General features: G+C 44.3%; 4 protein-coding genes across 8 annotated transcripts; 2 read left to right on the top strand and 2 right to left on the bottom strand.

Annotated features, from left to right (window-relative positions):
- Nucleotides 1-1,460: 1,460 nt before the first annotated feature.
- Nucleotides 1,461-85,041, bottom strand: gabpa (GA binding protein transcription factor subunit alpha). Of its 4 annotated transcripts, XM_073044845.1 has the most exons (12): nt 84,932-85,041; nt 74,867-74,933; nt 69,424-69,585; nt 55,570-55,665; nt 49,253-49,400; nt 44,393-44,477; nt 43,028-43,276; nt 39,312-39,506; nt 33,356-33,412; nt 23,123-23,263; nt 18,285-18,477; nt 1,461-2,089 (listed from the first exon to the last, which is right to left on the bottom strand). In XM_073044845.1, exons 4-12 carry the CDS (start codon nt 55,638-55,640, stop codon nt 1,858-1,860), a joined length of 1,371 nt encoding a protein of 456 aa, XP_072900946.1. In that variant the 5' UTR covers nt 55,641-55,665; nt 69,424-69,585; nt 74,867-74,933; nt 84,932-85,041; the 3' UTR covers nt 1,461-1,857. The 4 variants fall into 4 exon arrangements, with proteins under 4 accessions (XP_072900946.1, XP_072900947.1, XP_072900943.1 ...); XM_073044846.1 differs by lacking the exon at nt 69,424-69,585 and having other exon boundaries at nt 43,028-43,273; XM_073044842.1 differs by lacking the exon at nt 69,424-69,585.
- A 227-nt stretch (nt 85,042-85,268) lies between these two features.
- atp5pf (ATP synthase peripheral stalk subunit F6) lies at nt 85,269-93,298 on the top strand. 2 transcript variants are annotated; one of them, XM_073044847.1, is made up of 4 exons: nt 85,269-85,385; nt 91,408-91,608; nt 92,800-92,924; nt 93,179-93,298. In XM_073044847.1, exons 2-4 carry the CDS (start codon nt 91,439-91,441, stop codon nt 93,205-93,207), a joined length of 324 nt encoding a protein of 107 aa, XP_072900948.1. In that variant the 5' UTR covers nt 85,269-85,385; nt 91,408-91,438; the 3' UTR covers nt 93,208-93,298. The 2 variants fall into 2 exon arrangements, with proteins under 2 accessions (XP_072900948.1, XP_072900949.1); XM_073044848.1 differs by lacking the exon at nt 85,269-85,385 and adding an exon at nt 86,642-86,666.
- A 4,596-nt stretch (nt 93,299-97,894) lies between these two features.
- Nucleotides 97,895-180,288, bottom strand: LOC140727493 (junctional adhesion molecule B-like). Its single transcript, XM_073044849.1, has 10 exons — nt 180,094-180,288; nt 142,232-142,297; nt 130,183-130,296; nt 126,356-126,505; nt 122,088-122,290; nt 118,673-118,775; nt 111,628-111,735; nt 107,112-107,127; nt 105,709-105,751; nt 97,895-102,425 (listed from the first exon to the last, which is right to left on the bottom strand). The coding sequence occupies exons 1-10, from the start codon at nt 180,140-180,142 to the stop codon at nt 102,393-102,395; spliced, it is 885 nt and encodes a 294-aa protein (XP_072900950.1). The 5' UTR covers nt 180,143-180,288; the 3' UTR covers nt 97,895-102,392.
- A 5,205-nt stretch (nt 180,289-185,493) lies between these two features.
- On the top strand, nt 185,494-211,112 carry mrpl39 (mitochondrial ribosomal protein L39). The gene is made up of 10 exons (XM_073044850.1): nt 185,494-185,767; nt 187,437-187,643; nt 188,861-189,000; nt 192,328-192,427; nt 195,136-195,203; nt 199,803-199,915; nt 202,471-202,536; nt 204,368-204,521; nt 210,522-210,569; nt 210,683-211,112. Exons 1-10 carry the CDS (start codon nt 185,725-185,727, stop codon nt 210,785-210,787), a joined length of 1,044 nt encoding a protein of 347 aa, XP_072900951.1. The 5' UTR covers nt 185,494-185,724; the 3' UTR covers nt 210,788-211,112.
- Nucleotides 211,113-225,997: the final 14,885 nt, after the last annotated feature.

The raw sequence follows: 225,997 nt of genomic DNA on the forward strand, positions 1-225,997 counted from the left end.
TCCCCTTCTGACATTGAGTTCCTGGAAACAAACACAGGATATTTTTCCTCCACTCCAACAAAGGATCAAACTGTCAGGCACTCAGGTCCCGGAGAGGGTCTCCTGCTCTCTGAGAATGTCAGTGCAAGCCTTTAGTGGTTGGGGTGGGGGTAGGAGATGGTGTCAAAGGGTCTAAGCCCCATGAAAACAAAACCAATCTTCAGAAAAATGATCTGAGAAGGGATTGTGTAGGATTGTTTGGGGGTGGGGGAAATCTTATTGAAATCTATCAAATATTGAAAGGCCTAGACACAGTGGATGTGGAGTGGTTGGCTCCTATTGTGGGAATCTAGGACCGGAGGTCACATTCCGTTAGAACAGAAATGAAGAGAAATTTCTTTAGCCAGAGGGTGGTGGATCTGTGGAATTCATTCCCACAGAAGGCTGTGGAGGCCAAGTCATTGAATTGAATTGACTTTATTACTTATATCCTTCATATTTATGAGGACTAAAAATCTTTGTTACGTCTCCGTCTAAATGTGCAATTTATAGTAACTTATAATAAACAGCATGCACAACAGGACAGTCAATATAACATAGAACCACAATTGGATCAGCATGAATTAGTCAGTCTGATAGCCTGGTGAAAGGAGCTATCCTGGAGCCTGTCGGTCCTGGCTTTTATGCTGCAGTACAGCTTCCCATATGGTAGCAGCTGGAAGAGTTTGTGGTTGGGTTGACTCAGGTCTCCAGTGATCCTTTGGGCCCTTTTTACACACCTGTCACTGTAGTTGTCCTGAATAGTGGGAAGTTCACATCCACAAATGCACTGGGCTGTCCACACCACTCTCTGCAGAGTCCTGCAACTGTGTATATTTAAAGTGGGGGTTGATAGGTTCTTGATTAGAAAAGGTGTAAAAGGTTATGGGGAGAATGCAGGTGAATGGGGTTGAGAGGAATATGCAAATTCAAACTAAATTCATGCAAACCAATTTTATGTCAGTGTTACAAATTCATTGGTATCCAAAATAGGCATATTTCACATGGAGGTTGAGAGGGATAATATATCAGCCATGATGGAATGGCAAAAGCTGAGACAGTCATTGAGCTAGTCGCTGATTGCCCACAAAATAGCAAGCTCTTTCTGTAGCTACCTTTCATTAACACACCATTGTCATCTTACATGCATAGCAAATAGCAAACTCAGAACTGAGCAATGTTCTAATCTACATTTCTTTAGCTCTTTAGCTACCTCTCATTAACACACCATTGTCTTCTACATTCCTAAGATTTCATTCTACTAAATTGAGTACATGCATAGCAAATAACTGACTTCATAGTTAAAATTTATACTTTTATACTCCAATAATGGCAGAGAGAATTTGATGGGGCGCAATAACCTTATTTCCCACCTATGTATTATGGTCTCGGATTATCAACAACATTTATGACAGTATGGAAAATGAATCACACGAGGAGAATGGAGTACACTTTTTTATTCAAAATTCACATAAGGGTAAAAATATCTGCAAAAATAACTCAAAAAATTTGATAGAATAAGGTGAAGCCAGTACACATTTTTTTAAACATACCATGAAGTCTGCTGCTGAAGCCTGTCCCATTTCACACTACTGACGCAGTGTACAACCAGACAGTGGGACACAGATCCCCGCCTCAAGCCTCACCTTGAGGCCACGCGAACACTGTACAGTCCCAGAAGCAGGGAGGAAGAAGCCAGCTGCTCGACCTGATCGGGACACTGGAGGACAGGTGCCGCTCAAGAGAAGCGAAAGAAGGGCGCGCACCCCGACCCCCTCCTCCCACACCTACCCCCCCAACTCCCCCAAAACCAAGCTACAGGCCTTGGGGCGAGATCCTTCAACTGTCCTTGTCAGGCTGCAGTGAGGCCGCAGCCAGCGTTACCGTGGTGACTGGCTGTCCAGCCATGCTGTGGATTTGCATCTTGGCCAGTTTCTTCTGTTCACATTCTGTGACCAAACGGTTCAGCTCCGCTGCGCTGTAGCCGATGAGCGTCTTCAAGTCGCACACAAACTTATAGACGAACCGCTTCCCCTGGACCTTGCAGATCATGTCCCCGTCGTAATAATATCTGGGCGTGAGAGAAGATATTAGGGTGTTAGGGATTATTCTGGAGTTATGAAATTATGTGACTACAGCATATATTAATTCAAGTGAGTCTTATGTTCTTATTGTAAACTGAAAGCAATCAACAGCCTGAAGTTAAAGGTACAGCTTTACAAACAGCATTGTCTACAGGCTGGCAGCCCTTAGCACAAGACTGGCTGCTCAAGAGATACAGCTTGCAGAGTAAAGTGACCATGAAACGTTCTTGCCTGCATCAGCCAAACGCAAGACAGACGTTAATTGGCCTGCATCAAACATCAAACAAGGCAACACTGGCTATGTATTTGTACCATTGTGACTGAGTTCAAGGAAGCTTGCCGATCAGACCGATTTTGTCAAACATGGTTACATGCATAGTTGATCAGTCAATACTTGGGATGGTTATGTACTCAGAGAGTCAACCATGACAGCTTTAATTTTGTGTCTGGGGTCTCTGACCCCAGAAGCTGTTTGACTATCTGAATCAGAATCAGAATTAATATATCACCAGCATAGGTTATGAAATTTATTAACTTTACGGCATCAGTACGATGAAATACATGATCAGCAAATATAGAGGGAAAAAACTGAGTTGCATTATGTACGTGTATGTGTGTTTTTATTTGTATATGTGTGTGTATATTATATATGTCTATTAAATAGTTAAGTTAAATAAGTAGTGGAAAAAACTAATTTGGAAAAAAAGCAGTGAGGTAGTGTTCATGGGTTCCAAGTCCATTCAGAAATCGGATGGCAGAGGGAAAAAAATTGTTCTTGAATTGCTGAGTGTGCGCCTTCAGGCTGCTGTACCTCCTTCCTGAGAAGAGGGCACATCCTGGGTGGTTGGGATCCTTACCTTGTCCCAGAGAAGGTATTTGATCATTCAGAGGGGTTTGCTACTGCAGATATGCAATTCAAAAGAAGCACTGTCAACCCAAAGTATTGAAGTAAATGATGTGATTGTAACTATCGATTCAGCTACTGCTACCATTGATCTTAAGCCCATAAAAATGTGATGTACTTTGAGTTGTGGGACTCTATGGAGAGGGTTTCCAGGAGAATGTCAGCTTGTCATGATGAATAAAGACCGTTATATCACCAGCTTCAGTGTCTCTCCAGTGACTTGTCACAACAGCCAGAAATCTTGTTTAAAAATGACACCACTTCACTTTGACTTCCTTTCACCATTTACAATCTTTCCCATGGTCCTGCCCAGAAAACACTTCTTTCTTTAACCTTCACTTGGTGATAGAGATATATGGCAAATAAACAGGTCCTTTGGCCCATCAAGTTTGCACTATACATTTATTCTCTTCACATACCCACCCCCCACTTCATAGTTTCTACCACGTGCTTATATACTAAACACACTTGAGTGGCTAATCTAGTGGGCGGCATGGTAGTGTAGTGGTTAGCATAACACTTTACAGCCCAAGCGATTAAACAGAAGACTGGGGTTTAATTCCCACCACTGTCTGTAAGGAGCTTGTACGTTCTCCCCGTGACCACGTGGGTTTTCTCTGGGTGCCCTGGTTTCCTCCCACATTCCAAAGACATACAGGTTAGGGTTAGCAAGTTGTGGGCATGCCATGTTGCAGCTGGAAGCACTCGAGCTACCTCCAGTACATCCCTAGACTGTGTTGGCCGATAACACAAACAATGCATTTCATTGTTATGTTTCAATGTTTCAGTACTATGTGACAAATAATCTTCACACCCTATACCTCCCAAACAGGCACTAGCTAATATGAGACGGCATAATTTTAAGGTGATTGGAGCAAAGTATATTGCGGGGATGTCAGAGAAAGCTTTTCTCCCTCCCCACACACAGAGTGATGGGTGTGTGGAATGCCCTGCCGGGGTGTTCGTAGAGGCAGATATGTTAAGGACATTTATGAGACTCTTAGGTAGGCATATGAATGAAAAGAAAAATTGAAGGGAAATGTTGGAGTGAAGGGTTAAATTGTGTGTACTGTGCTGTTCTATGTTCTATTAGAAACGTATAAAACCTACAGCACAATACAGGCCCTTCAGCCCACATGTGCCAAACATGTACTTACTTTAGAAATTACCTAGAGTTATCCATAGCCCTCTATCTTTCTAAGCTCCATGTACATGTCATGAGTCTCTTAAAAGATTCCATCGTATCCGCCTCCACCACTGTCGCTGGCAGCCCATTCCATGCACTCACCACTCTCTGCGTAAAAAACTTATCTGACATCTCCTCTGTACCTACTTCCAAACACCTTAAATCTGTGCCCTTTTGTGATAGCCATTTCAGCCCTGGGAAAAAAAGCTTTGGCTATCCACACGATCCATGCCTCTTATCATCTTACACACCTCTATCAGGTCACCACTCACCTCTGCTGGTCCAAGGAGAAAAGGACGAGTTCACTCAACCTATTCTCATATGGTATGCTTCCATATCCAGGCCACATCCTATTAAATCTCCTCTGCACCTTTTCTAAAGCTTCCAGATCCTTCCTGTAGTGAGGTGACCAGAACTGAGCACAGTACTCCAAGTGGGGTCTGACCAGGGTTCTATATAGCTGTAACATTACCTCTTGGCTCTTGAACTCAATCCCATGGTTGATGAAGTCAATGCACCAAATGCCTTCTTAACCACAGAGTCAACCTGTGCAGCAGCTTTGAGTGTCCTATGGACTCAAACCCCAAGATCCCTCTGATCCTCCACACTGCCAAGAGTCTTACCATTAATACTATATTCTGCCATCAAATTTGACCTACCAAAATGAACCACCACACACTTATCTGGGTTGAACTCCATCTGCCACTTCTCAGCCCAGTTTTGCATCCTATCAATGTCCTGCTGTAACCTCTGACAGCCCTCCACATTATCCACAACACTCCCAACCTTTGTATCATCAGCAAATTGACTAACCCACCCTTCCACTTTCTCATCCAGGTCATTTATAAAAATCACAAAGAGAAGGGATCCCAGAACAGATCCTTGAGGCACACTACTGATCACCGACCTCCATGCAGAATAGAACCCTGTGGGCGAGCCAATTCTGGATCCACAAAGCAAGATCCTCTTGGATCCCATGCCTCCCTACTTTCTCAATAAGCCTTGTATGGGATACCGTATCAAATGCCGTGCTGAAATCCATATGCACTACATCTATTGCTCTACCATCACCAACGTGTTTATAAGGCTCATAAGGCACAACCTGCCTTTGACAAAGCCATGCTGACTATTCCTAGTCATATTATGCCTCTCAGGACCTTTCCCATCAACTTACCAACCACTGAAGTAAGACTCACTGGTCTATAATTTTCCGGGCTATCTCTACTCCCTTTCTTGAATAAACGAACAACATCTGCAACCCTCCAATCCTCCGGAACCTCTCCCATCCCCATTGATGATACAAAGATCATTGCCAGAGGCTCAGCAATCTCCTCCCTCACCTCCCACAGTAGCCTGGTGTACATCGCATCCGGTCCTGGCGACTTATCCAACTTGAAGCATTCCAAAGCTCCAGCACATCCTCTTTCTTAATGTTTATATGCTCAAGCTTTTCAATCTGCTGTAAATCATCCCCACAATCGCCAAAATCCTTTTGCGTAATGAATACTGAAGCAATGTATTCATTAAGTATTGTTGCTATCTCCTCCAGTTTCATACACCCCTTTCCACTGTCACACTTGATTGGTCCTATCTCTTACGTCTTATCCTACTGCTCTTCACATACTTGCAGAATTCCTTGGGGTTTTCTTTAATCCTGCTCTCCAATGTCTTCTCATGGCTCCATCTGGCTCTCCTAATTTCATTCTTAAACTCCTTTCTGCTTGCCTTATAATCTCCTAGATCTCTATCATTACCTGGTTTTTTGAACCTTTTCTTTTCTTCTTGACTAGATTTTCAACAGCCTTTGTACACCACGGTTCCTGTACCCTATCATCCTTTCCCTGTCTCATTGGAATGTACCTAGGCAGAATGCCACGCAAATATTCCCTGAACATTTGCCACATTTCTGCTATACATTTCCCTGAGAACACCTGTTCCCAATTTATGCTCCCAACTCCTGCCTGATAGCTTCATATTTCCCCTTACTCCAATTAAACACCTTCCTAATTTGTCTGTTCCTATCCCACTCCAATGCTATGGTAAAGGAGATAGAATTGTGATCACTATCTCCAAAATGCGCTCTCACTGAGAGGCCTGACACCTGACCAGGTTCATTTCCCAATACCAGATCAAGTACAGCCTCTCCTCTTGTAGGTTTATCAACATACTGTGTCAGGAAACCTTCCTGAACACACCTATCAAACTCCACCCCATCTAAACCCCTCACTCTAGGGAGATGCCAATCGATATTTGGGAAATTAAAATCTCCCACCACGACTACCCTGCTATTATTACACCGTTCCAGAATCTGTCTCCCTTTCTGCTTGTCGATGTCCCTGTTACTATTGGGTGGTCTATAAAAAACACCCAGCAGAGTTATTGACCGTTTCCTGTTTCTAACTTCCACTCACAAGAGACTCTACATGTAGACAATCCTTCCATGATTTCCTCCTTTCCTGCAGCCGTGACACTATCTCTGATCAGCAGTGCTACACCCCCACCTCTTTTGCCTCCCTCCCTGTCCTTTCTGAAATATCTGAAGTCTGGCACTCTAAATAACCATTCCTGCCCCTGAGCCTTCCAAGTCTCCGTAACGGCTACAACATCATAGCTCCAAATACTGATCCATGCTCTAAGCTCATCCGGTTTGTTCACGATCCTCCTTACGTTAAAATAGACACATCTCAAACCATCGGTCTGACTGTATCCCTTCTCTATCACCTGCCTATCTTCCCTCTTGCATTGTCTCCAAGCTTTCTCTATTTGTGAGCCAACCGCCCCTTCTTCCGTCTCTTCAGTTCGGTTCCCACCCTCTAGCAATTCTAGTGTAAACTCTCCCCAATACCCTTAGCAAACCTCCCTGCCAAGATATTGGTTCCCCTCGGATTCAAGTGCAACCCATCCTTTTTGTACAGGTCACGCCTGTCCCAAAAGAGGTCCCAATGATCCAGAAATCCGAATCCCTGCCCCCTGCTCCAATCTCTCAGCCACACATTTATCCTCCACCTCATCCTATTCCTACACTCACTGTCGCATGGCACAGACAGTAATCCCTAGATTACTACCTTTGAGGTCCTACTTCTCAACTTCCTTCCTAACTCCCTGTAGTCTTTATAACCATATAACCATATAACAATCACAGCACGGAAACAGGCCATTCCGGCCCTCCTAGTCCGTGCCGAACTCTTAATCTCACCTAGTCCCACCTACCCGCACTCAGCCCATAACCCTCCACTCCTTTCCTATCCATATACCTATCCAATTTTACCTTAAATGACACAACTGAACTGGCCTCTACTACTTCTACAGGAAGCTCATTCCACACAGCTATCACTCTCTGAGTAAAGAAATACCCCCTCGTGTTTCCCTTAAACTTTTGCCCCCTAACTCTCAAATCATGTCCTCTCGTTTGAATCTCCCCTACTCTCAATGGAAACAGCCTATTCACGTCAACTCTATCTATCCCTCTCAACATTTTAAATACCTCGATCAAATCCCCCCTCAACCTTCTACGCTCCAATGAATAGAGACCTAACTTGTTCAACCTTTCTCTGTAACTTAAGTGCTGAAACCCAGGTAACATCCTAGTAAATCGTCTCTGCACTCTCTCTAATTTATTGATATCTTTCCTATAATTCGGTGACCAGAACTGTACACAATATTCCAAATTTGGCCTTACCAATGCCTTGTACAATTTTAACATTACATCCCAACTTCTGTACTCAATGCTCTGATTTATAAAGGCCAGCGTTCCAAAAGCCTTCTTCACCACCCTATCTACATGAGACTCCACCTTCAGGGAACTATGCACTGTTATTCCTAGATCTCTCTGTTCCACTGCATTCCTCAATGCCCTACCATTTACCCTGTATGTTCTATTTGGATTATTCCTGCCAAAATGTAGAACCTCACACTTCTCAGCATTAAACTCCATCTGCCAACATTCAGCCCATTCTTCTAACCGGCATAAATCTCCCTGCAAGCTTTGAAAACCCACCTCATTATCCACAACACCTCCTACCTTAGTATCATCAGCATACTTACTAATCCAATTTACCACCCCATCATCCAGATCATTTATGACTCAGAGTGGGGCAGGAGCATTCAGGATGGAATTGAGAACATTAAGGCCATGCACTGCGACCAAGCAGAAGCCTTGGGGAAATGGCAGAAGGAACAAACTGCCTCAAACCATCTACTTGGAAGCATGGCGACACTTGCAGTCTGCCCCAGCACATGGTGTTGGTTGTTGACACAGAACAATGTATTTCACTTTTAAGTTTTGATGTACATGTTACAAACATAATTAATCTTTAGTCTTTACCTTTAATTAACTTTTTGGGATTGGGGACATAGTCACAGAGAGTGGACAAACTCCACAAAGACAGCAATGGTCAGGATGGTACCCATGAGGCAACAGCACAACTACCTGAACCATTTGTTTCTCCCTTACAGACTAATGGCCCAGAAAGAGCTTGTGCAGAAGCATTTGAAAAGCATTAAGTTAGATAAGTCACCGGGACTGGATGAGATATATCCCAGGCTACTGTGGGAAGTGAGGGAGGAGATTGCCGAGTTTCTTGCAATGATCTTTGCATCATCAATAGGGACAGGAGAAGTACTGGAGGACTGGAGGGCTGCAAATGTTCCCTTGTTCAAGAAAGCAAGTAGAGATAACTCAGGAAATTATAGACCAGTGAGTCTCACTTCAGTGGTGGGCAAGTTGTTGGAGAAGTTCCTGAGAGGCAGGATTTATGAGCATCTGGAGAGACATAATCTGATTAGGGATAGTCAGCATTGCTTTCTGAAGGGCAGGTCGTGCTTTACAAGCCTGACCTAATTCTTTGAGGAAGTAACAAAACAATTGAGGAAGGTAGAGCAGTGGATGTAGTGTATATGGATTACAGTAAGGCTTTTGATAAGGTTCCCCATACAAGACTCCTTCAGAAAGTAAAGAGGCATGGGATCCAAGGAGACTTTGCTTTGTGGATCCAGAATTGGCTTGCCCACAGAAGGCAAAGGGTGTTTGTAGATGGTTCATATTCTGCATGGAGATCAGTGACCAGTGGAATGCCTCAGGGATCTGTTCTGGGTGGGTTAGTAAGTTTGCTGATGACACAAAGGTTGGGGATGTTATGGATAGTCTGGAGGGTTGTCAAGAGGTTACAGCGGGACATCATTAGGTTGCAGAACTGGGCTGAGAAGTGGCAGATGGAGTTCAACCCAGATAAGTATGAAGTGGTTCATTTTGGTAGGTCAAATTTGAAGACAGAATATAATATTAATGATAAGACTTGGCAGTGTGGAGGATCTGAGAGGTGTTGGAGTCTGAGCTCAAAGCTGTTGCGCTGGTTGACAGCGTTGTTAAGAAGGCGTGTGGTGTGTTGGCATTCATCAACCATGGGATTGAGTTCAAGAGCCATGAGATAATGTTACAGCTATATATGATGTTGGTCAGAACACACTTGGAGTACTGTGCTCAGTTGTGGTCACCTCACTACAGAAAGGATGTGGATACTATAGAAAGAGTACAAAGGAGATTTACAAGGATGTTGCCTGGATTGGGGTGCACACCTTATGAGAATAGATTGAGTGAACTTGCCTTTTCTCCTTGGAGCGAAGGAGGATGAGAGGTGACCTGATGGAGGTGTACAAGATGATGAGGGGTATTGATCGTGTGGATAGCCAAAGGCTTTTCCCCAAGGTTGAAATGGCTATCACGTGAGGGCATAGTTTTAAGGTGCATGGAAATAGGTACTGAGGGGATGGCAGGGGTAAGTTTTTCCACACAGAGAGCGGCGGGTGCATGGAATACACTGCCAACGGCAGTGGTGGAAGTGGATACAATAGGGTCTTTTAAGAGCCTCTTGGATAGGTACATGGAGCTTAGAAAAATAGAAAGTTTCTCGAGTAGGTTACATGGTCGGCACAACATTGTGGGCAGGAGAGCCTGTAAGTGCTATAGATTTCTATGTTTTAAATAGGACCATTTGGCAGGCTGTTGCGAGGATCAGTATTTGTAATCTATATTAATGACTTGGATGAAGCCAAAGTGTAAGGTATCCTCTTACCAACGCCACAGAACTGGGTGAGAAAATGCGTGTGAGGAAGATGTAATGAGATGTACAAAGAAGGTGAGTGGGCATGAAGATGGCAGATGGAGTGTGATGTGGATAAATGAGGTCATTTGCTTGAAAGAGTAGAAAACATTTTTAAGTGGTATGAAAACTAATAAATGCGAGTGCACAGTGCGATCTTGGTTCAAAGAAAAATCAACAAGAAATTAGTAAACTGAACAATGACCTTTTCTACAATCAATCTGCCTCACCATCGACGACATTTTCAAGAACCAGTGCCTCAAGAAGGTAGCATCCATCATGAAGGTCGTTCACCATTCTGGCCATGCCCTCCAGTCGTTACTACCATCAAGGTGGCAGTACAGGACCCTGAAGGCACAAACTCAACGATTCAGGAACAGCCTCTTCCCGTCTGCAACCAGTTTTCTGAATAGTCCATAAACATTAGCTAATTATAAATTCCTTGCACTATCTATTTCTGTCATTTGTAGGAATTTTACGTCTTTGCAGTGTACTGCTGCTATAAAGCAACAATTTTACCTCACACAACTCAGTGAAATAAGCCTGAATTGTTCAGGAGATTGGGCGAGATTAGACCTACATCTTCCAAGAGGCAATGCAGGCAGTGCGGTCCACGGCCCTCTCTTTTGCCACGAGGAGGCCATCCTCAGAGTGAAGGAGCAACAACTCATACTCCATATCTCAGTAGCGTCCAACCTGATGGCATGAACATCAAATTCTCCTTATGGTAATTTTTTCCCCTCTGCTTTCCCTTTTTTATTTCTCAATCTGTCCTCTTACCTTTTCTCCTCACTTGCCTATCACCTCCCTCAGGTGCCCCTCACCTTTCCCTTTTTCCCATGGTCTATATTCCTATCCTATCAGATTCCTTCTTCTCCAGCCCTTTACTTTTCCCAGACACCTGGCTTCATCTATCACCCTTTAGCTAGCCGCTATTCCCACCCCCACTTTTTTATTCCAGTGATTTCCCTCTTCCTTTCCAGTTCTGAACAAGTGCCACAGCCTGAAATGTTGAGAGTTTATTCATTTCTATAGATGCTGCCTGACCTGATGACTTTCCCCAACATTTTGTGGATTTACTCAGTCCAGATTGATCTAATGTAAATGAAAGAGAGAAAATCCCACTGTGACAATCGCACTTCCCAGAAACACTGACAGGCCATTTCCTCATTCTGGAAAGTTTGGAACAAGGGGCTGGATCCCAGGTAAGACTGAGATAAGCAACACACAGAAAGTGTAGAGGGAACTCAGCCAGTTAGCCAAGGTCTATAATAAATAACTGAAGTTTCGGGCCAAGACCATTCATTAGGACTGGAAAAGAAGGAGGGGGGGGGGGGTTTGGAAGAAGCCAAAATAAGATTGGGGAGGAGAAGGAGTATAAGCTGATAGATAATGAGCGCGAAGGAATCACTTGTGTTGATGTTAATGAGATGAAAGTGTTTTCTGCTTGAACTGTGGAATTTCTAACACAAGGAAGGGTTCAGTCATTGTACTCATTAAAGATGGGCACAAGGAAATAAAGCAACAGTTTAAGCAACAGAAATAAATCAAGCAAAAGGTGGGACTGAGGTCAGTGCTCTCATTGAATGAACAGACTCAATGGGCCACGTGACCAAATCTTACATGTCTTACACTCCTTTCCTTTAAGACAACCAATATTCTACTTCCACTGCAATGAACTGATTGTTCACACATTTTGAAGCTGATGGAACTCTCAATTCCCTCCGCTTCAAGCAAAGTCCAATCCTTTATCACTTCTCCCTCTCTCCTCTGCATGAGATGCATACCATAGCAGGTGGGCAGTAAATGTTAAATGTTCGCGATCTCACAGAAATATCACAGACTTCAGTTAAACACAAGTCTGAGCACTGACTGAGTCACGCTAAGTGTTAGTGGACGGTGTGGTGACTGGGATTTTATGGGATGAATTGAAAGAGAGAATTTCACAGGAACAGGTGGCATTTGATAACTGAATCAGCCAAGAAGTGCACTTCTTCTTCCTGAAAATGTAAACTCCAGATACATGTACCAAATACTGGCTTGTATTTTTCTTTCAAGATCATCACTGAAATATGATTCTAATAATAAGACAGTAAGACATATGAACAAAATTAGGCCATTCGGCTCAAATGAATCTGCTGTGCCATTCCATCATGGCTGATTTATTTTCCTTCTCAACCCAATTCTCCTGCCTTCTCCCCACAACCTTAGATGCTCTGACTAATCATGAACCTATCAACCTCCGCTTTAAGTATACCCAACGTCTTGGCCACCACAGCTGTCCAGGGCAATGAATTCCACAGATTCACCACCCTCTGGCTAAAGAAATTCCTTCTCATCTCTGTTCTTTCAAGAGGAACATCCTCTTGAACCCACACTATGTAGACCTTTCAATATTCCATAGGTTTCAATGAGATTCCCACTCATCTCCTAAACCCCACAGAATAAAGGCACAAGGCCATCAAACACTCCTTATACGTTCTCAGGATCATTCTCATAAATCTCCTCTGGATCCTCTCCAATGCCAACACATCTTTTCTCAGAAAAGGGCCCCAAAATTGCTCACAATATCCAAGTATGGTCTGACAAATGCCTTAGAAAGCCTTAGCATCATATTCTTGCTTTAATTGTTCACATTAAATAGAAATATATCCAGAAAACAGACTTTATTAAAAAAATGGTTTTTGCTTCTCACCTCACAAAAACTTGAAAAAACTTTTAAATAAACGTTTTTGAGAGGATACAATCTAAAACTAAAGACAACAAAAACTTCCGTAATCTGTAAGAATTACACTATTGAAAACTCCCAGGCATCTGACAGATTTGAACTGCCAGACATCACTACAGGAACCAATTGTGATCCGAACGAAAAGGACCTTTTGAAATCATACACCCAGTGACTGTAAGACATAGGAGTGTCTTCTGAATTCCAGTGAGTATGGGCCCAATACTGCCAAATGCTCCTCACATATTAATCCCTTCATTCCCAAAATCATCCCTGTGAATCTCCTCTGGACTCACTCCAATGACAATACACCCTTTCTAAGATAAGGGGCCCTCACTTTTAAAAAAATATACAGGTAGTCCCCGAGTTACAAACGTCCGACTTATGGACAACTTGTGCTTACGAACCGAGGAAGGAGAACGCCGTCCACCATTTTAAGTCGTTGCCGTTGACACTGTGTTGAGTGTGTAACCTTGTATTTTGCTTAAATTTTTCTTAGCAAGATTCATCCTGACCACCCCCCCCCCCCCCCCCCCCCCCCCGTTCCAGTCGGCTGGTGGCACAGTGAGATTAGTGTTGGGCTCGAGAATGGAGTTTCCCGAGTTCAATCCAGTGACAGACCACTCCCGTGCTGGGTTGATGTTGATCCAGTGACTCCCGTATCATCCGTGCCAGGTGAATGTTGAGCTTGCAACTCAACCTCGTAAAAAAACAATGCCACCTCCAGTTTAAATTCCCACGTGGAATATCGTGGAGGATCAAATACCCAAACCCAGCACAGCCCCCACTTGTCCCATTTAACCTGGCTCAGTGTGGTGGACTTTAGGATCTGGGGAATTCAGTGTGGTGGTCCTCAGGACCCAGCGGACCTCGGGAGCCGGCGGAGATCGGGACCCGCTGCCCACAGTGTTTCTGTTCTGTTGATGGGAAGTGATCACGATTGAAAATAAAGTGGAAATAATAAAATGTTTGGAAAGAGGTGAAACGCCATCGATCATTGAAAAAGTGTTAGGCTACAATTGGTCAACGATCGGAACAATTTTAAAGGATAAAGTGAGAATAATGGAGCATGTGAAAGGCTACAATGAAAGCTACAATTATTACTAAGCAATACAGTGGTTTAATTATTGGAATACATACGTTTCTTAAGTGCTTTATATGCATAGAAAGGTAAAATGTATACTAAGACAAACATTTGACTGACGCTAAATAATACCGGATGTACTTGTTCCGACTTAAAGACGGACTCAGGAACGGAACTCGTTCGTAACCCGGGAACTGCCTGTACAGTATTTCTGTATTTTGCACGTTTTTTAATCTATTCAATATACGTATACTGTAATTGATTTATTTATTATTATTATTTCTCTTCAATATTATGTACTGCATTGAACTGCTGCTGCTAAGTTAACAAATTTCACATCACATGCCGGTCATAATAAACCTGATTCTGATTCAAAACTGTTGACAATACTCTAAGTGTGGCCTGACTAACATCTTAAAAAGCTTCATCTTTATCTTTTTTGAATATTCTCTTCCTCCTGAAATAAATGTCAACATTGCATTTGCCATCTTTACCACAGACTCAACCTGTATATTAACCTTCTGGGAATCTTGCATGAGGATTCCCAAGTCCCTCTGTTCCCTTGACGTTTGAACCTACTCCGCATTTAAATAAAAGTCCACATTATTGTTCCTTTTGCAAAAATGCATTATCATATATTTCTCAAATCTGTATTCCATCTGTCATTATTTGCTCATTCTTCCAATTTGTCTAAGTCCTGCTGCAATCGCATTGCTTCCTCAGCACCACCTACTCCTCCACCCATCTTCATATCATCTGCAAACTTTACCACAAAGCCATCAATTACACAATCTAAATCAATGACAAACAACGTGAAAAATAGTGGTCCCAATAATGACCCTTGAGGAACACCACTACTCATTGGCAGCCAACCAGAAAGGGCCCCATTCCCATTCACTGCCTCCTGCCTATCAGCCATTCCTCTATCCATGCCAGAACCCTGTAACGCCATACGCACCTTATCAAATGCCTTCTGAAAATCTAAGTAAATGACATCTACTGCCTCTCCTTTGTCCAGACAGCTTGTTACTTCTTCGAAGAATCCCAACAGATTTGTCAGGCAAGATTTTCCTTAACAGAAACATGCTGACTTTGACTTCTTTTAATCACTTATTTTTTCAATTTTAAGGTGCTTGGAAGATGTAGAAAAGATGTTAGGGGTAGGTTTTTTGATGTAGAGAGTGCTAAGTACATGGAATGGGCTGCCGGCAACAGTGGTGGAGGCAGATACGATACGGTCTTTTAAGAGGCTCCTGGATAGGTACATGGAGTTTAGAAAAATAGAGGGCTATGGGTAATCCTAGGTAATTTCTAAAGTAAGTACATGTTCGGCACAGCATTGGGGGCCAAAGGACCTGTATCGTGCTGTAGGTTTTCTATGTTTCTACTGGTGTCCAAGTGTTCTGAAATCTTGTCCTTAATAATGGACTCAAACACTTTCGCAACCATTGAGGTTAGGCTAACTGGTCTATAATTTCCTCTCTCTTGTCTTCCGCCCTTCTTAAAAAGTGAAGTAATTTTCACTTTTAATTGTAATTTTCATTTTAATTGTAATTTTCACTTTTAATTGTAATTGTAATTTTCCAGTTGTCTGGGACCATACCAGAATCAAGTGATTCTTGAAAGATCATGACTAATGCATCCATTATCTCTTCAGCAACTGCTTTCAGGACCCTGGGATGTAGTCCATCTGGTCCCGGTGACTTATCCACCTTAAGACTTCCGGTTTCCCTAGCACTTTTTCCTTTGTAATAGCAATGGCACTCACTCCTGCACCCTGACACCTCTGGCATAGAGCTAGTGTCTTCCACAGTAAAGACTGAAGTGAAGTACTTATTAAGTTCATCTGCCATTTCTTTGTTCCCCATTACTACCTCACCAGCATAATTTTCCATTGGTCCAGTATTGACTCTCACTTCCCTTTTATTCTTTATATAACTGAAAGAACTTCTAGTATCCTGTATTATATTACAGCTAGCTTGCCCTCATTTAATCTTTTCCCTTCTTACAGCTTTTTTAGTTGCTTTTCATTGGATTTTGAAAGCTTCCCAATCATCCAACTTTCCACTCACTTTTGCTACCTTATACGCCCTTTCCTTGGCTTTTATGCAGTCCCCTTGTCAGCCCCATTTGCCTACCCCTGCCATTTGAGAACAACAACTTGTGTGGGACATATCTATCCTGTGCCTTATGAACTATTCCCAGAAACTTTCAGCCATCTCTGTTCTGCCGTCATCCCTGCCAGTATCCTCCTCCAATCCACCTGGGCAAGCTCCTCTCTCATGCCTCTGTAATCCTGTTTATTCCATTGCAATACAGATACATGCGACTTATGCTTCTCCCTCTCAAACTGCAGTACGAATTCAGTCATATTATGATCACTGCCTCCTAAGGGTTTCTTTACATTAACCTGACTAATTAAGATCTGGATTATTACACAACACCCGATCTAAGATAGCCTTTCCCTGAGTAGGCTCAAGCACAAGCTGCTCTAAAAAGCCATCTGGTAGGCATTCAACACATTCCCTTTCTTGCGATCTCACACCAACCTGATTTTCCCAATCCCTTTGCATAATGAAGCCCCCCATTACAATTGTGACATTACCCTTATTACATGCCCCTTTCAGCTCCCCTTGCAATGTCAACCGCACATCTTGGCTATTATTTGGAGGCCTGTATATGATCTCCATAATGTTTTTCTTTTACCCTTGCAGCTTCTTAACTCCAACCACAAAGAATCGACATTCTCTGATCCTATGTCACCTCTTTCTGAAGATATAATTTCATCTCTTACCAATACACACCACCACCTATTCCTTCCTGCTTGTTCTTTCCATACAAAGTATATCCTTTGATGTTAAACTCCCAACTATGACATTCTTTCAGTCACAACCACTTTATTAGACACACTTGTACACCTGCCTGTTAAAGCAAATATCTAATCAGGTATCTAATCTAAACTGAATACATAAAAGCACGGTCAAGAGGTTCAGTTGTTGTTCAGACCAAACATCAGAATGGGAAAGAAATGTGATCTAAGTGACTTTGACCGTGGAATGATCGGTGCCAGATGGAATGGCTTGAGTATCTCAGAAACTGCTGATCTCCTGGGGTTCATGTACCCTTCAGTCAGTGGTAGGGTCCATGGTATAAAAAGGTAGGGAAAGAATGATGCAAAAAACAGAAATTATCCAGTGAGCTGCATTCTGGGGGTGAAAATGCCTCGTTAATGAAAGGGTCAAAGAAGAATGGCCAGACTTGTTCAAGCTGTCAGGAAGGCAACACTGACTCAAATAACCATGTGTTATAACAGTGGTGTGCTGAAGAGCCCCTGTGAACACACATGTTGAACATTGAAGTGGATGGGTTACAGCAGCAGAAGATCACTAACATACACTCTGCGGAAATTTCAATTAGGTACATGTGGTACCTAGTAGTTGCCACTGAGTCTACATAATGAAGGTCATTTTATCTGTTTGAAAGTAGAACAGAAGCTACTTTCCACTGGTGGTAAGTGTCTCTGCCCAGAATGATGCTTCCTGTGTCTAGCTGACTCAGTAATCAGCATACCGCAAGCGAGAATCAACTCAACCCATCTTAAAACATGGGTAGCCATAAACTCATGCTGCAAATCACAGCCTGGATCTCAGTGGATGCGTGAATGGGTTATTCAAAAGGAGGGTGTGAAATTACTTTTATACCAATGCGGATTGCAGCAAAGTGCAGAGAAACAGTAAGCCTACAGGCAGCACCAAAGACCCGTGAGCAAAGTCGAAAACTCGGTTCAAGGTCAGAAAGCTCTTCACCAAAGGAGGCTGCCAAATGAATCAGACAGTTTATGCAGACGGAGACTCTGAGATCAATCAATATTTCATTCATTACCGAAGTATGTATACCATTTACAACCTTGAGATCATCTTCTTGCAGGCAGCTATAATTTGAATTTATATGATTTATATTTGAACGCTATAATTATAATCAGCAGATTACACTGACTCAATTTCCTTGGCCAATCATAATGTACCTTAAAAGGTAGGAATAAAATTTAAGCAACACACATAAAATACTTGAAGAATTGAGCGGATCAGGCAGCATCGATGGAATAAAAAGCTGACATTATGGGCTGAAACTCTTCATCAGTCTTGAGTTGCAACAGTATAACCGTTGGAATGTCAGGTGACTTACCTGAGAGCTCGACTTAATTTCTCATAGTTCATGGTGGGCTTGTTCTTTCGCTGACCCCACTTTTGAGCCACTAACTCCGGTTGGTTCAGCTTGAACTCGCCTTCATCACCAACCCATGAAATGCAGTCACGTGCATCCTTGTCTGTGAGAAGCTCCAGGAGGAATTGCCAGAGTTGGATCTGCCCATTGTTGCCTGGAGAGCAAACAACTCTGCTTGTCAGTTTCTGCTTCAATACTGTATAAACAGTGCAAATTAACTTCGCATTTTGTGATAGATTACAGCTTTGAATGTGGATAATTAAAACACTGAGTGTCAGGAACCAACTAGGTAACGGTCTGAAGTTACATAGACTTGAGTCATAGAGTCACAGGAAAATACAGCACAAAAACAGGCCCATTGGCCCATTTAGTCTGTACTAAACAATTTAAACTGCCCAGTCCCATTAACCTGCATAGTCCTCCATATCCTTCCCATCCAGGTGTCTAACTTACCAAAGTACACGACTTGTCAGGGTTAAATTCTATCTGCCATTCTCTTTTTCACTTTCCCTGTGGATCTAAATCGCATTGTAAGCTTCTCCACTATCCACTACACCCACAATTTTGGCATCATATGCTAATTTACTAAACATGCCACCTACACTCTCAACCAAATCATTAGTAAAAATGACAAAATACTGATAAAACAGCACTTAATCTGACAGCACACCAATGATCATGGCCCTTCAAACCTGAAAACATGTTAAGTAAGCACATGAACCTCAGGACTTGCACCACCAGGACCAGGAACAGTTACCATCCCTCAACCATCAGGCTCTTGAACCAAAGGTTCACTCAACATCATTTGCCCCAACACTGAAATACTCATATTAACTCACTTTCAAGGAATCTTCATCTCATGTACTTGATATTTATTGCTTATTTATCTATATTATTGTTATATTATATATTGTTTCTTTTTGCATTTACAGCGTTTGTTGTCTTCTGCACAAGTTGGGCGGTTATTCATTGAATCCATTATAGCAATTATTCTGTAGATTTGTTGAGTATGCTCATAAGAAAATGAATCTCAGGGTTGTATATGGTGACATATTCAGTGCCTATAAAATGTATTCACCCTCCTTGGAAGTTTTTATGTTTTATTGTTTTTCAACATTGAATCACAGTCCATTTAATTCAGCTCTCCTGACACTGATCAATAAAGAAAAGACTATTTTGTGTCAAAGTGACAAGAGATCTCTGCAGGGTGACCTAAATTAATTACAAACACAAAACACAAAATAATTGATTGCATAAGTATTCACCCTCTTTAATATGACACACCAAACCATCACTGGTGCACCCAATTGGTTTTAGAAGTCACATAATTAGTTAAATTATGCACATCTGTGCAGTCATGGTGTTTCAATTGATTGTAGTAAAAATACACCTGCATCTGAAAGATTCAACTATTAGTGAGTCAGTATCCTGACAAAAACTTCACCATGAAGACAGAAGAACACTCCAAGTAACCTTGCAAAAAGGTATTGAAAAGCACAACTCAGGAGATGGATACAAGAAAATTTCCAAGTCACTGAATATCCCTTGGAGTACAGTTAAGTCAATCATCAAGAAATGGAAAGAATATGGCACAGCTGTAAATATACCTGAGCAGGCCGCCCTCAAAAACTGAGTGACCGTGCAAGAATGGGACTAGTGAGGGAGGCCACCAAGAGACCTGTGACAACTCTGGAGGAGTTACAAGCTTCAGTGGCTGAGATGGGAGAGACTGTGCATTCAACAACTGTTGCCCAGGTGTTTCACCTGTTGCAGTTTTATGGGAGAGTAGCAAAGAGAAAGCCATTGTTGAAAAAACTCACATGAAATCTCAGCTAGAGTTTGCCAGAAGGCCTGTGGGAGACTCTGAAGTCAGCTTGAACCAAAATTGAGCTTTTTTGGCTATCAGACTAAATGCTATGTTTGGTGTAAGCCAAACACCGTCCATCATCAAAAACACACCATCCCTACCGTGAAGCATGGTGTGGCTGTATCACTGAAGCAGGCCCTGGAAGGCTTGTTAAGGTAGAGGGTAAAATGAAAACAGTAAAATACAGGGAAATCCTGGAGGAAAACATGATGCAGTCTGCAGGAGAACTGTGACCTGGGAAAAGTCTTGTTTTCCAGCAAGACAATGACCCCATGCATAAAGCCAAAGCTACAGAGGAATGGCTTAAAAACAACAAAATTGATGTCCTGAAGTGGCCAGATCAGAGTCCAAAACTCAATCCAATTGAAAATCTGTGGCTGTAATTGCTGCCAAAGGTGCATTTACTAAATACTTACTTGAAGGGGATGAGTAATCATGCATTGAATTATTTTGTTTTATATTTGTAATTAATTTAGATCACTTTGTAGTGATCTGTTTTCACATTGACATGTTAATTGGTGTCAAAAAAGCCAAATAAAATCCACTGTGATTCAATGTTGTAAAACAATAAAACATGAAAACTTCCAAGAGGGGGGAAATACTTTTTATAGGCACTGTATGTACTTTGATAATAAATTTGCTTTGAACTTTGAATGTGAGGGAAGTGGAAAGACATTGTGTAGGCAGAAGGGATAGTTTAGTCGGTCATTTGATTATTTATTCAATTAGTTCAGCTCAACACTGTGGGCTGAAGGGCCTGATCTATGCTGTACTGTTTTATGTTCTATATCCCTCCGTTACCATGCTCTGCTTCCAATCACCAAGCCCATTTTTATCCAATTTCTTTATCTTCAAGTTCCCTTCCTCATAGGACATGACAAGTTCATAGTTGCAAAGTGCATGAATTTCACCAATGTCACAGTTTGATTTGAACCCACAACTATCAAGCTGCTCATCAAATCCTATCAACACCAATGAAGTGATGGATGATCTTTGAAAATACTGGGTAAAAAAGAATATCAGGTATGAGGTGGTCACGGATAAAGATAAGACCTAGCCTCAGAACATTCCAAAGTGTGCTAAAGCCAACGAAGATTTTAATTTAATTGTATTGTAAGGAACAGTTTCTCTGCAGATAAAAGTGAGATAATTATTAGATAGATTGGATGTCAAATACTATTATAGCTCTGGAGTTCAATTCTGACATAATCTGTAACGAGTTTGTACGCTTCTCCCCGTGATCGTGTCGGATTCCTCCAGGTGCTCTAGTTTACTCACATATTGCAAAGATGTACTGATTAGTAGGATAACTAACATTGTGCATTATCCTGTGATTAGCCTAGGGTTAAATAGTTGGGTCGCTGGTCGGTGTACTTTGCTGGGCCAGAAAGATAAGTAATCAATGCATTGTGGCGATGATGGAATGTTGGCACAACATCTCGGAGGTACATACTGTTTCTGGCACAGTGCTGACTCCTCTCAGCTCCAGCACCCTTGGGTTCAAACTGAACCTCCAGCACTGCTTTTGCCAAGTCCTCCCTCAGATCTCAGGGGTTTCCCTTTCCTCTCACTTTTCTACATGGCAGATTGTTAGGCCACCGTAATTAAACCTGGCAAAAATGGTTGAGTTGATGGGACTACAAGGTTGAAAAGGTTACAGGGAATAAAACTAACAGGACAAGCACTACATCTCCCTCACCACCATACAGGGCCTCAAAAAGAACTTCCAGGTGGTGCAACACTTCACCTGCAAGTCTGTTGGGTTTGGCTCCTGTATATGGTGTGGCCTCCTCTACATCGGTGAGACCTGATGCAATTTGGGCAGGGGGAGTTTGTTGTGCACCTTTGCTCTGTCCACCGCTAAAACCACGATCTCTTGGTGGTCACCTATTTTAATCTGACTTCTCTTTCCCATTCTGACATGTTGGTCCATGGCTTCCTCTACTGCCACAATAAAGCCACGCTCAGATTGCAGGAGTAACACATTGTCTTTTGTCCTGGTAGCCTCCAATCTGATGTCATGAACATCAATTTCTCCCCCTTCCCTCTTCTCTTCTTCCATTCCTCATTCTGATTACCCTCTCACCTCTTCTTTTCCCTTCTCCTCACCTGGACATCACCTACCTCTGGTGCCCCTCCTCCACCTCCTTCTCCATGGTTCACTGCTCTATCCGATCAGATTCCTCCTCCTTCTGACTTTCCTTGCTTCCCCCACCACCTCACTTCATCCCTGCTCCCCAACTCACCCTCGCACCTGATTTTACCTGTCAATTGTGCTGCTTCCCATTTGTCACTCTCTTATTTCTGCTCTCATCCTTCCGTCCTGATGAAGGGCCTCAGCCTGAAACATTGACTGCTTATTCCCTTCCATAAATGTTGCTTGATTTGCCAAGTTCCTCTAGGTCAGGGGTTCCCAAGCTGAAGTCCACAGATCCCATGCTTAATATTATTGATCCATGGCATATCAAAGGTTTGAACACCTCTCCAGTACTTTGTGTAATTGATGGAATTCCCTTGCGAGATGATGCGAACTCAAGGACTGAATTCACTACTTGTGAGGCAGAATGAGTAGACGCTTTTTAATTGCTTTCTTTATATTTGTAAAGCAGTTTAAAAATTTGAAATAATTTTAGTAGCATGTTTAATTAGATTTTGGCTGTGTCTGAATAGACTTGTGATTAAAACGGCTTGGCTATAATGACTGTCAAAACAAATCGTGTGTGGGACTAGCCATTTACGCTGGGATAAACCCTGTACTATGCTGACCCACACTGATTAGCTGGGAGCCAGCTCCCTTGCAGAGGTTCATGCCTGGAGATGATGCAAATTAAAAGAGGATTCGGGCAACAGACAGCTGGCAAGCATTAGCAGCTCAGGCAGATGAAGGAAGGTCCAACCCATTAAAACCCACGCCATCCTCATTTCCTCGTACCTGTCCTGTTCCCTGGAGAACTTCTGTCTTCACCAGAGATCCGTGGAGTACGTGGGACTTTGGCAGGCTTCGGCGTTCCAGTGAAGACCTTAATTGTGGTGGGAGTTGCCGGCTGCACTGTGGCAGGAATTATTTGGACAGCTGAAAATTAAAATGAAGACTGCAATGATCAGAGAGCTCAGTTAAGCAATTGGTGTACAAAACTATACTCATACCAATGTTTGGTTCAGAAAATGATCAGACTTTATTCCTATAAGGACACCAGTCAATGCATGAAGTGTAAAATTTCACTTCATCCCATCAGCAGCACAGTCCTGATTAAACAAAATGATTAAATAATTTTGGTCAAATGATTAAAGAAAATGTTCCAATCCCAAAGACAAGATTTACATACAATTTTGAATCTTGAAAACAATGATCCAAATCAGATCTCTTTTAGGCAGTATTTATAGAATGTACTAAAAGCACAATTTTAGGCAGTTCCAAGAAAATATTTGTCACCAGCAATGGCATAGCCCAGCACAACAGCAGGGTGCCACAGTAATAGGGCACAGGGCAATACTATTAAAGCGAGGAGTGGTTAGGAGTTAAATTCCGTTGTCTTCTGTAAAATGTTTGTACGTCCTTCCTGCGTGTGCATGGGTTTCCTCTGGGTGCTCTGGTTTCCTTGCACAGTCCAAAGGTGTACCGGTAGTAGGTTAACAGGTCATGGTAAATTGTCCCATGATTAGGCTAGGGTTAAACAGGTGAGTTGCTAGGAACCCATTCCCCGCTGTATCACTAAATAAAAATAAATAAATAAATAAAGTGAAGTATTTAAGCCAAGTTAAGCAGATGTGGACAATTTTGGGTTTCTTTGATTCCCCGTCATCACAGAAGCAGCTTGTCCAGCCAATCTGAGTCACTCCACATGATATCAAGATGCAGATGAGACCAATGGATACAAAGGAACAGATAAAACCTCAGCTGTATATCGAAGACATGTACTCTAGAACCAGTCACACCTCCAGCCAAGTTGCTTAACACTAGGACCGGTCCAACAATAAGGGAAGTTGCTTGCAAGTCTCCTCTTCAGCTAGACAAATCTAACCTGGGTAATTGTTGCCCAGCAGTCTTCAACAATGAGATGGACCATGTTACTGTTTGTGTTGTTCAGCAGCATCACAAATAACCTGCTTTCTGATGCTCTGTCAGGCTTTGCCATACTGTGCTCTGCAGTGGCAAGGTAGCTCGTGTTTAGCACAATGCTTTACAGTACAGGCTACCCGGGTTCAATTCCTGCTGCGGCCTAGCAGGAGCATGTACATTCTCCCCATGACCATGTTGGTTTCCTCTCACAGACCAAACGTTGGTAGGTTAAATGGTCATTGTAAATTAGTCTAGGGCAGGAGTTCCCAACCTGGGGTTCATGGACCCCCCGGTTAATGGTAGGGGTCCATGGCATAAAAAAAAGTTGGGAACCCCTGAGCTAGGGGTTATGTAGGTGGGTTGCTGAGCTGGGCAGCTTGTTGGGCTGGAAAGGCCTGTTCAGCACTGTATTTCTAAATAAATAAATCAATTTATTATCAAAGTACATGTATGTCACCATACACTACCCTGAGATTCATTTTCTTGTGGGCATTCACAGTAGATACAATGAAATACAATAGAACTAATAAAAAGCTACAAAGCCAGACAACCTACATTCCTAAGGCATACAGGTGATTAGGGTAATCAGTTACATGGGTATAATTGGGTGGTGTGGGCTAGGGACCTGGAAGGACCTATCATCATGCTGTGTCGCTAAATAAAAATACAGAAACACACAAGTCCCTCAGGACAGTGTGTAAGGCCCGAACATTTTCAGCTGCTTTCCATCACAAAGCCAGAGGTGGGGATAGTTGCTGATGGCCAAACAACAATTCCATTCAAAGTTCCTCAGAAAATTCAAGCTGTTTAACCTGCATGCAACAAGACTGAGATAACAGTCAAGCATCAGTCAATAAGTAGCAAGTAATTTTCAAGCCACAAAACTAAAACCTCAACTGGGCCTGTCACATAATACTGTACAAAGGTCTTTGGCGCGCGCGCGTGTGTGTGTGTGTGTATATATATATATATATATATATATATATATATATATATATATATATAAATAAATATATAGAGATAGGATGCCTAACACTTTTGTAAAGTACTGTACTTGTCAATGTGGAGCAGAAAGCAAGTTTGCAAATCTGGCAGGAGCGAAGGATGTTGGGAATGGCGAGGGTGGTGCGCCATGGGAGGAGTGCGGGACAGGTTGCAGAGAAGGAGTGCCAAGGGCTGAGGGTGGCATGGGTGTAGATACACCCAGCCCTGAGATACCAGGTAATGTCATCTGAATCCAAACAATTGGTTTATTGATCATTGAAGAATGTCTCTGTGGTACTTCCCGCTCCACCCACCCTTCCCCCTTTCCCAACTATGATTCCCCTTTGCCAGCTCTTTTCCCACAATGGAGACCTGTATCAGAATCATGTTCATCAATAAAATATGTCATAAAATATTTTTTTGTGACAGTACAGTGCAATACGTAAAATTACTACAGTACTGTGCAAAAGCCTAGTTTCATATATGGGTGCAAGACTATTGCACAGTATTGTATATAGACTATATGACCACAAGAAAAGGTCACAAACTGGGTATCCTGCAGCAGATGAATCATTTCCTGACTTCCCAAATCTGTTTTCCCAATACAGCACAAGTCAAAAGCTCTACATGCCTAGTTGAAGGTACAACTAGCAACACACAAGAAACTAAATACCACCAAGGACAAAGAGGCCCTTTGGTTGACAACCCATTGACTACCCAAAGCCTTCAATGCATCAGTAAGCATCAGTTACAAAATGCGCTGGTTACCTGCCTTGTATATTGTGACAGCATCTGATAAACCTGTGATCTCTATCATCAATGACAATGGGAGTAGCAAGTCATGGAAACATCACCATTTAAACATCCTGACACAGAAGTTATATATCATCCTGACATGAAATTACACAGCTGGTTCTTCTTTGTTCCTGGATCTCTACCCCCATAAACACTGTGGGGCATGAGCAAGAGGACTGCATCTGTTCTACACATTAATTGGAGGAAAGTATAAGGGAATGTCAGAGCAAGACTTTAAAAAAAACCAGAGTGGAACACACAGCCAGGATGGTGGTAAATGCAGACAGATTAGGGGCATTAAGGGCACACGGATGAAAGAAAAATGGAGAGCAATGTAAGAGGCAAGGGTTAGATTGATTTTATAGTAGGCTTGAAGGTCTGTACAACATCATGGGCCAAAGAGCCTATACTGCGCTGTAAAGTTCTATGTTCTTAAGACCAGTTAAGATGGGTTAAAAATGCAGGTCTTGTCAGTAAAACGCATGTTCCATACATGAATATATAATAAACAAGATCATTAGATGGTTTAGACAAAGCCTCTCTCTGAACTTTTCACAGTAAAGCACTCTGATCAGTAGATATGAGCAACACTCTTGGACAGGGTTTCCCAACCCTTTTATATGCCATGGACCCCTACCATTAACTGACAGGTCTGTGGACCCGGGCTGGGAACCTCTGCTCTAGGATGTGCTGTGTATAGACTTTACAGAGCATTCAATAGTCAATAGTTTTCATAGTTCAATCGCATTCTTTACTCAAGCTTGCATGTACCCTATGTCACCTCAGTTTGCAGTACATTCCTCTACTTCTTTTTCTTTCAGCACACTTAACTTTCTCTTAAAATGCATCCATGTATTTCAACTACATTTCAAAGAAATGGTCCATCTATGCCAAGAACATATTAGGGATTTTGGTTCAATCAAACCTGCACCAATCAACTGAATCTGTCAGCAAGATCCTTAATATACCTGCTTAGATTTCAGATTCAGATTTATCAATCCTGTGTCATCATCACTGTCTGATATGGGTGGTGGGAAGGTAACTGCATAGGATCTAAGTAAGCTGCAGAGAACTGTAAACTTAGTCACATCCATCATAGACACTAGCCTCCGAAGAATCCAGGACATCTTCAAGGATCGATGCCTCAAAAAGGTGGCGTCCATCATTAAGGATCCCTGTCACCCAGGTAAAGCCTTGATCTCATTGCTACCACCCAGGAGGAGGTATAGAAGCCCGAAGGCACACACTCAATGATTCAGTAACACCTTCTTCCCCTTTGCCATTTGATTTCTGAATGGACAATGAACCCATGAATGCTACCTCACTACTTTTTCATTGCTATTTTTGCACTACTTATTTAACTATTTTATATATATATATATATAGACACACACACACACACATATACACTTACTGCAATTCATTTTTTCCTCTCTTATCATGTATTGCATTGTACTGCTGCCACAAAGTCAACAAATTTCCCAACCTATGCCAGTGATATTAAACCTGATTCTCATTCTGTATAGAGAGTGAAGCATATAGTGAAATGTGTTGTTTGTGTTAACAATCAACACAACCTAGGGATGGGCTGGGGGTGTCGTGGTTTCTCGTGCCCCACAAATGACCAAGAGACGCAGAAGATTCTTCACCACCACCTCATCAGTACGGTCCAGACGTGTTACATGCAACTGCTTATTTCCTTAATAAGGAAAGAATTAAGCAAAGTCTGGACCGTACTGATGAGGTGGCGGCTCTTATTGCAGCCATTATCCACAATGTTGATCATCCTGGCAGGACAAACTCATTCTTATGCAACGCAGGCAGTGAGCTGGCTCTTCTTTATAACGACACAACTGTGCTGGAGAGTCACCATGCAGCACTGGCATTTCAGCTGACTACACACAATGACAAGTGCAACATCTTCAAGAACATGGAGAGCCTCACTTGAACAGCGGAACAGCATTGGCTATCCTCCAAACCTCTGGTACCTCACCTGTCACTAAGGATGACTTAAGTGTCTCTGCTGGGGCCTGGCAACTTCTACACTTGACTCCGCAGGATCCGAGGGAACTCCTGGTCAGGCCATCGGGATTTACCTACTGTAATTTGCCTCAACAGAAACACCTCCTCCCCTGTAATCTGTGAAGTTGATGCTGTTTTCTCTTACTTATATGGACTCTGTGTCCATCTCCTGAGTAAATACAGAAAGAAAAAAATTCATTTAAGATCTCCCCTTCTGTTTTGGATGGATAACCATTCTGATCTTCCAGAGGACCAATTTTGTCCCTTGCAATCATTTTGTTCTTAACATGTGTAGTATCCCTTAGGATTCTTCTTCATTTTATCTGCTATGGCATCCTCTTGCCTTCTTTTAACTGTCCTGATTTCTGAAGTGCTCTCTTGCATTTCATATACTCTATAAGCACCTCATTTGTTCCTATCTGCCTATATCTGCCATACACCTTTTTCTTAATCACTGCCTCAATATCTCTTGAAAACCAAGATTCCTTACACCTGTTACCATGACCGTTTATTCTGACAGGCACATACGAGCTTTGTATTCTCAAAATTTCATTTTTGAAGACCTCTCACTTACTAAATACATCTTTGCCAGAAAACAGCCTGTCCCAAACCACACTTGCCAGATCATTTTACCATCAAAATTGGCCTTGCTCCAATTTAGAATCTCAACCCGCAAGCCAGACCAATCTTTTTGCATATTTACTTTGAAACTAATGGCATTGTGGTCACTAGAATCAGTGTTCCCCTACATTAACGTCTGTCATCTCCCCTATCTGATTCTTAATGGTGGATTGCACAGTCTCTGATTGGGACTTCCAGGTACTAATTAAGAAAATTTCCCTAAACACATTTGACAAACTCTATGCCATCTAGCCCTTTTACAGGAATCCCAGAAAATATGTGGAAAGTCAAAATCACCTACTATAACAACCTTGTGTTTCTTGCAAAAGTCTGTGATTATTGGAGTATAAAAGTATAAATTTACCAAAACTATGAAGTCAGTTTTGAAACTTGCTATTTGCTATGCATGTATCCTAAAAATGTAGAAGACAATGGTATGTTAATGAGAGGCAGCTAAAGAGATGTAGATTAGAACATGATTAAGTCAATGGGTAGAAACAATAGGGACATGATGTACGTGTGGTACGTGTAATATGCAACTATAGATCGATTACATATACTAATGCAACTGGACCAGGAGATTGCTATAAAAATTGCTGGGTCCAAGGATCAAGGGGCAATCAGCGACTAGCTCAATGACTGTCTCAGCTTTGATTTGCAAATTAAAGTTTAACCCTTCTTGAAGAATCTTCTGCGTCTCTTGGTCATTTGTGGGGCACGAGAAACCACGACAGGGGGCACATTCTGGTACCAACCCAGCATGCCCACAATGCTTGGCAGAAACCACAATACAAGCAACAAAACAACATCAGATAAACAAGCCCTGTTCCTCCCTCTCACACACACACACACTAATTTCCTGGCCTTTGGACACTGGGCATCGACTTCAATGCTTGTTGTTCCTGTACCTGCCCAATAATCCTTTAAAGGCATTTACACAATTCCCTCAACAACTCTGTGGAAGTTCCACAAACTCTGCACTGTCTTGGAGTGAAGTGTCTTTTCCTAAATTTGCTTTCCAATTTCTTTCATCAATTTTTTCTAGTTTTGCTCTTTTTCCCCAAGTGAAAGCATTTGCTCTGTATCAGCACTGTCAGATGCCTGCTTAACATCAAAGGTCCCTCTCTATCAGATTATCTTTCAGCTTCCTCATTTCAAAAGGCACTCAGTGTTCAGCTCCATGATCGATAACCGCACAAGTATCAATTACCCACACCAGTGTCTGCACAACATGAACAGGCCTGCTTGCAGTAATCCAAGTGCAGTGTGGACAAGGTTCAATGTTTGGCAAGGTTTCTCAACTCTTCAATCCCAGTTTTGCACAGATAGCTGTTTGTTCTGAAGCACAGAAGCTGAGCAGACACCTGCTGTAAGTTTATAAAATTATGAGGCTTAGGTCATACAGACAATCAGTATTTTCTTCCCCACCCAAAACCTCCAGAGTAGAAATGGCAAGAAATGTCAGATATTAGAGGGCTTGCATTTAAAGTGAGAGGTGAAAAGTTTAAAGATGTATGGGCAAGTGTCCACTCTGTCTAGGCTTTACAATATTCTATTAGTTTCAATGAGTTTCCACCCCTGCCATTTCTTCTAAACTACAGAGCCATCAAATGCTCCTCATACAATAACCGTATGCACAAGACATTATCAATACTCTTTCAGAAACAGAATTTTCACATGAAGCAATGGATCTTTATACTATGGCACTCTATCCACTATTTCACAATTGTTTGTGTTTGTCCATTAAATCATACGTCTTTCTAGTTACAAGCTTCTGAGTTGCTGTCAGTGAGCTTCTGACTACCAATGAAAGACCAACAAATATCTCACACCATCAACTTCTGTCTTGCGGTCTGGTAGAGTACCTCCACATTACCACAATGGCTCTTAGCATGCTAGTCTGCAGATTCTGACAAATGGCTCTCCACTGTGACGCTTGCATTGATCTCTGGCACAGCAGTTAACGTAACGCTTTACAGCGGCAGCAGGGTTCAATTCCTGCTGCTGTTAGGAATCTGTACATTTTCCCTGTGACCATGTGGACTTCCTTCTACATTCCAAAGAAGTACAGGTTAGAGAGTTGTAGGCATGGCGACACACGTGGTTGCCCCCAGCAAATCCTTGGACTGAACTGCTCATTGACACAAACCATACGTTTCACTGCAGGTTTCAGTATCAGAATCAGGTTTAATATCACCAGCATGGTAGGCTTATTCAGAAAGTCAGAAGGCATGGTATCCAGGGAAGTTTGGCCAGGTGAATTCAGAATTGGCTTGCCTGCGAAAAGCAGAGGGTTGTGGTGGAGGGAGTACATTCGGATTGGAGGGTTGTGATTAGTGGTGTCCCACAAGGATCGGTTCTGGGACCTCTACTTTTCGGACCTGGATGCAGGGGTAGAAGGGTGGGTTGGCAAGTTTGCAGCTGACACAAAGGTTGGTGGTGTTGTAGATAGTGTGGAGGATTGTCAAAGATTGCAGAGAGACATTGATAGGATGCAGCAGTGGACTGAGAAGTGGCAGATGGAGTTCAACCAGGAGAAGTGGGAGGTGGTACACTTTGAAAGGACAAACTCTACAAGGCAGAGTACAAAGTAAATGGCAGTATACTTGGTAGTGTGGAGGAGCAGAGGGATCTGGGGGTACATGTCCACAGATCCCTGAAAGTTGCCTCACAGGTAGATAGGGTAGTTAAGAAAGCTTATGGGGTGTTAGCTTTCATAAGTCGAGGGATAGAGTTTAAGAGTCGCGAGGTAACGATGCACCTCTATAAAACTCTGGTTAGGTCACATTAGGAGTACTGCGTCCAGTTCTGGTCGCCTCACCATAGGAACAATGTGGAAGCACTGGAAATGGTACAGAGGAGATGTACCAGGATGCTGCCTGGTTTAGAGAGTATGCATTATGATCAGAGATTAAGGGAGCTAGGGCTTTACTCTTTGGAGAGGAGGACGATGAGAGGAGACATGATAGAGGTATATAAGATATTAAGAGGAATAGAGTGGACAGCCAGCACCTCTTCCCCAGGGCACCACTGCTCAATACAAGAGGACATGGCTTTAATGTAAGGGGTGGGAAGTTCAAGTGGGATATTAGAGGAAGGTTTTTTTACTCAGAGAGTGGTTGGTGCGTGGAATGCACTGCCTGAGTCAGTAGTGGAGGCAGATACACTAGTGAAATTTAAGAGACTACTAGACAGGTATATGGAGAAATTTAAGTTGGGGGGGGGGGTATATGGGAAACAGGGTTAAGGGTCGGCACAAAATTGTGGGCCGAAGAGCCTGTACTGTACTGTACTATTCTATGTTCTATAGCATATGTTGTGAAGTTTGTTGTTTTTGCAGCATAAATAAAAATAAAAGTAGTGAGGTAGCGTTCATGGGTTCAGCGTCCATTCAGAAATCTGATGGTAGAGGGGAAGATGCTGTTCCTGAATCGTTGAGTGTGTGCCTTCAGGCTTCTGTACCTTCTTCCTGATGGTAACAATGAGAACAGGGCATTATCTGGGTGATGGGGGTACTTAATGATGGATGCTGCTTTTTTTGAGGTATTGCTCCTTTTGATGTACATGACAAATAAAGCTAATCTTTACTTTTTATCTTTATGCTCACCTCATTTCATCACGGGCTGTCGCTTGGGTGTCCTTGGAAGGAAGTTACTGGACACCTTTAGGTATTCAGCTGCTGTAGCGTGACTATGTCTGGTGCCCTCAGCCTGTTGCTTTGTCTCTGTCTGACAGACAAAAGCTCTGTGGCACTCTACAACCAAGGAAATGCAATCTGATGCTGCTGTTTGATGTGATGATTTAACAGCTGCTCTTCAACATGGAATTGACCCGTGAGGAGCATTCCCATACCACACAAGAGTAGCTTAGGGAGGCCTTGGAGGTCCTGCTCACAGCTGTACATTCTCAGTGTCAAGTTACAAGCTTGCAAATGCTGTCTCTGAAGCTGACCCTCCTCACACTACAGTCATTGTAACTGGTGTTCAGACACACGGCTGATGGATAATCTAAGTCTAGGCTTCTATTAACATTAAAGACATTTAAAGAGATCTCCACAATCACACACAACTTAAAACTACTCACTCTTGGCCAGCGTTCTCAGTGGGCTCAACTCTGAAAAGTGTAGAAATGCAAAAGGTAGGTCCCGCCCCCAAAAAATCTTGTCATTAAAAAACACAATGCAATTAAAATGGTGATCTAAAAAAGTAACTGTTTCATTGCAAAATTCACAGAGAGCATGTGTATAAGGTGAGAGAGCTTAATTTAAAAGGAAATATGAGGGGCAAGATTTTTTTTTTAAAAACACAAGAGTGTTGCGTGCATGGAATGTTCTGCCAGGGGTGGTGATACATTAGGGACATTTAAGATAATTTAGATAAGCACATAAATGTGAGGAAAATAGAATATGGAGATTGTGTAGGCAGAATAGATTAACTTAGTTGGCCTATTGACTATTAATTTTTGGTTCAGTACAACATTGTGGGCTGAAGGGCCTGTTCCTGTGCTGTACTGTTCGATGTTATAAAACTGAAGGTCTCATTCAACACAGTTAACTGAAGTTGAATGTCAATACAAAATCAATGTAAAACATGACCATTTGTTGGTGGAATGACAGGAAGAAATATCAGCTAAGAATCACAACAAACAGGTACACAGAAAGATGACCCTGTCACAAGTACTCACGTTGATCAATGGTAACAGTTGTTATTTCGCCTGTGTGCTCTTGGCTTGCCAATACGTCTGTAAGGCAAAAATAAGCTCAATTAACTAAATTACCAAAACATTTACCCCATGTATGTAATGAAAATTTGTGACAAGTATCATATTTATTTCATTCGACCATTACATACTAGTGAATAAGGCCTCTGTCGGTCAGGGTCGACTATGATTGTTACATCCTAGCTGTCTAGTTACACAAGCCAGGGCAGTACGACGTGGAGAGCAAGCTGTTGCCTATGCAGCAGGCTCTCCCTCTTCATGCATCTGATGAACCCAAAGGAACGGCAGAGACAATACAGTTTGCCATCAGTGGCATCACAGGAGTTGCCTGTGAGCAGTAAACTCAATGCAGTACTACCTTCAGGACTCCAGCTCCAGATTTTTCCCCTCAGGTTTTACTCTTGAAGTCTTCCTCATGAGAGGGTATAAGGGCAAGGCAGCTGAGGTTTGAGATCAGTTTTCCTTCTCCTAGATAAGCTGCCAACCACAGTGGACAAGCCACATCTGCCTGGTGAATGGTTTTAAGTAGCCAGCAGCCTGCCTTTGTCTCTTCTCCTGTCAGCAGAAACTGTTCCGCCAGGCTTAGTAACTAACTACATAGTGTATGTTAATTTAAATTATGGCTCAACGCTGAAACAGATGTCTCACAAGTTTAACTGTGGAATGAGGACTGGGTGCAGGAGGTGATATTCCATGCACAGTTGTATTCTTCAATTATTCCATTCAAACATGTGACAGTAACGCAGGAGCATAAAAACACCACCTCCAAGTTCCTTTAAGTCGCAGTAACTTGAATTGTAACTAGGTCACTGTAACTTAACTCAAAGTTCAAAGTAAATTTATTATCAAAGTATATTTATGTCACTGTATACAACCCTGATATTCATTCTCATGTGTGCATACTCAGTAAATCCAACAACCATAATAGAATCAATGCAAGACTGCACCCAACAGGGTGGACAAACAATGAGCAAAAGGCAACAAACTTTGGAAATGCCGAAAGAAAGTAAGAAAGAAAACAAAGAGAAATAACAATAATACATATATAAACAATAAATATTGAGAACATGACATGAAGAGTCCTCGAAAGTGAGTCCATAGGCTGTGGGAACAGTTCAGTGATGGGGCAAGTGAAGTTATCCCCAATGGTTCAATTCAAGAGCCTGATGGTTGAGGGATAATGATTGTTCCTGAACCTGATGGTGAACCCTGAGGCTCTTGTGGCTTCTTCCTGATGGCAGCAGTGAGAAGAGAACATGTCAATAAGGCTGGAAGAGTACAGAGAAAATTTACAAGGATATTGCCAGGACCAGAGTTATAGTGATAGGTGAAATAGGTTAGGACTTTATTCCCAGGAGCGTAGGAGAATGAGGGAAGATTTGATAGAGGTACACAAAATTTTGAGGAGTATTGATAAGGTAAATGCAAGCAGGTGTTTTCCACTGAGGTTGGGTGAGACTAAGACTGGGAGTCATAAGTTACAAATGATAAATCAAATATTTAAGGAGGAACTTCGCACAGGGGATGGCGTGAGTATGGAATGAGCTGTCAGCAGAAGTGGATTCAATGCAAGATTTAAGAGACGTTTGGGTAAGTACATGGATGGAAGGGGTATTGTCAATGGGACTAGACAGAATTAACATTTCTGAAAGACCATAAGATTATAGGAGTCAAATTAGGGCATTTGATCTATTGAGTCTGCTTCACCATTTCATCATGGCTGATCCATATTCCCTCTCAGCCCCAATCTTCTGCTTTCCCCCCGTAACCCTTCAAGCTGTGACTAACCTTTGCCTTAAATATACCCAATTACTTGGCCTCTTCAGCTGCCTGTGGCAATGAATTTCACAGATTCGCCATTCTCAAGCTAAAGAAATGCCCCATCTCTTTTCTAAATGGACATCTCTCTATTCTAAGGCTGTGCCCTCTGGTCTTAGACTCCATAGGAAACATCAAGTTTATATCTAATCTAATTAGGCCTTTCAACATTCAATAATATTCTGAGAATGCCAACTGTACTCATGGTAATGCAAGATAAACCCACCACCAACTTATGATTTCAAAAGCAAAGGCAATTAGAGAGAACTTGTAAAGCAGGGCAATGCCTACAATGCCCATTTCCAAAAATAAATTAAAAATTGATTTGACTGATTAGCTATCCATTTAGGAGCTTCAGCACCAATCAAACCCAAGTGTACGAAGGCACTGGACAAGATTAGGGATAAGACTCTGCTAACAATAAAAGAGGTATCAGTCCATTATAAGTAAAATCTTTCCCACCACTGAGAACATTTACAAGGAGCACTGTCACTGGAAAGCAGACTACGCTCACTTCTCATTGTTGCCACAGGGAGGTGGTACAGGAACCTTAGGTGCCACAGCACCAGGTTCTGGAAATAATTACACTTTAACCATCAGAGAAGGTTATTGGGGTCTCCCTACCTTCTGTCCAAGAACTCTTTCTGAGTCGATGTCTCCAGAAGACACGGTACATCATTAAAGACCCCTCACACCCTCTCCATAAACTGTTTCTTCTTCTGCCATCAGGCAAACGTTACAGGAGCATCAGAACAAAAACCACAAGGCTACTAAACAGCTTCCTCCCACAGGCAGTCAGACTGCTAAATAGCTGCTCTACCTGACTGCTTTGGACACTCTTAACTTGCACTGGACACTTATAACTCGATTTTAACCGACACGTGGCTGTTGTGTTTTACTACGGTATTTATTGTTGTGTTTACTATTTATTGTTGCGTTTGTTATGTTATGATTGCACTTGCCCCTGGGAAACTCTGTCTCATTCTGCCCTGCAGAGCTGATGTACGGTTAGAATGACAATAAAGTTTTTGAATCTTGAATCAGGCTCCCAAACCAGAGAGGGTAACTTCACTCACCATGAACTGATTCCACAATCTAAGGACCCACTTTCAAGGACTCTACAACTCATGTTTTCAATATTATTTATTTATTATTAATTGTCTTTCTTTTAGTATTTGCACAATTTGTCATCTTTTGCATATTGGTCGTTTGTCTTTGTATTATGTTGCTTTGCATTTACTGTGAATGCCTGCAAGAAAATGAATCTCTTGGTGACGTGCTGTACTTTGATTATAAATCTGCTTTGAATTTTGAAGGTATGTTCTGAGGAGCGCTTGAGAGGGAAGTGTGGTAAGGTGTACGGAGGCTGAAGATCAGGGGCCTTAGTCATCGATGCTTTGATCTGCTGGAATTAAAACCTGGAAGATACAATTTGCTTGACGAGCTATAGAAGATTAAAAAGGCAGGAAGGGGTGAAGCCATAGGGAACATTAAAACAAGAATGAGAAATCTGTAACTGAGATGGTGCCAAGATGAGTGCTAATATAGGTCAGTTGATGGATGAACAGTGCTCAAAATCAGATACAGGAAGGCAGCAGAGTTGAAAGAAAAGTTCCATAAATAACATTTCAGTCAGCAATATAATATGTTGAACATAAAGAACAGTAGTTGCTGGAACTCAAGACAAAAACAGGAAGTACTAGAAGTACTCAGCCAGTCAAGTAGCATCTGGAAATTGAAACCAGTCAGCGTTTTTGGTCAGTGTCCCTTCCTCAGAACGGCTGGAATAGTGGAAGGTTTACAGTTTTCAAAGCACAGCTGAGAAGGGAAAGATGCAAGACAAAAGCCTATTTGGAGAGAGTTTAAGACAGCAGATAAGGGGCACCAATAATGACTATTAGTCAGGCATTTTGAAGAAATGGGATGGAGCTTAGGATGATGCACCTAACTGTGACTCCTTCGCTTGCATCTTTGGAAACAACTCTGTTTCTATCTTTAATATCTCTATTTTTCCCTTTCAGGGTTCTTTTGAAGACCTTGGTCTGGAGTTACATGCTGACTTTGGTTCTTTGCAGGAATAGGACCCACTCTCGGGGTCTCACGACTGGCCGTTATTCGTTATACCGAGGACGATGCTAGAAGATTAGCTCACCTTCGGAGGCCTGGGATTTTGTGGCTCTGGAGGTCGGTGCCTCTGCAGGAAATTGGTGTGTTGTGGGAGATGGAAGATCTCCGGCTGTGTGCCCAGAGACCCGAGTTCTTTGGGCACAGAGCTCGGAAAAAGCAACACAATGGGGACTTTTAACATCGTAAATCAGCGAGTTGTCTGGTATGTCTCCCCTCTCGTTGTGAAACGGAGACACCTTTTTTCCCCTTATTAGGGAGAGAGAGAGCCTGTGGTATATCGATCAACTGGGTGAACCAGCAGTCTTTGGGGTACTGCAAGTCTGTGTCTTTATTGATGCTTTGCTGCTTGTTTGAGTGCTGGGTGGAGGGAGCCGATGCTTTTTTTGCTGGTGGGGGGGGGGGGAGGGGGATTGGTGCTTTGCTGCTGCTTACTCGTGGGAGGGGGAAGCTGGGGGGGCTTTGGGGTTCTAACATTTAACTGTCATTCATTCTTTGGGGCACTCCTCTGATTTTGTGGATGGTTGCGAAGAAAAAGAATTTCAGGATGTACATTTCTCTGACAAAAAATGTACCTTTGATAAAGGGACATAAACATGCCACGTCCAGGTGTCGTCGATTAATCACCAACATACCCAAGGACCCCATCCACATTGAACATTCTTTCTCTTTCCTTTTGGACAGTAGATACAAGAGCCTGGAAGTTCAAGAACGACTTCTATTCTGCTGTTACAAGAGTATTGAATGGTTCCATAGTGTAAAGTGGACTACTGACCTCACAATCTAACTCATTATGACCTTCCACCTTATCTTCCCAAATGGCACTTTACTGTAACTGTGACACTTTATTCTGCACTTGTTATCATTTGACCTTGTACTACCTCAATGTGTTGTTGAAATGAATTGATCTGTAAGTTTTTTCCACTGTGCTTGGGTACATATGACATTAATAAACCAATTTAGAGAAAATGATGAGAGAGCAGTTAATCTGAAGTTGGAGAATTCAATATTTATTCCATTTATTCAGGAGCAGTATAGCTGTTAGCATAACACTATTACAGCGCCAGTGACGCAGGTTCAATTCTTCTGCTGCCTGCAAAGAGTTTGTATGCTCCTCTTGTGACTGTGAATTTCCTAATGGGTGCTCTGGTTTTCTCCCATATTCCAAATGATGTACCGGTTAATAGGTCACATGGGTGTAACTGCGTGGTGCAGGATCACTGGGCCAGAACTGAACTGAAATATGCCTTTTGTGTTTACATTCTATGTTTTCAATCTTTTTTTATGTTGCCATTTGCGCACTGGGGGAGGGGGAAGGGGTGTTTGATGTTTTTCTGTGGGCGGGTTGGTTCCATGGTTCTTGCTTTGTGACTGTCTGTGGAGAAGACGTATTTCAGGGTTGTATACTGCATACATAATAAATATTCTTTGAACCCTGAGAAGAGCCTGTTACCGTGCAGTATCTCTAAATAATAAATAAATAAATTCAAGGGGTGTATTCCAGAGAGATTTTCCAACCTCTTGGAATGACAACTTAATTTTCCAACCTCAAGATTTAAGACAGTTTACTGTCATTCTTCAGTATATGAGTGTAAAGGAGAACAGAACGATTGTTACTCCGGATCCAATGCAGCGTAAAAAAACACAATAAACATAAAGAACACAGTAAGTATAAAAATATTAAAAACAATCCTATAAAACACAATGTACAAAAAGCTGTTAGATACATAGACTGATTATATGCATGCCAGGTGATGTGTATGTAGTGCTGCGTGGGTGGGTGGGGAAGGGCAGTTGCTGGGGTAGGTTATTGGGTACCACAGGTAAACCACCTCTCATTGTTTCCCATTAGCATGCTTTAGTACCCTTCTCACTCCAGCTCATTAGTTTTTCTTGCCACAGACTCTGCTTTAACGACTGAGTTTTTCCAGTAGTTTGGTTTTTGATAAGAGTACATTTTGCACTGGGGTTTACTCACACTTCCTCAGCAACTCCAAGTGGCTCCACAGAATCTCTCCTTTTGGTACTCGCTGCAGGAACTCTTCCTGGCTGAGGGAACACAGGTCTTTCCCCAACATGGTCAGTTCCTTCACATCCACGTCCATCATGGCAAACTCCTTCATCACCCACACAGCCCAGTGCAACACTTGGTCGACTGACCACTGAATAGGATCTAGAGTAGGAAAATAAGACACCTGGGTGAAATACAAAAGCACAAACCATTACAGCACAGTGCAGGCCCTTCAGCTCATGATGTGCCAATCTTTTAACTAAGACCAATATAATGGCTGATTTATATTTGTGCTCCACTGTAACCCTGATTTTCACTTCTGTGTCGCTCTACGCCGTTAGCGAGCATGCGCTGGTGTGCGCCAAAACGCTAGTTGGCGGTGGCGTTTCTATGCCACTGTGTTGAGTTTCTTTGTGAGAGACATGGATGAGGAAATGCATTTCAAACATTTTCGCATGTCGGCAGGTAGATTTGACAGTCTGGTTCATGTATTTCATATCGGTGTACGCACAGCCTACAGACAATGGCAGAGAAGAAGCAACCGGAAATGCGACGTTACCAGGCAGATCAATCAGTTATTGTGGTCTGCGTCGCCACAACGTGTCAGTAACTTTTCTGGAGAGCAGCATGTCACCCTACAGCGTAGGCACGATGTAGGGTACACAATACCTAAGGCGCTGATGCGACGCACCAAGTATAAATCAGCCTTAATTCTGCCCTCCTACATAACCCTCCAGTTTTCTAACATTTATGTGAATATCTAAGAGTTTCTTAAGTGCCCCTAATGTATCTGCCTTGACCATTACCCCTAGCAGGTGGTTCCACGCACCCACCATTCTGTAATAAACTGTTGATCAACTGCAAAATTTAAGAGAAGTTTGGATAAGTACATGGATGAGAGGAGTATGGAGGACTATGGTTCAGATGTGAGTTGATGGGACCAGGCAGAATAACAGCTTGGCACAGACTAGAGGGGCTGAGGGGCCTGTTTCTGTACTGTAGTATGCTACAAGCCATTTCTGCAATGGAAAAAAGTCTCTGGCTATCTAGTCGACCTATGCCTCTTACCTTGTATTCCTCTATCAAGTTGCCTCACACCCTCCTTTGCCCAAGAGCCTTTTCCCAATCTTTTTTTTAACGCCATGGACCCCCATCATTAACCGAGGGGTCTGTTGCCCCCAGGTCGGGAACCCCTGCTCCCTAGAGAACTAGCTTGCTCAACTTACATAGCCCTTCATTTTTCTATCATCGATGTGCCGAAGACTTTAAATTAGTAGGTGCTACTGTAGTGTAGCAGTTAGCACAATGCTATTACAGCTCATGTGTTCTGGAGCTTGGAGTTCAATTCTGACACTGTTCTGTAGGGAGTCTCCTGATGTCCTCTCCAGCGGAAAGCGCCGGTTTTCCATGGGTGCTCTGGTTTCCGCCCACAGTCCAAAGTGCACAGGTAGGTTAATTGGTCATTATAAATTGACCTGTGATTGGGTTCAGATTAATCAGGTTTGTCGTGGGTGGCTCAAAGAGCTGAAAGGGCCTGGTCTACGCTGTATTGCTAATTAAATGAATAGGTTCTCGACGGTCGGCATGGACTGGACAGGGTGAAAGGCCCCATTTCCATGTTGGATTATTAGTTCTTTGAGGACCAAGAACCTGAAAAAAAAAGGTTGCAAGCTAGCTAAATAAAATTTGGTGTTCAAATAAGAAGGTACTCTGCATCCTATCTCATTGTTTTCAGTTAAAACATCGAATTTGTCTGTTCTGTCACTTAACACATAAAAGATTCATGGCAGGCAATAGGTAATTACAATACCCCTTGATAAAGGTATACAAAATTGTGAGAGGTATAGATAGGATAAATGTAAGCAGGCTTTTTCCACTGAGGTTGTAAGGTCATAGGTTAAGGGTGAAAGGTGAAATATTTAAGGAGAACCTGAGGGGGAACCTCTTCATTCAGAGGGTGATGCAAGTGTGGAATGAGCTGCCAGCACCAGTGCAAGTAGTGGATGCATGTTCAACTGCAACATTTAAGAGATGTTTGGATAAGTATATAGATGGGAAGGGGTTCAGGTTAATGGGACTAGGCAGAATAATGGGATGGCATGGACCAGATGGGCTGAACGCAGGGATGTCAAACTCATTTTAGGTCACGGGCCGAATTGAGCAAAATGCAGCTTCATGCGGGCCGGATCAGTCGGACGCGTGCAAACGCAGCTTTCGTTGCCTCCGTTTTTTCAGCCTGCTCTCATGTGTCTCAGTCTCTGATATAACTACAAAGTGTTTCACTTTACAAATTCTGTTTCTTATGAAGAAGACTGCCGAGCAAGACTGCCGAATAAACACTAAAAACCCTGAAAACCTGGTACCTGAATAAACTCAGCATAAGCCATATCATACGCCATAGGCGTTTCAATTACTGGGGCCAGCTTTAATAGTAATTAGATATTATCTCGCGGGCCAAAGATAATTTCACCGCGAGCCGGATTTGGCCCGCGGGCCTTGAGTTTGACATATATGGGCTGAAGGGTCTGTTTCTGTGCTTTAGTGCTCTATGACTCTGTGGCCCTATAGCCCTCAACATGAATTCTTAAAATGACAAGGCATCTATAGATGAGAAATAGAACTAAGTTAGCATTTTTCACTTATTTCTTCTCGCCTGCCAATGGATGACTCATTGCTGGCATATGACTCCCTGATGCAATTCATTTTGTGTTGTACATAGCTGCTCATTATTTCTGCCTCAGCAGTGACTGCTAACAGCCCATTCAATTAAATCTGTAAGGTCTCGTGTGGACCACAATTTGATACTACTTTCAAGTTTCTACTCTCATTTAGAAAAGGCAATGTGTTACTAGTATCAGAATGGAAAACAGGTACATTATTAATAGAGGCTTGCATTTGGAATGGTGCAAGGTAAGTTTTTGAGATGCAGCAAGGGACCTCATCAGTCATCCTAGGAGTGCTCAAATTGATATGGGAGACATTAACATTTACATTCAGAGTCTCTCACTGTGATCAACTGTGGAAGCTGTGGCTGGTAAGGGTTAACAATGTCCCTGCATCAATAGATTGCAGAAAGGGCAGAGAGTCCAGGCAAAAAAAAATCTTTGAAGAAAATAGCTTCTCTTTGCATGGCAGATTCCCAGAGCATTTTGGCTTCATGAAGAAGAGATAAGTATGTAACAGAAGGACGCGAAACACACACACCTACTTCAGTCAATTGCTTTACTAACTTCAAAGTATCATCAGTTGTTACTTGCAGATTCACGTGAATTGTGAATGGGGACTGATCTTGCAGGGAATTTGAACATAGTTTACCAAATGGTCAATATCGTAATTGCTAGTCAATTCTGTATAAAAATGGCATTTCTCTGTTCAGAATTCAGAATAGTGTGGTGACAGGAGCTATGCATGAGGAAAATAAGATGTGGTCAAGGAACAAGTGTGAGTTTTCAAAGCCCAATTAATCAGCAGTGACACAGTTTTAAAGAAGTGAAATAAACAATCAACAAGAATTTTGCTCCTGTATAGGAAAGCTGAGGGGAAACAACTGGAACATATTGGAAAATACAGAAACTTATGAGACAAAAGAACATAAAGACAGGCAAAATGAAGGGGGAGTGGGTTACTGTAAGCATAATTGCTGGCACACAAATGGGCTGAGCAGCCTCTCCACCAAACTGTACCATATGGAATTCCGAGATGTTCCTGTTCTTTCCGATAACCCTCAAGGGCAGCGGCCCACCGTGTTACTTGTTCTGAAGTCTCATCCGGGATTGCCGTCAGCTGCTTTGAGCCATCCAGCGTTATGACTTGTGCTTCCTCCACAAGGGTCTCAGTGCCTGCATGATGTGTTGCATCTGGGTCAATTACCACCTCGACTGTTTCAACCGGCTTAACAATCTCCAGGATGTTAAGCTTCGGCTCCACTCCTGCTAAAAGTAACAATACTTAAAAAATACAAGATGCACTTCCTCACCAACAAATTAACAATTGCCAAACAACAGAAAAGCTTTTAAACACAATAAAGCAGGCAAGTAATTAGCAAGGGAAACTGAAGATAGATGGTCCATATTGGGAAGGAATAATAAAGCTACGTAATCTTTGTTAAAATATGGACTAATTTTTTAAACCTGATTCTAATATGGGTCTCTATTGTGGACTGAGAGTGGGAAGGGTCAGGGAGAGGGAAATCATGGTTTGGAAACGAGGACGGAGAGGGGAGGGAGCAGGAAGCACCAGAGAGGCATTCTGTAATGATCAATAAACCAATTGTTTGATCGAATGATCTTGCCTGGTGTCTGAGGGCTGGGTGTGCCTGTACTCACGCCACCCCTCACCCTTGGCAGTCTTTCTCTGTCTCCTACACCCTTCCTGCAGCACTTCACCCTCGTCATTCCCAAAAACCTTTGCTCTCACCAGATTTAAAGACTCACTCTCCACTCCACGGACAAATACAGTACTGTGCAAGTCTGAGGCACCCTAGCTATATAGATGTGCAGTATTGCATAGTACTGTACATAAATCCTTGTGTGTGTGTTGTATGTTACTTGCATTTCTACGCAAGTGAAAAGTAATTAAAATAAGCAAAGCTCAAAACAGAGTTTGAGATTAAGTCAAAGAAGCTAACTGCTACTGGACATAGCACATGAAAATAAAGATGGTGATCAAAAATACTCATGGTCTGCAGGGAAGTATGGGGAATGCTGGAAAACTGAATTTTGAGCTCCCTCTGTGTTTCGGCAGCTGTTTCCTATTCAATCCCACCCCCATCTCCGGCATTCACTGCAGTCATCTGCAGCCAGACTGGTTTGTATAAATATCTGTTCAGTACTCTATTCATATGGGGTAAAGGCAGGCAGAGACACGATCTCAATAATACTCTTCACTGCATCACATTCCTGAAAATGGGGTCATGAGACAGACAGAAAACAAAATGAATACTCAATCTGTGAACATGCCAGTAAATTTTTGATTAGGCTTCTATCAGCCCTGCTAGAAGTGTGCCTGCTTGAGCCTGGAGCATAGCATGTGATGTAGAACAAGCTTACCTTGTCTGGAAACTACTTCCACACTGAGCTGAACAGTACCATCGGTTTTCACTCCCTGATCGTATAAACTGCGATTTGGATCCAGCTATCGGACAAACAAAAGAAGAAAAGTCGTCAGATGCAAAAATCATCCACAAGTCAAATTCACGAACCACGGTGCTGCTTCAACAGTGAAAACTGAAGAGTGATAAACAAAATGGGGGTAAATCCCACGCTCTCTACACTACCTCTAGAGTCCCTTCTGCTGGAAAGGGATCTAACTTCTGTAATTTGTTATCCTGACATAAAGTAAGCCACTGTTACCTTTGCTACAAAGTCAATAGACAGTAGGAGCAGGAGTAGGCCATTCGGTCCTTCTAGCCAGCATCGCCATTCACTGTGATCATGGCTGATCATACACAATCAATACCCCGTTCCTGCCCTCTCCCCATATCCCTTGACCCCGCTATCTATAAGAGCTCTATCTAACTCTCTATTGAATGCGTCCAGAGACTTAGCCTCCACTGCCTTCTGGGGCAGAGCGTTCCACATATCCAACACTCTCTGGGTGAAGAAGTTTTTCCACATCTCTGTTCTAAATGGCCTACCCCTTATTCTTAAACTGTGGCCTCTAGTTCTGGACTCACCCATCAGCGGGAACATGCTCCCTGCCTCCAGCGTGTCCAATCCCTTAATAATCTTATATGTTTCAATCAGATCCCCTCTCATCCTTCTAAATTCCAGTGTATACAAGCCCAGTCGCTCCAATCTTTCAACATATGACAGTCCCGCCATTCCGGGAATTAACCTTGTGAACCTACGCTGCACTCCCTCAATAGCAAGAACGTCCTTCCTCAAATTTGGAGACCAAAGCTGCACACAATACTCCAGGTGGGGTCTCACCAGGGCCCTGTACAGCTGCAGAAGGACCTCTTTACTCCTATACTCAATTCCTCTTGTTATAAAGGCCAGCATGCCATTAGCTTTCTTCACTGCCTGCTGTACCTGTATGCTTGCTTTCATTGACTGATGTACAAGAACACCTAGATCTCGTTGTACTTCCCCTTTTCCTAACTTGACTCCATTTAGATAGTAATCTGCCTTCCTGTTCTTGCCACCAAAGTGGATAACCTCACATTTATCCACATTAAACTGCATCTGCCATACATTTGCCCACTCACCCAATCTGTCCAAGTCACCCTGCGTTCTCATAACATCCTCCTGACATTTCATACTGCTACTCAGCTTTGTATCATCAGCAAATTTGCTAATGTTACTTTTAATCCCTTCATCTAAATCATTAATGTATATTGTAAACAGCTGCGGTCCCAGCATCGAACCTTGCGGTACCCCACTGGTCACAGCCTGCCATTCCGAAAGGGACCCGTTAATTGCTACTCTTTGTTTCCTGTCAGCCAGCCAATTTTCAATCCATGTCAGTACTCTGCCCCCAATACCATGTGCCCTAATTTTGCCCACTAATCTCCTATGTGGGACTTTATCAATAGCTTTCTGGAAGTCCAGGTACACTACATCCACTGGCTCTCCCTTGTCCATTTTCATAGTTACATCCTCACAAAACTCCAGAAGATTAGTCAAGCATGATTTTCCCTTCATAAATCCATGCTGACTCGGACTGATCCTTTTATTGCTATCCAAATGTGTCGTAATTTCCTCTTTTATAATTGACTCTAGCATCTTTCCCACCACTGACGTCAGGCTAACTGGTCTATAATTCCCTGTTTTCTCTCTCCCTTTTTTGAAAAGTGGGACAACATTAGCTACCCTCCAATCAGCAGGAACTGTTCCTGAATCTATAGAACATTGGAAAATGATTACCAATGCGTCCACGATTTCTAGAGCCACCTCTTTAAGTACCCTGGGATGCAGACCATCAGGTCCCGGGGACTTATCGGCCTTCAGACTGAACAGTCTATCCAACACCGTTTCTTGCCTAATATAAATTTCCTTCAGTTCATCCTTTACCCTAGTTCCTTTGGCCACTATTACATCTGGGAGATTGTTTGTGTCTTCCCTAGTGAAGACAGATCCAAAGTACCTGTTCAACTCATCTGCCATTTCCTTGTTCCCCATAATAAATTCACCCGTTTCTGTCTTCAATGGCCCAATTTTGGTCTTAACTATTTTTTTGCTATTCACATACCTAAAGAAGCTTTTACTATCCTCCTTTATATTCTTGGCTAGTTTATTTTCGTACCTCATTTTTTCTTGGCATATTGCCTTTTTTGTTATCTTCCCAATAATCAGTCATTCCCCCCGCAATAATCAGATAAGCTTGAAGAAAGTGCATCTTCAGGTTTTAGTAGAGTGCAAGTTTACAGTGTTGAAGGAGGCCACCTGGTCTGTCCATCGTGCTGGTTCATGGGTTCACCAAAGTTACACCAATCAGTCTGGCATGCTCTCCCAATTACTTATCTTTTTATGCCTGTCACTTGGTATTGTTAAGTGCACCAAGATAAAGTGAAAAGCTAGTCTTTCATACTGTATATACAGATCAAATCATTACACAATGCATTGAGAACAGGATAAAACAATAACAATGCAGAATGAAGTGTAAAAGCTACCAAGAAAATGCAGTGCAGTTAGACGGTAAGTGCAAGATTGTAATGATGCAGATTGTGAGGCTTTTGAATCTTTTACATGATGGGAAAGGGCAGAAAAGAGAAAATACAGGATAAGTGGGTTCTTTGATTATTCTTGCTTCTTTACTGAGGCAGTGAGAAGTATAGAGAGAGACCACATAGGGGAGGCTGGTTCTGTGAGGTGCTGAGCTGCGTCCACAACTCTGCAGTTTCCAGTAGTCATGGGCAAAGCAGTTGCTATACAAAGCTATAATGCATCGAGACTGAATGCTTTCAATGGCACATCATTAAACATTGTTAGAGATCTGACAGACATGCAGAATTTCTTTAGCCTCCTGAGAAACTAACAGCATTTGTAAATTTTCTTGACTGTGACCCCAACCAGGACAGGATATTCACACCCAGGAAGTTGGAGCTCCCAACCCTCTCACCCTCAACACCATTGATGTAGACAGGAGCATGTGCATCGCTCCTTTCTGAAAGGAAGTCAATGACTCTTTCATTTTGCTGACACTGAGGGAAAGATTGTTGTAATGACATCACATCACTACGCTCGCCATCTCCTTCCTATACTCCAACTTATTGCTATTTGAGATGCAGAACCACTACAGATGTGCCATCTGCAAACTTGTAGATGGAGATAAAGAAGAACTTAGCCATATATTTATCAATGTACTGGGAAAAGGGTGGGGGGTGGGCTGAAGATGCAACCTTGTGGAGCAGCAGTGTTTAGAAAAATCATGGTGGTGGTGCTGCTGCTGATCTTTACTGATTGCGGTCTGTTCCTTGAAGAAAACAAGAAATTCTGCAGATGCTGGAAATCCAGAATAACACACTAACTGCAGAAGGAACTCAGCAGGTCAGTCAATCTACAGAAAGGAATAAGAGTTGACTTTTCGAACTGAGACCCTTTAAAAACCCAGCTTTTGCCTCTCCCAAACCAGTGGAAAAGCATTCAGCTCCAGTAACCCACTAAGATTTCTTTTGAAGTCTCCCCTCACTGTAACAAGTTTAATGAGGATAAATGCAGACAATCAAACACAAAATGGTCTTTAGCTATTCACATTACAAAGGCTCTTGGAAAAACTCAATTACTGCATCTTTGACTTTTCTGTAACAACAAAGAGAATGCCATTTCTAATCACTACCCAATCGTAAAAGCATCGATTAACCTTAATCTTCTGCTTTACCCAATGCTAGGAAACAATACTGGAGATAGATGAGTTTCAACTGGACGATAATTAAAAGGAAAACTTCAAAGATGGAACTCTATTAAATCAGATTGTGTTTGCTTTTAAGTAAATGGTGACTTTATAAAAAAATAGATTAAGGAAATCCATAGGCACCTGCCTGATGTTCATATTAGATTCAAATGAATGAATACATTCAGTGATCAAAAACAACACACTTTCAGGTTCATTCAAGCAAAGGCGCTAAGATGGAGATTAAGAGGAGCCCTGCATGAAAGGAGAGAGAAATTCAGGGAGGTGATATAACGGCTTCAAGGAAGCTGCTGGTATGAGATAAGGTGGAGGGATGATGACAGAAAATAGCAGTACAGACAATATAGAGCTGGGGTCCACAAACTCTTTGCTCCACAGTATAGGTCCATGGGATAAAAATGGTTGGGAACCCCTGGTATACAGGGCAAACACTCAGTCTCTGGTAATGGAGCAGTATGAGGTGCAATTTTAACTAGAGTATAAGCTTGCAACCACTGCTCCCTCTAAGCTATGCTTGTGTGTGGCCACGTAGTAATTTAAATGTTCCCGCACGTTGCTTCTGTTGCAGCGCAGCTGGAATTTTCTTTTGTATGATATTTTATTGAAGTGCCGCACAGTTTTCAAGTCCTATAAAAATTTCCCACTCAGAGCAATGATCGGTCTGTGCATCTATAAAATAAGAGGGAATGTTGCTTGCCACAGAGGGTTAGTAGTAGTATGGAAATATCAATTGTTTATTTCTCTCCAATGATGCAGCCTGACCTGCTGAGTTCTTCCAGCTTTTCCTGTGTTAGTGCCATATGCTTGTTCTGGACTCGTATCACTCTCAACCACTTCTATTCATGTAACTGTATAATGGTATCGGCCTCTGCCATTCTCTCAAGCAGCTCATTACATAAATGATAGTAATCATATGATGATGGGTCAAAGAACGTGCACTGCATTGTAAACACACATCATACTTTAACTACGAGCTCAGTAGCCAAGGACTCAGTATACATAGTCCAAATTCTGTCAATTCTCCAAACAACCTCACATCAGATTTAATTCCTTACCAGGATATCTTGAAGACAAATTTCATGTGCTTCCAAGGAACACTGAAGGCGTGGTTCTAACATTTTCTTCAGGTTACCGACAGGTTCATTGATGTCAATGGCTTGGCTGACGAACTCCGCAGTTGTGATAGTTGTCTGCTCTGCAATGCTGGAAAAGGAGTGAAATGGAAGAAATGAAATTCGTCAAACATCAACCATCAAGTCACTGGTATCTGCATCAGCAACATCAGGAAGAGGGAAACGAGTAATGAGAAACTCCATTATAGAGAACATCCTCACATCAGCCATTATTGTCTAGTTTTTCTCATAATATACAAAAACTACAGTGAGCTATCAGGACAGCAGAAAATTTGACTGGCTGCATTAAGGAGAAGTTTGCGTATAAGGAGAAGGTGGGAGTGGAGGATGCTATCACGTATTTGCTGCACAAATCACTCTCTCACCTAGATGGGGTCAGTTGTGCTGTGAGGATTACATTCCTTGACTTCTCTAGTGCCTTTAACACCATCCAGCCCAAGATCTTAAGGCACAAACTAACGGAGATGGGAGTAGACTCTCACATGGTGGATTGGATAGTGGACTACTTGACAGATAGACCTCAGTATGTGCGGTTGGGAGACTGTAGGTCTGACACGGTGGTCAGCAGCACAGGAGCGCCGCAGGGAACTGTACTCTCTCCGGTCCTGTTCACCCTGTACACATCAGACTTCCAATATAACTCGGAGTCCTGCCATGTGCAGAAGTTCGCTGATGACACGGCCATAGTGGGGTGTGTCAGGAATGGACAGGAGGAGGAGTATAGGAAACTGATACAGGACTTTGTGATATGGTGCAACTCAAACTACCTGCGTCTCAATATCACCAAGACCAAGGAGATGGTGGTGGACTTTAGGAGATCTAGGCCTCATATGGAGCCAGTGATCATTAATGGAGAATGTGTGGAGCAGGTTAAGACCTACAAGTATCTGGGAGTACAGTTAGACGAGAAGCTAGACTGGACTGCCAACACAGATGCCTTGTGCAGGAAGGCACAGAGTCGACTGTACTTCCTTAGAAGGTTGGCGTCATTCAATGTCTGTAGTGAGATGCTGAAGACGTTCTATAGGTCAGTTGTGGAGAGCGCCCTCTTCTTTGTGGTGGCGTGTTGGGGAGGAAGCATTAAGAAGAGGGACGCCTCACGTCTTAATAAGCTGGTAAGGAAGGCGGGCTCTGTCGTGGGCAAAGTACTGGAGAGTTTAACATTGGTAGCTGAGCGAAGGGCGCTGAGTAGGCTACGGTCAATTATGGATAATTCTGAACATCCTCTACATAGCACCATCCAGAGACAGAGAAGCAGTTTCAGCGACAGGTTACTATCGATGCAATGCTCCTCAGACAGGATGAAGAGGTCAATACTCCCCAATGCCATTAGGCTTTACAATTCAACCGCCAGGACTTAAGAACTTTTAAAAAGCTATTATTAATGCTTTTTGAGATAGTGATTTAGATGCATATCATATTTTTTACTGAGTTAAGTATTGTATGTAATTAGTTTTGCTACAACAAGTGTATGGGACATTGGAAAAAAAGTTGAATTTCCCCATGGGGATGAATAAAGTATCTATCTATCTATCTAAATCACTGAATGGCTTGTATGTGTCAAGTATAAAGAAGCTGGCCGGCACAAAGTCATTGCAGGCATCACCCATTACTGTAAACTGCCTTTTCCAAAAGCTCCCATCTAGAAAATACTATAGGGCTATGAAAACAAACAACATCACACCATCTTAAAAGTTTCTTCTCCCAGATAGTTAATCTGATTAACCACTCTACCTATTACATCAGTGACTGCACTGTAAACCACTGTTTATAATGTTACTTACATTGTCAATACATGCCGGTATTTATGCATATTTTAACCTCTAACTTATTTTTGTATTTTTTTAATAATTGTGAACATTGTTTTCTGTTACATGTCATGCAATGTACCATGGCAAATCCCTAATACATGTAAATGTATATAGAGAATAAAGCTGATCTTTGATTCTTGAGAAATTCAGATAGACCAGTCATACAGTCTGAAAATCCTGCCTGACAAATCTGTTGATGTTGTGTATTTAGATTTTCATAAGGCCTTTGACAAGTACCACATAAGAGGCTGCTTTACAAACTATGAGCCCACATTACAGGGAAGATTCTAGTATGGATAAAGCAGTGGCTGCCTGCCAGGAGGCAAAGAGTGAGAATAAGGAAGCATTGTCTGGTTGGCTGCCTGTGACCAGTAATGTTCCACAGGGGTTGTGCTGGGACTGATTCTTTTTACGTTATATGTTAATGATTCAGGTGATGGAACTAATGGGTTGCTGCAAAGTTTGCAAACATTACGAATATAGTCAGAGGAAGCAGAGAGGCTACATACAGAAGGATCTAGACAGATTAGGAGAATGGGCAAAGAAGTGGCAGATGGAGTAAGTGTTGGGAAGTGTATGGTCATGCACTTCGGGAGAAGAAATGAAAGGGTTGACTGCTTTCTAAATGGAGAGAAAATACAAAAAACTGAGGTGAAAAGGGACTTGGGAGTCCTTGTGCAGGATTCCGTAAAGGTCAATTTGCGGGTTGAGTCAGTGGAAGGCAAATGCAATGTTAGGACTAGAATATAAAAGCAAGGATATAATGTTGCGACTTTATAAAGCACTGGTGAGGCCTCACTTGGAGTAATGCGAGCAGTTTTGGGTCCCTTATCTTAGAAAGGATGTGCTGAAACTGCAGAGGGTTCAAAGGACGTTCACGGAAATGATTCCAGGATTAAACTGCTTGTCATGAGTGTTTGATGGCTCTGGGCCTGTATTTAATGGAATTCAGAAGAATGAGGGGTGATCTCATTGAAACCTATTGAAGGTGAAAGGCCTTGATAGAGTGGATGTAGAGAGGATATTTCCTATGGTGGGAGAGTCTAAGACCAGAGGACACAGCCTCAGAATAGAGGGACGTCCTTTTAGAACGCAGATGAGGAGGAATTTCGTTAACTAGAGAGTGGTGAATCTATGGAATTTGTTGCCACAAGCAACTGTGGAAGCCAAGTCTGTATGTATGTTTAGATAAATACTTCATTCATTCCAAAGGAAATTACAGTGTCACAGTAGCATTACAAGTGCACAGCTATACAAATACTAGAAGATAAATAAGAATAAAAACTAAGTTACCTCAAACAGTTTAAATGGAGGGGGTCATCACTTCCCTAGCTATAGGTTAACTCATTATAGAGCCTAATGGCCAATGATAAGAATGACCTCATATAACTTTCTTTGGGGCATCACAAAGAAAGTCTATTACTTAGTCTATTACTAAAAGTGCTCCTCTGTTCAGCCAAGGTGGCATGCAGAGGACAAGAAATATTGCCCAGAATTTCCAGGATTTTCCATAGAGTCCTTTGATCTACCAGTCTCCAGTGTGTCCAGTTTGACTCCTATAACAGAGCCAGCCTTTATCATCAGTTTATTGAGCCTGTTGACATCATCCATGTTGAAGCTATTGCCTCAGCACACTACCATACAGAAGATTGTACTGGCGACAACAGACTGGTAGAACATGTGAAGAAGAGGCCTGCATACTCCAAAGGACCTCAGTCTCCTCAGAAAGTAGTCCTCTACTAGGGCCCTGTATTCATCCTCCTATCCTCCCTTTATGCACCCAGCTATTGTGGAGTCATCAGAGAATTTCTGCAGATGACATGATTCAGTGTTGTATCTATAGTCCCAGGTATACAGGGTAAACAGGAAGAGAGCCAATACAGTCCCCTATGGGGCCTCAGTGCTGCTTATAGCCATGTCTGACATACAGCTCTGAAGCTGCACATACTGTGGTCTGCCAGTCAGGTAGTCCATTGTCCAGGATGCAATGGAAGTGCCAACCTGCATTAAACAAAGCTTTTCCCCAGCAATGAGGACTGAATGGTATTGAAGGCACTTGAGAAATCAAAAAACATGACCCTCACAGCGCTGCCCTGTTCAGCAGGTAGATGACAGTCAATCTGGGCAAAATGTAGGGGATCAACGGCTGATCTGACCAGAGGTCGGAGATGAGCCAGCACCGGCATCTGTAGGGCCTTCATGATGTGTGAAGTCAAGGTCACTGGGCGGTAGTCATTCAAGACTTTTGGTTGACCCTTTTTGGGGACTGGAACCACACATGATGTTTTCCACACAGTCAGAACCTTTTCTAAGAGGAGACTCAAATTGAAAATACACTGGCGAACTCCACACAGCTGTTCAGCACATTCCTTCAGGATTCTGGGGGTTCATACTGTCCGGTTCCAATGCTTTGCCATGTCTGAGTTTCTCCAGAGCCCTTCTCACCTGCTCAGTAGTGAAGGTGAGTCCATGATGACTGGGCAGTTGCTGGAAGGTGGGGGCCGGGGAGGTGAAGATTGGGACGATAGCAGTTGGTACGTGGAGGTATGGATAGTAGGTGCAGGGCAAGGAGGAGACGTTAACAGTGGTAGCCTGTGTTGTTCATCCATAAGTTGAACTGGAAAGGGAAGGAGGAAGGAGGGGCGGAGTTGGTGCTGAGGGAGCAATAGGTGCTGAGGCTGATGTGCTGAGGGGGGTGTGAACAGGAGGGTAATGGTCAAATCTATTGAAGAATTGGTTAATTCATTAGCCTGTTTTCTTTTTTTTTTACACATATATATCTCAAAGGAGCGTCACATTAAACCACATGGTTCGCATCGAGAAGTCACTGGTGTGCTCATTAAATCACAGCAAAGTAAAAGAGCATTTGGCCCTTTGCCCTTTACCAGTTCTTGGAAAAAACTACTCAATTGACATCCATATCCTGGATTTGTTCCCAAAACTTGAGTATTGATCCTATATCTACTATAATTCTCAACTGGTTTCAACTCATCATCTTCAAGTCTCTGTGTAGATCCATCTCTCTCACTTACTTATAACAGCTCTCAGTGTTGTGGCAACCTTACTATAAGATCAATCTAACCCTTCTTTCTCACATAGCCCTCCACTCTCCTATCATCCATGTGCCTATCTTGAGTTTCTTAAATGCCCCCCTGATGTATCTGCCTCTAGCATCCCCTGGCAGGGCATTCCATGCACCCACTATTCTGTGTGTAAAAAAAACTTACCTCTGACACCCACCCCCTCCCTGATTTCCCTCCAATCAACTTAAAATTACGCCATCTAATAGTAGCCATTTCCGCCCTGGGAAAAAGTTTCCAGCAATGTACTATGCCTCTTATCAGCTTGCACACCTCTAAAAAGTCACTTCTAAGCTTTCTTCACTTCAAAATGACAATCTGCTTGATTGTTATTTCATTATAAACTTCAGAATTCACTCTCTCCACTATTAGTGCATAGACATGCTCGACTGTCATTTCATTATAAACTTAAGCATTCATGCTTTCCATCACTGGTGCACGGTTCTGCAGGCTACCCTGGCTACAAAATGCAATGGAGCAATTCGCCAAAGCTTCTACTACAACACCCCCTAAACTGGTGATCTCTCCAAGCCAAGAGGTACAGGCACATAGCAAAAAAACACTACGTGTAAGCTATCCTTCAAGTTTTGAAGCAGACACTCAATTTAGGGTGAAGCATTCAGTGCTCATGATTTGTTTCCCATCAAGATATGCTCAGCGGGCTATTTATTAGGTATAGGAGGTACCTAATAAAGTGGCCACTGAGTGCATATCTGTATGTTCTGGTCTTCTGCTGCTGTAGCCCATCCACTTCAAGTTTCGAGATGTTGTAGAGCAAGATGCTCTTCTGCACACCAATGTTCTAATGCGTGGTTATCTCAGTTACTGTTGCCTTTCTGTCAGATTGACCCATTCTGGCCATTCTCCTCTGGCCTGTCTCATGAACATGGAGTTTTCACTCACGGACTGCTGCTCACTAGATTTTTTTTTGTTATTTTCACTACTCTTTGAAAACTCTAGATACTGTGCTTTGTTTTGAAATTTATTAAGCAGATGAAATCAGAGCACAATCCTGAAATTATGGAAGAGGTTCATAAAGTGGTCAGAACAAGGGAAGTAAAAAAAACAAAACTTGTGGAGGAGCTCACTGGACCAGGGAGCATCTATGGAGAAGGGGGACGGCTAACATTTCAAGACCCTACATAGAACAGGAAAAGCCTTTCTTTCTATTTGTACTTACTCTGCTATTGACTGATACCCGTCATAAAATTCCCCATTTACCAATAGTAAACATCCCACTTTCTTGAGGGATTAAAGGGGAAAAAATTTCTAAGTAAGGTTAAAGAAAAATCTCAATGTACTGTAGTTGATTAAAGACACGTTGTTGGACGCAAGGGATGTAACCAACCTTTCCTCTGTGCAATGCCGTTTCTCCTCCTCATCTATTTCTATTTCTATTTCTGCCGATCTCTTCGTCATGGTTGTGGGGTTTGGGATTCACAACCTGCATGGAAAATGAAAAGACAAATAGTATTAATTAGAAAAATAAAAACATGCGCAGTAGAGGCACCATAGATAAATATGGCACTTGTCATAGCAGCCTACTTCACGACTCCTCCATTACTCAGTGTCTCAATCTATTTTCTTGTAACCCACACAATGAGGATGTGCAGTTTTTAAGATGTAATCTACAATAATACAATAATAAAATGCATTACTTATTTGCATGGTCTTTATTCCAAAAATAAACCTTATTTCAGCATTTCCTGTTGTCTGTCTCTACGTGTATCCCTGAGAAGGAGCCCTAAGTCAGACAGTACTGTATTACACAGCTGTTCAGGGTGATCCACGACAAAGGCCCTTGGTCCTTTCCTATATCACCTTAGCAGATTCACAGTACAGAGCCGAGTGATGATCTCCCTGGTGGGGAAATACCAGCAGAAGATTCAACCACTAGCAGGGGCAGAAAGAAAACAAAGCACAATTGATTCTGATTGGATCCTGATCCTTTTGTGATCGAAAAGTTCTTTGGAAATCAAGAATGAGGCATACAACTTACTGAAAAAGGATCTAGTGGTTTCCTAGTGTATATGACGAATAAACCCCACTCGGGTTTCCAGCTGGGTGCAGGTATCAATTTTAGCCTGTTTCGATGACAAACTTTGCCATCTTCATCAGGTATAATGCCTAGGCACATCCAGTCTAGTATATATACCACCAGACTAGACACACACAGGCATTAACCCTGATGAAGATGGCAGAGAATGTCATCGAAATGTCAGTTCAAATCGATACTGGTACACAGCTGGAAGCCTGAGGGGATTTTATTCATAAAACTTAATGCTTACGATCATCTATTAATTATTACAAGAGCAAAGAAGAAGCAGCAGCATTGAAGGAACAAAGAAAAGACCAGACTGAAAAGAAACATACTCAGACTAGAGATGGAAAAATTTCAATTGATAATAATTAACCTATAAAATAGCTAGATTTATGTGGTGTAACACATGCTACTGAACACTAAAAAATTTCTAGAAAATTACCACAGCAACTGTACTGTAATTATTGGAAAATTCACTGAACATGTATATAGGTGATTATATAAAACTACGACCAAATATACAAAAGCTAAATTACAAGAACAATAACAATTCTACACCCAAATCCAACATTCAGTTCTATCGTTACCAAAGTCCACGAGCGCTCTCCACCACAACTTGTGTTTTTTGTTCTCCTTCCTTTACAGTGAGAGACACAGAGGTTCGTGTTCACTTTAACTGCTCCACTGCAAAGATTGACAAACTCTAGAGTGACTGGGATGTTTTTTCCCCCCAGCTCATTCAAGGCAATGCATTGTGGAGGCGAGAGATTAAAAACGGGACAAGCTCAAAACCACTTTCATACCTAGGAACTACTTACATTACTTACATGTCTGTAAACTTCAACCAAGTGCTGCTATTAACAGTGCCCTGGATTAAGGAACTTGAAGTCCTTTCCAAAAAGGGTCACATGATTTGTAGCTGAACATTATTTCCTGATCTATCCTAAAGAAAATAACAGCAACAGCCTCGCCTTTGAGTACCAGAGTCACATTTTAAAACTCTGAAATCTTAAAAATTATTAGCAACCGATTTGTCACATGGGATTTAAATAAAATTACTTCTGAATCTATGAGCACTTCACTGAGGGTACTAATTAGAATAATAAAGCACAGTACAGAAGCAGGCCCTTTGGCCTAACTAGTCCATGCTGAACCATTTAAACTGCTTAGTCCCAATAAGCTGCATCAGGACTGTAGACCTCCATACCTATCCAAACTTCTCTTAAACATTGAAATTGAGCTTGTATCCACCATTTGTACTGGCATCTCATTCCACACTCTCACCATCCTCTGAGTAAGAAGTTTCCCATCATGTTTCCCTTAAACTTCTCACTCTTAACCCATGACCTCCAGTTGTAGTCCCACCCAACCTCAGTGGAATAAGCCTGCTTGCATTTACCCTACCTATACACCTCATCATTTTGTATATCTCTATCAAATCTTCCCTCAATCTTCTATGTTCTACGGAATAAAGTCCTAACCTATTCAATCTTTCCTTATAATTCAGGTCCTCCAGACCTGGCAACATCCTTGTACATTTTTCAGCACTCTTTCAACCTTGCTTACATCTTTCCTTTAGGTAGATGACCAAAACTGCACATAATGCTCCAAATTAGGCCTCACCAATGTCTTATACAATTTCAACATGACATCCCATCTCCTATACTCAATATTTTAATTTATGAAGGCCAACGTGCCGAGAGCTTTCCTTATGACCCTATCTATCTGGAACGCCATTTTCAATTAATTATGTACCTGTGTTCCTAGATTGCTTTGTTCTACCATCCACTGGTTAGTGATCTACTCTGGTTGGTCCTACTGACGTATAATACCCCACTCTTGTCTGCATTAAATTCCAGCAACCATTTTTCACCCCACTTTTCCAGCAGGTCCAGATCTCACTGCAAGCCATGATAGCCTTCCCCAACGCCCACTACATCCCCAATCCTAATATCATCTGTAAATTTGCTGATCCAGTTAACCACATTATCTATATTATTAATATAGTTGGCAAATAACAACTGACCTAACACTGATCCCTGCAGCACTCCATCATTCACAGGCCTCCAGTCAGAGAAGCAACCATCTACTACCACTCCCTGGCTTCTCCCACAAAGCCACTGTCTAATCCAATTTACAAACTCATCTTGAATGTTGAGCAACTGAACCTTCTTGACCAACCTCCCATGCAGAACCTTGAGAAATACCTTGCTAAAGTTCACACAGACAACATTCACTGCCTTGCCTTCATCCACTTTCCTGGTAAACTTCCTCGAAAAACTCTAAGATTGGATAGACATAACCTACCATGCACAAAGCCGTGCTGACTGAACTTAATCAGTGTAGGTCTATTCAAATACTTACATATCCAGTCCCTTAGAATACCCATAATTTCCTGTTTGGAGCCTTTCTTAAACAGTGGAAAATTATTGGCTATCTTCCAATCCTCTGGTACCTTAACTGTTGCTAAGGGTGAACTGAATGTCTCTGCTAGGGCCCCAGCAATTTCTGCACTTGACTCCCACAAGGTCCAAGGGAACACCGTGTCAGGCCCTAGGGATTTATCCATCCTAATTTACCTCAGGACAGCAAATACCTCCTCTGTAATCTGTATAAGGTTGATGCCACTTTGCCTCACTTCTATAAAGCCCGTGTCCATCTCCCGAGTAAATACAGATGAAAAAAATTCAATCATCTCTTGTGGCCTCTCATCTCATCACCCTCTGGAAGGTTCAAGAAGGACACTTCTCACTTTGTGAATCTGTAATTAGACCTGAAACCGAAGTACTTCAGTTTCAATATCCTTGAATTAAGTGTGAAACCTACCCTAGACAAAGCACTAGAGAATTCAACTTGTGATCATCAGGCAGCCATTTTACATGGAAGAGTACAATAGAGGAATAGGCTCTGTGCTAAATTAATTATGCTAATGCCACCTTTATCCTTCTGTCTGCACATATCCCTCTATTTGCATAATCATTAGACGCAGCACAGCAGCACAGTGGCTAGCATAATGCTTTACACCATCGGAGATCAGAGTTCATAGAAACATAGAAAATAGGTGGAGTAGGCCCTTCGGCCCTTCGAGCCTGCACCGCCATTCAGTATGATCATGGCTGATCATCCAACTCAAAACCCTGTACCTGCTTTCTCTCCATACCCCCTGATCCTTTTAGCCACAAGGGCCATATCTAACTTCCTCTTAAATATAGCCAATGAACCGGCCTCAATTGTTTCCTGTGGCAGAGAATTCCACAGATTCACCACTCTCTGTGTGAAGAAGTTTTTCCTCATCTCGGTCCTAAAATGTTTCCCCTTTATCCTTAAACTGTGACCCCTCATTCTGGACTTTCCCAACATCGGAAACAATCTTCCTGCATCTAACCTGTCCAATCTCTTTAGAATTTTATACGTTTCAATAAGATCCCCCCTCAATCTTCTAAATTCCAGTGAGTATAAGCCCAGTCGATCCAGTCTTTCTTCATATGAAAGTCCTGCCATCCCAGGAATCAATCCGGTGAACCTTCTCTGTACTCTCTCTATGGCAAGAATGTCTTTCCTCAGATTAGGGGACCAAAACTGCACACAACACTCCAGGTGCGGCCTCACCATGGCCTTGTACAACTGCAGTAGAACCTCCCTGCTCCTGTACTCAAATCCTTTTGCTATGAATGCCAACATACCATTTCCCACCACTGTCTGTCAGGAGCTTGCAAATTCTCCCGTGACCGCATGGATTTTCTTTGGGTGCTCCAGTTTCTTCCTACATTCCAAAGTTGTATGGATTAGGGTTAGTAAGCTGTGGGTGTGCAATGTATGTACCAGAAGCTCATGAGCTGCTCACTGCCCATCCTTGGATTGTGTTGGTCATTGCTGCAAACTGCACATTTCACTATGTTTTGATGTACCTATGACAAATAAAGCTAATCTTTGATCTTAATCATTACCGATCCAAGTGCCTCTCAAACACCTTTATCATATCAGCCTCCACTACAACCAGGCACCCACCATTGTGTAAAAGAACAAATCTGCCCGCTCAAGTCCCTTGAACCCTCCCGCTCCCACCTTAAATGCATGCCCTTCAGTCTGAGATAAATTCAACCATGGTGAAAAAGATACTGGCTGTCTACCCAGTCTAGATATCTCATAATTTAAAAAAATTATCAGGTCTCCTTTCATACTATGCCGCTACAACCCAAGCTTGTCCAACCTCTTTATAAAAGTCAGCCTTTTTAAAGCAAGCTGTAGGAAAATGTGGGTGGCAGGGTAGAGATATATCTCTACCAAAGGAGGTATAAGGCACTCCTTCCCTTGCTAGCCTGCAGGTCACTCTTGAGCAAGGTGTAGCACATGCTTAGCCCCCCCACCCCCCCATCACCCCTGATCAGGGTCATGAGAAGCCAAGGGAGCAGGTGGTGAAGGGAGTAGCATGATAGTGTCGTGGTTAGCACAATAATTTCCAGTACTAGCAACCTGGGTTCAATTCCCATTGCTGCCTGCAAGTAGTTTGTACATTCCCCCCATGACCATATGGATTTCCTCCGGGTGCTCCTGTTTCTTCCCATAGTCCAAAGATGAACTGGCTGGTAGGTTAATAGGTCATTGTAAATTGTCCCATGGTGAGGTTTGGATTAAGCTGGGGGTGTTGCTGGGCAGCGCAGCTCAAGGGGTTGGAATTTTGCACTGTATCTCAATCATTTAAAAATCACAATTCTTGGTTATGCGACCACTGATGCCAGGCACATAACCTCTGAAGGGTGCTGATAATGGCTGGGGTCACCTGTCTTGTAAAGACACAGACCAGATGCAATGGCAAACCACTTCTGTAGAAAAATTTGCCAAGAACAATCATGGTCATGAGACCATGATCGCCCATGTCATACAACATGAAACAATAATGTCGACGATGATGTAGTAAAATCCAAACTATAGGTACTTTTGCCAAAGCACATTTGCAGAACACAAATTAGTTATGGAAATGAGTGCACAACACTATTTATATTACATTAGAGAATCAGAGAAACCTGTTTTACTCTGTTTTGAAGTCAACATCAACCTGTTTCTGCTATAACAATTTTCTATAACAGAAAAATGGGGGCAGGTGTTGGAGGGAAGGATAGGAAGGACGTCAGAGGTAGGTATTGTTTTTACACAGAGTGGTAAATGAGTGAAACACACTGCAGGGTGTGTTGGTAGAGGCAGGTACATTAAGAGCGTGTAAGAGATTCTTAGTTTGGCACATGGATAAAAGGAAAATAGAGAGCTATTGGAAGGGAAGGATTAGATTAATCTTGGAGTAACTTTAAGGGTTGGCACAACATTGTGGGCCAAAGGGGCTGCACTGCTCTATGTTCGAATTACTTATTATATAACAAAGTCACTAATTAGCAGATTTATCATTACAAAGTTTACTGTAAATCAAATCTTTGTTGGGTTCATCTTCAGGAAACAAAAATTTAAAATATAAAATTCCAACCATACATCAACTCTGCAGGGCAGAATGAGACAGCGTTTCCCAGAGGCAAGTGCAATCATAATATAACAAACGCAACAATAAATAGTAAAACACAACAGCCACATGTCGGTTAAAATCAAGTTATAAGTGTCCAGAGCAGAGTCAGGTAGAGCAGCTATTTAGCAGTCTGACTGCTTGTGGGAGGAAGCTGTTTAGTAACCTCGTGGTTTTTGTTTTGATGCTCCTGTAACGTTTGCCTGATGGCAGAAGAACAAACAGTTTATGGAGAGGGTGTGAGGGGTCTTTAATGATGTGATTTAAAAAAAATCTTATTGTGTTATTTTTGTGCTGCATTGGTTACGGAGTAACAATCATGGATGGAGTGGTCTCTCATAGTCCAAAGGTGTACCGTGTTGGTAGGTTAATTGGCCATTGTAAATTATCTCTACTAAGTGCAAGGCGATGTTGATGTCCAGGAAGAGGAATGCATCTACCCCGACCTGTATTTTGGGAACTGCAAGCTGGATTTACAGAAGGAGATAGTAATCCTTGGTGTTAATATTGACAGCAAGTTGGTGTGGGATAACCACCTATCCACTATTTCAAACAAGGCTGGACAAAGGCTTGGAGCTCTGCGGAAAGTAGCATCCAAACTAAACAAAGAGGGCTGAGCCACAGTTTACAAAGCCCAGGTACGAAGTATCATGAATGCCTCACAGAGTGTCCTCAGCCAGCTTGATTCCATTCAAAGAAAGGCTCTCAGGATTATAGGTGTAGATGAAGCCACAGCTCGTGAGAAGCTAGCCATCAGTAGCTTACACCACAGACGACAGGTTGCTGCAGCTACTGTGCTATACAAAATGCACACCAGCCACAGCCCTGCAGACCTTCGCACCATGCTGCCTTCATCTTATGAGAGACGGCGCACCACACAATCAAGTTTATCTACGCCTGCTCAGGCTGTCTCTATGCCTGATGCGAGAACCTACACACTGGATAGAAGCTTCCTTCACTGTGCTATCAGAATTTGGAACAGCCTTCCAGATGTTGTGGTTGGAAACATCTGTGACGATGAGGGTCCAAGTCTTCAAGAGTTGAGTGCACAAACACCTACCATCTCTGGGAGGGAAGTCACATGCTTCTTCATAAGCTATCATGAAGGGGACCAGGATGGCAATGCTTGGTTGTTGGCCGGTAGGGTTAATACCTGACTTTCAAGAGCACTTGTGAGTTATGTTCTGGCTGGACTTAGTCCTTAAACTGCTGCAGAACAGTGCGGAAAGATCAGGTGCTGCTTTCTCCCGGTAGTTTTTAGTTCCAAGTGCTCCTGTCACATTTTGTCACCCTGTAACCTTATCCTTCAATCTCTCTGAATTATGGAGGACAGCATGTGTATAAAGGTCTCTCTCCAGCAGACTTCATCATGATCATCAAGCCTCCAGTATTTCTACTATTTTTTTAAATGTTTCTTAATTGTACATATGATTTTTTTTATGTTCTATCGCTGAGCAGCGGTGAACCATCTGATTGGCCTATCAGAGTTCTCTTTGGGAACTAGTTGACTTGATCAGCATTTCTGATCTGGCTATTGTTCACGATTGCACTTAATAAAAAACACATCTCATGGATTAGGCTAGGATTAAATTGGTGGGTTGCCGGGTGGTGTGTCTCAAAGAGCCAGAACGGCCTGCTCTGCGCTATCTCTCTAAATAAACAAATAAATACATTTGCTCTCCTTTAACTCATGTGCCGAGGAATAACAATAAATGTGTGTGATGGCATGCAGCATTGGATTGAACGCACAGATACTACAGACTGCAGACTGGCCCACGAACCACTTGTATGTTTTTATGAGCTACAGCCCTCCAGCATCAACCTAGAAATGACCAGACATTCTGAGCCGAGATTCAATGAGAGGTACAAAGGGGGAGGCAACATTGAATACAGTACATGGCTTGCTAATTATTTTACTGCAGCCATCATAGTTCACCGAGAAAGAACGGCCCAACCACTCTAACTTTCATAGCGCCATGCTGTCTGCTATGCAACCATGGCGGCCCACTCTGTGAATTTTACTGAACAATTAAAAACGGAAGGGGGAGAATGAAGAAATTAAAACCATGCAAATGTCAAGCTTTCAATACCTAAATGAAAATACTGTAGGTTCTTGCTACTTAGGAACTATGAAAAAAAACCAGATGGTGAAATGCCTACGCATCTAACATTTACACTCCGGATTGCAAAGGCTTTGATCTTTCTCTGATCATCAACACTGTTCCTTCAACAACAAACTCACATTAACCTTTTCATTAATGACAGCACCATTAACTGATTATTGATTTCATTACTTTCAAGATCAACACAGACAACAGTTTTAACATTCAATAATCAGCACAAATGACGAAACCCGTGTATATAAATTAGTGATGCATCACTTGGCTGCATGGATCAGCAAGTTATAGGTTCAACCTTTGAGCTGAAGATTCAAAGCCTTTGGCAAATTTCTACAGAAGTATGGTGGAGAGCCTTCTGACTGGTTGCATCACAGCCTGGTGTGGAGGTTCCAATGCACAGGAAAGGAAAAAGCTACAGAAGGTTGCAGACTCAGCCAACTCCACCACAGGTACAACACTCTCCATCATCAAGGACATCTTCAGAAGTCAGTGCCTCAACGTGGTGGCAACCATCATCAAGAACCCTCACCATCCCTCTTCTTATTACCACCATCCAGTGGTGGTACTGGAGCCTGATGACGCACAGTCTGAATGGTCCATGAACACTAACTCACTATTCCTCTTTCAGTGTATGTATGAATGTATTCATTTATTTTCATCAAAACTTAACGGCAATTTTTTTTCGTCTTACACTGTACTGTTGCCACAAAACAACAAATTTCACGACTTCTGTCAGTGATAATAAATCTGATTTTGATTCGGATACCAATTCTACGCTATGCTAATTGATCCTGGTCAGTGTCACAGCAGATCACTACAATTATACTACAATAGGATGGCACAGTAATGAAGCAGTTAGCATTCAAAGTACATATATGTCACCATATACAACCCTGAGATTTATTGTCTTGTGCGCATTCTCAATAAATCCATAGAATAATAATTGTAACAAAATCAATGAAAGACCGCACCAACTTGGGCTTCCCACCAGTGTGCAAAAGACAACAAACTGTGCAAATACAAAAAGAAATAAACACTAAAAATGAACAAATAAGCAATAAATATCAAGCACGAGGAAATCTGCAGATACAGGAAATTCCAACAACAACACACACAAAATGCTGGTGGAACACAGCAGGCCAGGCAGCATCTATAGGGAGAAGCGCTGTTGACGTTTCGGGCCGAGACCCTTCGACAGGACTATAAATATCAATAATGAGATAGAGATTCCTTGAAAGTGAGTTATAAACAAGAGAAAATCTGTAGATGCTAGAAATCCAAGCAACACACACAAAATGCTAGAGGAACTCAGCAAGCCAGGCAGTCAGCCCGAAATGTCGACTGTATTTATTTTTAAACCATCGATGTTGCCTGGCCTGCTGAGCTCCCCCAACAGTTTGAAGGTGAGTCTACTGGTTTTAAGAACAGTTCAGTGACAGGGGCAAGTGAAGTTGAGTGAAGCTATCTCCTTTGGTTCAAGAGCCTGAGTTGTAATAACTGTTTCTGAATTTGGTAGTGCGAGTCCTGAGGCTCCTGTATTTTCTTTCTGATAGCGGCAGTGAGAAGAGAGTATATCCAGGCTGGTGGTGGTACCTGATAATGGATGCTGCTTTCCTACGACAGTGTTTCGTGTAGATGTGTGTAATACTATTACAGCACCAGAGATCTGGGCTCAGTTCTGCTGCTGTCTGTAAGGTCCTCACAGTGACCACTTGGGCTTCCTCCATGTGTTCTAGTTTCCTTCCACATTTCGAAGATGTACAGGTTAATAGGTTAATTGGTCACATGGGTGCAACTGGGCAGTGGGGGCCTATTACTAAGCTGTATCTCTAAATCAGGGGTTCCCAACCTGGGGTCCATGGCATAAAACAGGTTGGGAACCCCACTCTAAATAAGATAAATTACAACATAGCTAGACTAATGGAAGGAGGTGGGTACACGAGGGGTGTGGCACAGAAACCAGTCCAGGTTTCCGCTCCCTGGTGACCTTCAAAAAGAACATGTTTGCAAAGATAAAAAGAGGAAGTGCAGGAAACAGCCAGCAGGTCAGACTGTATTTTTTTTCCATTGCAGCAGTACCTCAGGTCAATAGTCTTGCATCAGCACTGGATAAGATGCTTAGACAGAATGTGACTGATCTGGCACATAACTCAAGTTGCTGTATATTAAGACAGCCTTGATTTACTTTAAGATGCTTGCTGTCTCTTTGTCAAAACTATGATGAAAGACCTGCTGCGGAGTGTGTGGCAATATTTGAAAATACCCTATCCAACAAAAAAAAAGCCTGGAAAGAAAATCTAATGTATTGTATTGAACAGTGGGAATATATCTTTCATTTAGGTTTCAGTGTGATGTGCCTCATGATTTATATTTTCCTCTGGAGACACTAACTGCACTGATATATAAATCTACAAGTGTCAGTCAAACAGCATTAAAGTGGTCATTCATCATGTATGAGTAAATGCAACTACAGTATTCATCTGGCCTGATTTGGAAATAAAAAAGCAGGGCTACATCACGGAGTCATAGAGCACTACACCACACAAAAAACAGGCCATTTGGCCCATCTAGTCCATGCTGAACTATTATTCTAAGGCAATACACACAAAATGCTGGTGGAACTCAGCAGGTTAGGCAGCAGCTAAGGAAAGGAATAAAAAGTTGACATTTTGGGCTGAGACCCTTCATCAGGACCAGAACTATACTTCTGCCTAGTCCCACTGACCTGCACCTGCACCATAGTCCTCGGTACCCAGCCCATCCATATACTTGCCAAATTTTCTCTTAAATGTTGAAATTGAATCTGCATTCACCACTTCTACTGGCAGCTGATTCCACACTTGTACCACCCTCTGAGAGAAGTTACTCCTCAGTTTCCCATCAAGGCAAGGCTTCTAGTTCTAGTCTCACTCAACCTCAGTGGAAAACAACTGACTGCATTTTACACTATTGATGGGCCTCAATTTTGTACGCCTCTATCAAATCACCCTTCATTCTCTGACACTCCAGGGAATAAGGTTTTAAACAACTCAATCATTCTCTATAACTCAGGTCTTCAAGTCCTGGCAACATCCTTGTAAATTTTCTCTGTACTCTTTCAATTTTACATCTTTCCTGTCGGTAGGTGACCAAAACTGCACACAATACTCCAAATGTCTTATACAATTTGAACATAACATTCCAACTCCTGTACTCAATATTTTTGATTTACCTAGGCCAATGTTTCAAAAAACTCTCTTTACGAACTTATTTCATGGAATTATGAATACGTATTTCCAGATATCTTTGTTTCTCCACACTCCTTACTGCCCTACCATCCACCATACAATGAAACTCAGGGATATATATACACTGACATAATTTGTACTTTGATAAAATCCCACCATTGCCTGTAAGGAGTTTGTATATTCTCCCTGTGACTGTTTGGGTTTCCTCCATGTGATCTGCTTTCTTCCCACGGTCCAAGGACGCAGTTGGTAGGTTAGTTGGTCATTGTAAATTGTCCTGTGATTAGGCTAGGGTTAAATAGGGGTTGGTGGGCAACATGGTTTGAAGGGCCTATTCTATACTGCATCTCAAGAAAAAAAGGAATAAATTTGCCATTTTCCAGCCTGCTTTTTGCCAACTGGTCCAGATCCCACTGCAAGCTTTTTACTATGCTTGCAGCACCTATAAACTCAAACTTTCTTCCAGTATTTCAGGCTTTGTGGAGCAAACAGCATAATCTTAACTACATATTCAAATACACTTGCCAAGAGTATAACAACTCCAGCTGATCGCATTTCATAACTTCTACGCAATTTAGCTCCACTAGCTTTTTCTCTCCTGAACATGTGGAATATTTGAAATATATATTTTAACACGGTGCAGACCACCCCCACCACCACTGTCTGCAAGGAGTTTGTACCTTCTCCCTGTGGCTATGCGTGTGCTCCATTTTCTTCCCGCATTCCAATGATGTACAGTATGGATTAGGGTTAGCAAATTGTGCACATGCTATGTTGGTACTGTAAGCATGGTACACTTGCATAAGCCTTGCTGAATCAATTTGATGAATTTTACTGTGTTTTGATGTTCATATGACAAATAAAGCTAATTTCTTTAAATAAAGCTAATCTCTTTGTAGGAGAAAGAGTGAAGAGAAAACAGAATTAATAATGACCTTCATCTGGGCTTCCAAGTAATGTTCAATGACAAAGGTCAAAATTTCAAAGTATGATAGACAGCGTTTAGAAGTGAACACCCTATCTTTGGGAAATCTTTTAAAACTTGAGTCATTCGAATAAGAACTATGAACCCAAACGAACTGGAGAAACAGTAATGTATTTATAGAGATGCAAGATAACCAACAAAGAAAACAAACCACAAAATCGTGCCAACAGAGACAGAAACACTGGAGGAGATTGGAAGTCTACATTGAACACAGACACGGACGAGGATGGGTGAATACTCCATTTCAATCACAAACTGAAAATTCTGGGAAAACATTTCAACAAGCCATCAATTGTTCCTTCTTCCACAGATGCTGCCTGACCTGCAGAGATTTCAAGCAACTTATCTCTTTGATTCAGATATCCAGTGTCTGCAGTCTTTTTTTTCCCATGCCATTTCAATTTTCTGCATTCTCTCAATGCAGTGAATAATACAGGTCAACACTCTTCTAGAGAGATTCTTGACATGCATCAAAAGTACCAGCAAGCACTTTACAAAAGTAGTATTTAAAAAAAAAGGAAGGTGATAGAGAAAAAGACATCAGCCTAGGGAAAGGACAAAAATTTATTGGATAACAGGCCATTTAGAAATCAATCAGAAAAAGACTGGCTGGAATCACATGGATTAAAGAAGTAAGATGTTGGGGCGAGATAGAACTATTGGGAGCAGTTGCGCCAAAGCCAAAACCTGTTCATCTCGGGCTGGGTTGCAGTTCCCTGAAGGTTGTATCCACTGTCTTCTTTGCAGAGGGAACTATCCTGAATGAATGGGGGCAGGAGCTCTAGTCTATTTAGCAGCAGTTCTCGAGTACCTAATGGCAGAGATCTTGGAGCTGGCGGATAACATGGCCCATGTCAACAAGAAGATGAGGGTTGCATCCCCCCGCCCCCCCGGCACCTACATCTTGCCGCCCGCAACAATGAGGCACTCAACGAGCTGTTTTGTGGTGGCACCATTGCCCAGGGTGGGGTGCTGCTCAACATGCAGGCTGTGCTTGCTGTCCAAGGAAACAGGCCAAGCCAGTAAATTATGCAGCTAGATGGTTAAGCCAACAGTCAGACTGGCAGATAAAAAGCTCATGAGTTTAATTTTCTAAAAGGCCTCAAATTGAAATTACATGGATTCATTGTAACAATTCCTGAGAGGTTAAGGCTGGAAACGTACACTTGAATAGTTGGTACTTAGTTCATCTGGATTTGTGTTTGAAAATAATTAATTCACTGAAAATGAATCTGCAAAATTATCTAACATGCAGATTAATGCAATAAATGTACAGGTTTGTTGCACTTAAAAAAAGATGAGGATTATGGGGATACAGACCAGCCGGTGGCAGATGGGATTACTTTACATTTTCGGTTCGGAATGCTGTTGTTCACATGAGTTGTAGTTTTTTTCCTTTCTTTCTTGCATCTCAAATGTTGTCTTTTTATTTTTGTTTTTTTTCCAAATTGGGTTCTTTCAGGTTTCTTGCTTTGTGGCTACCTGTGAGGAAGCAAATCTCAAGATTGTATAATTTTGACATTTCTTATTAATAAATGTACTTGAATCTTTAATTTGGCATCATGATTGGCAATGGCATTGTGGGCTCCACTGTTTTAACAGACAGACAGACAGACATACTTTATTGATCCCGAGGGAAAATGGGTGAAATTATTTGATGGAGCTGCTTTTTTTTTTTAAAAAAAGGGAGGGCTCTAATTAGTTGAATAGATAACAGAGAAACCAAGTGTAGAATAATAGGAATTTCAGAAGGTCTTCAGTAACAAAATTACAGCAGATAGTATTGGCGATGCCTTTGAACAGAAAATCTAACAAAAACTAGTGGATACAGCCAGTTCATCATGGGTTAAGCCTTCTCTAATGTTGAGCACAACTGCACGGAGCACTGTCATGGGAAAGCAGCTTTCATCATCAAGGACTCTCATCACCATGTTCAGAAACAGTTATTACTCCTCAAGCGTCAGGCTGAAACAAAAGGGATAATTTCATTCAACTTCACTTCATCACTGAAAGGTTCCCACAACCTATGGACTCACTTTCAAGGATCCTTCATCTCATGTTCTTGATATTTATTGCTTATTTATTTATTACTACTTATTCTTTCTTTCTTTTTGTATTTCCATGGTTTGCATCTTTTGCACATTGGTTGAACACCCAAGTTGGCGTGGTCTTTCATTGGTTCTATTATGGTTATTACTCTATTATTATTATTCATGCCTACAAGAAAATGAATCTCAATATTGTTATAGTTTGACATATGTACTTTACTAACAAATTTACTTTGAACTTTAATAATACACCAATGTATATTTAGGACTAGCTAACAAAAATGAATAAATGGATCATCTTTGCGTTGTTAGATTGTGACTAGTGGGTGTTTGCAAGGACTGGTGTTCGCATCCAACTGTTCACAATCTGTATCCGTGAATTATAGGAAGGAACCAAGTGTACAATTCATTCTTGCTAATGGTTCAAAGTGCACATGGTGAAAAAGATGCAGAGCTTACTCAATGGGCCAAATGGCCTAATTCTGCTCCTATGTCTTATTGTCGTAAATGATTAATTGCACAACGTATCAGCTAGTTCAATACAAACAAGATCACTAGATCCTACAGAGGACAGAAAAAAACCGTGGAGGATTACTGGCGTTTCCTCTGTCTCCCCCCCACCCCCCCACCCCCATTTGTGACAGTTGCCAGAAATGCTGTATACGAAGGGCCTAAAGCATTGCTGAGGACCCCAACCACTCATCCCACAATCTCCTCTTACCCACTACCAACAGGAAGGAGATACAGGAGCATCAGGACTAGGGCTGCCAAACTGAGTACCAGCTTCTTACCTCAGGCTGAGACGAATGAATACCTTGCCACCTCAGAAGACAGCAAGCTGTTTACTGTTTACCTGTGCTGCGCACTTCACGTGCATTTTGATTATTTTATTAAGTTACTTGTGGTGATATTTTGTCTCTGTGCTGTGTGTGATATATATATATATATATATATATTGTGGGTGCACTGTGGTCCTGAGGAACATTGCTTCATTTGGTTGTATAGATGTACAGTCAGATGACAATAAACTTGAATCTGAAGTAGACTGAACCAAGGTGTGATAATGCGCACCACAGCACTTGAGTAAAGTATACACCACTCACAACTAAACAAATGGCAAGCAATGACTAATTTGGAATATAGAAGCTGCTGGAACTATACAACAGGTTCATCCGTCTTGGAAAGAAAGGAAGGTAGGTTAATTTTTCAGCTGGGAATGCTTCAACAGAACTTTGACTCCGAATCTGACTGTGTCTGGAGACATCATGCACAGCAAAGTAACAGTGAGTCATTTGTCACTGACAGTGAAAATATCATGTATTATTGGAAGTAATGAATTCAACTACCACTCACAGAACATGTAACAATAACAGGTCATGCGAGGTCTTCAGTGATCAGGTCAGTCATATTGCACTGAAGCAAGCCTTTTAGCTCAACAAGCCAATGGCAACAATCCAGATTTTTGTTTATTTAGAGATACAGCCCTGAATAGGCCCTTCTATCTACTCTGTCTCAGTAGCCCCCAACAACCCAATTTAACCCTAACCTAATCATGGGACAATTTACAATGACCAAGCAAACCTACCCTGTACATCTTTGGACTGTGGAAGGAAACCAGAGCACCCGGACGAAACCCATGCACTCCACGGGGAGAACGTACTCCTTACAGAAGACACCAGAATTAAACATTAAACTCCCATACCTCGAGCTGTAATAGCATCAGGCTAACCACTATGATATTGTGGCGCTCAGTTTATCAGATAGACAGTGAGACCTCTGTCGGTCAGGGTCGACTATGGATGTTCTGCCCTTGCTGTCTAGATACGCAAGCCTGGGCAGTACGATATGGAGGGCAAGCTGTCGCCCATGTAGCAAGCTCCCCATTTTCACGCATCTGATGAACCCACAGGAACAGTAGAGACTGATACTGGAGCGCTGCATGAGTTGCCTGACAGCATTGCGCTCAATATAGGACTACCTTTGGGTCTCCAGATCTGGACTTTTTCCCTCATGATTTACTCTCGAAGCCTTCCCCATGAGTGGGTATAGCTGCAAGGCAGGGAGGTTTGAGATCAGAGTTTTCCTTCTCCTAGATGAGCTGTCAACCACAGCTGAAGAACCCCATCTGCCTGAAGTGACTGGCTTTAAGGTGCCAGTAACCCAACTTTGCCCCTTCTCCTACCAGATATACAGTGGATTCCATTTAAATGGGACACATGTAGACTGGTACATCTTGGCCCAATTAAGCGACTGTCCTAATTAGAAGTTTCAGGGAAATACAGTCGACCCTCCTTTTCCGAGAATTCCGCATTCACGAATTCAACCAACCGCGAATCGCGAAAACCCGGAAGTGCTCTTCCAGCACTTGTTGTTCGAGCAAGTACAGACTTTTTTTCTTGTCATTCTTCCCTAAACAATGCAGTATAAAATAACTATTTTACATAGTATTTACATTGTATTAGGTATTATAAGTAATCTAGAGATGATTTAAAGTATACGGGAGGATGTGAGTGAGTTATCATGGATTGGGATCGAAAAAAATCAGAAGTTCTCTTACTAAGTAAGTCGGAACAGATACATTCGGTATTATTTAGCATCAGTTAGTCAAACGTTTGCATTCGTATATAGTATATATTTTACCTATCTATGCATATAAAACACTTAAGAACGTATGCTTCAGTGCCGGGCTCGGGAAGTTCTCAAGTTCGATCCAGTGACAGACCGCTCCCGAGTGCACTCTCCACCGTGCCGGGTTGATGTGGAGGATCAAAAACCCCAAACCCCAAAAATTAAACCACTGTGTTGCTTAGTAATAATTGTAGCTTTCATTGGGGCAGAGCTTTTCTCACTTTATCCTTTAAAATTGTTCTGATCGTTGACCGACGTAGCCTAACGCTTTTCCAATGACTGATGGCGTTTCACCTCTTTCCAATCGCTTTATTATTTCCACTTTATTTTCAATCTTTATTGTGATTATTTTCGTGAACAGAAACAATGCGGATTCAGATCTCTACCACTGGGTCCTAATGTCCACCACACTGAGACAGGTTAAATAAGGTCTTGGGTTCCGCTGAGTCCTAAGGTCCACCGCATTGAGACAGGTTGAATAAGGGCCTTGAGCATCTGTGAATTTTGGTATCCGCGAGGAGTTCCCGGAACCAAACCCTCGCGGATAAGGAGGGTGACTGTAGTTTAATACAGGCAAACTACACTTAAATGAGTAACAAGTTATGTATTTAAATGAAATACCAAACAAAATTAGAACACTACCAAAGTACAAAAAAACTGTGCATTAGCTTCTAATTGTTATCGAGGGAGGATTGCATACACTGTACGCTATCATGTTCTTTTGATTGTAAATGAACATAATCAGCGCAAACACCTATTTAGCCTCACCAACATCTTGTACAACTTCAACATAACACCCCAACTCCTGTACTTAATGAACTAATTTACAATGTGCCAAAAGCTCTCTTTAAAACCCAGGTCCTTGTGATGCCAACTGTTGTCCCTGGGTCTTCATCATCCCCGCATCAGAATGTTCCAGAGATTAACCACCCTTACTGATTCCAATAACAAGTGCCCCCAATAATTGTTCGACCAACTGCAAAGAAATTCTTTAAATTCATCATTTCAATCATTGCATCATGGAATCCATCCAAGGTACTAGCCTCCCCAGCATCAAGGACACCTTCAAAATGCAATGCCTCAAAAAGAGGGCATCCATCATCCAGGACATGCCCTCTTCTCAGTGCTATCATCAAGGAAGAGATATAGGAGCCTGAAGACACACACTCAACATTCCAGGAACAGCTTCTTCCTCTTGCTCATCAGATTTCTGAATGGATAATGCACATACACACACTCCAAAACACTATTCCTTGAGCAGCCATTTCTTTTTTGCAAGCAAACTAAAAAGCAGCAAATTCTTTGTACTGCAACCAAACTGACTTCAAGCTGCGTAGGCATGAAACACTATTTCATGTGCTCACATTATAATTCAGGGGAAAGAGGAAAACCGAGGGAAGAAGTCAAGAATTGGCATCAACAGTAGATGAGAAGATTAGAACTGGAAATATATATGTAACTGGGGTTTCATGTACAAAGCCCAGCCCAAAAAAATTTGCACATTATAGGAAATGGCTTTGGTTCCAACTTCGTGAAAGTGGAAAGATTTTTCTTTGTACAATGCATTTTGCAATCTTTGGAAGATCATCTGGAGCTTCCAGGGCATTGCTTTAGGTAGGTCAAACAGTAAAATTGTGCTCAGCAAGGCCTCATAGTCACCACCTGAATTCTCTTCTGGTTGCTAAAGGGTTAATGGTTGGACAGTGGTTGCAACCACTGACTAATTGTACATGATAACTTCAGTTTTGCCTTAGCCTGTGCTTCTCCCCACAGATTGAGAAGATTTCAGAAACATAAAAAAAAGCAAAGGAGCTGTGTATCAAAGTTGGGGAATTCTAGAAAACCAATCGACCAAGTTAAGATTTTAGAACTAACAGTTCATTATCACACAAAATAAAAGCACCTAGTAATTGGAGTATTGTGACACGCTGCAGTATTGAGCAACAAATGAAGTTACATAACTTATGAAAAAATGCAAAACTTATGAATCTGATTCCCCACAAAATCTTTTGCTTCAGTAATAAGATCACTGCACATACATGCAAATTTCACAAATAAAAACAGCATAAGATTCTGAACATACTTACAGTGACAAACTGAAACTTTACTCCGTCCAGTTCTGAAAGAGGTTATGAAGTAGGCTTGGTAATGCTCCTAGAAAATAAAAAAAAGGTGCAATTCAAATGGACTTGTACAAACGGATTAGAATAAGCCAACTATCAAGGTAAACTTTAAATTGCCTAATTCTCCAAAGCAAGTTGAGATACGAAAGTAAATTAATCGCAATCCAGCAACGCACCTGGCTAATGTTTATACCTAAAAGTCCTTCAAATGTAACCTTTATAAATCTTGCGTGTTATTCCAGCCATTTTATGCATGAGAGGCCTTCCATTTATGAAATCATTGCTGGTACACTGGTCTTTCCTCTAATTTATCCCAGGTCCACAACATGGTTCCAAAAGAAAAATCAGCAATGCTCTGCACCACTCCGCAGATAAACCACTGCAAAGACTAGAAGGAAAATTGTTACCTAGTGATGACCAGAGGCAAAGCCATGCGCCCACTCGAATCTGAGATGAAATGTGCTGATATTCAGGCAGAATAAAGTTCAGCATGCACTGGATGGGCCAAAGGGATTGTTTCTTGGTTGTAGTGCTCTATGACCATATCAGATTGAATTGAATGTGCAATATCAACTGGGGTGACCTTTCAATGAATGAAAAGATTATTGGCCTCAAAGAAGAATTCCTTCCTTCGGTGCTGCCTGACCTGAGAAGACCATAAGACATAGGAGCAGAATTAGACCATTTATCCATTGAGTCTGCTCCATCATTTCATCATGGCTGACCCATTTCCTCCTCAGCCCCTTCTCCCTCTATCCCATCATGCTCTGACCAATCAGGAATCAATCAACCTCTGCCTTAAATATACCGAATGACCTGGCCTCCAGTCACCTGTGACAATGAATTCCACAGATTCACAACTCTGGCTAAAGAATTCCTCTTCATCTCTGTTCTGAATAGATGTCCCTCTATTCAGAGGCTGTGTTCTCTGGTTTTAGACTCTACACCATCGGAAACATTTTCTTAAGATTTGTATCAAGGCCTTTCAACATTCGGTAGGTTTCAATGAGGTCAACCTTCATTCTTGTGAATTCTAGTGAGTACAGGGCCAGACCCATCAAACACATCTCGTATGATAAGCCTTTCAATCCTGGAATCATTTTTGTGAACCTTCTTTGAACCCTCTCCAGTGTCAATACATCTTTTCTTAGATAAGGGGCCCAAACCTGCTCACAATATTCCAAGTGAGGCCTCACCAGTGACTTATAAAGCCTCAGCTTTACATCCTTGATGAGTATTATTAGCGATTTCCATTTAATTTCAGGCTTCCAGCAAACATCCCCTACCTCCCCCCCCCCACCATTTATCTCCTATTTGTAGCTCTCTGAAGAAGTGGGGCTATGGAGAGACAAGATCAAGCAGGAATAAATATTTAGTAACACACACACAAAATGCTGGAGGAACTCAGCAGGCCAGGCAGCATCTAGGTAAAGAGCACAGTCGATGTTTTGGGTCAAAACCCTTTCCAGCATTTGCAGCTTTTCTCTTGTTTGTGACAGACATTTAGTGACAAAGGTACTTTCAAAGACTTTTTTTAAAGATTAACTTTACTTGTCACATGTACATTGAACATTCGCAATGGCCATAGGATTGACTTCGACGGCACAAAAGTACTGTGCTGCGCCAATGGCTTTTGGAGCTATTGAAATAAAACTCGAGGAAAAGAACTTTAACAAAGCCAAAGGTCTCGCTCTATTTAAGAACTGGAATTCGATTTAAACAATGTGGGACAGCAGAAACCTGACTGGATGAGGACTAACCAATCAGGAGCAACAGACGACCGGGGTATAAATACCTCCAGACTAGACATGCCCAGGCCTCATCCCTGATGAAGATGGCAAAGTCTGTCATTGAAACATTGGTTAAAATTGATACCTGTACCTGGCTGGAAGCCTGAGAAGAATTTATTCATTCATATAGTGAAATGCATCTGCGTCAATGACCAACACAACCCATGGATGTGCTGGGGGCAGCCCGCAGTGTCATCACACTTCCAGCACCAATATAGCACACTCCCAACTTACCAACCCTAATCGGTATTTATTTGGAATGTGGGAGGAAACCCACAGAGTCACAGGGAGAGCAAACTCCTTACAGACAGCAGCTGGAATTGCTTAAAATGACAATACGAAGATTGGTGATTATTTTTACTGCTAGAATTTGAAAATACCAAGAGGACAAAGTACTCATATTTAAAAGGTAAATGGGATCTTGAAGAAAACTACATGTTAAGGTAGAGATCATCCGTACTAGCAACATTAAACTGAACTCTTAGCATAAATAAAAATATTAAATACTTCCTCACACTAACATGTGAATTAACTATTCATTTAGTCCACAATACTGAGCTTACAGAAAAAGGCTATTATAAAATGTAGTATTCCTTCTTCAGCCAACAAAGAACTTACCAGAACAGAACGCTGCCTGAAAATTATACATATGGAATTCGTTTACAACAGTGCCCAGAAATACACATCACAGATCACAGACAAATCCCTGTACCATAATTATATAAACTCAGAGCAATAGCATAGTGATATCTTGGCAACAAGCTTGTTAAAAACACTGTGCTGTTGCTCAGTGATGGATTATTTATTTAGAGATAGAGCATGGAACAGGCCCTTCCAGCCCTTCGAGCAACCCCACCCCCCCACCCCGAGTTAACCCTAACCTAATCATGGAACAATTTACAATAACCACTGAACCTCAGTACATATTTAGACTGTGGGAGGAAACCAGAGCACCTGAAGGAAACCCGTACAGTCCACAGGGAGGACGTACAGACGACCTCAGAATTGAACTCCGAACTTCGACACTCTTTGAGCTGGAATAGCGCCATGCTAACTGCTATGCTAATCCTGGCACCTAATTAAGTCTTTCCTGATAAGTGTTGTGGGACTATGAGATGTGCACTCCCAGGAGTTTGAAAATGCTCACAATTTCCACTGCTGGGCCACTGACTGAACTACCATTAACAAGGAGAATTTACCATCCAGTGAAATACTAATTCACCAAACTAAATCAGATGTTATCATCCTGTGCAGAATGTTCTATTTTAACAATAACACACAACCAGCTGACTGAGATGGAAACATTACTAAACCACTGACTGAAAGATGACTGAGAGTTTCCAGTAAAGCAGCCCCCACCGCATGAACATGACAAGACTGCAACACAGAAAACATGTTTGGTTTGGTCAAAACATAGCTCCAATGTTACAGTGGTAAAGTACATTTCTGCTTTCTGTTATACTGCCACACAGGAGACTTGCCAACATTTCCCTGGAAAGCCGATGTTAATCATCAAGAGAAAACCTACAGCTGCTGGAAATCCCAGCAACACACACAAAATGCTGGAGGAACTCAGCAGGCCAGGCAGCATTATGAAAGAGTAAGCAATTGACGTTTTGGGCCAAGACCCTTTTTCAGGACTGGAAAGAGAGAGAGAGGGAAGGTGGGGGTAGGGGAGGAAGAAGTACAAGGTGGGGTTGTAGTAGCAGAATTGGTCAAAGAGTCGCAGTGCAGCAGAAATCACTGAACTCCTGTTGAAGAGAACATTTAAACTTCTTCCAGGTAGGCATCCCTTGAAGAGACCTTGCAGTGTAGGACCACAAACATGGGAAAATCTGCAGATGCTGGAAATCTTTCTTCCTCCCCTCCTTTCTTCTCTTTCTTTCCAGTCCTGATGAAGGGTCTCAGCCTGAAACATCGACTGGTTACTCCTTTCCGTAGATGCTACCTGGCCTGCCGAGTTCCTCCAGCATTTTGTGTGTGTTGCACTTTATCTGATACAGCTTCTGGATACAGAGGAAAGCACCTAGGCTCTTTGCTCTGATGGTGATTTTGGAGAGGGTAACACTTTATACGGTGTAAGACCATGTACAGAATAAACATAACGTGAAACTCATAGGCATCTAAAACATGCCAGGGTATGCCAACACATATGATGAAAGGTCCTGGACCTAAAACTTTCTGTTTCTTACAGATGCTGCCCAGGTAAGTTTATAGTTATACAGCTCGGAAGCAGGCCTTTCAGCCCAACTGATCTATGCTGACTGACCACAATACCCCATCAAAGCCGGGGCTCATATGCCTGCATACGGCCCATAACCTCCTAAATCAGGGGTCCACAGATCTTTTACTTATTGATATTGTTCATATATTAATGATAATAAAAAAGTAGGGAACCTCTTGTCTAATCCAAGTACCTGTCAAAGTGTCTTTTATAAGTTGTTACTAACCTGCCTCAACCAATTCCTCTGGCAGCCTATTCCACATACATATAACCTTTGTGGGGGGAAAAAAGTTGCCTCTCAAGTTCCTATGAAACCTTCCTGCGCCCTCTTCTTTGTGGTGGCGTGTTGGGGAGGAAGCATTAAGAAGAGGGACGCCTCACGTCTTAATAAGCTGGTAAGGAAGGCGGGCTCTGTCGAGGGCAAAGTACTGGAGAGTTTAACATCGGTAGCTGAGCGAAGGGCGCTGAGTAGGCTATGGTCAATTATGGATAACTCTGAACATCCTCTACATAGCACCATCCAGAGACAGAGAAGCAGTTTCAGCGACAGGTTACTATTGATGCAATGCTCCTCAGACAGGATGAAGTCAATACTCCCCAATGCCATTAGGCTTTACAATTCTACCGCCAGGACTTAAGAACTTTTTAAAAGCTATTATTAATGCTTTTTGAGATAGTGATTTAGATGCATATCATATTTTTTTTACTGAGTTAAGTATTGTATGTAATCAGTTTTGCTACAAGAAGTGTATGGGACATTGGAAAAAAGTTGAATTTCCCCATGGGGATGAATAAAGTATCTATCTATCTATCTATCTATTATTTATTTACTTTATAATTGTTTACATGATTTGTTCATTTTTTGATGTCTTATTCTTTGTTGTGTGGGTCTTTTGTGGATTCCATTGTGTTTGCATGTTTTGTGGCTGCCTGCAACACGATGAATCCCATCAATACACATGCAGCATCCACGCCACGACCACCAGACTCAGAAACAGTCACTCTTCCCAAGCAGTACAGATGATCAACATGTCAACCCACTAACCCACCTGCCACACCCCCAACCACCACTACTTTATCATTTTCTGTCAATTACCTTATGTACAGACACTCCTGTCACCAGGCATTACTTTATGGACATACAATATATGTATATAGCTAATAATACATGTGCATTTATATTTATTGTGATTAAAAAAATATTGTGTTCTTTATCTTACTGTGTTTTTTTGGAGCTGTCCTGGATCTGAAGTAACAATTATTTTGTTCTCCTTTACACATTAAATGGCATTAAGCAATCTTGACTCTTGAAGTAATTTTTAATATATATTCACAAAATGCTGGTGGAGCACAGCAGGCCAGGCAGCATTTATAGGAAGAAGCACTGTCGACGTTTCGGGCCGAGACCCTTCGTCAGGAGTCCTGACCAGCATTTTGTGTGTGTATGTGTGTGTTGCTTGAATTTCCAGCATCTGCAGATTTCCTCGTGTTCATTGTTTAATATATATTCCACTGTACTGCTCCCGCAAAACTTCAGCTTTCATGAAATATGTCAGTATTGATAAAGTGGATTCTAATTTCATGGTGAATAGTGCACTTCAGATATATGACCACTGTAAGAAATATAGCAGCCAGTTGCACACTACTGGTACCACAGAAAGCAAAGGCAGTTATGATCAGAGTTCATCTAAAGCTTAAGAGAAATTTGGAAGGAGGCTAGCCAAACTTCTCCCCTGAAGTATGTCACAAAGGACAAGACATTTCAAAAACAATTAGAGAGCTATAGATGCATGGCTGGAAATGAAATACAAGGTTACATCACATTCAAAAAGAATAAATAAAATTGATAGATTTGAGGTTGGTTATCGTGTTAAGGCAGCTGCAAGGAATGAAATTGATTTGGAACCACAGCAAGTGGAATCAGTAAAAGAGGATAGAGATACTAATGAGAGTAATTACTGGCTAAAGATTTTGAAGTTTAGCTTTATCATATGTAATATACAGTGAACTACAGCATTTTGCATCAATGACCACACAGTCTGAGGATGTGCTGGGAGCAGCCCGCAAGTGTCGCCATGCTTCCCATGTGCTCAGAACTCACTGACCCAAACCCGTACATCTTTGGAATGTGGAAGGAAACCAGAGCAGACAAAGGAATGCACAAGGTAAAAGGCAGAACATGCAAACTCCTTAGAGACAACAGTGAGCACTGAACTCCAATTGGTGATCGCTGGCACTGCAAGTGTTGCACTAACTGCTGCGCTACCAAGCTGCCCCTTGGTCAAAACCTACCACAGAAGCAACACGCACAACACGCTGGAGGAACTCAGCAGGTCGGGCAGCATCCGTGAAAACAAACAGTCAACATTTTGGTCTAAGACCCTTTGCAGGACTGAAGAGGGAGGGGGCAATGTCATGAACATTGAATTCTCCAACTTCTGGTAATTCCCTCCCCTGACCTGCCCCTATCCCAATTTCACTCTGCCTCCTCCCCCAGCTGCCTATCACCTCCCTCATGGTTCTGCCTCCTTCTACTACCCATAGTGCTTTCCCCTTACATTTCTTCTTCACCTTTCTTGCCTATCCCCTCCCTGCTTCCCCTCCCCTTGATCTTTCCTCTTACTGGTTTTTCACCTGGCACCTACCAGCCTTCTCCTTCCCATCCTCCCCCCACCTTCTTTATAGGGCCTCTGCCCCCTCCCTCTTCCGTCCTGACAAAGGGTCTCGGCCCAAAATGTTGACTGTTCGTTTCCACGGATGATACCCAACCTGCCGAGTTCCTCCAGTGTGTTGTGCGTGTTGCTTTGACCCCAGCATCTGCAGAGTATTTTGTGTTTACTACCACAGAAGCTTGTTCGCTCATATAACCATGTCATATGAAATGGCCTTTCCATGATCATGATTGTTCTTAGCAAATTTTTCTGTGCAGGTGGTTTGCCATTGTCTTCTGGGCAATGTCTTTCCAAGATGGGTGAACCCAGCCAATACCAATGCTCTTCAGAGATTGTCTGCCTGGCATCGGCGGTCGCATAACTATGTCTTGCGATAATGCCCAGCTGCTCACATGACCATCTACCACCTGCTCCCTTGGCTTCACATGACCCTGACTGGTTGGTGAGGCAGGGGGATTAAGCAGGAGCTACACCTTGGCCAAGGGTGACCTGCAGGCTAGTGGAGGGAAGGAATGCCTTACACCTCCTTTGGTAGAGACGCATCTCCACCCTGCTACCCACCCACAGAAACTATATCACTGAAAAGAGCTATAATAAAAAAGGATGTATATCTACAGTAAAACAATTATATTAACTGTCAAACAGATTGGGCTAATCAAACTGACAAATGTAGTTTGATGGATGAGCTCATTCGGTTGTTTTCTGGACCACTACCTCATTGAACCAGCAACGGAATGAGCAATCCTAGATTCTGTGTTGTGTACTGAGACATAGTTAAATAGCATTTTCATCATAATGTACCCGCAAGGTAGAAGCCGAAATAAAACCAATCATCTGGGGTGAGCTCACCAAAATAGATTTGGAAAAAGGTTTGTCAATAGGCAAACATTTGAAGAAGCATTTTGTAATTCCCAAATGTACACAACAAATCAGCAGATGATTCATAGTTGAATGCCACACGGATCAGTGCTTGGCTGTTGGTCACTTACAACCTGGTTACTGACCTCTGCCAAAGGGATGGGCTCTTTTGTCTTCTCTTCTAATTTCATACTCATCAGTTATTCTTCCTGCAGTCCCCTTTATTCTAGCGAACATGATCCCAAACCGGCCAGTCACTGCTCACAACTGTAACTTTCCGACCTTGGCAGTATCCACAGACATAAACTCCCACCTTCTCCAAGCAATCATATGCCCCTTGTCATGCATCAACTAGATGTGTACATTGACTACATTCCAGGTAGTCATTCAGAAGAAATCAAGACAAGACTAATTTGACATAGAGTTTAGGAGACTGAAGATGAGCTCATAGAAAGAAGCCATTTCCCATGGCTGGAAGAGGGTCAGTAGTATCATGAAGGATCCCACTCACCCTGCTCATGGACTGTTTGTCCAACTCCCATCAGGGAGAAGGCTATGTAGCATCTATGCCAGGACCAACAGACTCAAAAACAGTTACTTTCCCCAAGCAGTAAGGCTGATTAACACCTCCACCTGCTAACCCACACAACATCACTACTTTATCATTTCCCGTCAGTCACCTTACAAACACTTGTGTGCCTAGCATCACTTTATGGACATACAATAAATCTATATGTTATCCCATACATTTATATTTTTTGTGTTTTTTCATTGTGTTCTTTATCTTATTGTTTCTTTTGTGCTATATTGAATCCGGAATAACAATTATTTCATTCTCTTTTACACTTGAGTTCTCGAAATGACATTAAACAATCTTGAATCTTGGAGTGTCTCCATCTGGGGAAGTCTCGGAATCAAAGATGAGCCATTCAAGAATTGAAATCAAGTTTCCACCTGGAGGTTGGTGCAAGGGTTCTGGTTCCTGGGCAAGTTTTAATCGGCTCAGTCTGTGGATTGGACTCTGTAGTCCACGATATGACGGCTTTCTGGTTGCTATTTTGGGTGAATTTGAACTGGGGCGGCCTACAGATAATGAACACTGAACTGAACAGAATATGCCTGGACGCCTTTCGATTCTGTGTTTTCTAATTCTGTTTTTTCTTGCTGTTTACACTATTTTTTTTGGTGCGGGGTTAGTGTTTTTCTTTGATCGGCTTCCCTGGTTTTCTTTGAAATGTGGCTGTCTGTGGGGGAAGATGAATCTCAGGGTTGTATGCTGCATACATACGTTGGATACCTCAGAAAATAACTACCCTGGAGGGTTAGATGTTCATAGTTGCTTATTTCCAAGTTTGAGATTACTTTCATCTCAGCTCCCTTTCTTGCCATTCCCCTGCCCCTCTCAGTCCTGAAAACTGCCTTGTCCTCCCTGCAGTAGGAGCACAGCTAAATCCAGTAATCCAACCATCAACAGCTCAGGTAACTTGCATCAACTCCAGTCTGCCTCAACTCACTAGTACAGGGTACTAGTACAAGGACAGACACTGTCAGGTATGGAGGGGCCACGGCACATGATCAGAAAAAGCTGCAGAAAGTTGTAAACTCAGCCAGCTCCATCGCGGCCACCAACCTCCCTAGTATCCACGACACCTTCAAAAGGCGATGCCTCAAAATGGCAACATCCATCATCAAACACCCCATCATCCAGGACATGCCCTCACCATCAAAGAGGAGGAACAGGAGCCTGAAGACCATACTGAACGTTTCAGGAACAGCTTCTTCCCCTCTGCCACAAGATTTCTGAATGGACAATGAATCCATGAACACTACCTCATTATTTTTCCTTCTAAAAATAATAATTTAAAAATATATACATATATTTCAAATTACAGTTTTTATTATTATGGATTGCTCTGCGCCGCTGCTGCAAAATAACAAATTTCACGACATTTGCCAGTGATATTAAACCCGATTCTGATTCTGATCCCAGGATGCCAACACTGACAAACGCCTATCATCTATCTGTCCACAGGTGGAAAAGTTGAAATCCTACCCCAACAGAGACAGACTCGAGACTCCTGGGACACTCTTCTCACCCATCCCGATCAGCAGAGGAACAACAACCCAGGCATTCAGGGGCGGGCTGGAGGCGGAGATGAGCGTGTGTGGAGTCAGGCGTTAACATACCCATATGGAGCAAGGGGTCATGGAACGTCTATTGCCCTCCCCTCAGTCCATGGGGACAGGCACCCCTCCTTCACTCAGCTCGCCCCCTCAGTATGGAGGGGGGGGATTCATTCCCTCCCTTCCTCGTCCCCCTCCCGCCCCTCAGTCTGGAAGAATAAGGGATAGGATGGTGGAATTCACCCCTTCCCTCCCCAACCATTGACGCTCAGGTCCTGCCTCCACCACTGTGGAACCGATACCGACCCTTCAAAGCCCCTACCTCCTCGCGGGAACAGACCCAGGCCCGCATCCCACTTACCGCCCTCCACCTCTTCACCACGGACTTCTACTTTTTATTTTTGATGCGACAATCCACTCGCCCGCTCGCCGTGGACAACCGGAAACCCACACCTCCATTTCCGGAACAGTGACGTAAATTGCCCCTTGGCCAACCTTAATCTCCCTGTCACACTTCTACTCATTAATTAATCATTCTCTGGTGAAAAAGTCGTACATCATCGTTACCGAAGAATTAACGTTTTAAATAAATAAAAATAATGCGATGTTTTAATTCTGCTCTCAGAGCACTTCCGGTTCATGGATGAATTGGGAGGGGGGGATAACGGTTGAAGCCTATTTTTAACCTACAGTTTATACTGTAATTCATTTTTGCAATAGTGTGCGGATTATGACATCTATAATGATTTTAATGGTTAGATATTTACTCTCTGCTCCTTCTCCCAGCATGCCTCAGTGCAGGCAGCGAGGACAAGGTGAGTGTCAGGGCGGCTGTGGGTCCTGGGACTGAGGGGAAGGATAAATTTGTTTGGTTATCTTGTGTTTGTTGTCTGTTCTGTGTTTTAATAGTGGCTTGTATGTTGCTACTGTGATAGAGTCACTGGGGGGTACAGAAGGAGTGGGTGGACATACTGTATCAGTGGGGCAGGAGTGACCAGTGGTGGGGCAGGGAGAAGCTGGGAATGTGTTCCTGATGCCCCCTTCTTATCGGGGCTTGCTGATTGCATGATTCTACAGCTAAGTATTTCTGCGGCATTCAAGGTATTTATGTGTGCTAGATTTTGGGTGTAATTAAGACAGGAATTGGGGTATTGGTGGAATCTGAGGATATGTATAGCGAGTTCAGATTACAGGTATAAAACTGAAACTATCTGTTTGAAATGGCATAGAAGAGCACTTGAGGTCAGCATAGATCACATTAAATGGTGGACTAGGATTGGATGATTTTTGAATGGACAATGAACCCATGAACATTATTTCACTATTTTCCTCTCGTTGCACTACTTATTTAATTTTCTTTTTTCCATATACTATTGTAATTTATAGTTTTATTATGTATTGCAATGTACTGCTGCCTCAAGACAACAAATTTCATGACATATGCCATGGGGTTGGAAGAGATGTTGAATGGTGAAGCAACATTGAAAGGGGAAATAGAGGAATCCTGTTTTCTGTGTGTGATAGTGTCTAAGGACTGTGAGATGTTTGCTGGTTAAATGTCTTTTACTTAAATGAAAGCTTGTTCTAAATTGTCAGATTAAATTGCTATTCTGCAAACAGACCTGGACCAAAGAAGAGCAGTGTGCTGATAGCTACAGACTTGGATTTAATTTGTTAAACAAATTTTCACATGGTGTATCACAGCTTGGGGTGTTGAAGCTTGGAGTTTAGTTCTGACCCTGTAAGAAGTTTGTAAGTCCTCCCCCTGACCCAAAGACGGACTGATTAGGAAGTTAACTGGTCATTGTAAATTGTCATGTGATTAGGCTAGGGTCGAAGGGGTGGGTTGTTGGGTGGTGTGGCTCGTGGGACTGGAAGGGCCAGTTGCGCACTGTATCCTCAAATAAATAATTGGGTAAGAAATTGTAGAGACTTTGACTGTCAGGCCAGAATCAATAAATGAAAAGTATTTGACCTTAGGCCTTGAACTAGATTTATTTGTATCATAGGGTCCATTGTGGGATGGCCATGGACTGAGTGACTTCCTTAGTGCAATGAAACTCCCCTTGTCTTTTGATCTACTAACAGGATTTAATGTGAGATTTGATCTATTCCAAAGCTGTCTTTATCACCCCTTCGTCCTCTTGCATCTCCCCCAATATTTATGCAATTTTTTTTGTAATGGTTGAATTTTACTACATAATGCTGCAATTAAAAGTTTTTTAAAAAATGTATCTTTATGTGCATGCACAATTGAAGACTTAGGATGCCACGGTAGCGTATATTATAGCACGATGCTATTAGAACTTTGGATGTCGGAGTTCAGAGTTCAATTCCAACATCATCTGTAAGCAGACTGTATCTCCTTTCCGTGTGTGTGTGTGGGTGTTTCCGGGTGCTCCGGTTTCTTCCCACAGTCCGGTTAGTAGGTTTATTGTCATTGCAAAAATTATCCTGTGATTAGGCTAGCATTAGGTCAGGGGTTGTTGGTTGGTGTGGCCTGAAGTGCCAATTCTGCACTGTATCTCAATCAATCAACACACAAACGACCCAAAAAACCAACAAACAATCATGAGATTAGCAACTATCACAATTCAAAGCAATGAGAGGGAAGGCTTGTATTTCTGTAGTGCCTTATGGCTGGAGGAATTTTTATTGGAAGAGCAGAAACTCTTGCAGCGTAGAATGCAACAGCCAATTTGCACACAGCAAACTCCTGTTAGCCATAGGTGATGAGAGTTAGCAGAGGTTCAGTTATTTGGTGTACAGGTGTCCCCCGCTTTTCGAACGTTCATTTTACGACAACTCGCTGTTACGAAAGACCTACATTAGTACCTGTTTTCGCTAACCAAAGAGGATTCTTGCTTTTACGAAAAAAGACACCTGCTTTATACATTTTTTTACCCCAAGAAAGACTACAATGACCGTGAAGCCTTTTGTGGGCAGTTGTACGTGCGTAGGCGTGTACATGCACATGCGTGTATGTGCCGATTTTTTTTTTCTCTCTCCACATCGATTTTGGCTCGCTGTCTTCCCGATTTTGATAAGTGAAACTACACCGTACCTACAATATTTCTACTTTATATAGGGTGTATATTTATCATATCATATTCTTGATTTTACTATATGTTAGTGTTATTTTAGGTTTTATGTGTTATTTGGTTTGATTTGGTAGGTTATTTTTTGGGTCTGGGAACACTCAAAAATTTTTCCCATATAAATTAATGGTAATTACTTCTTTGCTTTACGACATGTCAGTTTACAAACGGTCTCATAAGAATGCTCTACCTTCGGATAGCGGGGGAAAACCTGTATCTGCTTGGATGAGGAACCCAGGGAACAAAGCTGCTGTCCAAACCAAAGGTCTCTAACTGAGAATCTTGCCTAGATCTTGGAAGGAGGCTGCTTGGCCCATTCAATCCTTGCAAACTCGAGGGGAAGAGTCCCATTCCTTGCATTCCCTCTCATCTTCTATCCTCACCCCTGCAAATTCTTCTGTCTCTCATGTCTCCCATCTCCCCTTTAGATTCTTTTTGCTCTTGATCTACCATCAGTGGTGACTCACAGAGGCCAGTTAGCTTTGGGAGGTAGAAGGAAGCTGGAGTACTTGGCGGGAAAGAGAACGTGCAAACTTTATGTAGACAGCCTTCAAGATCAGGATTAACTTTACATAATGTAATGGAGCTTTATCTGTCAAGTACAGTTGCAAAAAACGTTTGTGAACCCTTGGCAGTTACCTGATTTTCTGCATTAACTACTCATAAAATGTTGACTGATCTTCATCTGAGTCACAATAATAGATGTACACAATCTGCCTGAAGTAATAACAAACAAACAGTTGTACTTTTCATGTCTTTATTGAGCATATTGTTTAATCATTCACAGTCCAGACTGGGAAAGGTATGTGAACCCTTGTATTTAATAATTGGTAGAACTTCCCCCAAACGTTTCTTGTAGCTGCTGGTCAGACTTGCACGATGGTGAGAAGGAATGTTACACCATTCCTCCATGCAAAATGGTTTCAGTTCATCAATATTTCTGGGATACCTAGCATGAACAGCCCTCTTCAAGTCATGCCACAGTATCTCAATTGGGTTAAGGTCTGGACTCTGTCTTGGCCATTCCAAAACACAAGTTTTCTTCTTTTTAAACAATTCTGTTGTTGATATGCTGTTGTGTTTTGAATCATTGTTGCTTCTTCCAACTCCTATTGAGCTTCAAGTGGCGAACTGCTACCCTGACATTCTCCTGTAAAATGTCTTTATACAATTTTGAATTCATTGTTCCCTCAACGATTGCAAGCTGTCCAGTCCCTGAGGCAGCAAATCAGCCCCAAACCATGATGCTCCTTCCACCATGCTTCACAGTTGAGATGAGGTTTTGGTGTTGGTGTGCACTGCCCTTTTTCCTCCAAACATAGTGGTGTTCATTTCTGCCGAAAGTTCAACTTTTGTCTCATCTATCATCTGTCCACAGAACATTGCCCCAGAAACGTTGTGGAACATCCAGGTGGTCTTTTGCAAACTTGAGACATGCAGCAATGTGTTTTTTGGAGAGTATGGTTTCCTCCGTGATGTCCTTCTGTGAACGCCATTCCTGTTCAGTGTTTTTCTGATAGTGGACACATGAACAGAGTCTTCAGCAAGTTCTAGAGATTTCTGCAGGTCTTTTGCTGTTATCATGTGTTCTTTTTCACCTCCTTCGGCATTGCACATTGTGCTTTTGGTGTGATCTTTGCTGGATGCCCATTCTTAGGAGGAGTAGCAACAGTATTAATTTCCTCCATTTGTAGACAATTTCTCTTTCTCTGGACTGATGAACACTTAAGACTTTAGAAATGCTTTTATAATCTTTTCCAGCTTCATGCATCTCTACAGTTCTTCACAGGTCCTCTGAAAGTTGTTTTCATGGTGCATGTAAACAGATCTTTCTTGAGAAGAACAGGCTCTATCAGTAACCTGACTTTGTGTTTCTTTTTAAAAGGACAGGGTACCTCTACAACCCACAACACTCTCATCTCATTGATTGGATCACCTGACTCCAAATAGCTTTTGTAGAAGGCATTATCCCAGAAGTATTGACGAGAATTATTACAAATGTTTGTATGTTATTACTTTAGGTAGATTGTGCCTATCTACAATTGTGACTTAGATAAAGATTAGACCACATTTTATGAGTAATTAATACAGAAAATCAGGTAATTGAAAAGGGTTCACTAACTTTTTCTTAAACTGTACATTGAAACTTACGGTGAAATGCATCGTTTGTCGATGAGCAACTGGTTGGAGGATATGCTTGGGCAGGCCACAAGTGTAGCCTCACTTCTAGTGCCAACGTGGCATGCCCACAACTGCCTAACCCATACGTCTTCCAGCACAACAAGCCCGTGCCAGCCCAGTTACACCCATGTGACTAATTAACCTACTAACCTCTACATAGTTGGAATGTGGGATGAAACCAGAGCAATTGGAGGGAGCCCAGGGAGAATGTACAAACTACAAACTCCTTATAGACAATAGTGAAATTGCACCCCGATCGATGATTGCCGACTTTGTAAAGCGTGAGGTGAATATGAGACTTGCTGATTGGAATTGAGAGTGTAGCCTGCTGATCCGCAAGTCACAGACAGCCTGAATTAGCCTCCTTGATTTGCCTTTGAAAGAAGCTGGTTGAAGTATTATAAAAATCAATCCTATTTATTTCTTTACATCGTGATAATGACTGCTGGTCTTCCTGGTGTTGGAAAGAATGGTTTGCCTAGCTAATTAGCATACCAGTGACAGGAAATAAGCTATGGAAGTTAGAGGCTAGTGAATGGAATTGGTTTATTATCGGGACACATTGAAAACCTCTTGCGCACTGTTCATACAGATCAATTCATCAGACAGGATTGAGATAATACAATATAAAAACAATAACAATGCAGAATAAAGTATAACCGATACAGAGATTCAGGTAGACGGTAAGATTCAAGATAGTTTAATTTTCCTGCACACAAATGTAAAAGAGAGCAAAGTTATTGTTATTCTGGATGCAATGCAGCACAAAAGACACAATAAGATAAAGAAAACAATAAATATAAATACATAAGCCAGCTTACATACATATCCATAAAGTGACGCTAGGCACAGGAGTACAGACACTAGTGAGTTTAATGTCACATTATTGACATACAATCAATGTTTATAAGCTTTCCTTTGTATTTATATTGTGCTTTGCTTGTGCTGCATCAGATCCAGAGTAACAATGATAAAGTAGTGGTGGTTGGGGTGTGGAGGGGTGGGTTCGTAGGTGGAGGTGTTGATCAGCCTTACTGCTTGGGGCAAGTGATTGTTTTTGAGTCTGGCCGACCTGGCATGGATGTTGCTTAGCCTCCTCCCGGATGGGAGTGGGACAAACAGTTCATGAGCAGGGTGGGTGGGATCCTTCATGTTGCTACTGGCCCTTGTCCGGTACCTTTCTGTATATATGTCCTTGACGGTGGGCAGGCTGGTGCTGGTGATGCGTTGGCAGTTTTGACTACCCTTTCATAATGGTACAAGGTCAAAACGAGGTAGATTGTGAAGTTGCGAGTCCATCTTAGCGTACCAGGGAACCATTTAATAGTCATCTAACAGTCTGATAGTATATTCTTTCAGGCCAATAGGAGAGGAGAGAATGGGTGGGGGAGGGTCCTTGATTTTGCTGGCGGCTTTACTATGCTTTTAAAAATGTATTGAGCATGAATACAAAGTTTTGTACTGTTCTTTTTGTATATATTTTCATTGTGAATAAATTGGATGGCTGCCTGCCTGTCCCAGTGCATTTTCTACAGGGATCTTTTGTTACTGTTGACAGTGCAAACTCCTACCTGCTCAGCCACGCCGCCATGATTCTCCAACGCCTCTTCCGGTTCTCCACGGCCCTACGGTCTGCCCTTTCCCTTCAACTCCAGCGGAACATCGGCTTCACGGCCATTGCCTTCAACAAGACCAAGAATCTCGACCCCATCCAGAAGCTCTTCATTGATAAGATTCGTGACTATGACGTTAAAAGCAAGTGAGTGAATTGAACTAAAATGGTCTCTTAAGCTTAGCACCTTTTGTCCCAAAATGGGAAGAGACAGTGATATTTTCTAAAAAGTGCAACAAGTACTTCAGCCACAGGATCCCAGGTATGTCAAATTGATAGTGGCCTGGAACATAGAACTGTACAGCACTGAAACAGGCCTTTCGGCTCACAATATCGTGCTGGTCTAATTAAAGTAGTAATCAAATGGGAAGCCTAACTAATCTGCTCTGTCAACACGATGCCCATATCCTTCCATTTCCCTTATATTAACGTGCCTATCTTGCATCATACACTAGGGTGCTCTCTTCTGTTACCTGGTGAGGTAACTGTAGCCTTTGGCCAGGGGCAGATGTCATCAGGTGGTGCCCAACCTTCTTAGTGTTTCAACCCTTAACCACTGCACTCTCCAGTTGGCAGATCAGCGGTGGTGGCCAAGTCACTGCCCATCTGCTCCTGATTTCCAGCTCAACTCTCGCCTGCTCCATATCCAGCGAGAGGCTCGTTCTGCTTCCTCCCCCATCCTGCATGCTGCATGGTTCTTGCTCTTTTCATCAAGGCCCAGTGCAGACAGCAACCTCCGTGCTGTTATTGTTGTAGCAGGCATGCGTACGAGGGTGGTGGTTGTGGCAGAATGGTGGGTAAGACAGTGGCTGTCTTGTAATGCGAAAGGAGAAAGTAAAGTTGTTAAAACAAAAGAAAATCTTGTTTTTGTTGTTTAACAGTGGAAGCAGATAGTGGAAACAGGTGCTCTCAAAATATTTAGAAGACTACTTGCAATGCAATGACATAAAAGGCTACAGGTGAAATGATGGGAAATGGTATTAGTTTAGACATTTACTTGATGACCGGCACAATCGTGGTGGATTGAGCGATGTATTTCTGTGTTCTGTGACTAGTGGTTATCACAACACTATTAAGGTTCAGGGCATCGGATCTCAGAGTTCAATCCAGGTGTTCCTGTTTCCTCCGACAGTCCAAAGATATGGCAGTTAGTAGGTTAATTATCCCGTGATTAGTTTACTGTTAAATAGGTGGGTTGCTGAGCAGTGTGGTTCGTTGGGCCAGAAGGGCCTGTTCTGCACTGTATCTCTAAATAAATAAATTATAGCCATTAATGTGCTGATTACACTGATGGACGACGGCACGATAACTAACGTGCATCATCCCTTCCCTGTACAGGAAAGCTGGTGGCGTTGTTGATGCTGGCCCAGAGTTTCAGAAGAACATGGAGCAGGAGATAACCAAGTTGCAGCGACTCTATGGTGGAGGAGATCTTGAGAAGTTCCCAGATTTTAAATTTGAGGGTAAGGTGTTCTCAGTGGCATAAGCTATGAGTACACAGGCTCCTGGATGTCTCCCAGGTACCAAGAATATAACTTGACCAGTTTGAGAGTCAGAGTTCATTTCTTTATCTGGTGGTTCTGTATTAAGCAGCCCATTACAGACAGAGGGATTCATAGTTACTCCAGAGGGGAAGGGAGACACTCATATAGTTACATGAATATAAACATTGTTATTTATGAATTTTTTCAATTTACAACTTGTTTTTTCTCTTTAGAACCAAAATTTGAAGAAGTCAGCAAGTGATTAGTTTCCAGAAAAAGGAATTGTCTTTTCGTCGTCATTTCCCGAGGCTGTAAAATTGTAATTTAATAAATTCTCTTGGATTACGATCTTACCTCGTCATGTTGATTGTATAATTTATCTCCCTTATAAACTGGGCATGGTTCCATGTTTAAGTTTTTATTATAAACTCAAGAGATTCTGCAGGTGCTGGAAATCTTAAACAACACACACAAAATGCTGGAGGAACTCAGCAGGCCAGGTAGGATCTACAAAGGGGAATAAACAGTTGATGTTTTGGGTCAAGACCCTTGATCAGGACTGGAAAGGAGGGTGGAAGAATCCAGAATCAGGAGGTGGGGAGAGGGGAAGAAGTACAAGCTGGCAGGTAATAGGTGAGATCAGGTGAGGGGGAAGATGGATGAAGTGAGAAGCTGGGAGATGACAGAAGGAAGTGGTGAAGGGGTTAAGAAGAAGGAATCTGATAGGAGAGGACAGTGGACTATCCATGAGAGAAAGGGAAGGAGAAGAGGAGCCAGAGGTAGGTGAGGTGAAAGGGGAACCAGATGGGGAATGGAAAAAGATTCAGATTCAGTTTATTGTCATTTAGAAACCACAAATGCAATGCAGTTAAAAAATGAGACAACGTTCTCCCAGAATGATATCACAAAAGCATATGGCAAAACAGACTACACCAGAAAATCCACGTAACGTTTGGCAATCCCCAATCCAGAGTCCGGAGAGGCTGCTGCATATTAATATCGCGCTACCATCTAGCGCGTTCCCCAGAAAGGAGCTCCAAATCCACCAGACAAAAACAAGACCAAAAACTAAAGCTACAAGACCTGCACAAAAACCACATAATTACAACATTTAGTTACAACAGTGCAAACAATAGCATAATTGATAAAAAAAAAACAGACTATGGGCACAGTAAAAAATAGTCCAAGATGTTAAAAGACTGTAAGTTCAAAAGAGGGAAGGAGGAGAAATTACAAGATGTTAGAGAAATCAATGTTGATACTGTCATGTTGGAGGCTATTATCTTCGGCTTTCTATCTGGCTCAACACCCTCGCCTGGCATTGCTGGGAATAATCCAGCCGCCAGTGTTTATAGACATGATGTATGCTACTTCCCATCCTGCAGGACAGAATAATGTCCCACCGAGAGAACAACTGCTTCACTCCTCCTGCTTAGCCCCTTGCTGACAGACATTGATATTTGTGCTGACCATCGGGCTGAAACGCCGACTATACTTTTTTCCGTGGGTTGCTGCCTGGCCTGCTGAGTTCCTCCAGCATTGTGTGTGTTACTTTGCAATGGCTTTCTGTATGTTGTGGAATTGATTTTAAAATTCTCTTACTTGTTTTAAAAGTTTTCAATGGCCTGGGACCTGAGTGCATCACAGAATCGCTTTTGTTTTATAATCTTTCTCGAGCTCTTTACTCTTCTTCCACCAGGTCTCTTTAAACAATCTCCCTCAAAAGATAATTGGCGGGTCAGATTTATTTAATTACCCTCCTAAACAATGGAACTCAATACCTAAAACTAAGGGATGCAGAGTCAGGTGACCCTTCTAAACACCAACTCAAAACCTATTTATTTAATTTTGCTTTTAACTAAATTCTTTTCTTATTTTCATGTTTGCACTTTATCCCATTGTAAAGGGAGGTTCATGAGAATGATTCCGGGACTGAAAGGATTACTGCATGAGGACTGTTTGAATGCCTTGTGCCTGAACTCACTGGAATTCGGAAGATCAAGGGGAGATCTCATTGAAACCTATCAAATGTTGAAAGGCCTTGATAGGGTGGATGTGGAGAGGATTTTTCCTATGTTGGAGGAGTCTAGGACCAGAGGGCACAGCGTAAGAGTAGAGGGGCATCCATTTAGACAGAGATGAGGAGGATTTTCTTTAGCCAGAAAGTGGTGGATTTGTGGAATTCATTGCCACAGACAGCTGTGGAGGCCAAGTCCTGATGAAGGGTCTTGGCCTGAATCGTCGACTTTTTATTCCTCTCCATAGATGCTTCCTGAGCTGCTGAGTTCCTCCAGCATTTTCTGTGCGTTAATCTGGACTTCCAGCATCTCTTATGTTTACAATGTAATACTTGCCAGATGACCTCTCTTGGTAACTATGTGGCACAGATAAAACTACGGCCTCGCTGCTCCAGATGATCCCCGTTCAACTCTAACCTCCAGCGCTGTTTGTGTGTTAGTTTGCATCTTCCCTCTAGAACGTGGCAGGAAACCGGAGCACCTGCTCACAGAAATGTGCAAGTTGAGAAGTTAATTGTCCTTTGTAAATTGCCCCTATGCGTAGGTGGGTGGTGGAATCTGGGGGGAGTGATGGGAATGCGCAAAGCAGGCTTGGTGGGCTGAGTGGCCTAATTCTGGTACTATGTGCTTATGGAATGTGGAGAGAACAAAGTGTGGTATTATTGACTCTGAAAGATGGGAATACTTTACTGATGCCTTGTAAAGATATCCCATCTTCCAGAACAGTACTGGTATTGTAGATAGTGTGAGAGTCTGCTTGACTATAAAGTCATTGACTAAGGTATGTATACTGTTTGGAGCTCCAGCAGACATAGTCAACGTTCCCAAGAATAGGAAGTTTTATGTAACAGCGCACACTACAAAGCAGCAGCTTCCTCTGGGAAATTTTTAATATTAATTCTTATGAACTTTGGGGGTTTATAATGGTGCCATGATAGTGTAGCAGTTAATACGACACTATTATATCTGATTTCAGAGTTCTATTCCAGTGCCGCCTGTATGAAGTCTGTACGTTCTCCCTTTGACTGCTTTGTTTCCTCTGGTGCTCTCGTTTCCTCCCACAACCCAAAGATGTGGGTTAATTGGTCATTGTAGATTGTCCTGTGATTAAGCTGGTGTTAAAAGGTGGGGTGCTGGATGGCGTGGCTCATTTGGCCAGAATAGCCTCTTCTGCACGATTTTGCTAAATAAAATAAATATTTGATAATGTCCCTCCATTTACAGTACCTGATTAATTTGTAGTATTGGAAAAACTGGAATTAAGTGTCCTAACTAATGACTGTTGAACTTTAAGCCCATGAAGGATAAGCTAGCTAACACAAAAGTTCAATGTGGTTGCTTCAGCCAGATGAATGGATTTTGCTCCTGGCTGTAGATACAAACCCATATTCTAGGAGGAATGAAGAAGGGTGTCAGCCTGAGATGTCAACTGTTTATTCCCTTCCATAGATGTTACCTGACCTGCAGAGTTCCTCCAGCATTTTGAGCGTCGGTCTCAAGACTTTCAGCATCTCACGTCTCAGATGGCAGATGCTGGGATCAGGAAAAACAATCTGCTGGAGGAACTATGGCAAACAGTAGTAATGCCTTTTGTGTTGCAAAATCCTGCATGAACAAATTGAGTTCATAATGGAGATTGTATTAATAATGGAAGTTGTATGTGTCTTGGTCAACCATTTTCAGGGGGTCAAGTTGGGTTTTCTTACAATAAATTCTCTGGGAACCCTAGTAGACATTCATTCTCAAAGGCAGACAGTTATTTAGTGGTTTTCAGAGTGGGTCATTGTGAAATAATGTATAGAGACATGGCAGCATAGTGGTTACTGTAACGCAATTACAGTGCCAGTGATGTGGGTTCAGTTCTGCCGCTGTCCAAAAGGAGTTTGTATGTTCTTCCCCGTGACCACTTGGAAACACTGTTTGGATCTTCAGCCACCAGCTGCAGACAGGTCCACACTATGTCCATTTTCCGCCCGCTTTGGGGCAACATGGTTGCTTCCTCTGGGTTTGCTGGTTTCCTCCCACATTCCACAGATGTGTAGGTTAGTAGGTCACGTGTGTAATCGTGCAGCGTGGGAGCATTGTGAAGGTCCGCTTATTGTGCTATATCTCTAAATAAAATTTGTTTCATAAAAAGTTTAGCATAAAAATTCTGGTGAATAGTGATGTACAGGGAGAGCTACACTATTGGAAATACCTCTTGAGAACAACATCATGGTAGCCATTGAAAACAAAAATTCCAAGGCATAGTTTTAAAATTTCTCAAATATCTTGGCCCCTATTGAAAGATAAATAAAAGATGTTTTCTGAATATCATCAGAGGGTCACGAGAGTGTGAAATGAGCTGCCAGTGCACGTGGTGCATTCGAGCTTGATTCATTCAAGAGAAGTTTGGATAGGTACATGGATGGTTGGAGTATGGAGGGCTATGACTCTGGAGCAGGTGGATGGGAGAAGGCAGTTTAAATGTTTCAGTACAGATTAGATGGGCTGGAGGGCCTGTTTCTGTGCTGTATTTTTCTATAACTTTATGTAGCTCCTTGATATAGTATACTACCACAATAATTGTGGGGCTTCCTCCCCCAACCTGGTCCCTCCATCTCCAGTAGCAGAAGAACCTACTCTGTGTTCCTTCTCCACTGTGCCCTTGCAGTGGCTGCGCCAAGATGTAGTGCAGCCCTCAGCATGCACTCCTGCAGCCCGGAATATGCCAGGTGGGGCATTCCTCCACGGACATCTCAATGCGGCAGAGCAACAACTTTTGGTCAGACCAAAGGGCTTCTCAATTGACTAGGAAAAGGAATCACGGCAGTTGATAGGAATTGCTCTGCTGGAAGCCAGTATGAACTTGATGGGCTGAATTTCCCCTTGTGCCATGACTGAAAATGTGACGGTATTTGGAGGCAATATCTTCACACAGTGACCAACCTCTGGAAGTTCCACGTAGAGTTTAATTTGTGTTAAAGAGAAAAACAAGTGGCTAAGGGTACAGTAGGTTCAAAAAAAGTCAAGAGTTATGTCATTAGCAGATAGACATCAAGTTAAAATTGCACAGTGTGCTTATTTTTTTAATTGTTGGATATTAGGCACAGCAACATAATTTATCTCATTTTCAAGTTACATACCCCCAAAACATAAAAGTGCTTGCACTCAAATAATTTCAAGTTAATAAACTGAAAAAAAGTGTTGAAAATATACAAGGCACACCTGCATTAAGTAAAAACTGATAGGCATTTTTTTGAAGGACTTGTATAAGAAACGTATCAGTAGCAAACATCTGAAGTTTGCTGTGTGGATACCTCTGCAAATTCTGACAATCTTGTATACATTTCTGTCTATCTGAGCTCATGTGGACATAATAACCAAATATTCTTAATCCTGGGGGCCTGCATGCAAATAATGATACTTCTGAGGGATTTTCCTTGTTAATTTCCAGAACCTCTCTAGAAATGTTATATTCTAGGGGTCTTCCCTGGAATACTGATATTTTTGAGGTTCCCTGCTAATACTGATTCCGTAGAGATTTTTTCTTGGAATATTGTTCTGTTTCACACTCGGGCCACTGCAAATACTGAAAGTTTCTCAAATACAGATGGGACATCAGGATTCCAGAACAATGACACTGTTGGGGTGGACCCAACACAAGATACTCCTGCCTTTAATCTCACATGTAGTTTACGGTCAATTATAAACCACATTTGTACAATTTATAACAGCCTTGGACATTTGATATACAGTATAAAATTAAGAACTGCAAAATGTAACTGTTGGTCAGGTAGGAGAATGGAACATACAACAGTCCATACACAAGCAGTATGAGAGCGATATGATGTCAGTCCAGATACAAGAACCTGGCTTCAATGTTGTAATTCTGCACCTATGTTGTATAGTTTTATAGGAGAAAGGGATTGAAAGGGATAATAAATCAGGCATTATGGAATGGTGGAGCTGAATGGCCTAATCCAGCTCCAATGTCTTATGGTCTTGGACGGGAGGAATATGGATAGTACAATTGACTGGGTATGGATAATAATATGCAAATATATTTGTTCAATTGTATATGACATGCCCCATTTCTCAACTTGTCCAATTAATTTCTGCCTTCAAAGCCACAATTCACAACCTGTAAATTCTAGCTTCCTGCCACTATCCATTTGCGAATTACCTTCCCTCCTGAATGATCCATCTGTGTTCTTAATTTTTGGCTCCTATGCCCCAAGAATTATTATGACATTGTTTGTAGCTCTCCATAACATCTCTTTTGACATTTTGATTATCACTCTTTGAACTACAATGCAATTGCAAACTAAATTTAGAGTCACAGAAAAGTACAGCACAGAAGCAGGCCCTTTGGCCCATTTAGTCCATGCCAAACCATTTAAACTGCCTACTCCCATCAATCTGCACCTAGATCAAAGCCCTTCATACCCCTGCCATCCATGTACCTCTCCAAACTTCTCCTAAACATTGAAATTGAGCTGCATCCACCACTTGCTCTGGTAGCTCATTCCACACTCTCACAGCCCTCTGAGTGAAGAAGTTACCCCTCATTCCCCTTAAGTGCTGCACCTTTCACCCCTAACCCACGAACCTCTGGTTGTAGTCTCACCTAACCTCAGTGGAAAAAGCCTGCTTCCCCTACCTATACCCCTTATAATTTTGCATACCTCTATCAAATCTCCCTCAATCTTCTATGTTCCAAGCAATAAAATTATAACCTACCAAATCTTTACTTAAAGCTCGGATTCTCCAGTCTCAGCAATAATTTATGCAACCAATTAAGCCTTGTGTCATTCTTACAAATCCAATGGCATCCAAAATGGGTATATTTAACACGGAGATTGACAGGTTCTTGGTTAGTTAGGTGTCAAAGGTTACAGGGAAAAGGCAGAAGTTTGGGGTTGAGGGGGATAATAAATCAGCCATGATGATGGAGCAGATCCGATGGGCCAAATGGCCCAATTCTACTTCTATGTCATATGATCAAAATTGAATACTGTTTCTACATGGTGTAAATAGCAAGCTACTGAAGGACCTCAATGAGCCAAGCAGTGTCTGTGGAGAGAAATGGGGAGTCACTATTTTAGGTGGAGACCCTTCATCTGGACTCTGAAAATAGAATGCGTTTCAGGCTCTGTCCAATCAAAGCAACATGTCTGAATTCACACACCTCACTTGAAAACAAAATAACAATGCTTCATTGGCTTTTTGGTTCGATTTTGCACATGGAAATTAGCTTTCAGTGATTTGTGCAAATTATCCATAGCTTTGTCAGTCTATACATGGTGCAAAATTAACAAATTTGTCATTTAAATTCAGAGTGAAGGACTTCACATTTCACCCCACATACAATCTGTGGCCACTTTATTAGGTACACATGCTTAATGCAAATATCAAATCAGTCAATCAAGTGGCAGCAATTCAATGCATAAATGCATGCAGGCATAGTCAATTGTTGTTCAGTACAAACATCAGAATGGGGTAATGTGATCCAAGTGAATTTGACTGAAATGATTGTAGGCACCAGACAGGTTGATTTGAGAAACTCAGAAACTGCTGCTATCCTGGGAAATTAATGCATAGCAGTCACTAGAGTTAATGGAGAATGGTACAAAAAGCAAAAAAAGAAAAAAAAATCAATCCAGTGAGTGGCAGTTCTGTGGACAAAAACCTTTTTTTAAACAACAAAAATCAGAGGAAAATGGCCACACTGGTTCAAGCTGACAGGAAGGCAACCGTAATTCAAATAACCACACATTACAGCAGTGGTGTGCAGAAGAGCATCTGTGAATACACAAGTCAAATCATGAAGTGGAAGGGCTACAGCAACAGCAGACCATGAACATACACTCAGGAAGTACAAAAAAAATGGTCACTGAGTAGTCTTTCTCATTTAGAGCTCTCTAAATATTGTTATAGAAAAACTAGTGTTCATTGGTGTTCTGATACTCATAACTTGTTTGTGAACCAATAGCTTTATAAGAAAACAAAGTACACAAAACAGAAATTAAGACACTTGAAGGTCACTGATGGTGCAGATTATTCCAAGCTACTCGTGACTACAAGTCAACTCCAGGTTATGAACACCTGGCTTATAGACAGAAAATGAACATATAAATTCAAAAGCACAATGCTTGTAGAGACAGTTGTTCCCACAACCTTTTTTAGTGAACGTTCTTCCTTAACAGCCTTACGTGCTTTTGGATGCAATTTATTACAACATTGAGAAGGTATGGAAATATTATTTGTGTATTGTTTAATTTGCTGTCAAAATTGACTTGGGGATATCTGTAAAAATGGATCCTGATCATTACCAATCGATGGACTGTACTCTCAGTGGCCACCTTATTAAGGACTCTTGTACACCGGCTCGTGATGCAATTATTAAGATGGCCAATTATGTAGTAGCAACTCAATGCATAAAAGCATGCAGACATGGTCAAGAGGTTCAGTTGTTGTTCAGAGCAAACATCAGAATGGGGAAAGAAATGTGATCCAAGTGACTCTGACCATGGAATGATTGTTGGTGCCTGATGGGGTGGTTTGAGTATCTCAGAAACCGCATCTCCTCCTGGGATTTTCACATACAACAGTATATAGAGCTTACAGAGAATGATGCAAAAAATAATAAACATCCAGTGAGTGGCAGTTCTGTGAGATAAAATGCCCTATTAATGAGAGAGGTCAGAGGAGAATGGCCAGACTGGTTCAAGCTGACTGGAAGGCAACAGTATAATAACCACACGTTACAACAGTGGTTTGCAGAATTAAATTTCTGAAGGGACAACATGTCAAACCTTGAATTGGGAGGGCTATAACAGCAGGAGGCCACACCGGGTTCTACTCCTGTACCTAATAAATTGGCCACTGAGTGTATAGCACTGGGCAGATCCTTTTTGTTTACATGGATAGGTTTAGATGTTTGTGGGCCAAATGCAGGCAAGATGGGACTAGCTCTTTGGGCGACACATGGATGAGTTAGGCCAAAGAGCCGTTTTTGCATGTGACTTAATGACAAAAATGGATGAAAGCTAGTTACCAGCCAAGATTAAATCTCTTTTGATATTTAATTTCTGTTGGTGTCAATCATCAGGTTTGTAAATAAGATGACTGGCAATTAATATCGTGAACAGTCATACATCACCTTACAGTAAATCAAGTGAGCCTGCTCTGACAGAAACTGTGAGTGAACCAGACAAAATATTAGGACAGCTTACACTGGTGCCAGGGGGCACAGGGAGGGGGGTATCTGGGCCCCAACAGCAGAAGGCAAGGCCAGTAAACATGGGAATGGAATTCAAGGAGATGCTGGAGGCCAGCAATGAGGGAGTGGTGTCAACATCTACCCCATTGTCCCAAATGCAATATTCTTTATGGATTGGAGAAGTGGTTTGGAATTCTTCAAGGATGTACCATTCTTCGCAAGATGTCAGATGACAAAAGACTTGGTATGTTTGAAGTCCTGTGTTGGTAAAGAAACAAAGATAGTCAAATTAGTAATTGTATCTGGAAAATGAAAGCCATTGCCTGAAACCATTCAAGCCTGGTTCTCCATTCATTATAATTATGGCCCTATCTATGCCTCAACTCCTTTTAGATCAAGTGTTCACACACTGGGGTCCACGGACCCCTCAGTTACTGGTAGGGGCTCATAGCAAAAAAAAAAGTTGGGATTCCCTGTCTTAGAGCATAGAACAGAGTGGCACAGACCAGACTCTTCAGATTACAATGTTCTGTAAACTAAACGCCAAACTAAACTAATCCTTTGCCTACACCTGGGGTTCCCAACCTTTTAAAAAAATTCCATAGACTCCTACCATAAACCAAAGGGTCCATGGACCCCAGCTTGGGAACCCTTGGTCTACACAATATCCACATCCCTCTATTCTCGGCACATCCATGTGCCTACTTAATGCTTCTGATCTGCCTCCACCACTACCATTGGCAGTGCATTCCTCTGAGTAAAAGAAAATTGCCCCACACATCTTTGAACTGACCATAAATGCATGTCCTCTAGTAGTAGATATTTCCACCTGGGAGAAAAGATACCAGCTATCTATGTCTCTCATAATCCTGTAAATTTCTATCAGGTTTTTCCTCAGCTTATCTTACAGAGAAAACAATTCTAGTTTGTCCAGTCTCTGCTTGTAGCATATGCCTTCTAATCCAGACGGTATCTTGTTAAATCTGCACCCTCTACAAATCTCCCAAATCCTTCCTATAATGGGATGACCAGAATGGAATGCAAGATAAAACACAAAACAGTATGTTCTTTTTCTTTCATCTATGTGCCCATCTTAAATGTTCGTATTGTGTCTGCCTCTATCACCACCCCAGCAGCACGTTCCATCATGTGCTGAATTGTATTGACGTAAGCCATCATGGTCTCATGACCATGATTGTTCTTGGCAAATTTTTCTACATAAGTGGGTTGCCATGGCCTTCTTCTGGGCAGTGTCTTTACAAGATGGGTGACCCCAGCCATTATCAATACTCTTAAGAGATTTTCTGCCTGGTACCAGTGGTCACATAACCAGGATTTGTGATTTGCACCTGCTGCTCATACAACCATCCACCACCTGCTCCCATGGCTTCATGTGACCCTGATCCTGGGGGGGGGGTTAAGTAGGTAGTAGTACATCTTGCTCAAAGGTGACCTGGAGGCTAGCAGAGGGAAGGAGTGCCTTACACCTCCTTTGGTACCTACCACTCTTTGTATAAAACTTAACCTCTAACATCTCCCGATGCTTTCCTCTGAAATATCTCTAATTTATCTGTCTCTACTACTGTGTTAAAAACGTTCTCTGACACAATCCCCTGGCCCCACTATCTTCCAATCATCCTATAAATAAGCTCCTCATACAAGCCATTTCTGCCCTGGGGAAAAAGTCTCTGGCTGTCTTCTCGATCTATGCCTCTCAATGTATTGTACACCTCTATCAGGTCACCTCATCATCCTTCGCTCCAAAGAGAAAAGCTCTAGCTAGCTCATCTCTTCCTCATCAAACATGCTCTTTAACCTAGGTAGCATAGTGGTAAACCTTCTGCACCCTCTCCAAAACTTGCAAATCCTTCCTATAACGGGATGACCAGAACAGAATGCAATACTCCTGCGCTTTATTAAGCCTCAGCATAATTCCCTGACTCTTGAACCCAATTTCTCAGTTAATAAAGGTAAGCATGTTCTTTACCACCCCTATCAACTGTTAATTGTGTACTTGCCTGTATATCTCACACATAGACCATAAAATATAGGAGCAGAATTAGGTCATTTGGCCAATCAAGTCTGATCCATCATTTAATCATGGATGATCCAATTTTCCATCTCAGTCCAATCTCTGTCCTCTTCCCATTATCCCTAAATGCCCGAACTAAAGAAGAATCTATTCATCTCGGCCTTAAATATTCCCAATGACTTGGCTTCCACAGTTGACTGTCAACAATTTTCACAGGTTCACCACTCTCTGGATAAAGAAATTCCTCCTCATCTCGGTTCTAAAAGGACACCCCCTCTATTATGATGTCGTATCCTCTGGTATTAGACTCCCCCACCATAGGAAACATCCTCTCCACATCCACTCTATCAACATTCGATAGGTTTCGGTGAGGTCACCTGTCATTCTTCTGAGCTCCAGTGCGTACAGGCCCTCATCAAACACTCCTCATGTGACAAACTTTTCAATTCCAGAATCATTTTTGTAAACCTCCTTTGAATCCTCTCCAATGTTAACACATCCTTTCTTAGATAAAGGGCCCAAACCTGCTCACAGTACTCCAAGTGAGGCCTCACCAGTGCTTTATAAAGCCCTAACATTACATCCTTGCTCTTTGCATCATTGTGCTGATTCTCCATAACCCTCAGTCTGCCTTCTCATTCAAATATCTGTCTCTACCTTAATACTGCTGGTCATCTGCCCTCCATAAGCCTCTGGAGTAAGAATTCCAGAAGTTCGGAATTCCTTTGTAAAAAAATGTCTACTCACCACCATTTTAAATGATTGGCCCCTTTTAACTATAAGCACATAGCAAGGTTCCTGCAGCTTTCCCGATCGACTGGCCTTTGGATATGCAAGCTCAAAGCTAATAAATTTTGTGGCAACAGGGAGGGGAGTGGGGGCAAGGCTGAACACTGGTCTTGTTATGCACAGACATCCCAGTTACAAGACAGAGCTATGCTGAGCCTCTTTCAATGGACTTGGACTCGGGATCAATGCAGCCTACACAAACGCACTTTCTTCCATCTCTACTTTTTATCCAATCCTTTATATCCCTTTCCAGTCTGAGGGTAGTGCTGGTGGGAGGACAGAGTGTTTCAGCAAAGGCGAGCCAGTGGGACTCTCGCCCCAGGGATCGGGAACCAGGGGTTCAGAATAACGTGGGGCAGGACAGAGCTGTGGATGCTTTCTTGACCCAGTGCCTGTGTATACACTGGTTCATGTTTGACCCAGCGTAAGACAAGCTGGAATGCCTTCATCTGTGGTTGATCCAGCATGAGATGGGGTACTGTTGTGTGCTTGTTCTTGCAGAAACATGGTTCCAGGACAACATCCCATGCACCATAAATCCCATGCACTGATTTACACCAATATTATTTTGTGACTGTGCACTATCGTAACTATACGTGCTGTGTGTGACCGTATGTACTGTGTTTTGCACTTTGGCCCCAGAGGAACACTATTGCATTTAGCTGTATACACATGTATGGTTGAATGACAATTAAACTTGAATTTGAACTTCACACTTACTTCAGGGGGAGGAGGAGCGTTGGCGCGACTGGCAGCACTCGACCTGTGGAGACAGAGAGAGGGAGGGTGAGCATGTTCCAATGATGGGAGAATGGAGGGGGAGCAGAGTGGGGGCGGTCAGAGGAAAGAGGCCTGTAGGAACTGGCCTCAACCATGGTGTGCACAGCCTCAAAGACTGAACAAAATGTGAGTGTGGGGGGGGGGGGGGCGTGGAACTTAAGCAAAGGGGGTGGGGTTTACACACACAAACTCAGCAGGTCAGGCAACATCTATGAAGAGGAATAAAGAGTAAACATTTCAGCCAAGACCCTTCATCAGTACTGGTAAGAAAAGGGGAAGAGTCAGAATGAGAAGGTGGTGGGTGGGGGGGGGGGGGGGGGGAAGAGTGAGCTAGTGAGTGATAAGTGAGACCAGGTGAGGGGGAAGGTGGGTGTGTGAGGGAAGGGGGAATGAAGTGAGAAGCTGGGAGGTGACAGGGAGAAACGGTAAAGGGTTGCAGAGGGAATCTGATGGGAATGGAGAGTAGACTGTGGGAGAAGGGGAAGGGAGAGGTTGCAGGGGTGGGGGGTGTTTGTACCTGGGGGCTGGCCAGTGAGAGGAGAGGTTGGGAGATGGGCCACAGGCTCTTGGTCAAGTGGGTGTTGAGTTTGCAAGACCCAGGGTCCAGACCAAGGAGGAGTGACCGCAGCCTCCTTGCCGGGGAAGGAACCAGGAGTCTGTGGGGGTGGGAAGCAGGGGTTTCGGCCCAGGCTCTCGCCCGAGACTGACAGGGATTAAGGCCCAAACTTTTGGCCAGGATGGAGAGACAACAAGACCGCGAGAGGAACTGGCACAGTTGCATGGTGGATAGCGCAGTGCGTTACAGCACCAGCAATCTCAAATGGTTCAGTTTCCACTGCTGCTTAAGGAGTTTGTACATTCTCCCTGTGACCATGTGGGTTTCCTCCCACGGTCCAAAGCAGGGGTGGACATGCTATGTTGGCACCAGAGGCACAACAATACCTGCGGGCTGCCCCCAGCATTTTTGGACTGTTCGTCATCAATGCAAATGATTCATTTCAACACGCGTTTTAATGTCTTGATGTACATGTGACAAATAAAGCTAATATTTAACCTTTTAGTCATTGAACAGTGTATCCACATCCTCCAGGCAGTGACTTTGGGACTCCACCACTCGGTTCCCAGGAAGGACCTACAGCCTGAAACATTCACTTGATTCCACCCTCCGCGGACGCTGCCTGATCTGTTGAGTGATTTCAGCATCTTCTGCTGTAATCCCCTCTGCCAATCTCCCTGACTGAGAAGACTAAACTCTCTGCCTCCCCCCTTTACTGACCTCTCTAAGGGGGGGACTGGGTCCCCTCAGTCCACCTTGTCTGGGTTTCTCGTTACGTTATACTTACGTGGTAGATCTTCTCTCTGTGGAGACAACAAGAAACAGATTTAGTACTCGGCCCAGCAACATCATGCTTATAATTCCAGAACTCTGGAACAATTGCAAATCAGAAGAGAACAAGTGCAGGTTGAAGAAACCTTCACAATTATACTTTGATGTGACTGGACTCAGGATAAGGCACACATTTCACAACACTGATCAGTTAATGAGGGTTAAACATCTAACATTTCACCCCCCTCCTCCATTCCAGTCTCAGTGTCCCCCCTACCCCACTTGGAAATCTGAACTCCACTTGACTGCAAATTCTAGTGTCATCAGTCATGCCGTTAGGACGTGTACTGCTTGGTTACTTTACGTGTAACAAATCATTGGCTTGACTCAAAGTATGACAGCACAGGAAAAGGCCATTCAGCCTATCTAGTCCATGCTGTCCTGTTTATCTGCCTAGTCCCATTTGACTACGCCCAGACCATAGCACTCTATATCGCTCTCATCCATGTACCCACCCAAACTTTTCTTAAAGTTCACAATTGATCCCACATCTAACAGTTCCTCTGGCAGCTCAAACCATCCTCTGAGTGAAGCTCCCCCTCAGATTCCCCTTAAATATTTCACCTTTAACCCATGACCTCTAGTTCTCATTGCCCTCAACCTAATGGGAAAAAGCCTGCATGCATTCACCTCATCTATACTCCTCATAATTTTGTAACTGGGTGTAAGTTCCCAGTTGCTTCAAAAAGGGAACAATTATACCAGTGCCCAAGAATAATGTGAGCTGCCTTAATGACTATCGCCCGGTAGCACTCACATTGACAGTGATGAAATGCTTTGAGAGGTTGGTCATGACTAGACTGAACTCCTGCCTCAGCAAGGACCGGGACCCACTGCAATTTGCCTATCGTCACAATAGGTCAACGGCAGATGCAATCTCAATGGCTCTTCACACAGCTTTAGACCATCTGGACAACACAAACACCTACACATCAGGGTGCTCTTCATCAACTGTAGCTCAGAGGCATTAAATAAGCACATGGAGGCTAGCAAAAAGGTAGCAGGTGAAGCCCGGTGGGTGGGAAAGTTCAGAGGCTGGTGAGGAAGGAATTTGATGGAGGAAAGTGGACCATAGAAAGAGATGGAGGAAGGGACCCAGAGGGAACTGATAGGCAGGTGAGAAGGAATAAAGCGGGGAATACGGGGATGAAATTGTTTACTGGAAGGAGAAATTGATATTCATGCCATCAGGTTGGAGGGTACCCAGACAGAATATAAGGTGTTGCTCCTCCACCCTGAGGGTGGCCTCACCTTGGTACAAGAGATCATGGACTGACATGTTAGAATGGGAATAGGAATTTGCATCAAAATATTTGGCCACCATGAAGTCCGACTTGGGGATGGAGCAAAGGTGCTTGACGAAGCGGTCCCCCAATTTACGATGGGACTCACCAATGTAGAGCAGGCCTCATCAGGAGCATCGGACACAATGGACAACCCCAGCAGATTCACAGGTGAGCCCAGAATGGAGGTGAGGGAGGAGGTGAATAGGCAGGTGTAGCACTTAGGCCACTTGCAGGGGTAAGATTAGAGGGGAAGGACGAATGGATAAGGGAATTGTGGAAGGAGTGCCCCTGGTGAATAAAGTGGAGGGGGAAGAAGGTAAACATAAGTTCAATCATGGGATCCCTTTGGAGATAGAGGCAGTTGTGGAGAATAATGTGTTGGATGCAGAGGCCAATGGTGTGGTAGGTAAGGACAAGCACAACTATCACTGTTAAGGCGGCAGGAAGATGGGGTGAGTGTGATGTATGGGAAATGGAGGAGATGTGGGTGAGGGTAGCATCAGTATTGGAGGGAGGATAACCCCTTTCTTTAAAAGAGGACATCTCTAATATTCTGGAATGGAATGCTACATCTTGGGAACAGATGAGGCAGAGAGCCTCTGAGCTGTAGTGCTCAATATGCCTCTAAACCAGGGGTTCCCAGCCTTTCTTTAATGCCATGCACCAAAGCCCTTAAGTGAGGGGTTTGTGGAGCCCAGGTTGGGAACCATTGCTCTAAACCTTTTCTGTTTATGTAGTAGTCCAAGGATCTTTTAAGCGTCATTATTGTACAGTACCTGCCCCAACCGTTTCTTCTGGCATTTCATTCCACATTTATTTATTTAATGATACAATGGACCCTTCTGGCCCAATGAGCCACACCACCCAGCAACCCATCTATTGCAGAAACAGAATCAGGTTTATTATAACTGGCATGTGTCGTAAAATTTGTTAAAGCAGCAGCAGCAGTTCAATGCTATACACAATATAGAAGAAAAAATAAAAATAATAATAAATAAATCAATTATGGTATATGTGTAATGAATAGATTAAAAATGGTGCAAAATACAGAAATAATGTATATTAAAAAAGTGAGGTAGTGTTCATGGATTCAATGTCCATTTAGGAATTGGATGGCAGAGGGGAAGAAGCTGTTCCTGAATCGCTGAGTGTGTGCCTTCAGGCTTCTGTATCTCCTACCTGATGGTAACAGTGAGAAAAGGGCATGCCCTGGGTGCTGGAGGTCTTTAATAATGGACGCTGACTTTCTGAGACGCCACTCCCTAAAGATGTCCTGGGAACTTTCCTAGGTACCCAAGATGGAGCGGACTTGCATAACTACAGGACAATTTACAGTGACCAATTAACCTACAAACTGGTACGTCTCTTTACTGTGGGAGGAAATCAGAGCACCTGGAGGAAACCCATGCGGTCACGGGGGGTGGCGGGGGGAGGAGACGTACAAACTCTTTACAGACGACGCTGGAATTGAACTCTGAATTTCCACATCCCGAGCAGGAGCTGTAATAGGCTGCGTGAACCGCTGTGCTACCACCGTCTGCGTGATGAAGTCACCCCTCAGTTCTCCATTGAGGTATCTTCAGCAGAAGAACTGCAGCAGGTCAAGAAGGTGACTCACCAAAGTTGAGTTTAAGTTCATATGCGTACGTGCAGGTGTACACAGATGTAATGGAAGATTTACTAACGTGAGCATCTTGGGCACGTGGCATCAGAGCACATAGCATTCCCACCAGTGTCTCAGGGCAGGTCGGTATAAACAAAAAATGCTGGCCTTACCAACAATACCCAAATGTACAGATGTATGGGGCAGTATGAAAAGCGTAGTGGTTAGCACAATGGTTTATCGTGCCAGCTATCACAAGTTCAGGGATCAATTCCCACCACGGTCAGTGAGCAGCCTTACGTTCTCCATATCACTGCGTGGGTCTCCTCCAGGTGCTCTGGTTTCTTCCCACATTCCAAAGGCACGGGTCCGCTCTCACTGCTCTACTCTCTCTGACGGTGAGACCAGGCACAGCTCAAATGGCATCTATAAATTTGTTGATGACACAACTATTGTTGGCAAAATTTCAAATGGTGATGAGGGGGCGTACCGGACCGAGTTACGTCAGCTGGTTGAGTGGTGTCGCAGCAACAACCTTGCACTCAGTGTCAGTAAGACCAAAGAATTGATTGTGGAATTCAGAAAGGGTAAGACGAGGGAGCACAAACCAATCCTCATAGAGGGATCAGAAGTGGAGAGAGTGAGCAATTTCAAGTTTCTGGGTGTTAACATCTCTGACGATCTATTCTGGGCCCAACATGTCGATGCAGCTACGAAGAAGGCACAACAAGGGCTACACTTCATTAGGAGTTTGAGGAGATTTGGCATGTCACGTAAAGCACTCACAAATTTCTCCAGATGTACCGTGGAGAGCATTTTAACTGGTTGTATCACCGTCTGGTATGGAGGGGGGGGGGGGTGTCGGGGAGATCTAATGCACAGGATCAAAATAAGCGGCAGAGACTTGTAAACTTAGCTCCATTTGGCACCAACCTCCATAGTATCCAGGACATCTTCAAGGAGCAATGCCTCAAAAAGGCAGCATCTATCATTAAGGACTCCCATCACCCAGGTCATTGCTACCAACAGGGAGGAGGCACAGGAGCCTGAAGACACACACTCAATGATTCAGGAAAGCTTCTTCCCCTCTGCCATCTGATGGACACTGAACCCATGGACACTACCTCACCACCTTATATAACTTCCATTTTTGCACAAAGTTTTTTCTATTATGTATTGCTGCCGCAAAGATAACCGAATGCCGGAGACCTTAAACCCGATTCTGGGTTTGTGTTAGGAAGCTGTGGGTATGCAACGTTGGCACCGGGTACTTGCGGGGCCGCCCCCAGTACACCCTCCGACTGCTGTGGCAGTTGTTGCAAAGCGATGCATTTCTCTCGGTGTTTCACTGTACACATAACAAATAACGCTAATCTTGTAAAGCTAATCTCTGATATAATGGGGATCCCACTGAGTTTGGTTAAGTGAATTTAATTATCTGCATTGCAGAGAGAATTCGGGTTATACCAGACACTAATCATTAACGTGCATGACTCGCTTATGATAGCCCGTTGACCTCAGGGAGCAAGCCAGAAACCAGCATTTCTGTCCAGACACAGATAGAAGGAAGAGACGGTACTCACTCCCCAAGTAGCCCTTCCTCCGGACGTAGCAGAGCCCCAGTCCACACAGTAACAGCACAAAGGCCACAATCACCACGGCAATGACAATTGCGCTGACATCAAGGTCATCTGTAAGCGAGGCAAATGTCAATATACAATACGCATGGACTTAGAATTATACAATTGTTGCAGCATAGAAAGAAGCCATTCAGTCCAACAGATCTATACCAGTGCCAAGAAAAGCATCAACCACCACCCCCCCATTACACTTTCCAAAGCCCCAGTTGTTTCCGTTCCTTTTACACCTCAGGCCCTCAGTTGATTAAAGCAATATTTCACCCTCCCTCTTGTTACCTTTAGAACAAAGAACAGGCCCTTCAGCCCACAATGTCTGTGCTGACCATGATGCTAGTTCAAACTAATCCTATCACATAGTCTATTCCCTCCATTGCCCACCTGCTTACGTATCTGTCTAAATGCCTCTTAAATTCATTAGCCAGAGAGTGGTGAATCTGTGGATTTCATTGCCACAGACGGCTGTGGAGGCCAAGTCTTTATGTATATTTAAGGCAGATGTTGATAGATTCTTGATTGGTCAGGGCATGGAGGGGTGTGGAGAGAAGGCAGGAGATTGGAGCCGAGAGGGAAATTGGATCAGTTATAATAAAATGGTGGAGCAGACTTGATGGGCCAAAATGGCCTAATTCTCCTCCTATCTTATGGTCTTATATTCCTATCATATCTACCTCCATCACCTCCCCTTGTACTGTGCTACAGGCATCTTCCATTCTGAGTGGAAAACAAAAACTTGCCTTGCAAAATCCCTTTAAACTTTTCCCCTTCTCAGGCTAAATCTATGCCCACAGAAGTATGCGATGGTTCCACTCCGGGAAAGGGACTCTGACTGGTTGTTTACACCATATATAATCATAATTTAAAATAATGCTGTCTTATGCCCGAAGTTACATCTGGTCCATGAACCATCCACAGAGGTCAGTGCCCCTCTTTACCCCGTCCAGATCCTGTATTCAATCACTCATGTGTTTGTACCACAGAGAGCGACCCCAATGTCTCCACTCTAAACCTGTGGCTGGAAATATTGTCAGCTCTTGATGCCCACTTTTAGACCTGATCATCTGTGATGATCAGTCAACGTTTCTGGCAGAGACCCTTCAACATCCTGATGAAGTGTCTCCTCCCGAAACGTCGACTGTTTATTCCCCCCACCCATCCTGTGGATGCTGCCTGACCTGCTGAGTTCCTCCAACATTTTTTTTTGTCTGTATTGCTCAAGATTTTCAGCATCTGCAAAATCTCTTGTGCGTAGGGTAAGGGGGAAGTGATTTAGAGGGGATGAGGGGGACCCTTCTCACCCAGTGAGTGGAGACTGCCTGTCGGAGAGAGTGGTGGAAACGCAGTCACTGACTCTATGAAGTGAATTGAACCACTCAGGTTCGGGCCAAGTGCTGGAAGAAGGGTGTCCACTGGCTGGTCTGGATATGGCGGGCCGAACAGCCTGTTTCCATGCCTTCAGTGAGATGGGATCAGTGTTTGATGGAGTATTATCTACAGCTTTGGTCACTTTGTTATTGGAAAAACATCATCAAGCTGAGACAAGCACAAAGTTGTTTATCAAGGATGTTGCCAGGACTCGAGGGCGTGAGACATCAGGTGAGGCTGGACAGGCTAGGACTTTATGCACCATGTGTAGAGTTTGGAAGGATGACCTTCCAGAGATGTACAAAATCCAGAGGGGCAGAGAAAGAGTGAGTGCAGTCAGTCTTCCCCCCCCCAAGTAAAAGGAATCAAATCTAGAGGACATCGTTCAAAGTAAATTTATTATCAAATTACATAAATGTCAACATATACAAATGTGAGATTCATTTTCTTGTGGGCATACTCAATACTCAGTAGAAAAAATAACCGCAATAGAATCAATGAAAGACCACCACCAACCTGGGCATTCAACCAGTATGTAAAAGACAAAAGAAGTGTGAAAATGGGAGAAAGAAAGAAATATTATAAACAACTAAGCAACAAATATCGAGAACATGAGATGAAGAGTCCTTGAAAGTGAATCCATGGACTGTGGGATTACTTCAGTGGTGGGCAGACAATAACTGTTCCCGGACCTGGTGGTGCGGGCCCTAAAGCTCTTGTACCTTCTTCCTGGATGGCAGCAGTGAGGAGAGAGGATGCCCTGGGTGGTGGGGGTCCCCGATGATGGATGCTGCTTTCCTGTGACAACGTTTTGTGTAGATGTGCTCAGAGGTGGGGAGGACTTCACCCATGATGGGCTGCGATATAGCCACTACTTTTTATAGGGCTTTCCATTCAAGGACATTGGTCAAGATGAGAGGGGAAAGGCCTCAATAGAGTGGATGTGGAGAGGATATCGCCTATGGTGGGAGAGTCTAAGACCAGGAGGACACAGCCTCAGAGTGGGGGTGTCCTCTTCGAACAGAGATGAGGAGGAATTTCTTTAGCCAGAGAGTGGCGGCTCTGTGGAACTCGTGGCCACAGGTGGCTCTGGAGATCAAGCCTTTATGTATATTTAAGGCAAAGGTTGATAGATTCTTGATTGGTCAGGGCATGAAGGGATATGGGGAGAAGGCAGGTAATTGAGGCTGCGAGGGAAAATGAATCAGCCATGATGAAATGGCAGAGCAGAGTTGATAGGGCTGCTCCAGTATCTTACGGTCAAACACAGATAAATGGGCACCTTGGTTAGCACTGTAGAGTTGGGCCAAAGGGCCTGTTCCCAGGCTGTATTAGTCTATGGCCAAACATCTGGTGTCTCAATCCAGTTGCGCCAGGATGTTCGCAGTGCGTCTGACACCGAGTTAACGGCAAAGGAGCGATGAACCATCTTCCGTCGATGACCACACATGTCCCCTCGGAGTGGCGGTGGGAGGTTGGGGGAAGAGGAGCAGGGAGACGGTTTGACACTATTACTCACAGATTTCCCCCCCACCCCCCCCACGTCTGGGACATCACTCTGTAATGCAGGAAACCAGCTTCCCACTGACTGTGCGTGTTAGAAGGATGGAGGAGGAGATGGGAATTAGCTACAAATGGCTTCCGTTGGAAGTCTAGATGTTGTTTCAGTACAATGCACATTCTTAAAGGCCCGCTGATATTCGTAAGAGCCGTCAGCTGAGTTTAGCACAAAGGGAATGCTCAATCTAAAAGAACTTACAAAACCAGAGTACAGTATCGCAGGTACAGGAAATCTGGAGTAGATAAAGTGGAGAGTCACGGTCTATTTCCCAGGGGTAGGGCATTCTGAAAGTCGAGGGGATGGGCTTACAGTGAGAGGACAAAAAAATTAACAGGGACCCGAGGGACAACCTTCTCATCCAGAGTGGTCCATATATGGAGCGAGCCGCAGAGGATGTAGCAGCAGCGGCTGAAGTTAAGGAGCAAACGTTTGTTCTGCTCTCTGCAGACGGGGGAGCAGAGGTGACGCTTCAGGACAAAAGCATTATGTCAGAACGGGAATCGTGGGACAGAGAGGAAACAACTTCGAGACTTGGCTAGCTAGGGAGGGAAACTCAAACAAAGGAAGGCCCACATCTTCTTCCTTTTCCCTCCAGCTTCACTTCCTGCTCATTCAACACACTTCCTGTTCCTCTCTCATTTTATTCACCTTGTGTTTGCCAGTGTTTAGTAGTTTCCAGCTGCCAACGTCAAATGCAAGGATAAGACTTGTGGGGGAACTGCAGCCACTGGTGGCCCTTGTTCCCGCAGTTCAGCATGGACAGAGAATGTTTCCGGAACTAACCCCATTTGCCCACATCCCCTGAACCTTTCTTACCCACGTACCTGTCCAAATGTCTCTATAAAGTCACCCCTCCGTAAGTTCTGCCTTGGTGAGTTACAGATTGGTCAAAGCACAGACGGCAGCTAATCAGCCCATTGAGCCTGAAGTGTGACAGAGCCACACGGAAGGAGATGTTCTACTTGCATTTGCATTAAGACACAGGAGCAGAATTAGGCCATTCGTCCCATCGACTCTGTTCTGCTGTTTGATTATGGCAAAACGCTAGTGTAGCAGTTAGCGCCAGCTATAAGATTGGGGTTCTCCCCGTACCTGCGGGAGCTCCAGTCTCCACTACCCTTCAAGACGTGTACAGTTAGGGTTAGTGAGTTGGGGCACGTTATGCTGGCACTGGAAGTGTGGCAACACTGGCCCTGCACAATCTTCACTAATTTGACACAAGCAACACATTTCACTGTTTTCACATACATGTGACAAATAAAGTTAATCTTTCTCTTCATATTTAATTTTATCTTTATTGCTGGCTGATTTATTTTTCCTCTCAACGCAACTCTCCTGCCTTCTCCCCAAAATCAAGAATCTATCAATCTCTGCTTTAGATATAGACAAAGACTTGGTCTCCACAGCTGCCTGCGTCAACTATTTGATAAATTCAACCCCCTCTGACTAAAGAAACTCCTCCCTATCTCTGTTCTAAAAGGACATCTCTCTATTTTGAGGCTGTGCCCTCTGGTCCTAGACTCGTCCATGATAGGAAACATTCTCTCCGTGTTCACTCTGTCTGGGTCTTTCAATATTAAACTGGCTTCCATGAGATCCCTCCTCATTCTTCTAAACTCCTGTGAGTGCAGGCCCAGAGCCACCTTTCACTCCCGGAATAATTTTGATATTAATCTCATCACAGCTGCTACACACGCAATAACCACTGTTGCATCGTAGCCTGTTAAAGGCAGCTGTCCACTTGCACAAAGCGAGCTCCTGCAGTCAATGTGATAGCAGTAGAAAAATCTTAGAGCAGCACAGGAAGACAGCCCAACTTATCCACACTAATCAAGTTGCCCACCTGAACAATTTCCATTTGGCCCTCGATCTTCCTGTCCCTGTACGTGTGGCTGTCGATTAACTGGGCCCTGAACACTCACACTCTTACCTCAGGCACGCTTGACTTTATGTGTGCACAAGGACAGCAGCGTGGTCCCCGTCACCCACACTGTTCTGAATTCTGAACAGAGAAGAGCCATTGTTCTGGGCGGACTTGCCCGTCTCTGCACTGAACTCAGGCTGTGGCCTGCAGCTAACGGGCTCCTGACTGGGCTGCAGGGACGACGGGCTTCGAGACGGGCCACTCACTTTCGTGTATTTCAGTTCTTTGTTTGCACAATTTGGTTTTTTTCCCTGCACATTGGGTGTCGGGCGGTCTTTTTTTTTAAAAAACGGGTTCTATTAGGGTTCTTTGTTTTGTGACGGCCTGTAAGGAGACAACTCTCAAGGTTGTGTATAGCAGTGGTCCCCAACCACTGAAGCGATATGAGTCAGCATTCATAACACAGGTGTGAAATTCAATTGAGACATCTGACGATACTCTGAAGTTCGTAAAGCAGGTGCTGTGTGTTTTCCACATCCTATCTTGCCTCCATAGGCCAAATGGCTTCGGTCCCCCTGCTGAGCTCTTGGTAGCACTTCCTTGTCTGGGCTGATTACACACTACCTGTAAACTATCCTTGCATGGACACGACCTTACCCTCACCTTGCCGAAATGTCCACACCCAGCCAATGTCTTTAACTGTAGCTGCTTCACCCCCTTTCTCTGGCAGCTCATTTCACAAGACAATGAAACAGAATCAGGCCATTCGGCCCATCGAGCCTGCTCTGCCATTCCATCATGGCTGACTCGCTATCCCTCTCAACCTCATTCTCCTGCCTTCTCTATTTAACCTTTGACACCCTTACCCATCAACCTCCGCTTTAAATATACCCAATGAGTTGTCCTCCACAGCTGTCTGTGGCCATGAATTCCACAGATTCACAACTCTCAGGCTGAAGAAATTCCTCCTCATCTGCACTCGAAATGGACATATTTGTATTGAGGCTGTGCCTTCTGGTGTTAAGACTCTACCACAACAGGAAACATCCTCTCCACGTCCACTCTACCTAGCCCTTTCAATATTCGATAGGTAGCAATAAGATACCTCTCATTCTTCTAATCTCAAGAGAGTACAGGCCCAACGTCATCAAAAACACCTCATACATGAACCCTTTCATTCCTGGGAGCATTCTCGTCAACCTTCTCCGGGCCCTCTCCAATGCCAGAAAATCTTTTCTTCGATAAGGGGGCCATAACTGGTCACAATACTCGAGGTACTGCAGCCTGTCCAATGCCTCGTGAAACATCAGCATTACACACTTGCTGTTTTATTCTAGTCCTCTTGAAGGGGATGCTGACATTGCATCTGCCTTCCTTACTACCAACTCAATTTGCAAGTCAGCCATTATGTAATGCTGCACAAATACTCCCGAGTGTCCTCACCACCCTCAGTTGCCCCACAGGTCCCAGCTGAATTTTCCCCCTCTCTCCTCAGACCCATGTTCTCTGGTTTTGGACCACAATGGGGAAAACTGCAGCAACCATCAGCCTGTACAATGTTTGTCGCTGGATGAATATTGGTCATAATGTTGAGATTATCTGCTGGCCCCAGGCACCTTGGGTCCCTTTTCAAAGCCTTGTGCGGTGGATGATACACAGACAGTGTAGCACTCGCCCTGCGTTATACTCCCCCCCCCCCCCCCCCCCCCCCCACCAGCTCAGCCCCAGAATGAAAGGGTTAACTTATGAGGAGCACTTGATGGTTCTTGACCTGTACTCGCTGGAGTTTAGAATAATGAGGGAGGATCTCACTGAAACCTATCAAATATTGAAAGGCCTAGATAGAGTGGATATGCAGAGGGTATTTCCTATAGCGGGGGAGTCTAGGACCAGAAGGCACAGCTCCAGAGTACAAAAAATGTCCCTTTAGAACAGAATTTCTTTTATCAGAAAAAGAGGAATTTCTTTTGTCAGAGGGTGGAGAATTCACTGCCATAGATGGCTGTGAAGGTCAAGTCATTGGGTATATTTAAAGCAAAGGTTGATTAGTCATGGTGACAAAGGAAACAGAGAGAAAGCAGGAGAATGAATTGGTGGAGCAGACTTGATGGGTCAAATGGCCTAATTCTGCTCCTATTTCTAATGGACTGTTGGCCTGGATTTCTGTGTTTAAGCTCTGGTACGACGGTGATGTCACTTACTGATCTGCATGAACTTGACAGAACATCTCTCTGACCGACCAACTTTGTTATAGGCATTGCAGGAGTAGGAGCCACTGTTGCTTTTCTTGACCGGGTTAAACACCTGGCAAAAACAAAAGGAAGAAGTGGTCAAAACAACATGGATCACAGTCACCTGGAGACAGGAACCTTGGCAGATCTAATACTAGTGTATGCAAGCAGCAGGATATAGGAGTATTCAGTTAAGAAACTCCGCCCCACCTTTCTCAAGGATAACATAGGATGGTCTCCTTCATGCGATCTGCAACTTCATAGCAGACACAATCACACTGGCTCCCCACTTGGCCTTGGTCCACCCAGACAACAGCAATAATGACATCAAGCTGCTGTTTATCGATTACAGCTCGGCATTCAACACCGTCGTCCTCTCGGTACTAATTAACGAACTTCAGAACCTGGGCCTCTGTACCTCACTCAGCAAACCGATCCTTGACCTCCTCATCGGGAGACCACAGTCAGTGCAGTTTGGGAATAAGATCTCTTTCACGCTGACAGTCAACACCTCAAGGATGCAAGCTGAGCCCACTGCTCTGTTCTCTCTACACCTGCGACTGTGCGGCTATAAACTGGCTGATGAGACAACTATTGCTGGCAAGATTCAAAAACTTTATTGTCATTCCAACCATACATCAGCTCCGCAGGGCAGAATGAGACAGCGTTTCCCAGGGGCAAGTGCAAACATAACATAACAAACGCAACAATAAATAGTAAACACAACAGCCACGTATCGGTTAAAATCAAGTTATAAGTGTCCAGTGCAAGTTAAAAGTGTCCAGAGCAGAGTCAGGTAGAGCAGCTATTTAGCAGTCTGACTGCCTGTGGGAGGAAGCTGTTTATTAACCTCGTGGTTTTTGTTTTGATGCTCCTGTAACGTTTGCCTGATGGCAGAAGAAGAAACAGTTTATGGAGAGGGTGTGAGGGGTCTTTAATAATGTACCGTGTCTTCTGGAGGCATCGACTCTGAAAGAGGTCTTGGACAGAAGGCAGGGAGACCCCAATAACCTTCTCTGCTCCCCTAACCACCCTCTGCAAGGCTTTTTTGTCGGCAGCACTGCAGCTGGAGAACCAGGTTGTGATGCAAAAGGTCATGCACCTCAGATGAAGCTGGAGGCATACAAGAGTGAGCTAGATCAGCTGGTCAAGCAGTGTTGCACTTAACATCAGCAATACGACGGAATTGACTGCGGACTTCAGGAAGGGGAAGCTAAGGGAACACGCACCGGTTCTCATCGAGGGACGAGTGGTTGAAAAGGTGAGCAGTTTCAAGTTCCTGGGTGTCAACGTCTCAGAGGATCTAACCCAATATATTGGTGCCAACCTGGAGAAGGCACACCATGGCTATCCTTCATTAGATGTCTGAGGAGACCAAAGACTCCAGCAAACTTCTAAAGATGGATGATGGAGAGCATTCTGACTGGTGACATCACAGTCTCCTACGGAGGTGCCAATGGAAAGGGGCTGCACAGGGTCGTGGTCTCGGCCAGCTCTACCACAGGCATAAGCCTTCCCACCGTTAAGGACATCTTCAAAATACCATGCCTCAAGGCGACGGCAACCATCATTATGACCCTCACCATTCAGGCCATGCCCCCTTCTTGTTACTATCAACAGGAAGGAGGTACGGGGGCTTGAAGGTCCAGACTCGTTAAGATTCTTCCCCTCCATCAGACTTCTGTACTCTCCAACAACACTTCCTCGTTATCCCCTTTTAATTCTAATTATTTGTGCAATTGATAGATTTGAATCTTTGCACCGTATTGCTGCCGTAAAACAAAAAAAAAGTCACACATCAGTGATAATAAATCTGATTTTGATTCTGAGTTATGGCAGGCCTCTTCATGAGGGCAATATCCGTCAAAGATCCCCCTTATCCGGGCCGAGCTATCTTCTTTCAGCTACCAACAGGCAGGAGGTACAGAAGCCAGAGTCCCACACTGCCAGGCTCGGGAGCAGCTACTTCCCCTCACCCTTTAAGTTTTTGAACCAACCAGCACAACAGCATGATGTGATTACAGCTCCGGGCGTCGGAGACTGGGGCTGAATTCCATCGCCGCCTGTAAGGAGTTTGTACATTCTCCCCGTGACTCTGTGGGGCTCCTCCGTGTGCACCATTTCCGGCCACAGTCCAAAGGTGAACCAGTTAGTAGGTTAATTGGTCATTGTGAATTGTCCTGTGATTTGGCTAGGGTTCAAATCGGTGGATTACTAGGCAAAGGGCCTCTCCAACCAAATAAATGACCTAATCACTACCTCATACAGAAACATTATGACCACTCTGGGGGCTCCAGTTTCCTCCCACATTTCAAGGACGTGCAGGTTAGGGTTAGCTTGTGGGCATGTTAGGTTGGCGCAGGTGACACTTGCAGGCTGCCCCAGCACGGTCCTTCGACTGTGTCACGCTTGTGTTTCTACGTTCCGGAAGCAGGTACAGGAGCCTCAGGACTCACACCACCAAGTTCTGGAACAGTTATTACCCCTCAACAATCTGAACCAGAGGGGTTAACTTCACTCACCCCATCACTGAGATGTTCCCACAACCTCTGGACTCACTTTCAAGGACTGTTCATCTCATGTTCTCCATATTTATTGCTTTTTTATCATTATTAATTTTTCTCTTTCGTATTTTCAGTTTGCTGTCTTTTGCGCATTGGTTGGGGGTGGTCAGTCTTTCATTTGATGAAAAAGCCACGAGAGAATGCGTCTCTGGGTTGTACATAGCAACATCTATGTCTCTTGATAATAAATTTACTCTGAGCTTTTGTACGTGTGACAAACCAAGCCAATCTTCGTCTTTACACGTCCTTGTGCACACGGCAATGAAGTCCGCGTTGACTTAGTCTGTCACTGGGGTGAGGTCACCGGTGTGATGGCTGCTCCATTCTGCCAGAGTTCTTGTGTCAGGAAGGAACGTTGTGCTTTTGGCTGAAATTACCCACGATCTACCAAAGGTGGAGAGCAGAGAGGCGGAGCGAAGACCAAGTTAACCGGCTGGTTGAGATCAGGATTCAGATTTATTCATCACGCGTACACTGAAACATACAGTGAAATGTGTCGTTTGTGTTAAAAGTCAGCACACCCGAGGGGGTACTGAGGGGGTACCGAGGGGGTACTGAGGGGGTACTGAGGGGATGCAGCCTGCAAGTGTGGCCCCATTCTGGCTCCAGCGTAACGTAATCACGACGCTCGGCAGAGCAACGCAGAAAGCACAACAGAACAACGGTCCCTGCTCCTCCCTCTCACCCACGCACATACACAAACCACTAACCCCACGACAGCCTGCCTTCAGCCTCCAGCGCACTCGTGGATCCGCGGACACTAGGCCCGACTTCCCAGCGGACTTACAGGGAAGCTCCTCAGTAAACATCAGAAGACTCACCAGCACCCCCGTCTTTGAGTTCAGAGTGTAGGACGTGTTGGAGTCCTTGGAGTTCTTGGCTGGGGTTTCCGGGAGAACTCTGTCGTCTTTGTACCACGTGTACATGGAGGGCGGGGAGGCTTCGGACTCCTCGCAGAGGAGCTTGACCGTCGACCCGGACAGCGCCGAGCTCGGGACCTTACACGTGGGAACAGCTGGCCGGACTGAGGAGGAGAGAGCAGTGTTGAGAGGGGACCCGTCAAATCCCCCGCAGAGCAACCCTCGGCACCTTTAGAGAAAGGCCTCAGGGCGGCACATTTGCGGGTAGATCTGCCGCCTCACATTGCCAAGGATCCCAGCTTCATCCTGGCTTCAGGTGCTGTCTATGTGGAGTTTGCACGTTCCCCATGTGACTGAGGGAGTTCTCCCTCCCACATCCCAATTGGCCGCTGTAAATTCCCCTCCCCCACCCCCCAGTGTGTGGGTGAGGGATCCAATCTGGTGAGAGGTGATGGGAATGTGTGGGGGGAATAAAATAGGATTAAAGTGAATGGGCTGGTTGATGGTCAACACTGATTAAGTGGGCTGAATGGCCCGTTTCTGTCCTGTAACTCTCTATGATTCTATAACACTGTACAGGAGAGGTGTGTGGACGACTTTGAGATGAGACAAGAACGCAACTGAGCAGGTGGACTAGGGCTCACAAAGTTCTACGCAGAGCCAGCAAGTGAGGCAGAGGGGCTGACGAGGTGAACTCAGAAAATGGACACGTGGAAACCCACCCTCCCCTCTGTGGTCTCTGGTCTATACCCCTTGCTGCCTCAGTAGAACAGCCAGCAAAATCAAAGATTCCCCCCCCCCCCCCAAACTGGGCACTAGATACCAAAACCAGAAAGCACAGACCACCAGGCTCAAGAACAGCTTCTATCCCACCGTGATCAGACACTTGAACAGACCTCTCGTATGATAAGATAGACGCTTGACCTCACAATCTAGCTCGTTATGATCTTACACTTTATCATTAACCCGCACTGCACTTTCTCTGTAGCTGTTACACTTTACTCCGTATTGTTAATTGTTCTGCCTCTATGCACTGTGTAATGATTTGATCTGAATCAACAGCATGCAAGCTTATCACTGTATCTCAGTACACGTGACAACAGAAAGAACAATTATCCACCTCACCGCTCCCTGTGGACGTGGGTTATGGGTCAGTATCACCCTCTGGAGGATTTCTCAGTGACCACCCCATATTGACAGTGTTTAGTTTTGCTCTGTGTGGCAGCCAGGTAGGTGGGAGGCCAATCTGACCACCCTGCCCCCTTTCATGACCATCCCTTTTCTGGGAGCATGTACAGCAATCCTATCTAATCTTATCCCAATTTAATTCAATAATCCTAATTAATCCCATCCAATCAGTTTATACCAGTGATCAGAACTGGTGCTAAGATTGTGCTTCAGCTAGTTTAACCTTTCCCTCCCACAAAATGCTCTTTCATCCATGTGCCTATTTGAGTTTTTTAAAAATGCAGCGCGTACCACGCACCCATCATTCTGTGTAAAACAAAATCTCCCTCTGACTCGCTCCCTATACTTCCTCAATCACCTTAAAATTATGCCCTCCTTGTAATTAGCCATTTCTGCCGGGGAAAATGTTGCTGGCTGTCTGCTCTATCCATTTTCTATAGTATTCACCTTATAAATTAACCCTAACATTAGCCGTTCCTCCGGTCCTGGTAACTCAGTGACTGCCTGTGGGTCGAACGGCTGCAATACCACTTCATGGCCAGCGGAGGGAAGTGCAGGACCACAACTCAATCAACTCGCCCACTCCCGCACTCTAAAACACGAGCAATATTAAATCACGTTAAACATCCCAATGGGCAATTGAGGGAGAATAACTGGTCAAAAAGCACACTGGGATAAATAGCTCCTCCTGACTCAAAGGGTGAGATGTGCAGAGGATCTTAGAATGAGGGAACCTAGGGAATTAGAATCATTTAACAGGGAAAGAATACGTCTCAGGCACATCCCTCCCCACCCATCAACTAAATCTACAGGAGGCGCTGCGTCAACATCCAAAAGATTCCCTCCATTCAGGCCACGCCACCTTCTCGCAGCTTTCATCAGGCAGGAGGTACAGAAGCCTGAAGTCTCACACCACCAGGTTCAAGAACAGCTACTTCCCTTCAGTGCACGACGCTAATCACTACCTCTGTACAGTAACACTGTGGTCACTTTGCTTTTCTTTAATACAAAAATGTGTATAGTTTACGGTTTATGCTTCTGAATGGTGCTTATACGATGTTATATCCTGTGATGCCGCTCTAACTTTCTCATTGCACCTGTACACACAGGTACTTGTGCATTGGACAATAAACTCAACTTTGACCTCGAGTTGTTTGGAGGCCACTCATCCCATCAGCTCTGTTCTGCTCGAGGAAGTGGTCCTCAGCCTAATCCCACCTCTCATCCAATCCCATTTGGGGAGGGAGTCTGCCCTGGAGTCAGAGCTCCATAGCATGGAAACAGGACCTTCAGCCCATCTCATTAATTCTGACCCAGTTTCCCACCTGAACTAGTTCCCACTTGGCTGCGTTTGGCTTGTATCCCTTTCCTATCCATGTCCCTGTCCAAACACCTCATAAATGCTAACTGTACCTGCCCCACCCACTCGTTCCATGCACCCACCACCCACTCGTGACCAAGTAAAAAGATGAAGCCAAAGTTTAGCTTTATTTGTCAAGTCTGCATCAGAACATCAAGACACACAGTGAGGACTGCGTCAAGAGTCACCACGGTTGTCGTGCCAACAGAGCACGCCCACAACTCACTGACCCTACCCTCTGTCGCTGACTGTGGGAGGGGAAGCCAGAGTGCCTGGAGGAAACCCAAATGGTCACAGGGAGAACATACAAACTCCTTGCAGACAGCAGCAGAAACTGTCCCACATCGGAGATCTCGCTCGCACTGGAAAGTGATTCCGCTAACCACTGTGCCCCTCTGGTTCCCTTTAAATGTTTCCCCTCTCACCTCTAGTTTCAGACCCCCTACCCTGGGGGGAGAATGGACTTATGCCCCTATAATTTTAGAAACCTCTTTGACATCCCGAGGGGCTTCGCCCAGTCCAGCCTGTACTTGGTTCCGGACCCAAACCTTCTCCACGAACACAAGTGGTTCTGCAGATGCTGGAAATCTCAGACCGGGCCAGATCACGGCAGTTTTACTTCCCACGTGTACATCGAAACATACAGTGAAATGTGCCGCTTGCGTCAGATCAAATCAGCGAGGAACGTGCTGGGCAGTATGCAAATGATAGATAGATAGATAGATAGATAGATACTTTATTCATCCCCATGGGGAAATTCAACATTTTTTCCAATGTCCCATACACTTGTTGTAGCAAAAACTCATTACATACAATACTTAACTCAGTAATAATATGATATGCATCTAAATCACTAACTCAAAAAGCATTAATAATAGCTTTAAAAAAAAAGTTCTTAAGTCCTGGCAGTTGAATTGTAAAGCCTAATGGCATTGGGGAGTATTGACCTCTTCATCCTGTCTGAGGAGCATTGCATCGACAGTAACTGCCATGCCATGCTTTTCTCGCTAACGCGGCGGAAATGCCCTAGTTTTCTGTTGCTGTTTGCGCGGCTTATTTTTTTGCGCATGGGCTGGGGGGGGGGGGCAGGGTTTGATGTTTTTTTTGTTCCTCTGTTTCATGGCCGTCTGTGGGAAGCTGAATCTCGGTTGTATTCGACATACGTACGGTGGTAATAAATATACTTTGAACCTTTGAATGGCCACACTAACACGAACCCATTCGTCTTCGGACAGTTGGAGAAAACCAGGGCACCCGGACGAAACCCACGTGGTCACAGGGCGATCGTGCAAACTCCTCACAGACAGCAACGGGATTTGAACCCTGATCTTGCATCGGGTTCTGGGGAGCACCGCACGACACACAAAATGCCGGAGCAGCTCAGCAAATCAGGCAGCAGCCGTGGAGGAGAAAAAGCAGCTGACGTTCAGGCAGCGTCCTGACGAAGGGTCTCGGCCCAAAACGTCATTCCTCCCCGCGGATGCAGCCTGACCCGCCGAGTTCAGCCAGCGTTTTGCGTGCGGAAGCCTCCTCCCACATCGCTTCCCCCAACACAACCACAATCAAACCTGAAATAGTGGCGTTAGATAAAACCCCCAAGCCCTCCTCTCCATCCTTCGTCGCCGACGAGACCTAACCCCCTGTCTTCCCTGGGACGGGGGTTCTCCCAGACTCCACTCACCCAGGACGATGAGCCTGATGGAGACCTCCGCTAAAACCTTCCGGTCCTGGGAGGCGGTGACCTCACAGCGGTAGGTGGCAGTGTCCTCCCGCGTCACACGGTGCAGCTCGATGCCGTAGTTGGTTAGCCTCGCCCGTTCTTCGTACTTATCTAGGGACGGTGGGGGGGAGCAGTGGATAGGGGGTTGGCAAGAAGGGGGAGATGGGGTTAGAGGGAGAGGTGGGGGAGCGAGGAGGATAAGAGAGGGAGAGTTGTGGGGGGAGAGTGTGATTTGTGTTGAGGGGTGTTGGGAGAGTGGGAGGGAGGGGGGGACGGGAGAGGTGTGGAGGGGGGGTAAAGAGGTAGAGAGAGGCAGTTTTGGGAATGGGGAAGAGAGGCAGAAATAAACATAGAAAACCTACAGCACAATACAGGCCCTTCGGCCCACAAAGCTGTGCCCAACATCCTTACTATAGAAATTACCTAGGGTTACCCATAGCCCTCTATCATTCTAAGCTCCATGTACCTGTCCAGGCATCTCTTAGAAGACCCTATCGTATCCGCCTCCACCACCAGTGCTGGCTGCCCATTCCACGCACTCACCACTCTCTGAGTAAAATACTTACCCCTGACATCTCCTTTGTACCCACTCCCCAGCACCTTAAACCTGTGTCCTCTCATGCTAGCCATTTCAACCCTGGGAAAAAGCCTCTGACTATCCACACGATCAATGCCTCTCATCATCTTGTACAGCTCTATCAGGTCACCTCTCATCCTCCGTCACTCCAAGGAGAAAAGGCCGAGTTCACTCAGCCTATTCTCATAAGGCATGCTCCCCAATCCAGGCAACAGCCTTGTAAATCTCCTCTGCACACTTTCTATGGTTTCCACATCCTTCCTGTAATGAGGCGACCAGAACTGAGCACAGTACTCCAAGTGGGTCTGACCAGGGTCCTATATAGCTGCAACATTACCTCTCGGCTCTTAAACTCAATTCCATGATTGATGAAGGCCAATGCACCGTATGCCTTCTTAACCACAGAGTCAACCTGCGCAGCATGTTTGAGTGTCCTATGGACTCAGACCCCAAGATCCCTCTGATCCTCCACACTGCCAAGAGTCTTACCGTTAATGTTATATTCTGCCTGGAGGAAATCAACCAGCTGCCTTTCCAAAGCGCCCGGTACAGTCGCTGTGCTCCACAGAGAACCAGAGGTGTGGCTGCGCAGTGGGATCCCATCAAATGCATCAGGGTCAATTGGGCCATATAGCCCAAAACCCTCCATTTCTCCAAAGTCTCTTAAACATCCCTAATGTATCTGCGTCTACCATCACCCCAGTAGGGCATTTCACACACCCACCACTGTGTGTGTGTAAAAAATCTACCCCCGAATTCTTCCCCAAATCTTCCTCCAGTTACCTGAGAAGGACGCTCTAGGGTATTAGCCATGCCTCCCTGGGGAAGAGGTGCTGACTGTCCACCTTGTCTTGTATAATCTTATACACCTCTCTTATTCTCTTTCTCTCCAAAGAGAAAAGTCCAAGCTCGCTCAACCTACCCTGATAAGACACGCTCTCCTGGTAAATCTCCTCTGCACCCTCTCTAAAGCTTCCACATCCTTCCTATAATGAAGGGAGTCAAGACCTCTCACTGAAGTGCCCCCTCTCTCTTCTGAAGGTAGGACATTACAGCACCATATAGGACCTTCAGCCCACAATGTTGTGCTGCCCTTTTAACCAACTCTAAGATCAGTCTAACCCTTTCCTCCTACATAATCCTCCATTTCTGTATCATCCAAGTGCTTACCGAAGAGTTTCTTAAATGTTCCCAATGTATCTGCCTCTCCCACCTCCCCTGGCAGGGCGTCTCGTGTACCCAACACTGACCTCTGACATCAGAATAAAATTACACCTGACATATTAGAACACCAGCCCAGCCTTGTCCAAACTCTCCTCATCCACGTAAACCTTCCGGCACATCAACACCTTTTCAGCCCCTCAGGTTTGAGTCGAAGCGTTAATTTGCCCCGACTGAGCAGCCTGCACCTGGACCTCCACACCTCTCCCAGCCACGTACCTATCCAAACGTTGAAATCAAACCCACATCTCACACTTCCGCCGGCAGCTCATTCCACACTCTCACGACTCTTTGAGTGAGGAAGCATTAAGCATTTCACCTTTCACCCTTAGCCCATGACCTCTAGATGTCGTCTCATCCGACCTCGGCGGAAAAGCCAGCTTGCATCTACCCTGTCTGCACCCCTCATCACATCTCCCCTCAATCTCCCGTACTCCAGGGAATAAAGTCTTCAGGTTTCTGAATTCTCTCCCGAGTTAGAAAATAGTCTATGTCTTTATTCCTCCTACCATACACTTCCCTACTCTACATTCCCTCTGCCACCCTTTGCCCATTCTCCCGGCCTATGTTATGCCTTGTTTCTTTAGAGATACAGCACGGTAACGCACCTTTCTGGCCCGATGAGCCTGCGACGCCCAATTGCACCCTACTAACAATCTATCTACTAACCCGTGTGTCTTGAGAATGTGGGAGGAAACCGGAGCACCCAGAGGAAACCCACGCAGTCACCGGGGAAATGGACAAACTCCTCACAGACACCAGTGGGAACTGCACCTCTGTCAACGGAGCTGCAATAGTGTTAGGCTAACTGCTACATCACCCTATCTGTCCAAGTACTTACGCAGACTTGCCCTGTAACCCCACCCACCTCGCTCATAACTCTCCCAGCCCCATTATAGACAAGACAATGGTGGAGCAGAATTAGGCCGTTCAGCCCATCGAGTCTGCTCCACCATTCCATCATGGCTGATCCCAGATCCCACTCACCCTATACACCTGCCTTCTTGCCGTATCTTTTGATGCCCTGACCGATCAGGAAATGATCAACTTCCACCTTAAATACACCCACGGACTTGGCCTCCACCGCAGCCTGTGGCAGAGCATTCCACAGATTCACTACTCCCTGGCTAAAAAAAAAAAATCCTCTGTTCTGAAGGGTCACCCTTCAAATTTGGAGGCTGTGCCCTCTAGTTCTAGATACCCCCTCCACAGGAAACATCCTCTCCACATCCACCCTATCTAGTCCTTTCAACATTCGATAGGTTTCACTGAGATCCCCCGCATTCTTCTAAATTGCAGTGAGTACAGACCAAAAAACGACAAACACTCCTCATATGTTAACCCCTTCAATCATAGAATAATCCTTGTGAACCTCCTCTGGACTCTCGCCAATGACAACACATCCCTTCTGAGATCAGGGGCCCGAAATTGTTGACAATACCGCAAGAGCGTTTTATAAAGGCTCAGCATTATCTCCTTGCTTTTATATTCTACTCTTCTTGAACTAAATGTGAACATTGCATCTGCCTTCTTTACCACAGACTCAACCTGTAAGTTAACCTTCTGGGAGTCTTGCACGAGGACTCCTAGGTCCCTCTGCACCCCTGATGTTTGAACCATTTAGTTGATAGTCTGCACTATTGTTGCTTTTACCAAAACGCATTATCGTGCATTTTCCAACACTGTCCTTGCTGTAGCCCCACCTGTGAAACTGCTAGCCCTGCCCATGCTCCCTGTAGCTCGGCCCGAACGATTTCCAAAGTCCCACCCGCTCTCTCACACCACAACCCCATACACCTTTCATCCCACAACCCACCCGGCCCCCAGCCACTCTTTCCCCCGTTCAGTTGGTCTAATCCCCGCTTCAGCTCCCCCATCACAAACTCATCCCCAACAACCCCGCATGCCTTTACCTCCCACCCCACACTGTCCATTCCGGCGTCTCCTGGACCACATGCCACATCTCCCAGCCCACCGTCCCACCACGTACCCGTGAAAGATCCATTGAAGTAGACAAAGGAGATCTGTTGACCTTTGATCATCTTCCACTCCAGCCGGGGCTGGGCTTGCTTCTCCAGGACATAACTGCACTTCAGGGTCGCCACTGAAAACAACGGTCAGGAAAAGAAACCAGGGTGGCGAGGGTTAAAAGTTCATTTACTGATCAGGTTTAACATCGCTGGAATCTGATGCTTTGTGGCAGAAGGACAGTGCGATACATAGTAACAGAAACTACGAATTACAGTAACAAAAACATTTTCAAAAACTAAGTTAATAAATAGGCAAAGTGAGAGCAAAAAATATTGAAGTGGTATAAATTGGTTCAATGTCCATTCAGAAATCAGGTGAAGGGGAAGAAGCTGTTGCTGAAATGTTGAGTGTGTCCTCAGACTCCTGCACCTCCTCCCTAATGGCGGCGATGAGAAGAGGGCATGGCCTACGTGATGTGGGTTCTTCACGATAGATGCCACCCTTGTGAGACATCGCCTTTCAAAGGTTTCTGGGGAGGCATGTGCCAGTAATGGAGCCGAATTCACATCGAAACATACAGTGAAAACCTTGTTTGCATTATCGACCCACCAATTTAAACTCTCCTCTCCTCTCTCATTTGACGAGCTTGCAAGGAAGGTGTAGAGGGGAAGGAAAGGTGACCAGGATGCTGCCTGGATTACAGAGCCTGTGACCGTAGACTATGGGACATGGGAGCAGGATTGGGCCAATTGGCCCATCCAGTCTGGGCCCTCTTATTCTTTTAAACTCCAGCGAGTACGGGCCCAGATCCGTCAAACGTTTTGCAGACATTAACCCTTTCCTCCCTGGGATTACTCTCATGAACCTCTCCAATGTCAGCACGTCCACTCTTAGACAAGAGGCTCACAAAACTGCCCACAACACAATGTGTGGTCTGACCGATGCCTTATGAAGCCTCAGCATTAACTCTTTGCACTTATATTCTAATCCTCTTGAAATTAATTCTAACATTACATTTGCCTTCCTTACCACCGACTCAGCCTGCAAGTTAACCTCCGGGGAATCCTACACAAGTGTCTTTGCATCTCTGATTTCTGACCTTCCCGGTAGCCAGCCATTTTAATTCCTATCCCTGTTCCCATTCTGACATGTTGGTCCACAGCTTCCCCTGCTGTCATAATAAAGTCACTCTCAGGTTGGAGGAGCAACACTTCATATTCGGTCTAAGTAGCCTCCAACCTAATGGCATAAAGTCTGATTTTACAATTTCTGGTAACCTTTTCTCCTTTCCCTTCCCTCATTCTGGCCTCATCCCTCTTCTCCTCACCTACTGATCATCTCCCCCAGGTACCCCTCCCCCTTCCCTTTCTCCCATGATCCACTCTCCCCTCCCATCAGGTTCCTCATCCTCCTGCCACCTCCCAGCTTCTTACTTCATCCCCCCTCCCCTGGCTTCACCTATCACCTTGTCCTCCATCCCTTCCCCCCCGCCATCTTCCCTCTTCTTTTCCAGTTCTGATGAAGGGTCTTGGCACAAAAGGACAACTATTTATTCACTTCCGGAGATGCTGCCAGACCTGCTGAGTTCCTCCAGTGTTTTTGTGTTTTGAGGTGAAGATAGTTTTAAGGTGCTTGCAAACAGGTACCGAGGGGATGTCAGGGGTAAGTTTTTCCACATGGAGAGTAGTGGGTGTGTTGAATGCACTGTTGGCGGTGGTGGTGGAAGTGGATACAATAGGGTCTTTCAAGAGCCTCTTAAATAGGTACATGAAGCTTAAAAAAAAAGAGGGTATGCGTTTGGAAAATTCTAGGCAGCTTCTAGAGTAGGTTACGTGGTCGGCACAACATTGTGGGCTGAAGGGCCTGTGATGTGCTGTAGATTTCTATGTTCTGTGTGCTACAGGAAGAAGTTGGGCAAACTAGGACAGGGTCATTTTCCCCGACGCGGGACAGAATTCAGATTCATTTATCACATGTACCTCAAAACTTGCAGTGAAACGTGTCATTTGCACGAACAACCAACCCAGGGGTGTGCTGGGGGCAGCCCACAAGCATTCCAACACAATGTCCCACAAAAAGCAGTGGATATGGCCCAGTCCATCATGGGTAAAGCCCTCCCCACTATGAAGCACATCTGCACGGAGCGCTGTCACAGGAAAGCAGCATCCATCATCAGGGACCCCCACCAGCCTGGCCATGCTCTTTTCTTGCTGCTGTCATCAGAAAGGGGGTACAGGGGCCTCAGGACCCACATCACCAGATTCCGGAACCGTTATTACTCCTCAATCATCAGGCTCTTGAACCAGGGAGGATAACTTCACTCACCCCATCACCGAACTGTTCCCACAACCTGTGGACTCACTTTCAATGACTCTTCACCTCACATTCTTGATATTTATTGCTTATTTATTTACCTTTTCCACTTTTGCATTTGCACAATTTGTCGCCTTTTGCACACTGGTTGTTTGCCCGTCCTGCCTGGCGTGGTCTTTCATTGACTCTATTGTGTTTGTTGAATTTACCGACTGTGCCCCGGAAGAAAACAAATCTCAGGGTTGGACGTGGCACCAAAATAACGTGCCCACCACGTTCAGCAGCACAACACAACAGCAAAACAAACTCTGCAACAACAGCCAAGCAAAGCCATTTCCCCCGCGACCACCCACACGCACAGACAGGCCTCCTACCCCAGGACAGGCCACTTCCAGGCTCCTACACCCAGTCCCTGGTCCCGGATTTGCAGGCATTCGGCATCGACATCCAGATCCACACCCCCAAATTTGACCTCTAACCTTTGCACTTTGACCTTTAGTATCAACCCTAGGACACCCTGAATTGTTGCTAATTTACCATCCAGCGAAACAATAACCATGAAGACAGGCGATGGATGAATAGTAGAGTGTATCCTGACTCATTACATCATCAAGACACCAATGCCCAAAAACAGAGGCGGCTACAGAAAGTGGAGGTACCCCAGAAGACTTAGGTCCCACAACACAAAGTTCAGGACAGTTATTACTCTGTAACCATCAGGCTCCTGAACCAACGGGGGATAACCTCACTCACCGTTAACTCTGAACTGACTCTGTCACCCACAGACCGACTCAAAATCGGGTTTATCATCACTGACATGTGCCACTAAATCTGTTGTTTTACGGCAAGATACATAGAGCTAGGGTGCCTAAGACTACTGCACAGCCACACTGGAGGTGAGTGGAGAGCGAGTTTGTAAATCTGGCAGAATCAAAGGATGTTGGGAATGGCGAGGATGGAATGGCATGGGGGTGGTGTGACACAGGCAAGGTCATTTCATTCCAAGCAATTGGTTTATTGACTATTACAGAATGTCTCTCTGGTGCTTCCTGCTCCCCTCCACTATCCCTTCCTCTTTTCCCAACCATGATTCCCCTCTCCCTGCCCCCTTCACTTTCTCAGTCCACAGTAGAGACCCATATCAGAATCAGGAACTGTTCCTAACCCTAACTGTTAGCCTGGAGAATGTGGAATCGATATGGATAGAGCTGCATAACACTAAAGGGCAGAAAACGCTGGTGGGAGTTGTGTACAGGCCACCTAACAGTAGTAGTAAGGTTGGGGATGGCTTTAAACAGGAAATTAGAAATGCGTGCAATAAAGGAACAGTAGTTATAATGGGTGACTTCAATCTACATATAGATTGGGTGAACCAAATTGGTAAGGGTGCTGAGGAAGAGGATTTCTTGAAATGTATGCGGGATGGTTTTCTGAACCAACATGTCGAGGAACCAACTAGAGAGCAGGCCATTCTCGATTGGGTATTGAGCAATGAGGAAGGGTTAGTTAGCAATCTTGTCGTGCGAGGCCCCTTGGGTAAGAGTGACCATAATATGGTGGAATTCTTCATTAAGATGGAGAGTGACATAGTTAATTCAGAAACAAAGGTTCTGAACTTAAAGAAGGGTAACTTTGAAGGTATGAGATGTGAATTAGCTAAGATAGACTGGCAAATGATACTTAAAGGGTTGTTGGTGGATATGCAACGGCAAGCATTTAAAGATCGCATGGATGAACTACAACAATTGTTCATCCCAGTTTGGCAAAAGAATAAACCAGGGAAGGTAGTGCACCCGTGGCTGACAAGGGAAATTAGGGATAGTATCAAGTCCAAAGAAGAAACATATAAATTAGCAAAAAAAAAGCGGCACACCTGAGGACTGGGAGAAATTCAGAGACCAGCAGAGGAGGACAAAGGGCTTAATTAGGAAAGGGAAAAAAGATTATGAGAGAAAGCTGGCAGGGAACATAAAAACTGACTGTAAAAGCTTTTATAGATACGTGAAAAGAAAAAGATTGGTCAAGACAAATGTAGGTCCTTTACAGTCAGAAACAAGTGAATTGATCATAGGGAACAAAGACATGGCAGACCAATTGAATAACTACTTTGGTTCTGTCTTCACTAAGGAGGACATAAATAATCTTCGGGAAATAGTAAGGGACCAAGGGTCTAGTGAGATGGAGGAACTGAGGGAAATACGTGTTAGTAGGGAAGTGGTGTTAGGTAAATTGAAGGGATTAAAGGCAGATAAATCCCCAGGGCCAGATGGTCTGCATCCCAGAGTGCTTAAGGAAGTAGCCCAAGAAATAGTGGATGCATTAGTGATAATTTTTCAAAACTCCTTAGATTCTGGATTAGTTCCTGAGGATTGGAGGGTGGCTAATGTAACCCCACTTTTTAAAAAAGGAGGGAGAGAGAAACCGGGGAATTATAGACCGGCGAGTCTGACATCGGTGGTGGGGAAAATGCTAGAGTTGGTTATCAAAGATGTGATAACAGCACATTTGGAAAGAGGTGAAATCATTGGACAAAGTCAGCATGGATTTGTGAAAGGAAAATCATGTCTGACGAATCTTATAGAATTTTTTGAAGATGTAACTAGTAGAGTGGATAGGGGACAGCCATGGATAGGGGATGTGGTATATTTAGATTTTCGAAAGGCTTTTGACAAGGTCCCACACAGGAGATTAGTGTGCAAACTTAAAGCACACGGTATTGGGGGTATGGTATTGATATGGATAGAGAATTGGTTGGCAGACAGGAAGCAAAGAGTGGGAGTAAACGGGACCTTTTCAGACTGGCAGGCAGTGACTAGTGGGGTACCGCAAGGCTCAGTGCTGGGACCCCAGTTGTTTACAATATATATTAATGATTTAGACAAGGGAATTAAATGCAGCATCTCCAAGTTTTCAGACGACACGAAGCTCGGTGGCGGTGTTAGCTGTGAGGAGGATGCAGGGTGACTTGGATAGGTTAGGTGAGTGGGCAAATTCATGGCAGATGCCATTTAATGTGGATAAATGTGAGGTTATCCACTTTGGTTGCAAGAACAGGAAAACAGATTATTATCTGAATGGTGGCCGATTAGGAAAAGGGGAGATGCAACGAGACCTGGGTGTCATTGTACACCAGTCATTGAAGGTGGGCATGCAGGTACAGCAGGCGGTGAAAAAGGCAAATGGTATGTTGGCATTCATAGCAAAAGGATTTGAGTACAGGAGCAGGGAGGTTCTACTGCAGTTGTACAAGGCCTCGGTGAGACCGCACATAGAGTATTGTGTGCAGTTTTGGTCCGCTAATCTGAGGAAAGCGATTCTTGCCATAGAGGGAGTACAAAGAAGGTTCACCAGATTGATTCCTGGAATGGCAGGACTTTCATATGAAGAAAGACTGGATCGACTAGGCTTATACTCACTGGAATTTAGAAGATTGAGGGGGGATCTTATTGAAATGTGTAAAATTCTAAAGGGATTGGACAGGCTAGATGAAGGAAGATTGTTTCTGATGTTGGGGAAGTCCAGAACGAGGGGCCACAGTTTAAGGATAAAGGGGAAGCCTTTTAGGACCGAGATGAGGAAAAACTTCTTCACACAGAGAGTGGTGAATCTGTGGAATTCTCTGCCACAGGAAACAGTTGAGGCCGGTTCATTTTCTATACTTAAGAGGAAGTTAGATATGGCCCTTGTGGCTAAAGGGATCAGGGGGTATGGAGAGAAAGCAGGTACAGGGTTCTGAGTTGGATGATCAGCCATGATCATACTGAATGGCGGTGCAGGCTCGAAGGGCCGAATGGCCTACTCCTGCACCTATTTTCTATGTTTCTATGTTTCTAAAACATTGAGTGTACACTTTCAGTCTCCAGTACCTCCACCCTCAAGGTAGTAATGAGAAGACGACACAACCTGGAGGTTGGAGGTCTTTGACTCACATTCAAGGACACTTTAGATCTCTTATTCTGTATATAACTGCAAGAAAATGATTTCCAGGGTAGTATTTGGTAACATTATTGTATTTTGGACTCCGTAAGGGGGTTCAGCGTCTATTCAAAGACTCAGTTCAAAGCCTGCTCCAAGCCCTTGACAATACAATAGGATGGGCTAAGCTACGTAGCACTGGAGAATGTTCTGGGAAGCTTCGCTGGGTTGTTGCCATGGATACATTTGCGTGGACAGGTGCCATACTCAATGGGTTTAGAAGATTTCATTTGGGAAATCTCAGCGGGACAGAGGCCAAACACAGGCAAATGAGACTGACCTTGGTCAGGCTGAATGAGACGGACTGAAGGGCCCGTTAGCCTGCTGTTTTAAACCCTGGAAGGGCAAGAAGCAAGCTTAGGAGGACAGGGCACTCCGAGGGGGGTTGAGGGGACTTTTGCACAATACTGTGGTAATAAACCCGATTCTGTTTAGTTGGTGTTTCCCTTGTGGATGTTGAGTCCCTGATGCTCTGTAAGTTTTTCATTACACCTGTACACACAGCAAGACAATAAACCCCACGTCGACATAAAATGATCCAAAGCACTCCACAGGGGGTACTTTAACAGCTGGAAAGTACCATCCACTATCCATGCCTCGGAAAATTTTATAAGCCTCTTTTGGGTCTCCTCCCAGTCTCCGATAACGTTTTGGGCCACGAGTCTTCACCAGGGTCCTTATAGTCTGCCCAAACTCCCCTAACAGCTCGTACTCTCTAATCCAGGCAGCATCCTGGTAAACCGCTTCTGAACCCTCTATGCCCTCCCTGCAAGCTCGTTCGGGAGGTCAAATGTGAGTGTCAAGTTCAAGTTAGGTCAGCCCGCGAGCAGGAGAGGTGGGGGGGGGGGGTGTGTGAACACAGTACAAACTGCCTCCAGACAGCAACATCTTGAATGAATTCTTTGTGAATCCACTCCTTTCAAACCGGAGTAACACCTGCCTGCAGACAGACAGGAAAAATTTCAAACGTGCTTCCCTCCCTGCCTCCTCTCTCACTTCCCCCTTCACCTACCCTGAACAACTTCAGGCCTAACCTCTTCAGAGATTGTTTCATTAAAAGCTGGCTGTACACTCACCAACCCCACCCCCATCCCCCACCAACTCGTCACTCCCCTTCTATTTTACTTTCCCCTGATACAGAAACTGGACGCTCTCCAAGGCAACGGGTATGAAAGCGCTTTTCCACTCTGGTCAGGCTGCTGAACTCCTGTCCAGTTACTGTCTGTGAGAAAGCAACATCAGCTGCTAACTCAGCGGCATTTTGAATAATCCTCGCCTCAAAGGAAAGGAGCCGTGCTTTACAACATGATGTTTAGCGAAAGAAACAGCTCATCCAGCTCACTAGATCGTAGGAGGCCTGCAAGAGCGGATGGGGAGGGTGCGGAGGTGGTTTCCAGGGATGTTGCCAGGGATGAAGGCAATAGCTGGGATTGTTTTCTCGCAGAATGGTGGAGGCCGAAGGGAGATTTAATCGAGAGAGCACAAAATAATGAGGTAGAATAGACAGATGGAATCACTTTTTCTTAGCAACAAGGCCAAGTCAGAAGCGTAGATTTGTTTCAGAGAAGAATTTTTACTCGAGGAGATAGGTGGGAAGAGGAGAAAATTGTAGATTTCAAAACTTCTGTCTAGAGAGTGAGGTGAAGCCACAGACTAGGTTGAGGGCCAGAACTAGGATTCCAAGGACCGTAACCCAAAATACCACGGGATACCGTGGGCCGAAAACTGGGAAGTGGGATTCAGGTGGACATAGAACAGTAAAGCTCCGGAACAGGCCCTATGGCCCACAATGTCTGTGGCCAAACATGATGCCAAATTAAATTAATCCCATATGCCTGCCTGTAATCCAATCACAAACAAGAGAAAATCTGCTGCTGCTGGAAATCTAAGCAACACACACACACACAAAAAAGTGGAGGAACTCAGCAGGCTGGGCACCATCTAGGAAAAGAGTACAGTCAATGTTTCAGGCTGAAAACTTTCTGCATGACTGGAGAAAACAAATGCCTCCCCCTCTACCACATCTGCTCTCAGGATGGGGCTTTTCATTCTAGGATGAAGGAGATGTCCTCCTTTTTCAAAGAAAGGGGCTTCCCTTCCTCCCCCACCAACGCTGATCTCAACCGCATCTCTTCCATTTCACGCACGTCTGCTCTGCCCTCACCCCATCCTCCCTCCACTCTACCAGGGATAGGGTTCCTCTTGTCCTCACCTACCACCCCACTGGCCTCTGCTTCCAGCACACAATTCTCCAGAACTTCCGCCACCTCCAATGGGACCCCACCACCAAGCACACCTTTCCTTCCGCCCCTGCTTTTTGCTTTCCACAGTGATCACTCCCTACATGACTCCCATGTCCATTTGTCCCTCCCCACTGATCTCCTGGCACTTATCGATGCTCCTGGTGTGTCCTCCTATACGGCGGTGAGACCTGATGTAGACTGGGAGACCGCTTCACCGATCACCTACGCTGTCCACCAGAAAAAGCAGGATCTCCCATTGGCCACCCATTTTAATTCCACTTCCCTTTCCCATATGTCCATCCATGGCCTCCTCCACTGTCGTGATGAGGCCACACTTAGGTTGGAGGAACAAAACCTCATATTCCTTTTGGGTACTTCCAACCTGATGGCATGAACATTGATTTCTCAAACTTCTGGTAACGCCCCACGTAACACCCTCTCCTTCACCATTTCCCATTCCCCTTTACCACTCTCACCTTATCTCCTTGTTCACCCATCGACTCCCTCTGGTGCTCCTCTCCCTCTTCTTTCTTCCATGGCCTTCCATTTCTTTGACTAATTTACTTCCCAGCTCTTTACTTCATCCCTCCCCTTTCAGGTTTCATCTATCACCTGCTGTTTCCCTCTCTCCCCCCCCCCCCCCCACATTTTAAATCTACTCCTCAGCTTTTTTCTCCAATCCTGCCGAAGGGTTTCAGCTCGAAACATTGACTGTACTCTTTTCCTAGATGGTGCCTGGCCTGCTGAGTTCCTCCAGCATTTTGAGTCTGTTGCCTGCATGTAATCCCTCTGCCTCATTCCCTGCTTGTCAATGAGCCCATCTAAACCCTTCTCAAACTTTGCTATCATACCTGCTTCCATCATCTCCCCTGGGAACCTGTTCCAGGACCCTAACCGTTCACTGTGTGTAACAAAAATTGTCTTATAATTGAGCTTTTATCTTTCCTCTCTCACTTTAAAGCTGTGCCCTGTAATATTTGACTTTTACACCATGGAATATAGACTGACTTTCTACCGTATCCACACCCAGTGCCAACTTCATTGGTACATCTGCTCATTAATATAAATATCTAATCAGCCAATCATGTGGCAGCAACTCAATGGATGAAATCATGCAGACATGGTCAAGAGGTTCCAGTCTTGTTCGGACCAAACATGGGGAAGACTTTGACTGTGGAATGATTGTTGGTGCCAGATGGGGTGGCTTGAGTATCTCAGAAACTGCTGATCTCCTGGGATTTTCACACACAATCTTTAGAGTTCATACAGAATGGTGCAAAAAAACAAAAACCTCCAGTGAGCAGAAGGTCTGTGGGTGAAAACGCCTTGTTAATGAGAGAGGTCAGAGAATGCCCAGACTGGATCAAGCTGACAGGAAAGCGACTGCAACTCAAATCACCACACGTTACATCAATGATGTGTGGAAGAGCATCTCTGAACTTGGAACATGTGGAACCTTGAAGTGGTTGGGCTACAGCATCAGAAGACCACACCGGGTTCCTCTCTTGTACCTAATAAGATGGCCACTGAGTGGGCCCCCCCCCCCACCATTTAGCTTCTGACACTCTAGAGAAAACAGTTCAAATTCTCTAATGCAGGCAATCTCGTGGTGAACGTGCTCTATAGACCGCACATCCTTCCTGTAATGAGTCGTGTAGAACTGTACACAATATTCCAAATGCGACCTAACCAAAATTTTACATAGCTGCAACATAGGGTTATAGAAAAGTACAGCACAGAAACAGGTCCTTCAGCCCATCTAGTCGTGCCAAACCATTTAAACTGGCTAGTCCCATTGACCTGCACATAGACCAGAGTTCTCTATACACCTACCATCCAGATACCCAAGTAAACTTCTCCTAAACGTTGAAATCAAAATCACATGGACAACCTGCGTGGGCAGCTCGTTCCACCCCCTCACCCACCCTAAGTGTAAAGAAGTTTGTCATTTTCCCCTTAAACATTTCACTTTTCTCCCTTAACCTACAACTCCCTAGTTGTAGTCTCATACAACCTCACTGGAAAAATCCAGCATAAATAAGAAGATAATAGAAAATAAATAAGAAGAGAAAATAAGAAGTCAGACATTGGCTACATCCTTTAAATTTGAGGAAACTTGGCGATCCTTTATTCATTATTTTCAAAGGCTCCGACTTATGGCCCTTCCAGTTACCTTTTTGAAGTTTTGGATTTGATCAGAAAGTTTTTCTTTTTTTTCCTGCTTTTACTCTCAAGATGAGCTGCCCAGTTTTTTTTTCCTACTTTTTTTTTGTTTTTTTTGTGTTTTGGGTTTTTCCCCCCAATGTACATTCCAATTATAAAAATTTCTTTATCTTTTTCCTTCTTGTTATGGATAAGAGGAGAATCAATGATCTCTTTTTTATCAAATTTAAAAATATTAAATTTTAAAATTTAAAACTTTTAGATTAATTCTATGTATGATTGTGATAATTTGTATTTTTCCTTCTATTTGAATTGTTATTGATATAGATTTTTGAGACAATTCTCCTCTTGTTTATTATACACACACACACACACACTTTTTGAATTAACTAATAAAAAGATTGATAAAGAAATAAAGTTATTACCCTGCAAACATCACGCAACTACAATGCTGAATTAAGTGTGAAAGCTATTGAAAAAGTGCAGCGCGCGGAAGCGATAAAGTGCAAGATCACAGTAAGGTAGATTTTGAGGCTAAGAGACCATCTAGGAGATGGTCGTAGGAGAGGGCCGTTCAATGGTCTGATATCAGTGGAACAGAAACTGTCCTTGGGCCTGGTGGTTAGTATTTTCTGACTTTTGTATCTTTTCCAAATTGGAGAGAGGAGAAGAGTGAATGTTCAGAATGGGTGAGGCCTTTGATTATGTTGGCTGTTTTACTGAGGAAGCGAGATAAACAGAATCCACAGAGGGAAGGCTGTTTCCTGTGATCTGTATCCAAAACTCCCTGCAATTTTGAACTCTAAAGGGGACAGTTCTAACAGTGGGACAGAAGCCTAGTGGTACGTGCTTTGAGGCTTTTGTATCTTCTACCCCATGGGAGAGGGGAGAAGAGAGACCATCTGGGGTAGGGCATTTACCTTGGCTGTTTTCCTGAGGTAGTGGGAAGCGCAGACAGGGTTTATGAAGAGGAGAAGGAAAGGGGAAAGGGTACTGGGTATAGTAATGAGGGAATGGGATTGCTCATCCAGAATGGGCGGCAAGAAGGGAGATTATGCACAGCAAAGGGAGCGCAGAATGTAGGTGCATGGAGAATAGGGATTGGGGAAATGGCCCCAAGGTATTACCTCTCTGGGAACAGACATCGACTCGATGGGTTAAATGGCCTCTTTTTTTGCAGAGGTAAAGAGAGATTGGGACAGTTGCCCAAAACCTTTGTCAGTGAGTCACAGTCTGATGAGGAGAGCAAGGGAGAGGTGGAGAGGGGGCTCTGGAGCTCTAAATAATAGCCAGGGAGGGAATGACTTGCACCTGGGAGGCAGCAGAGCGCAAACTCAAGCCCAGAGGGTGATACCAGTACGGCCTAACACTTACCGCCATGCTCGTTCACTTCGATGTCATGGTTCGAAGACAGGATCTGGACCCCGCTGGTTCGATGAACTGAAAACAAAGAAAAGAAGTGAGGGTTTGCTGAGCAATGTTGCCAGGTACAGATCCAAGTGCGTTGCCAATCCCACTGTCCACTGAACATCACAGGTCCAAGCGCATTACCAATCCCACTGTCCACTGTACGTCACAGATCCAATCGCGTTGCCAATCCCACTGTCCACTGAATATCACAGGTCCAAGCGCATTACCAATCCCACTGTCCACTGTACGTCACAGATCCAATCGCGTTACCAATCCCACTGTCCACTGAACATCACAGGTCCAATCACTTTGCCAATCCCACTGTCCACTGAACATCACAGGTCCAAGCGCATTACCAATCCCACTGTCCACTGAACATCACAGGTCCAAGCGCATTACCAATCCCACTGTCCACTGTACGTCACAGATCCAATTGCGTTACCAATCCCACTGTCCACTGAACATCACAGGTCCAATCACTTTGCCAATCCCACTGTCCACTGAACATCACAGGTCCAAGCGCATTACCAATCCCACTGTCCACTGAACATCACAGGTCCAAGCGCATTACCAATCCCACTGTCCACTGTACGTCACAGATCCAATCGCGTTACCATTCCCACTGTCCACTGAACATCACAGGTCCAATCGCATTACCAATCCCACTGTCCACTGAACATCACAGGTCCAAGCGCATTACCAATCCCACTGTCCACTGTACGTCACAGATCCAATCACTTTGCCAATCCCACTGTCCACTGTACGTCACAGATCCAATCACGTTGCCAATCCCACTGTCCACTGAACATCACAGGTCCAAGCGCATTACCAATCCCACTGTCCACTGAACATCACAGGTCCAAGCGCATTACCAATCCCACTGTCCACTGAACATCACAGGTCCAAGCGCATTACCAATCCCACTGTCCACTGAACGTCGCAGGTCCAATCACTTTGCCAATCCCACTGTCCACTGTACGTCACAGATCCAATCACGTTGCCAATCCCACTGTCCACTGAACATCACAGGTCCAAGCGCATTACCAATCCCACTGTCCACTGTACGTCACAGATCCAATAGCGTTACCAATCCCACTGTCCACTGAACGTCGCAGGTCCAATCACTTTGCCAATCCCACTGTCCACTGAATGTCAGATCCACACGTTACCAATCCCAATGAACATCATAGATCCACACGTATTACCAATCCCACTGTCCACTGAACATCATAGATCCAACATACTCACTACATTCTCTTTCATAGGGACGTTCACAGGAGAGGTTTAGAGGGTTATGGACCAAACGTGGGCAAATGGATGCCCCTTGGCATGGATCAGATGGGCCAGAGGGCTTGTTCCCATGCTGTATCACAGAGGCATTGTGTGCCCAAACAGGGACTCACCCAGACACACAAGAGATTAGATTACATTTGCTTTACTTGTCACAGGCACTCTGAAACGTAGAGTGAAATGTCCTGTTTACATCAACGACCAGTCCAGTATAGTGTGCAGTTTTGGTCCCCTAATCTGAGGAAAGACATTCTTGCCATAGAGGGAGTACAGAGAAGGTTCACCAGATTGATTCCTGGGATGGCAGGACTTTCATATGAAGAAAGACTGGATCGATTAGGCTTATACTCACTGGAATTTAGAAGATTGAGGGGGGATCTTATTGAAATGTATAAAATTCTAAAGGGATTGGACAGGCTAGATGCAGGAAGATTGTTTCTGATGTTGGGGAAGTCCAGAATGAGGGGTCACAGTTTAAGGATAAAGGGGAAACCTTTTAGGACCGAGATGAGGAAAAACTTCTTCACACAGAGAGTGGTGAGTCTGTGGAATTCTCTGCCACAGGAAACAGTTGAGGCCGGTTCATTGGCTATACTTAAGAGGAAGTTAGATATGGCCCTTGTGGCTAAAGGGATCAGGGGGTATGGAGAGAAAGCAGGTACAGGGTTCTGAGTTGGATGATCAGCCATGATCATACTGAATGGCGGTGCAGGCTCGAAGGGCCGAATGGCCTACTTCTGCACCTATTTTCTATGTTTCTATGTCGAAGGGTGTGCTGGGGGCAGCTTGCAAGTGTCACCATGCTTCTGCTGTTGACATAGGTAACCCACAACTCACTAACCCTAACCTGTACACGTTTGGGATGCGAGAAGGAACAGGAGCACTTGAAGGAAATCCTCACCATCACGGGGAGGAGTACATACTCCTTAAAGACAGGGGTGGGAATTAAACCCAGTCGCTGATTACTGGCACGGTTAAGTGTTATGGTAACCACTTCACCACTGTGCTGCCCAAGTGACCACGGATACTGGAAATGGAGCAAAAAGACAAAGTGCTGGAAGAACTCAGAAGATCAAGCAGCATTTGTGGAGGCAAAGGGTGGTGGGAGTTTTATTTAAGTTTGCTGACAACCCCACTGTCGTTGGACGAATCAAAGGTGGTGATGAATCAGCATATAGGAGGGAGATTGAAAATCTGGTGGAGTGGTGCCTCTAACTCAATCTCCACAAGACCAAGGAGCTGATTGTTGACTTGAGGAGGTGAAAACTGGAGGTCCATCAGCCAGTCCTCATCGGGACAACCAGAGGTGGAGAGGGTCAGCAACTTTAAATTCCTCCGTGTTATCATTTCAGAGGACTTGCCCTGGGCCCAGCGTGCAAGTACAGCTGTGAAGAAAGCACGACAGCACCTCTACTTCCTTAGAAGTTTGCTAAGATTCAGCACGACATCTAAAAATTTGACAAACTTCTATAGATTTACAGTGGAGAGTATATTGACTGGCTGCATCACCGCCTGGTATGGAAAATCCTACAAAAAGTAGTAGATATGGCCCAGACCATCACAGGTAAAGCCCTCCCCACCACTAAGCACACCTACATTGGAGAGTTGCCGCAGTAAAGCAGTATCCATCATCAGGGACCCCCACCACCCGGGCCATGCTCTCTTCTCACTACCACCATCAGGAAGGAGATGCAGAAACCTCAGGAGTCATTCCACCAGGTTCAGGAACACTTATTATCCCTCAACCAGAGGGAATAATTTCACTCAACTTTACTTGCCTCATCACTGAACAGTTCTCCCATTCAATTGACTCACTTTCATGGACTCTTCACCTCATGTTCATGATATTATTTCTTATTTATTATGACTATTACTTTTTTTTTCTTTTGTATTTGCACAGTTTATTGTCTTTTGCACACTGGCTGTCCACCGTGTTAATACAGTCTTTCATTGACTCTAAAAAGTCTGGCGACCCTTTATTCAATATTTTCACATGATTTAATTTATTTTTATTTATTTATTTTTCTTCACTCTTTTCGGAAAATCCTTATCCGTGAAGGTTCAGAGATGACTGGAAGGATATTTTTTTTTCTCTCTCTTTTTAAAATTTTATCCTCAACTGGACTGCCCAATCTTTCTTTTTCTTTCTTTTTTCTTTCTCTTTTCCTTCGTCTTAGTTAGTTAGTGGGGTTTTTTTTCCTTTATCAAATAAAATTTTCAATCTTTTTTTATGATTGCTATGAGTTGTAGTTTTTTTTTACCATTGTATATATAACAGCGTAACATCTTACCTATCTGATTTTGATATATTTTCTGTTTTTTTATTGCTGTTTATGTCTTTTATATTATCTGTTTGCTAAACTCCTCCTCCGATTTGTATATTCTTTATTTGAAAATCAATGAAGAGATCGAAAAATGAAATGAAATGACTCTAAAGGTTCATTTTATTGTCAAAGTATGCACGTACAATACAACTCTGATATTTGCCTTCTCCAGATAGCCATCATTAAATACAGACAGACCATGGGAGCTGAAAAGAGCCATCCACTCCACCCCCACCCCCGGCACGAAAAGAAATAAAAATTGCAGACCCCCAAAGCTCCTCCTGCAGCACAAAAAGTGACGATCACAGTCCCCAACCCCTTCACTCACAGAAAAGTGACCGTAGCACCAAATCCTCAACCCCCACCTCACACAAACACAATTAACAAAACACTCCACCCGCTAACCAGCCACGGGAAAGAAACATTGAAAAACTGAAGGAAACCAGTATAGAGATTCCATTATAGTTATTGGATTGATTGAGTATTGGTCAAACCAATCTTCCATCCTTGGACTCACTTTACACCACACGCTGTTGGAGCAGTGCTGCCAGGATAATCAAGGACACGACCCACCCAGCCAACACACTTTTTGTCCCTCTTCCCTCCGGGAGAAGGTTCAGGAGCTTGAAGATTTGTACGGCCAGATTTAGGAACAGCTTCTTTCCAACTGTGATAAGACTGCTGAACAGATCCTGACCCGGATCTGGGCCGTACATTCCAAATATCCGGACCTGACTTGCACTACCTTACTTTCCCTTTTCTAATTTCTAATTATGATTTATAATTTAAATTTTTATTATATTTATTTCGATTTGTACTTCAGGGAGTGCGAAGCACAGAATCAAATATCGCTGTGATGATTGTACGCTCTAGTATCAATTGTTTGGTGACAATAAAGTGAAGTATTCCTGTAAGAAAATGAATCTCAGGGTTGTATATGGTGGCATACTTGTACTTTGATAATAGATTTACTTTGAACTTTGGTTCGGTTTGGGACTCCTCATCGTAACTGAGTGTCCAGGTCAGGTGAAGGTGAGAAGCTAAGGTGCACAGAAGTGAGAGCGAGGGGTGAGGCAGGGACAGGTAGGTGAGAAGTGGAGTGGTGAAAGAGAGAGAGTAGGCTACGGTGTAATGAACTGCTTCACGGTTGATGAGAAGTAGCATGCACAAAATGCTGGAAGAACTCAGCTTCTACGGAGAGGAATAAACTGTCAACATTTCAGGCAGTGAACCCTTCAACAGGACTGGAAAGGAAGGGGGATGAGGCCAGAATAAGGTGGAGGTGGGAAGAGAGGAAACTAGGTGGCAGGTGACAGGCGAGACCAGTTGAAGGGGAAAGGAGTTGGATGGGAGAGGGGGAATGAAGTAAGAAGCTGGGAGGGGATAGGTGGAAGAGGTAAAGGGCTGAAAGAGGAATCTAATCAAAGAGGAGATAGACCGTGGGAGAAAGGAGAGGAGGAGGGGCACCAGAGGCAGGTGAGAAGAGAAGGGGTGAAAGGGGACCAGGAATGGAAAAAGGGGGAAGTGGGGGGGGGGGGAGTAATTACCAGAAGCTGGAGAAATTGATGGGAAAGGATGACGGGGGATTACGTTACCAAAGATGGAGAATTTTAACACCTAGCAGGCACAGAGGAGCCAAGCTGCCTGGTCCACTTCCATTGCTTCCTGCAGGGACAAAATTGTCACCAAAACAATGAAACTCAGCTCAAAAAAGGTTGAAAGAAATGGCCTCCTTAAAGTGGCTGGTATTGGTATTTGCTTATTTATTTATTTAGGGATACAGCACAGTAACAGGCTCTTCTGGTCCAATGAACCCGCACCACCCAATTACACCCACATGACCAATTAACCTACTAACCCCAAAACTGGAACACCCGGAGGAAACCCACACGGTCACGGGCAGCGATGCTTCACTATCAGATGAACTCAACGCCTTCTATGCCCTCTTTGAAAGGAAGAACACAACTACAGCTGTGAAGATCCCTGCTGCACCTGATGACCCTGTGATCACCGTCTTGGAGGCCGATGTTAGGCTGTCTTTAAAGGGAGTGAACCCTCACAAGGCAAAAGGACCCAATGGAATATCTGGTGAGGCTCTGAAAACCTGTGCCAATCAACTAGTGGGACAATCCAAGGACATTTTCAAACCTCTCATTAAAACGGGCAAAAATTCCACTTGCTTCAAAAAGGAAGCAATTATACCAGTGCTTAATAATGTGAGCTGCCGATATGACAAGAGCCCAGTAGCACTCACATCGACAGTGATGAAATGCTTTGAGAGGTTGGTCATGACTAGACTGAACTCCTGTCTCAACAAGGACTTGGACCCATTGCAGTTTGCCTATCGCCACAATAGGTCAATGGCAGATGCAATCTCAGTGGCTCTCCACATGGCTTTAGACCACCTGGACAACACAAACACCTATGTCAGGATGCTGTTCGTTGAATATAGCTCAGCATTTAATACCATCATTCCCACAATCCTGATTGAGAACTTGCAGAACCTGGGCCTCTGTACCTCCCTCTGCAATTGGATCCTTGACTTCCTAACCAGAAGACCACAATCTGTGCGGATTGGTGATAACATCTCCTCTTCGCTGATGATCAACACTGGCACACCTCAGGGGTGTGTGCTTAGCCCACTGCTCTACTTTCTGTATAGACATGACTGAGTGGCTAGGCATAGCTCAGACACCACCTAAAAAATTTGCTGATGATCAACCATTGTTGGTGGTATCTCAGGTGGTGATAAGAGGGCGTACAGGAGTGAGATATGCCAACTGGTGGAGTGGTGCCACAGCAACAACCTGGCACTCAAAGTCAATAAAACGAAAGAGCTGAGTGTGGACTTCAGAAAGGGTAAGACGAAGAAACACATACCAATCCTCAGAGGGATCAGAAGTGGAGAGAGTGAGCAGTTTCAGGTTCTTGGGTGTCAAGATCTCTGAGGATCTAACCTGGTCCTAACATCTTGATGTAGTCCTAAAGAAGGCAAGACAGCGGCTATACTTTATTAGGAGTTTGAAGAGATTTGGTATGTCAACAAATACACTCAAAAACTTCTATAGATGTACCATGGAGAGCATTCTGACAGGCTGCATCACTGTCCAGTATGGGGGGTGGGGGGCTACTGCACAGGACTGAAAGAAGCTGCAGAGGGTTGTGAATCTAGTCAGTTCCATCTTGGGCACTAGTCTACAAAGTACCCAGGGCATCTTTAGGGAGTGGTGTCTCAGAAAGGCAGCATCCATTATTAAGGACCTCCAGCACCCAGGGCATGCCCTTTTCTCACTGTTACCATCAGGTAGGAGGTGCAGAAGCCTGAAGGCACACACTCAGCAATTCAGGAACAGCTTTTCCCCTCTGCTGTCGGATTCCTAAATGGACATTGAACCCTTGGACACTTCCTCACTTATTTTTTTAAATATGAAGTATTTCTGATTTTTGCACATTTTTTAATCTATTCAATATACGTATACTGTAATTGATTTATTTATTATTATTTTTTCTCTCTCTGCTAGATTATGTACTGCATTGAACTGCTGCTGCTAAGTTAACAAATTTCATGTCGCGTGCCGGTGATAATAAACCTGATTCTGATTCATTACAGGCAGCAGCAGAATTGAATTTGGGTCACTTTTCACTGTGTTCCAGTACTTGTGACAACAATATTGAACAAAATTGCTAGCATATTGGTATTGGTTAATTACTGTCACGTGCAGCAAGGTACAGTGAAGAGCTTGTCTTGTACATTGTTCATACAGAACACTGAGGTATTCATTTCATAGAGTTACAGCATGGAGTAGGCCCTTCGAGCCACACCACCCCACAACCCCAATTAACCGTAACCTAATCACGGGACCAATTAACCTACCCAGCATGTCTTTGGACTGTGGGAGGAAAGCGGCTGACCTGGAGGAAACCCCTGCGTTCCACGGGGAGGATGTACAGAGACTCCTTACAGAACGGCACCAGAACTGATCTCCGAGCTCCGGAAAGCCCCAAGTTGTAGTAGTGTCTCGCTAACCACTACACTATACTGTTGCCCGAGCTAACACAAGGTAGTAGGAGGTAAAACGATAACAATGCAGAATGAAGTGTGAAAGCTTCCAATTAACTGCAGTGTGGATAAGGGACAAAGTGCAGGATCATAACAAGGCAAGGCTAAGAGTCCATGTTACCATCGAAATATTTCCATCTACTGTGCTGCTTCTCAAAGTGAACAGTGGGTCCCAGATCCAGGACATTGATTGGCAAGAGAATTCCCTCCGGGATTTGGAATGCCAGATGCTGGGTCATGAAGCCTGCTGAAACTGGGAATGGAACCAGGCTATCACATAACTGGCTGGGATTCATTTACTGAGGGAGGGGCAGTGCAAGCAGTTTCAAGTTCCCACAACAACTTTCATCCAAAGTACAGCCAGAATTTCTGACATGTGGTCCCTATTGTGACGTTGGGAAACTTGGCCTCCCAGTTTGTAAACAGCAAGATCCCACAAACAAGACGCTGTGGGCCAGATACTCTTTGGAACACTGTTGAGGGGATTAAATCTTCACCACAAGAGATTGCCCAAAACACTAGCAAATTTCTACACGTCTACCATCGGGCGCATGCGGACTGGTATGGAGGCACCACTGCACAGGATCGGAAAATCCTGCAGGAGGGTTGTAGACTCAGCCAGCTATATCATGAGCACAAGCCTTTCCACAATTGAGGACAATTGGAATGGAGTTCAGAAGTGGACAGGAGATCTTGAGGGTGTAGAAGTCGTGTGTCTATTTTCTTTCTGTTGTGATTGCATTGTGTGTTGAGCATTCGTTATGGTAATTTATCACACGAGTTGGAGCGTGGTGGAAGCAAATTAGTATAGTCATGTATTCCTGCTTTGTCCTAATTAGTTCCATTTAGTTACAGGCGGCCAAGGACAGGGATGATTTTTAAAAAAATTGATCACTAATTTTAACACTAATTACTCTTATTCTGCGATTGCTAATTTATTGCTAACTGTTTTTATTGTTCATCTTTGGTGGTTTCGCAAGAAAGGATCGAATGAAGTTTCTTTGACTTGGAACTCAAGTTATTTAGAAGCACGTCATATGGTGACGAGTCCCTGGCTCAGTTTCTCTGCAGCTTTGTAACTGCTACAGAGGGGCCTTGACAATGTGTTTTGGTTTTTGTCAGCTCACCATAGGAAGGATCTGGAAGTTTCAGAGAAGGTGAGAAGATTTTTTTTTACTAGGATGCTGCTTGGATTGGACAGCACATCTTGTGAGGATAGATGGAGTGAGCTGAGGCTGTTCTCTTTGGAGCAAAGGAGGATGAGAAATGATTTGATAGAGGTGTATAAAATGATATCAGGCATAGATCAAGTGGACAGACAGAGACTTTTCCCCAGGGCAGCAAGGCTAATACGAGGTGCAAAATTTTATGGGTGCAAGTCGGAGGTAGTTTTTTGTTTAAGCACAGAAAGTAGTGGGTGTATGGAATGCCAGGGTTGGCCGTGGTAGAGGCAGATACATCAGGGACATTTAAGAGACTCTTAGACAGGCACATGGATGATTAAAGAGTGAGATCGATGCGAGAGGGAAGGGTTAGATTGATCTTTGAGCAAATTAGCAGATTGATATAACATCTTGCAAGGTTTATTGATGGCAGAATATAGCATTAATGGTAAGATTCTTGACAGTGGGGAGGATCAGAGGGATCTTGGGGTCCGAGTCCATAGGACACTCAAAGCTGCTGCGCAGGTTGACTCTATGGTTAAGAAAGCAAATGGTGCATTGGCCTTCATCAACCGTGGGATTGAGATAAAGAGATGAGAGGTAATGTTGCGGCTATATAGGACGCTGGTCAGACCCCACTTGGAGTACTGTGCTCAGTTCTGGTCGCCTCACTACAGGAAGGATGTGGAAACGATAGAAAGGGTGCAGAGGAGATTTAGAAGAATGTTGCCTGGATTGGGGAGCATGCCTTATGAGAATAGGTTGAGTGAACTCGGCCTTTTCTCCTTGGAGCAACAGAGGATGAGAGGTGACCTGATAGAGGTGTACAAGATGATGAGAGGTATTGATCACATGGATAGTCAGAGGCTTTTCCACAGGGCTGAAATGGTTAGCACGCGAGGGCACTGTTTTAAGGTGCTTGGAAGTAGGTACAGAGGAGATATCGGGGTAAGTTTTTCTTTTTAAAAACGCAGAGAGTGATGAGTGCGTGGAATGGGCTGCCAGCGGCAGTGGTGGAGGCGGTAACAATAGGGTCTTTTAAGAGACTCCTGGATGGCTACATGGAGCTTAGAAGAATAGAGGGCTGTGGGTAAAGCCTAGGTAGTTCTAAGGTAGGGACATGTTCGGCACAGCTTTGTGGGCCTGTATTGTGCTGTAGGTTTTCTATGTTGGGTTGAAGGGCCTGTTTGTGCTGTACTGTTCTGAGGCTTTCTGTTGGTCAGGGTTGACCATGGATGTTGTGTCTTAGGACAAGGAAGCTTTAGAGAGCATGCAGAGATTTACTGGGACACTGCCTGGATTAGAAAGCATGCCTTATGAGGAAAGGTTAACCGAGCTTTTGTCTTTGGAGTGAAGGAGGGCAAGGGTTGACTAGCTAGAGGCTACAAGATTTTGAGGGACACAGATAAGACAAATAGAATTTTTTTTGCATGGTAGGGGTATCAACACAAGAAGGGTTAAGGTTGGGTGGTTCATCTCTACATCAGTGAGACCCAATGCAGATCGGACACTGCTTTATTGTGCTGTAAAAGGCACAAACTCACGTTGGCTACCCATTTCAATTCGACTTTCCATTTCCACATCGACATGGTTGTCCATGGATTCCTTTAATGCCACAATGAGGCTGAACTCAGATGGGAGGAGCAACACCTCATATTCCACCTGGGCAGCCTTCAACCCGATGTCATGAACATCAATTTCTCCAACTTTTGGTCCTTTCTTTCTCCCTTCCCTTTCTCACTTTTTCCATTTCCTATCCAGGTTACCCCCTCTCTCTTGGTCTTCTCCTCACTTGTCCATCAACTCCCTCTGGTTACTTTCCTGCTTCCCTTTCTCCGGTGGTCCACTCTCCTCTCCTATTAGATTCCTTCACCTCTTCCACCCGTCTCTTCCCAGATTCTTACTTCACTCCCCCCTCCCCCATCTTGCCCCTCACCTGGTCTCACCCATCACCTGCCAGCTTGTACTCCCTTCCCCTTCTCCACCTTCTTATTCTGGCATCTGCCCCCTTTATTTCCCATCCGGATGCAGGGTCTCAGCCCGAGATGTTTACCCCTCTCCATAGCTGCTGTCTAACCTGGTTAGTTCCTCCAGCATTTTGTGTCGCTTAAGGTGATAGGAAGGATTTTTATAGGGGACCTGCCGACCATAAAGTTAGAGCAAAACAGGATGCAAAAAGCCCTTTGGCCCAACTTGACTGGGCCATTCAGGGGCAAGATATTTCCTTACAACAGGGAGAGGCTGATATCTGGAATGTTCTGCCGGAGGAGGTGATCAGAGATAATTACTGAATTTAATAGAGTATTTGGACAGACACAAGAAGGAAAGGCACAGAAGGACATGGTACAAATACAGGGAGAAGGGATTGGTCTCAATGGGGCAAAAAAGTTAGGCATGGACACAATGGGCCGAAAGGCCTGTTTTGGCATGGGCTCTCACCATTTCACAAAGGTTTATCCCCACTCTGGGGGATAAGGAGAGTTGGAGTAAAGCACTTATTTGGCATTCTAGCTCTCCTTTCTCTCAGCGCCGAGTACACGTCACGTTTGGCTTTTGACCAATGGGGCAGCATGGTTGGCGTGACCCTTTTACAGCGCTGACATTAGTAGTCAGGGCTCAATTCCCACTGCAGTCTGCAAGGAGTTCCCACGTTCTCCTCGTGACTGTGAGGGTCTTTTCTGGGTGTTCTGGTTTACCTCCCGCATTCCAAAGACACAGGAGTTTGGGTTGGTAAGTTGTGGACATGCCACGTTGGTGACACTTATGGGCTGCCTCCAGTGTTGAAAGATACAGTGAATTACGTCGTCTGTGGCAACGACCAATGCAGTCAACTTGGACTGCGTTAGTCGTTGATGCATATGAAACATTTCAGAGAATATTTCAAAGTATATGTAACAGAATAAAGCTGATCTTCATCTTAATTGTACAAACTGAGTTCAGCATAAGAGTTGCACTCTGCAGCCAATATTATCAGGTATAGATTCGTGGGAGTGTGGAGTTACATCGGTAAAAGAATGTAGTAAAAAGAAAACAAATCTTCAGGTCCCTGCACATGCAAGCCAAATAAACATAAGCCATATCAAACTCTGCAAGTGGAACATCTCATTACAAGCAGTCAATTTGGCTGCCGTTCAGATACATAATCCTGACAGCCCGAGCTGGGTCTCTGAAGGATTCCAGGATTGTTTATTCTCTCCCTGTACCCCTCCTTTCCATTAGGACATGCCAAACCCCTCCCACATTCACAAAGGGTCAAAACGCAAGAATCAGAGTGTGCCGCCTCGATTTGACTATTCTACTAAACAATAAGGATTAGACCATAAGACATTTGGAGCACAATAACACCATTCGGCCGTGAGCCTGCTCCACTAGTCTATCATGGCTGATTTATTATCCCTCTCAACCCCATTCTCCTGCCTTTGCCCCATAACCTTTCATACCGCCACTGCCATCTATGGAAATAAATTCCACAGATTCACCATCCTCTGGTGGAAGAAATTCCTCTTCTGTCCTGAATGTACGTTCCTCTATTGGGAGGCTGTGCCTTCTGGTTTTAGATTCGCCCATTATGGGAAACATCCACTACACATCCGCTCTATCTAGGCCTTTCAATATTGGATAGGTTTCAATAAAATTTACCCCTCTTTTTTCCTAAACTCTAGCAAGTACAGATACTTTCTGGCAGGGAGGTTGTTGGATTAGGGTGTAGAACTGGAATTTTTCCTTGTAGTTTAACTTTCCTACCCTTGCTTATACATTTTTTTAAATATATAGTTACCTATATACACAAGTAATTGTTCAGTAAATTTTCTGCTAATTATAGTAGAGCTGATTGGGTAAATATTTTAACATCATCCACAAGAGCACATTATTAAACAAATTAACACAACTGATTTTTGTTCAAGAGGCCCAACTTTCAAGTTTGCATTACAACATTCTGTGTAGTGATTATCTTAAAATAAATATTACCAAGCTAACCCTTAAGAACAGGGATGAGGAGTAATATCTTTAGCCGGGGGTGGTGAATCTGTGGAATTTAGTGGCACAGACAGCCGTGGAGGCCAAGTGATTGGGTATATTTAAAGCAGAGGTTGATAGGTTATTGAGTAAGGGTATCAAATGGTCCCTCCTGCTCTCCTTGTTCTGTTGAGTCTGTGCACTTTTAGCTCAAGTTTGATTATTGACATTTGTGCTGGTGACTGCTCCCTAGTTGTTGATTGCTTATGGCTGTTGCACTATTGTCTTGTAAACTGTTGGTTGTTAATGTGTTGTCTGTTATGGTATTGTCCTGTGTTTCATGCTTGGCACTGACTCACTATCAATTCTAGTATGTTTCACACACAGGCAATAAAGTGATTCTGATTCTGCTTCCAGAGGCAGGAGAATGGGGCAGCACAGTAGCGTAGTGGTTAGCATAACGTTTTACAGGGTTCACATCCACGGATGCGCGGGGCTGTCTGTACCACTCTCAGGGATCAAGGTTGGTGCAGCTCCTATATCTTGTGACCTTATTCGGTATTTTCCAGAAGCTTCCATTTTTTTTTCTGCAGCAGGTAACCTCTTTCATAGGTTAATTGTTATCACTGAAACATTTTCTCTTTCTAGTCTGAGTATGAGATCACTTTTACTTTATTTTCTTTACAACACACACAAAATGCTGGGGGAACTCAGCAGGTCAGACAGCATCTATGGAAATGAACAAACAGTTGACATTTTGGGCCAAGACCCTTCATCAGGACTAGAAAGGAAGAGAAAAGAAGGCAGCCTCTTCTCCTTCTCTTCCCACCACCACCTTCTCATTCTGGCTTCTGTCCAGTCTTGATGAAGGGTCTCAGCACAAAATGTCATCTGTTTACTCTTTTCCATAGTTGTTGTCTGGCCTGCTGAGTTCCTCCAGCACTGTGTGTGTGTTGCTTTGGACTTCCAGCATCTGCAGATTTTCTCTTGCTTATTTTCTTAGTTTTCTTTTCTTTGTTTCTTCTTATGACACTTCATAAAATGGCCGTAACCACCAAGTCTTATGCACATTCTGAAGAACCTCTGGATCAATATCACCAGATCCAACATCTTCAAGAGGTCATTTGGCTCATCGAGCCTGTAGTGGTACTTTGCAGAACCCACTCCACCAGGCCCATTGGCCCGCAATTCAGAATGGCCCCAGGAATAGATGGGTTCCATTTTTGCTTTAGACACTTCCCAGCTCTTACTTCATCCTCCTTCCCTCTCACCTGCTTTCACCTACCACCTGCCAACATGTTCTCCTTCTCCCTTTTTAATCTGGCTGTTTCCCCCCTTCCTTTCCAGTCCTGATGAAGGGTCTCGGTCTGAAATGTCATGTTTATTCTCCTTCATATACACTCTCTGACCCGCTGGGCTCCTCCAGCACCTTGTGTGTGTGGCTAATGAAATTATTTCTGTTCTCACAGTTGAGATCTTAGGAACCCCAACAGCAAAAGATTTTCAAACAGTAAGGGAATCAAGGGATATGGAATCAGGCAGGAAAGTGGAGTTGGGATAAAAGATAAGGTATAGGAGCAGAATTAGGCCCTTCAGACCATCAATTCTGCTATGCCATTCCATCATAGCTGATTTATTATCCCTCTCAACCCCATTCGCCCTGTAACCTTTGACTCCCTGACTAATCAAAAATCTACCCAATTCCACTTTAAATATACTCAATGACTTCCTCCACAGCTGTGTGGGGCAATGAATTCCACAGATGTACCACCCTCTGGCCAAAGAAATTCCTCTGCATCTTTGTCATAAAGGGATGTCTTTGTATTCGGAGGCTGTGCTCTCTGATCCTGGACTCCCCCATTACAGGAAACATTCTCTTCACATCCACTCTATCTAGGCCTTTCAATATCGATAGATTTCAATGAGATTCCGCCTCACTCTTCTGAACTCCAACAGGTACAGAGCCATTGAAAGCTCCTCATATGTTAACCCTTTCATTCCCAGGATCATTCTCGTGAATTTCCTCTGGACCCTCTCCAATGCACATTCTTTCTAAGACAAGGAGCCTAAAACTGCTCACAATACTCCAAATGCAGCCTGACCAATGCCTTATAAAGCTCTGAGCAGGATATACTTAGTTGAATGAATTCCATGCTCTGACTGAACGTTGCAGGCTCCAGACAGCCGACTCGTCTCTCTGTTCCTTAAGATAGTTTATGTTTACAGCAACCACACACGTTGTAACGTGATAACATCCTGACAAACCAAGATAATTTTGCAGTGGCAGTTCAAGGAATAAACAAAGTTCAAGGCACTGGGGAATTCTGTCGCTACTATCACCATCTTGCATCAGCAATAAGTGCTCACAGAGCTGATCCAACAGACTATCATTCTGTAGCTCTTGGTTCTGCATTGACACGTCAGCCTAGAACTTCACTGGGTCATCCCCTCCTTCCCTTTCTCCTATGGTCCACTCCCCTCACCCATCAGATTCCTTTACCGGCCCTTGACCTTTCCCACCCACCAGGCTCCCCTATCACCTGCTGGATAGTCTTCTTCTAATATCCCACCTTTTTATTCTGGCACCTTCCCCCTGCCTTCTCAGATCTGAAGAAGAGGTCAATTGTCTATTCTTTTCCCTAGATGCTGCCTGACCTGCTCAGTTCCTCCAGCATTGTGTGTGTGTGTGTTGCTCTGGATTTCCAGAATCTGCAGACTTTATTGTATTTATGATTTGCTAGAGCTTCTTTGTTCTATTCACTAGAATGAGCACAAGCTGAATGACTCATCCTCGAAATGCATAAAGAAGGTCGGAGACAGAAGAGACTGCAGACCACTCAGGACATGCTCTCTTCTCACTGCTGCCACCAGGACGAAGGTACAGGAGCCTCAGGACTCACACCACCAGGTCCAGGAATAGTTATTACCCCTCAACCAAAGGGGATAACTTCACTTGCCCCATCACTGAACTGTTACCACAAGCTATTGACTCACTTTCATGGATTCTTCATCACATGCTCAACATTTATTGATTATTTACAGAGTTTATCGTCATTTGCACATTGGTTGAACAGCCAGGTTGGTGTGGTCTTTCATTGATTCTAATACTATTGAGTATGACCGCAAGACAAAGAATCTCAGGGTTGTATATGGTGACACACGTGTTCTTTGATAATATATTTACATTGAACTTTGAGAATAAAAATGAACCGCTGGAGGAACTCAGTGGGTCAGACACCTTCTGTGAAGGCAGAGACCATGAATCACAGCTGGGAGCCTAGAGGGGACTTAGTCTGTTTAAAGAGGCAAGGGGGGGCAGAAGAAGTTGAGGCTGGGCTGATAAGTTGGGGACTGGGGCAAAGTGACTGAAGAGCTCTGCGTTCGGAGAGGGTGACAGGAGTAGTCAGCAACAGATTGATGTCATATCAGAAATTGGAAATAAAAAGGTGAGAGAAGGTAAAAGGCCAGCAGGAGGATAAAGAGATTAGTTTATCAGTCCTATTAAATGAGGGTTTTTTTTTAAAGAAATGGTACACATTTTATAAATGACCTGGCTGAGGAAATGGAGGATAAGGTAGTAAATTTGCTGATAACATAGCATGGGGGTGTTGTGGATAGTGTGGAGGGCTGTCAGAGTTTACAGCGGGACATCGATAGGATGCAAAACTGGGCTGATTAGTGGTAGATGAAGTTCAACCCAGATAGGTGTGAGGTGGTTCATTTTGGTAGGTCAAATATGATGGCAGAATATAGTATTAATGGTAAGACTCTTGGCAGTGTGGAGGATCAGAGGGATCTTGGGGTCCAAGTCCATAGGACACTCAAAGCAGCTGCGCAGGTTGACTCTGTGCTTAAGCCTTTTTTAGCCTTTATTAGCCTGTGTATTAGCCTTTATCAATCGTGGGATTGAGTTTAAGATTTGCGAGGTAACGTTGCAGCTATATAGGACCCTGGTCAGACCCCACTTGGAGTATTGTGCTCAGTTCTGGTCACCTCACTACGGGAAAGATGTGGAAACTATAGAAAGGGTGCAGAGGAGATTTACCTGGATTGGGGAGCATGCCTTATGAGAATAGGTTGAGTGAACTTAACCTTTTCTTGTTAGAGTGACAGAGGATGAGAGGAGACCTGACAGAGGAGTATAAGATAATAAGAGGCATTGATTGTGTGGATAACCAGAGGCTTTTTCCCAGGGCTGAAATGGCTAACACGAGAGGGCTCAGTTTTAAGGTGCTTGGAAGTAGGTAGAGGAAATGTCAGGGGTAAGTTTTTTTTAAAAAAAACAGAGACAGTGGTGAGTGCTTGGAATGGACTGCCGGCAACGGTGGTGGAGGTGGATACAACAGGGTCTTATAAGAGGCTCCTGTATAGGTACATGTGATTTGGAAAAATAGAGGGCTATGGGTAACCCTAGTAGTTTGTAGATTAAGTACATGTTCGGCACAGCATTGAGGGCCAAAGGGCCTGTATTGTGCTGTAGGTTTTCTATGTTTCTATGCTTTCTATGCAATTCCTATACAACACCCACAAAATGCTGGAGGAGTTCAGTAGGTCAGGCAACAACTACAGAGAACAATAAACATTTTGGGCCAAGACCCTCCCTCACGACTGGAAGGGAAGGGGAAGAAGGCAGAATAATGTGGGGAGGAGAGGAAAGGATACAAGTCGGCCAGTGAAAGGTGAGGCCAGTTGAGGGGGTAGTTAGGTGGGTGGGGATGAAGTGGGATGCTAGGAGGTGATAGGTGGAAGAGGTAAACGGTTGAAGAAGAAGGAATCTGATAGGAGAGAGGAGTCGTTAATGGGGGCCACATTGGCCCAGCTGGTAGAGATGCTGTCTCATAGGTTCAGTGACCCCAGGTTCAATCCTGACCTCCAGTGCTGTCTGTGTGGAGTTTGCAGGCTCTCCCTGTGACTGCCTGGGCTTCCCTGGAGTGCTCCAGTTCTCTCCCACAATCCATCACCTGGGTTAATCATCCCCTGGTGTGTAGGTGAATGGCAGAATCTGGGGAGATTTGCGGGAAGAGCAAAACTACTATAAATGGATGCTCGAAAAACACAAGCAGAATATGGGAGGAGCTCAGAAGGTCAGGCAGCATCTAGGAAGGGAAATAAGTAGTTGACGTTTTGGACCAAGACCCTTCACCAGGATCCTTGTGTAATGAGCACTTTTACTACCCACAGTGTTCCCACAGCTGCCGGCGACGGCACCAACTCCATTCTGTCCTGACAGGCAGAACGACAATCTGAGTTGTAGGCAAAGGTTGAATAGGTTAGGGCTTTATTCCTTAGAGCGTAGTAGACTGAGGGCAGATTTGACAGAGGGATACAAAATTATGAGGGGCATAGATAGGGTAAATGCAAGCAGGCTTTTTCCACTGAGGTTGGGTGGAGACTGAAGGTCATGGGAGAGGGTTGGAGGTCTGATGCTGTTTTCCGTGTGGGCGATCTTTCAGTTTTATACGTAATGGAGGGGGTGGGGTGTTTGATGTTTGCGGGTTTTGTTTCTTTTTCGTGAGGGGTTGTTGATGACTTTTCCTTCAGCAACTCCCATTTTTCTCTGAATTTTTATGGCTGTCTGGAGAAGATGAATATCAGTTGTACTGTACATGCATACTTTGACAAAATTAACCTTTGAAGCGGGAAGGTGAGATGTTTAAGGGCAACATGGGTGAGAACTTCTTCACTCAGAAGGATGGATGAAGGTTTGATATCAACACTTAAGAGAAGTTTGTATAGGCACATGGATGGGAGGGGTGTGGAGGGCTGTAGCCCTGTGTACAGGTCATTGGAACTAAGCAGAGTAATAGTTTGGCATGGATTAGATGGGCTGTATTGCTCTAGGACTCTTTAAAAAGAACTCCTGGCTGGTTTCTTACACACAAGGGATTCTGCAGATGTTGGAAATCTAGATCACGCACACAAAATGCTGCAGGAACTCTGCAGGTCAGGCAGGATCTGTGGAGAGGAATGAATGGTCGAATTTTCAGGCCGAGACCTGTCGTGATGAGGGATCTCAGCCCCTTGTTTACATTGGCTTTGATATGCTGAGTTAACATACAGTAGAACTGCTGCGCTGGCTTTTTAGCCCACGATCTATTCTACTCCAAGAGCAATTTAACCCTTCCCAGCCCTCCATTTTTCTTTCATCCATGTCCCTTAAATGTCCCTACGGTTCCTGCAGCATTGTGTGTGTGCTGCTCAAGATCTGCAGCTTCCGCAGAATCTCGTGTTGAGACAGTCAGTGGAAGCCTTCCTTTATTAAGTATCTAGCCGGCCTCCGGTAGGAACGTCACCTTGATCACCAATCATCTCTACCACCGACTGCCAACATAGCGTCGTAGGCACACACTCTACTCACAGAGAAGGAAGAAGGAAGAAACAGGGGAACCAGGAACAGCCACAGTCAATCCCAACCATTCACCCCCCAGGCCGGAGGATGTCACATTCCTGTCTGCCTTCCAGAAGGCAAGTGCCTGCCACGCCTTGCAGCCGAGAAGGATTCCACAGGGATTTATGGTCTTCACTCCTGCCTCCGTGGTGATAACGTTACACAAACCGGCTGTGGGATGTAGGTTCCGTAAACACATTGGGAGCAAGTCCGTGAACTTGATCTGGCATCCCTGGACTGGAGACGGGCCGGATCTCAGATGGAAACCCTTTACTGATACATGCATACAGGGTGTCAAATGGCAACCAGGAGACAGTATTTGACTAGTAATGCAGAGGCCTTGACCACCAATCTAGTGAAGCAAGTTTGAATCCTGCCACGACAGCTGGAACACTTACATTCCAGTCATTATATAGACTTACAATAGCAGCTAAAACAGCATCAAGGACACCAGAATTAAGAATAGGAACTGGCATTCAAGCTTATTCAGCAAACCCATAGCTGCCCCATCCCCGCATATCCTTCAATAACCTTAACAGCAAAAATTAGGAATTGGGATTTTGAGATCAGAGTCAGGTTTAATATCACTGACATTTGTTGTGACATTTGTTAACTTTACAGTAGGAGTACAATGAAATACATGATGAATATTAAAAAAAACTGAGTTACCTGAAGCATATGTATGAATATTACATAGTTAACTTAAAATAAGCAGTGAGAAAAAGAACACAAAAACGCAGTGAGGTAGTATCCAAGGGTTCAATGTCCATTTAGGAATTGGATGGCAGAGGGGAAGAAGCTGTTCCTGAGTCGCTGAGTGTGTGCCTTCAGGCTTCTGTACCCCCTTCCTGACGGTAACAGTGAGAAAAGGGCATGCCCTGGGTGCTGGGGGTCCTTGATGGATGCCGCCTTCCTAGGGAGCTGCTCCTCGAAGATGTCTTGGATACTACAGAGGCTAGTATCCGTGATGGAGCTGACACCAAAATATCCTGCAAGCTTCTAACTTTCTGACTGGATGCGTCGCAACCTGATGTGGAGGTTCCAAAGCACAGGAGGCTGCAGAGGGTTGTAAACTCAGCCAGCTCCATCGTGGGCACTACACTCCTATCAACAATTACTCAGGCCTCTCACTATCCAGGACAAGCCCTGTTATTGTTACTACCCTCAGCAAGGAGGTACAGGAGCCTGGAGAACCACATTTAGCAATTCAGGAACAGCTCCTTCTGTGTACACTACCTCACTCTCTTTTTGCACTGTATATACACAGAACTGTGCAAAAGTCATAGACATACAGTATATATAGCTAGGATGCCCAAGACTTTTACACAGTACTGTAATTGTCAACTTGGAGCAGAGAGCGAGTTTGTAAACCTGGTAGTAGCAAAGGATGTTGGGAATGGTGAGGGTGGAGCACCAAGGGAGGGGTGTGGGACAGGTGGAGGAGAAAGACTGCCAGGGGCAGGAAATGGTACAGATCAAGACTCACTCAGCCCTGGGACACCAGGCAAGGTAATCTGATTGCAAACCATTGTTTCATTGATCATTACAGAATGAGAAGAAGTCATCACCCTGACACAGTGGTGTCAAATGTGGTGAACTACATATACCTGTCTGGACACGCCCCCCCCCCCCCCCCCCCCCCCGCTGACTGCTCCTGTGGCTCCTCCCACAGACCCTGGTATAAAGGCGATTGGAGGCACTGCTCCTCCCTCAGTCTCCAGGATGTTGTGTGGTGGTCTCTTGCTGCTGACGGTGCTTTCTTCCAGCCAATAAAAGCCTATCTTGACTCATGTCTCCGAGAGTTATTGATGGTGCATCAATTTTATTGGCTGGAAATTTTTAAACATGGAAATTATTATACGTCTGGAAAAATTGGACATTGATCCTCAAGCCCCAGAAACAGCCATTGCCTTTGAACTCTGGCTTGCATGCTTCCAATCATACTTGGAAGAGATTCCCGTGACTGAGCCCGCTATCATGCACAAAATCCTCCTCTCCAGAGTCAGTCCAAAGGTATACTCCCTTATCAGGGACCTGCCGACCTACCAAGGGGCACTGGACGCCCTCAAAAGACAGTACCTGTGGCCGGTGAGCACCGTCTACGCAAGTCATCGCTTAACGATGTGGCAGCAGTGAGCCAGAGAGTCGAGCGCTGAGTTTGTCTGGGCCCTACACACACTCGTGTGGGCCTGCAACTGCAGGGGACTGACGGCGGAACAGCATGCGGAGCTCCGGGTACAAGACGCCTTCGTTACGGGGATCAGGTCAGTGTACGTGTGCCAGCGGCTGCTGGAAAACGCTGATCTTACCTTACACTCGGCAATCGAGCTGGCTGACATGCTGGAGGCTGCTCTGCACAACGCTGACGCTGTCCAGCCGCGCGATCTCCCGCTGGCCCCGTGGACGCCGCAGACCCCGCCACCCGGCCAATCGACCTCAGCTGCTGCCACTCGCGAGTCCACGAACTCCCCGAAACCCTCCGGCGAAGTGACCACAGCGGCTGTCAGTCGCAAGTCCGCGCAGTGTTACTTCTGCGGACTCGAAAAGCACCCCCGAAAACGCTGCCCAGCCCCAGAAGCGACCTGCTCCAGCTGCGGAAAGAAGGGCCATTTCGCCAAGGTCTGTAAGTCTAAACCATGAGCGGGGTCGAGCAGCGCCGTGTGTGAGGCATGGGGGTCGCCATCTTGGTCGCCACCATCTTGCCTGCCCACCTCGTGCGAGGCATGGGGGCAGCCATCTCTGTCGCCGCCATCTTGCCTGCCTGCCTCGTGCGAGGCATGGGGCGGCCATCTTTGTCGGCACCACCTCGCCCCGCCTCCAACCCACGGGTGCTTACCGGGCACCAAGACGGTGATTCAACTCTGGCCTCCGTAACCCTTGACCAAAGCGCCCCACACCAGCTTGCAAGGTCAATGATGCACATCCTGGTGGAGGGACACAGGACTAGCTGCCTGTTTGACATGGGCAGCACTGAGAGTTTTATTCACCCGGACACAGTGCAACGCTGCGGACTTGTGACATGGCCGGTAAGCCAGAGGGTCACCATGGCTTCTGGGTCGCACTCCACAGACATCTGGGGGGGGGGGGGGTTGTGTAGTGACATTGGTGGTGCAGGGCACAGAATATCGGCACTTTGCGCTACTGGTCATGCCTCAACTGTGCGCGCCTGTGCTATTGGGGCTGGACTTCCAGAGCCACCTCGAAAGTGTGACTATGGCATATGACGGGCCCTTCCCACCACTCACTGTCAGGAATCCTCAGTTTTGTGGGACTTTGTCATATACCCCACTACTGACCCGCACATCCCACCCAGCACCATGCCAACAGCTGCGCTACTGACACCATTTGCAGCCTCTCCACCCTCAAGATCCCTCCCCCACTGCTGTTCGCCAACCTGACCCCCGACTGTAAACCTGTGGCAACTAAAAGCTGGAGGTACAGCGCGGGGGACAGGGCCTTCATTAAGTCGGAGGTGCAGCGGCTGCTCAGGGAGGGGATCATTGAGCCGAGCACAAGTCCTTGGAGGGCCCAGGTGGTTGTTGTTCGGACCGGGCAGAAAAATAGGATGGTCGTGGACTATAGCCAGACCATCAATAGGTTCACGCAGCTTGATGCGTACCCACTACCCCGCATTGTGGATATGGTCAATCAGATAGCTCAGTACAAGGTGTACTCGACAATAGATTTGAAATCCGCTTACCACCAGCTCCCCATCCGCCCGGAGGACCGCCCCTACACCGCCTTCGAGGCGGGCAGCAGGCTCTATCACTTCCTGCGTGTCCCCTTTGGTGTCACAAATGGTGTCTCTGTCTTCCAGAGGGAAATGGACCGGATGGTGGACCAGTGCCAACTGAAGGCCACATTTCCATATCTGGATAACATCACCATCTGCGGTCACGACTGGCCGGATCACAACACCAACCTCCAACGATTTTTCCAAGTGGCCGAAGCTTTGAACCTTACCTATAACAGGGACAAGTGTGTGTTCGGAACCACCCGACTCGCTGTCCTTGGGTATGTCGTGGAGAACGGGGTCATTGGCCCTGATCCCGACCGTATGCGCCCCCTGTTAGAACTCCCTCTTCCCACCACCCTCAGAGCCCTCAGACAGTGCCTGGGCTTCTTTTTCTATTACGCCCAATGGGTCCCTCACTACGCAGACAAGGCCCGCCCCCTGGTCAAGTCCACCACATTTCCCCTCTCTGCCGAGGCCCTTGCGGCCTTCAGCCGCATTAAAGGGGACATTGCCAAAGCAACGATGCATGTGGTGGACGAGACCATTCCCTTCCAAGCAGAGAGTGATGCCTCCGACTTTGCGCTGGCTGCTACCCTCAATCAGGCAGGAAGGCCGGTAGCATTCTCCTCTCGTACCCTTCAAGGCCCTGAAATTCGGCACTCCGCGGTGGAGAAAGAAGCCCAGGTCATAGTGGAAGCTATTAGGCACTGGAGGCACTATCTCGCCGGCAAAAGGTTCACCTTGCTGACCTACCAGCACTCAGTTGCGTTCATGTTCAGCAACCAACAGCGGGGCAAAATCAAAAATGATAAAATTTTGCGATGGAGAATAGAACTCTCCACCTACTACTATGATATCCTGTACCGGCCTGGAAGGCTCAATGAGCCCCTGATGCCCTATCCCAGGGAGCGTGTGCCAGCATGCAGCTCGACCAGCTATACGCATGCAGATCTTTGCCACCCGGGGGTCACCTGATTTTACCATTTTGTGAAAGCCCGGAACCTGCCTTACTCCCTTGAGGACATCAGGACGATGACCAGGGACTGCCAAGTCTGCGCTGAGTGCAAACCGCACTTCTACCATCCTGAAAAGGCATAACTTATCAAGGCCACCCACCCCTTTGAGCGACTGAGTGTTGACTTTAAGGGCCCCCTTCCCTCCACCAATCGCAATGTCTACTTTCTCAACATTATCAACCAGTACTCGCGGTTCCCCTTTGCCATCCCCTGCCCCGACACCACTGCCACGTCCATCATAAAAGCCCTGCGCCAGCTCTTCACTCTGTTCAGATATCCCTGCTATATCCACAGTGACAGAGGGTCCTCCTTTATGAGTGACGAGCTGCGCCAGTACCTGCTGGCTAGGGGCATTGCTACTAGTAGGACCATGAGCTATAATCCCCGGGGAAATGGACAGGTGGAGAGGGAGAATGCCACGGTGTGGAAGGCCACACTTTTAGCCCTTAAGTCAAAGGGGTTGCCGGTCTCTCGATGGCAGGAGGTCCTCCCCGAGGCACTCCACTGCATCCGCTCCCTGTTATGTACGTCCACCAATGCCACCCCTCATGAGCGCCTCTTTTCTTTTCCCAGGAAGTCTGCCACTGGGACCACCCTACCGACTTGGCTGATGTTCCCAGGGCCAGTGCTGCTCCGGAAACATGTGAGGAGCAATAAATACTCCCTGCTGGTCGAGAGGGTTCACCTACTACATGCGAACCCCCAGTATGCCTACGTGGTCTTACCTGATGGGCGGGAGGACATGGTCTCCGTCCACGACCTGGCGCCCGCAGGAGCAGCAGACCCCTACCCCGAACACTCCACGGTGACTATGAACCCCGTACCCGCCAAGGTCCATACCCACGAGACACCGCATACACCAAGCCCTACACAGACTCCTCACGACACTCCCATACCGGGCGCCACGCACACGCATGAGGGATCACTGATGCCTAATGGGCTGACACCTCAAGTCAGGCCGGAGCCAGCACAACCACCGTCACTGGTGCAATCACCACCGGCACCTGTGCAATCACCACAACCGTCTCCGGTGCAATCACCACCGGCACCTGTGCAATCACCGCCGGTGCTACGTAGATCGCAACGACAGATTCGACCACCTGATAGACTTAACCTGTAAATATACTTGTAAGAAACTTCGCCCCATGGGGACTCTCTTTTAAAACAAAGGGGGGGTGAATGTGGTGAACTACATATACCTGTCTGGACACACCCTCCCCCGCTGACTGCTCCTGTGGCTCCTCCCACAGACCCCTGTATAAAGGCGATTGGAGGCACTGCTCCTCCCTCAGTCTCCAGGATGTTGTGTGGTGGTCTCTTGCTGCTGACGGTGCTTTCTTCCAGCTAATAAAAGCCTATCTCGACTCACGTCTCCGAGAGTTATTGATGGTGCATCATCAAGAAAACAACCTCTCCCTCAACTTCACAAAAACAAAAGGAGCTGGTTGTGGACTACAGGAGGAATGGAGACAGGCTCACCCCTATTGACATCAATGGATCTGGGGTTGAGAGGGTAAACAGTTTTAAGTTTCTAAACATCGCCAAGGATCTCACCAAGTCTGATTTTCTTTCCATTTCTTCAACACTTCCTGTTCCTCCACCTATCTTGGTGTCATCTGTAAATTTAGCCACAAAACCATTTAATCCATAATCTAAATCATCGATATACAGAGTAAAAAGAGGCCCCCCAACACCGACCCCTGTGGAACACCACTAGTAACCGGCAACCAACCAGAATAGGATCCCTGTATTCCCACTCTTTGCTTTCTGCCTATCAGCCAATGCTCCACCCATTCCAATATCCTTCCTGTAATTCCATGGGCTCTCATCTTATTAAGCAGCCTCTTATGCGGCACCTTATCAAAGGCCTTTTGAAAATCCAAATACACAATATCCACAGCCTCTCCCTTGTCAATCTTATTTGAGATTACCTCAAAAATTTCCCATAGGTTGGTGAGGCAGGATCTTCCCTTCATGAAACCATGCTGGCTTGGGCCTACTTTGCCATAAAACCTCAAGGTAATTCATAATCTCATCCTTGAGGATCGACTCCAATAACTTTCCAACTACCAATGTCAGACTAATAGGTCCGTCATTTTCTTTTTGCTGCCTCCCCCCCCCCCCCCCCACTTCTTAAACAACAGAACTACATTTGTGACCTTCCAGTCCTCTGGAACCGTGCCAGAGTCAACTGATTCCTGGAAGATTATTTCCAATGCCTCCACAATCACCAAAGCCACCTCCTTCAGAATCCGTGGATGCACTTCATCCGGTCCGGGAGACTTATCTAGCTTTAGTCCATTTAGCTTCTCAAGCATTTTCTCTCTAGTAATCTTGACTGTACCTAATTCTATTCCCTAAGACCTATGGCTATCAGGTATGTTGCTAATGTCTTCCACTGTGAAGACTGATGCAAAATACTCATTTAGCTCCTCTGCCATCTCTTTGTTACCCATTATAATTTCTCCAGCATCCTTTTCAATAGGTCCTATATCTACCCATGTCACTCTTTTACTCTTCATATATTTAAACACACACACACACACAAAATGCTGGAGGATTCCAGCAGGTCAGGTAGCATCTATGGAGCAAAATGAATAGTTGGTGTTCAGGCCGTGATGCTTTATCAGGACTGATCTTATAAACCTCCCTGAGGTCACCAATCAGCCTCCTACAGTGCAAGTAAGAAAGCCCCAAGCTAACTAGTCTCAAACCTTCCAGACCCAGTAACATGTTTATTTTATTTAATTAGTGACCACAGTGCAGAGTAGGCCCTTCCAGGCCTTTGAGCCACGCTGCCCGAGCAACCATGACTATTCCGATTTCACCCTGATGAAGGGTCTTGGCCCAAAACGTCAACTATTTACTCTTTTCCATTGATGCTGCCAGTCCTGTCCAAATTCCTCCAGCATTTTGTGTGTGTTGTGTTGGATTTCCAGCATCTGCATATTTTCTCGTGTTTGTGTTAAACTTAACCTAATCATGGGACAATTTACATTGACCAATTCGCCTACCCAAATGACTTCGGACTGTGGGAGGAACCTGGGGAAAACCCTTGCATTTCATGGGAAGGGTGTTCAGACACCTTATAGAGGACACCAGAAATGAATTCCGATACCACAGGCTGGAACAGCATTGGGCTAACTGCTAGGTTACCATGGCACCCACATCTGAGGGCTTTAGTTACAAGGAGAGACTGGATAGGCTGTGGCGTTTTTTCTGGAGTGTAGGAGGCTGAGGGGTGACCTCAGCTTCCTTCAAACTACCCTTTCCAGCTTATTGTTTTCCTGAACTCTTAAGGACAGACGTCTAGCCTACTCACTCTCTCATGGGACGGACAAACCAACAGGAACAGGCCTAGAGAACCCTCACTGCGGTTCCTCTAAAGCTGGGGTTCCCAACCTTTTTAATGCCATGAACCCCACCATTAACCAAAGTGTCCGTGAACTCCAGGCTAGCAGCCCCTGCTCTAAATAAAGATTTTTTTAAAAAATAAGGATGCCAAAACTGCACTCAACACTCCAGCTGTGGCCCCACCAAGGCTCTGTATAACTGCAGTAAGACATCTTTACTTGCCTTCCCGATAGCTTGTTGCACTAATTTTCAGTATACAAAGCTACCCAAGTCCTTCTGGCCAACAACATTTTTCAGTCTGTCAGCTTTTGTTGAAAGAGGATTTAACCTGCAAGTAAAGCTGTCTTACTGCAGTTATACAGAGCCTTTGGTGGGGCCACAGCTGGAGTGTTGAGTGCAGTTTTGGCATCCTTATTAAAAAAAAAAATCTTTATTTAGAGCAGGGGCTGCTAGCCTGGAGTTCACGGACACTTTGGTTAATGGTGGGGTTCATGGCATTAAATAGGTTGGGAACCCCAGCTTTAGAGGAACCGCAGTGAGGGTTCTCTAGGCCTGTTCCTGTTGGTTTGTCAGCTTTTCTGTTGTACTACAGAAGCAGATTGCCTCAGACGTGTTCCTGTGATCCCCTGTTCTATGTTCTGTATCCCTGTCTTCCCATTATCCCCCCCCCCCCCCATCCTTCTCTCTACGTTCTTGTCAGATCCTGTCATGGCACCTTATCTGATGACAATTCAAATTCACACAATACATTTAAGATTTGAAAAAATTTTGCTCAAAGTCATTTTCTATTCCTCATGAGGTAAAATCACGGCAGAATTTTGTCAACTTCCCTTGTGTGTTTGCCTTAAATTTAAAATGGCCTTTAAAATGCTGACACTGCAGGAACATGACCTCTTTTGGTGGTTGGTGGGGGCTTAAAAAGGGGTGGATATCCCAGAAAAGAAGTGGAAAAACAACAACAATTCTGCAAGTCATTCCTAATTTAATTGGTTTAGAATTCAAATCGAAAGCTGATGAGGTTCGCTGGAGTTTGATGTCAGGCAACCAGAAAGTGCCAAATAACTAAAACACAAATACCCCAAATTCAATCAAGCAAAAGCTGAAAGCTAGATCCCTGATTAAATTCACCGATTACCGTTATTCCCCAGCACTCTGAAAAGGCCGTACAAGACGTGACAAGATAATCGCAGAATCTGCCCCATCATCTCTGTGCCAACACTATGAAACTGAGTTGGCCAGTGAGACCCACTCCCATATCCTTCTCTTTGAAGGTTATGGTTGGGAAAACAGCGTCCACCACCCTTGCACTATTGCGTTCCAGGCTGGCAACAAGTGGTTGCCAGGCAACAGATCTCCTCACCTCCCACAGCTCCCTAGCTTTGTACTTTCCATTTAGAAAATCAGAAACCAGTGGGAAAACAGATTCTCCCCACCCTCAAACTTTGATTTCAACTCCCTCCCTCTGTTAAACCTCTCCTTAACCACCCCGCTCCAAAGGAAACTACTTACTTTGTTTTTAAAAAAAAAACTAGCACAATATTGTGGGCCAAATGGCCTGCTAAATGAACTGTTTCATGTTCTACCTCAACCTGAAGGACTGCAGATACTGAAATCTGGAATAATGCTGAAGGAACTCTGCAGGTCGAGCAACTTCTAGGCTCTTGTGCACTTTGAGTCCTTGTATCACTCCTGTGTGCCTTGCACTGTGTCTGGTATAATTTTTTGTTATAATTTTGATAAACAAAAATGCCTCTCTTGGATTTTAAATATGAAAGCAGTATGTAGTTTTTGCAGACATAAAACAGTTCATCTGTAAATTACATGACATTGCTACCGATTTTGTACAGAAAGTTTAATGTCCTTCTGTTTATTTATTTAAGATACAGTGCAGAGTAAGGCCTTTTGGGCCCTTCTGCCCAGCATCCCCACCCACCCCGATTTAATCCTAGCCTAATTACAGGACAATTTACAATGACCAATCAACCTATGCCTTTGGACTGTGGGAAGAAACCAGAGCATCTTGAAGAAACCCATGTGGTTATAGGAAAAAAAGTATACAAATTCCTTACGTTTGGAATTGAACCTGGGCTGCCGGTCTTGTAAAGCGTTGTGCTGACCACTATGCTATGCTTCAAACAAATCCACAAACAACAATTCCACAACCTACAGGCTCACTTTCAAGGATTCAACAACTTACACTCTCAGTACTGCATTGAGAATTTGCCTTCTTTTGCACATTGGTTGTTTGTCACCCTTTGTTCTTGTATAGTTTTCATAAATTCTATTGTATTTCATTATTTTTCTTGTAAGTGCCACCAAGAAAATGAATCTCAAGGTAGTCCAGGAACATACACTCAGTGGCCACTTTATTAGGTACACCTATACGCCAGCTCATTAAAGCAAATATATAATCAGCCAATCAAGTGGCAGCAACTCAGTGCATAAAAGCATGCAGGCATGGTCAGGAGGTTCAGTTGTTGTTCAGATCAAACATCAGACTAGAGAAGAAACTGGATCAAAGCGACTTTGACCATGGAATGATTGTTGGTGCCAGGCGGGGTGGTTTTTGTATCTTAGTACGTGCACATCTCCTGAGATTGTCACACACAACCGTCTCTAGAATTCAGAGAACAGTGCAAAAAAAATCCATTGAGAGGCAGTTCTGTGGGTGAAAACACCTTGTTAGTGAGAGGTCAGAGGAGAATGCCCAGAATGGTCAAGATGACTGACTCAAATAACCACGTTACACCAGTGGCGTGCGGAAGAGCATCTCTGAATGCACAAAGTTCAAAGTAAATTTATTATCAGAGTATATCTATGTCACCATATACAATCCTAAGATTCATTTTCTTGCAGGCATTCTCAATAAATCCATAACAGAACCAATGGAAGAACAGCAGTCAGCATGTCAACACTTGACGTGGATGGGCTACAGCGGAAGGAGACCACGAACACACATTCTGTGGTCATTAGGTACAGGAGGTATCAAATAAAGTCAGCATGGAGTGTGCATATTTTGCTAATAAATTTATTTTGACTTTGAACGGTGTTATTTTTACAGTGAATGCCCACAAGAAAATGAATCTCTGGGTTCTATATGGTGGTACATATGTACTTGGATAATAAATTTACTTTGAATGTTGAACCAGCCCCAACTTTACATTCCCTTTTAACGACCTGCAGCTAAAATTCTATCTTTAGAGTATTTTTCTGCTTCAAAATCTATAAATACATTTCTCAAAATGCAGTACATTTTGCCTGGTATTTTTCTTTCCTCTCACATGCAAAGGTCTGAGACAGTGAGAAGAAACGTGGAAAGCTGCCAAGGGATGGGAGTACACACTGGACATGTTGCTCTTCAGATACTGGAACTAATGTCGTTACTGCTGCACTTGTTGACGGCTTGCCAAGGCCGAGGGAACAGGGATTCAGCAGAAGCAAACCAGAACTCTCCATGAACTTTCCAGAAAAACAAAGGAATTAAGAGGCCCACTTCTATCGTTCTAGATCTTCGCTAAAGACTGTCCTTCAGTTATCTAGGAGGTGACATTTCAAAAAAATAAGCTACATGTTTCTCAGTGTTCATCAGCTATTCAATGACAATTAGTGACAGTTACTAAACGCTGTCCTGGCTAGGAATACAAGAATCACACAAGTAAATCTGGGCGAGGAACCAGTCCCCAAGGAAGCAAACCACAGCTATAGAAGAGACATGGAGATGCACTGAGGCAGAAACCTCCTCCTAAATTACTTTTAAAAACCAAGATAAAAACCTCAAGGTGGAGGAGAAACACCTTGTATTCTAACTGGGTACCCTCCAACCTGATGGCGTGAGCATCGATTTCTCACTCCTCCCCTCCCCGCCTTTTTACCTATTCTCACCTGCTTATTACATCTCCCCTCCCCCCCAGGTCCCCTTCTCCTATTGTCCACTCTCCTCTCCTATCAGATTCTTCCTTCTCCAGCCCTTGACCTTTCCCACCCACCTGGCTTCACCTATCACCTTCAGCTAGCCCCTTTCCCCTCTCCTCACCTTTTAATTCAGGCATCTCTCCCCTTCCTTACCAGGCCTGATGAGGGGTCTCACCTCAAAATGTCGACTGTTTACTCCCCCCCCCCCATGGTTGCTGCCTGACCTGCTGAGTTCCTCCAGCATTTTGTGTGTGTTGCTTTGGATTTCCAGCATCTGCAGATTTTTTCGTGTTGATGAATCAACAAAAGCGATTTAACAGGATTCTGCTCAGAGAGCAAGATATTTGGCCCATCTTACTTAGAGTAATCTGGTATGGAAACATACCATAATGCGATTACAGCGCCAGTGATCTGGGTTCAATTCCTGCCACTGTCTGCAAGGAGTTTGCACACTCACTCTGTGACCGTGTGAGTCTCCTCCAGATTTACTGGCTTCCTCCCACATTCCGAAAGACAGTTTGTGAGTTATGGGCACGCCGCGTTGGCATCAGAAGTGATCGCACATCTTTGATCTCTGTTGGTTGTTGACACAATTAACGCATTTCATTGGATGTTTCAATGTACATGTGACAACTTTATAAAGGGCCATTCGACCCAACTCATCCATGCCAATCAAGATACCTTTCTGATGTAGTCCAATTTGCCTGCATCCCGCTAAACCTTTCCTATCTGTGAACCTGTCCAACATTGTAATGGTATCTGCCACTACCTCTTCTTCTGTACCTCTTGACATTTACCCACCTCCATTTGTCTCAGATCCCTCTTAAATCTTTCTCCTCTCACCTTGAACCTATATCTGCTAGATTTAGATTCCCCTACCCTGGGAAAACAGCATTCACCACATTGACTAACTTACTGAAATACAGTGCAGAATAGGCCCTTCCAGCCACGCCACACTGCAATCCCCCCATTTAACCCTAGCTTAATCATTGCAAATTGATAACTTACAATGACCAGGTAACCTACCAATCTGTAGGTGATTGGACTGTGAGGAAACCGGAGCATCCGGAGGAAACCCACACGGTCACGGGGGGGGGGAAGTGTACAAACTCCTTACAGAGAGCGGCAGGAATTGAACGCGGGTCGCCTGTACCATGAAGTGTTGTGCTAACCATTACCCTCCCGTGCTGCCTCCATGTCCCTCATGATTTTTATGCACCTCCGTAAGTTCAAAGTAAATCTATTATCAAAGCACAGATATATCAGCATACACAACCCTGAGGTTCATTTTCCTGCAGGCATTCACAGTAAACACAAACACAATAGAATCAATGAATGACTGCACTCAATAGGACAAACAATAGCCACTGTGCAAATAAACTGTGCATATAGAAAAAATAACAATAATAATAAAAAATAAATAATCAATAAATATCGAGAACATGAGAAAGGGTCCTCAGCCTTCTTCACTCCAGGAAAACAGTCCCAACCTATCCGGTCTCTTTTTATAACTCCAGCATTCCAGTCCTGGCAGCGTCCTTATGAATCTTTTCTGCATCCACTCCAGCTTAATCACACTTTGCCTCTGGTATAGTGACCAGAACTGCACACAGTATCGTTGGTGAGACATCACCAACATTTGGTACAGCCGTCACATGGCAGCCCAACTCAGGAAGCAGATGAAGGTGTTTGACACACTTGCCTTCACCCCGTCTACCCACGTCACCACTTTCAGGGAACTACGTACTTCTATCTCGAGATCGTCCTGCTATTTATTGTGCAAGTACAGCCCTGGTTTTGGGCTGTCCAGGGAGGGGTAGCACCTCTGGTGAGGAGCTTGTTGTGTCCATTCCAGGGCAGCTCGCTCACCTTTGTGCCCCACCAGACACTCAGCTCTCACCTGTGGCTCCAAGTAGCTGTTTGCAGGCGACAGTGGCCGTACCCCAGTACACCGCTCCAACAGGCGGGCTAAACTAGGCGAGGGTAGCCAGCAACACAAACAAGAGAAAATCTGCAGATGCTGAAAATCCAACCAACACACAGGCACAGGAAGGGTCTCGGCCCGAATTGTCGACTGTGCTCTTTTCCACAGGTGCTCCCTGGCCCGCGGAGTTCCTCCAGCATTCTGTGAGGGTAATCAGCACCCTCATACCCCGGTGAGAAAGGGGTATGCCTGTCCTAGCATGCGGAGTCAGCTCCAGCGCACCGGGAGAACGAGGTCTAGAGCGAGATCCAGTGGCTGGGAAGAGGGTTCGGCAACACTCCACAGAGAGTGAAGGGCAGGACAAGGCTCAGAAGGCGTCATGGTCATCCACTGCAACCAGGAACGTCCCCAGTTTGTGACACTTGTTCGTATCCCTGGACCCGGAATTCTGAGGTCAGGAGACTGGGACTGCCCCTGTGTGATGGCTTTTTCTCTTTAAAAACTCCCGCACAGGTCTCCTGTCACCGCCACTGGGAAATTGCTGCTGAGCAATGCCTTCTCTTCCCCTCCGCCTCCTAATCAGCCTCTGCCCTCCCCCTTCCTGTAGGTCAGCCATAGGATAAAGAAAAAGCGCTGCTGGAAGAAGAGAGCCTTCCTTGGACTCTCCCCCCCCCCCCCCCACTACTCATCGAGCTAACTCTGCATTGTTGGGGCTGGGCAAGAGGACCCCCCGCACGTCATATTGGGCTAGAGGCCAGAGGTCAGGAACACTGTTCCAGAGGCTCGAGCCCGAATCTCACTGACGCCAACAGGGGCAACTTAAATGCAAATAACTTGGCCTGGAATTAAAAAGCTAGCGTCAGTAAAGGCTGAAGGCACGTAGCACCAGTTTCAAGGACAGCTTCGACTGAACGCAGCTCTTGTACATTAAAATGGACTCTTCACTTCACAATCTACCTCATTATGGTCTTGCGTCTTATTGTCTATCCCCACTGCACTGAGTTTCTCCAACATTTTGTGTATGTTCTTCAAAAATTAAAGCACAGCTTAAGGGCTGGTGGGCAAACAGGAGAAATGGGCGATCTGATTGGTGCAAGCTAAAGCACAGAAGGTCAAAGGATCATTAGGATTTCCCTCTCCCCCCCCCATTAGTCACATGGTGTTGTAAAAGAAGGGCCCGAAGCATTGTTGAGAATCACTGCAAACGATCCCATTAATCTCTTTGACCCACTACCACCAGGAAGGAGGTACAGGAGCATCAGGACTAGGACTGTCAGACTGGGTAACAGCTTCTTCCCCCACGCTGTGAGACTAATGAATACCCTGCCACCACCTAAGTTTCATCATTAGGAGAGTCAGCTGTTTACTGTTTACCTGTGATGAGCAGAAAATGCATTTTGAATTATATTTTATTAACTTACTTATAGTAATATCTTGGTTTATGTGCTGTATGTGTTGTGGGTGCCCCGTGGTCTGGAGGAAAGTTGTTTCATTTGGTTGTGTACATGTACAGTCAGATGACAATAAACTTCACCTTGAAAAGAACGAATTTCACATCATGTAAGTTGTTGATAATATATCTGATATGGATTTGTATTGTTGGCAGTATCATCTTCTACTCCAGTCCTCCAGATGTAACTTGAACTACATACACAGAAAAGTTCCTTCCACCCACAGACTTTGTGCTGACAATCTGCTGAGGTTGGAAATCTAGAGCAACACTCACAAAATGCTGAAAGAACTCAGCAGGTCAGTCAGTATCAATGGAGGGGAATAAATAGTTGACGTTTTGGGCTGAGACCCTTCATCAGGACTGGAAAGGAAAGGGGACAGAAGCCAGAATGAGGTGGGGGGGGGAGGGGGAGAAGTGCTTCTGTGTTGCCAGCGGTATTTGTACATCAATTACAGCAAGTTTATTGATCAATTTGCACATACACAGACCATTCAACCCATCAATGGCCATGCCTAACATCATGTATCTATACTCAGGGGCCACTTTATTAGGTACACCTGTACACCAGCTAGTTAATGCAGATATCTAATCAGCCAATCATGTGACACCAACTCCAATCATAAAAACATGCAGATACGGTCGAGAGGGTTCAGTTTTCCCCCCCCATCCTGGCAAACATCAGAATGGGGAGGAAATGTGACCCAAGTGACTTTGCTGTAGAATGTTTGCTGGTGACAGGCAAGGTGGTTTGTGTATCTCAGAAACTGCTGATCCCCTGGGATTCTCATGCACAACAGTTCATGCAGAGAATAGAGCTTAAAAAAAAACAAACAAAAAATCCAGTGAGTGACAGTTCTGTCGACAAAAATACCCAGTTAATGAGAGAGGTCAGAGGAGAATGGCCAGACTGGTTCAGTCTGACAGGAAGGTGACAGTAACTCAAATAACCACACATTACAACAGTGGTGTGCAGAAGAGCATCTCTGAACACACATCAAATCTTGTAGTGGATGGGCTACAGCAGCAGAAGACCATGAACATATGCTCAGGTACAAGAGGTACCTAATAAAGTGGCCACTGAGTGTATACCAATCCCAGCTGCCCTTGTTAAAGACCACGGATGACTCTACTACAGTCTTGCCATGTTTTTAAAGATAAAGATTGTCCCTATTTGTACCTTGTAAAATTGAAATGTGCTGTTTACGTCAATGACCGACACTGACTGAGCTTATGCACTGGGGGCAGTCTGCAAGTGTCACCCCATGCTTCTACACCAACACAGCATGCCCACAGCTTACTAACCCCAGCCTGAAACTGAAGCACCGAGAGGAAACACACATGGTGATGGGGGGAATTTACAAACTCCTTACAGTGCTGGGAATTGAACGTTGATCACTGGTGCTGTAAAGCTTTACGCCAACTCCTACACTACCGTGTTACCACCTTGTACCCTACCATGACGTGGCTGTCACTGAGGAGCTGTGGATATGTTAAAGAGATAAGACCAGAAAATGCTCAAACCACTTTAGCAGTACGAATGATAAGAAAAACACTGTTAACATTAATTCTGCTTCTCCTTCCACGGATGCTGCCTGACCTGCAGAGTGTTTCCAGCTTTTATTTCAGACTTCCCGCACCTACTTATTTTGTTTCAGACTTCCCACATCTGCGGGTATTTATTTTGTTTCAGATTTCCTGCACCTGCGAATTTTTTTGTTCCAGTTTTCCCGCATCTGTTTTTTTTTGTTTTCATTTGCCCCTGAAAGACAATGAAACATAGGAACAGAAGTAGGCCATTCGGCCCATTGAGTCTGCTCCACCATTATTATCCCTCTCAACCCCATTCTCCTGCCTTCTCCCCGTAATCAAGAACCCATTGACCTCTGCTTTAAATATACCCAATGATGTGGCCTCCATAGCCATCTGGGGCAATTAATTCCATAGATTCACCTCCCTTTGGCTAAAGTAATTCTCCCTTATTTATGTCTGTTCTAAAGGGACATCCTTGTATTCTGAGGCTGTCTCTCTGGTATTAGACTCTCCCACTATATCCTGTCCATAGCCACTCTATCTAGGCCTTTCAATACTCATTACATTTCAATGAGATCCCCCTCATTCTTCTAAACTCCAACCAGTACAGACCTAGAGCTATCAAACGTTCCTATGTTAACCCTTTCATTAGAAGGGAGGTATGATTTACCCTCTCTCTCTCCCCCCCCCCCCCCCCCCCGTGTAACAGTATCAAGGGTCTGGCTTCCACCAATCACAGTCTTGGTTGGGAGCTCGAGTGCTGGAAAACAAAATCTAACTTGTTTAAAAAAAAGCTCAAGGAATTAACCCACACAAAATGCTGAAGGAACTCAGCAGGTCAGGCAGCATCTACGGAAAGGAATAAAGATTCAACGTTCAGGCCAAGATAAGGAACTGTCATCATTGATCAGGATGTCCCTAACTTTTAGAGAGAGTCGTCAAATTTATTCAAAGTTCAAAATTAAATTATTATCAAGATACACACGTCACCATATACAACTGAATCGAATTTATTCATATTTTGGAACAGATTAGAACACCTCCTACAGTACAGCCGGGCAATTAAAAAAAGACCCAAGAAACCAACCGCTCCGCTCGGCACTCTGCATCAATCCCAGCGTCTCCTCGCCGGAAAATACACAGGAATCACCGCTACCCCAACCCCAAAGTCCAGGAAGGTTCTCCTTGCACTGACTCGGGGGGTGGGGGGTGAACCATCACTTCAGAACCACCACAGTGCCTCTAGAATTTTCCATGCCCTGGCCAACCCATTTTGCACCCTTCCCCCACACTCTTTATATTCCCCTGTTTTTAAACACCAGCAGTCCTGGAATTGTCCAACTTCAATAAAAACTTTAAAACATAAAGCAAAAGTTAACGTGTGCTGATCCAAGAGTCTTATTCAAAACTTCTTGGTCCAGAACTATCTGGGAGGGGTAGGGCCCCTCCTTGTCCGATCGGGGGGGGGGGGTGTAATATACAAGTCAACAAGAGTTCAGGGGAGTAACTGCTCCAAAGTTTATTAACGGAGGATTTGTCAATCCTTTCCCCGCCGAGGGAATAACGGAACAGTTTTCGCTTCCCCAAGGTGAACTAACGGTCCTTGAATGGAAAATACTTGGCAAAGCCCACAGCTCGGAACAAAAGAGTTGATGCGGGGAGGGAGTGAGGGGCAGTCAGCGCGCACAATGTTACAAAACACTTGGCGAAGTTACTTACTGAGTTCCAAGAAACTTAAGGACAAGAAAAAGGCGCCGACCCTCCCCATTCCTCAAACTATATGTTCCTCCAAAACTTTTCCCGTGCGTCGCCAGGCAGTGTGGATGGGATGGGAGCGATAGTCGAGGATGTCCGACTCCGATCTACTGCCTCTACTCACGATTCCAGGCGTTTTTTTTTCCCAATTCTGCCGTCCGGAAATTAACCAGGCACTCCCTGGGTCCTAGCGTCCGGAAATTATTGTAGTTCAATCAGGAATTGAATTAGGAGCGCAGCACTGCATGTGCCCTGGTGCGGGTGGGGAGCGACTAAACTGGGAAATGCTTATCGTTCCTTATCTCAACCGCATTTTGGTAAACCGTTGTCCTCCTGCTTGCGTACAGGCAGAACCTAAAAAGCACGGCTCCTGAGATTAGGACAACTAAGAGATGGTCACGGGAGGTAGAGGAGTAATTCCTGAATTGCTTTGAGTCAGTGGACTGGACCGTACACAAGCACTCATCTAGAGATCTGAACGAATACACCACGGTTGTCACAGACTTCATTAAAATAGCCTGTCCCCGCTAAGTCATTTAGAGGCTACCACAATCAGAAGCCCTGGATGAACCATGAGATCTGAAATCTGCTTGAGGACATTCAAGTCTGGAGACCAAGAGGTGGAGATGTTATCTCGGGAAAGCCATCTCATCGGCGAAGTGGAAATTCCGGATCAAATTGGAATCAACCAGGGATGCTCGACTGCGTGGCAGGGTTTGAATGCTATCACTTCCTACAAAGTTAAATCAAGTGACCAGTGAGACAAGACTTTGCTTCCAGTTGAGCTCAATGCCTTCTAAGCTCTCTTTGATCATCGGAACATGGAGGAACCATGATGAACTTTCACATCTCATGAATCCATGGAAAGCATCTGCTCTGGATGGAGTACCCAGCCACGTACTAAGGACCTATGCTGACCAACTGGCTGGTGTGTTCACTGAGATCATTACCTCTCATTTCTGCAGTATGGCGTACCCACCTGCTTCAAGCAGGCTTCAATTATACCGGTGCCCAAGAAAAGCATGGTGACCTACCTCAATGACTATCGACCAGTGGCACTTACATACACAGTGACGAAGTGTTTTGAGAGGTTGGTGATGAAGCATATCAGCTCCTACCTGAGAGGTGACTTGGATCCGCTCCAATTTGCCTACCAGAGCATCAGGTCCACAGCAGATGCCATCTCATTGGCTCCTCACTCAGCCCCGGAACATCTGGATAGCAAAAGTGCATAATGTACATCAGGATGTCTTTATCAACTACAGGTCAACGTGAAATGCCATCAACCCCTCCAAGCTAATCAGTAAGCTTCAAGACCCTGGCCTCAGTACTTCCTTGTGCAATTGGATCCTGGATTTCCTCACTTGTAGACCCCAGTCAGTTCATATTGATAACAACATCTCTTCCATGATCTCCGTTGGCACAGATGCACATGAGCTTGTGTGCTTAGCCCCTGCTCTACTTACTTTACCCCTATGACAGTGAGGCTAAGCACAGCTCCAATGCCATACTCAAGTTTGTTGTGAGTTGAGTTAAAGGTGGTGATGAATCAGCATACAGGAGGGAGATTGCAAATTTACTTAAATGGTTTCATAACATCAACCCCTGCTTAATGTCAGCAAGACCAAAAAATAATTATAGACTTCAGGAGAGGGAACCCAGAGGTCCATGAGCCAGTCCTCATTGGTGGATCAGAAGAGGAGAAGGTTAGAAACTTTAAATTCCTGGGTGTTACTATTTAAGAGGACCTATCCTGGACCTAGCATGTCAGTGCAATTGTGGAAAAAGCACAGCAGCCCCTTACTTAGGAGTTTTCCCACTGTATCTCAGTATATGTCACAACATTCGACCAGATTACTAGTTTCTTCCCACAGATTCTGCTCGTCATGCCAAGATCTCCCAGGAGATTGGAGGCACAAGTATTGGCAGTTTCTTGAATCTGGAGCAACACACAAGATGCTGAAGAAACTGTAATATTGCCAGGAAGGAACATTAGAGCGCAAGGCAATGGAAAATAACAAATCACGCAGCATCTATGGAAGGGAGTAAACAGTCATTTCGGACTGAGGCTGAAAGGAAGGAGGAAAGGCCAGACTCAGCTCTTCTCCTCTTCCCATCATCACCATCTTATTCTGGCTTCTTTTCCCTTCCTTGCCAGTCCTGCTGAAGGGTCTTAGCCAAAATCATTGACTATTTATTCCTCTCCATAGATGATGAAAGACCTGCTGAGTCCTCCAGCACGTTACATGTGTCGCTCAAGATTTCCAGCATCTGCAGAAATTCTTATTTCAATTTAAGAAGTCTTGATTTTTAACAATCTGAAGAGACCACGAGGAAGAATGGGTGGGATGGATATATTTATATGTTGCTAAAAGATTAGGGAGGGAATTTCAAGCTGGCAACCATCACAACAGCAAGACAGAAGAACAAAACTATTCTGTATCTCCCTCAGAGCTTCCCCTGATTGGGAGATACCAGCCTCTCCCATCCCCTGTATAATAATCTATGAGCTCACTGCCTGTCAGCAGAACAATAGAGAAATATCTGTCTGGTTTGCAGTCAGAATTTCATTAGCTCTTGATACTTATTTTGAATAAAAAACAGATGCATCTGAAATTCTTCTTAATTAGTGAAACAAATGTAGAGGAAGGAGGATGGCTGTTTTGTGCTCGGGCTCTCTTGAACTACCAGAAGAGTAGAATACAGAAGTAGAATGGTGCATTTCTTTCCTGTGAACACGTGTCATGTTACTCAGGGATATTTCCCACATTCATATTTGCAAATGTGTCAAAGCAGAGCCCTTCTTGCATCTTCACTGTGTGGAGATGTCAAATGGCAGGGATGAACGATGAGAAGAAAGTTTCTGATCATCCTGTGATGTGTGGTCACCACACTCATGTGAACAGGGATATTCATTATCAAACAAAAGGGATCTGGGCCATCCTTCCAACTGTCCCAATCTTCCTGTACTTCCAAATCTTCCCAATTACTTAAACTTCCCAATATAGCCATCATTCAAAATGTCCCAATCTCTCAATAATTCCCAAACTTTCCTAATCTCCTGTTGTGATGGAAAATAACTGGTTCTTTGAGTCTCAACAGTAGAGGCCTGGACACACACAGTTTTAATAATAAGGAATTTATTTACAAGGGGAAGGCGGGTCAACACGAGCAACTACAATACACAGGAAGCGGTGTGGGGACAGGGTACGGTTACACAAACAAATGACAAGGGAAAAGCACTACAACAGCTATCCCCCTTGACCTTGGATAGCTGCGGCTCCCTTACCAAGGCAAACAATAGACCTTCCCAAGCATAAATCAATGCACTTACCTCCAATGTGGTGGTCTGTAAGAGAGCTGCAGCTATCCAAGGTCAAGGGGGATAGCTGTTGTAGTGCTTTTCCCTTGTTCTTTGTTTGTGTAACCGTACCCTGTCCCCACACTGCTTCCTGTGTATTGTAGTTGCTTGTGTTGACCCGACTTCCCCCTTGTAAATAAATTCCTTATTATTAAAACTGTGTGTGTCCAGGCCTCTACTGTTGAGACTCAAAGAACCAGTTATTTTCCATCACAACATCTCCCAATCATTCAAACTTCCTAATATATCCATGCTTCGGACCTTCCCAATCTCCCTATCTCTCTAAATCTTCTCAATCCTCTCAGACTTTTCCAATCTCTTCATCCTTTAAATCTTCCCAATCTCTCATCCTTAAAACCTTTCAAAATGTTCTCAATCTTCCAAACCTTTAAACCTTCCCAATCTCCCTATTTTCCAAACTTCCCCAAAGCTTCTCAAACTCTCAGTCTTCATATCCTTCCAAACATTCCCAATCTCCCATCCTTCAGACCTTCTGAAATCTTCCCAATCTCCCATCTTTCAAAATGTCTCAATTTCTCCTTGTGAATAAAATGTTGTTTGGAGACCCTTTGTCCATCTGGAGATTGACCTGGGATTTTCTTTGGTTTCTTACTGTCATATACCCCAAGGTAGATTGAAAAAAAACTTGTTTTGCATGCCATTCATACCAACCAATCTATTACAACAGTGCATTGATGTATAATACAAGGTGAAACAAAAGCAGGTAGGGGGACTACAACATTCCAGGTGTGGTCTCCTTTTGATACCCGGAGAACTAATTCAAATAATAAAAAGCATTGGGAAAAAATGTCTGTTACAGTAGTGGTGGCCAGATGGTCACAAAAGTGTCTTTTAGGAAAGATGACCTGCCAGAAACTCAGGAGACTGCAGAATATGAGACTAAAATGAATTGCTGTTGAAACTTAGCAGGTCAAGCAGCACCTATTGTGGTAAAGAGAAAGGAGAGACCCGGCAAAAGGATGGAGTTGAAGGGAGATAACCATATGAGACTTCTGACAATTAATGGGATTGATTTTTGACTGCTATAAATTAAGGGAAAATTGAGACCAATTAAAATCAGACTTTAGGAAGGGGACATTGATAGAACAGGCACCAGTTCTCAAAGAGAGGTCAGCCATGGAAAGGGTGAGTGGTTTCAAGTTCCTGGGTGTCAACATCGCTGAAGATCTATCTTGGGCCCAACATGTCAATGCTAAAGCACGTCAGCAGCTATATTTCATGAAGAGTTTGAGGAGATTTGGTATGTCACAAAGCACACTAGCAAATATCTACCGATGTACCGTGCAGAGCATTCGAAGTAGTTGCATCTCCATCTGGTATGGAGACACCAATGCATAGGATTGGAAAACTCTGCAGAGGCTTGTAAACTCAGCCTGATCCAGCATGGGCACTATCCTCCCCAGTATCGAGGACATCTTCAAGAGTTGGTTCATCAGGAAGGTGCCACTGATCATTAAGGACCCCCACCATCCAGGACATGGTCTCTTCTCACTGCCACCATGCAGAAGGAGGTACAGAAAGCTGAGCGCATACTCAATGTTTTAGGAACAGCTTATTCCCCTCTGCCATCAGATTTCTTAAAAGTTCTTGATCCCCATGAACTCTGCATCACTATTTTGCTCTCTTTTTGCATATTATTGTAACTTTTAGTAACTTTTATGTATTACACTGTATTACTGCCGCAAAACATGTAAATATTCACTTCAAATACTGTCAGTGATAATAAACCACATTGATTCTCCCATCTCCTCACTTGAATCTTGAAACCCGTCTCATCCCAGTTCCGATGTAAGAAAAAAAAATCATACACCTCGAACATAAAGTTTATTTCTTGATGGGGCCGCGGGGGGATTGGCGCCATCGCAGTATCTCCGGAATTATGAAAGTTGGCGAAGAAGTGTGGGATCTTGCTGTGCCTCCCTACCCACGGGCACAGACAGTGCCAGGGATAGCCGGCAGAGGGAGCAGCCGGGGCAGCTCCGCTCCTCCACCCCTTACGCAGCACGTCCTCTGACGCTAAGCGGCGCAATCTCCCACGTGACGTCAGACGCAGGCGAGCAGGTCGGCGAGGCGAGGCGGAGCGGAGGGGGAGTAACGGTCGGGGTCGCGGACTTTCCGCGCTTGGTCAGCGGCTTCGTTTGGTCCGGACTAGTTTCCCGCGAAACGGGAGAGCACGAGTCGCCGCTGCATTCTCTGCGTCTCCTTGCATCGCCATGGGAGTCCGCGGTGTACGGCGCATTTGGGCTCGATGCGGTCGTGAGTATCCGACTTGCGGTTCCGGCGGCAAATGTTCCTACACTCCGGTTCCCTGGTGTTTCCTCTCCGTCACGGCGCGGAAACAGGTCCTTCGGCCCAGCTCGTCCATGCCGACCATCTAACCTGACATTCACTTGCCTGCTTTTGACTCTTGTCCCTGAACCTTTTCCATTCACGTATCTGCCCAATATATGTTGTTGGTGTACCTGCCACAACCACTTCCAGTTTAATAACAGGGTGACCAAAACTGAACGTGGTAGCCTCACAACTACAACGTAATTTCCCAACTTTAACACTAAGTGTCCTGACCTCTGAAGGCTAGTGTGTCCAAAATCTTCACTGCCCTGTCTACCTGTGATACTGTTTTCAGTAAACTGTAAACTCCAGGGCACGATCATTCATTCTGTGTTGAATAGCTTGTGATTTAGCTTAAAAATAGAAATAATATTTCCTGTGCAGCGTGTTGACAGACAGCAATGGATCCTCAGTCTTTCTTTCTGCTCTTGTATCCCTTACTCAGTTTGTCCTCGATCTTTACTTAGTACGATAGCCCCTTACAGCTGTCTGAGTTACGGAAGTTCACCTTTTACAGATTTTACACGCCATCACCCCGTAAAAAGTTCAAGATACTTTATACAACTTTGAGATTTGTCTCCTTAAAGGCAGCCGCAAAGCAAAGAAACCCAAAAGAAGCCCTCAATAAAAAAGGCCGTCTAACACCCAGAATGCAGAAAAACAAACAAATTGTGCAAACAATAAAAGTAAGCACATGACATTTAGAACTGGCATTTACAAAAGTGAATGCCCAGCCACGAAGTTCATCACTGCAGCGATTCTGGAGCCCATTAGTTGCAGGCCACAGCCTCGGATCAGCTCAGAGACAAGCAAAGTGATCATCGTGTCCACTGATACCACCCTGTGGCTCCTGTCTATCACCTTCTCATTTTCCCGTATGCGCTGAAGGTCATCCAGCTGTGGCTCCAGTTCCTAAACACGGTCTCTTAGGAGCTGCAGCTCAATGTATTTCATGCGGATGTAGTGAACAGGGAGAGTGGAAGTCTTCCAGAGTTCCTACATTTCCCACAAAGAACATAACACTCCCTTTGAACCCATTTTCAGCGCACTAGCTGGGATGACACTTACTATTAGTCAATTACTTTACCAATCTATACATTGGCCTCTAATGTATAGATTCTATTCATCATTAATTTGTATTACTGTAGTTTGATTGGTGATTGATATGCAAGTGAAGAATTTTAATATAATCAAAGTTACCAATTGGTCAATTTCTGAATCCAGTAGTCAATTCTGTATAAAAATGACATTTTTTTTTGCTCAGACTTCAGAACAATTTGGTGACAGGGCCCATGGATTCTCCTTGTGCACAAGTAAATAAAGTGTGAATGAGGAACGAGTATGAGTGTTCAGAGTCCAATCGGCAACAAGATTGACAATGCAGTAGATTTTGTATGTTTTTCCTGTGACTGTGAGTTTCCCCTCAGTCTGTTGGTTTAATTGGCCTCTACTAGGGTGAACGGTGGAATCTGGAGGGAGAGAAGGGTAGAATAATGTGAGACTAGTGTGAATGGCAACTTGGTGTTGGCTTGGTTTGTTTCTGTGTTATGTCTCCCTGTGACCATAGCAGTAATTTTGGATCATTTCCTTCCAGGTCTTCTCTCAACATCGGCAGCCTCCCGCCTGTCGAACGCGGAGCTGCTTCAGAAACGCAGCAAGCTGTTCGATCAGGAGAAGGCCAGGCAGCAAACTCTGGTACCACGGATCGAGAAGATCGAAGTTAAACACGTGGGGAAGCCTGAACCAGGAGCAGTGTTCATCATGAACAAGGGCCTGTCAACCCCCTACAACTGTGCCATGCGTAAGTAACTCACGAGTAAATGCGCAAGGAATTTGAAAATAAATGACTGAGATTCTGCCCATCGTGGAAACCAGCTTCCTCTCCATGGTCTCTGCCTTGTGAAAGCTGCCAGCATGGTCAAGGTCTTTTCCCATCCTGGACGTTCTCTCTCTGCCCTCGTTTGCTAGTTCCATATAGCCCTCAATTCTCTGATATTTCAAAAAAAAAACCTGCCTCCTTTTAAAATGCTTCCGAAGATGAGGCTCCTGTAACTTCCTTGGGTGTGGCGCTCTAGAGATTCACCAACTTCTGTGAGAAAACATTTCGACTTGGTAGGCTTGTGGAGAGGGTTGGAATTGTAGGGTTGGTTGGAAGTCAGGTAAGATACGAAGGCTAAAGATGTCTGTAAACAGTAAATATGCCAGGAGGTTTGAATGGAATCACTTGGGTCCAGGGATTGAAGTCCGGGACCTCTTCACTTGCTGTGCAGTGGTTCAGATACTGGAAATTCGTCTTTGTTCAATTCACAACTCACTATCAAAAAAGGGTAAGTCATGGAATGAAAACTTGCTTGTATGAATTTGTGGTAAAAATTCACAACATACACGGGGAACTGAACTATCTTACTAAGTACAACACAGGCTGCAAGTTCACAATGGGAGGCCACTTAACAGGATTTATTTTGGCAATGGACAGGGCAGTCTTTTCTATAATGATACTGTTCCAAAACAAGGTATATTTCTGGGTAATTAAATCTACTGCCTTTATCCTTATACCTTCAATACAGTGAAAATTCCTTTGCCTATAGACTAAACACTTGTGGGGATATCACTGTTGAAGGACAAACCTCCTGTAGGAATATATCTCAACATACAACATGGAACTCATTGGTGAAAGAAAGGGTTCATAGTATGGAAAACTGATGTGGTGGGATTTTTTAGGAATGTAATTCATCTGTGACATGGGGGTACACCATATTGTCTTTGTTTAGTTCAGGGGTTCTCCACCTGGGGTCCACAGATTCCTTGGTTAATGGTAGGGGTCCATGGTGTAACAAATGTTGAGAACCCCTGGTTTAGTTATAAGCAGCTTAGCTAACATGTGGCTCAGTATTTTGTCTGGTGACTCTCTGGTGAAGCTTCTCAGGACTATGTGTCTGGCTTCAGCTCCTTGACGGTTTTGTGAAAATGCCTCGTCTTGATCTGATTGCATCACCTGTTCTATTTCCCCGTCCACAGATATCAGCAATTGGTGCGTCAAGAGGTCAATACTTGCACTTGTTGATGGAGAGGTCTGGGACATGTACAAACCCCTGGAAAAATCCTGTGACATCCAGTTCCTCACCTTTACTGATGAGAACCCTGAAGCTGTTAACCAGGTAAAGGCCGGCTTGCTATTCCACTCGGGAGCTGAGGGAGAGAGATGTTATGTGTCGAATGATGGGGTGGCAACTTCTCTCCTCAGTCTGGGAACCCAAGACAGTTACACTGAGACAACACGCAAATGCACAGCAGATCAGGCAGTCAAGGTTTCAGGTTGAGACCCTTCAGCTTGTCCAGTATAGAAGACATGTCCACTTCCCTCCATAGATGCTAGATGACATGTTTGAGCTCCATAGGCATTTGTGTGTAAGTTCTGTTGGGACTTTGGGTGAAGGGATTAGGGATTGAACTAGGAGAATAAGAAATAGGGGCAGGAAACGAGCATTCAGTTCCTTGAATCTACTCTGCCATTCAGAATCAGGTGTATTGTCACTCACATTTGTGAAATGCATTGCTTTGTGGCAGCAATATAGTGCAAGACATAAAAATCACCAAGTTACAAAACAAAATAGTGTGAAAGAGGAATAGTGAGGTAGTTTTCATGGACCATTTAGACATCTGATAGCAGAGGGTGAAAAGCTGTTGCTAAAATATTGAGTGTGTGTCTCCTTGATTATAGCAATGAGCGAGGACATGTCCTGGGTGATGTGGGGTGATTGATGATGCCTTCCATAAGATCATGGCACCTAAGCACTATGTAATGATTCCTCTAATATCTGGAAATTTATTGACCTCTTTTGAAGGTAATCCATGATTTGAATCCCTGCAGCCAACTAGATTTACCACCTTCTGTGAAAAGACACTTATTCCAAGTTCAGCCTACCTCTTGAATCTTTGATTCCCCCCCGATCAATGCTCCATAGCTGATTGATTGATTGGGTTTATTTATCACATGAAATGCATTGTTTTGTGTCAGTGACCAACGGAGACTGAGGATGTGCTGGGGGCAGCCTGCAAGGTCACAGTGCCAACATAGCATGCCCATAATGTACTAACCCTAACCCATATCTTTTTTTTAAACTGTGGGTGAAAACTGGAGCACCAGGGGGACCCAAGTGATCATGGGGGAAAAAGTACAAATTCATTACAGGCAGCAGTGAGAATTGAACCCTGATCTTAAGCGCTGTAAAGCATCACGCTGGCTACTACGCTAGTGTCTTTCCATGCTGTATGTGTCTATGATTCTGAGTAATGATGCTCTTACATCTGCCGCTGTAAAGTTCTATGTTACTATATTAGTATGTAAAGCCATCCACTGTGTTACTACAGTACTGCTGCTGGGGGAAGCATCCTCTCTGTATTTCTGAAAATGTTGTATTTTTTCATGCCGTCGCCTGTCATTCTTCTAATCTCTGGAGGATATAGGTCTAGCCTACTTGTTCTCCCTGGGCTTGACATAGCTGCCAAACCAGGAGTCAGTTAGGTGAAGCTTTGCTGCACTCTCTACACACCAGGCACATCCATTGTTAGCTCAGGAGACCTGCATATAAAGAGGGGAAACAGGTCTCTTGGTAGCTTCCAGAACCAAGGTAGAGCTGCTTTTTCTGTTAAAGCCCATGCCACTATAATGACTGATCACCAAGGTTCAAGATTGTTTAAGTACACAAGTGTAAAGGAGAATGAAATAATTGTTACTCTGGATCCGATGCAGCACAAATAAACCAACCACAATAAGATGAACACAATAATAAAAAACGACATGTATAAGTATATAAGATAGCTCATATGCATAGATTGTGTGTACATAGAGTAACACTAGGCGCAGGAGTGTCTGTACATAAAAAGAACTGACAGGAAATGATAAAGTCATGGAGGTTGGGGTGGGGATGTGGTGTGGAGGGATGGGTTAGTGAGTGGAGGCGTTTGAACAGCCTTGCTGCTTGGGGAAAGTAACTTTCTCTGTCTGGTGGTCTTGTAGCCTGCTCCCTGATGGGATTGGGACAAATAGTACATGAGCAGGGTGGGTGGTATCCTTCATGATACTGCAGGCCTTTCTGTATACTGTACATGTCCTTGGGCAGGTAGGCTGGAGCTGACGATGCATTGGGCAGTTTTGACTACCCCTTGGAGAGCCACAATTTGGAAGTGGTTATGATCTGGATCTGACAAGCTACAGATTGGAGAGAGTTGTATAGAGTCATAGAGCATGGACCCAGGCCCTTCAGCCCAACTTGTCCATGCTGACTCAGTCCCATGTGCCTGTGTATCCCTCCAAACCGTTCCTAGCCATATATCACTACAATTGCTATTTAAACATTAATTGTACCATCAGACATAGGAGCAGAATTAGGCCATTTGGCTCACCAAATCTGTTCCACCTTTCAATCATGGCTGATCTATTACTACTCTCAATCCATTCTCCTGCCTTTTCCCTTACTAATCAAGAATCCATTGACCTCAACCGAGTGATGTGGTCTCCACAGCCAGCTTTGGTATTGAATGCCACAGATTCACTGCTGTCTCCTCATCTCAATTCTAAAGGGACTTCCTCATATTCTGAGGATGTGGTTCTAAACTCTGGTTCTAAACTCCCCCCACTATTGGAAACATCCTGTCCTTGTGCACTTTATCAAGGCCTTTCAATATTCGATAGGTTCCAATGAGATCCCCCTTCATTCTTCTAAACTCTAGTAGTTCCCCTATCAACCAATATACTTGCCTGTATCACTTTCTCTGGCAGTTCAGTGAATATACCTCCATCCTCATTGTGGAAAATGGGTGGCAGGGTGGAGATACGTCTCTACCAAAGAAGGTGTAAGGCGCTTTTTCCCGCCACTAGCCTGCAGGTCACCCTTGGCCAAGGTGTACACCTGCTTAGCTCCACTGATCAGTGTCACTTAAGCCATGGGTGCAGGTGGAGGTGTAGGTATGTGCAGCTGGTGCATAACACACGTCCTAGTTATGCGACCACTGACGCCAGGCAGTCTCTGAAGGGATTGATAATGGCTGGAGTTATCAGTCTTGTAAAGATGCTACCTAGAAGAAGGCAATGGTAAACGACTTCTGTAGAAAAATTTCCCAAAAACAGCCATGGTCAAGGAAAGACCATGATCTCCCACATCATACTCGGCACATCGTCTCAGCACATAACGAGCATTGTGGAAAACTTGCTCCATGTGTCCCTTTAAACCTTTTCCCCTCTCAACCGAAAGCTTTTCATTAGAGTGACCTTATCTATGTCCCTCATAATTTTATAAACTTCAACAAAGTCACCCTTGTTCTCTTACTCTCCAGCCCATCTTATACTTAACAAGAGCCTATTCTTTCACTTTCTTGCAGGGGGAAGGTGAATGGTTTGAAAAGAATTCCTGCCCCACTCCCTCAGCCCTGTATTGGGAAGGTTTAATCTTTCATTCATTGTACACTGTGTTTTTATCTAACAGGCTTATTGGCGGTCGTGTGCCATGATGATGGGTTACGTCCTTGAAACAGCTTTTAAAGACGAATACGCTGTTGAACTGATCCGAGCACCGGAAATACCAGGTCGGTTTTATGTTATTTAGGTATTTATTCAGAGTAACAGCCTCTCCCAGCCCAGTGAGCCCGTACAGCGCAGTTACGTGTGTTTGATTGTTCATTATGTGCTGGGTCATGTGTTGTAGGTGATCATGGTCTTTCCATGACCATGATTGTTTGTGGCAAATTTTTCAACGTAAATGGCTTCCCCTTGCCTTCTGGACAGTCTCTATGGATAACCCTAGGTAATTTCTAAAGTAAGTACATGTTCAGCACAGCATTGTGAGCCGAAGGGTCTGCATTGCGCTATAGGGTTTCTATGTTTCTAAGACTGGTGACTCCAGCCATTATCAATGCTCTTTAGAGACTGTCTGCCTGGCATCAGTGATCGCATAACCAGGACTTGAGTTATGTACCAGATGCTCATATGACCATCCACCACCTCCTCCCAAGGCTTCTCGTGACCCTGATTCAGGGCTAAGCAGGTGCTACACCTTGCCCAAGGGTGACCTGCAGGCTAGTGGAGGGAAGGAGCGCCTGACACCTCTTTTGGTAGAGACGTATCTCCACCCCGCCACCATATACACTACTATCCCGTATGTCTTTGGAATGTGGCAGGAAACCAGAGCACTTGGAGGTCATAAACTCCTTATAGAGCCAGAATTGAACCTGGGTTGCTAATCGCTACACTACCATGCTGCCCTACTTAACTCTTAAACTTTCTTTTCTTATCAGTTGAAGGAAGTGGAGTGGGGGAGTGGTTATTGAGGTGAAATGTGTCCATGGGAAGAGGGAAAGGGACGGAAGTGCTGATAGGATGAAATGATCGAGGTCGAGGGAAGCTGGTGAGGAAGCAGAAGTCCCTTGGACTGAATAGCAGCTCAGCAATAGGACACTTCACAGTCTGGAGTTGGAAGATCCCTTATAGAACGTAAAAGCACTACAGTACAGAAACAGGCCCTTCGGCCCATCTAGTCCACGGTGAACTGTTATTCTGCCCAGTCCCATCCACCCACACCTGGACCATAGCCCTCCATATACCTATCCAAACTTCTCTTAAATGTTGCAATTGAACCTGCATCCACCACTTCCACTGGCAGCTCGTTCCACACTCTCACCACCTCTGAGCGAAGAGGTGTTCCCCCTCATTTTCTCCTTAAGTATTTCACCTTTCACCCTTAATTTACGACCTCTTGTTCTAGCCTCTGCTAATCTCAGTGATTTAAAAACTTGCTTGCATTTACCTTATCTACACCCTCATAATTTTGTGTCCCTCTATCAAATCTCCCCTCATTCTCCCACAGAGATCTGATCTGATATCTTGTCTGTTTGAGCTGGGATGGTTGTGAGAGGACTGCACCGAGTCTCGGAGTCCTTGGGTCCCTGCAGAGGGAGGTCAGCTGTGGGAACTACGTTCTACATGACCACTAGTTGCACTCTGGCAGGTACAGCTAGTGTCATATGAAACAAGTGATCTCAGTCTCTTAAGCACGTCGTGTCTGTGCCGACCATTATAGCAATGTAACTTATCCCACCTGCCTGCAAGGGGTGTGTAACTCTTTGTCTGTCTGTTCATATGTCACCAGATCTTTTCAACGTGATCCATATCCCTCCATTCCCTGTATATTGATTTGTCTTTCCAGATGCACCTTAAATGCCTCTATTGCATCTGTTTCCAACACTTGGTCTGGCAGTGCGCTTCAGGCACCCAAACACTCTGTATAAGTAAATCTCCTTTAACCACTCCTCTCACCTTGAATCAATGTTCTCTAATATTTGACATTTCCATCCTTAGAAGAGAACTCTATCTGCCCTATCTCTATCTTCTATCTCAGCCTCTAGTGCTCCAGAGAGAACAATCCAGATCTGTTTTTTGTTTGTTTGTTTAGAGATACAGTGCATGATAATCTGTTCGAGCTGCGCTGCCCACCAACTTCAGATTCAACCCTAGCCTAATCACAGGACAATTGATAATGACTAGTTAACCTACCCCGGAATGTCATTGTACTGAGAGTGGAAACTGGAGCACCCAGGGCAACCCATGCATTCCACGTGGAGAACGTACAGACTCCTTACAGATGCCATTGGAATTGAACTCCAAACTCTTGATGCCTCAAGCTGTAATAGCACCTCGCTAACCGCTATGCTACAGCAGGGGTCCTTAATGATGACGCTGCCTTTGTGAGGCATCGACAAAGTGCAAGGACTACGACAAGGTTGATAAGGGAGATCAAGAATTGATTTTATCGTCCAAGGGGACTATTCAGGAATGGTCTGTGTGTTGAAGCAAGCATCCCATCCTCACCCTAGGGATGTTTTTAAAACCTTGGGAAACTCGTACCCAGAGACTGGTTGCTATCTGAGGTTTGTGGAACTGGGTACAACCACTATGCTTAAGAGACAGTTAGACAGATCCTTAAATAGACAGGTAAAAAGGTAGGGTTTTTACATAGAGTGGGACTTGGTGGCAGAGACAGATGTTTAACAGACCCTTAGGCACATGGATGGATGGATGAAAATGGGGTTATGTACAACAGAGGGGTTAAATTGACTTTGGAGTAGCTTACAGAGTCAGCACAATATCTAGGCTAAAGGGCCTATACAGTTCTATGTACTGTATATTCAACTGTAGGTTAGAAGAGAACAAGGTATTAGTGTCGACGGGTAAAAAGGGTGGCTGGTGAGGCTGATTCTGTGCTGTACTGCTGTGTGACTGCGTGACTCTCCTCTTGCAGTGATTGCTGGAGCTTTCTGCTACGACGTGATACTGGATAGCCGGTTGGATGATTGGACACCCTCACAGGTGAGTGTACTACTTTCTGTTAAAGTCTCTCACTTGGACGTCCCAAGCGTTACTTGCTGATCTCACCCCATTCCTTTTGCCCTCTCACCACCATGATAAATGTTCAAAGCCACACGGTAGTTTATGCTGTAGGATTAGACAGCAGCTGACATACCATGGTGTTGCTCATGATGGCGAGATGGGCTGTTGTAAAACAACAGGACATTATCTCATTTAGCATACACTGTTCTACTGAAAGATAGAACTCTGTCAGAGTGATGCCTCCGTTTTAAAGACTCAAATTTTTATTTTATTTAGAGATAACACATGGAACAGGCCCTTTTGGCGCAATCAGTCATGCCACTCAGAAACCCACCTGTTTAATTTTAGCCCAATCACAAGACAATTTACAATGACCAATTAACCAACCAACTGGTACATCTTTAAAATGTGAATTCATCCTCATCCTCATCATCATTATTATGTGCTGTGTTGTTTAACATGGGTGATCATGGTCCCATGACCATGATCGTTCTTGGCAAATTTTTCTGCAGAAGGTATTTGCCAATGCCGCCTTCTGGGCAGTATCTTTACAAGATGGGTAACCCCAGCGTTATCAATACTCTTCATAGATTGTCTGGTGTCAGTGGTCACATAACCAGGGCTTGTGATATACACCAGCTGCTCCCATGGTTTCACATGACCCTGATTAAGGGACTAAGCAGATGCTACACATGCAGGCTAGCGGAGGCAAGGAGCACCTTACACCTCCTTTGCTATCTCCAGCTCACCACCCTAAATGAGCACAAGTCTAAATACTATGTGCTCTGCTGGAAGAACTCACTAACCCTCAGTGAGTTATCCCCTTAGTTAAGTGTCTGTCTAAATGCCTTGCAAAGACAGACTGTGTCTGATTCCACTCCCCTGCTGGCAGTACGTTGCAGATATGTTCGGTTAGAAATAAGTTGTCATCGGTGAGGGAAGTTTACAGATTCCTCACGTTGTGTGTATTTCTGGATAATGTAGCCCATAACTGGCCTAGTTGTGAAATGTCTCCTTATAGAAACAGAATTAGGAAATATTTATAAAGGAGACACTGAAGCATTAGGCCTTTTTGGAGCTGATTGGATACTTTGATCCCAGTATACAAAATTGGGGGGTTCAGCTAGGGTAAATGCAAGCAGGGTTTTTCCACTGAGGCTGGGTGAGACTAGAACTTGATGTCATGAGTTAAGGGTGAAAGGTGAAATATTTAAGGGGAACCGGAGGAGGAACTTCTTCACTCGGAAGGAGGAGATTAGTTTTATTTTTCACATGTACATCAAAACATTCAGTGACATGAATCGTTTGCATCATTTTTTTTTGTGTGATGTGCTGGGAACAGCCCACAAGTGTGGCCACGATTCTGACGCCAGCATAGCATGCCCACAACTCACTAGCCCTAATTGTGCACCTCTGAAACCCGGAAGGAAGCTCACATGGTCGCGGGGAGATTGTGCAGCTCCTTATAGACAGCAGCAGGAATCATCAGTGATTGTTAGCACTGTAAAGCGATTGAGCTAACCACTTGCAACATATAAGGGAAGTTTGGGTAAATACACGGAGGGGAGGGCAATGGTATAGGTGCGACTGAATGGGACTAGGCAGAATAACAGTTCAGCATTGAGTAGATGGGCTGAAGGGCCTGTCTCTGTGCTGTAGTTCTCTATGACTGAGTTAGCTGGCTGGTGATATGAACCATCATTCCTGTATCATCATCTTGGGCAGTCCTTCTGGATCAAGGGTGACTTGTTTCCACTCTGGTTTTCTGGGTTCTGAATCAGCAGGATCTTCCACAGATGTGGTGGGATTGGTGAGTGTGTTGTTAGAAAGGTGGTGCATTCCATCCACAACTTATACGGTCTGCACTACCAACTTGAAGTCACTGAAACCTCTTGTGAATAAAGGTGGAAGAGGGGTTGAAGTAAGAAGCTGGGAAGAGATAGCTGGAAGATGTAAGGACTGGAGAAGAAGGAATGTAATTGGAGAGGACAAAGGACTATTCTTACACATTACCCCTCATCTGATACAACCTATCATCTGCCAGCTTGTTCTCCTTCCCTTCCCCCCACCACCACATGCCCCTTTCCTTTCCAGTCCTGATGAAGGGTTTTAGCCCAAAGTCTGTTTATTCCCCTTGCTGAGTTTCTCCAGCATTTTGTCTGTGTTGCTCAAGATTTCCAGCATCTGCAGAATCTCTTGTATTGAAGTTGTTGTACCAACAGAATCAACAAACTCATTCGTAAGGCCAGTGATGTTGTGGGGGTGGAACTGGACTCTTTGACGGTGGTGTCTGAAAAGAGGATGCTTGGACAATGACTCCCATCCACTCCATAATGTACTGGTTAGGCACAGGAGTGCGTTCAGCCAGAGACTCATTCCACCGAGATGTAACACTGAGTGTCATAGGAAGTCATTCCTACCTGTGGCCATCAAACTTTACATCTCCTCCCTCGGAGTGTCAGACACCCTGAGCCAATAGGCTGGTCCTGGACTTATTTCCACTTGGCATGATTAACTTATTATTATTTAATTATTTATGGTTTTATATTGCTATAGTTCTTCACTATTCTTGGTTGGTGTGGCAGTAACAAAACCCAATTTCCCTCGGGATCAATAAAGTAGAAAGGTGAAATTAACCCAGATGCAGTTCACAGTTTTTACCACATGGTGTCACCCTTGTCTTGCTTGAGGTGCTGTCATTCCTGGTGTACAACATTGAATGGGGAAACCTTGTCTCCTGAACAGCAGTAGCAGGAGGGGGTGGAGATATGGCTTGCTCCACACCTCCTTATTGCTAACACGATTTGTATCAAGTGAAAATCTTGACTATATCCTGGGAGTGGATCTCTAGGGTATCCAGGACCTCTCGGTGCGGAATGTGTGGTGACACTTGCGGACTGCACCCTTGGGTGTGTTGGTTGCTGAAGCAAACAATGTGTTTCACTGTATGTTTTGATGTACATGTAATAAATAAATCTGAATCTGATCTGGAGTAAAATTAATATGCTATAGGAAAGGAATCTTTCGTTGAAGGTATTTCCACAGGTAAAAAGGCATGACTAATACAAAGGCAGGCATTTTATGTATTTACTGTCCACGGTAGCATTGTGGTTAACACGATACTATTGTACCTTGGGATGTCGAAGTTCAGAGTTCAATCCTGGCACTCTCTTTAGGGAGTTTGGTATGTTCTCCCCGTGACAGCGTAGATTTCCTCTGTGTGCTCCAGTGTCCTCCTGTAGTCCAAAGACGTACAGGTTGGTAGTTTAATTGGTCATTGTAAGTTGTCCTGTGATTAGGCTAGATTAAATAGATAGATAGATAGATACTTTATTCATCCCCATGGGGAAAGTCAACTTTTTTCCAATGTCCCATACACTTGTTGTAGCAAAACTAATTACATACAATACTTAACTCAGTAAAAAAATATGATATGCATCTAAATCACTATCTCAAAAAGCATTAATAATAGCTTTTAAAAAGTTCTTAAGTCCTGGCGGTAGATGAGTTGCTGGGCGGTTCGGTCCCTTGGGCAGGAAGGGACTGTTCGGCACTACATCTCTCAATCAATAAATTAATAAAGAAAAAGTTTTGTTTCAAATAGTGGGCATATAGTTTTGAAACCACCTGTCAGGCTCTGCCTCTTGCATTGTGTGTGTGTGTGTGAAGGTTTAGTGGGGTAATCTGGCACATCAGTCCTTTCTCAGTGGTCAATTTGCTTATTATTGCCACATGGACCAAGGTATAGTGGAATACTTAGTTTTGTCTACAGATCATCTCACCACTTCAGTACATTGAGGTTGTACAAAGAAAAACAGAATGTAGAATTCACTACGGGGTTATTGGTAGAGACAGATACATTGGGAACATTTAAGAGACTTTTAGATAGGCACATGGATATAGAAAAGTGAGTGGGAAGGGTTAGGTAGATGTTAGTGGGCCGAAGGGCCACGACTGTGCTGTTCTTCTCTGTGTTCTAGAACACAGTAAATCCAGTGTCAAGACCATAACACCGACACTATAGCTGCAGTTCAAATACTTTAACCCTACTGGCAATGTTTTAGCCCCAGTGCCAACACTAGCACCCTAGTGCTAATACAGTAGTAATTCCCTCGAGTCACCCAGGTCCGTCAGTACCTGTCAGTCCAGTGGGGAAGTTGTATGTCTGTCTGTCTGTCAAAGATGAGGGGTCTTGGTGCAAAATGTTACCTGTTTATTCCTCTCCAGAGAGGCTGCCTGCCTTGCCGAGTTTCTCCAGTATTTTGTGTGCGTGTGTTACTCTGGATTTCCAGCATCTCTTGGGATTATGGAAAGCTGCTTACTCCTCTGATCGTTAGAGATATCCCTATTTTTCAGGGAGAAATGGTTCCCATGGATGGATTAGAGAACAGAGAGTAGTTTGAGTAATGTCTGTGAAGCAGTGCTGTGGCCCCCAGGAATTTCCCTCAGGCATGATTTTTTTTGGGAGGTAGCTCACTGCCCACCTGTCCCCGGACAGGAGGATTAGAAGTGGGGGTGGATTTACTTAAGCATGTAGACAACGTTTTCAGTGCCTGTGTTTCTGTCTGTGTGTTGCAGGAGAACCTACAGTCCCTGACTCAAGAGGCTTACCGACTTATCCACAAAGACCTGCCCTTTGAGCTGCTGGAGGTGCCACCCAAGGTGGCCCGGGAGATCTTTGAGGACAACAAGTAAGTGAGAGGAATCAGAGTTGGGTTTATCACCACTGGCGAACATTGTGAACTCTATTGTTTTGTAGCAGTGGTACAGTGCAATACAGAAGGTAATAACTATAAATTACAAAAAAAAGAAAAAAATTAATAAAAATAAATAAAATGAAGAATAAATAAACAAATAAATATCTAGCGCAACAGAGGAATACTGAGGTGGTTTTCATGGTCCTTTTGGAAATCTGATGGTGGAGGAGCTGAAGGTGCTCCTAAATAGTTGGGTGTGGATCTTCAGCCGCCTGTACCTGACCTCTGATGGTAGTAATGAGAAATGTGTCCTGGATGGTGAGTGTCCTCAGGGAAGGATGCTGTCTTCTGGAGGCATTTGCTTTTGAAGATGTCCTTGTTGATGGGGAGGGTTGTGTCGGTGATGGAGCAGGCTGAGTTTACAACATTGTGCACTCTTTTCCTATCACGTGCATTGGAGCTCCTTATCAGGCAGTGATGTTCTCTAGTGTAGAAGATTTAGGATGTCTTTGATGACATCCCAAATCTCCTCAAACTCCTAACAAAGTGGTTCCGCTGACGTTCCTTCTTCATGCACTTTGGGAGATGCACCTCAGGATGAGGTTCAAAACACTAGGTAATGATAGAGATCTGGAAAATTATAAGGCGAGCAGGAAGGGGCTTAAGAAGGAAATTCGGAGAGCCAGAAGGGGCCATGAGAAGACCTTGGCGGGCAGGATTAAAGAAAACCTCAAGGCATTCTACAAATATGTGAAGAGCAAGAGGATAAGACGTGAGAGAATAGGACCAATCAAGTGTGACAGTGGAAAAGTGTGTATGGAACTGGAGGAGTTAGCGAAGGTACTTAATGAATACTTTGCTTCAGTGTTCACTATGGAATAGGACCTTACCGATTGTAGTGGACTGAAAAGCTTGAGCATATAGACATTAAGAAAGAGGATGTGCTGGAGCTTTTGAAAAGCATTAAGTTGGATAAGTCGCCAGGACTGGACGAGATATACCCCAGGCTACTGCAGGAGGCGAGGGAGGAGATTTCAGAGCCTTTGGCAATGATTTTTGCATCATCAATGGGGACGGGAGAGGTTCCGGAGGATCGGAGGGTTGCAGATGTTGTTCCCTTATTCAAGAAAGGGAGTAGAGATCGCCTAGGAATTTGTAGACCAGTGAGTCTTACTTCAGTGGTTGGAAAGTTGATGGAGAAGATCCTGAGAAGCAGGATTTGTGAACATTTGGAGAGTCATAATATGATTAGGAATAGTCAGTATGGCTTTGTCAAAGGCAGGTCGTGCATTACGAGCCTGATTGAATTTTTTGAGGATGTGACTAAACACATTGAAGGTAGAGCAGTAGATGCAGTGTATGTGGATTTCAGCATGGCATTTGACAAGGTACCCCATGAAAGTAAGGAGGCATGGGATCCAAGGGGACATTGCTTTGTGGATCCAGAACTGGCTTGCCCACAGAAGGCAAAGAGTGGTTGTAGACGGATTATGTTCTACATGGTGGTTGATGACCAGTGGTGTGCCTCAGGGATCTGTTTGGGACCCCTTCTCTTTGTGATTTTTATAAATGACCTGAGTTCTGAGGCTCCTGTACCTCCTTCCTAATGGCAGCACTTTCCAGCCTTAAGGCGCTATCACGAGGGAGTAAGTTGACCACTGATCAGGAAGCTGAGTTCGTTAATGAATGCATTTTTGTCTTTAATAGCTTTTGCATCAATTTAAGTTTATTGTTACGTACACAAGTACACTGACGTACAGTGAAAAACTTCCTTGCAGCAGCATCACAGGTATGTGGGTTTAGACGGCACACCAAATGTAAATTATGCAAGTCAACGAAGAGAGTGGGAAACAAAAATACCATGGAAAAATGAGACAACATTACAAATAAAAGGACACTGTCAGAGAACAGGTTGTGCAAGAGGTAGTCCATTGCTGAGGTAGGAAGGTTGTGCAGGTTGGTTCAAGAACCTGATGATTCTTATGAGATTACTACTGTTGAGAATGGTGTGTGGAATGCACTGGTGTGTATGTCCACCTCTGGTGAGGACAGTGATGGTCCCATGCAGCGCCTGACTAGGAATGTGCACTGGAAGATGTCGGTATGGGTGTGGTGTAGTGTGATTTGAAAGTGCATGATTGTGATTATAAGCAGTCATGCCAGGTGCTCTGACAGGCAGTGTGCAGTGTAGTGGGGGACATGGTAGCAGAGCGGTTAGCATTATGCTTTACAATCGTAGCTTTAAGATTGTGGTTCATTTCCTGCCGCTGTCTGTAAGGAGTTTGTACGTTCTCCACATGACCGTGTGGGTCCCTCTGGGTGCTCCAGTTTCCACCCACATTTGAAAGGTGTATGTGTCTGTAGGTTATTAAGTTATGGGTATTCTGTGTTGGTGCTGGAAGCACAGCGATATTTGCTGGCTACCCCCAGCATATCCTCGGACTGTGTTGATTGTTGATATAAAAAAAAATTCACTACGTGCTTCAGTGTTCATAAGACAAATAAAACTAAATCTTTAATAAGCTTTGCTTCTTTACTTCTCTTCACAGACACAAACTGGAGATGATTGAGGAGCGGGCTTCCCACCACCCCAGGAAACTGGTAAAGCTGTACAGGTGAGAACTGCTTCTCTCTGGTGGGGTTTACTGCTGCATCTGTTGTAGTGTGATGTAGTTTCTTTAAGATTGTTATAGCTAGGGGAGGGGATTAGTGGAGATAAAATCCCACTACCTATAAAATGCTCCCAATGGTGTGAGGCTTAAGTAGCCTCTGACAACAAAGTCCAACTCCTGGCCTTCACATGTTGCTTAGCTACTAAGCCTCCTTTTCTACTGACAGGAGAAGGGCAAAGGCCCTCACTAGTGCCTTAAAACCAGTCGCTTTGGGCAGATGGGGTTCAGCCGAGGTTGGCAGTTCATCTAGAAGAAGGAAAGCCTTGGTCTCAAATCTCTGCTGTCTTATGACTATACCCACTCATGGGGAAGGCTCCAAGAGTAAACCCTGAGGAAAAATCTGAAGCTGGAGTCCCTAAGGAAGTCCCACGCTGAATTCATTGCTGACTGCCTACTCCAGCTGGTGCCAAACTGTATCAATCTTTGCATTTCCTTTAGATTCACCAGCTGTGTGGAGAGGGGAGGTCAGCTGCATGGGCAACAGCTTGCTTTCCATATGGTACTGCCCTGGCTTGTGTATTGACTTGCATATCACGTAGACAGCTGGCACACAACATCCATGGTCAACCCCAATCAATGAGCACCTTGACTGTTGTAAGGGTGAAAAACGTAGAACACTACGGCACAGTATAGGTCCTTCGGTGTTGTGCCGACTCTTTAACTTACTCCAAGATCAGTCCAGTCGTTCCCTCTCACGTAGCTCTTTTTTCTACCATCTATCTGCCCATCTAAGAGTTTCTTAAATGTCCTTAATGTATCTTCCTTGACCTGGCAGGGCATTCCACACACCCACCACTGTGTATAAATAGTTACCTTGCTTATTTAGTTATCTGTCTCACTGTCCATTAAGCACAGTGATTGTTTCATACTCCATAAACTCCAGATAGCAACCACTAATAGGTAAGGATGTCCCAAGGTGAAAAACATACCATGGTTAAGGAAGTGAGGCTTTCCTCAATGTGTGTATATATTTAAAAAAAAAACAAAATAAATTAACCTGTAACATCCTCCCCATATTTTATTCAATTCAGCTGAAAATTATGGCCCCTGGGGAAAAAAGTCTGGCTGATTACTTGGTCTGTAATGTTTCTTATCTTGTACACCTCCTTTCCTCCGAAGGGCAAAGTGCCGGTTTGCTCAGCCTACCCTCATAAGACATGCTCTCTGTTTGCCGGGTGACATGTCTCGTTTCAGTCATTGGGTTCCCTAGCACAAGAAGTTTTCAGGAGCAGCCCTCCAAAACGTTGAAGAGCCTATGCTGTAGGTTCGTGTGCAGATTAGATGTTAGACTAATATTCAGAAACCTGGCCTACAGGCAGGAGTTGCATTCCACTGCAGTGGGGATACATAAATTTGGGTAATTTTAATAAATGTGAAATGGATTTGACGGTAACATTTATGGTCACCGTAAATGGATGGCAAGGTAGCATAGTGGTTAGCACAACACTATTGCAGCGCCAGTGACCCAGGTTCAATTCCTGCTGCTGCCTATAAGGTGTTTGTTGTCCCAGTGACCGTTTGGGCTTTCTCCACATGCTCTGGTTTCCTCCCACATTCCAAAGACGTGTCGGTTAGTAGGTTAATTGGTTACATGGGTGTCATTGGGTGTGGGCTTGTAGGACTGGAAGAGCCTGCTTCCTGCAACTCTCTTTAAAAAAAAATCAGCACCTGGTTTATTGTCTCTTCCATAAGTCGTGAAATTTGTTTTGTGACAGTAGTACATAAAATTATTGTAAAATACTGTAAACCGTAATCACTTGTTATGTTGCTGCAGGTGCGGTGATTTTGTCGATGTCAGTGACGGGCCACACATCTCCCGCACTGGAATCTGCTCACAGTATGAGATCACTGCTGCCCACAATCTGGGCACAAGCCAGTCCAGCCTGGAGCGCAGATTCCAGGGGCTCTCAATACCCCTTCACCTGAAGGTAAGGTGGCACGAAGGTGAAGCATGTATCTAGACCATAATCTGTAGGGTTTTAGAGAGTATGTAACATAGCAAAAGTAATCAGTAGAGATTGGGAAGGGGAAAAAAAGGACAAAGACATGATAAAAATTGCAGGGAATGGAGCAAGTGGCAGAAACCTTTCAGATGTTGTTAATGGAGCTGTGCTTTGTACAAGTGGGTTGTTGTAATTGTGATGTATGCTGTTAATTGATGTGAGTTGTCTTGGGAAAAATGCTAAAGTTTTTATTTTTTCCCACTGACGTCAGATAGTGTATTCAGCTTGTAATGAATACCAGCACAACAAAGGCCTTCAGTCCAGTTCAGTTTTTGCTCTGCAAGACTTAGTGCAGGACAGTGGTGCTACACACATAAGGCTGATGGTTTATAAAGCACTGGTGAGACCACATTTGTAGTATTGTGAATTGTTTTGGACCCCTTCTTTATTTATGTATTTAGAGATGCAGCATTTATTATCACCGGCATGTAACGTGAGATTTGTTAACTTAGCAGCAGCAGTTCAATGCAATACATAATCTAGCAGAGAGAGAGAGAAATAATAATAAATAAAACAATAAATAAACAAGTAAATCAGTTATGTGTAATGAATAGATTTTTTAAAATGTGCAAGAACAGAAATACTGTATATTTAATAAAAAAGTGAGGTAGTGTCCAAAGCTTCAAAGTCCATTTAGAAATCGGATGGCAGAAGGGAAGAAGCTGTTCCTGAATTGCTGATTGTGTGTTTTCAGTCTTCTGTATCTCCTACCTGATGGTAACAGTCAGAAAAGGGCATGCCCTGGGTGCTGGAGGTCCTTATTAATGGATGCTGCCTTTCTGAGACATCACTCCCTAAAGATGTCCTGAGTACTTTGTAGGCTAGTGCCCAAGATGGAACTGACTAGATTCTGCAGTCTTCTGCAGCTTCTTTTGATCCTCCGCAGTAACCCCTCCATACCAGAGAGTGATGCAGCCTGTCAGAATGCTCTCCACGGTACAACTATAGAAGTTTTTGAGTGTATTTGTTGACATGCCAAATCTCTTCAAACTCCTAATAAAGTATAGTCACTGTCTTGCCTTCATTATAACTACATCGATATGTTGGGACCAGGTTAGATCCTCAGAGATCTTGACACCGAGGAACTTGAAGCTGCTCACTCTCTCCACTTCTAATCCCTTTATGAGGATTGGTATGTGTTCCTTCATCTTACCCTTCCTGAAGTCCACAATCAGCCCTCCAGGCCCTTCAAGCCACACCATCCCAGCAACCCCTCAACCCTGATTTTGCCCTAATTAACATAGCTGGTACATTTTTGGACTGTGGAAGGAAACTGGAGCACCCTGGGAAAACCCACACATTCCACGGGGAGGACGTGCATACAGAGACACCATACAGAACATTACCAGAATTGAACTCTGAGCTGGAATGACCTGAGCTGTAATAGTGTCACGCTACACTACCTTGTCATCAATGTAAGAAAAGATGTACTGGCTTAGATCCCTGAGGATCTAACCTGGTCCCAACATATCGATGTAGTTATAATGAAGGCAAGACAGTGGCTATACTTTATTAGGAGTTTGAAGAGATTTGGCATGTCAACAAATACACTCAAAAACTTCTATAGTTGTACCGTGGAGAGCATTCTGACAGGCTGCATCACTGTCTGGTATGGAGGGGCTACTGCGGAGGATCAAAAGAAGACTGCAGCTTCTGCAGGATCCAGAGGAGATTTATGAGTAGTCCCAGGAATGAGAGGGTTGATGTATGAGGTGTGGTTGATAGCTCGGGGCCTGTACTCGCTGAAGTTTAGAATAATGAGGAAGGATCTCATTAAAACCTACCAAAAACTGATTGGACATAGAGAGTATGTTTCATATAGTGGAGGTGACTAGGACCAGAGTGCACAATCTTAGGACATAAAGGCCTCCCTTTGGAACAGAGGTGAGGAGGAATTTCTGCAGCCAGAGGTGAATCAGTGGAATTCAATGTCACAGATGGCTGTTGAGGCCAAGTCTTTGATATATTTCAGAATCAGGTTCATATCACTGGCATATGTTGTGAAATTAATTGACTTTGCGGCAGCAGTACAATGCAATACATAATAATAGAGAGAAAAAACATGAATTACACCAACTGTATATGTAAAAATATTAAATAAGTAGAGATAAAAATGTAGAGAGGTAGTGTTTATGGATTCAATGTCCATTCAGAAATTGAATGGCCTAGGGGAAGAAGCTGTTCCTGAATTGTTGAGTGTAAGAAGAACCAGGCAGGCCTGGGTGATGGGGGACCTTCTTGAGGCATCACTCCTTGAAGATGTCCTGGATACTATGGAGGCTAGTGCCCATGATGGAGATGAATAAATTTACAACTCTCTGTAGCTTACTTTGATCTGGTGCAGAGCCTCCCCATACCAGATCTTGATGCAGCCATCTAGAATGCTGTGCATGGCACATCTGTAGACATTTGAGTGTTTTTGGAGACGCACCAGATCTCCTCAAACTCCTAATGAAATATAGCCAATGTCGAACCTTCTTTACAGCTGGATCAATATGTTGTCCAGCTTAGAGATATTGACATGCAGAAATTTGAAATTGCTCACTCTTTCCACTTCCGATCCCTCTGTAAGGACTGGTGTGTGTTCCCTTGTCTTGCCCTTTCTGAAGTCCACAATCAGTTCTTTGGTCTTACTGACGTTGAGTGCAAGGCTGTTGATATGACACCACCCAACTAGCTGAAATATCCCACTCCTGTACGCGCTGACGTCACTGTCTGAAATTCTGCTAACACTAGTTGTATCGTCAGCAAATTTTATAGATGGCTTTTGAGCTGTGCTTAGTCGCACAGTCATGAGTATAGGGAGAGTAGAGCAGTGGGCTAAGCACATACCCCTGAGATGCACCAGTGTTGATTGTCAGTGAGGTGGAGATGTTGTAATTGGGGGCAGAAGTGAGTTTAGAAGCTGTTACTAAGGAGGAGGTGCTTGGGGAGCTGAACAGTCTGAAGGTAGTTTCAGTCACCTGGACTACACCCAGGGTTTTGAAGCAGGTAGCTGAGGTGATTTTGGAGGCATTATTAGTGATCTTTAATGAATCACTTGATTCTGGAATGGTTCTGGAGGACTGGAGAATTGCAAATGTCATTCCACTCTTTTAGAGAAGATAATGAAGGGAGATGATAGGGAAATTAGCCTGACCTCAGTGGTTGGGAAGATGTTGGAGTCCATTATTAAGGATGAGGTTTTGGGGTACTTAGAGGCATGTGATCAATTAGGACAAAAGAAATCATGGTTTCCCAAAAGGGATATCTTGTCTGACAAATCTTTTGAAATTTCTTTGAGGAAGTAGCAGGCAGGATATACAGAGGTGAGTCAGTGGATGTTGACAAGGTGCTGCACGTGAGGCTGCTTAACACGGTAAGAGCCCATGGTATTGCAGGAATGATGCTAGTGTGGATAGAAGATTAGCTGGCTGGCAGGCAAAAAGTGGGAAGAAAAGGAGCCTTTCCTGGTTGGCTGCTGGTACCTAAGTGGTGGTCCACAGGAGTCTGTGTTGCGACCGACTCTTCACAATATATGCCAATGATTTGGGTGATGGAATTGATGAGTTTGTGGTTCAAAGTCAGAGGTGCAAAGGGACTTGGGAGTCCTTGTGCAGGATTTCCTAAAGGATAACTTGTGGTTGAGTCAGTGGTAAGGAAGGGAAATGCAATGTTAGCATTCATTTGGAGAGGACTAGAATATAAAAGCAATGATGTGCTGGCATTGGAAAGGGTCCAAAGGATGTCATTCACAAGATTGATTCTAGGAACGAAAGGGTTAACATTTGAGGAGCGTTTGATGGCTCTGGGCCTGTACTCGCTGGAGTTTAGAAGAATAATGGGGGATCTCATTGAAACCTATCAGATATTGAAAGGCCTAGAGAGAGTGGATGTGGAGAGGATATTTCCTATAGTGAGGGAGTGTAGGACTAAAGGACACAGCCTCAGAATACTGGGACATCCTTTAGCCGGAGGGTAGTGAATCTCTGAAATTCATTGCCGCAGATGACTGTGGTGGTCAGGTGATTATGTTTAAAGTGGAAGTTGATAGGTTCTTTTCAGGACGTCAAAGGTTATGTGGAGGAGGCAGGAGAATGGGATTAAGAGGGAATATAAATCAGCCATAATGGGATGCTGGAGTAGACCTGATGGGCCAAATGGTCTAATTCTGCTCCTGTGTCTTGTATTTAAAGGTTGATAGGTTCTTACTTAGCGAGGGTGTCAAAGGTAATGGGGAGAAGGTAGAATGGGGATGAGTGGGAAAATAAGCCCGCCATGATGGATTGGTATAGAAAATGCAATGGGCTGAATGGTCCATTTCTACTCCTATGTCTTACAGTCTAAAGTGAAGAATGGAAATCAGAATCAGCTTTATTATCACTGACTTGTATGTTGTGAACTTTGTTGTTTTGTGGCAGCAGCACAGTGCAAAGACAGAAAATTAGTATAAATTACAGAAATAAGCAAATGGAATAATGAAGCAGTGTTGACCGACAATTCAGAAATCTGCTGGTGGAGCAGTGGAAGCTATTCTGAGGTTGCTGAGTGCGGGACTTGGGGAGGCATCCATCCTTTTTTTATGCCATGGAGCCTTACCGTTAACCGAGAGTCCCCTACTGTGCTTCCTCCCTGCTGGTGGTAGCGAGAAGAGGTCACGCCCTGGATGGTGAGGGTCCTCTTAGTGATGGATGGACTGAAAGCAGGTGAAGGGTCAAATGACCATCACCAGCTTCTGTCTTTTAACCCCCTCCCTCCATCTAAATGAGAATCATGGCTTATTCAGTCCCTTAATGATTAGGAGTGCTTAGTGTGGTGTTTGGTGGAATAATCATTATTGGTTTTTGATTTTTGGACTAGGTGGTCTTTGCTGGTGTATCTGATCTTATCAGGATAGTGGTTAAGGACTGGGTGTACAGTGGAATAGTGGCTGCGAACTGCCCTGATCTAGTTGGATACACTCACACATGATAGATTAGATGTATTTATCATTACATCAAAACATACAGTGAAATGTGGGGTTTGCATCAACTATCAACACATTCCGAGGATGCTGGGGCAGCCTGCATGTGTCACCGTGAAACATAGCATACTGACAATTCACTAACCCTGGCTGTATGCCTTTGGAACGTGAGAGAAATCGCGAGCATCTGGAGGAAGCTCATGCTGTCACGGGGAGAATGTACAAACTCCTTGCAGACAGCAGTGGGAATTGAACGGTGATTAGTGATTGCTCGCATTGTGCCTAAGCTAAGGTCAGGCACTTTCACCCGAGAGGGGGAAGAAGTCAAGGGTCAGACTTGTCCACACATTGTTATTACAGAGCACTAGGCTAAGGTAACGTCCCAGCAGTGAAGGAGTTAACTGCTCCAGTGGCAAACACTGCTGGGATTAAATTGTTCGATTGCATCTATGGTTAGTGCACCTCCAGGAAGTAGGCTTCCGGTGTTATTACAGTGTTTATGAGCAAGACGTCTGCATGAATTATTTGGCTGCTGATTTAATCCTTCATTGTTAGCAATGAACTTGAACTCTGGTCGCTGTGAGGAAAATCATCTACCAAAAGAAAACTTCATTACAATAAGTTTGCATAAAGCTATTCGCATGATGTTATGACATAAAGGTCCAATAATGACTTCTAAAAGGAAATTGGATAAATACATAAAGGGATGAAACTTGAAAGGAGTGGAACAAGCATCAAAGAGCTTTCAGATGAATTTTATCAGTGGAGCAGGCCTTTGTACAAATTGTTTGTGGTAGTTGCAGTGGGTTTTGCTTTGCTCTTTCCTGCATTTGGAAAACGCAGGTGCAAGTTAATAGTTTGCTCGTGACATCAGATGGTTTGTTCTCATTGTAATTGACCCTGGTACGACAAGGGCCTTTTAGTCCCATTCTGTTTTTTTTCACTCAGTAACAGACCTCTCTTTTTCCTGTCCCATTCCATAGACCTTTTACTCTGTATGGGGAAGATTAAGGCAGCGATCCCAGAAACTGGTGAGTTGGAAGACTTCTGTTTCACTCAGTTCGCTTCCCATTGTGGGATTATTTGGGAGGCAGATTCCCGTTGATTGATGTCTACAGTGAAACCTCTGCTTTTGATTCGATAGGTTACAGCGGACAGAAATCACACGGACAACAGACGTCATGCAACAGCGTTCGAGGAGATTGGAGGGAGAGAGACTCAGCAAGAAAGGGCATCCGGTCTGCTTTAGTTATTGAATAAATGGACCAATTGTATGCAGTAAAATGAAAACCTTTCTGTATTGAATCCTCTGGAGCCAAGCTCTGTAAAGCTACAGGCTGGCAGAGTTGAATCTCCTGGCGTGCGCTCCCAGTGACAATGAGATGGAATATCTGATATAACCGGCGGACAAATCTAGGAAGGCATCATATTTGGGTCTGACCCTTGACCTTGTCTTTGCTTAGCCCTGCGCTGAAGATGCAGCGGCTAACCGGAATCAATTTCAGTCAGCACCTCTCTGTAAATTTGTTGGTTGTCAGAAGTTCCAGCATTTTAATTAAATTGTTCTTTTAAAACTGTCTCTGTCCTGGGAGGTTGCCAGCAGTGGTATTGGATGGGGCTGCGGGAACGTCAGTGGTCTGTGTACACGGGGAGAGGCTTTGGCTTGGCTCAGTGGGTGTAATTGCACTGCAGTGTGACTCAGTGTGGATCTACCGAGAGTACCACACTGACAGAAACAGGCCCTTCAGCCCAACCTGTCCCTGCTAACCAAACTGTCTGACTCGGGGGGGAAAAGACATTGGCTATCCACACTCATCTTAAACACCTCTATCAAATCACCTGCCACTCTTCGTCCAAAAAGAAAAACCCAAGCTTGCTGAACCTACCCCTCATAAGACATGCTCTCCAATCCAGGCAGCATCCTTGTAAATCTCGGGCATGTTCTCTAAAGCTGACCATCTTGTACAGTACTGTATTGGTCAACGGGGAGCAGAGATCAAGTTTGCAAAAGGAAAGGATGTTGGGAATGGTGAATGTGGAGGTGCCGTGGGAGGGTGTGGGACAGGTGGCAGAAAGGAGTTCCAAGGTTGGGGTGAGGGAGCGGTAACATTGGTGCAGACACCTCTGCCCTAGCCACCAGGCAATGTAATTTGATTCCAAACAGTTTGTTTATTGATCATTACAGAACATGTCTTCCCTTCCCCTTTTCCCAGTCATGATTCCCCTCTCCCTGCCCCCTTCCCACTCTCAGTCCCCAACAGAGACCCATATCAGGATCAGGTTTATCATCACTCACAGTATTGTGCAAAGGTCTATACCCTAGCTATATAATAGATGCTTAAGAGTTTTGCACAGTAATGAATTTCTGATTGCTGGTTCTTGATTTCCTCAAGAAGTGTATGTTTTCTTTTCTATAGAAGACTACTTGGTCCATGAAATCTATCCTGTTCCCACAATGTTTCCCCACAACTCAACTGTCTGATATGCCCCACCACATAAGTGGAAGAGTAATTTATCATAATCATTTAACCTACCAACAAATCTGTTAGCTGTGGGAAGAAACTGGAGCATTCAGGGCAACTGATGTAGCCACAGAATAACATTTAAATTCCACACTTGAAAGGTTAGGAATTTGAGGGCTACATCGATCTGATCAGCCACAATCATATTGAATGGCAGGCGAGGTGTGAGGGGTTGAGTGACCACCTCCTTTTATGCTTCACAGGCACTTCCAGAGTTCACTATCCCACCTAGGGAGCAGTATTTGTCATCACACCACGGTTAGTATTGTGTCCTCCTTAACCCCTGGATTAACATTCCTCACATAAACATCTACTGAATCCAAGAGCCTTCAGTATTGTACACAGGCAACAAAAGAAAACCCAGCTATCACCCCCTGGCATTCAGTGACATTACCACCACTGTCAATATCCCAGGGATGCCACTGAACAGGATCTGAATAACATTAGCCAGAGACAACCTAGTAGACCACATCAGAGGCTGGGAGTAACACCACATAACTCCTCAAAGCCTACCCACCATTTACAAGTCTCTGCCTGGATGACAACATTCAAAGCTCAAAATAAATTCTTTATCAAAGTATGTACAGTGGTGCTAGAAAGTTTGTGAACCCCTTAGAATTTTCTCTATTTCTGCATAAATATGACCTAAAATGTGATCAGTTCATCACGTAAGTCCTAAAACTAGATAGAGAACCCAATGAAATAACACAAAAACATTACACTTGGTCATTTATTTATTGAGGAAAATTATCCAATGTTGCATGTATTTGTTGGAAAAACCAAACGTTTCCGGTAACTTGATCAGTCCTGCACATCGGCTTGGAGGAATTTTAGACTGTTCCTCCATACAAACTGTTTCAGTTCATCAATATTTCTGGGGTAGTTTGCATGAACAGCCTTCTTCAGGTCATGCCACAGCACCTCAATTGAATTAAGATCTGGACTCTGACTTGGCCATTTCAAAACATTAATTGTCTTCTTTTTAAACCATTCTGTTGTTGATTTAAGTGTTCGGATCATTGTCTTGTTGCATCTTCCAACTTCTATGAAGCTTCAGGTGACGACTGCTACACTGACATTCTATAAAATGTCTTGATACAATTTTGAATTTGTTGTTCCCTCAATGATTGCAAGCTGTCCAGGCCCTGAGACAACAAATATCCCCAAACTATAATGCTCCTTCCACCATGCTGTTATGAGGTTTTGATGTTGGTATGCAGTGCCCTTTTACCTCCAAGCAGTGTGCATTTCTGCCTAAAAATTAAATTCTTATCTCAACTCTCCACAGAATATTGTCCCAGAAGCATTGTGGAACATCCAGGTGGCCTTTCCAAACTTGAGATGTGTAGTAATTTTTTCTGGAGAGCAGTGGTTTCCTTCATGGTGTCCTTCCATGAACACCATTCTTCATTGTTCTTCTTATAGTGGACATATGAAGAGACTTTAACAAGTTTCTAGAGATCTCTGCAGGTCTTGCTGTTACCCTTGGGTTCTTTTTCACCTTCAACATTGAAGCATCTCTTGGTGTGATCTTTGCAGGACACGCACTCCTTGGGAAAGTAGCAACAGTACTGAATTTCCTCCAATTGTAGACAGTTTCTCTTACTTGGACTGATGAACATTCAGGGCTTTAGAAATTCTTTTGTAGCTTTTTCTAGCTTCATTAAGCTCTACAATTCTTCTAAGGTCCTCTGAACATTTTGATTGAGGCATGGTGCACATAGAGATATTTCTTGAGAAGCACAGGCTCTGTCAGTAACCTGACTTTGTGTCTTTTTTACAGGGCAGGGAACCTCTATAACCCACACCTCTGGTCCCAACTCTGATCGGAACACCTGACGGTGAGTTATAAAGAGTCCTTGAAAGTGAGTCTGTAGGTTGTAGAATCAGTTCAGAGTAGTGGTGAGTGAAGTTTATCCATGCTGGTTCAGGAGCCTGGTAGTTGTAGGGGAATAAGTTCTTGACCCTTCTTGAAGAGTCTGCTGAAACGTTGACTGCACTTTTTTCCTTTGATGCTGCCTGGCCTGCTAAATTCCTCCAGCAGTTTGTGTGTCTTGTTTGAATTGTTGAACCTTGGTAGTGTGGGACCTAAAGTCTGCTGCCTGATGGTAGCAGCAATAATCACTCAACACCAGTAAATAGCGGCCTGCTTGACAGGCACCCCATCCACATCCACTCACTCACTCCGTCATTGACACACAGTTGCTTACAGCAGTTTGTACAGACCACAGTATGTAGTACGGCAACTCACCAGGACTACAATTCCAAATCTGCAACCGTTACCAGACAAGGGCTGCAAAAGCACGTGGAAAACTACCATGTGGAAGTTGCCATCCAAGCTACACAATATCCTGACTTGAAATTACATTGGGGTTTCTGCCGAATCAAAACCCTGGAACTCTCCCTCAGCATTATGGTTATACCCACACCTCAAGCGGCTGAAGATGGTAGCTCACCTGAAGGGCAACTAGCGATAGGTGATTGGTTCTTCCTGATAAGTCCACATCTATTGAATGAAGAAGAGAAAAGATGCACTGTGATGATCTGTCTACATGCTGTCTAGAGTTACTGTGTTAATGACCACAGCAAAGGTTAACAGGTCAGAATGATTCAACTCTAGTCGTGCAAGATCTTAATGTTTTTTAATCTTATTTAGAGATACAACTGCAACAGGACCATCCGGCCTAACAAGCACTATGCTCAGCAACCCTAGCCTAATCACAGGAGGTTCCTTAATGTTGTATGTGGGGAAGATAGTGGGCTTAAGCTCCCACTATCTATTAAATGCCCCCAATGCAAGCATCTCAAATAGCATCTGACAACCAAGTCCCACTCCTGGGCTTAGCTGGAAAGGTCGGCAGAACTGTTTCTACTGACAGGAGAAAGGGCAAAGGTGGACTTCTGGCACCTCAAAACTAATTACTTCAGGTAGATGGGGCTCATCAGCCATGGTTGGTAGCTCACCTAGGAGAAGGGAAACTTATATCAACCCCCTGCTGCCTTGTGGCTACACCCCATTCAAGTTGGAAGGCCTTGGATGTAAACCCTGAGGAAAAACCCAGAGTTGAAATCCCTAAGGCAGTCCTACGTTGAGTTCAACACTATTTGACAACATCAATGCCACCAGTGCCAAACTGTATTGGTCTCTGCCATTCCTTTTGGTTCATCGGATGTGTGGAGAGGGGTGGTCTGCTGTGTGGACAACAGCTTGGTCTCCATATCGTACTGCCCAGGCTTGAGTATGACAGCTGGGATGCAACATCCGTGGTCAATCCTGACCGACAGAGGGCCTCAAATCACAGGACAATTTACAATGACCAACTAACCTACTATCCAGTAGGTATTTGGACTGTGGGAGGAAACCAGAGTACCTGGAGGAAATGGGGAGAAGGTACAAACTCCTTACAGACGCCGCTGGAACTGAGCTCTGAACTCTTGACGTTTGAGGTGTAATAGCGTGGTGCTATCATCTCCGCTACTGTGGTGCCCATGTGGAGTGATTAGATGCTGGGCCCTTTCCTTCGAATTCCCAACTGAGCCACTCTGAAGCATTAATTTCTTTTGTGATCGTTATACAGGACAGTCACAGAACAAACCAGGAACAGACACTGGAACAAGGCTGTGCATCCAGGACACAGTAGATAGTTCAAGTTTATTGCCATCTGTATATACATACAACCAAACGAAACAATGTTCCTCCAGACCACAGTGAACCGACAAATCACATCAGACACAGCACATAAAACAAATCATTACCGCAAATAGGTTAATAAAATAGGCAAAATAAGACAGTAGACAAATTTTGAATGATTCAGTAATAGTTCAACAGTTTCCTTAGTCAATGTATGTTTCATGTAATAACAATCTGCTGAAAGAACACAGGAGGTCAAGTAATGTGTGTGTGTGTGTGTCTGTCTGTCTGTCTGTGGGGGCTGGTGGGTAGGGCTAGGGCAGAGTCAAGTCGATTTTCTTGTCCTAGGTAGTGGTACAATGAAAGATGTTGATGAGGCAATTGGTGATGGGCAGGTGAGAAGAGAAGGGGTAAGTGGGGACTCTGAATGCGGAATGGAAAAAGAGAGGGGAGGAGAGGAATGGTGGGAAATTAGATAATCCGTTGTTCATGCCGTCGGGTTGGAGGCTCCCCAGACTGCGTATGAAATATTGCTCTTGGAGTTCGGGTATTTTTGATGTCAACACACAGGCTCCCTTTAGCTGCTCTGGTTTCGTCCCGAAGACACGCAGGTTGGTAGACTAGCTGTCATTTGTCAAGTTCAAGTTTAATTGTTATTCAACCAATCACAAGAATACATACAGCAGCATGAAAAAGTGGTCCTCTGCAGCGAAACATAGTCCCAACAGTCACATACAACATACAGCACAGATAGTTACCATAGCAGAAAAACATACAGTTACAAATCTATACACACACACACATAGTCCAGGTCCCTGAGTGTAGTGGCCTGTAGATTGATGTGCAATGGATGATTGTCCTGGAGTGATATTTCTGCAAGACCAAGCCCGCAGCGGTTCCTCATCACACAGTAGTACCGATACAAACGATGGCAATCCAGCTTGTCCTCAACACAAGGGAGCAGCACCAACCGGCATGAGGGCCTGGTTCGCGTAACCGAGGTCACCGAGCTCCCCCCGCTGTCAGTCTCGTCAGAGAACCAGTGAACAGGATTTGCCGTTTTCTACACTAAATGCTGGAGGAACTCAGCAGACCAGGCAGGATCTGAGGAAAGGACTTCATCAGGACTGCTGAGTTCCTTCAGCATTTTGTGTATATTGTTCTGATTTCCAGCATCTGCAGATTTTCTCTTGTTTGCTGTATCTACATTACCAACGTCAACAGGGTCTCACAATCACAAAAACAAAAGTGCCAGAAAATCATTTGCCCTGTTGGATAGCGCACTGCCTCCAATGGCTCCCTGTTAGGTACACAGCAAGCCAGCTCCACCGCTTTCCAGCATCTCACTGATGAGTCAGACTGCGGTGCGTAATGTTCTGTGATCGTAGCAAAGACGCGAAGGACAAACAATTACTTTGTGTGGACCCCGAGAGGCCGCTGCGACCGAGCGCATCACCATCTTATAAGTAGGTGGGGACTTGGAGGCTCTGGTGAAACAGATGAAGGAACAGATTTTGAGGAAATAAATGGGGGTGGGGGTGAGAGGAAGGGATTGCTGAGATGACTGTGCGTGTGTGTTAGCAAAGACTCGAGGGGACGAATGGCTCCTTTCCCTGGAGAGAAAGATCGATTGGAGCTGACTGGTCTTTATCCACCAGCAATGGGTGCCAGCAACTGGGGCTAAATTCCAACGTCTGCTGAATGACGTGTTTAGCTGAGGGCCAGAGAGTGGACTCCGGGCGAAGCTGAGTCTCTATTGTGGATCAGTCAGGGGTTAATTAGACGGGTAAGGCGGAAAGCGAGTTTGATTTGAATGACAGCTCATAGATTCTCCTGTCCTTCATGTACACATCATTTAAATTCTATTTACATGCACTTGTTTTGTATTGTCCAGTTCCTTGAGATTGTTCTAGGCTTGACGCTGGAGGCACGAGACTGCAGATGCAGGATTGCAGATGCTGCTCGACCCGCCAATTACCTCCAGCGGATTATTAGTTGCACGTCCAGATGCATTGTAAACGTTGCCAGACTACCTGCCACCGCCATTGTGAATCATTCGGCGCGTTTATTCCGCTCGGTGAGGGTGAGGGTGAGGGAGAGGGAGAGGGAGAGGGAGAGGGAGAGGGAGAGGGAGAGAGAGAGAGAGATCTACACGAGGAAATCTGCAGATGCTGGAAATTCAACAACACACACAAAATGCTGGTGGAACACAGCAGGCCAGGTAGCATCTATAGGGAGAAGTCCTGACGAAGGGTCTCGGCCTGAAACGTCGACAGTGCTTCTCCTTATAGCTGCTGCCTGGCCTGCTGTGTTCCACCAGCATTTTGTGTGTGTTGAGAGAAGGGTCTACCTTTTCTCCTTTCTTCGCACAGGATGTGAAGAAAGTACAGGATATTATGTGTGGCAACACCGAGTGACAATGGCAGACAAAACATCCCAGAGTGCCGCGCGACACAGATTACGCCCCATCCTTCGATGGCGAGGAGCGCAGTGCGCCCTGGGACAGACTGGGTCACCTGACACGCGCCGCAAAAGCCCTTACCGTGATGAGATCACTCCTGACTCAAAGCTGCGCCCTCTGGTGCACCAACTCTGAAATAGCAGCTTTAATATCTGGAGCTCCACGAAGTGAATGCGTTGTAACGATGTGTGGAGAATGAATGAATCAATATATAAACATATATGACTCTATGATTCTTTAGGTGTTTGAGGAGATGTGTTTTGCCAGCAAACAGTTGCAAATTTCTACAGTTATACGGACTGGGTTGCATCACCTTATATGGAAGGGTCTCGTCCCGAAACGTCGACAGCGCTTCTCCTTATAGATGCTGCCTGGCCTGCTGTGTTCCACCAGCATTTTGTGTGTATGTTGTTATATGGATGCTCCAGTGTTGTGGACCTCAAGAGGCTGCAGAGCATTGGAGACTCGGCCATCTCCGTCATGGGCACAGCCCACTCACCATCTTCAAAAGGCAGTGCCTCAAGAAGGTGGTATCCATTACGAAGGGGGCCAGTACATGTCAACTTCTCATTCCTACCATTGGGGTGGAGGTACAGCAGCTTGAAGACACACACTCAACATTTTAAGAAACTTCCCCTCCACCATTAGATTTCTGAGTGGCCATGAACCCACCAACACAGCTTTGTTATCTGTGTTTTCAACTATTTTGTAATTTATAGTAATTTTTTATGTCTTGCACTGTACTGCTATCACAAAACACCAAATTTCATGACATTTGTCATCGATAATAAACCTGATTCAGGCTATTTGGACCATTGAGCCACAACCTATGGGCTCAATTTCAAGGACAATTCTTCTCATGTTCTTGATATTTATTGCTTATTTATTGCTTTCTTTCTGTATTTGCAGAGTTTGTTGTCTTTTGCACTCTGGTCGAATGCCCAAGTTGGTGCTGTCTTTCATTGATTCTGTTATGGTTATTATTCGATGGGTTTATTGAGTATGCCTGCAGGTAAATGAATCTCTGGGTGACATGTATGAACTTCAATAATAAATTTACTTTGAACTTTGAGTTGAAGTCAGCTTTTTGATAGAATAATTCTATAGAGCCAGTGGCTCTACGTTGTTATGAGTTTGAGGAGATTTGGTATCAAGGTCATCTTTAAGGTGCAGTGCCACAGGAAGCAGCATCAATCATTAAAGACCCTCACCACCCGGGACATGCCCTCTTCTCATTAACACCATCTGCGAGGAGGTCCAGGAGCCTGGTGATTCAGGAACAGCTTCTTTCCCTTCTTAATGGTGTACGAACCCAAGACCATTACCTTGTTATTCCAATTTTTTTTGGTACTGTTTATTAACTTTTTTGTGATTTATAGTCTTTACCACAGAAAAATGACACATTTCACGTCATATAAGTCAATGATAATAAAGCTGAGCAGGGTGTCACGATAGTATAGCGGTTAGTGCAACACTTTACAAGACAGGCTGTAAGATCGAGGTTCGGGCTGTAAGGAGTTTGTCTGTTGTCTCCATGGCTGCGTGGGTTTCTCCGGGTGCTCCAGATTCCTCCCATATTCCAAATGACCTATGCTTTGGGTTACTGAGTTGTGTTAGTCAGCTCCGGTCTGAGTGGTGACTTGGAACCGCTCCAATTCACCGACCAAAGCAACAGGTCTACAGCAGATTCTATCTCGTTGGCTCTTCACACAACCCTGGAACATCTGGACAGTAAAGGTGCATTCATCAAGATGCTCTTTATCAATTACAGCTCAGCATTTAACACCATTGTCCCCTCAGAACTAGATAGATAGATAGATAGATAGATACTTTATTCATCCCCATGGGGAAATTCAGCATTTTTTCCAATGTCCCGTACACTTGTTGTAGCAAAAACTCATTACATACAATACAATACTTAACTCAGTAATAATATAATATGATATGCATCTAAATCACTAGCTCAAAAAGCATTAATAATAGCTTTAAAAAGTTCTTAAGTCCTGGCAGTTGAATTGTAAAGCCTAATGGCATTGGGGAGTATTGACCTCTTCATCCTGTCTGAGGAGCATTGCATCGACAGTAACCTGTCGCTGAAACTGCTTCTCTGTCTCTGGATGGTGCTATGTAGAGGATGTTCAGGGTTTTCCATAATTGACCGTAGCCTACTCAGCGCCCTTCGCTCAGCTACCGATGTTAAACTCTCCAGTACTTTGCCCACGACAGAGCCCGCCTTCCTTATCAGCTTATTAAGACGTGAGGCGTCCTTCTTCTTAATGCTTCCTCCCCAACACGCCACCACAAAGAAGAGGGCGCTCTCAACAACTGACCTATAGAACATCTTCAGCATCTCACTGCAGACATTAAATGACGCCAACCTTCTAAGGAAGTACAGTCGACTCTGTGCCTTCCTGCACAAGGCATCTGTGTTGGCAGTCCAGTCTAGCTTCTCGTCCAACTGTACTCCCAGATACTTGTAGGTCTTAACCTGCTCCACACACTCTCCATTAATGATCACTGGCTCCATGTGAGTCCTAGGTCTCCTAAAGTCCACCACCATCTCCTTGGTCTTGGTGACATTGAGACGCAGGTAGTTTGAGTTGCACCATATCACAAAGTCCTGTATCAGTTTCCTATACTCCTCCTCCTGTCCATTCCTGACACACCCCACTATGGCCGTGTCATCAGCGAACTTCTGCACATGGCAGGACTCCGAGTTATATTGGAAGTCAGATGTGTACAGGGTGAACAGGACCGGAGAGAGTACGGTTCCCTGTGGCGCTCCTGTGCTGCTGACCACTGTGTCAGACCTACAGTCTCCCAACCGCACATACTGAGGTCTATCTGTCAAGTAGTCCACTATCCAATCCACCATGTAAGAGTCTACTCCCATCTCCGTTAGTTTGTGCTTTAATATCTTGGGCTGGATGGTGTTAAAGGCACTAGAGAAGTCAAGGAATGTAATCCTCACAGCACAACTGACCCCATCTAGGTGAGAGAGTGATTTGTGCAGCAAATACGTGATAGCATCCTCCACTCCCACCTTCTCCTTATACGCAAACTGAAGCGGATCCTGGGCGTGCCTGGTTTGTGGCCTCAGATTCTGTATTATCAGCCGCTCCATGGTCTTCATCACGTGCGACGTCAAGGCAACAGGTCTGAAGTCATTCAACTCCTTTGGCTGTGGTTTCTTCGGTACCGGGACAATACAAGATGTTTTCCACTGTCTGGGTACTCTTCTCTGATCTAGACTCATGTTGAAGATGCGCTGTAGTGGTTCTCCCAGTTCAGTCGCACAGGCACTTGCAGACCCCAGTCAGTTCGGGTTGGCAAAAACATCTCCTCCACAATCTGCACCAACACAGGAAAATCACGAGGATGTGTGCTCAGCCCCCTGCTCACTTGCTTCACACCTATGACTGTGTGGCTAAGTACAGCTCCAAAAAATATAAAGTTTGCTGATGACACCACTGTTGCAGGCTGTATCAAAGGGGGTGATGAATCAGCATACAGGAGGGAGACTGAAAATTTGGCTGAGTGGTGTCATAACAACAACCTCTCACTCAATGTCAATAAGACTTCAGGAGAGAGAAAGCAGAGGTCCATGAGCCAGTAATCATCGGAAGATCAGAGGTAGAGAGGGTCAGTTACTTTAAATACTTGGGTGTCACTATCTCAGAGGACCTGTCCTGGACTCATTATATAAATATTATTGTGAAGAATGCACGACAACGCCTCTACTTCCTCAGGAGTCTGTGGAGATTCGGCATGTCATCAAAAATCTTGACAAACTTCTACAGATATGTGGTGGAAAAGTGTGCTGACTGGCTGTATTAAGGCCTGGTATGGGACCACTAATGTCTTTGAGCAGAAAACCCTACAAAATGTAGTGGATTCGGCCTAGTACATCACGGGTAAAGCCCTCCCAACCGTTGAGCACACCTACATGAAACATTGCTGTAGAAAAGCAACGTCCATCATCAAAGATCTTCACCACCCAGGCCATGTTCTTTTCTCACTACTGCCATCAGGTAGAAGATACAAGAGCCTCAGGACTTGCACCACCAGGTTCAAGAACAGTTACTACCCCTCAACTATCAGGCTCCTGAACAAAAGGAGATAACTACACTCATTTAAGGACTCTTTTATCTTGTTAATTCATGCTCGTTATTTATTTATATTTGCATTTGCACAGTTTGCTGTTCTTTGATCCTGTTTACAGTTACTGTTCTATAGGTTTGCTAAGTATGCCCGCAAAAACAATCTCAGGGTTGTATGTGATGACATGTATGTACTCTAATAATAAATTTTACTTTGAACTTTGAACTTTTTGGGTATGTTATGTTGGCGACACTTGCGGGCTGCCCCGCCAATTTGATGTGATGTAAACAATGTATTTCATTGTATGTTTCGATGTGCTTTTTAGGAATAAAGGATATCTAATCTGGCCTCCAACAGGACCACAACCTTGTCATAATGTTTGGAGGCTTGCATGCCTCAGTGACCCGGAGATTTCTGTTGGCTGGAGTCACTGCTGTATGTTTTGGCTGTTGGTAGGGTCACCCATGCAAAACAGGTCAAAGGGTAGAAGCCAGACTAAGGGTGGTCCACCAGTCCTCCAGGTTCAGGGGTTCAGCTCAGGTCTAACAACTCTGATAGGCAAAGCAAATTGTTACAGAAACAGCAATGAAGAGTACTTCCATATCTGAATGTGACGGTATTCTTGAGCCTCCGCCCAGGACTTGCATGACTGACAGTGGTGAAAACCGAGAGGAAGTGGAAACTGGCATGATGAAAGAAGCCCTGAACACTGCCACGACCAAGACCAAAATTGGTTTTGATGCCAAGGTCCAACAGAGATGAGGGACCTTCATTGCTGCCTCAAGTGTCAGTGGCATAACAGGCAGCAAGAAGAATCTAATCTGAGATTTCCAGCATCTGCAGAATCTCTTGTGTTGGGTCTAGAACCAAGTACAAAGTGGACTGTGTGAAGCCCCTCATGGTCTCAAGGAGTTTTATAAAGATTACAAGGGGCATAAATAAGGTGACAAGAAAGCTAATTTTCCTTTGATTGTGATTGTGTCTACCTCCCAGCTGGCACGTGCAGGCACCTCCCAGTCTCCATCCAGCTAAATGGATTCACCTGCAGCCCATTCCAGACTCATCACCTGCAGCCTATTTAAACCCAGTTCTTGTTCACTCATTGAACTAGCTGGCCTCAACCAGTTGCGCCTGGCTTCACTCACCCTGACTGAAGTTTACCTTATTGTGTGTTGTTCCTGTTCTCTCTTGTCTTGTGGCCTGTTGTTTTGTCGTTGATTATTAAAGTTACTGTCCACCGCTGAATTGTGTCTGCTGTTCTGCTATTGGGTCAAGCCTCCTCTACGTGTCCGGATGCTGTAGATGTGACTGGCCTGTTCTCCTGGAGAGGAGAATGAGAATGGGAGGGTGATTGAAATGGGAAATCTGGGTGCAGAGATGTAGGAACCCAGCTGGTGAACTCATACCATAGGACACTGTCTGTTGCGTTAGTTTAAACTCTTAAAAAAAGAAAAATTCAGCTTTTATTTTCCAACATGCAGAATGAGCTGCACACATGGCGTTTAATTAGAAAAGACACAGGGGGTGAGTGATAACTTGCACATCTGTACACGGTGTCACATCTGCAGTCTGGCTACCGACCAGTCACAGCTTCCTCAGACACATATACAACAGTAGCTTTGGAGTACAGACACAGACCCGAGAACAATCCCACCAAACGTACCGATTGCAAAAAGTCACATTGTTCCCAGGTACAGCGGGTTCACAATTTTTTTTAAACAACCGTGTCGTCAGGACCCTGAGCTCAAAGTCGAGAGTCGTGTAGAGAACTGAAGTGTCCAAATGTGAGGGATTTGCACGTCCAAATTATCCCTAGAGAGGCGGGTTCAAGGAATCAAACTTCCAGCTTTTGGGTAGAAATTCAGAAAAAGTAAGGGTCTTAAAGGGACTTTCAGACTTGATCATACTTAAGTTCTCCCCTTTAGAAAGTCTGCCACGGATGGTCCCAAGCCCGGCTGTGAAAGGAGGAGGGTAGGCATGAGTCTAACAACCTGATCCCATAAAAACCCAGAGTTACAGAAACACCAACAGAAGCTCCAATGTTCTCATCCCTGGAAGATCCTAGCAAGAAAATGGCCCACACATGGACACAGCTGGAAAGACTAGCCCAGGACAGAGTTCTTTGGCAAGCTGCTGTCGGTGGCCTGAGCCCCAGTAAGTAAACTTTCCCTTAAAGAGGACTATGCCTTCGCCAGTGATGTCACTCCCTTCACCCAACCACCTTTCCAGGTATAACTGATGGTGAATGGCTTCCAACAGGGAAAATATAGATAGAAAGAATTTCTATTTACCCCATCTGCTCCTCCTCTGCCTCTCCGTTCTGGGAGGAATAGGACAGTGCACCAATCTTTGCTCTTTCCACCTGCGGCCTCTCTGCGTTCCCTCCGAGAGACGGCTATGTGGTGTGAACCCCTTTGCTGGGAGTGAGGAAGGAGACACCTGCGCTGGAAATGAGGAACAAAGTCTGGAGCTTCACTCTGCTTGTGAAGAGAAGGGCAAGGAAGTTCCACCTGAACGGAGGAGAGGGGGCCTTGAGTGACGGATCTCTCAAGGGTGGCTGGTCAGGAAGAGCCCAAGAAGGGGAAGGGTAAAATCCAACATTGGGGAGGTGAATTTTGGAAGGGGAGAGTGTGTGAAGTACGACCAATGGAGATCAGATTCCGACATCACACCCTCAGGGAAATGGCACAGAAAGAGGCCACTTGGACCACTGTTCCTGGGCACTTCAAGGGCCCTGACTTGTCTCAGCCAAAAACCCTTTCCCACTCTCTATGTCTATTCCTTCCCTTGGATGCTTCCAAGGTCTCCTATTCCCACTGCACATTGTTTTGATGAGGCTGGCAGTAAACAAGAACAGGTTCTTCCCCCCCCCCCAAAAAAAAAACTGACTCCCGTAAAATTTTGCCTCCTTTTGGAGTGAACCTTTCCTAGTGAGTGGGAGGCACCCCGAGATTCATTGGCCACTGAACTGGATGGAAGCTGCAGTGAGGTTAATGACAGACAGCAGAAAAGGGGTCAATTCACCTCTAGTGCGGGCTCCAGTCAGCTTCCCTTGAATGAAATATATGTACCTTTTTGAGGAGAGCACAGATATCTCAAATCACAGCTGAAATTTTCCCTTCTTACATTTAAATCTAGAAATACTCCCCAGTCAAAGGTTGGCCTGATTCATATCCCAGGGGTGATCTCCCTCTTGGTCCTGATAGGCCCTTCCCGATCGAAACCGCACAACAATAGCACCGAATATGGTCAAAAGGTAACACCCATTGAGAAGAAGACTTCAGATCTTCATCACAAACTGTTCTTCTTGAGAAAAAATAACAATGTTTTTTTTATAGCAAGGTTAAAAAAAATCCAGACATTTGAAGAAATAAATCAGAAAATTATAGGAAGTAGAGTTACAGGTGAGGACCACCTGTCCACGTGCGGGCAACAGGGAACCAAGCGAGGGGTCGGAGGAGTTCAGTCACAAAATGGCTCTTCAAATAGCAAGGGGCATGGCAGTGCAGTGGCCAGGAATCAGACCATTTACTGCTGCTGAACTGATGAGGATGCGGGTATCCTTGACAGGGGGCACTAGAGATATTTCAGGGAAGGGAAACTTTGGGGGCAATCACTAAGATGGAGCTGTCCTCTGTGAGTGCTGAGTTGGGTCTTAAGTATGGCCTGCGTGTTTCTTTTGATTACCTTACACTCTCATCTCCAACTTACCAGGTTCAAATTGACACAAAGTCAAAAAGCAAA

This window comes from Hemitrygon akajei, chromosome 5 (assembly GCF_048418815.1).
Source record: "Hemitrygon akajei chromosome 5, sHemAka1.3, whole genome shotgun sequence".
Taxonomy (NCBI): Eukaryota; Metazoa; Chordata; class Chondrichthyes; order Myliobatiformes; family Dasyatidae; genus Hemitrygon; species Hemitrygon akajei.

Excerpts from the sequence above, each read along its gene's own strand:
- gabpa (XM_073044842.1), bottom strand. The coding sequence starts at position 55,640 with ATGACGAAGAGATCGGCAGAAATAGAAATAGAAATAGATGAGGAGGAG. Across the intron at positions 39,507-43,027 it reads ACATCTCGGAATTCCATATG|ATCCTATTCAGTGGTCAGTC; the intron begins GTACAGTTTGGT and ends TTCCTACTCTAG. Across the intron at positions 18,478-23,122 it reads TTCTCCAGGGAACAGGACAG|GCAACAATGGGCAGATCCAA; the intron begins GTACGAGGAAAT and ends TTTGCTCTCCAG.
- atp5pf (XM_073044847.1), top strand. The coding sequence starts at position 91,439 with ATGATTCTCCAACGCCTCTTCCGGTTCTCCACGGCCCTACGGTCTGCC. Across the intron at positions 91,609-92,799 it reads GACTATGACGTTAAAAGCAA|GAAAGCTGGTGGCGTTGTTG; the intron begins GTGAGTGAATTG and ends TTCCCTGTACAG. Across the intron at positions 92,925-93,178 it reads CCCAGATTTTAAATTTGAGG|AACCAAAATTTGAAGAAGTC; the intron begins GTAAGGTGTTCT and ends TTTTCTCTTTAG.
- mrpl39 (XM_073044850.1), top strand. The coding sequence starts at position 185,725 with ATGGGAGTCCGCGGTGTACGGCGCATTTGGGCTCGATGCGGTC. Across the intron at positions 187,644-188,860 it reads CCCCTACAACTGTGCCATGC|ATATCAGCAATTGGTGCGTC; the intron begins GTAAGTAACTCA and ends CCCCGTCCACAG. Across the intron at positions 189,001-192,327 it reads ACCCTGAAGCTGTTAACCAG|GCTTATTGGCGGTCGTGTGC; the intron begins GTAAAGGCCGGC and ends TTTATCTAACAG.
- LOC140727493 (XM_073044849.1), bottom strand. The coding sequence starts at position 180,142 with ATGGGGAGGGTCGGCGCCTTTTTCTTGTCCTTAAGTTTCTTGGAACTC. Across the intron at positions 142,298-180,093 it reads CTTAAGTTTCTTGGAACTCA|TTCATCGAACCAGCGGGGTC; the intron begins GTAAGTAACTTC and ends CTTTGTTTTCAG. Across the intron at positions 130,297-142,231 it reads CGAAGTGAACGAGCATGGCG|TGGCGACCCTGAAGTGCAGT; the intron begins GTAAGTGTTAGG and ends CGTTGTTTTCAG.